The sequence below is a fragment of the Amphiprion ocellaris genome, chromosome 21 (assembly GCF_022539595.1).
Source record: "Amphiprion ocellaris isolate individual 3 ecotype Okinawa chromosome 21, ASM2253959v1, whole genome shotgun sequence".
Lineage (NCBI taxonomy): Eukaryota > Metazoa > Chordata > Actinopteri > Pomacentridae > Amphiprion > Amphiprion ocellaris.
The window spans coordinates 14513665-14763866 of record NC_072786.1 but is presented as its reverse complement, the minus strand read 5'-3'; the positions used below and the strand labels follow the sequence as shown (position 1 = coordinate 14763866).

Sequence of the window (250202 nt, the reverse complement as noted above, 5' to 3'; positions counted from 1 at the left end):
ATTGTAACCCATTGATTAAACTAGTGGCTTCCAGCATTTCTGGCTTGTGTCGTCTTACAAAAAGCAAATATCTATGAGTTAGAAGCAACTGTAAAAAGCAGATAGTTCACCTCGGTTTAAATTCTTAGATGGTTAATTTTGATTAGCTGTTCAAAGACAGAAGATTACAGAAATGTAAATAACTGTAATAACTTCAGAATCCTTGGATTTATTGTGTAACTCTTTAGAGAGCCCTAACTTTGGATTGTGAACCACTAAACCCAACTCATCAACTGTACATTGTGTATTTTAAAGGGAAAATGTTATTTTTTTAAGCATGATAAGTACAAGATGACCAGATATCTGACACACATTAAGTTAAAGATGATATTTCTTTGATATTTTAAGCAGAACAAGCTTTAATTTTTATGTTTTGCAGATTTAAGAACACAAAAAAATGCCCAAAGCAGGAGTTTTGGCACCCTGCATTGTCCACACATACATCTAACAAGAATCACGGCTTGTAATGACTTTTTTGTAGCAGTTACAAGTCTTCAATGTCTTAATTGAGCAATTTTGACTCATTCTTCCTGCAAAAGGCTTCTAGTTCTGTAAGATTTTTGGGCTGTTTTCCTGATTTCTATGATGTGGATGTAGAAGAAAGTGTGTTTAAAATCATTATCCTGTTGTAGAAGCCTGCCACTTCTTATCTTTAGCTTCTTTTTTTTGTACAGACGATGTGTTTCTCCCAGAATTTGCTGGTCGTTAATTGAATCCATTCGTCCCTCTCCCAGTGAAACATTGCCTGTGCCAATTACTGCAACACAAGCCCAAAGCATGATGGGTCCACCCTCATGCTGAACAGTTGGAGAGGTTTTCATTTCTTGATGTTCTGCACCCGTTTCTCTCCAAATATAACTTTGCTCATTGCGGCCAAAAAGACCTCACTGTACAGGTTTCAAAAACACATCAGATGCTCATTTGCAATTTTCCAACACTGAACTTTGCAATGAGGACAAAAAAAGACTGAATTTCCGCAGAAAACTCTCCCATGAAGGTCATATTTATGGAGGCGGACAATAAAAAACCACGTCCGATTTTGCTAAATCTTCCATTTGCAGTCAAACTGGAGTTTTGATTAACATTTCTGGCTGTCCTACGAGCACTTCTCTCAGTTTTCTTGTTCTTTCAAACTTCACTTGCCATTTCTCAGTTACAATATGAACTGAGGAAACTGCTACCTGAAAAAAACTGCTTTGCTATCTTCTTATAACCTTATAGTCTGTTTTAATTTTCAGAGCAGCTGCTTAGAGGAGTCTGTGGCTGCTGATTGTTGGGATGAAGTTTGAGAAGTATTTATAAAACGTTTTAAAATTTGATTCAGCTGGCCTTTCCTAACAATGACTGAACAAACCGGAGCCCAATTAGCTAATTAAGGTCAGAGAAGCTGGAAAAAATTATCTAAACCTCAAACTTTTGCATGATGCTGCTTTTCTTTTTCCCTCTAAAAGACAAAAATATACACTAATCTTTCACAAAATGTTGAAAAGAATGTTTTTCCTTTAACCTTGCACCCTTTGGAGATCAGATCATCTTCTATTTACTAGTCACACCAACAGAATTTTTGCCCAAACCTTTGCATGTCACTGTATTTTCACCCAGGATTCTTACTTATTAAATTTGGTACATTGTGAATACTGTTTACATGAAGTCTTCCAATGATCTGTCCTTCACATTCATTTTCTTACGTATATTTACCTAATTGAACCAGTCATATTTCAGATTCCACATAAGTAATATTTCACCAATTCAAATAAAACTTCACTTTCAAATAATAATCCATTTGTCACCTTTAAATAAACGAGGCAGCAAGAATGCTACAGCTTTGGATCATGTAACTGAATTGATATTTCTCCTTATTATTCATATTCCGAATACAGAGTTATCCATATAAGTTTTCAAATCACACTATAGAAAGTCCAAAAGTGAAGAAAACCAATTTAAATCATGAGGAAATGTTAGTTTGTGGGACCATCTGTTCAGTTAAACTAATCTAATGCAGATTAATTTCAGTTTGCAGAAACATGGAGACACAAGGAGCCGGCCATATGTGTCTCCTACTCCCACATTACTTTGAAGGTGAAGTAGTGATGGTTGGATGTAACTTTTCATCTGTCCTTGGCCCACCTAACTTTCTTACCCGTAAAGTTTTAGTAGTTTGCTTTAGCGTGTAGTTGCAGGTGTAGTTCCAGGCATTTTCTGCAGGTTCTGGATGTAGCCATCATGTCTGAATGTCTTTTATCTTCTGAAACACAAAAGCCATCGCACGGTAAAAGCAATTTCCCCTTGGGATCAATAAATTATTTCAGATTTGTGAAGTGATCAGTATAAAGTGTAGCAACAAGCACAGAGTGCCTGGACTCAAGAAAAGGAGGGATATGTTCCAAGACAAGGGAGTCGACTTGTGAGCTCCAAATACAGATGTGAGTATTTTTGTCATTTTTACTGTAAAAAGAAAGTGACTGAACAAAGTGCATTGCAATAGGAGGAACTAAAAGCTTGGATGACTGTCCCTTGACCTGATCATGGTGAGTTGTCTCAATTGTGCAAAGCATGACTGTAAAACTTTGGTCACCTGAGTGTCAAAAGAGAAGGCCGAGTCAAAAACAAGCCCAAGGTTGCAGGTCTCCTTTAATACATTTGGAGATAATGCACCCAGACTAGAGGACTGACTGTTTACGATGCTCGAGCTGGAGGCCAGAGGAGGTAATAATGACTCCCGAGTTGGAATCATTCAGCTGCAGAAAATACTTTGACGTCCAATTTTTAATTTCTGCCAGACAGGATATAATATGTGAAACTACTTGAAAGCAGGAGGAGGAGACACACAACTGAGTATTGTGACTGGGAGGCCTCAGAGTTCACACAAGTAGAAGGAAGAATCTGGCAGGAGAACAGGGGTTTAAGTACCGCATGTTGATGATGGTCTGATGAAGATCAGGTGACCTGGGTGGAAGAATCAGGAGCAGGTGAGTTGATTCAATCAGTGTGGTGAAGAGTGGAGTGCCCAATAACACTTACAAGACAAAACAGAAAGAAAAGAGAGAAATGAGGGGAAAACACAAAGACAAAAGGGAGAAAGCTGGCATGGTCTTAACTACGTCATATTTGTATCACAGACAGAATGCTTCCTATTTATTTATTCAAGCTATACCACTAAAATCAGTCTCAAGTTATTGATTTACATACAGTTACACTCATTCTTTCATTTGGAACATCAGTTTTATGAACCGAAGTACTTAAAAGCGCAATAATGCAATATTTTGAACATAAATATCATCTTATATCTAACAACTGTCTACTGTGCATAGAAACAGTGGAGTAAAGATGTCTATAGCAGAAAATGAAATCACACTATCTCCATGCATGTTGTGATCTGAGCTTCTATGTTTGGCAGCTGCTTTGGCATTTAATGCACATTTATGCATGTGTGCCCCTCCCAATGAAACTATTGGCCCTTTCTGTGCTTAGAAACAGATTGAGAGGGGCCTCCCACCCCACACTGGACAATCAAAAGTGCAGCTCAATCTTCAACCGGTGCCCTAAAAACCCAAAGAATTTAAAAAAGAAAGCATCTAATTTAGTCTTTTTAACCTATTTTATGTGCACTTGTTTCATTTTAGCTTAATGTTAGAGTCAGTACTGTGGTTTTCAGACTCTCCTCTGCTACTTCTTCTCTGCTCCGATCTTTGCGTCTCTCTTTCCACTCATAGGTATGATCTAGTCTAGTCTTTTCAATGATGATTGGACCCTGTCTGAGCAAGTGTCAGCTCCAGTCCATTGAAAAGTGGAAACAGACACTCATGGAGCGGAGCAGACACGAGCAAACAGAAGAATAAACAGGTGAAGTGATAATTACATTACTCAAGTTGACAGCAGCCCATTGTGGCCAGCTGTTTTATTTTTCAATGCTAGTGTGGGCTAATGGGTGTGGAAGGATGATTTCTGTTGACTCTCGTATAAGCAGCCCTTCTGGTTGTGGATGAAAGTGAAGGGATTGGGGGAGATTTCTTCTGCTCTGAGATGTTCATAGCTTAATTTATTTCTTTTTATCATTCTGCAGGGATGCAAACATGATGTGTACACGGCCGTGTGCTGATTGGATACAACATTTTTCCAGAGTGGGGCCATCATCTCTCCGTAAACTATTTGAGATGATTTAATTGGTCCTCTGGGTAATATGGATGGATTCGGTCTAGCAGATGGTGTTTCAAACTCGGCTTCTTTCTGTGCATAATAAACACATTCTTCATTCCGTGTTGTTATTATTATTACATAACAAAATATGTCTTCACAGATTTGTGCTAACTTGTAGCGCATACTTTAAAATGTTTGAAAGTAGGGCCGTGAGTTCCAGCAAGTCAGTAAGTGAGTCAAGTTTGATATCTTCTTAAATATTTACAGCTTGGTGTGCTTCAGAGTCTGGCGTGTGATTATGAACTCTTTGATGTCTGCTTCATCAGATGATATCAACATGTTGGGTTTGTGGAAAGACCAACTCTAATTAGCGGATGTGTGTGTCTCACAGAGAGCAAAGAGAGAGACTCAGACTGTGGCACTATTCTCTTCTGTTTCTAATGAAACCAAGGCTAGGTAACGACGCTGGAAAGGAACTAGTTCTTCTGTAAATTATTTAAAATTTCAACATTCAAACATTTCAAAACATACTTGAGAGCCTGTAAACTAGTTCAAGAGGGCAATTCTACCATTGCTAAACTCACATACTGTTTAACTTGCCAAAAAACACACTTAATGCTGTGTTTTTTAGCTTAACACCTCATAAATGTTTCTAATTTTACAAGAATTGCTGTTAAACATGATTTTGAACTGTCAGCCTTTGGTTAAATACAACGGATTAATCCAGACAAAATAAATATTCCTATCTCAATTATCGAAATGAGAGATTTTGCCTTACAGTTTTCCTGTAAAAATATTTTGCTGATCATCAGTAAACTGATCCATCAGTTGTCACATTAGCCTCATATTATTTATGTTTACAATTGGTGGTGATAATAAAGTCTATGCAACACTTCTCCTCCCAGATCTCACACAATTCAGTCTGGATTTGTGATGGTATTTGATGCTGGTTTATTTTCACAGGGGGTTAGGCCTTTCTGATGTCTACTGAGATGCATTGCCATATCATGATACTGCCACCGCCATGCTTCACAGTGGAGACGGTGTGTTTGTGCTGATGTGCAGTGTTCAGTGTACGCCAAACATTACATGAAGCCTGATGGCTAGAAAGCTCAATTTTGGTCTCATCCAACCAAAGAACGTTCTTCTAGTTGACTTCAGAGTCTCTCACAGGCCTTCTGATGAGCTCTAGTCAAGATTTAATATAAGTTTGTTTCAAGAGTGGCTTTTTCTTTGACACCCATAGAGCTTTAACTGGTGGCTCAGTTTTTGTCATTGTCCTGGTCTGCACAGATTTATGCATGTGCTATCCTTTCTTTAACAGTGAATTTCGTTGTATCTATCCTAACTTGTGCCTTTCAGAAACCTTTTCACAGAATTTCTTCAAGTGTTCACTCTTTTAATCTTTTAATTCTATGCTGCTGCTGCTGACTTGCCAAGTCAGTCCCAAGTCTGCTTACAACATTTCCTGCTGGCTGCTGCTATTCATATAGTATTTTATATGCCAGGCTGCCTACAAATAGTACGAGCATGTCACATTTCACAATCTTTATGGAAGAATTTATGTATTGCAGCACACTTGCCTACCCTTGTAAGTCTGCCATTAGTCTGGGTAGCTCCCTCACATGTGTGAATTTGTCGTCAGAAGCCTGGTACTTACTAATTTGCTGCTTGTGCTAATTTTAATAGCACAAGTTCACGGTTCAGTTCAACTTTCTCCTACAGATGTGCTTCTGGGTGATATTATGGTGGCTGCTGGCTTTTAATTATTTTGTCTTACATTGACATCTACTGAGCCTTTGTGCATTTTTTGTATTAAATGCAAATTACTTCATATTGTGACTGAATCAACGTGAACGTACTAAATTTTCTTTTGGATGTTTTGCACATGTGCCAAGATGGTTTAATGCTGTTGATTTACATCGGTAGTCAGATATTATGTTTTGATAATGAGTTCATGTAGTTCTCCTGTCCTAAACACAGCCCACACACATTTTTCTGTGATATATGGGAGACCCAGCACCACACTTTTATATTATTTGATATTAATGTCACTCCCCCAGTGTCTTGTTGCGTCATTTAAAGCCTGCTTTGCAGACAGTGAAGAGATTCTGTAGAAAGTCTTGCCAGTCTCTTTGTATAGTTGCATGGAGTGTTTGGCTCATGTTCTTTCCTGAACACTTGTCCTTTATCTCAATGAAAAGTGTCACAAATTCAAGGAAAGATGTGAAGGAGGTTTCATTTCAATGTAAGAAAAGACAACTGTGCAGAGATTCCAGCTGCATTATAATGAGGCTATTTCCTTTTTGTTTTGTAAAAGATGTATTCTATTCTAAAGGAGAGCAAGTCAATATTGAAGCATCTTTCCTTAGAATTTAGAGAATTCAACCAGCTCTTATCACGGCTACCACTTAGACATTTCCACATCATTTCACTCAGTTAGCAACTTCCTCAAGCCAAAAAGACTATTTTACTGCAACCGTCTCTCTAAATCACCAGTAAATAACAGTATTTCCATTAAATGTACTGAAGCTGTTGCTGACTGAATTCATGTTACTGAGTTACTTCCTGGACAGCCTCACTCAGCTGAGCGCAAAAATCATCTTTTTATTATGGAAAAAGGTTGACTTTTCTTTTACAAAACACATTTTTCAGCTACACATTTTTCTATAATTTAACCAAAACATCACAATCATCAAAAAACATCTAACGTCATTTTAAGAAGCTCTCTCTGTGTCACAAACCCACTCTGTGACAGGAATCACAACCTGATGTCCCTGAGCAGAGAGAATTAAAAAAACACAACACATAGAAAAACATTTTAATGTAATCGCCATGTTGCCTACTGTAGCCTATCTATTTGGAGGAATGAGAGAAGGTGGGCTGATGTGACAGTGAAACGGCACAGTGTTGGCATTTTTACATAAAATAACACGTATTAATAAATTAAATTTGATCATGTGATCACATAAAACATCTTCATTTGACACAAGGAACACAACACATGAGTGATAACAGTTCTTGCTTGGCACGAGAGGTGTAAAGACTCAGTACAAGCTTTGGCACCGCTGAGGATTTTCTCATTATCTGTTTTCAATTTTACAGTCACAAGGGTTTAAAATGCACCAAGTGCAAACAATCTTCAGTGACTCGGAAAACGCGATGGGATTGGCTGAGCATCATGATTATTTCATACTTGCTGGGAGTACAGCGCTATTAGAGGGTGGTACCACAAGTTGACTATGCACTGTCATGCTTTTAGTTATGTATTTACTGTGTTAACATTAAGGCCAGACCATCCTGAGACCATCATTTTTTATTATTTTTAAACAGAACACTCCACTTGTGTTCTACAACACTGTCGACCTACGATGGACAGTTTAGCAAAAGAAATCCTTCTGTTCTTCCTTGTCAAACCCCAGGGCCTACATCACCCATAATGCAACTTAACCCTCTGAACCCCGAAGTTCACAGGCAGCTTTGAAAAGCATGTTAGCTTTAAAAACAAAAAACGCCCAAAACATACCATTTATTAGACTTAGAAACTGTGAAACAAAGATAATCATGGGATTTTCAACTTTCCAACATTCCTGTAACTAATTATATGTGATGTCAAAATCGTGATATTTCATCAAAATCACTTTATTCTCAATATCCCATTTTAAAAACACTGATTGCACTAACCTGACTCTGTAAATAATTAAAAATTCAATTCTGCATTTTTCAATGCAACCATAAAGCTATCAGTCGCCGAACCAAAAGTCACATGACAAAAATTCTCGGCTGAACTGCAGGCTGTGTTTGCAAGGAGTGGACAGGAGACAAGTATAGAAATAAATACAAAATGTAAATAGTAAAATTTCTATAATATAGTATGCAGGGTCACATTTTTCCCAAGTGTTAGTAACATGTTAGGGCACTTGGAAAATTGTTGTGCGTGTTGATTCCAATTTTTAAAAATTTTGTACAATAAATAATCAAAGATTCCTTCCTTTTCCTTTTTTTTCTTAAAAAAAAAATGATGGCAACATTTATTTTTGTGTTCTCTGTACTTCAAGCCAAGGTTGTGCTGCTTCCATAGAGGTGCAGGACTGTAAATTGCAGTGAAAAAATAGGCCCACAGTGAGGGAAAACATTCAAGCTGTTTGGGGTTCAGAAGGTTAACTGGCAACGCTTTGGTCGGACATTTGCATTAGTGATAGTAACGACAAATGGAGCCTCGATCAAAGCCTAAAGCAAAGACACTGCAGAAGGCCAGTAAGTTGACTTTTTTCTTCACACCTCGAGTATTATTTTCTTTTTCAAATTTGTAGTCTTCACCCCCGACCAACGCTGACTCACTCGCTCCCTCTGGAGCCACAAAAAGGCTTTGATACAAGTTTTTCACATGTGCAGTAGTTCTCCTCCTGTAAACAGACTTTGATGTGTAAAAGTAAGGATGTGGTTTCAGTTTAAGTCAAACAAGCTGGCATAATGAAACGCAACATGATAGTCATTAACTCATCAGTGCTGACACTTCAAAACGACTTTTTGCAGAACTTATTGTTTTAAATTTGCTACATCGTCATTCAAATTAAGGGCTTTCAAACACACCCTGGTTTAAATTAGCGTGAAAAAATAATCAGCCGACATTTGAAACCAGGAAGATTATTTTTTGGGACTTTTCCGTTATTTTCTTTTTCATTGTATCATTTGACAGAGTGTTATAAAATTTTATTAAAAAAAAAAAAAAAAAAAAAAAAAAGGTGTCATATTTTGAGCCACCATCCGGGACTCAAAAATCCCAAACATGCCAAGGCTCAAGCTGTCTTTCACAAACATCACAGGCCAAATCACTACAGGTATCGTCTTTAGAGAGAGATTCCAGCCTTCAGTCCTTCATATCCAGCTTCATTCCATCAGTGAGGAAACAACGACGCAACTCTTTCAAGTTAAAGGTCGCCTTTCTGTGCCCCGAGCCCATGTTTAGTCCTGAGTCCCTGCCTCTCCATGATGTTCCACAGCTTGCGCAGGTTGGACTGTGTAATAACATCGTCGGGTTTGAGCTGCAGCGCCCGCAGATAGTTGGCCTCCGCTTCGGGAAGTTTCCCATTCAGGTGGAGGATGGCACCGAGGTTCATCAGAGCAGCCGGATACTGAGAAGAGAGGAAAAGGACAGAAACAGTGGATGAGGAGACACAGCGGTGCACAGTGTAATGATTAAAGTGATATGTGTGGTGCTGGGGTGTTGAGTTATAGGATTACTGAGCATGTGGCAACTGTGCTGACCTTGAATTTATCTGGGTAAACTATTTTAAAGCTGCCCCTCTCAGCTCCACATCTGACACAGACATTTACTTAAGACACATTTTAGGAATGTTGCCAAGTTTTTTTTTTATGCGGAAGGTGGATTAAGGCAGGAGCTGCAGTGAAATTTGCTTATGGCTAAGAAAATCAACTATGTATTAAATTAGCCTTAATGCAATCTCATTGCAGCAGGCACGGCCACAGATAAAAGCGTGTCCTCTCACAATGCCACAGCGAACAAAAAGGAAGCTACACATTGTGTGTGGGCAGGCATTTTTATATGGATGAACAAACCCATTTACGGGAGTGTTTCTGGAGTCCTATTTAATAAAAATACCATCTTTTTTGAGTTGCAAAGTGAAACCATCTGGCCATGAAAAGTGCACCGGTTGTGGGAATTGACAAAAACTGAGTCACACACATGATTCTCAGCAAGCCACAGCTAACAAACACACCCAAATCTCATCCTAAAAGTCATCTGCACCTCGTCCTCCCGGGCCTGGCCTTGTTCCCAGGCCCACGTCCCTGATGTATGACATATGGTTAGCAACTTGGCAACTGGTTCACAGATTTTCTCTCCCCAAACACAACTGTTTGCCTCTCTTCTACGCTGATATTTCACTTGTTTACATTCCAGTTTTCAAGACGAGCGACGGCGAGAGCCTGTTTTCATCACCTAACGTAACAAACACTGACAGAGCTGCAATATTCCAAGCAGCGGCCTGGAAGAGGCTGGAAAATAATCGGTTAATGCAGTTTTACAGCCAGTGCTTTTCTCACCCACTGAAACAAATTCATGTAAAAAGCAGTTACATTTAAAGGCTGTTATAAACCCCTATGTGTGTGTGTGTAATTTATTTATTTTTTGTTCTATACAGGAACAGTGCAAAGGCACAAGGACAGATAAAGAAGGATCCCTTTGTCCTTCTAAACACCTGGCTGCAAAAGAGCTACACTGTCTGGGTTAATGCACACCAAAACTGATCAGGAGCTGCTAGAAATAGTGTATATATGTACAAATCCAGTGTAATTTATGAAGATTATAGATTATATATAAGATCTGTATTATGTTGCTGCAAAGACAGAACATCTGAACTCTGCTGCTTTAACCCTCAGTGCCCAAGCAGTTTCTGGGTACTGGGCTAATTTTTCACCACAGATATAAAGTCCCATGCCTCTATGGAAACAACACAACCATGTGTAGCAGCATACCGATGTAAAAATGCAAAATCTTTGATTATTAATTTTACAAAAGATTACGACAAAATATGGAAACAACACACAACATTTTCCAAGTGACTCCAGATGTTACCAATATTGGAAAAATAAATGGCGGCTATTAATACAGCAGATATTTTGTAACTTTCCATATTTGTCTACTATCTGCTGAGTGCAAAGCACAGCCTGCAGTTCAACCCAATTCAGCCCAAAAACTCTCAGAATTTTTGTCACATAATATTTTGACTAATGTGCCCACATTTTACCAATATCAGAATAAAATAGGGACTGTACATGCTACATACACTACCGTTCAGAAGTTTGGGGTCACCCAGACAATTTCATGTTTTCGATGAAAACTCACACTTTTATTCATGTGCTAACATATTTGCTCAAGGGTTTTCTAATCATCAATTAGCCTTTCAACACCATTAGCTAACACAATGTAGCATTAGAACACAGGAGTGATGGTTCCTGGAAATGTTCCTCTGTATCCAGCTAGAATAGTCATTTACCACATTAACAATGTCTAGACTGTATTTCTGATTAATTTAATGGTATCTTCAATGAAAAAAATGCTTTTCTTTGAAAAATAAGGACATTTCTAAGTGACCTCAAATCTTTGAACGGTAGCGTATATTTTATTATTCGTTTCTAATGTGTTTCCATTCTTGTGCCCTCTCTGCTCGGTGTAAACACTGCCTGCAGTTCAGCCAAAAATCCCTGAATTATTGCCATGTGACTGTTGGTCACCACCCAATCAGTCATGACTTCTCAGCTGTGCCAAGGAGAGCAGACTTATTTGTTTTTGTTTTTTTACAGAATCCAGTTAAACACTTTCTTTTTGGCAAATTTTTAAATTGAGACATGCCGAATAAAATTTCACAGTTTTAGGCTGGGATTTGGTTGCCAACAGAATGGTTACAACACAGATGAGCACTTTGAAAATTAGCAATTTCTTTTTCCGTTTTGACATTTTCTCGGTCTGATAAAGAGTGTAATTTTGCAATTTTTAAAAAAAAAGACAACATGCCTTTGAAAACTGCCGGCGGGTTACTGTTACTATAGTAACCACGGCTGCCAAATCAACCACAACTAAAATCAGAGTGAAATCAGACAAATTATAATGTTTTCTTATCATATCATCATTTTTTTGATTTGCAGGGACCAGACGGAACCAACTGTGTAATTACATACAGAATTATAAGTTTCTACAGTCAGTGAATATTAACTATTCTGCCAAGACCGTAAGATTAGATTTTGAGGTAATCTTATCTGAATGAAAAAGCAAAGCTGTGAGTAAACCTTTTTCTGGAGACACTCATTCATTGCTCTTCTCAGCACGTAGGGGCAGCACTGAATCTTTCATGACCTGAAAGCTATTGGATTAAGCTGATATTTGAGAGACTGTCATTCACTAAGGAGACGGGTGCAGGGAAAATGTCAAAGACAAGGCGCACTTTGCTTCTGACAAATCACAAGAGGAACCCTGAGCGTGTCTGAAAGTGCACATGAAGGCTTTCAGCATGTGAATTATAACGACTGCAACGTGAAGGTGACTTTTTTTTTTACAGAATATAACTTAAACACACAGCTCTCCAAATTAAAATGGACAAGCAATTTTCTTCTCTTCTGTGGTTTTACTGAGCTTTTAAGGCTTAAATAGGATATAAACAGACAGCCAGGCCTGATCTAAAAAGGGGCAGATGCTATAAAGCAGTGATTCCCAGCCGGTAATGTTCCCCGTGGGGTAGTTCAGCAGTTGCCGGGGGGTACATGGAGAAACTGTGGAGTAGCTTAGCTTTTTAGAAAAAAAGGAAGAAGGAAATGAATCCCTGAAAAGTACATGTCGCTAGGGAGGGTATGCGAAAAGTAGTTAAAGTAGCAGAAAAGTTACCTAAAAGAAATGCATGCGTTGTGGAAATACTGAGCTAAAAGAATGAATAATAAACGTAATGGATACATGACTGAAATATTTATGGATGGATAGTTATGGATAAATGGCTGAGCTAGCTTAAAGCGGCATATATTTGAAGTAGTTAAGCAAGTGATAAACAAAAGTGTTAGAATGAAAATATGAAATAAATAGTGAAATAAATAGCTACAAAAATGAAGAAAGAGGTTGAACTTGCCAAAAGTGACAGTTAGAAAGGAGCAAGGAACAAATGTATCAGATAAATGGTTGAAATATTCACAGTTCAGTGAACAAAAAGTCATAGATAATGGTTGAAATACACCTAAATTCATATATGAAAATCTGCCACTTTCATTTTAACAAAATATTATCTAATTATCAGTTTAACTCTTGGTTCCCCAAAACCTGCCAGTGTGTTTGAAAGGCCTGTTTTCTTTCTTTTTTTTTTAAATGCCAAAATTACACCACATATCAGCTGCTGCTCCATTTGGAAACCTAACCAAATCTAAGCTTTAAATGGGTATTTAATCAAAATAATTTTATACTTCATGTGTTATTTGAAAATTCTTCAAAAACAACCAAAAACTAAGCATTTGCATTAACCACATTCTGTGAAAAACTAAAAATTCTGAGCTGCTCTTAACTGAGAATCCATTAGTGACTTAGCTACAATCAACAGTCAGCCAACAAAAATTCAGGAACTTTTTTGGCTGAACTGGGTTGAACTGCAGGCAGTGCTTACACAGAGATGACAAGCTACAAGTACAGAAAAAAATTAAAAACATAAGTTGTAAAATAAATCCAGTATGTAGGATATTTGGGAAAATATTGTACATATTGAATTCAAGTTTTTTTCTATGTTAGAAAAACAAGAAATTTGAGAAATTTTATTTTCCTTTTTTTAATGATTTAGGGCATTCTAACTTTGTAATACTGCACACAAGTCATTTTTAGTCCTCTCTATTTCTAGCCAGTGTTGTGCTGTTTCCATAGAAGTGCAGGACGTGAAACTAAATTCATTTAGGTGAAACCGTGCAGCATCAATGAAGGGTTACTTAAGTTTATCCGATGAAGCTGTGGGGGTTTGTTGGTCAAAAAAAAACATGGAACACACAGTTAGGAAGTGTGTAGTGATATAACATTCGTCCCTCCAGTGCAGAAATGAAGATGAAGGTCCAACCTTCTCTCATGTCTGCACATAAGTCACAGAGTAGGCCGTCACTAAGCAGACTAACATAACAAATAACTGCAGGAAGCTCCTTCTAGGTGCCTATGAATCCCAATGACCTCCCCCAGCCTGGTCCATGCAGCCTCGTCCTTTGAAGTGACTGATGCATACAAGGCAGAAACAGGATAAAATATCTCCCTACTTCCTCGACCACATGTGCTGACACGGGGAGACACGATATCCCACAAGGCTCTGTGTGTTTAACTACATCGTGATGATCAAGTATTTACTCTGACTTCAGCGTGAGACAACAGCAACCACTGAACTCATTTCTCTTTGGGATCTTTGTGTTTGCATTAGCACATCGAGGCACCGGTTCATGAGCAGAACACAGTTTCCATTTTACATCCAGCTGTACCACTGTTTGCCAGGAACAACAGAACTATAACACACTGTCAGAATGATGGGTAATACATGCTATGTAGTAAATTGAATGTTACAGGGTAGACGTGTGTGCGCATTTCCATGATAAGTGCTAACAGGCCCACCGGTCCAGGTACTTACATCTGGTCTGAGGCCGGCTGCTCGCTCATACTGGATTTCTGCTGCTTCGTTAAGATTGGCCTGTCTGAGGAGGAAGAACAGCAGGGAGTAAAAATGAGCCCATAATAACACAATTCATACCAATAATAATTATATCACAAAAATACAAATTGCTGCTAATGGTGGTTTCCATTCACTGTTAAAGTGCTTATCCTAGAAATGACTGTAATTACCGTTAATCATTCATTAACTGTATTAGTTAGACACAAAAGACATTTTTAGGTTCTCTCTCCTTCTAGTCATGGTTTCCATAGAGGTGCAGGTCTTTATATTGCAGTGAAAAATGAGCCCATAGTGAGTAAAAATGTGACAGGAGCAAAAAATGCTCAGGAACTGTCTCTAAGTACATTGTTACTACGTCACAATTAAAACACAGGCTTGTTTATGGAGAGGCTGCTGAATGACCCTATTGAGCACACAATATTCAAAGGACGGTACAGATCCTTGAATATTTTATAGATTAGCTTGTAAAATATTTAAACTTCTAATATAGTCATTAATAAAAAATGTTCTAGGACAAGTTTGATGAATCAGCTTGTAATAACTGAGATAATGCAGCTTGTATCTCAGGTTGGGACATTGATTGACCACATCAGGAACTACTTTTGAGTGGACTGGCTTACTTTATATTATTCAGAGGATGATGAGGCACAGATGAATGAAGAAAAATGGAAGTTTCTAGGACGTTGCCAAAAATCATTAAACACCTGCCAGCTCTTCCTTTACATGTTACATCTGTGTATGTAAAGTGGCAACAGCTAACCTGCTCCATACATACAATTTTATTCGAAGTGGACATGAACCGGACTTTGCTCTGCCAAAGCTAATAAAGTCAAAGAGACCATTCCTTCCTGACATGGTAATTCATATTTATGGGGCTGTGATTCAAGTAAAATAAGCTGTCAAAACACAGGGTTCATTCAAGTTCATGAGTGATATCCTGGCCATCATGCTATACTGTCCTTCCTTGGTCTTTCTGTTGTTTGACCAAGTTATTAAATGACAGATAAATGTTGAGCGAGTTAGATTTAAAGACAGCATCATGAGCTATCAAGGGAGAAGTAAAGTCATTTTTCTGTTTTTGATGAAGCTTAAATCCTAAACATGTAACAAAAAGAGCAGATTTTGCTGGTAAATCACTTAACTTATCATCATTGGTCTGCTGGAGCGACTTGTATGAAGGCAATTAGGAAAATCTTTCATCGGGCCGGATTGTCAGCTCATTATTATCGTCCTGTTTATGGTCAGTTGTTCGCTGCACATCAAGCAAAGCCCAGATTTCCAGGCTCATCTTTATTATCATCACAGCAGCTTTTATTTTGACGGCTGTGTGTCACGCCATTAAACTCTAATCCCAATCTGTTTGGATTCATGTCACAAAAGAGTCTCAGCTTAAAATAACCAGTCACACCAGGAACACAGCAGACAGAATGATCTGTCATTTAGATTTATTCTTACGTTTCCAAACCTCCGCTAAAGACTTTCAACTTTTTACAAATCCTCTGCGGCGCTGCGTCGAGAGGAACGCTCCAGAGCGGTAATGACTTTTCCAGATATGTAGAGCAAAAAGGAATCGAGGTACATCATTCCAATATTCCCTTCAGTTTGCTGGGAGTGGAGGACATTTGCAGTCGCTTTTGACACGCTTTAAGATTTATAAGCTGTCTGTGCACGTGCTTGCCAAACTTTGAGGGAAAATTCTCCGATGGCTTCTTTACGAGCCCTGGACTGAAATCTCACCACGATGGACTGGAACTGCACCGCTGTTTATACATGTAATACATAATAAGTTTTATAGCAGCTTTTCCATTGAGAGGACATTTACTATTCCATAACGCTGGTATAATTTATATTTCAAAGATGGGGTTTTAAATGGCAGCGGTACAGCAAGAAAAGCCACAAATGTTGAAGCAGCACAGTGGCAAACTTTGCAAATGCAGGAATTCCAAAACACCAACACTTGAAGGAAGTAGGGAAACCCCAGCTGGAAGCGTGTGTTGCTGTATGTCAGCAGTTTAGCCAACCTGAGCATGTGAGCAGCACTGAAGACCACATCAAACTCGGAGTTGTCCAGCTCTGCAGCTCTCTCTGCCATCTCGGCGGCTTCACCGAGACGGGACTGCTCCAACAGAAACTGGCCTGAAGGGAAAGGAAGACGGAGAAAGTTAGTTCCAAGAAGCAGCAGAAGTTTTGTTAAAGAGTCCTCAGATACAAACCACATTATCTACTTTGTTAACAGGTCCATATGGTGTTTTTTATATGCTAGAAGACATATCATGAGCAAAATAATCAGTCAATGCCACCTTTCAACTGTAGTGTACAGATGAGTGTCAAAAACATGGAGCCAGACTTTTGGGATTTCATACAAAACAAATCAAATTGATTAATCCTGCTAGCAAGATGGGCTCTCTGTCATTATTTGTCTTGAGGATTGGTTTCCAGTATAAATGCATGTGGCTGAATTACTCCAATATTACAAATTGCAATTATCTAGTGTACAGCAGTTATACAGAGTCATAGGTGAGCTGGTGTGCTGGAGCTGCAGAAACTACTGTCAAAGATCTGCATATTCTAAAGCAAGCAATAGTGTACAGCTATTTTAAGTCAGGAAGGGATTGTTTCATGAGGAAAAAACTTCTAAAGATAGACATTTTAGATAGAGAGATGAGTCTTTAGGGGTTTAAATGACAGCAAGAGAGAGATTTTGTCAACCAGCATTGCCATGTAGTTGAAAGGTTTATAGTCAACTTTTGTCTTGAGTGAAATATCTCGACCACGACTGGATTAAGATGAAACTGAGTGCAGATAACAATGGTCCCCAGAAGGTGACTTCTGTGATTCTTTGACTTTTTCTACTGGTAAGAAAAAGAAAAAAAGAAATTGATGTGTTTTTTTTTTATTTTTTTTTTATTTTTTAATCGCATCGGCTACAAGATGCAATAATTATCATCTAGTAGATGGGGATAAAATGAGATTTTACCAGATTACTATAAAATTGAGCAGAAAAAAGTATTTATGGTTCCTCAATGATGAATCCTCTTGATTTTGGTTCCTCCTTGTGCCACCATCAAGTTCATAAAATATCTCAATAAGTTTTGGACAGATTGCCAGGGAATTTGGCGCAGACGTATATGTGCCAATTATGATGAGTTGTAAAAATGTAAAGCTGCAGTAGGAAGAAAAAAAAAAACCATCCTCCTCCTGAAGCTCTCCTCTAGTGCAAGTCCTCCGTCTAATTCATTGTGCCGCCACATTTTACTCTCACTGTATGCTTGGTTGCTTTTTACACTCCATCACCAGCTCTGGGTGAAAAGACCTGAGGCTGGCTGAAATCTCCTATTAAGGGCTTGAGTCTGTAAAGCCTGACGACAAAACCAAGATGTGAAGGTGCAAAAGTTTAGTTTCCTCTGAGACAACTTAAATTAAAAGGATTCGTATGACATTTTTACCAAAATAATGCTACCAAACTTTAACTTGGTTTAGCAGAAATATGTTGTGTTTATGTCCAAATTCTAGGGATCTGATCTGATAGTTCAGGATCAGGGTTAATCAAAACACTTATTAACTGATTGGTATCAGCACAAACTTAAACCCAGATACTCTGTGTATGTCCTCTGTCACACTGGTGTCATAAAGGGAGAGCACAATTTTATTATCTGCAGCATAATCAATCAATACTTAAAAACACAAATTAACCACAGTGGACATTTGTCCTGTGCTGGCACTGCTGTTGCAATCAACAGACATATGACATGGGCTGCAAAGACAGCCGTGTTAAATATGCCACTGGGATCCTAATTGCATTTTAATCAATCTCTGGTTGTCTCAAACACATTCGGTCTGGCTGAAGGTCATTAGCCATCACAAAAGTCTTTGTCATGGTGGTCCATATTCAAATAAACCTCCACAATGCTCTCTGCTAGCTGACACACAACTGCCCACAGTCCATATGACCGTCCTTTTGGGGTCGCTAATAAAACAGTTAAATATAATACTTGAAGTGGATATTATCGAAGAAAATGGTATGGGAATGGAGGCCAAAAAAATGATCGGGACATCCCTACCAAATTCCATCAATATAGTAACTATAATAACAAGAAAATCACACAGAGAGTGCAGTACTTCACTAAGGCTGCTCAGTCGTTGCATGATTTCCGACAGATGAAATCTTTTTAAAAATCAGTGGTCCGCAGCCATCGATCTGTATTGCTATCGCAATCATGTGATTGTCAGCAGGCAGGTGACGTAGTGTTCACTTGTAGTCATAGTTACAGTGACGCCATACTGCTATCTCACGATGATACAGAACTATTTAACAAATCCATGGATCCAGACTACAAGCCGCATCACTACCAAAATCTAATTAATTGGTCCTTGTGTCATATCTGACCTTCCCTGAAAATTTAATCGAAATCTGTTAGTCCGTTTTTGAGTAATGTTGCTAACAGACAAACAGACAGACAGACTAGTCAATGCCGATCGTCACATTAACTCCGCCATGGTCATTGGCAGAGTAATAACTATCTATCAGTTGTGCTTTGTGTTTGGTGCTAATTAGCAAAGGTTTGCATGATGGTAGACTAAACTAGGCTGACAAAAGTGTTAAACTTTATGCCTCATAAAAATGAACATTGTAGCACTGACAATGTGAGCATGTTAGCATGCTGAATTTAGCATTAAACTCAAAGAATGGCTGTTCTGAAGTATATCCTCATAGAGCTGCCAGCATGGTTGCAGCCTCTTTGCCTTGTTTCCTTGCAAATGGCAAATCCGAGCTTATTCTTCGGCATCATGCTGTGGGAGACAGATGGAAGTGGGATGAGGGTACAGAAAAGGACGGGAAAAGAAACGAAGATGAATAGAGGTTGTGATGGGTGTCACAGGAAGAGGAGGCAGAGAAAGCGAGACAGTGGATGACTGAAGGATTGTTGTTTTGCTCAGCAGCATTTAAGAACACAGATGAGGCGGAGGTATTTCATGCGTTTTCCTGTGGGAGTCTGGCCACCTGGTGCTGCGCCCACAAGTGCCTGCTTCAGCGGCCATAAATTAACAGCGGAGCCCGGTTACAGATGTTCCTGAATGTAGCAAGCGGAGAGTGTGAGGATGCTCCTTTGACGAGTACGTCTGCTTGCTTTCTTCTACTGAAAGCGGACTGCATTTGCTGGAGTTCAAAAAACAAACTCCAAAGCAGACTATTTAGAAGTGGGTCATGCAGGGGGACTGCTTCCATTGAAATGTGTTACTGTGAACAATGGCAGGAAAGGGGACCTTGTCTTTCATTTTCTGTTTTCACCCCCCTGTGTCCTCCCTGTTCCCACATGTGCGCCTTTGTGAGCGCATCCGCTGTGTTATAATGTGGACAGATAGCATCACTCCTCTTACAGTCGCACCTGGAGCTCATCCACCGACCCCAGGGTAGCTTAAGAGGCCAGATTTGAGATAAAGAAGGAGCCCAAATAAACATCACCTATAGCAAGAAGCTACAAGATAACAGTGGGGAAAAAAAAGAAAACAGAGGAAAGAGCGTAAAGACTGGAGAAGAAGGGGAAACAGCTCGGTCCAAAGACAGCAACAGAACCCTCGATGCTGACCAAACTAAACTACAATCCAACATATCAGTGCAGAAAAAGCACCAGGAGGAATGGAGGGAGATAAGGAAGAGGAGAAAGGGACAATGCACAATGGTGTTTGCAGTGTGATAGGACAGATTTAATTTCCTACGAATATCCTGGAGATAGTAACACTAAGCTGCACGGAGCCCTCAAACTGATAGGAAACGCTGCATTTTTTTTTTTCTTTTTCTTTTTAACTGCGGCACCAGGAGGAACGTGGTTTTGTGTTTTCACTCACCATTACGAATGGTAAACAGTGTATTCTGATCCTGTCTCCTCACTCAGATAAACACAGCATACATGTCTGTTTGTGTGTGAGTTTGCACCATCTGCAGAAGCCCAGACTGCTCCAACACTGCCAACACCGATACGATCAGTGAATTAAATGACATCGGTGGTTTTTGGAACCATGGTAGAAGGAGATGGATACCTTGCTGCTTTGTTGTTTCCAAAATTCTTAACAGGTTCCAAATTTTTGCCTCCAAAAACCATATTTTATACAATAACAGCTCCACAATTACAAGGTGAAACTTAGCAACCTTGGGCTCTATGGATAAGGGGCTCTATGGGAGAATTTCTGGCGTATCATCGATCAACAAAATTCTAAATAGGAGCGTCAAAAACAGCCTCATAGCAACTTTTCTGATGATGTTGAACCTGTGCTCTCTGCCAGATTAGATGTAAAGAAATGGCATACAACAATGCTACATCCATTTTAATCATAATAGATCCAGGCGGCCTCTCCTCTGAGTGTAACAAGCTCAGCAAACTCCTCCAACTAACAGCTACAGCCTGGTCCCAGTGCAGGGACTAGCAGCATGAAAAGTGTTAACAACTTTATCTGAGGGTGACACTACAAAGGTGGCGTCTTGGATTAAAGAGCATAAAGAACTTGGCCTAATTATAAGCATGAGTACAGCTTACTGCAGCAAAGCCTGATCATTACAGTACAGCAGAGGTTTGGATTACAAGCAGTGGTGTTGGTAAAAAAAAAAAAAAAAAAAAAAAAGCACTTGAAAATAGGTTTTATAGCTCTGTCAACTGAACAGAGGCATTTTTTTGGAGATAGAGGCTTTCATATTGTTATAATTAGAATGTCTCCTTTCAAAAAGGCTTTGTTAAAAATGCGGTTTCAGTGTCTATAAATAAAGCTTTTGATTTCTTTTCTTACCATAGTGCATGTAGCAGTTTCCTTTTGTTGGGTCTAGTTGAATTGCTCTCAGATAGTATTTCTCTGCTTCTGTCTTCTGCCCCTGAAATGAAAACAAAATGCAAATCAGTGATATTTAAGTTTTTGTTGTTTTGGTGAGCACTTTATTTTATTTATTTATTTTTTTTTTGCAATGGCACAAAGCATTTTTGGATGTCATTTTTTTTTCTTGAACACTCTGCATATGTAACACAAATTGTCTGCACCTAATAGGAAGAACACTGGTTACCAAGCAACTGACACAACTTCCAACAAAGGAGGGTAAAGCCATCTCTTAAAAGGGTCTAACAGCTTGTGTGCTCAGATTTAGGTGTGTTTCTGTAGCACACAGTGCCAAAATCTTATCCATCTATTGACCAAAACATTTGTAAAAATGCAAATATTCAGTTTTGTTTTCCATCAACTGATTTGTTTTTAATCATGGGAAAAAATCCTGCTAAGTATGATGATAAAACAATGTTAAATTGCACTGAAATCACTAGTTTCATGTATAAAATATACAATACGGATCATATATAGCTTGGAATTGTGTCATAAATGCATACACAAACAAACTACAGTCATCCCTTTGCATTTTATTGTGTCTGCCCTGACATGCATCAGTTGAGGCATGGTAATCCAGCTGCTCCCTATCAGCAGGAGATGGATGCTAATAAACCTACTGCTCACGCCTAACCTTTCAGTAATAACCTCCCAGGTGTGTGTGTATGTGTGTGTGTGTGTGTGTGTGTGTGTGTGTGTGTGTGTGTGGACCTGCAACCAAACTAACAAAGATATTGCTTCTGTGTGCACCAGCCTCCATTTCTCCACCTCTTTTGTTTCATGCTTCAGCGGTGATTGTTTCCATATTGCCAGTGGTCTTGCCATGCAACAAGAAATGAGAGGACCGGGCACATTAGGTTTGGTTCATTAGCTTCTTCCCATGCCCGCAATCGCTCTTAATGAATGAGCGACTATAGGGCCTAGATGGATTATTTCACATTTTCTTTGGTTCCTTCCTTTTTACATTCAATTAAACCTTCTCCCCAACCATCCATCAGAACTGGAAGTGCAGTGGTTCAGTCCAGTTCAGTAGGAACAAGACATCATTTAGCAGATTTAGGAAAGGTTTTAGGTCAGTGTTTTAAAAAGGATTCAGTCTTTCAAACAACAACCACATAAAGGCAGACGTGTGATTTGTTGCTGGATTAAGGGTAAGTATATGCACGTCTACATAAACATACTTCTACCGTATTTAGTCCTGTGCTTTTTGCATTATTCAGTGGCTTTTCCACAGGGAGAGACAGCTGTTTGTATTAGTGCTGAATTATCTGCAGATGGAGTCGGACGTTTACATACACTGAGGTTGAAGTCATTAAAACGTCTTTTAAACCACTCCACAAATTTCACATCAGCGAGGTATAGCGTTGGCAAGTCAGTTACAACATCTACTATCACAACTATTTTCTCCAACAACATGTTATTTAACTTTTATCTACGTCACATTTCCAGTGGGTGGGTGATTAAAAAAAATGTAGAAAATTATGTCATGGTTTTGGAAGTTTATGTCTGTGTAGATTCTCCAGGTCATAGTAATGATAAGAGCTTCAGTAAATTGGTCTTTCAGGTTTTTGAAGGCGCTTCACCTCTTATCCAAAGGGTCTCCTCAATTCTCAAGCTTCTTCAGAACTGAAGAGGTGAAACATCCCCAAGAACCAAAACGAGAAGTTCAGTTCACTCCTACTGGAGCTCTTATGATTATTTCAAAAGCTTCTGTTTACATCAGGCATGCCTGTGGATGGATTTTAAGGCCTATGTTCAAACTCAGTGCCTCTTTGCTTGATATTATTGGACAATCAAAAGAGTTAATTGACTTCAGACAAAAATGTGAATCTCCTCAAGTCTGCTTCGTTCTTAGTAGCAATTTCCAAATGCCAGAGAGTACCATGTTTATCTCTACCAGTGGTGAGCACAAGTAAGTAAGTACAAGTAGGCAATTAAAAACACCATGGAGCCAAGCAACTATCATGCTGCTAAGGAAGCAACTCATTCTGTCGCCTAGAAACGAACATACTCTGGAGGGGAAGTGTAAATCAATCCCAGAACAACAGCAAATGACCTTATGAAAATGCTACAGGAAACAGGCACTTAGAGTCTATATCCACAATAAAGCGAGTCCTATGTCAATATAAGCTGCAATGTCACTCACCTAGGAAGAAGCCACTGCAGATTACAGTTTCTAATTGCACATGGGCACAAAGATCTTACTTTTTGGGGAAATGTCCGCTGTTTCTTTGAAAAATAAATTTAATTGTTTAGCAATAATGACCCTTTATATTGGGAGGAAAAAAGATGATGTTTGCAAGCTGAAGAACATCATCCCAACAGTGAAGCACGGTGGTGGCAGCATCATGTTGTGGTGATGCTTTGCTGCAACGGGGACTGGTGTGGTTCACAACATAGGTGGCATCATGAGGTAGGAAAATTGCATGGATATATTGCAGCAGAATCAGAAGACATCAGCCAGGAAATTCACTGGCAAATAGGTCCTTCAAATGGATAATGAGCTCAAACTTGTTTCTAAAATTGTGGCAAAATGGCTTAAAAGGTGACAAAGTCAAAGTATTGCAGAGGTCTTTGCAGTCCTGACCTCAATTCAATACCACTTTTGTGGAAAGAACTGAAAAGGTCAATTCCACCAGTTCTGTTAGGAGGATTTACAAAAATCCAGCAAACGATTGTGCAGAGCTTGTGAAAGACTACATAACACATCTTAACTAAATTTTGAACTTCCGATGATGCTTGAACTACTTATCTGTGAGACACCATTTGGTCAGAAAAAATTAACCACATCTGAAAATCCTGACATTTCATCGAATTCAGTTAACTCCACGTGTCTCATTTAAAACTTGCCAAAAAATAAAACCATTTGCATTGACCAGATGCTGTAAAAAAAATGAAGTATTCTCCACTTCTTGTTGCAATCCAGAAGCCATGAGTGGCTCAGCTGTGACCAAGAGTCATATGACAAAAATTCAGGGACTTTTTGGCTGAATTGTAGGCTGTAATAAGTCGGAGCAGAAAGTAGAAAGGTACTTTAACCAAATACAAGTGTAATTAGTGAAATATATATAGCATGTAGTCTCCTTTTTCTAAGCATTGGTAACACTTATGTGCAGTTGGAAAAATATTGTAAATGTTGATCCCAGGTTTTTTCAATATTTGGACACTAAGCAATCAAAAGAATTGAAATTGAACCTTAATTTTCAGGGTTTTTTTTCTGATTTATGCCCTTTTAACATTGCTAATCTGCACTGAAGACATTTTTGAATTCTCTACTTCTAGCTATGGTTGCACTGTTTCCATACTGGTGCAAGTAAACTTCTGACCTACTCTGAATTGTGAAGATAAGTCAAGGCTGAAATATTCCCTCTACTATTACTCTGGCATTTTACAGTCACTTAAAATAAAGTGGGGATCCTAACTGGCTGAAAGCAGAAGATGATTACTGGGATTAAATGTCAGAAAATATGAAAAAAAAAATCATTTTAGATGTATCTGGCTGAGGAGCACGTTAGCTTCAACTGTAGATGCACAGCTGAGGTTGAACTCAGCTTAGTGGTAGCTGACCACAACTTCTCTTCAAGCATACCACTCCACTGTGACTAATATTACATCAGACACTTTGACCTTGGGAAGAATCAGTCCAATTAGTGGTTCTGCTGTTGCACTTATTTGCTGAGAGATGTGGATTTGTACAAGACTATCGGGTTCCAGATTTTATCATTATGCGGATATGCTTTTGTAATTTTTCGTGGGTCACTTTGAAAGATGAAGTGTAGTCGTACACAAGCAAAAATACTCCCAGAAAAACAGCACGAGACCACATGCTGGGGTGAACCACAGTACAAGACTGGAGTCTGACCTTTTTGTCTGTATAGTCGATTGACTCCGGCAGGACGGCCAAAAATGTAGCCGATGGAGTGATTCAATAAGGAAGCAGCGTAATTGCATTATAAGCCTGTCCGCTGGCCTATTGTCCAGGGCCCATCCGATCTCCTGTTTCTGAAGCCCTGTAGTGGTGGAGGTGGACTCAGTGTGGACGGATCCGGAGCACTGAGCCTGAGGGAGCGCAGCAGATGTCCAGCCACAATGGGTGACTCTAATCTGAACCTACTTTCAATGTGTGTGTGTGTGTGTGTGCTAGGTACTGAAATCTTTCAACCAAGAGAGGCACCGGTCAGAAATGAAGCCCTTAGGGGTTGCAGCTGCTGCAGGTTGGTTGGGTCTTCACTCAGCACCCGAGGCCGTGGAAGGTTCAGAAAGGTTACAAAGGTTGCTCGGTTCAACTCCCAGATCTAAACTCGACTCAGCTGTGAACACATCGACTGTCTTCTTACTGTGTTTTTTGTTTTTATGGAATGGAAGCGCAGGAAGTTTTTTTCTGCACAAAAACACACATTAGAAGTTAAAATCTGGGAGAAGCTGGGTAAGTTCTTGTGCCCTTGGATGTCTTCTAACACTCACATGCATATAAAGATACACAACACAGAGATAATCTGGAACTCATCCAATCACAGAGGGATAGCTTTCATCTACGAACTCCCCGTGTCTCTGACCTTCAGACATCAGACATGTATTTATGGAGCTCCTACATTGCAGTTTGTCAAGGATTTTGGCATCAGTCCTGGATCAGTGTCAGATCGAGGTCACCGAAAGGCTCTTTAACGTAACATCTCTGTCTTAATTCCTTCTTTCACGCCATGCTATCTGTTATCCACCTGACTAGTAGTGCCAGAGGTCAAACACAATATTCATGAATGCATCAGAATTCATCCTTTGCTTCAGATCAAGGGGGAAGAGTTTGTTTTAGCAAACACCTTCCCCTAGTCAGAGGCTCACACCTAATAACAATTATCACGCTCCTCCTGGCACTGCAGAGGGATCAATAGGATGGCTTCGCCTTGCTCCAGTGTCCCATAAGTCACTCAATATGCATTATTCATCACTCCACTTTTCCACTTTAGGTCCCGTTTAATTACACTCTGCCACATAGTTAACCACTGCAATCATTACTAAGATAATGTTTAGTCTCCTATGTGTGTGTGTCTGTGTTTTTGTGTGTCTGTACTGGGACGTACGATGATGGACAGGAGTTTGCCGTAAGTGAGGTGGGCAGGGATGTGGTCAGGCTTCGCCCTGAGGGATTCTCTGTACCAGTGACCTGCTTCCTCCAGCCGGTTCAACCTCATGTAAGCCTCTCCTGAAACAGAGCACGGATCAGGATTCATTTTGAAGTCTAATAATACTCAAAAATTGCATTAACCCTCTGAACCTTGAGGTTTGAAAAGGTTGTTTATTAAAAATCACCAAAATTACACTATTTATCAGTCAGGCACTGTAAAAACGGAGACAGTCGTTGGATTTTCAACTTTTTAACATTCCGAACCACTCAATTGGGAATTTTAACTAAACTTTACACTTAAAATTGTGATATCTCATCAAAATCACTTAATATACGTGTCTCAATTTAAAGATTTGTTTTTTGTTTAACTAAATTCTGTAAACAATTAAATATTCTGATGCTGGGTTGAACTGCAGGCTGTGTATCCACAAACCAAATAGGAGCTTAGTATGAAAACAAATGTAAATAGTAAAATATGTAACTGTGCCCAGTTTTGGTAACACTCATGGGTTTTTAGAAATATATCATTTCAAGGTTCAAGTTATAGGTATATATGCATATTTCTATTTTTACAAAATAGGTAATCAGATAAATTTATTTTCGTTTTTGCTTCTTTTTCCGTGACTTACAGCATAACTTCTTCATATTGCACAAAAGATAATTTAGGTTCTCTAAACCTCTGCTCATGGTTGTGTTGTTTCCATTAAGGTGTAGAACTTTACGCTGCAGCAAAAAATGAGCCTACAGTGAGTAAAAATATGACAGGAGCATAAAATGACCACATACTGCATGGGGTTCAGAGGGTTAAAAACAACACAATCTTTCAAAAAACAAAAAGTGTTTGATAAAGATGTTTCTTAGCATATCTACTTTCATAAGAATTTCAAACAGAATTCATCAACATACAAAGAATAAATACTTACAATCTGAAAACAGTTAAAATTTTAGATTTTATTCATTTTAACAAAATAAAATCCTTGTCAACTAGGATCAACCATGTCAACATTATTTTAGATTCATCGTCAAATTGTTTATTGACACGCTAGTAGCTTAAACTGTTTACTTCTGTTGCTCTTTCTTTACCTCAGCTCTTGTAGCCTTTCTTTCTGTTTTATTCAGATGTGTTTTAGTGACAAAACAGAGTCACTGGGTCTCGTTGTTTCAGGCTGGAGCAGATCGTAGCAGCGTTAGCTTCTTATCTTGCCCAAGCACAGAACCATGTGCTAAACCACCTACTTAAGCCAGATTCACTAATACTCATCCTGACATTTGGAGCCTGATAAAACTACTTGTAGATCTTGTTAAGTTCATTATGTTATCATTTTTAATTTGTATCATTCCAATCTCTGTGTCCAAGTGCACAGATGAAAATGTAACACTGCATTTCAAAACAATTGCTTCATCTAAGACACTGGTTCAGGAAATGTGTCCATATGGTCGACATTTCAATGTATGCAGATCAAATCTCTCAAAGAACAATAGTTCTTCTTAAAGCTCTGAGATTTTATTGGATCTGCGGACACGCTGCTGCCCCCTGGGGTAAGAGGATAGGATGATCACATCAGTTTTGACAAAGTACCCTCGAACATCACACTTATACAAACACTGCCCTCCCTCCACCTGACTAAACACATTTCCTCTTTCCAATCAGCCTGTCAGAGGAATCCATGCAGACATCTCTCTGTAATCTCAGCTATGTCATCAGGATGAGCTTCCAATAATGTAATTAGTGCTACAATAACAAAGAGGGGGATGTGATTTATTACAGGGATTATCTCCAATTTTCATCAAGGGGACATGAAGTCTGTGTGCACATTTAAGATTCCAGTGTTGGAATCCAACAGGTGGTTCAAGCCCTGGGAAGGTTTTCTTTGGCGAAGACTTAATTTCAATTTGTTGAACTCGACTCAAAGCTCAGATAAAATGGAAGACCAACATTTAAAATAGAAACAAACACGTAATTTTAATCAATGTTGCCTGAGCCAAACTTGTCCCAGAACTGCACTGTTTTCACTCACATCATAAAACAAGCATAACACTGTTCTTCACAATAGAAGAAAATGCAATAAAAGCTGCTATCTAATGAAAATACTTATTAACATTTCAAAACAGGTAAACCAAAATAATGAATTTCTGATCTTGTAAGCTGCATTTTAAACAAATATTCAGGCAGAAAAAGGCTCAAACAGTGACTCACCCATCATGTTGAAAAGGCTGTGTGGTGCAAACTGTCTAGGCATTTTCTGCACTGCTTCCTTATAAATAGACAGGGCCTCCTGTAGTAGGAGAAAAAAAGTTAGTTGAGCAAGTCCAGCTTTTGGTTTGCATCAGCATAATGCAGGTCTTATAACTGATGAGGGGATGCAGTTGCTCCTTCAGTCTGACATGAATGAACCTTTAGTCGTTCATTGTGGTTGAACAGTGAAATCATAAGTGGTAATAACTTCTAAGTCATTGTGAATACAATACAAAAAGTCTGTTTATTTACATTTTATACAGTGGGACACAAACCGCATTACAAAGCTAATTTCCCCACACACTGACCTCCTGCTGGCCTTGTTCGTGGAGCAGCTTTCCCAGGTTGTACAGGCAGCTGGTGACGGAGCTCTTGTGGGCGTGAGGATCCTTCAAGTTCTCATCAGGAATGTCGGCACAAGTGAGGAAGGTACGTTTGGCCTCTTCCAGGTTGCCCTGGTTCATCAGGATTATTCCTGTGTTCAAGTAGGCCGCTAGGAAAGAGAACAAGGGCACAAATTAAAGGCACAACCTGCAATCCAAAATTAGAAAAGATCCCCTAATACACTGGCTAAGACTAGACTACAACTAAATCTAGTTTTCTGAGGTTGGTACTCAGATGTTTACATGAGTCGTTTGTGTTAGTTGTGCATGAATTAATTATGTATATATGTTTTGATAGATATGAATTACAAGTAGTAAACACTGACAAAAATACAAAATAAGTGGAGTGAAGAGGATGTGTAGAATCCAGAATGAAAAACATACAACCAAAAGGAGACAGGACAGAGGTTAAAGGCAGACAAAATGACTTTAGCCTAACCGATCGGCCAATATTGATCTGTCGCAGTTGTCTTGTGTTGTCGGATATACACCGGAAAACTGTCTTTTACAGAACCTTATATAGAAAAAGACTCTGAAGGTAATTTTAAGATTTAATTTATCAAGCATATAGTATGTTTCATCAAGTAAGCATCACAGACGAGCAGACAATGGTGCGGAGTCTAGCTTTGCATTGATGCAAAGTTGCTAACTTAGTCTGTGCTATACATTGCTGGAAAGTTAAATGACAACCCAATCATTTTCCATTTACAGTTTGACTGAAAATGATCAATATCAGAATTGCTTCCCCCTTAAAATTTGCGCGGGACCCAGAAATCCAGCATCAGTCCAGCTCTAAAGGTTACAATGAGAAAATAGAGAAAGAAATAGAACTAAATTATGCAAGATATAGGAAAAGCTATAACTAAAGTAAGCTTCTCAAGCTGAAAAGACAGCGAGGATACGTGACCTTTCTCATAAAACTGTCCTTGGTGCAGTAAAGGATGGACCCTCATCTCACATGTGGCCACTCAGGTGTGAGATTGAATCTCCTCATTTTACTGTCGGGCTGAATATGGCCTCTAAATGACCATGTGGCAAAAGAACATCCAGTTCAGCATAAAAACTGGAATATGATTGTAATCCAAGAATGGACCTTTAGCTCCAATCCAAGCAGGGACAAAATCAAGTAAGTAATCGCTGATGACACCTTCCCTGATTCTGACCATTCTACTCATCACATACTAGCTACAGAAACGATAAGGTTTACTTACATGCCAGTGTTGGCCGACTCCCAATGGCCAGTTTGTAATAATGCAGCGCCTCAGAAAAACGCTCATTCTCCTGCAGCAGCAAACCCCTGATGCACAAAGGAAAATGCAAAAGTGTGACATTTTACAACACCACAAACTGCATAACATTCATATTAAAAAGTAAAGGACGTTTTAACCAAAACTGACATAAAAACACTGCAAAACCTGTGGCAGCTTTTGTATTCTTTACCCCATACACCAGCCCGTAACCCCAATATACCCAACCATCCCTCGTGCTCAAATAGCACCTCCGTTTGAAAGAATGCACACTTCCCCTCTCTCTTTGTTGCTTTGCCAGCTTCCTGACAGCCGTAACTTGAGAGCGAGCAGAGAAGTGGGGAGAAAAACAGTGTCAGCATGAGAGTAGAAAGACATGGGCCAGCTATGAGGTTTTGGCACCTTTGACACCTTGCGTTGCAGGATTGGAAGCGGTTTTGTGTTCTCCCAGAGGCCCTGCAAACCATGACTAATCAAATCAGCAGCAGAACGTACAAAGAGCCACAAAGGACACGCTAAGTTATTTCCTCTGCCACTCTTGCATCAAGTCTTCCTCTCACTTGCTTTGCTCCACCTGTATTAGATCTATTTTTGTTTGCCTTCTCTTGACTTCTTCCTGTCAGTCACTCCGTGTCTTTATGCTTCATCCTGTCTCCCTTTTTTTTCTCTTTCCGCCTTTATTGTTCGGCTGCTGTGATCTCAAGTGATGGATGGGAGGAATCAGAACTCGTTCATGTCAAGACTGTGCAAACAGGAGGAGGAGGTGGAGTGGGCATCTTTAGCACTCACAGGTTATACAGCATGTCAGCCATGTTCCCTCGGTAGTGCAGAGCGTTTCGGTATGCCTGCTCAGCCTCCGCCATCTTGCCCTGGTTCTTCAGTACGTTCCCCAAGTTGCCCCAGGCTGGAGGAGACACATGTCAGTCAGAGGGAACACAACAGAAATACACAATATTGATGCACATTTAGAAATAGTGTTACAGACATTGATTCTCCAAAACAAACCACAATCAGTCAAGAAAAAAAACATCACTGTACTCCTTATGTTAATGCATGCAGAGTCGAAGTGCTGCAATTATTTAGTATAATTCATCACATGGATGCTGATAATATGTCAAAACGATACACATTTTTAAATAAAAATGTAAATTATGAAAACAAATGTTTTTCTTCAATTACACGATATAATTGATGTATCATGGAATCTGATTCTTTTTTGTTCCAGTCATTGGAAAGTAGCAGTTTCATATGACGGCAGCAACAAAGTCCAATTTTGTGAAGTGTAAAAGTTTCTAAAGACCCAAGACCTTGAGAGAACGGGATTACTTCAAATTGCAAGAGATCTAAAAGGGAGTTTGTACACTGTGTGATGGTTGGATGGCATAATACAGTAGCAAACACAGTGTGTGCATTCTTGCCAAGCTGAGTGTTTAAATCCTACATTGTTCATCTCTATACTTAGTAGCAAGCAGTGTCCACTCCATGTTATTGCCACCAAATCAATAAACTGATCTAAAACCATTATTAGGAATGTGTGTCATAGTGTGCATCTTTTTGCATGTGCATGACACAAAAAAAAGCATTGCTCCACAGCTCCCCTAGTGGTCTCAAACTTCATAGGGCAGCTTTAAGGGAGTAAAATGAAGATACAAGATTGTACTTCTTGGTGAACAGCATTCATTGTGTTCTCACCCCATCCAAAACTAAAATGTCTGTGTAGAGTTAGTCAGCAAACTGAATTGATGACATGAGTTATGAAGCAACTTCCAAACTAACAATGGTCTTTCCAGATCATGTGCAGCTGCAGTGGTAAATCCTCTAAAGTACATGTATTAAATTCAAGTGCAGGATAAGAGGTTGTTTTTTCGACACACTTTACTGACTTTCTTTAACTCAAAAGCTGCTGAACAAAGAAAAAAATAAAAGAATTCCTTGTCAGCTTTTGGTTCTTGACAGCTTTTCACTCTATGCTATGAAAAAAACTCAGTCATTCCTCAGACAGTATGGAGGCTTAATACTCAACCCTAATGACAACTAGTGGTTTTCTTACCTTTAGCAGGATTCACATTAATCCCAGACTTGTAGAGATTTTCCTCATTGCTCCAGTCTTTGTTTCTTTGAACAGTTCTGAGTCCATTCAGCAGCACTAGTCCCATACAGAGACACAACACTAAGGCCTTGCAGCCTCTAGTCCTCAGTCGGACATATAAGGTTCTCGCACCAGCAGCAACCAGTAAGCAAAAGCCGATACTGGGGATGTACAGTACCCTCTCTGCAATTACAAACCCCACGTAAAAGAACAGGTTGGTGGCAGGGATGAAAGGCAATGACAGGATGCCTAATGAAAATAAAACTAGGCTTTCTGTAGGGGGCAGGGATGTCCGAGGAGGAGGACAGTGGAGTCCAGCCGACCCGTTCAGGGTAGTCTTTGGCAACCCCTGCTCTGTGTTATGGTTTGTGTCTGGGGCGTGGCAGCCATTCCCATTAGTGATTGATTTCCCATTAGTGACATGGGCTTTCCCATTGGCATCCTTGGCTTTGGAGGTCGCACCACGAAGGCCGAACAAAGCCAGAAGGATAAATCCTCCGTAAAAGGCAACAGTGTGAAGGTTCCTCCAGTCGGCCAAGGACCTGACCAGGGGCACGGCGTCCATGGACCAATCGAAACTGAGCTTGTCGGGGCAGAGCAGGAGCCAGGCGTTGGCGGCAGGCAGGTGGAGGAACGTCAGCGCTCGAGTGAGGAAATGCGGCGAGTCAGCGGCGGGGTTGTCAGAGTTGGAGAAGTTGGGAGGCTTGTTGCCCATCCAGTAGAGCCGAGCTGACAGCAGGATCACTCCCCAGGAAGCCAGCAAAGCGAGACTCAGCAAAACGCTGACGTTCTTTTTCTGGGAGAGAAGGAGAAAGAAAAATGCTGAGGAAAACTCCTAAATCAACATTCAGGTCAAAGCAAGAGGAGTTTTGTCTGTGTTCCAGAGCACCTGAAGGATTTTTCATTCAGATGGGTATTTTTTATTTATGTCAAATCTTTCAGGATCAAGGCTGAAGCACAGAAACAGTGGTACTGAGAAATGGAGCTTTCGCTTTTGTCGACACATACGTATCTCAGTATGAACTTTCTGGAGTCTCTAAGAACTCCTTAATTTATCAAATCTCTGCTACAGCACACAGAAAAAGCAACTATGTAAAAGCAATCTCTGGAATGTTTTTAGTAGCTGCCTGGGGTTTAAACCGCACTCATGTACAATTATATGCTTCTCTGTAACACTGGGATACTTTTTAAAATTAAAATGCACCAAAGCCAGAAACAACACCGCTGTGTTTACATGAAAATAGTGAACTATGACATATTCAAACTGGTGAATGATACACTTGGATTTGGACAGCTGTAATGAATGTCACTTCCAATGAGTTGCAGGATGATTGTTTATATGATGAAACTTCAAATTACCATATTCAAAGTGGTGAAAGATGATTATTCTGGATTTTACATTTGGTTTGCCAGTAGATTCTTAAATGTCAAGACAGTTTTATTAAGGATAACAGGGGAAAATCCCAATGAAGAGAGAAAAATCAACGTCTTTCAACAATTTTGCAAATTATTATCAGTAATCCACACTCCCCTCAGTTTTGACCTAGTTGAGGTCAACTTTGAAGTAAACTTGAAGCATGAGAGGCTTTCCTCCTAAGTCTTTCCTTGTTGCCTGTCAGGTTTGCAGTGAATGTGACTGGTAATCAGCTTAGGACTCATTGTGTTGGTATGTAGATGCTGTTTACATCTCATAAGAGCATTAATTCTGTAGCATGAGCACCCTTTCGGTCCACTGTCACGCAACACCTTTCACCCGTCTGTCACACGGCACCTCGGTTGAAACTCAAACAGGCCTTTAATAAAATTCAGCGCTTAAAATAGCTCCATCAATAGCTGTATTGATACACGACATATTTGGAAGGAAACAGAAAGAACACTTTGTTAGTGATGCTTAAATTAGATTCAAAGCCAGTGACAGGAATTATGTGAAACTCTCCAGGGCCAAGAGCATAACTCATTTCAGTTGCTTCACAATGGGGTTGTATAGATGTCTGCAAGCCGGCAGTTTGAGCTACAGCCGCTAAGACATGACAAGGTTGCACGATCACACCCTTGTCTTCTTGACCTTTGATCACTGGTTTGTTAAATTACATTCGTCATTGTCAGCAGGGAAGACCAATGACAGCGAGGACACGTTTTTTTATTTGATTTTCAGCTTGTCAGATGTGTTGTCTGCCTTTTTCACTATCACATTTTTTGATATGATTCCTTCTGAAATCAATTACCACTGATTTACTGGTGCATTTTTGCCGAGGATGAGCAAATCTGGTTTCATTTCATTTTATTAAACACTGATTAAGCTTGACAAGACTTACAGATGGAGAAATCCTTTCTGTTATTCATGTTCCTGCCTTCCTATAGGCTAAAAACAACACAACACAGTAAGTGATGATCACAGAGATGCTGCTCGCTTCCTATTTTCTGACTCCACTTATTCTGTTCCGAGTACCGGTGCAATGTGAACTCTGTTTGAACTTGTCCTGGGGGAATTAGCGCAATGTGTGTGCTGTTTATACTGGGTAGCATCACCGCCCCGGACAGGAGAAGTTTACATATTTTTGATCTAGTAGCTGTGTTATCAGCATTCACTTTGATGTAAATAACAATCGCCATCACTGCACCCATAACTCATAGTGTTGATCCAGAGAAGCTCTACTTTCTGCTTTTATCTCCTAAGTCAGTTTACTTTATCATGGTAATAATTCACACTCTGTGTATTTCACTCTAAATGAATTGCACAATAGAGAGTCTTTTTTTAAAAGCTGCACAAAGAAGAAATCAGTTGTTTCTCCCGCAGTGCTCACGCCTGAGTAAACTCATATGTCCCCTTTCATGCATCAAGATGGAAAACATAAGTTGTCCATAACAAACCCATGCTGGGATTAGAATAAGAGGTTTAGCATTGACTCGCCTGACCTGCTGGCTCCAGTTCAACTGTTGGCTTCTCCAGATCCGAGGTGGAAAAGCATTTTCTCTGGAGAAGTTAGCTGAGGTGGGAGCCGCTAGTTACAGAAAGGATTTTGTCGATAGTGAAATGAAAAACGGCCAGTTCGAGGAGTTCAACATTTCGGTCGAGAGGCAGTGAGGAAATAACTGCGGGAAAAAATTGGATATTGATTTGTGCTGTGAAAGGTGGTACATAAAGGACAAGTGAGAGTGGCTTTTACACAAAAAGGGGGATGTGCCTACTGATGGATGAGCCCATATTGCCTGTCAAGGGAGGAAACTGTCTGAGAAATCCAATTCTGATCGGAGTTAGAAGATAAGCCAATTTTAGCTAGACAGTCATTTGTGTTTTTTTAGGTGAATGAGCTTCATTCTGCTCCTCACTGCCTCGTCTACTTCTAAATCGTTCCTTAATTGACTTTGCGATCAATCACACACACAACTCAACCTGCAGAGGCTGGCTGTGCTTTTCAGTGATATATGAACACGAATTGACAAACTCAGCAACAAATAACTGTACTTCTGAAGCCAAGTTAACAAAACAATTCTAATTAGTCTGTTTTAGGGGTATTGGATCCGTCACTGAAGGAGGCATGAAATAGAACCACTGGTGTAAGAGTCATATCCAATACTGCTGAAGTCCGGTGTGACCTTGCTTCTGCAGTCAGGAGAGTTTTCACTGAGCAGTTAGAAATAGATCTTCAATACGTCAACATCAGTCTCTTAAGAAGTGAATCATTCCCTTCTCAGCTGCACCATGTAATTGTTCTTAAAATGTCCTATAGCTTCTCCAATTATCTGCTGATAAATTGATTTTCCAAATAATTTCAATATATATTGTCCCTCTAGGGTCAAAGTGTCACAGCACCAGGGCACTATCCTGAATAACCGGGGATTAATATTAGCTATCTGGAGCTTTTTATTTAAAACTATATGAACATAGGTTCCTCAAAACTGTTTGGCAGTTTTAAAATACATGTCATTTTTCAGAAATTACACAAAATTACATCATTTATCAGAGCCAGAAACTGTAAAAGCACTGATCTAATCATGTGTGACATGCAGTTTGGTCAAGAAGCTTAACAAAAACCAAAGCTCAAAAATTCAAAATTTCATCAAAATCACTTTATTCTACATGTTTCATTTTAAAAATTGTCAAAGATAAACTGTCTGCTGTGGCTACACTCTGCCATACTCCATGCAAATGTGAAGACACAGCTGTGACCAACAGTCACATGACAAAAATTCAGGGACTTTTCAACTGAACTGCAGGCTGTGTGTACACAGAGCAGAGACAAGTTATTAAAACAATAGTAGTAAAATATCTATATTATGTTGAGCCATCGTGTTTTTTCTAGCATTACCAGCCCTTGTGCGGTTACAAAAATACTAATTTTGATTCCTGTTTTTTCATTTATTTATTTTAATAATAAGCAATAAACAACTTATAGAGACTTATGGCATGTTAACTTTGTTCTAATGCAGAAAAGACATTTTCGAGTTCTCTCTCCTCCTGGCCTGTTTCCATACAGGTGCCAGACTTAAAACTGCAGTGAAAAATGAAGTCACAAAAGATGTGACATGAAAAAGAAATGGCTGAGAAACTGCTGAGGTTCAATCATCATCATCATCATCATCATCATCATCATCATCATCATCATCTACAGCTCTCACTGATTTTTATGGGTTTGTTCTGGAACTTGACTTGGCATGGTCCACATGTTCATGTACATGTATTTTTTTTAAAACAGGATTTTTCCTCCAATGTTCGCACAAAAAATCTCTGCTGGCATGAAAAATACAAACTCATGACTGAAGGGCTGTCAAGAGCAAGCCAAAACAAAAGGTGACGATATGACCCTAAAGCCATAGTGGCCAACAAGAAAGGAAAGAATTAGATGCATGGACTGATTCTGACATCTCTGTTCATTAAAATAATAAAAGAGCAACTGTACATTTATGTGTAAACATCTACAAAGTCCTGATAGCAAGGTTAGTACTGGCACTAATTTGGCCATGCTTGCCAAGGCACAAAATTACCTCAAAGGAGTTCCAAAAGTTCCGTTTTTAGTGACCTAAACAACGTTTGTGAGTGGACGATAGACCAAAATGCAGTGAAAAAGCTACATTTAAATTTATACCTATCTACACTACTGTTCAAAAGTTTGGAGTCACCCAGACAATTTCATGTTTTCTATGAAAACTCACACTTTTATTCATGTGCTAACATAATTGCACAAGTGTTTTCTAATCATCAATTAGCCTTTCAACACTGTTAGCTAACACAATGTAGCATTAGAATACAGGAGTGATGGTTGCCCGTATAGCTCAACGGGTGGCCCACGTACAGGGGCTGGTCCCCGAGGCAGCGGCCTGGGTTCGATTCCCGCTCGCGGCCCTTTGCTGCATGTCTTCCCCCTACTCTTCTTCCCCATTTCCTGTCTGTCTCTCACTGCACCTATCAAATAAAGCCGAAAAGGCCAAAAAAAAATAACTTAAAAGAATAGAGGAGTGATGGTTGCTGGAAATGTTCCTATGTAGATATTCCATTAAAAATCATCCATTTCCAGCTACAATTGTCATTTACCACATTAAGAATGTCTAGGCTGTATTTCTGATTAATTTAATGTTATCTTCATTGAAAAAATGTTCTTCTTTCAAAAATAAGGACATTTCTAATTGACCCCAAACTTTTGAACTGTAGTCTATATTTTATTACATTCATTTTTGGACAGGACCTAAACTTTTGGACAAAACTTTGACTCCTGGCAAGAGAAGCCCAGCTGTAACTAATCACAGTAATGATGGTTCTGCCACATTTCAGCGTGTCGGTGAGCATAGCAGCAACACCAGGAGCCTCCTAATTAATGCTAGCTATGAGTTACACCTGTGTTTGGAAAGCCAAACTACTATTCTGCTTCTTAAAAGTTAAAAGAAAACAGCGACAAAGTGACAAATTCCACTGCTGCTGAGTGTTTTCTTCTCCAATTTAAGACCTATGTTTTAAAGGTGGTAGCTTATCGGTTTACACAAGTCTCACATTACCAGACTGGATTTGTTGGCTTCCAGCAGAGCAAGTAAAGGAAGACTCCAGTAGCCATTCCAACAGTGGGTAATGCTAAAGGTCAATGGTTTAAGCACCCATGTATCCGCCTGACTTAAGTTACATCATCCACATCTCCCTGCAGGTGTCTGCACAGACCTTCACAGAGAGCACAAAATTAGAGGCAGCCAGATGTGCCAGAAAAGCAAATGAGACATTTGTTTCATACTAAGGATGTATGTTTGTACTCTATTGCACATCCTCTGTCCTATTTATTTCCAATGATTGCACATTTGCTTTCCTCTTTAGAACTTTTTCTTGTTATTCGGAGGTCGCTATCAGTCACAATCAGCTTTCCATTGTGCACGTGTGGCGTCTGTCTCTGTACACATACATCCGGCTGTGTAAAATAGTCTGCCATTTTCAATTTCATCATTTTCAATCCACAGATGAAGAACCATGAACTGACCTTCATGTTGGAAACATCACATATGATACAAAAAACAGGAAGTGTCTCCAGAAAGTACATTAAGCTAAAATAATGAAGGGCTGTGCTTTGTGGTTACTTTTGATATGACTCATAGGTATTTGAAATGTTTCATGAAAAATGCAACCTCATTTGGAGAGCTAAAAGTCTTGAGCTGCTTTCCCTGATACACGCAGTTTTGACTGAAAATAGCGTATATCAGGAATGTCTACAACTAATAATCCCCCTGTCCACTCATTCACAGCTGATATAATGTATATAGTGAGCCACAAACTCAGATTTCAGACACTAATCATCGACATTTTGCACCATAATCATCAGCTGTTAAGTTGTGCACTGGTCATCTTTACCAGTACTCATTTGTGATATACTGCTGCTTCAGAAAACTTAACCAAATCTAAATTTAACATGATGACATTTCATTATGATCACTTTATTCTACATTTATCATTTTTAAATTTGCCAAAAATAAACCTGCATGTTTAACAATTCTGGGGGGAAAAAAAATGACAAAAAACAGGAATTTTTCAGCTGAACTGGGATGAACTGCAGGCTGTGTTTACACAGAGCAGAGAGGAGACAAGTATGGAAACAAATTATAAACGTAAGTAGCAAAATATTTATAGTTGTAGTAGAGTCACTATTTTTCCAAACTACTGGCAACACCTGGGCGCACTTGGGAAAAATGTTACTAATGCTGATTCCCGTTTTCTCTTTCTCTTTTTTAAATATACAGTCACATAGATTTTTTTTATGATTAATGGCATTGTGGATTATATAGGAGAAAGTACTGTATGGTAACTCTCTCAATCTCTGTGAAAGTCAGCTGGCACTGACATGTGATGGTGCCTTTCAGTGTCCCTGAAAACAGCTGATAATGCTCAGACACCATCTGTGATAACCGTGGTAGAGACAACAGGAGGGTTCAAAACAACACATGGATCCTTGAGGCTCTTGAAAGTTCACAGGGAAAGTAGTCCTCTGATTAGCAGTTGTAGCTAATGGAAAAAGGTTCTACATCCATGGCAGCTTTCAGGCTAATCAATGCAGTTTTTAACAGTCTTCATGCAAAATATTATCTTCTATTGTCCACAAATTGTTGTAACTTCTGTAAATATATGTCGTCCATACTATAGCCATGGTTTTCTAGTTATAAATGAGAAAAGGAAGACTGTGCCACAGAAAAGGCAACAAATCAAATCACCGGTGTGTTTTTAAAGTTTCAAGAAGGATTTAGATTTTTAGATTTCCGCCTTTTTCAGTCTTAACGCCGTCTAGCTTAAATTCCTGGGAACTATTTCTAACTATGACTGATTGGCCTTCATCAAGTCTGTGTGTGTGCATGGAGGACGGCTGGCATAATCCCCAGCCAGCTGTCAGACGCAGCATCCCGCTCGCTCCAAGCCTTTGAACCACATATCTCCTCCACTTTGGATCCTCATTTGGAAATTCAGGCATCAATTTCTTGTGGTTTTTTCCCTCTAATACTTTCTTATTCCCTTTAAGTTTATTATCCACTTTCTCTCTCGAATTAACTCTTCTCTCATTTTCTCTTTTTTTCCGCACATAAACATACGGTGTTCAGCTCCCCGAGCCTTCGTCTTTAAACTGTGCCGTTCATTATTAGCTCTGGTTTTATTAATCCCAGAAGTGTGTGGTCTGCCTGTTGACACTGTGGCGTGCAGAGTGTTTAAAACATGTCTGAAGAAACAGCGGGCTACGGCTGACTTCATACATGCACTGTTTAAAGCTGCCGTTGGGCTGACGCAAGACAGCGGGGGAACAATCTTCCGGACTTTTCTTGTTAAAGTCATATCCATTTTAAACTGCTCATAACTCTTTCCACTGCGCTGGGCGGATCATTCAGAGCATTTTTTTGAACTCTTGTTTGAGAAGTTTAAATTCAATTCTTATCTTGTTAGTCCATCATACAGATTAAAGTAAATAACGTGCCAACCATAAAGTTTAATATCTCAGTGACATGTGCATGGAGCGGCCTTCAAAGTTTTGGACGCAGCGCTCATATTTGACGCATTGCCAGTGACATGCTAAGCTGTGATGAAAGGTACAATGAGGCATGCATCCAATGCTTTTTCCAGCCCCCCTAATGTGTTCTGGATTGTGCTGACATGGCGCAACTCATCCAAGTCATCGGACGGCAGCCCGGCTGGCACTGAAAGCAGCGACTTTGATAGAGTGACCCAATTACCCCACAGTTCACCCCATGAACGCCGTGCTGCTGCTGACACGGAGACCTATAATGAGACGGGTCGCAGGTCGAACCATCAGAATAGTGGCGCCGTTTGTGTTAACTTGATGTTTAAAGAGCTTCCCGATGGAGTAACGCAGTCATTAGAATCAGACGGAGGCTTAGTATAGCACAGTTACTTGATGCTCCTTAAAGAGACGCCGTACATCTGATTTGGATTATTTAGTTACGTGAAGTGGATTATAATCAATTTAAATGCAGAGTCCAAGAAAAAAAATATATAAAGAGCCTCTTGCAAGAACCCCTTACATAAAGAGAATCATATTTGATTGGCTGTTGCCAGTGATTTAGGGATCTATTTACATGTATCTCTTCAAATGTCATGTATCTGAATAAAATCCAGAAGAAATTTTTCATTTACTCTCTGCCACTGCAAAAAAAAAAGACCTCTGTAAAAATTTGGCTGCAAGGGAGCCATAAGAAGACATTTTAAAAAATGGTACTATTCGAAAGAAACAAAAACAATGCCAAATATCTGTAAAAGAGCAAATTATTTTGCAAATTTTAAAACCATAATTAAAGTTTAATCCTATGGCCAGACGTAAAAAAAACAAAAAAAAAACAAAAACATTTGTACTATTTGTTAAAAAAGAAAACATTTTTTATGTGGACATTGTGTACAGTTCTGGCATGTTTTTTTATTGCTTTTTTACACTGAATTTTTAGATTAAAATATTTTTTCTGTGATTTCATTAGATTTTATTTGTAATAAAATGTTTGTCATTATTATTATTATCTTTTCAAAAGAGAAAATATGTAAAATAGCAGTACAATGTAAAAAAAAAAATGACGGTTAACATTTTTTTATACCATTTAAAAAATAAATAATTTACCACTCCTTAATTCTCAATATATCTATGTTGTTGTTTATTTCAAATAATAATAATAACATTTTTTCTGATATAAACACAGTAAAAAAAGGGAAATTTTACAAACATAGTAACAGAACTATTTACCATTTGTAAAAATACTAATTTTTAATGTGAACATTGTTGCAGTATTTGCCTGTGTTTTTAAATAGTTAACATTTAAATTCATGCTTTTTCCCATGATTTTAATAGCTATTACCGATAATTTAACAAAACATTAAACATTTTAAACAGTGTACAAACTGCTATCTGTCTTGGTTTTGCCAGTGTTTCATGCAAATCAGTGTTTGCTCTACTCCAACCCAGACAATGGCACCTGAAGCTGTTTGGTTACAGAGAAAAATGCCAGAAGTATCTTTTCTGCACTTCATTTACAACAATTAATGCCCAGCAGGAACCTTCAGTGAGTTGAGAAATATCTCTAAGAACATGGATACGAGAGCCATTTTTACATTTTCGCAGTAAAGCTCAAAAATTTACTGAAATATTACCAAAACTGCAGCAAGTGCAATATCCAAATCTCAGGAGGTGCAATTTTTGACAAAGCTAAAATGTGTCACAGCATGCCATTATGAATAAAGCACTGTGTTGCGACAGAGATGCCCCGACCTACAAATCATATTCCCCAGACTTAAGGGAACAGGCTCTCCCGTGCAACCTCACCCATACAGATTATTCAATCAGGGATCGGATAAATGCTAACAGTCCACCCTCTGTATGATCATATGTGTTGAAACTGCTGGCAGTTCTTTCATGACAGGTAATATTGGTGTAATTTCAGCTGCTATGTTACTCAGCTGACACACGCTGTGAGTGTTATTTCCACAGACCACGTACTGTTGTAATTACATGGCAGGATGAAAATCACATATGTATCTAAGGGATGGCTGCATTCACGCCTTTTCAATATTTGGCTGCAATACAAGCAAGTGTAGTACTACTTGTCTTGAAGCAGTTTAAACGTGGCATTTCTGGGACTGGACAGCTGTCGGAAGTACCCAAGACACATGAAGTTTAAAAAGGACTTCTTGTGTTCAGTTATTTTCTTCTCGACTAACAAAATTACCAAGTGGTGCAGTATTATTTGTATTAGTGTACTGATTGTTCTCTTTACAGTACAGAAGTACCTAGGTGCTTTAATATGAAAGTTTGATGACTTTATATATGTTAACAGTAAACAAAAATTAAACATTATAATAAAAGATGTTTGCATATTTGACTGCCACACCTGCTTTTCTTCTTCCTGTCATAGGACTGCAAATGGTCTTGATAGCTGTGGTAACTTTTCTACAGTTTTTTCAGGCCCAAGAAACAAGAATTGATCAACAATTGAAGGTCCTCGTCTTCTATGTTGATTTTAGACAGCAGGACCTACATATGGCTTTGGGGAACATTTTTGTAAACAAGCAAAACACCCATCTATCCATCCATCCATCCATCCATCCATCCATCCATCCATCCATCCATGGATAGGACCTGTAGGTGTTCCCAGGCCACATGAGACATCCAATTCAGTGTTATTTATATAGCAGAAATTCACAACATCTGTTACCTCATAGCACTTCATATAGTAAGGTAAAAGTGTTACAAATATTAAACAGAGAACCCAACAATCTGAAGTTCCCTTTGGATTCTCAAGCACTTCACCCCAGTAGGAAGTAACCAAAAATCGTTCTCTTTACCACCTGAACCAGTTGGGGTGAGAGTGGGAATGAGGAGGGTGGGGAAGTGGTTTGGGTGGGGATAGCAGGATAGCAGATGGAGAACTGACAAACACTACATAGATATGTCATCTCTCCAGTGAGCTCTGGGTCTACCCTGGGGTCTCCATCCATGTGGATGTGCCTGGAAAACGTCTAAGGGAAGGCACCTAGCAATCTTCCTAATGAGACACATGATTTCAACGGATAAGAGTTTACTCCAAACGTCCCACCTCCTCAACCTATCTGTAAAGTGGAGCCCAGTTACTCTACAAAGGAAACCCGTTTTGGCTGCCTGTATCTGTGATCTCAATCTTTAGGCCATGACCCAGCCCTCATGACCATAGGTGAGGGCTGGAATGTAGACTAAAAGTTAAATCAAGACTTTGCCCTCCAGCTCAGTCCAATACAATGCCTGCATTACTGCTGATGCTGCATCAATCTGTCCATCTCATGTGCTATTTATCAATACCTCCAGACCAAGTTCCAGAGAACTCCTTCCCTCGAGGCAGCAACTCACTCCCAACCCAGAGGGAGCAAAACATACAGCCTTACAAAGACATTTCGTAAAGAGGTGGTGCTCAGGTTGAAGCTTGTACAGTGAAGAATTTTTACTGGATGTGAATTGGTACCCTCAGAAGAATACAAAACTGCTTCTGGCTTTGCAACATCCCCAGGAATGCATGTTAAACAAAGAGCATGCAGCAGAACTCGCAACACAGGCCATCATTTCACAGCCGACTGCTTTCTGCTACAGGATAATTGGCACAACATTCATCAAGCCGTCAGATGGTTACACTGAACTTAATCTGTGTGTCTGCAGCACTCATTGAGACAAATGAGGAGGAGGAGTCCATAACATTTACACTGCAAACTGCTAAGGACACCATCAAATCCCTCTATTGTCCGTGGGCCTTGGCTAAAACGCTACCTGTCATCTTTCATTGGGCTCCAGGTGCACATATTGAAGTTGCAGTGAGAAATTCAAAAAGGTGTGGACTGTAGCGGATTAGGGCGAGTGAGAAAAGTCCTGCCATCTAATCCAGTCTTATTTTTCACAGACTGGATTTATCTGAAAGGTATAATCACTGACATCTGTGTTTTTCAATCAAGTAAATTCTTAAAATCTCAGATCAACATTTCAGCAAACCCCATTCAGTGAAATCTACGTTGCATGCCAAAGTTTTCACAGTTTCGGCTTTCCTTATACCAACAAGACCAAACTATTTTCCTGGGCCCTATGTAAAGCCAGGAGCCTCATTCATCAACATGTTTGTTTTCGCCAATGACAAAGCAAGAGTGGAAAGAACAAAGACATTATGTTCCTGTAAACCTGGGATATAGGACTCATTTTGTTTTCTCAGTAGCCTGCAATGCAATCACCACACCTTCCTTTGTCTTCATCTATCACTTTCTAACTCTCTCTGTCCTACCTTGTCCCATCTGATATCTCATCTCGATCTGATTAGGGAGTTAATAGGATGAGAAATGGAGTGCTGGTCGAAACACATCTGCCCCCTCTGCTGCACCGGAGCCAATTTGCATTTCCTTATTGTTTGTGGCTGCTGTGAGGCAGCAGTCAGGTGGTGAGATGTCGAGGATTTCTCATTCTTCAACTTCATTTGGGAGGAAAAAATGTCGATTGAACAGAAAATATGTGCTGCATTGTTCCCTTCCACGTATCTTTGCAGTCTCTCCACCTGACATCCAAATCAGCATCAACTGATTGGTAGAATGTGATACAGAAGAAGCCAATTCCTTCATTCCCAGAGTGTTGTTAGGGCACCGTTGGTGATAAAGACCAAAAAAAAAGATAAAGGAAAGGAAGTCAGAGCAAAGTTTCCTTCTCCCTTGCTCGTTCTTTTCCCCGATACCCCTCTCCCTTTTGTTTTCCCATGTGTCCCGAGACGTCTGGCTCATAATCGAGGAAATGATTGCCCCCACGGCTGGGCCCGGCTCGTAACGAGCTCCCTGCCAAGATAACCGTGACTGGGGCAGCAGACAAGGGCATTGCCAGAGTGATAAACGAGCCAGATGTGTTGGTGGTGGCGGGAGGTGCTGTGAGGGGAGGGAAGGTTGGCACCAGGACCTGAGCGGCTGGCACAGGGATGCTGGCCAGGACTATTGTGTCTGGGCAGAGAGGTGGAGGCTGCTGATGGTATCCCAGCTCCACTGTGTGATAAATACACAAGAAAATGTGACTTTTCGTAATGGCCTTTCACAAGCTCCGAGGGTGATGAAATCTGTCAGACCGTAATGCAACAGACTGGAACGAGTAGCGCTCAATGTCTCTCAAGCTGTGTTTTCATCACTGTGGGCTGTGTCTCTACTTTTTGTTTACACAGGAGCAGACAGAAAAGTGGAACACCTGATAATACAGTACAATCCCAATAAACACTACTTTTAAAGTTTGGAATTTTGTCTGTAAATGCAGTATTTTCTTGTCCCTGTTTTCTTGAGACTGTCAGAAATGCAGCCAACTCAACAAATTAATGCACTATTTGAAGTTACCTTATGGATAAAATATGGAGTCTTCAGTTTGTATAGAGTAAAATAACCTTACCAGATTCAGGTGCCATACCCATATACAAATTCCAACGGTATGTATTCAACTAGGGTTACATAATACAGCAAAATGAGTGTATCTGCATAGAAAATAAAAACATATTTTTAAAAAAAGGAATTATTTGGTAACCCTGAATTATTCATTGATTTTAGAGACCAAATATTTTTTATTGCACTTCAATATTTAAATAAATTAAGTGCTGCTTTCACCACCATGTTGTGTTACATTTGTGCTAATGCACAAATCTGTATCAAAATGAGACTTAAATTATGGTTCTTTTCTCCTGAATTTAGAGCATCTCCTAGATGACAGATAAAAAATACATAAAATTGTACTCAAAGTGCTGCACTTGCTGAATCTATTTAATGACAGACACTACAAATTACCAGTGTTCTCTAAACACCTCACATGTAGGCTACAGAAGAAGCTGACTAGATGCATTTGCACAGAGAAGATTCTAGTCTCCACTTAGTTATTGCAGCACGGCAACTCTGAAAAGTGTGTGACCAAAAATTACCTTGGAAAGATTTACATTAGGCGATTTAATGTCAGATTTCTAAAAAGAATAGCTCAGTTTGTTCAAAAACCCAGTTATTGGAGTCAACATTATCAGACAGACTTCTCTAGTAGATCGTGGAAAATGAGGAGTTCACATCGTAATGTCAATGCTGAAACAACAGATCCTACATGGATAATATATATATTGACACAAACATATCTGTGACAGGCAAATATATTAATATACTGACTATGATCTAAAGAAGATGTCTTTTTAAGGCAGTGCTGAATCTTTTTATATAGGGCAAAAGTTAAATGGTTAAGTCAGTTTATAATGTATAGGAGCATATTTTTCTTTCTCTTTCTTGTCTGGTTTACATTCACAGTCATACTTGTCTCCATCATCTGCAAATGAGTGACACCTTTTTACCTGCTGTGTAGCTGCTCTAACACACGTTCCTACATGATTGAGTACGATTTGAAAGACAGCTGTTGTTTTGTATCTGCTAAGGTCTAGCGGTTTGGAAAGCCCACACATTTCAGTCCCTCCTGCCAAGCACAGAGGAGAAAAAAAAACATACTGTAACTCCATCTCTGATCTCTCTGGGCCACTCACTGCAAGCCCTTTAATAACAGTTGTGGATTATCTTTCTGCCAGAAGCAACTACTGGAGAAGCTGCCCCACAGGTATGGTAAAGCCTCATGTGCTTTCAGGTGTTTTAATTTGGATGCTGGCAGCGTAAAATTTATCATGTCATGGGAGTTTGTACACGACACAAAGTACTACAGGACATTTGTGAAACACTGTACAAGGTGACATGGCAAACAGAGGTATTTATAGATGTTTCCACAAGTAGAAAGCACTATAAAAAGATCCTCACGCATACACGTTGTTCGGAGCCATAGTGTCCTTGCTCAGTAAACCCAAGGAGACTTTTTATTACGCTAGTTATGCATTTTACGAGGGCCATCATGTTGGCTGAGGAGCAGTTTCTCTAATCAAATGTGGAGTGTCTGCGTAAGGAGCCTTTCTCAGTCAAACACTGATTCCCATAATCAGATGAGTCACTGCGTCAAGGTTGTTCTCCTCAAATAACTTTTAGTTTTAGAGGTGAAAATGGAATCCTGCAGAGCTACCCTGCATAGGAAGCACATGTGTATGTTTGAACTGTTTGCTTGACACGTGAACCAAATAACACACCTGAGAGGAATGAGTTATTGTTCTTCTGCACATGCCTTTTGCCACCTTTAAAATGAGAAAACAACTCACCCCCAAAATAGCTTTTCCTGCCCAACCTCCGTTTCCCTGAATGCACATGTAATGAGGCTGAGATCCCAATTTAGATTTCCTTGCATGAATGTGTATCTATTTACTGCAGCAAATTGAAGTTGGTGGCAGCATTGCGAGGAAGTGGAAAATTTCCCCTTCCACATACATTTTCTTCCTGTTTAGCGGAATCAAATGAGAAGAGGTTTATTGTTCATGCACCCACTGCGGAGTCTGCACAAGCAAACAGCTTTCCTAATTACGCCACTAATGCAAGACAAACACACAATTCACACACAAACAAAGGCGGGTTAAGTACACACACAAACTTAATCCGCCGTACAGGAACCATTAACAGCTGGCTGAGGTTTGCCTCTGAGGGAAGGAAGAGGAAAGTGGTTACAGAGATGCCAAGACAAGAGCAGCACACACGAGCCTTAGAGGCTTGCATTCATTTACCTTTCCTAACAGGAGCAGCAGCGCCTGGCGAAAGCGGAGTCTCTGGAACACAAAGAGGTCGTACGCGGCCGACACAGCCAGCACCGTCACGCCCTGCTCCTTCCACAGCATGCTGGCCGCCGCGCACCACAAGCTGCCCAGCATCCAACCCCAGCACCTGGTGGCCGAGCCGCCATCCCCACCGCCACATCTCCTGACCTGGAAGGCCCCATACGAGTCCCTGCGGAGCCCGCAGTGCCTCACATAACAGAGAAGAGAGAGTAAGAAAAACAAAGCGGCTCCAACATCCGCCCTCCCCACCACACCGGCAACCGCTTCAGTGTGCACCGGATGGGAGGCAAACAGGAGGCCCGCCAAAAGGCTCCACAGTCCCCCGCCGAGCATCGGCCGGCTGAAGGCGGTAACCAGGGCGGTGACGAGGCCGTGCAGCAGCACATTGAGCAGGTGGTAGCCCCAGGGCCGCAGGGCGTGGAGGGTGTAGTTGAGGCGGAAGGAGAGGGTGCAGAGTGGACGGAAGGACTTGTGGCTGCCGCTGTGGGTGAGCAGGGTGCCCCAGAAGTCGTCATACAGGATGTTGGTCCACGGAGTCTCAGGGAGGAGGTCCTGGTTGGTCTTGATGGCTCGGCTGGAAGAACAAAAGAAACATTCTAAATCACAAAGTTCATTAGAGCAAATGTTTCCCCATTAGTTTTCATATGTTACAGTCTTGTTTAACTGATCTGTTTTGGGGTTTGTGCTTTACATCACAATGAGCAACACTTTCCACACACAAGTAGTCATGTCGTCGATATAAAAAAAATAGATTCTAGCAGCTCTAAGCTCAATATTTTCAGATTACAAAACACAAATAGTAGGAGGTACTTCATCATCTACTGGACAACCGAAACCATCAATAATCATAGACGAAGGTTTCTAATTAGTTGAAAGAGCCTGAGGACATTGGAAACATAATATAAAAATGTATATGCGCAGTAAGAAATTCAGTTATTTAACTCAGATTTTTTGTCAATAAATGAGAAATCTTGATAATGTCTCTTCTGAGTAATTTTTGAGTTTCCACCACAATTTTAATGTCTGCATACAAGTAGGGACCAACCGATGTGGGTTTTCCAAGACCAATACTGTTGCTGATTATTGGCACTCAAGAAATGATCGATATTTGGGATATTTGGGATATTTGGAATTGTTAGACATTAAATGTAATGTTTTCACAGCATGTGATAGCAGAGAACCTGTCATTCATAACTAGGCTTCTTCATTTACAAGTGAGGCTGTGTCTGAATATGAAAAATAGAAACAGGAGTGGATAAATCTCCTCTGTTTATGTGGGATCGACTGAGATTAATCAGTTTTTCTTTTTTCTTCTCTATATTCTTAATAGCTCTGTCACATTTGTTGCCCACCAAGGTCCATATCTTAAAGCATTATTAGTTATTGTTTTCCGGATTCTGTTTCAGGTTAAACTGTGGCTGCCTTCTAACTTTGCTGATAGCCGTTAGCAAAGCATTAGACACTGTGAGAGCTGCTATTTTCCTGGTTTGTGGCAACAGCTTGTGGTTCTTGTTCAGTTCAGTTCGCAGCTTGAGAGACATTTCTGAGACCATAGAGTAACCACAGATAGAAAACAAATGGCTACATCAGACCTGAAGGAGCGCATTTAATTCATCAATAATCGGTCAATAATTTACAGATGCCAATAATTGGGAAAATGTCAAAATAATGGCCACGATAATCGGTCTATCCCTACTTTCTGCATATAAGAAAACATGTTATTCATGTAGAAAATTAGATGCTAGCACATTTAAGCCTGATAGTTTTGGATAAAGTATTTTATTGTCTGCATATTAGTGATTTATTTGCAAAATGTTTTTGTCGGACGGTTCGAAAAAGCATCCACCTGCATCATGTCTATATTCAGCACTGCCTTATGTCCAATAATACATTTTCCGTCTTGCTGATGATCCACTCTTCAGTGAAATTTAACGCAACGAGGATGCCAAATGTCAGAAACAGGCCACAGAGTCTTTGATTAAACACTCAGACGTGTGCACTGTTGCTTCCCCTCCACACACACAGCATGTACATATGTCCCAGATCCCCACACACACACACACGGACAGGTGGTTTCACACCCACCGAGGCTGCTGTCGACTCTCATAATTAGCGGCTCATTACCGGGGGACACGAGTTCCGTTCGTGTACACTCACAGACTGCAACAAATGAGGCTCACCGCGGGGATTAAGAGTGATGAATGGGATGGGATGGTCACTGGAACGTCTCAGAGAAATGGGAGAATTCCCCACAAAACACTGCTGTTGTTTCTTTTAGAAAGTGGTTTTTGATCAAAGATGAAGTCGGCTCGTATCGCACGAGGGCTGTCAATAATAAAAACGTCAGCAAGTTTCATTTCCCTGGTTCTAGACAGCGTGCTGGAAGTGGCAGAAAACTGGAAACAAAGCAAAAGGGAGGCGGTCAAAGGAGGGAAACGCTGTCTGAAGGGTTTCCCACACATTGTTAATATCTGCATGTTCAACTTTGAGTTGGATAGAATTTGAACAAACTGAGTTGCTGCTGCTTGATATGAGTCACCTTGCTACTTCATAATTTATTTTTTCCATATTAAGAGATTATTAAGAGCTGCTGAATGAAACCCAGACTGCAGCTTCAGAGCTTCATAAAAACTCCTCTCAGCTGTAGGCAATGAAACCTGACAAGCAGACGCAAGCTTGATCAAATTGTCTTGAAGGTCCATGTCACTCTAATCATTTCAAATTCTTATTAATAAAGGAAAGTTAATGTGGCGTTCAAAAATTTTATGTTCAAAATTAGGATTCAACTCATTTTTCCAATCTGCCATGAACTGTTGGCAGACAGGTGTCACTATTAAACACAACCTGATATTGTGGGATAAAAGAAGTGGAAGTACTGCATGTGCTTGAACCTGTTTTTTGTGAAAAGCAGCATGTCTTTGTGCTCAATTCAGATTCATAGCTCAGAGAGGTGAAGCAGGTTTGACATAGGGAGGCTTTTTCTGGTTGAGCTGGCACAACACCTAAAAATACACATATAATAATGGCTATCATCACACGGGTTATCAGGTTTCTTTGTTAACCTATTTTACCACAACAGGTTCCCACAAAACGGCACATTGGATGCATCATTTGACTCTTCTTCTGCACCAAATGGACCACTTGCAAGCTGCCTCCTTTCAGTCAAGAGGAGAAGGTTGTTATAATGGAGAGATATGAAGAATATAATGTGCTTTATGGTAAAACGCCTGCTTTTCCCTGCAGTCTACAGCAATATCCAGTTGCTTTCCTGCATCAGAGAGACCCTGCAGACTGGGGAAATGACACCTATGGCAGACAGATCAACTCACAGTGCGATTAATGAAGCCTGTTGTGCTACAAGTACAAACTTATTTCAGCAAACTGAATTACAAGCTAAATAAAGAAGGCTTAATAAACTTTAATAGGCTGCACAGTCAGAGAGAAAGAAGATAATTTGATGCAATGTCAAGCATCACTATGGGCTTTGCACACTCCTGATAACACAACCTAATGAGCTCCTACAAGGTGCAAACAAAGGGAAATCTCACTATGGATCACATTACAGTGCAAGAAAACTGCAGCATGCTGTAGGAACTGACCATGAGAGGAAACGTGTATAATTTATAGCATGCAGAGAATCAAAAGAAAGCCAAACCAACTGATCCTACCAGCTCGTCCTATCCTCTGAGGACAACACAACTCACGCTGCGTTTTTAATTACACATTTTATTTGCATACTGCAACATGAAACCTGTTTCCAGGATTTGATCACACCCAGTGGCAGCATCCTCTCACTTTCTCTCTCTTTCTTCTTCGGGGTTTGATTATCATGAGCAACGTTTCTGTGTTTGTGCAGCAGAGAGGGAAAGGGACAGCAAGAAGGGGGCCAGTTGGGGACTTCCTTTGTCTGGAGACTGTAACTAAGAGCTGGGAGGATAAAGAGAAAGGAGAGAGAGGGAGATGGAGCCGCAAGTTGGTGAGAGCAGACAAGATGAAAGACGGCAAAGGAAGAAAAATCAAATGATAGAAAATTGCAGGTGTGAAAGCCACGGCTGCTCCAAGAATTAATTCCAGTGTTTTTTCCTGCAGGCCTAAAGCCCTTGTCATCGTGTGAGTCGTAAATTCCTCCATTTCCCAGGATTGTTCCGCAAGTGTGTGTTTCTCAGGCTCTGGGTTACAGTAGGCCAGAGTGGGCATTACATCACTCAGTTTACAAACCCACTTCCTGTTCTTACTGTAGTTATAAATTATATTTTACAGTCCCAAAACAGTGCAGACTCTGGGCACAAGAACAATAAACAGATTGAAACGCACAAATTATCAAGACTGAAAGTTTTATTCATTCTTGATGTATATACAGTCCAACAGCGCCATGATTTATTCCCAAAATTCACCTAAAAGTCTCATTACTGAAGCAATCCGTCAAAATCTGCAACCGTGGTCACGTTTTGCTCCCCCAAGGCATCCAGTCAGCTCGCTATCAAACCCAAACATGACTTATTCCGCCCTCACTCAGCTCCCTCGCGTCCCTTTTGCATGTCCCAGGTCTCAATACTCAGCGGTGATAAATAATTTAAATATTCAAATCAGCGCCATCCACTCATCTCCCTCGCTGCTCCTGCCCAGTAACCGGGAGGATGAAAAGAATGCATTATCCATGAGGGGGTTCGAGGAACCGTGTCTGGAGGAATAAATGGTTACATGCAATGTGTCAGTGTTTGTGGAGTTTTTTTGTTTTTTGTTTTTTTTCTGGGGAGTGTGTGCACATGTGTGAGACTGGGAGCTGGTGCTGATGGCTTCATTGAGGCCTGTCGCTGCAGCAGTGCAGATAGAGTGGCCTCCCGTCGCGATCGCTCTTACAGAAGGGGGTCTTTTGTATTCAGCCACCGTATGTGGGGCAGGCAGGCAGCAGGGCACTCCATTCAAGATCCGCAAAGTACAGGACGGGGTTTCAGTTCGGTCTCTTTTAGTGGGGGTGGAGGCAAAATCGGAGGGATTTCCATTCCATCGTCTCTCAAAAGCGACATTAGAGGGCGGGGATTTTTATTTTTTTTTTCCTGGAGGTCCATTTGTGATGGGGTGAGGTCTTCTTTCACCTGTCCGCTGCTTTCAGTTGAAAGAAAATTGGCTGTCTTTCAGCGTTTGGGTATGTGTCTTTTCAATATGCAAATGCAGCTGTCCACCGCCTCCCGAGCGGTGATCTCACCACCAGTGATTTGCTTTTTTTTAATATGCCTACAGACGCACACTGGGCCTTTTTTTCTATAGGGGCAGCAGGCATTTTATTCCTACGCTGAATGTGAAAAACATAATAGACACACAGACATGCTTTTCCAGTAATTATTTAGTACTGGAAATCTCTCTGCACAATTTCTTTAATCCCAAGGTAGCATATTCAAATTGGCTATTTCTGCAAAAATATATTCATTTTACAATGATATAAAATAGAGATTTTCGAGATAAATCCAAACACAAGCACAGCATACTGGCTGACATTGCCACAGTTTGCAAAGTGCTTATTGCACAACAAGTACAAAAACAGTCCTCACACCCAGATCTGCAAGGAAACAGTTTTAGTTCCTTTTTTTCACTTCCAATGTTCCTGATACACAGAAGTTTCAGTGTTACATTCTTCAGCTTCCGTCTTTTCAACCTGACACTAATAAGCAGTGTTGTCCAGCTCATCAGCAGCAGACTTTCTCTACTTTCTTCCAAATATTAAAGGCTCAGGGAACTTTTCTACTTCATCGGATTCTTTTGAGGGATGGGATGCAACATAAATACACGAGTTTCTATCAAAGTCGTCTTAATTCTTCCATATAAATGGTTTCTGTATTTGTGTTTCTGCCGTGTGCACTGTCTTTGTCTACTTTCTTCACTGGTTTGATCTCAGTTGGAAAAAGGTGATGTTTATTCCCCTACACCAACAAGACTTGAGCAAAGTTTGAATCAGATTACACGAAAAGGCCTATTGTCTACTCAGATCTGATCAAACCCACAAACGTAATAAAGGAAAGTAGCTGAATTTGAACAACTCGTCATTTGTAAAACTCTGTCCTTGATTGTTACTGACAATCAAGGAAATAAATTAACTCTGAATAAATCTGAGATGATGGATCTGAAACAACACAAACTGACTCAGATACATTTCATAATATAAAATACTAAAAGCAGGTGGCAGCTGAGTTAAAAACTGTGTGATGCTACAGAGCTTTGGTCAAATATTTAAAGTAGGAAATGTGGAGCGTTAAGATGACTGAGGAGCTGATGTATCCCAGAGTTTATTACTGGGAGTTGACAGTGTTGTAGCATTTAAATAAAGGCCCTAATGAGTGATATTAACAAGCAGAATGAAATTGGAAAATGGAACAAGAGTATAACAAAGTACAATAAATACAATTAAAAGTGTTGCTCAAGGGTCAACTCATCGTAGAATTATCTTTAAACATTAATACCGGCTCTTTTTTGCTGTAGTTTTCAGTGGATTTTACAAGTCAGACGAGCCAAATGTCTGCAGGAATTTCAAAATAAAAGACAGTTATTAAGTGGTTTAGTGAAATGTGACGCATGCATTCAGTTAAAAACAGTTTTCTACGACAAACAATAGGGAAAAAAACACATAGTTTTGCTTTAGTTCGTGGTCCGTGTTTTATAGGCACATATGACTGGCATATATGAATATTTGTTCTATGTAAATACCTATTTGAAGGCACAAAAGTAGACAGACACTGACAAAAAATTAATTGTATGTCAAAGTAAAGCTCTGATTCAGCAGATCTATTTCCAGTAGGAAAATATATTAACTACGTTGGCCGTATGGGTTCTGAAATAACTATTGCTGTCCAATATAAACAGCAAAAATCACGTTTAATCTGGGATATCAACTCACATTACCTGCAACACATGATACAGAAATCACAAGTTTCTGCACCTTTTTAAAAATATTCCTATTTAGTGTGTTTCAGAATGTTTCTAAACACACTGCAACAAGGTTTTGAGCAAATTATGATGTTTTTCTGATAAATTTAAGTCTGTGTTTACATGGACTCAGAATACTTTCAGTATATGAGTGTGTTACATGTGCATCGTGAGATCTTGACTCTGTCTCAGCTAAAAGCTTGAATCACCAAACTGCATCCTGTAAAAAGAAAAGAGTTGTTTCCTTAATTGCTTCCTTGTACAGTTCGGCTAACAGATTTCAGATGACAAGTTTGGGCACAAACATGCACTGAACTACACCACAATACTGTCTCCCCCACTGTGGTCTGACAGAATGAACCTACAATTAGTTTTAATGTTTTCGTGACTTCTATTAAAAGAACAACAATATTAACTGCAATGCAGAACATTACATGTGAGTCTATTTTAACCCTCTGAACACCAAACAGGTTCGTTTTTAGTCACTGCGGGCTCATTTTTAAACACTATTTAAAGTCCTGCATCTCTATGGGAACAGCACAACCATGGCTAGAAGTAGAGGGAACTAAGAGAGGTTGTGTGTACTGAAATTTCAGATATTTTTTATTTTTCAAACATTGAAAAAAAATGCAACCCAGATGTTCTGTATTGAAGTGCTCTCAGGTGTGACCAAGACTGGGAAAAAATAGACTCTACATTCTTCTGGTATTTTAATACTTTTAGGTTTTTAATCTGTGTTCATGCTTATCCCTATCTGCTCTATGGAAACATAGCTTGCAGTTCAGCCTAATTCAGCTGGAAAGTCCCTGAATTTTTGCCATGTGGGTGTTTGTCACAGTAAAGTCACTGATGGCTTCTCAGATACATTAAGAAGTGCAAAATTTTTTGTTTCTCACGAAATCAGGTTAGAGTAAAGTTTCTTTTTGGTGATTTTTTAAATGTGACATGTAAAGTTCTTTACTATCACAATTTTAGGCTTGGATTTGATCGCGTTTTCCAGCACATTATGCATAAGTACTTCAAAGACTGTCTGAAAGTTGTTTTTACAGTTTCTGGCTCTGATAAATGCTGCCATTACTGTGAGTTTTTTAAAGATAACATGCATTTCAAACCCGCTGGCAGGTTTTGGAGTTCAGAGGGTTAAATATCTGGGCTCTGGTCCAGCTTGTCTGTCTGTAGCATGTCATCGGTCGGCCTGCTTCACCAGAATAAACATCTTCAGCATAAACTGCCATCACTTAACATAATCAGGACAGACTGAATTACAGTCCTGTGTAACATAGAGCATCCTCCTCCTCCCTGATGGCAGTAATGAGATGGATTAGCCGATCATCATAAAACAGCACTGTTAATGGATGCTGGCCTGCACGTTATTTAATGGATATCATCACATCATTTTCCTTTCACTTCTCATCCATTTGTATTCACCTACTATCCCCATCTCCTTTCATTCTTTTATCTGTTTCCAGAAGTTATCACTTTTTCTCTACTAAGTCCTCCATCCATGTCATGCCTTTCTTTGTGCTCCTTTCTCCTTTTTATCTTCACTGTCTGCCTCAAGAAGCTCATCTGATCCACTAGTCTGCTTCACCACCAAGCCTTTTATAATGCCCCTTGTCTGGCCGAGATCTATTAAATTTCCATCTCCTTACTGAGCAATCCGAGTTCTAATTAACCACGCAGATCGAGAGCTGCTGCAGACAGGCCTATTCACACAACGCTAATCTTGGGCTGGCGCACCACTGAAGTAAACACACCACTGATGTTGCCGGCTTTGCGCAGGATGATTAAAACTCCACGAGAAGAAAAAAAAATAACTCTCCATAGTGAAGGGACACAACAAATCTATATTACGGCAGCACAGCATAAAGTGTGTGCAGGTGGAGAGTGTAATTACAGAGCTGCCACCTTTATGAGAAAGTGAGATCTGCATGAATTATGGTGTTTTTCTGTGCCAGTTTCATTATGAACTTAAGAGAAATCAACAAAAGTCTTAAAGGACTTTTCAAACAGAGTTAACACAGAGGATATCCTGATGGATTCATCATCTGCACCTTTTGTTGCATGTTACCCTCCTTTCTCTTTCCATGTTTCCTGCTTCGTGATATTGTTATTTTCAATAAATATGCTTTTTACAAAAAAAAAAAAAAAAAAGGAGCTAACGCTCGTACACACATCTTGCAGGTTAACTGCATGTCACATTGCTTGAAACAGATTTTTGGTCACAGTCTGTGTCCCTTCAATCAATTTGATGGTGCACTAACTTGTAACAGTCACTCTTCTCCCCAACACCTGCTTTAGCACAATGTGGATTGAGCAGGTTCGATTTCGTGCAAGAAGTGCATAAAGTTTTATGGCATGATGTCAAACACCACCAACAATGGCACCCAGGCTGTGTGATACAGTGCCAAAGAGACCAACAGGGTGTTAGCACAGGAAGCTAAGAAGAGAAAAAACAAGAGAGTGACCAAGCACAAGGCTGGATAAAAGTAAATCTCAGACTGGATTTTAGTTGTTGACGATAGCTTTGAGGAAAACAAGGCTGTAAGACAGACGCCATGCTGGCCTTCATACTGTTGATGTAGTGAGTAATGTTAGCCGGCTTGCTACACAACCGTTCAAAAGTTTGGGGTCACTTAAAAATGTTCTTATTTTTGAAAGAAAAGCATTTTTTCAATGAAGATAACATTAAATGAATGATAAATCCAGTCTAGGCATTGTTAATGTGGTAAATGACTATTCTAGTTGGAAACGGATGATTTTTAATGGAATATCTCCATAGGGGTACAGAGGAACATTTCCAGCAACCATCACTCCTGTGTTCTAATGCTACATTGTGTTAGCTAATGGTGTTGAAAGGCTAATTGATGATTAGAAAATCCTTGTGCAATTATGTTAGCACATGAATAAAAGTGTGAGTTTTCATGGAAAACATGAAATTGTTTGGGTGACCCCAAACTTCTGAATGGTAGTGTATGTCTCGTGTTTTTGCACTTGGTTGATGTCATCTTGGCAACACAGGGAATGGTTTTTGAATCTGGTCAGCCAAATTTTACAGAGCTTCAACCTCTAGACGTCTCATGATGACATTAGCAAACATAACACACTCACACATTGGCACTAAAAAGTGCTCTTGTCTGGCTATGATTTTGCATCGATTACATGAGCAATTAACAGATGTTTCGGAACCTTTCCCCACTCAGACTTGTAATTACCACTTGTGGGTGCAGAGGACATTATTAATCTTGCTTTAAATCCAAAAATCCATCTGCTTTTTCATTTGGTTGTATTTAACCTTCTGAACCCAATAAAAAGAGCCCAAATCACATTATTTATCAGAGCCCAAAACCGTAAAAACAGAAAGAATTGCCTGATTTTCAACTTTTCAACAGTCCTTGAACTACTCATCTGTGGCATGCCCTTCTGCCAGAAAACTTAACCAAATCAAAGCTGTGATATTTCATCAAAATCACTCTAATTTAGTTGTCTCATTTTAAAAATTCACTGGAACCAGATTCTGTAAAATACAAAACATTGTGACCAAACTGAACTGGGCTGAACTGCAGGCAGTGTTTACACAGAACAGAAAGGGGAAAAAATCTAAATAAAATAGTGGAAAGTATGTAGAGTCACCATTTTCCTGTGTAGGGAACTGATGTGAGCCCTTTGAAAATGTCGTACCTATTTATTCCAGTTTTATTCAATACTTGTGAAATAAATAATCACAGAAATTCAACTTTCCTTTTGTCGTTTTTATGATTTATGACATTAAGACTGTGCCAAACTGCACAGAGGACATTTTTTGAGTTTTCTCTACTTCTAGCCATGGTTGTGTTGTTTCCATAGAGGCGCAGGACTTTATTTTGCAGTGAGAAAAGGGCTCACAGTATGTTAAAATGTGACAGGAGCAAAATAAGAAGCAGAGACTGTTTGGGGTTCAGAGGTTTGAAAGCACAGCAGCTGTTGTATTCTTCATTACCTCAGTTGTTTGGTTGGTGCTGTAGGCGGCGGCCATAGCAACAGTCAAATTATGATCGTTTGTTTCTAAGTTGCTGATACTGTCAGAACTTTGACGCAGGCAATCTTAAGTCACTATAACAGAAAACCAGTAGACGGTAACATGTACTTCAGGGCATTGAACAACCTGTCTATCAAAAGTCATGTTTTTCTTGCAACTGTCAATTTCTGCCTCAGAAAAGCCAAACCAGCACAAGTGAAGGCCTTTATAAAGCATCTACAATGAGTAAGACATCTGACTTTAGGTTTTATTTTCAGTTCTACCGTGTTTGTCTTGTGATTCAGGTTATCAAAACGATGCGTTAGAAGGCAACTGCTTCCATTTATTGATTCCCTCTTCATTAAGATTCAGTCCTACATGCAGTGGGATGTGGGTCAGTGTATCAAACAGAGGGCGAATATGTGTGGGTGGGTGTCAGGGTCCAGATCACCTCTGTGTTAATCCAAAGCTAACAGGATTAGAAAGTGATCATGGAGCAAACAGGGTTTCTGAGACCTGCACGGATGTCGGAGGTCAGCCAGTAATCTGATTAATGGTTGTGTGTTATGTGCACTCAAGCCTCCATACTCATGTCATTCTACATGTGCAATATACTGTATGTAATCCATGTAATATAGTGTCCTAATCCCATGTGCTGTTGCAGTTGGCAGGTGAACAACATGCACGGCTTTGTTCCCTGCTAACTTCACAACTGGTCAGGGATAAAAATCCAATAAATTTCACCTCAGTGATCGCGGGGAGTGTGTGCACCACATGAGCACATGGAGAATGTGATCTGGTTTGGTCTTTTATTGAACCTCTGATCCCCAAAACCAGCTGTTAGGTTTGAAAGGCGTGTTATGCTGTAAAAGTATTGCCAGAATCACACCATTTGTTCAAACCAAAAATGGAAAATACAGAACGCATTGTAAGATTCCTAAACTACTTAACTGCTGACATGCTGTTCTGTTGGAAAACTTAGCTTAAAATTGTGATGTTTGGTCAAAGTCACTGTATTCTACATGTCTCATTTAAAAATCTAATAACTACATTCTGTAAAAAACTAAAAACTCTTCACTCTTTGATGAATTGTGAAGACTTCATTGACTCATCTGCCACTAAGAGCCACGTGACAAAAAAAAAACCCCACACGTTTCGGTTGAATCTAGCTGAAGTTCGGCATAGGTTCGTCTGTTAATCCGTCCTTCCATCTGTGCGCAACATTATTCAAAAATGGAATAACGGATTTGGATGAAAATTTAAGGGAAGGTCAGAAATGACACAAAGACCACGTCATTAGATTTTGGCAGTGATGCAGCTTATAGTCTGGATCCACGGATTTGTTAAAGATTTCTGTATCATTGCAAGATAGCGTCACGGCTTTACTGTAACTATGACAACAAGTGATCTATGTGTGTACAGTCAATGTTGTTTTGTTGTTTTTCAGTATTAATAACACTTGTGGGCACTTGGATAAATCTTTTACATGATGATTCTCCTTTTTTCTTTTTTGTAAAAAAAAAGTCTAAAAAATTTAACTTTTTAATTTTTTTGCCCATTTTTTTTTTTTTTTAATGATTTCTGGCATTAATACTGTGTTACACTGCATGAAAGACATTTTGGAGTTTTCTCAGTGTCTAACTATGATTGTACAGTTTCCATAGAGGTGCAGGACTTTATATTGTACTGAAAAATGAGATCACAGTGAGTAAAAATGTGCATAAAAATGTCCAGAAAGTGCCGCTTGGGGTTCATAGGGTTAATTCTATGGGTGTAAGTGATTCATTCACTGGCTGATTATTAGCTGCTATAATGCAGCCAGTATGCAGCAGCATGATGACAGGTAATGAGGAGATGGTAATGAAGATGAAACAGTGCCACATTGAGGGGGAGGAAGACACCAGACCAGGCTTTACGATTTCATGTTCCCATCATCATTCACTCTAACTTAAAGACCTACTTTTCTTATTTAAACAGCATTTCTACTCCTCACTAAATGGTTTAGGTGCAGACAATAAAGACATTAATCATCTCTGTTAATCGACCCTAGGTATCTGTTTGGTTTGTGTATCTGTAGGCTGAAAGGTCAGGAAGCGAACATTACGGGTGTGTTCAAACATCACACGTCATCGGCACCACTGGCAGAACAATACACCCGACCGCAAGTGGCACCGCTGCTTTCCCACACTCCGTCCCACGCCGGACTGGCACGAATATGGGAGGAGAGGGAAAATGCATAAATGTCCAGATAGCATTCATAAAAGCCTGTCATACTGCCAGTGGTGTGGATGTGAAAGATTTATGCTGAGCTCTGCAGAGGCTCTTCCTTTTCCTAAGAGTGCGAGATGAAATGTGGGATTAATTTGGCAGATTTCTACACAGAGCTCAGCTGCAATTATTTGTTTCTTTCCATCATTTGAAACGTGTGAACGGTGATAAACTGCTATTGGACGGCGGTTCACATAGCTGGCATGAAGAAAGAGAGAAAAAACTGTCAAGATTTTCATCTGTTTTTAAATATTCCTGAATCAAAGTACACCTGAGACACACAATGAAGCTTACTTTGTATTCAAGGTACTAACCTACTTCTTTTTTTTTAACTCTCTTACTCGGTTCACTGGATCCATCTTTTCATTGATTAAAAATAGTCCATCCTGCAGCTCCCAGCAGTTTTCCCATGCATGCAGAAGAACCAGTGGGAAGTTTGGCGGATCAATACACCAGTTAAATTATTTATTTTAACTCTGCAGATCTGAGATAGCAGCAGCTAATACAGCAAAGTTGTTTTTATCTGTAGCTAACAAACCCAATGCAATGGACACATATTTACCCTGAAGAAATGCTCATGGATCAAGTATTTATTAGAATAAAAGCTAGCTGATACAAAATTTGCACAAACACTTTAGTAACAGTTTGATTCAGTCTCTTTAGAATTCTAATAAAAATACTGACTTCAAGTAACCCCATCAATTTCCGCTGTCTATAATATAACAACACATACACACAGGCCACACTGGATTGTACACACTCCTGCATGCACACACACACCGTGGGTCGATACAAAGCTACTATCTGCACTTCTAAAATTGGTTCTACTGTTTATTGTGATCTTCTTTCTTTTCATACTGCCATTTCCACTACCTTCTATTTATACAGTTAAGTTGAGCTGCTCCTCAGAGTCTCCTGGAGTCTGCTGAAGCACATCAAGACCGATTTTAATTTCATTACTATTTTTACCTTTGCACTACATTTTAATCTTGTTTAATTTGCACAATTGTTACGCAGTTATATTCTATATCCTTATGTATACCGTTGTATGTAAGGCTGCCACTAATGATTATATTTCCACCAACTCCACTATTTTACCAAATAGTCCATGAATCTAAATGATTATTTTTCCCTCAGAAAAGTAAAATGGCCACTTCTTCTAAGTTTGTTTCATTCCAAATAATCTATGTCCTTATACAATGCAGCACAGTAGAGAAGGTAAAGATAAGTTTAGATACTAAAGTTAAAAACTGTAAAGTTAAACTGAAAACCCCAACATGATTAAAAAAAAAAAAAGACATAAGAGAGTTCAGTATTTAAGTCAGTTGTGCAATATCAAAATAAAGTAAAAAGGTTTGGTCTGTATATTCTAAGAAGTGCACCATGGACACTATGGGTATTTTACAAGCCCAGAGCAGCTAAAACAACAAATTTTTTCGTATGAAGTAACTGTTTTTTTATTTTGGTTGTGGCTTCAAATTCTATAAAAATACAGCCGAATTCATATCATGGCCACTGACTTCAATTCACGTGTGGTGCAATAGTCAGTCAGTGTTGTGGACATGCCTGGAAGTGACTGCTGGTAAAGCTGTAGTCTTGATGAGCTGCATTTTATTTCATATTTATTCCATTGCCTGACAACAGAAGAATATGTAAAAGAGAACAGCTTTGTTGGGAATTCAGCTGTACTGAAATACGATATATGTGAGCACAGAGAGCAGGAGAGAAGTAAACAGATGTAAAGTGCCTCTTTGTCAAATAGCTTCTTTGTGCTTTGTTTTTAAGTGCACAGTGAATTGCGAACACATCACTGAAACTCTGCACAGCATACGAACCACCTTTCTATTCTGTGATAATTTGAATTGCTTCCATATTTTCGAAGCCTTTCGTGTTTGGAAACTTGAACCGAGTCAGACTTTGCAGTCGCCACCACTGTTGTAAACTGTAGTGTTGACTGATCAATGACTGGAACCAAAAACGAATGATATCATGACGCAACAATTACGTTGTGATGCTGAACATTTGCTTCAACGAACTGAAGAACAAAAGAACCATGCATTGATTAAAAATATTGCATGCATATTGCTGGATTATGCAAAGTAATTGTGGTAGCTTTAACTGTATGTTACTTCAAAAGCCCGTGTTGCTTTTGAAGTGCTATTAAATTCATTTAAACTGTAAACAAAACAACATACTGTTGAACCATGAGCCTAAATTAGTCAAACAGCAAAGCAAATACTTGAACCTGAACCCAGTGAAAACAGAGCGCCTGTTATGGTGCCAGTAGAAATTGCACTGCGTCACTTTTTTTCTAAAAAGTGGAGAATATAAAGTTGGTATGAAGCGAAAATGACAAAAAATGAGGGAGACGCAAATCAGAGAAGCTGCCATTTTGCATGCACTTCTCAGACGTTCGATCTTCAGCTCATCATCTTTCTGTCACTGTCTAGAAACAATCTTCAGTGTCATTATGAATAACATATTTGTATTTGCTTCTTGCTTAAAACCTAGATAAATAATCTGGAAGACCAGTTATGCACATACACTACCGTTCAAGAGTTTAGGGTCATTTAGAAATGTCCTTATATTTTGAAAAAAAAACATTTTTTTTTCCCATAAAGATAACATTAAATGAATCAGAAATACAGTCTAGACATTGTTAATGTGGTAAATGACTATTCTAGCTGGAAACGGCTGATTTTTAATGGAATATCTCCATAGGGGTACAGAGGAACATTTCCAACAACCATCACTCCTGTGTTCTAATGCTACATTGTGTTAGCTAATCGTGCTAAAAGGCTAACTGATGATTAGAAAACCCTTGTGCAATTATGTTAGCACATGAATAAAAGTGTGAGTTTTCAAGGAAAACATGAAAAATTGTCTGGGTGACCCCAAAGTTTTGAACGGTAGTGTAGGTTTGATGAAAAATGGTATTCTTGCCTATTAATACAAAAGTAAAAACCAAAGCTCCAAAAAGACACATTTCAACCAGATGAAAGACTGAGAATAATTACAAACAATACAAAGTTCTACTCACGTCACTGTCTGGCCCGAGTCCAATTAAGTTCTATAAGTAATAATGGGTTTTATTGCTACGATCAAAAGAACAACCTCCTGAACAGTTCCTCCTCATCACTGCAGTCCAGCTGTTTTAGCTTCATCACCATCAGGCCTAGCAGGTCCCCTCTCAGCTGATTAAGATAAAGTCTCCTCTACATCCTCAGTCTGTCAAAGTCAAACCACTCGGGCCAAACAGATTCCTTCCGGGGACTCCGGGCTTCAAAGAGGGAGAAACAGTCTGAGGTAAACGTCAGGAAGTGGGCTGTCTCTCTTTTGTCAGGCAGTAGACTTGCTTTCATGTCCCCCATGAAGCCGGTTTCCTGATTAGCAGAACAACTAACTCCAAATGGGAGACTCATTGTAGTTAACAATACTGTGTGCCGAGAGCTTAAAGAGACCATGACCATGATTTGAAATGCACACAGATTGATTAAAACCAAACATATTTGTGCTGTTTTTTAATGCTCCTTCAGTGACTATCAAACATTGCTTCACTCAGCCACTCTGCCTCTTGCAAGGACTTTTTTCATTAGCCTAAAAAGAACTAATTGACAGCAGGGAGTTTAGTGACTGAATTCATTAGTTTATGTACAGAAGATTAAAAGATGTGAAGAGCTATTAGAATAGTAACAATCACTGGTTCGTGTCTCTGAATTTCCAAACGTCGCGGCTGCTTCAAATTAAAACTGTAACTTATTCAATGATAATTTGACAGATTTTTATAAAATGTGGAAAAGTTATAACATTGAGAAAATGGACATAATTTTTGGAGTTTTAACCCTCTGAATCCCAAAGGCCCTCAGCAAGTTTGAAAGGTGAGATATCTCTAAAAAACAATAAATAAACAAATCGCCTAAATTACTGAATTTATCACAGACAGAAACTGTAAAAACAGAAAGAATCGTTGGATATTCAACTTTCCCACGGTTCTTGAACTACTCTTGTGTGATTTATATTGCAAAGCTTAACCAAAATCCAAGCCTAACATCATAAAATTTTATCAAACCACTTTGTTTTTTTACAAAAATGTGTTAAAATGAACCGTTTACAATAAACAGATGCTGTAAAAAATAAAGAATTCTGCAGTCCTTTATGTTCCTGTGACGCAACTAGTGGCATAGCTGCAACTGACAGTTACATGACAAAAATTCTGGTACCTTTTTTGGCTGAACGAATCTGAACTGCAGGCAGTATTTACAGGAGCCAAGTATGGAAACAAATTAAACATGCAAGTAGTAAAATATCAAAAGAATGTAGAGTCACAATTTCTTTCCAGTATCAGTGACACTAATGTTATAAATGCTGATTCCAAGTTTTATACATTTTTGTAAAATAAACAATCATATAAATTACACTGCATAGAAGAGTTCTCTCTCTTTGGTGTTTCTACTTCGAGTCATAGTTGTACTCTTTCCATAAAGGTGCAAGACTTTACATAGTGGTGAAAGATGAGCTTACGGTGTTGTCGATAAAAAAATTCAAGACCCATCATTGAGCCATACTGTTGCACCGTCTGATATGTATCTTCTTTAGGAAAAATGCAGCTGATATAGTTTATTTAGAAACAGCTCCACAGCCTCAATAATTTGAGTAGTTAAAGGCTTAAATACGTCCTTGACCGATACCAAACCTCAAAATGCTACGCAAAATTAGTACAATTTGCTGCCCGAGGGAACATCTAACTGTGACAGTGATAGATTTGGGAAATAAATGTATCTGCCGACTTGCTTGGTAATGATTTCTTCTTGTTTAGCCCATGTCAGGGGTCACTGAGCCTAATTAGCTGAAGACTGGAAACAGGTGCAAACAGAATGCTTGGCTTTGTCCAAAGTTTGTCCATAAATATGCCTCTAAAGTTCATTAATTAACAGTTTTTTTTTATCTGCTCATGAAGATAAATGTAAAAGCAAGTTGGGGTTTTCTAGGTTGTTTGTCTTTTGCCAAGAAATCTTCTGACTTTATGCTAAGCTAAGTGTTTTTGCCCTGTAGCTCTATATTTAATGGAATAATTCCAGCATTTGTCTGATAAACTAAATTTAAATTCAGCTTAAAACCTACCAGGTCTGTAATTAAAGCTGTCATTAGACTGGATATTTCACTTCACGCACTCCATTCTCGTGGTTAAAAAATTATGAACCCAAACATTAAGAGTGTCAGTCCCTCATCTATTTTTCAGCCGATTGATCGCCGAGTCTTTATCTCCATCCAAGTGATTGATTGATCGCTTCCCATTAGCTGGTTGCTCAAAATCGAGGTGAGTGGGCAACAATGCCACCACTGCCACCTCAGCTAAAAAGAAGCCGGGGGCCACGGCAGTGTTTCCTGAGTGATGGTGTCAATAAAATGCTGTGATGAATCCTCAGCTCGGCCTCAGTGAGGGGAAGGCTATGGGAAATCAATGGCTAATAAAACTAATGCTTTACCCTTCCCCCCCAAGGGGAAAAACACAGCAGTGGAGGAAAAGACTGGACTGGAATTTAAAAGGGTCAAAACTGACATTTTTTTATGAAGAACATGACATTTTACCGTTGTTAAAGCATTTTTGGTGAGCTTTTGAGCATACCTGCAATAAGGAGAATTTGAACGGTTCACGGAGTGTAACAGTTCAATGCAACAACAAATTACAGTTTCACACCTTCATGAACACCTCCCAGACCACCAGGAACTCCTATGGAACAAGACTGCACCATATAGCTGTGTTTATTCCTCATACAACAAGAAGGGAGCCATTAATGTAAAATCTATGGGATTTTGTGAAGTCTCACCCAATAAATATGCCATATGCCTACAGTACTGTACTGTGCCCAGCACTGTGAAACACATTTAAATGAGCCAATGTCCAGGAGCAATGGATGCTGAGAGTTTTATGGGTTTTTTCCTAAAAAATTCTTGGCATTCCCAAACATCCAGCTCTTATCAGTGGAACAGTGGCCAACTTTAACACCCTCCATCCATCCGTCCGTCCGTCCCACCGGTGGGATGCAGCCAGAACAACCTCCAGCATGTTGCAAGAAAACAAACGAGCAGCCAATCAGTTCTCAATTCTCCATCTAGTATGAGCCCGACAGTTAATTACAGAGTCTGACTGTGGACGGGTAATTAGGGCGGCCTCCCCGAGTCGCCTGCATCCACAGTGATAAATGCAATGCTTGATTAAAAACGGACAGACTGCCGTACTCTGACTTTGCCAAACAATGCATAAATCACTGCTAGTGTACAGGATGGGGATATAATTTAAAAATGCCAGACAGATTTTGTTGTATCTCAGCTTGCTGCTGCTGATGGAACATTGTTGCTTCTGCAGGAATTTATGCAGAATCACTCTCTTTTACTTAGGTCTTAATTTATTGCCTTTCCATTTCTGCCATCTATTCATAACATGCAAAAATAATCAACAGGGCTTGTATTTTTTTCAGACTACCATCTAAATTTAGCAAGAACTTACATATTCAATCTCTAATTATATGTTTCAATGCACAATTCCCAGTGTGTAAGCCTACAGACTGAGATATAATCCAGTGAGGGGGTTTCCTAAAATGCACTGTCTGATGAGGAAACTAGGCCAACATAGTTCTCTTTGAAAAAGCAAAATCATGACACCCATATCATCTAAAAAAAAAAAACAAAAAACGCGGGGACACATTTTAGATTTGACACTACAGACTGAAACATTATGAATTAAGTTGTAAGTAGAGACGAGCACAATTAGCCAACTAAATAGACGCCTCCAGAAACACTAGTCATTCCAAGTAATTATTAATATTTTATTAATGTACAATGTTAACTGTCGTGTCTGAGATGTTTTGCAGTCACCAGTCACTATTAGCCCAGACACCTCTGACTATGGTGGTCTGCTGGTGGATCCAGATGTTGCAAACCACCAAGGTGGAAAGTGGGACAGATGACATCTGGTAAAACCAGCACAGTTTGGCAGTATTTTGATCTAGGAAATGAAACTAAGGCTGTATGAAGACTGTGTCAGAATAAACTAGCTTGTGTGCTTATCCTGCAAGATATTTTCAATGTTATTTGGTATTTTTAAATTAATGAGCTGTTATGTTTTGTAGAATAATGTGCAATGCTCACTAACACCACACAAAGTGCCACACATTTGATTAAAAATTTAATTTTGACAATGAAAAATGTAATAAATGGTTTCACATGGCCTTTAAGTAGTTGCATAGAGTATTTTTTCTGATAATGTTTTATTTTATTGCCAAATTGTGGTCAATTTTGATGGTTTTCTGAGTGCTTTCTTAGGCCTGGATAGTAGGATAATGATATGTACCAATGAAATGACACTTTGGCAATAAAAAAAAAAAACTTCAATGTACTAGATTCAAACTGCCATGAAAGCATATAATGAAGATGCAAAGTTCAGTTCAATGAAGAAACCACAGGGGCTCCCTCCCTCCCTGACTCATAACAGTCTATATTATTCCTTAGTAATGGAACATGTTACTCTCCATTGCACACCTCGTGGCTTCTGTGCAGGTCTCCCGAGGTGAGCTAGTCTGCCGGCTTCCCATTGGTTACCTTCCTTGTATCTTTAGATTTGACTCGCTTTCTTTACTTATTGTGTACCAAGATGAGATTATTTATCCAGATCTATTTTTATTTAGGTATGTAAATGTATTTTTTGTGTGTGTTTTAATTACCGGTAGTAGCAGTGCCAAAATTGAAATGATTGCCAGTATCTTGATAAATAATCTAGAGTGGTTAAATTCAAGCAGCACTTTATTTTTTTTTCACTTCCAGTCTTTGTTAAAATAGGCAAATAAAAAAATTCTTATTAATTTAAACTGAAATAAAGACATTTATCCTGAAAAGGTTTTCAGCCATATTGCTCAGTCCAGTGTTTTATTACATTTAACCTAGTCACCAGTCAAAATTCAAATTCTCTTTTAAGTAACTGGGAAATTAGTCGTTTGAAGCATCCCTAGTTATAAGGCCGTTGTTGACCACAAAAATTAAACTTACCTTAATTTGTATATTCATAACATATTCTTTGTCTGAAATCACAACATCGTTCACTTAATCATTCCTCTCTTTACAACACACTTGATATTTTGCTCTATAATGGGAATTAACTGAGGTTTCAAAGCTAGCTTCAACATAAAGGCAAGAGTGCCAAATGAAGAACAAAAGAAAGAAAACTGAAAGCATCTGTCATAATGAGCAATGATTTTCTGTCCAAATATTCTTCAGAGGTTTCTATTTCAGCTCCAGCGGCACGACTATTTCACCACCATCTGACACGTGATGTCTTTTTTTAGCACCAGGTACAATTCCTTTTCCCCCACCTCTTTAATTCATTTTACCTTCTGCTTCTATAATCAATTCTACTGGCCTAGTTCCAAAGAGCTGTGGGTACTGGCACAGTGACCTATAAAAACGTGCACCTCCAGCCACCAGAGCTCATTATTATGGAAAGCACCCCCCACATAAGAACACTTGAATTGAAATGGGGGGACTCCAACACCGGCGACAAATACCGTGTCTGGCATCGATTTTTTTCCACGGGGAATAGATGGATGCTGATGGGTCATGAGGAGCCAGGGCTCAGAAGGGACTGCCAATGTTCTTGACTCACTTTTCACCTCTGTCCAGCTGTATAATTTGCATCCACATATGTCCGAATTTACACTTACACATGCAGAGCACCAGGTGTTGACACAAAGCATCAACAATACTCTCTCCAGAGTGTTACAGGCCCACTTTATTCCCTGGAATCAACAGCATGGCAGAGCTTGAAAAAGTCCAGCTGAGTTTACTGTCCCTTGCCAAGAAAAAAAAAACTTGCTCTTCTTTGGCCTGAACCAAAAAAATAAAAAAAAAATCAGACCCTGAAAACAATTGGAGCTTGAAGTACTGAACTGTGTAACTCCTCTGACGATTCCTCTGCTGTAAAGTAGCACACAGGAATTAAAACTAGTCGAGTTTTTGAGGAAGATATAAGGAGTCCGCACTTTGTGGGACAGGTCTGTTCCATGGAGACAGAAGCTCTGCTCAGACTTTGTGAAACTGCAAGACTTTTGATCTGCTGCGGAGATTATAATGAGGACAAGTTTAATTGCTGATGACAAATCATGGAGCCAGCGGAGGATCTGAGTGCTGCAGTGCTGCCAAGGGAGCAGCTGGAGAAACAAAGCAGCATTCTGTTTCTGCTCAAAAGCTTTCTGTCGCTGATTAGAAAAAAGTCACTTTAATGCTCCACCAGAATTGGTTTGTAATCCGATCGCAAATTAAAAAATGCAGATATTTTGAGAATGTAGAGGATTGGATGCCTGTATATTGGATGTAAAGAATGGCTGAAAGTTGTGCTGAAAACAGCCTGCAGTGTCACATTCTGGGGCAGGGAGACTTCTTTCTGTTTTGACAGCCTTCAGCGGTCAGATTCACATGCAGCATTTGTAATGGCCAAGTAAGCCACACTAACAGACCGTACAGCACTGTATCCAATCCAGAATAGGCCCTCCTTTCTTCTGCCGTGACCAGTTGTCACATTCCAGCATTAGCCAGAGAGAAACGGCAGCTAAAAAGGGGTACCACGGGGGCCAACCCAAACCAAATCTGTCTTCTTTTCAAGGATCTGTGCTAATTATCTAAGATCTTTTCAAATTCTGATCTGTGATCTGTTTACACGGCTGGTACAACGAAGCCATTTGCCTGAACTCAACTTTAACATTGGAACCAATGAAGTCATCCCTCAAAGTGCAAACCCCATCCATTTGACCCTTAACTTAACACAAAGCAAAAGTTGACCAAAGTGGTTCAAAGGTACTTTGACTAAAGCCATGTTTCATTCAGCTCTGAAACACCTTTGCAATGCAAATGCTTTTAAGGGCCCATGAGCAAGCACCTAGTTACAGCTTACGAATTATGACACCAACAAAATCCATCGTATTAAGAAACACGTCAAATTCCCTACAGAAGGTTTAATGTAATCCAAGTTTGACAAACTATCAGCAGGGGTTCTAAAATATATGGCCTTGTGTAAATGCTGCAGGAAACTCCATTATAACACTGTAAAACGCATTGTATAACATCATAAAAATACCTTATTCCCCTCTGAGATGGACTGAAGGGACAAGCAGACATGATGTCATGGAACAACGTCATGACATGTGGATGGAGGACTGAGTTACAAGTGATCGCAGCCAAGTTGTTCCTTTTTTCATTCAATATGTACACGAGAGAAAGAAACGGAACACTTCCTTCTTGTTTCCACATATAAGTTTACTGACATGAGGCTTTGCATAAAGAAGTTCCACATTCACTTAGCTTAGCTTAGCATAAAAACTAGAAATACCCTGCAGCTAGCCTGGTTCTTTTTAAAAGGCCGCAAAATCTGCCTACCAGCATAACTAAAGCTCACCGATTAACACATAGTATAAAGGATATCAAAAGATCATTGGCTGTTTTACTGGAGGTTAAGTGCCAAATTATTTCTTGGCCAGTACCAGTTGCCAGGCAACCAGCAGAGACTCCAGAAAATCACTGACTTTCTCTGATTTTGTTAAATTTGGACAGAGAAAGCTGGCTGCTACCCCCCGTCAGCAGACTTCGTGATAAGCTTAGTTAGCCAGCTACACATGGTAGCTTCATATTTCTTCAACAGACCAAGTAGTAACCTCCAGGGCATGGATGCTGACATGGATGTTCCAAAATCTGCAGTTCCTTGACTGGCCACTTGGGACTGGCTCCAATGACAAGTCAATCCCCTATACAGCCCAATGTTAAAATGCCCAACTTTGCAGCAGAGCTAAAATGTTTACAGCCTGGTACAAAAAGGTCTCTACAGCTAATACACCTCCTCATGACTACTGTATTGAGGTGAACTTTTATGTAACTCAACCATTTGAATTGTACTGTGGCTTAAAGTTATGCATGAATAAGTGTGTAGATGCTTTTAGTGACAGGTCAATACTGTCATAGACCAGTGCATGGCCCAGAGATATATGCATGGCCCACCTCAGCTCCACTCACAATTCAGCTCATTGCTTATTATTAGATTAGTAAGGAGTTCGTCAGGAGAAGTCAGGCATTGGCAAGATGGTGACACCGCAGACCTTCAAAACAAGCTCACTACGGAGAAGGGACATAATGGAAAAACAACTACATGGTAATGTCTTTTTCAAAATTGGAAGTATTGTAACATTTGAATCTTAGCTTCCTGTCATTACATAAATCAACACAGATCACAAAAACTTATGAACGAAGGGCAAAAAGAAATTTATATAAACAAAAGAAGGACTTCTAACTACAGGTTTTAAACCCACTTCTCATTTTTATTACAACAAAAGAACTCAGATTTTAAATCTTACACTGCCTTTCCCGCAATCACTAACCAAAAATGTATGCGCAGGACCCTTTAACTGGTCATCCAAACATTTACTTCAAACTGTGCTTAACAAAATGCAATTGGCAAAACCCTTTAACTTGGTCCAGCCTCCGGCGACAAGTTATTCATGCAAGCAACTGCACAATATGCAGGTCTACTAAGAGCAAAGTTTCAAAGTCAAAAACAATGGGACAGACGAGTTGCTGAGACCAAATTACAGCCACCTCGAGTTGCCCCGAGCTTTTAGCGGGTGCTGCAGAAGCCGGTGCAGCTTGATTGGAGAGCAGTGCTGGGGTCCAATCAGTGAGGGTAAGAAGCAGGAAGCAGTAGGAGCAGTCAACGGGTTTGCACATGCTATTTTACATACAAAGCCAGGACATGGTTAGTGACACACAAAGGGAGAAAAGAGCACAACAGCCCACAAACTAAAACACAAAAGTAAAACCTGCTCCTCAAGAAACCTAGAAGTGATGTCTTGGGGGATTTCATCCATCTTTATATACAGTAATTGGTATAGAAACAGGAGTGTATCTGTCTTCTCATCAAACTCTCAGCAAGACAGCAAATAAGTGCATTCCCCAACATGTCAGCCTTTACCTTGAACTTCTCTCCAGCTGCAGAACACACTAGGAAACCATCTCATTAGAAAACAAAGGACAGCATGCATCCTCGTGTGTGGAACAGGAAGAAAAAACACGGCAGGATGGGTCATTTCACTTCCCAGACGAACACGTTTCCTGTCTGCAATGGGGATGTCACATGGTATGTTTCTTCTGCTGATAACACTAAATTGTCAGCCACCTCGGTAATGGATTGACTGGATGTGGTATCGCGGTAACGAGCGAGCCTCGTGGGGGTTGAAAATGTCTGTGGGTCTTTTGATGAGATCCACCCAGTGTGGCGGATGAGCTGGCACCGTCACGCTCCGTGGTGACCTCTAATCGGACTGAGATCTGCAACAGGACAGCGCCTCTGAATGTTTACTGTAGCTCCAAATCACATGAAAAGGAATAACTGAGTGCCTTGGATACTGAATTTCTTTTCGCAGCCAATCACAGAATCGACACAGTCCGAGCCCCCCGCTGCGGGTTTGAAAAGTGAATACACACTGCAGAGCTAACACACACTGGTTATGTTCTTATCAAAAGCATAACCATGCATAATTCAGCGACCTTCAATACCGGCCCATCAGATTAAAAGATAAAAAAAAAGGACTAAATTGAAAGGGTAAACTGTGAAGGAGATCAAACTGTGTGGTGTGCCAATACGGATGAAAAATAAATTACAGTGTTGTCATCATGGAGGCACTAGAACTCTACAGCCTATCTTATAACCACTGATCCATGAATATCAAAACTGGAGAAAGATAAATAATGTGGTTGGTTTATCTCGAAAGCACCCATTATCAGATGCAGACAGTGTGAGATCCACATAGACAGAACTGCCAGGTTGATTTAGACAGCGCCTTATAGCCAGAAAACTCCAAGTACCTACAAAAAAAACAGCCACTGCTCCCATCGTGAGGCTAAAAAAGGAGCTCAGAGCAGACTCTTAAACAGTGCTTTATGAAGGGCAGTGCATCAAAATGGGAAAATTGCCTTAAATGCTTCCTGACCCTGGCTGGATAATTAAGGAGGATAGTTAACTTGAAGGATGATGTGCTTTATGGTTTCAGAATAATGACTTTCCAACCGACCCAAACCTGAGTGACTTTCAAACTGGCAGAAAAGGCTGAGCCACAAAACCCCAAAACTGCGACTAAGTGTCGAAACTGGAAATTACAATCTACAACTCGGTGCAGCTTACCATCAAGCCGCGCAGATTCCCCCTCTTTAGGGAAGAAACCAGCATTATTTATGATGGCTTTCTAGACTGGCTTCTATTTCAAATTATCTCCAATAATCACATCCTCTCGCTACATAATGCAACTTGTGTCATCACTCCTCCAAATAGCCTCCCATTGTAGGGCAGTGACAACCTCTATAAACAACACAGCTGCTCTGAGACTTCCACATTTCCTCTATCTGTATTATCTAGCGTGGTTCTGCACTTGTAGGCGCTTATCTGGAGGAAACAGGAAGAGGAGAAAGGCTATCTGGCTCTGCAGAGTAAATCAAGAGGATGGGGGTGAAATATGAACATGCTGGATTAGTCTGAACAGAATTTGGATGAAGGCAATCTAAAACCTTCCTGAAAATGTCCTGGAGGGTCTGACTGAGTAAATCTCGTGCTACGACGACAAAGAACACGACAAATACAGCCTTCCACTTGGTCGACAACACTTCCAGCATCTCAGGACCAAACACTAAAACTACATCTTTGAGTAAAGGTAGCAGGAGAGTCATGTGATTTCTGCTGAACCTTAAATCCTTCAAGCCCTCACACCAGCTCTCCCCCGCTCAGGTTTTTATGAGGTGAGAATCACAACCTGATTTCCCCCCCAACACTCACACTCCAGGTACTCCACAGTTGGCTCCGTTGGGACCCACAGAGCCTGATACATATTAGTATATTTTACTAGCTGGAGTGGCCATGCGTGAAGATGGAAAGAGCGTGTGCAGCGGTCGGCCAGGGTTCAGCGCCAAGGTTGCCGAGCTAATGAACCTCTATTGGTTTCGTGAAGCGCCTGGCACTTAGAATAATAATTAAGGCGCAGCGAAGTCTCGGAACGTCGTGCTGAGATGAATGGGACTTTCATCGCAGCTTGCAACGATTTTTGCCTCGTCATATTCCAGGTATTTGCCAAATGAAAAAAATGGTTTGCCAATAGAAAAGCATTTATTTATCGCTATCTTCTGGAGTGATTTCTCAAAACACAGCAGGTGACTTAAAATGTTAGAGTGCCACTCAGATTTTGTAAGCATACTTTATGTAAACCAAAGCATCCAAAAGGCTGTAAAAGTGAGAATCTAAGCATAAGCAAGATTAAATTATTTCTGGGGTTTTTTTATATTTTGGGAAGTAAGTCTATTTATGTTTATAGCAAGAGTCAAGACTAACTCCTGTTTTCCACATTTGCATGTCTGCAAGAGTCCACATAACATAAATTTCATCATCTGCCTGTGGACTAGACTGCACGTATGCAAGGAAAACAAATCCAACTAAAAACAAGTGTATGCTTTGAGAAGAGGCTGTGCAAGGACGTAGACGGCTTTAATTCATCACAGAGGCTGCAACAGAAGATTTTCCTTGCAGACTTCAGAGATGCTTTACTTTCCACAAGCCCAAACACAGTAGGAAGTTCTAAATTCTCCATAAATCCCATACTACGTCCAACCACAGTGCTTGAATTGGAGAGGCTACATGTTCCAGTAAGTGCTTATTCCAAAGCACTTGGCATATCTCAGGAATAATTACTGACACTCAGGCTGCATGATGTTGAAAAAAAAAAGGACATTGCAATATTTAGTTTTTCTGCAATTTTTTGCATAGTGCAATAAGAATAATGTACAGGATTTTTTCAGAAGATGGCTTGAATAACTCTATTTGGACAGAATCAATCATTCTAGAATGAGTGAGATGATTTAGCAGCAGGGGAGAACATCTGCATCAAAACTGTAGCAAATATTGTCAAAGATTTGTCGAATTTTGCTTTGCACGGCATTTAGATCTGGCTTTGAACGCATCATACAGAACTCTGTGGGGCTGATTTAAATGTTCAAATTGGTCAATATTTTCCAGACAATGATGTTGCATTACTTTTTTTTTTGCTGTTTCTCTCCTGTTTTTCACTCATTTCGCTGCGCACATGTGAAGCCTGCATGCCAACCAACTGCGTCTTGAAAAAACAGTTTTAACAAATTCTCTGTGACCAAGGACGCTAATATATTCGCATAGCCAAAAAAAAAGTTGTAACATGATTCATTTGGGTTATTGTAGGTTGCTTCACACTGCACTCCCTGCAGGTTAAGTACTGCGTATACACACATCACAGTGTTGATGCTAAAACAATATATTGTGCAGCCCACACCCCAACGTGTGTCCTACAGTCTGTGCGTTGCAGAATAAAGATCTGCAAGAATGTGGAACTTGACTTGGCCTTAAGATGAGAAGACTCAAATTGGAAAAACAGCTATAAAATCTGCCTCGCTGCACATCTAAAGCTCTCAAATTAACATGAAATATCTTGTTTTGTTTTGTTTAATCCATGCAAAAACCAAGGTTTAATAACTATGTGTGGTTATGTGTTGGCCTGCAAAGCTAGAAATGCGTGTGGTGCTGGATGCAGTTTTGTTCTGATAATCCAAAATACACTCTGGCTCTATAGGAAGATGTGAGTTATTAATATTCTCATCTAAATCTTCCAAAAAAAAGAGCAAATACTCATTTCTTTGAGTTCAACCTGACTAAAAGCAGCAGTACAACACGTCACATGTTCCCTTTATTTCCTAGAACATACAAACTCTACACTAAATCAAAAAGAGTCAGCACACACAGCTCACAAATCATACCAACCACAAGCACGAGAGCCGAGCCTGATCCATCAACCTAATCATTAACACCGTGAACTACTGACAGCTTCACCGTCACCAGGGAAAAAACGCTGTCAGTGGTCAAGGAAAAACACAAACACTTCCACATCCATGCACAGATCTCCTTTTAGATCCTGAGCAACTGCCTGATGAATGTCAGAACTCACTTTAGTGCCACTTTTCACAGTCGGAACTGATGCTGTGTAGTGAAACATGAGCACTTTGTCAAGTATAGCAAAAAAAAAAAAAAAAAAACATGTTTGATTTTCTGTTCGGACAGCTGTTCTGGGAAAAAACTCTGCAGTCAAAGAAAAATGATACTCAGTGGATATTGATTACAAAAGGTAGAAAGGGTAATCGTGTGATCCCCAGCTCGGTTTTGTGTTACGCCCCAACTGCTGCAAGTTGTTTCAGAAGTCCACCTTGTAGTTTCAAGAGGGAAAGTGGACGCCTGCTTCAGAGTGTAATCCAACTCCACAAAAAAGCGCTTCGCTTACAAAGTGAGTTTAATGCGCTGTGGTAGAAATCCAACCCCATGCTGCTGAACACAGTTATGAAGGCTCTCAGTTAAAGAAGAGCATGACGAACATGCATGTGGTCGCCCGGATTAGAAATTTCAGAGACTGTGTTTGCACCCCGTTATCTGTGGTTCTGAGGGTTCCATCCTCCCAAATCTAGCATGGGTGTTACATGACGAATCTACGCCTTTGGTATATGTGTCTTATACTGGTCAGCCCTGGCTGTCCGTGGATACCACTGTTTTGGGATCCACATATGGTGCGTATACAGGGAGGGTCGTGGGACTGAGGTTTGGCGGTCTTGTCTTGGCAGACGGGCGTGGCGACTGTGGCCTGCGGAGCGCAAAGGGCCAGCCAAGGGTTAGCAACAGCAGCCTCAACCAGCACCATGCATCACTGACATCCAATGGGACAAGGAGGGACAACCTAAAAATAAACAATCCCATCTCTTCTCTGAATCTGAGTAGAGGGTCCACAGTTAAGAGTGGTTCAAAATATTTCATTTATTAAGCTTGTCGCACAACATGCTAGCTGCTAAAGACGGAGTTATTCACTAAAGCGCTTACAAATTGGCTACAGGAAATGTAATCAACTCGAGAATTATTTTGCTGATGTTCTATAAAGTGTCAGGAAATGCTTTAAAAATGAGACATCCATTGAATTATCATATAAGAGAAAGAAATGCATCAAATCTCAATAGAAAACTAAAAAATACAACCAAAGTTTTCGCCTTTTTGCTTTACAAAAATATGCAAGTCAACCAACTAATTATTTCAAATGAAAGAAACTCTTGCTGTTTATATTTTAGAATTTTTAATCCCGTGTCTTTGGTATGTTTTATTTTTCATTTATAAGTAACTGACAAAGGGTTCTGCGTAAACAATGATCAGTTTGACTGATTTTAACATTGCTTTCTATTTCTTTTAGTATATTTTTAGGAAATGTCCTTGTTATCAGTGTTATCCAAAATTAATAGCACACAAAGCCAGTACTTCATATGTACTTCGTAACCCTTGAACTGTTTGCCAAAAGTTTCACAAACTCCCTGAAAGTAAGTAAAGATGTCAAACAGCAGGGACACTCAGTGGAAGGAAACCTCAAACCTTCAGAATGTTCTGAAGCCAGACATTAACCCTCTGAACTCCAAGCAGTTTCTGGGCGTTTCTTCACTCATATCATAGTTTTCTCAGTGTGTGCTCATTTTTCACTGCAATTTAAAGCCCTGCATCTCTATGGAAACATTACAACCATGGCTACAAGTACAGAGAATCATCATAGGTTATGCTATAAATCACAGGAAAAGAAAAATGTAGACTTTCTTTGAGTATGTATGTATTTTAGAAAAATTGAAAAAGAACTGGAATCAACATGTGTAACATTTTTACAAGTGCCCATAGGTGTTTGCAATACTGGAAGCAATGGTGACTGAGCATACTATAGATATGTTACTATTTACATTTTAAATTATTCTTCTTCACTTGCCTCCTAGTTGTTCAGTGCAAACAGCATGCAGTTCAGTCAAAAATTCTGAATTTTTGTCATGTCACTGTTGCTCATAGCTGAGTCACAGTTACGTTGTTGAGTGCAGATTTTTTTGTTTTTGACTAAACCTGGTTAGATCAATTGGTTTATTTTTGGTGGATTTTCAAATGAGACATGTTGAATAAAGTGGTTATATTGAAATATCAATTTTAATCTGTGACATGTTGTTCCAATTGAACGGCATGTCACAGATGAGTAGTTTAAGAATCATTGGAAAGTTGATTATTTCTGATTTTACAGTTTCTGGCTCTGACAAAGTATAATTTTGGCGATTTTTTAAAAAGATGACAGGCCTTTAAAACCATGCTGGCATTGTTTTTAGGGTTCGGAGGGTTAAAGTTGGCAGAACTCAGACCTTCAGATGAAGTGGGTTCAACTCGTTCTGACAATACCTTTCATAAAATGGTTTTGATAAAAAAGGAGCTGCCTTGTGCGTGCCTCTCTCCTCTTTCATTACAAAAAACAATCCATGCAAGTGGTTTCTGTTTGCCAGAGGATTGTTTTTCCTGCCTCTGTAAAAAGCTGGAGCCCATCCCAGTGCAAGAAGATGGGCTTTAAGGTTTCATCTTCTGTCTTCTGCATAGCTACTACCCTTTCTGCCCTTCAACACTAAACCGGACACCACTGGGGAGAAATTCACCCTATTCAACATATTAGAGTTCCACTAGATTTCATTAGCAGCTTGAAAGCAGTTTCAAAGTCATAATATCTACAGAGTTGACCACTAAGTAATTACATTGACTAAATCTGCTAGTAATCAAGATGAGACTCTCTGTTCACGCCTTCTTGTTTCAATGATCGCCCAAACCCTCCACCCTGAATTTAAGGCAGCTACAGACTTCAGACTTGCAAAAACAAGACATCAATAGCAACACGTTTTAAACCCAGTGAGTAAAAACATATGTTAATGCTTAAATACATTAGGATAGCACATACGATGGTGACACATCGCCACAAAAGCGCTTTTTTTCACCACAAAACCACACGTTTCATGAGGTCTGCCTGTTTCCTCTTGAAAACACATAATCCCTTATGTACGCAAATCTGGTTAAAAGCCTCTTGCCTCAAAACCATCTCAAATTACTATTCATAAACACTTTTTTCATCAGTTACCCTCACCATACCGTTCACTTCAATTCTGTCTTCAGGCAGTTTAAGATGCTTACAGCAAACACTCCTCCTGACAGACACTTCGCTGGTTTCACCTCCGCTCAATTACTTACAGTTCAGTCAGAGATTCTGCACAGTCATTTCATTAGCCCACTTCTTCCCTCAATATTTATCTGCTCCAAGCATATACTGTAACTTAAACAGCCTCAACACAAGTAGGGCACATGTTTTAGATAATTATTCCACTGGAGGCACTGGGATTCCTGGCAGCTTTTACTACAGTGGGCGGCTGAAACTGATCACAGCAAGCCTTGGGAGCGCCAACCCATAAGAGATAATGATTATGAGCTGTTATCAGGAACAGATTTGATTCAGAGATGACAGGAGTCCCTTTGTTAGAACCATGTCGAATACAAGCAGCAATGTGGCCTACTTACTAACAGTACTACACTATTGGAGTTCACTTTCCATCATTTTAATGCATTCTGTACAATAAAGATCCTCTCACATTTGAAAAGGGATTCTGAGGAACCCGTTTCTTAACCTCAGTTTTAAGGGGTTGACTTGTTTTCTGTCTTACCGAGCGTTCTGAGGAAGGATTTCATCTGCGTGGTAGGCAGGCTGGCAAAGACATCGAATAAATACAGACTATGCCAAAACAGTGGGAACACTTCTTCTAGTAAGTGCTACTTTCTGGTGACTTATCTTGCTATAAGGCATCAAACAGACAAAAGACGAGCGACAATTGCAAGAAGGAGCAAATTCATGCAAGAAATATTGATGGATGAGAACTCCAATCAGAACAAGTCATTGAATTTTAAACTATCACCTGGTTCTTTGCTAAGCCACAATATCTAATTTTCTATTACTTATTTTTATGCAATAAAACAGGCTTTTTCATTTAGGGATGAGTGTAACAAACTGGAAGTACCAGATTACCTAAACAATGGACTAGCCTCAGATTATCTTGACGGAGCTGTTGCACTCTTCAGTCTTTAATATACTAGTTGTTGTAAATACTATACAGTACGGCCCATTCGGCTTGGAGTTCCTTGGGAGTGATTTCAATCCATGCAAGCACAACAGGTTGTATCCATGTTTTCCGTGTACGCGCACTACTGTCAAGCATGCGCAATTCTGCCCTTGTCACATAGTTAAATTTTGTGGACGTCCATGAAAAGGGTCATACAAACTCTAGCAGACATTGGAAGATGATGAAATTTATGTCACACCAGCCCAAGTGGGACCTTGTGAACTCACGACCATAGAGAGTGTAACACTGGCCTGATGGTACATGTCCACAGGATTCATCGTTTCTATGCTTTCAATCGATTGTCCATATAATCAGCCACTCAATACATTGTGCTAGCACCATGTTGTTTTTTCAGAGACAGGGCCCCATGTTGGTCGCTCCTCATTTGCATAAAGTTGAGGTGAGAGTCATCCAGTGTGACTTGCTGCCTTTAGAATCTCCCGAAAAACAGTAGCTGCACGGCTTAAATTATGCATCAAAAAACTGCTTTCAGGGAACTGTTTCCATACTATAAGTGACACCAATGAGCCACCATCTTTACCTGGTTTAAAATCAAGGAACAGACAGTAAATGAGTAAAACATTTACCCAATCGGATGTAGCCGGTGTTTGCGCAGTTGTAGGGGGACGAAGTCTGTATTGCTTTCCTGTTGTGACGGTCTAGTTTTACACCCCTCAAGAATCCAATTCTGGGCAGCGGCAACGACGTTCCCATCCAAAAACGCTCCTTTGGAGATATACCATTGAGCCACTTTATAGTCCACTCAGAAGACTATATTCAATACATATTTACGTATTTAATGAATGCACACTACTGTAGTATACAAACACACCTTTGGAGCTGCAAGTGGAAGTCCACATATGCTCTAGTAAATTTGGGCAAAAGATAAATTTTCCATGATGTGGGTTGTGAAAACAGAATGTCTAAATTCCTTGAGGATGTAGCAACATAGTTGTTGATATAACATTTTCTACTTTCTTTGCATACAAGTGCGGTTTCGACGTGGTCTGAACAAGCACATTTCCACCCTGCACAAAGAAGTCCATTAAGGCATTAAGTTCCCAATTAGAACAGAATCTCTAAGTAGCATCTAGATCTGTAATTCATCATACAGTGATTTGGATGACAGTTTTATTGTGTAATGGGTCTTAATGGACATGTTTGTTTTAAATGAAGTTTCAATGGTTTCATTTGTCTGATGCCATTGTCAACATTTTGTTGTGTTTAAATGTGCTATGCAAATTAACTGGCTTGAGTTAATATGTTGAACATTTAGCAAACAGCTGCCTCCTAAAACATCCATCAGACACACAACAACGTGTCATTTAAAGATGCCACTTGAAGTCTAATACTTGTAGCTCTGTTTTTGGTCTCCGCCACGTCCTACCTCTTTGATAGCTAACTGCTCTAAGCTAGATGCTAATTTAGCCAATAAGAGCCACCTGCTGTTGCTGCTGATAACAATGCTGAGGAGAGCGATAACATTGAACCAGACTGGTAAAGCTGTCAGCCATAAAACCCAAACCAGTGAATGGACAAAACAGGAATGTAACAGACGAGAGGAGCTTTAAATAAGACGTGACGTTTGGATGTTGTGGCCTTGGAGCTGCTTGACGCCAACTAGGTTAACTAGGAGCTTCCTGCTATTAGTAATGTAATTAATTTTTCAAATGAATACAGAAGAGTTGCCTGTAGCAATGAAACAAGCATGAAAAGTGGCCTCCTGCTTTAAACTAATAGAGTTTACTGCTTCTCTTATCTCAGTGGCTGTTGATACAAGCTCATAGGCATTCCTGACACAACAATGCATCTTATTAAGTGAACACGGTGGCTACATGCAGATTTATATGATGGTCAGAAAAACAGAAGGAAGCAAGAAAATTTACTGTTGTTTCTTTGGTGGCGCACACAGCAGTATTGATTATATTCAGAAATGTTAAACAATGTTTGCAGCATTATCGTACATAAAGGCAGTGCATTAGCGCTTCAGCTCTGGTTTGAACTACGATGAAAGGGCGCTTCTAAAAGACGATCCCATATTGATGCATTTATCGGTGAACCTCAGAAACCGAGTTAGAACAGGACCAGATGCTGCAACCAGGAGACTCTGTGATCCTCTGTCTTCATTGTGGAGCTTCTATCGCGTCACCACTCTGTGTCACCTCTGTGTAATTTGGTTGGCAATTAAATAATTAATGTTTGGGACGCACGCATTCAGCTCTAAATGAGAATATTGAGTTTACAGTGCATATAAAGTTGGTGAAATCCAATCCTCCGTAAACTCCTCCAAACCCGGACATGAAATTGTTTTCCTCTTGTGAAACAAAGAGTGAAGATGTTTTCACTTCAATTCCCCGAGGGACCATAATGCATTTCTGAGCTGAGCGGAGGGACTGTGACGTTATCGGGGTCACAGATGTTTCTGGAGACACGTCTCCGAATGCTGAAAGCCACTTAGGATGCATTTCATTTCACAGCTTTGCTTCGTCTATCTCCTGCCCTTGCTTCTCTTTTGATATCTACTGAATAATGTCCTCATCTTCCGAGTAAAGACTTCTCCTCCGGGTCTATTTGTCAAAAAAAGAAACGATATCATTAAGATGTCGGAGTCCTGCAGAGCATCATTTGTTAATCTGTCAAAATCCTCAATGATGGCTATTCAAAGGAGAGTTCAGAGGTTACGGTGGATATATTCTCCAATCCAAGACCACAAGCCTATCTGATTCTGCCCTTAAATTTGGCTAAACCAAAGAAAATCCCAACTGTAAACCAGCAGATTATGTCTTGATTTTTTTCCCCACCGCCAAATCAAAAAATGGCCTGGCTCAAGTCGTCTCCCAGCTTCCGTGAAACTCACTCATTTCACACGCAGAGGCTTTTTCATTGGGATTACCGTTGGCCAAGAGAGAGGCCAGGCACTGAGCGGTGCCCAGGAAAAACACTTGACGTGATTGAAAAAGCAGACAGCGGCCAGAACATCTCCTCACACAGCTCCGAGCGCCTGGATATACGAGATTTATCTGCTTCACCGTCATGTCTGAGAGATGTTAATGTGGCATGTAACAAGAAACTGATCACAGAGTGAAAGGTCAAATGGCGCGAATGTAGAATTTGTTTACAACCAAGTCCGTCTTATTTTGAGGCAACTCCAGAGCAAACACATTAGTTCAACTCCCCTCTACTTCAGTCCTTCTCTTGCTTTAACCTTTTTGCTCATAACTCTCATGTAATCCCCGAGGGAAGCGACCGGGAGCACACGGCTCTTGACCCCGAAGAGAGGACGCCTGTTTGATGAACGAGCGCTGAAGGTCAGACCTCTGATTGGTATTCAGCCTCCTCCATCTGAGCTCGCTGAACCAAAACACCAGTGTCTGTCCCCCCCAGAGTGTAAATTACCACGGTGACTTTGATAGATACACGGTGTTGCAGGATACTGAACTTTCTCCGAGGGGATGGAGAGGCAGCGTAGGCCGGAGCGAGCGGAGAAGCGCCTCTGGTAATCTGTCACCGCTCGGCTTTCTTTTGACAACCTCACGGTGTCCTGCAGACGAGAGCTGATGGAGGCGTAACCTCGGGGAGATTCAGCGAAGTGTGATGTGCGACTGAAGCTCCTTTTCTACCTCTGCGACTCTCGACACACTCCGTCATACTCACACAGGGGTCGGCGATGGTGCTGAAAAGTAAAGCGGGGGGATGTCTGACCTTTAAGGTTGCGTCTGGAGATGCTAACCAGACAGCAGCCATCTGACTGAGCTGGATAAGGGAGGAAACCTGTTCACTGTTCGCATAGAAATCCACCCCATACCTGCCTTATCAGTAGGTTCACCCCGTGATTTAACACTTGATAATGTAGGACAAATTATTATCAGTTTTGACAGAACTAAAGCCCCTTTCCGGCCATAAAAAACTACCTAAACAGATGTTTTTTCTTAAAAGTCGCCCCTTTGTGGTGCAACTTCTGAACATTTACATGAAGGATGGCTACCAACGCAGATGTACAGCAGCACACTCACAGCCTGAAAACTATTTCTCTTTTTCATACATGCTTTGTGTCAACTACTCTGCTCGTGGAATCAGTTTGAGCTGTAATTTATACATCAGAGGTTCCCAACCTTTGTAGCTTTTGACCACTTATCACCAGTTCGGCCTCACTGTGATGAGTTAAGAGCATTTCAGTGATTTTTTTCCCCCCTTCTTAAGAAGCTGGAGGCTTAAAATATGGTGTATTAAACCAGAAAAAAACATGCAAAATAAGCAGAATTATGTAAGAAAATGAAATAATCAATAATTAATGCAATCATTGAATAATTTAAAAGTAAATATCCTCAAATTGCAGCTCCTCGAATTGGAGGATTTTCGTTTTTCCTCACTTCAGGAAAGCTAGACGACCTGTCAAAATGCTAGAAAGCTTCAGGAAAACTGTGGATGATTGAGTTTTTGTCACATTTTTAAAATATATTTCTTTTTTTTTTTTTAAATAATAAGGTTTTGCTCATGCAGAAGAAGACATCTGAAGAAATCTGGATGGAAATGTTCACTGGTTTCAGATGTTTTATATACTTAATAACTAAGATTACTGATCATTATGACTCTTAATGATGCATCACCAATATTAGAGACATAAACAAATATTATTACATGATATAAAACTTATTTTTTCTCATTTATAACTTTTAACTTGTACTTTTTCCACCTTTATCAATCCAACATCCTTGTCCATCAGCTCACATTCGCTCTGATGGTGCCTCCTCAGCATGAACAATATTTAACATGTTTATTCAGCTGTTTTTGCAAAGTGACTCCCTGTTTGAATTAGCTGTATCCCCCAGAGTGCAGTGCATTGTTAGAACAAGCATCATGTAGACAAAAGAGCATCCGAGGAGGCGCTTGATATGCAGCAGGATGGGACAGGAGCTGCCCTCAGTGTACTACATGTTGAACTTTTGCTGCTGTGGAAAGAATCAGAGTGGATTCTCTCCATGCAAACACATTTTAAGGGTTCTGTGTGATTAAACTAACTCAGAATCAATGCATGCACAGGATTTAGGAGCTTTAAAGCTGCAGGAAAAGAGAAGTTCTATGAATTGCAGGTTATATATCACTGCAGGATTTCAGTGCACTCCCATCCTCTCTGCATGTCTTTGTGCGTTTGACAAAAGCCAACAAATAAGCCGTGATTTATTACAGGCTGCACACAAACGCGCATGCAGAAAGGGAAGCGGGGAAGGCGCAACGACCCCCGGTTTGCTTCCGTGACAAGTGGAGGAGCGGACCGTGATGTTGGGTGCAGGAGGAGCTGGTCCACCTACCTGTCATCGTAGCAGAAATCCGCGTCCAGCGTGTTCACATAGAGACCCACAGCCACGGCGGTGCACAGCAGCTCCGTGATCATCTCTCAAAACCGACCAAAAAAAAAAAAAAAGAAAGAAAGAAGAAGGAGGAACCGGGGGTAGAAAATGACAGGAATAGGGTCCCCTCCTCTCTCTTCTCTTTCAAGTGTCTCTCTGTGTTATTATGCTCTCAATTCTCGCAGCTCTCCGGCGCATTTCCCGTGTCAAAGTGTGTCAAAGTTGCCCGTGGATCCCCTCTAACCCATGGCGCTGAGAGGCGGCTCGGGGCTACCGGTGGACGGATGAAGCCGGGACCGGGTCTGGGTGCTCGGAGCTGTGCGCATTTCTGGGGCTGCGGCGTCCTCGCTGTGCGCATCTCCCTGCTTTGGCACCGGAGAGAGCAGTGCGGGGAGACGCATGTGGTTTTTCAGCCACGCCGAGCATGCGCAGTGGACAGCTGCACTGGGAAGAAAAAGTGGGAGTGTTGGAAGGCGAGGATTTGTACATTTGGATCAGTCAGGCTCACAATGATGTCTGTATTGGCACAAGGCTGGATCAGTAATATAGAATACAGATTATGGCAGAGAATGCAGTAATAACCAGAATGAAAAATCAATTAGGATCACGTGTTTTGAAGAAAATGCCAGTTAATCTTGGAATTAGTGAGAAAATAACAAAATATTGATTTCATGATAGAAAACATTTTACAGATTACAGTGATACTTATGTAATGTCATGTGTGGTGTCACAATTACTGTTATAAAATAATGCCTAAATACTACCAAAACCTACTTTGTACCTCTAGACATTTGATTTTATTGCATTTTTGATATATATTGCTCTTATATAAGTGTATCATCGCTGATTTTGCTTGATTCATCAGTCAGTTTAAATTTAATGCTGATGGGCACGGACACAGTGAATCTGAAAAATAAGTGTGAAAATAACGCGAAATAATAACTGTTGTAACTTGAATTCAAAGGGACATATTTGGAGAACAATTACAGGTTACAGTTATGGATGTATTTAATTTCACGAGCGGCGTCACAGTTGCTGCTACAACATTCAAAGTCAGATTTACTTTGTCCCTCTAGACACTTGATTTTATGAATATTAATATACTTTGCTCTTATATAGTAAAACAGTAACATCTCTGATTTCCCTGCACATATATTCTCTGTTATATTAATGAAGGATAATTCTATTGAAGACAACCAATTTCTTATATCCACTGGGGTAAGACTTTCTATTATCACTCCATATGAATCCACAAATAAAAACCAGGAGAAGAACATAAAATTTAAAAGCCACAATAATAAACAGAGCTAAGAAATAGGACAAATAAATAAAATAAAGTGCAATGTCACTCTTTCTTATTGAGCTCCGTGACGGCGACAGGAACAAAGCTGTTTTTATAACGCTTTGTCCGGCACCTTGGGTTTAAAAACCTCCATAAAAAGGGAAGAAGCTGAAATTCACCTTGTAGAGGATGGGAGTCATTTTTAAGAACTGATAAAATCACCCTCTGTACCCGTTTAGTGTACAGGGAGGCTGGACAAGACTGTGACTCACCAATTAGGCGACTGGACCATCTCACTATTTGGTGCAGTGAGTTTTTCTCTTCAACAGAGGTCTGACTGAACCATGTCACTAAGCAAAAAGACAAAACAGACTCAATAAGAGAACGCTAAAACAGAGTCAAGGTTGTTCGGTCAATGTGGAAATGTGCAAGTTTGTGATAGACTTAAGTAATTTCATGTGTTACTGCTATGAAACTCAAAGTGAGACTATACCTCGAGACAACTGCTGTGATTGAATTTTGATACATTTCGCTCTTATATAACAATAACCTCCCTGATTTCCCTGCACACATTTCCTCGATGATATTAATAAAGCATCCTTCAACTGCCAAAACAACAAACACAGATTTCTTATATCCACTGATGCCAGACTTTAATATAACTCCATATAAATCCACAAGTTCCCCTGATGATGACTTTTTGTCTTTTTGCTTGATTCATCAATCAATTGAAATTTCCTGTTTAGGGGCACTGAAACAGTTCATCTGGGAATTGGTGAAAATATAATAAAAAATAACGTTTTACTTTCTTAAACAGAATTTTAATGCTGACAAAACTTGTAGATTACAGTCATAGACTCATAAGTACAGGGTGTCCCTAAAGTCTGGACACATAGGAAACCACAGATTAAATATGGCTTTGTGGAAAGAAGGAAGAGTTCAACTGGTACTTCTCAGTGGACATGAACATATTGAAAGATAGCAGATGAATTTAAACTTTCGACAAAGCCATATTTAATGTTTGGAGGCAGAAAAAAATGATAGTTAATGAGATTTCCTATGTGTCCAGACCTTCCTGAATTCCCTGCACACATCTTCTCTGCAATGTTAATAAAGCATCGTTCTACTGCAAGACTGCAGACACCAATTTCTTGCATCCACTGAGGTAAGACTTTCTATTATCACTCCTCATGAATCCACAACTTCTGATGATTATGACTGCCGACTAATGGAAGCCACTGGCGCTTGTAGCCTGATTCATCAATCAATTCGGATTTAATGCCGAGGCGCCTTGCTAAACAGCTGAAACAGGGATGCAGATTCTGCCGGAGGTCCCACATTATCTTATTCTAAGCCCAAATTAAAATTATTGATTCATTTGCCCACGCACCAACCCCTCCCCGCCGCCTCTGCGGAGAGGCTGAACCGAGGGAGTAGGTGTGATTGATGAACTGCTGCACCTCACCCTATGGCGAGCATGCGTATGGGCATCAGTTTGGAAACATGCAGCCTGGTCCTGCTGACTACCAGCTGGGCCAACGCCTGTCCCACAGTCGGGGCTCCGGGAGGATAAACCCAGAGCAGAGCAGCGGAGAAAGAAAACCAGATGGTGGGAGAAGGATGTATAGAGCATAACGGGCTGACAATGGCTGAGGCGGTGACAAAGCTCTACAAGGCCGAGGTTAGAGAGTCATTAGTAACAGCGACCCTGAGCAGGACCTGACCTCGACCTGCCTGTTGGATTATTTAGGCTGCTGTGTTTTTGTACCTGCTTCCTCCTCTGCAGCATTCATCAGTATCCAGAGATAACAAATGACCGTTTGCATTTGGGTGGTTTTTTTTTTTTTTTTTTTTTGACACTTCATCCGTAAGGCAAGCTCAGAATAATAATGCATTTTATTGTGGGTTTTGTTAGATTAGGGGGATTGTGCACCGGCATTGTCACAACATACTCACAAAGATGAACGCTGTGCCCTCAGTCGGCCCCGCGGGGACCAGGGGTGCTCTGTCTGGCAGCCGCCTGCTCAAGTGATTAAGGGATTAGTTTAGGAAAATCAGGAAAAAATATTCCTGAGGAGAGTATAAACAAGCTCAGGGAAAAATAAACACATTACAGGGAGAAAAAAAAAGTGTTTACACCCTCTGACTGATTACCTGCACTGTGGAGGCAAGTGATGAACATATTGCCTGGTCTTCGGCTGTAAACAGGCAAACGTCCGAAATAAAACATCCTAATGCGGTTTCAGATGTAATTTAAGGGTCATCTGAGGGCTCGGTTACTGTAGATGGATAGCGAGGAGTCCGAGTGAGGCCTTTTTTGTTTCTACCCTGTAAAAATAAAGTCTGTCACATTAAATTAATGTATTTTACTTCTTTCATTTCCTATTTGGGTTCTGCCGTTTTAAGGGGTGACATTTGTTTATGGAGTTTTTAATTTGAAACTCATGGGTTTTCTCATTTAAGCCACATTTTGTTTTGCACATGGCCACAGTTGACTTGACATGAGTCCAAACCTTTCTTTGTTGAGGCCTGCATACACACATTTAGCGGTAGAAGTAGTAGTCAGATCTCGTATTTAAGTAAAAGTATTAATATCACAGTGTGGACATACTCTGTTACACGTAATAGTCCTGCATTTGAAAGTATAATGAATCCTGCAAACTTGACGAGAGGGCAACTGGACTCACTTATTGGGGTCTTGAAGATATTTGACCTCTAATCCAAAGGTCTTGGATGTTTAGTGGCTCACGAAAATCCCGTAACTGACATTTCTTGATGGCGGTAAAACTTCCTGGGAAGGGGTCTCAAGACTGCATTATAAGTACCTGATAAATGGTGCTGAAGATCCCCTCCTTGGTTTAAAGATGGCTGACATCTAAGTAAATACAGACAAGTATTACCACCAAAATATAAGTAAAAGTAGTTATGATGCAGAACTACATATTTCAGAATGTGTATTAATTGAAAGCACAAATACCTCAAAATTACATTGAGGTAAAGTACTTGAGTAGATGTAACTAGTTACTTTCCACCACTGCTTGTTTTGAATCTTAGCAGCCAGTTAGCTTAGCATAAAGGCTGGAAACGGGAACAAAATTAGCCCACCAGCACCAAGCATATTATCTCGTTTTATCAAAAAGTGGAAAAACAGCAAGTTTCACTTTGATTTTAGACTGAACCTCAAGCTCATGATCACAGCTTTTTGCAAAAGGATAGCTGCAAAACTGACCAACAGGATGTTTTTTTCACAATTTTTAAGCCTCCCTCCACTGATGCTGTATTAAGCACTAAGACGTCCTCACCCCATTAAGCCATACAAAGCATGTAATGGTAATTTCCCAGTTCTATTCACTCCGGAACCACTGCTTCTTCACCACCAGTAGATAAACAGCACACAGGAAACAGATAATCACAGCTGGAAGGAGCCGGTTTGGGCCGTGCCCTCACAGACACAGTACAATCATGGTATTAATATCAATATTAAAGCTTAGCAACCTAAAATCAGGAACCCAATCAAATCCATAACAAACCAGAGTGGATTCAGCTCAGGAAGATCAGAAATGTAACTTTGTCTAGAATTAGAAGGAGCCTGATGATTGTTTGGGTTTGGTGCCGAATTAAGATGGATCAGTTAATGTTGTTTTACATTTGCTGATAAAAATGTGCTGTGAAATGGCATGAATGGTGGTTTAAAAAGATTCAGAAAAGTAAAGAAAATGTAGATTGTGATGGATACATAAAAAAAGAAGAGATCAAATAGACTATTGTGTAAAATACAAATGAAAACACTTAGAAAATCAGGATTTCTTTTACCGTTGCAATACATTTCATGTGTTTTGGAGTCTAAAGTTGTCAAGAAGAGAGAATAAAAAAGGAGAGACGCTAACCCTGCCCGATTAAAGTACCTTATTGGTGTTTTGTGCAGATACTACATGCTTCTTTAGTGCAACACTACTGTGAAATAAATCCAATTTGTACAACTCAAGTGTCTTTTCTTACTTCAGGAAACTTTTTAGATCCACTGACAGTACAAATACTGAGTGGTTTATTCAACATGACAACAAAACTTTATATCAATTATTCATCTGAGTTGTGTTCCACTTCTTCTGTCACATTCATTAAACAGTTTGTTCCAATATTTTGTACCTACTATGACAGGAAAATGTGTTTTCCAGATGAGATCGTAAGAGACTCCATGAATTTTGAATTTACAGTCTTCAGACAGGTAATCGAATCATGTCAGTAAATGAACAAAACAAAGCCGTTTGGGACGATAATGATATAATATAAGCAGAAAAAATGCATTGCATTTTTCCCCCAATTGCATTAGAGTTTGGAGAAGTGCTTTCAACAGACCACACGTAACAACGTTTCTCATGTTCTTTGTTTTCTATGACTTGGCAGATGTTTTCGATTGATTTAATTTGGTATTAATCTGGTTAACGTGCCAAGAGAATGGGCAAGGTTAATGGAAAATATGAATCAGAGGGGACAAGAGTTGTTAGTCATAAAACGTGATGACTGTTTTGTATTATAAACAGCAGTTGTTCACTTATGGGGAAGCGGTTCTACACAGAGTCAAACATTTACACAGTCTGACAAGCCTGTTTACACTCCCACAGTTACATCTCTGGCAGGTGTAAGATGCTTTTTTTTACCCCACATGAGCGTCTCCGGAGGATAAATCTGCACAAACTTGAGGCGATAAGTGATTTTAATCTAAAACAAGCAGTGTGCGCCGAGCGTCCAGCCAAATCCCTTGTTGTTTCACAATCCAGACAGCTGGCAGAGCGGTGAAGTCTGTGATGATGGCAGCCAGGGCATCCTTTTTTTAATGGCTGTCTGCCCACACAAGCCCCAAAAAGTTCAAACGGGGCAACATGATGGCCAGTTGGAAGACATTAGGACGAGAGAGGAGGCCTTTAAATGCTAATTAACCATCGCTTCCTGTCGTTTTACAAATAGAGTAGCCCACATCTTCCTCCCACTCCTTTTCCTCGTTTTCAAGTTGTGTTTATATCTGATAAAGCCTGCCACTTCCTCTCTAAATTGTATGCTGGGATTATTTTGGGTTCACTGGCGAAGACTTGGCTTCCCCATTCACAAGGAGCCCATTTTCATTCACTATCTGATAGCTAATTATGTAGAAGTTCCTGGATGTTTCAAGTCCTGTTTTGAGCCCTGAGATGATTCTGCACATCAGGGAGGGTGGCACAAGCCTGTATCACATCCAAACAGCCCCGTGAGAAACAACAATCACAGATGAAAGTGTTTAACACCCCCCCTTGCTTCCCCTCCACCTCCTCTCCTTCCTACCTTGCAATGAAAAGTCATCTGAGGTGCCTCCATGCTGTTTATTTCTGTCTCCAAGCCTTCATTGCTTCCTGAAAACCCCTCTTTCCTGCCTCCAAATAGGTGTAAAAGTCAGGAAATTATTTGTTTTCTCCTTCCTTTTTGCTGATTTCTTTCCCGCTTGTTTGTGTGTGTTGGATGCGGGCCTTTCATCGTGACCTTCTTCTTGTCTCCTATGTGGGCACATGAAAGAGGCAGAGTGTTTATACATACATATATGTGCGCAAACATGCGTGCAAACATCAAGGACGAGGACAGGTCAGGAGGACGTGACTCACTTGGCCACAACAAAACCCGGCAACATTTATATCCCAAACAAGCTTATTCACATCTTGCATTGCTTGTGTTCGTGTCAGTCCGCTTTGGCCACTACAGCAGGCTGTCAGTGCGAAACATGGTGCTGGATCCAAACAAGGCCCAGACACAGCGGAGCGCCTCACCATCTGTCTTTACCGAGATAAAAATAAAGCTTCGGGACACAGTTTCACCACGGCAACGTTGACAGGTCTATGAATGGCCAACAGATGTGCAGGCTGCTGTGGCTACAGTGACAAATAATAGAAGCAGTGGAAGATGTGACGAGAAAGGATGCCTTGGTTCTTCACTTTCAGGCTAACTTGGTTCAAGATCTCCATAATTTTATGAAAATGAATACTTCTGCAACGCTTTAATAAAAATGTTCCTATGCACAGTGAGAATACCAATTACTGACACAGTGGTGGATACTGGGAGACACACAGAGCTCAACATGACAGAATTAATGCTCATTATGAAAGAAACAACCTTCCTCCCCTGTAGGGCTTTTCACTCATACATTCTGTTAGAAGAACTCAAGAACCCCTTCACTGTTACTACTCATGTTCCATCATTTGAATGGATTTTAAACTTATTTAATGATCAATAAAATGGTACAATATTGCATATACTGTATATGTTTTTTTTTCTTCAAATACTTCAACTGTAAATATTTAGGCTGGTCAAGTTGAACTTTTTTGATCCCTCACTGGGAAAGTTGACAACGTTTGCAATAATAATAGTAGTACACTGAAGTAGGAGATATTTAACATTAATCCAGTATTTCTAAACTATCTAAACCATGTATCCAGTGTTTTTAGCGAAATATTTGCACGATTTTGGTACTTATTTCAATGATGTAACTGTTACTTCCAGCTATTTCAAGTATTTGTTCACTACATTTAGCTGTTTCAACAAAAAATATTTTTTTTAGTCAAAAATTAAGAATTTAACTATTGTTTTTGGTTATTTCAGCCATTCATTCATTATTTTAGCTGATTATTTCAACCATAGCTATTCCTTTTAACTACTATATTTAGCCATTTTTGATTGCTTATCACTTAATTTGACCTAAATATAAAAAACATTTAAGTAGTTAAACAATTTTAACTACACTCTAATAAGTTTAAGTGACCCATCGACTAATTAAATTCATGGTTGCGAGATAAAAATTCTATTTTAATGATTTAAATAAACATTTTGAGTTGCAAACATTACTTTTGATGGATTGGGTTCATAATAATATGGTAATTGTATTAAATGTATTTAAACTCCAATGTTTGGCTTAGTTGAGATAACGTAGTCTAATTTTCTTGAAAAGTAATTTTTTTTTAATCAATTTGAGGTCAGGATTTTAATTTCATTTGCTTTAATCAGGGATGAGAATGACAAATGGAAAAAAACTCGGAAAATGTCTGCCCCCCCCCCCCCCACCCACAATTTTCTCAACGGATTTACACGATTCACAAAAACTATACTTTCGGCGGAAAAAAACTCGGAATTCCGCGGATCCGCGGAAAATTCTCATCCCTGTTTAATCCATTATTTTTTAGCGAAATATTGTAATCATTGAAATATTCCGTTTTAGCTATTTCAACGTTTCGTCAATGACTTTTTAGCTAAATGCCCCAACTGGTAGGCTTTTTTTTAGCTGTTTCAGTCATTTATACATTACTTTGAGCTACACTTTACACTTTTTAATAAGTTTTTTAAGCTAAATTACAACCATTACTTCTGGCTAACTTATACATTCATCCCTTCTTATTAGCTAATACCCATTTCATAATAGCTGCCTATTCTTCATGTACTCCTAATCACACCAAACCGCTTTCGGGTGTTAAAGCTGACATAGTGTGTGATTTTCTCCCCATATATACGATTTTATAAAAGTTAATCATTTATATTTGTATTGTTCTAAATCAGCTTATCTTTTATCATGTACATTGGGAACTGCAGAAGTAGTTACTCCTGGTTGGGAATCACAGGCCTAGGCCATCTCCTTGTGGTGTAAAATATTGTGAAATCTTCTAGAAGTGAACATCATCTTTAGATCCAAGTATCTGTAAGTTAATTATAAAAATGTCACGTTTTTCAAAGAGCATATTTTCATTTGTAAATGCAGTCAGCAACAGCTCCAGTGTAACATAATTTGGTGCTACAGGTGGCTAAAATCTCACGTTTTCCATCTGTTTTCTATCAGCTTTAGTGTAATTCCCACCATCGTAAATCACGCATGTCCTCAAAACTAAATATTTGTTTTCAAACATGTTAGAAGAGCATGATTTATTAAACGACCAAAGGCACAACAAAACAGAAGACACGACTAAAAAAGGAGTCAAGGGCGCCTCATGCCCTGTCCGTCATTTTCCCGACTTCCTCTGGTTTGGGAGCCTAGAAATGGGCTTTCCAGACCTGCCGGGAGGGATCCAAGTCTTCCTAAATCCTACAGTGCCCCTGGCTCCCTAAATGGCCCTTAAAAACAAGTGTTTTCTCAAGAGTCACTCAAACATAAAGACAAAAGACTGCAATAGATGTAATTCAATCAAGCAGGCCAGACAGTTTTTCCAGGTGTTTGAAAGCCTGAGTTTTCATGTGGCGACCTCAAGGTCAAGGACTGAGAACTGGAAATACTTCAGATACATTTTCCCCTTAACAGTAAAGTATGTCAAATAAAACATGATGTCACTGAAGTAGAAACTGTATAAATAAATTATAAAATTTAGATGAAATCAGACATACAATTAAAACAAGCAAGTGAGAATGTACCCATAATACAATCTGTTTTAAAGTGTAATTACTGATGTGATTGCGTACCAGCACGAACCCTGAATCACTGCCTTATATCAATGTGCGCATGTGCGAGTTCTTCAGCTTGTTATTCTCTTTCCATAACTCTTGAGTCCGACGACAGCGTAACATCTCGGTGACAGCAGGGGGTCAAACAGTTGCACCAGTGCAGAGAGCGATACATCCTCCTGCAGTACACAAACACACATGACCATAAAACAATAAGACCCAGCAAAACTGAATAAAAAACACATGGAAATAAAAAATCTTGCTTCTCCTCCCAGTTTGGCTTGGTGTCTGCTGCTGTCTTCTGCTCTATGATGTTTTCTCTATTTAAGTTTTCTCTACAGAATCTCCAGAGAAGAAATATCTGTGTAAATGTTGTCTGCGGTGGACGCATGTTCACGTGAAAGAACTAGTTTGTCTTCCCTGGTAGTTAGCTGTTTGGTTGTACAGTGAAACTAGTGCACCTAAGAGGCTGCATTTTATGTGAGGAGAACGACAGGAACAGGAAAACCACCTGTTATTCTGACTTCAGTCTATGCAAGTATCATTTTAAGATAGTCACCTCACATTTTAATACCCTAAATAAGCTACTTTTGCTGTGCAGTTCCTTATCAAGTGAAACTGAATACACACAATTAAAGGACAATAGATAAATCTAATGTGTTATTTTTAAAATCAGATACTACTTAGATCGAATTGCCTGCTATGGAAGCTTTGCAAAGGTGTGAGATTAATGGGTTAGCGAGGTGTGTAGAGCCTAAAATCAGAGCTTCCAGTGTAATGAAACTGACGCTCTTTTAACCTGCTAGATCACCATGGTAACTGCTGCTGCAATATTGGCAGTAAGAAGTGCCCTCTTTTCACTAATTCCCTTCCTAATGATATTCGTTTGAGTGACACAGATTCTCAGCTGAAGGAATATTTTAGATCTGCAAACCTGCTGAGCTGTGTGCTATTTCAGTAAACAAAGTCGTGCAGTTACATTCTGCAAACTGTATGCATCAAATTGCCATGGAATTCTGCATTCATTCAGCTGGTGATGCAGAAAATGCATAAATATGTTTTTATGTGCTGTCAAGTCTTTTTAACACTGTTGGTATTGCTGGTAATAGAGCACAGATTAGAAAATTGATTAGTCTATTGGCCTTTAGCACAGAGAATATACAATCAATAACATTCATTTCACTGTGAATTGCCCTGAAACTGAAGTGATTGTCATGTATCCTTTATTATAGGACCTGTTCCTCTGGACTGAAGCATTTCATTGTTCACCTGTTTCATAAACAACAAATTAGGAACCACTGATTTCTGCATTTACCCTGTTCATTAGTCTCAGTTTAGCCTGCAAGGTGAAGTGGCTGATGGGATTGCTACTCTACAGGTTTTTGGGATTATTCGGCTGGAGTGACACCTTGAGTCTGACGACCTCTATTGGAAGGTTTTCACCCACTCTGCTGTTGTGATACTTTAATAAACAGCATTAAAAAGGGGCCTTATGTATGTCCTCCTTGTCAGAAAAGGATTTATGCGGATATGTGTAGGGTTCTAGTGTTAACCCGGTAAATACGTAACACTACATCTCAGGTGATTAGCGTGGAGTAACGCAAAAATGATACAACAAGCAGTTGTAATGGTCTGCTTGCCTGTCTATACTGTTTAAATGTTAAATCAATTTCTATACTGCAGTATTTGGAGGAGGCAAACCATTAGGACAGCTAAAGAAATCCCTGCTTTACCACAGTCAGAGTGGAGCTCTTCTCTCCAATGCATCTTTGTTTGCTTCATGCCAATCAATACAACACTGAATACTTGAATCAACCACCAACTGGTCCAAATCACCAACGTTACCATCCCTTAAAACGACATTAGCAACTCTATTTTCTTTTCTAGTATGAGGAATAAAATCCTTTGAGTTTGTTCCTAAAGATTTTGCTCCACAAACACATACTTTAACGTCACTATGTCTGTTTAAAGGACCAAATGTGGACAATACAGCCACACTGAAAGAGAATATACATTGCTCAGTAGGTGCATCATTGTTTCAACATCAGTGCCCTGAAGACTCAAAGGAAACACACCAAACTGTACACATAATCTGTGTGCGTTTCTATGATTGTTTAAGACTGAACATGCTTCAGCGCACTTATCATCACATGGATCACATTAACATACATCCATCACCTCCTCCTTTCCCTCCTTTGCTCCTCCTCCAGGGAGATCTCTCAAAGCTGACCAGTGCTCTTGATGTTACATGGTTTGATTACATGACCGTATTATGGAAGTCCATCTGACACACAATCACACGCAATCAGAGCTTCAAAGCATTCAGATCGTGTGTATCTCATCGCAGCGACTCAGGCTGAAGATTAGCGTGTTGTGTTTGGCTGCGGAAGCATGCGACGATAAACTGCAGGCTGGATTTAATTTAGCCGACACCTATGATTATAATACAGCGTCAGTGGTTTGAATTTTTTTAAAAAAAGGTTTTCAGATTTCAGCTGAGATTTCTGTGCTTTCATCACTTGGGATGTAAATTTTAAATCCCAATCAACAAGCTGTACAAGCAAATCATGACGATGAGTCCAACTGAAATACATGTGGGTTTGATGCTTCTAGTACATTTCTATTCACTGGTTGTATTTTTTGTTTCTGTTCCAAGTAATATTCAATGTGGTTTTGAGTGGCTGCTTTAATATTTAGACCGTCTGTCCTTCAGTGTGACTGATGTGTATCTTCAGCTACGTTGGTCTAAAGTACACCACGCTGCCAAACTGAAATCATGTTACTTATATTTGACATCTTGATGATGAGAGTGCTCTGACTCCAGTGAATTTACCTGTTCTTTCAGGTAGCAGAGGCGATCAAGGAGGATCAGGCCTTCAATACACGGAGCAAGGGTCACCTTCAGCTGCACAAAGACATGAAAGAAAAAGATTACTTTCAATAATTTATCGCGTTTGATATCTGTGTTTTTCACAACGACCATTTCTCTGGAACAAAGCTGTTTCTCTTAGGCTGCTCTTTATTCTGGAAACACACCAAAAACCCAGTGTGACTTGTGTCTTCCCAGTAGCTCGTGGGCGATCCCCAAAAACCACTTTACTGGTTTATATCATGAAAGAAAATTGGTATCCTGGTTGACACCACAATTAGTGGCCTCAGAGAAAACCAGAGGCTGTTTTTCTTCTCGTACTATACAGTCATTGCTCCATTATTTCCCCACAGACTACAATGATCTCATTTAATGGTGTGTAATTCATTGGCATTTAACGGCAATGAAAATGTTCGACACAGAGTTTAAACAGGTTGATGTGGTGGAAGCAGCGCCATGGGATGAAATATAAAGATGCCACCAAGCTTGTAACCATGGAGTCAACATAAGGGGGATCTTGTCTGACTCACCGGATGTAGACTGCGGGTAGAAGCCTTGCACTACGGCAAACCTCTGGGTGAGCAACCTACCACACTGAAAACTTCAAGTTTGACAAAGGCTTGAATTGTAAATTAGGGCTGGCTGCAATTTTTGTTAGTAAATTCGACAATTTAACAGCAATGCTTGCCTCCCTCCATGCAAATGTTGAACCAAGACAATTGGTATTGCTATCTTGAGGAAACACCATTGCTGCATCCTGCACTTAGCATAGTCCAGTCCAGTTTTCCCCTAAAGCAGAATGATAATGAGGTGCAGTTAGATCATTCTGCACAGCGCTGTGGCAGCTCTAAAGAACGGTTTGGCTATGCAACATTCAGAGACACTCAAATTATCATTTTCATAACGCTTTCAAAAAAATACTGGCAGTGATGTGGCCTGCTCAAACTCATATTACATTTTAGGTTTTCTTCTTTTCAATACATTTGAAAGCACTGGTATAAAGAAACAGAACGGTGTTTGACATTGACTGAACTCATGGCTATTGAAGAATGGCTTTTACAGCAACACTGTTTGCACAAACCACATGTAGAACTGCAGCACGACATAACACCAGAAGTTATATTTTTCATATCAGCAGCTATATTTTCAAACAAATTTGAAGAAAACTTTTGAAATGTCACAGTACAAGTAAAATACGAATTAATCTTGTATTCATTAACTGCTGTAGGGTGAATAAACTCGGTTGTGTACTTTCATAAGAAGATGGCGGCGTAGGCCATCTTCTTATGAAAGTAGACAGCTTAGATGGCCTACACCGCCATCTTTTTCATAGCCATAAATGTTATTTATGGTTGAAATAAAAGGAGTAGAAAAAGTTGGAGGCAAAAACAGCTGCTTGCCAACTGCTAAAAAACCTCTGAGATTAAGTTAAAAGAAACAAAACGTTGTCTGTCACCAAGAGAAAAATTGAGAAAGGTCTTTAGGACTTGTTTTAAATCAGAAAAGTTCTAATTGCTCTTAGATGTTAGCTGGTATTACTGATACTGATTACCAACGTTTCATGGTGTCTGGAGACAAAACAGCTGATCAGTCAAATGAGTTAAATGTTCGTCTGGATATATATAGAAAAGGTCTTTCTGTCTCACATTACGTGTGTTAACTCTTTTTCAAAAAAGTCAAAAAAAACCCTCAAGCAAGCATAAAAATTTCTGAGCTAAATTGATAATGTGACACGTGCATAAAAGTACATTAGGAAACACAGCTACTATACTGAGGGGGTATTTTGGGCATATCTATACATCAGGGGCAAAGTGTCTCCTTCAAGTATATGATTTAATTACAAGCCTCGATGCTGCACTCAAATGGGTGTTTCAGATTTTTCACATTCACCAGTTCCATTAAAACACAGTGAGGCCCTACCATGTTAAAGGCATGCATCTCATCCATCCTCACTCTGTACGTGTCATGGTAATTCTGGATGTCGTTGTCTGAAAGCTGAAGAGAGACAGTGAGGTCCGTGAGTCAGAAGATGAATATGAAGGAAAGTGTGAGGAAGATCTGAAGTGGAAGAAGAAATAGAAAATGGTTTATGGCTTTCAGGAGTTGTGAGAAACATAAAACAGACAGAAAATACGTCCTCTCCATTCCCATGATCACCCCAGGCAACCGGATGATAAACTTCTCAACATATTGGTGTCTGGCAACATCTTAAACCAGGAAAGCACCTGTATAGTTTACTAAACTGACATGTAGCTGGAGGTTCTAAATAAAGAGCTCAAGCTGAAACTGGAGAAGGATGCATGACATGTTTTCATAACTGCATTTGTGCCATGTAGCTGTGTTTATTTTTTTTTGTGCTTTCCACAGTTTCTGGAAGATGCTGTAAGACGACTGTCACATTCTGCTCCTCACCTTTGATTCATCCAGTTCCAGTCTGCGTAGAGCTTGACGAACGTAGTCCACAAATGTTTTTGCCTTGGAGTAGACATTCCCAACTCGCTTTTCACTGCGGAACAAACAGGCTTTATTTCTTAGTCCCTGAACATCACATTTCTGTTCAGTGAAATAAACCTTCACTCTCGTGCTGTGTCTCACATCACACCTGAGCAAACACTTCTACAGGACTACACAATGATTAATAGCTCCTGCTGGGCAAAACTAATGGATATTCAATGGTGATCTAATGTTCGTCATTAAACATAAGGTCATAGGGCATAGGGTCTGTAGAAATAACATTTGATAGGGGCTCACTGAAGTCTGCAGAATTTCCTTCTATTGTTCAGTTAGGTCCGGCAGATGAAATCAAACAGATAACTTCTGTTTTACACCCATAGAAATCAGAATTTTCAGCCAGTCTGACTGGCCGAAAATTAAATTTTTTATGGATGTAAAGCAGTTATTCATGTTTGAAAAGGATTAAATGGCAAAGTGAACCAAGGCCAAACTGAAGTCTGAGTGGTGCTTACACATTTTAATTTAATTGGTACTAGGTGAGCTTAAAGTCAATTTTATTAATTTATTTTTTTGTAATAGCAAACAATCTGTTTTTTCATTAAAAAATGGTCTATAAAATATCAAAGATCTACAAAAAGCAGTCGAAAACAAGAAAAGGGAGATGTTGAGTTCAGAAGAGTGATAAAATGTAAAATTCTGAATCAGAGCACAAACACAGGTTTCACAACGCTGCCTGAGCACAACACTTGAAAAGCATAACCCAGAACATTTATCTTTGTACTTCATGATATTATGTTCCTGATATTTGTGCCCATATTTAGCACCTTTATCTCACATTTCTTCAGGCAATAGCTCACCTCCTTTTAAAGAAAAGGTAGTCTCGTGGCTCTAACAGGTCAGTCCTTTGGTCCAGACTGAAATAATTCAAAGCTGCTGCACAGATTGCTATGAATTTTTATAGAAACATTCATGGTTCCCAGAAGATACATTCTGGTGACTTTAGTGATCTCCTGGCGTTTACTCAATCGCCACCAGGAAGCTGATATTTTTGGTTGTTACTGAAGTGTCACAACAGCTATCCGGTGTGCTGCTGTGAAACTTGATGCATTCATGTTCCCCTCAGGATGAATTGGAACAACTCTGATGGTCTCACCTCTTCTCTAGCTCAGAGAGGAGGGTGGAAGGTCTTACTAGAGGGTCTCCAAACTGTTTGAGGGGAAGCTCAGTGAACGGAAGTGGAAAAGTATTACACTAGTTATCAAAAGGAGATCACATAAAATAGCCAAAGTATAATTTTTAGTTAAAGAGGCAGTTTGGAAATATATGTTTTTGGTATTTCGCGGGTTTTGCCACTTTCCCAGGGTAAAATTCTAATAAATGCATCATGATGAGTCTTTTTCATGTATTTCGTGCAGCCTGAAGATATGTCAAGCAGTTTTATTGGCTCCTTTCTCAAGTGACTACGAAATAAAATAGCATAGTCATGGTATAAGCAGCCAGGAATTGAGCAAAACCAAGTGAGCAAACTAAAAAGAAGAGGTAATGGGGTGCCTTTCTTCTAAGCTTTGTCCCCACAGTGTCAGATTTTACAAACCCCAGCTTTAGCCCCATCATCAGGTCAAACTCTCAGTTTGATCAACACTTTGGTAACTTTTGATCAAATATCTTTGTATTTCATGCTAACAGTAAATGTCAGAATGCTAACACTGTATATTAAAATGGCAAACATGGTAAACATTAACATCAGCATGTTAGCAGTGACATTGTGAACATGTTGTTAGCATTTAGCTCAAAGCAACACAGTCCTAAGTGCAGCCTCACGTGGCCACTGGCATGTCTGTAGTCATTTGAATAAAAGACTTAAATGACTAACTGTCAACACTCTTGTCAATTAATGTTCTCTCCATTAACTAATCTTTGTTTTTCATCACTCAAGTCCATAATTCATTAGGTCTGACTTGGCAGTGTACCAAAACCTGGTGTACCACTGAGTACATATGACTTTTGTTCGCAAGTCGCGGTTCATTTGGAAGCCAAATAAACCAGAAATGAAAACTTTTCCTTTCTGGTTCAGAACAAAGAAAACAAACCCTCTGGACTGCTATGGAAGCCCCACGCCTGTTCTGTTCTACATCATTCTCATAAAATACACATGTTACTGTACACAATGATGGAACACAATGTTTTGGGCAAGAATTAATGTTTTGGATACTTGCTGTGACTTCTCATATTGAAGTCCAGATGTAAGTTCCTGTGTATTACCTTTTATAGGAGCTGTAGTGGTCCCTCAGAATAACATGCAGAACTGCTCGGTAGAACAAAGACTCCATCTGGATCTGCAGGAAAGGACAAAGGTATTCATTTGACTTGATTTAACGCAGTTTATTGGATTTCTCACATTAAAAGTTTCTTATTTCTTTCACCCAGCGTGTTTACAAATGCTTGATGAATATTTCTGACGCTTTTCAAACTTAATGCAACACTAGCAAGCAATCAAGCCTGTTTTTAGATTCAGACCCTGCTCCAGCAAGTAATCAATCTTCCCGTGATTGCATTAATATTTATAAACATTCCATATTAATGGCTGCGGGTTTCGTGTAACAGCTTTGGCCTGGAGCCTCTGAGCTCCACATTTCAAATAAATACACTGTAGTCAATCACAGACTTAAAACAATAGCAGAATTATTAGGCCGACTGTTTGAATGCATGCAGGAGATCTCTGATGAAGATAATGCAGTTCTGAGTGATTGTCGACGTCCATATTTGTGGTTTGAAATATGCTGATGGATTTGTTTTGATGAGTGTAATGATAGTGTAGAGAAAGACATTCAACTCTCATTCTTGTGCAATGATAACTACTAGTTTCTGGTATTTATTAAAATTAGTATGCATATCTTACTCACCCCTTGGCCAAGTGAAACTCTCTCCAGTGCCTGTTATTTATTTATTTTTTTTTTTTTTAAAGAAAAACGGCAGAGTTAAGACAAAGTGTTTCATGGAAATAAAGTGAGCTGCAGACACAGAAGAAAAAAATATTCCGGGCACTCTTTTCAAAACTATTCATCCACATTCCCTGCTTACACTCAGGAGCCAAAACATTAGAACCACCCCTGCCCTAAACTGAGTTGGTTCTTTGTGTGCCGCCAAAGCAAGTATGACTCAGTGACGCTGCCTCTGAAATAGCAATAGACTGATTTATCGGTCGGTCAGTTGAATGCCATTTTGAGATTGTCTGCATCGCTTGATTACCAGGGGGACGGCTAACAGGGGCTGCACTGGGTCGGTCCACACCGGCTGCAGGACCTGATTAGCTACCGCAGCTAATGGGTCATTTTCCATGGTGCAGAGGCACACTTCCAATTCAGTAAGCCTCACCTCCAGTGCTGTGAAAAGACTACATTTATTACAGATGCCATTATCGCTAAAGGAGGCAAAGGAAAATCTAAACATGTGGCAAACTGAGCAGGAGAAGCAGAGGGAGAAACGACTAATAGACGCTGTTGGTAGAGGCTTTAAAATGATATTTTTTCATCCATACAATGTATTTTAAATAGTAGAGTTGTTTGATTTCCTGTGGACATTTGTCTGCAGATAGACTGAGATGTTCATTTATCTTCAATAATTTTGCATTTCATTTGTTATTCATAATAAATTAATGGATTGTATCAGATGTATAAACAAAAAAGCAAAAAACAACATGATCCAAATCACACATCATGATCAAAAAAATCAGTCCACCATTACTCTAAAAGTCCTAAAATTCTCCCACATCCAACGCACTGTTCACTTACCATCCAGTACATATTAGCATTCAGCATTGTAATGAGATAATCAACAGTATCTGCTTCATCTGTGGGTGGTCAAAATTGTTTTGGCTCATCAGTGTACAACCTACTTAACTGTCAGTTAGAGGTTGTTGCTACAAAACCATCTCTGACAACACAGATTTTTTTTTTTTTTATCATCCAAACTTACCAAGCATGCCGACATCCTGGCATTTCTGCCACAGAACCAGGACTGGTTGCGGAGGTACTGACTCAGAGGGAAACCACACAAGCTGTGCAAACACTCTATGGAGGGAACACACAGAGGAAACAGAAGTAAAAGGACTGAACAGTTTGGCCGATTGGGGTTGAGAGGTGAGGGGCGTTTTAGATTATCTGAAACGAGTTTGAATTGCTATTGAAATAACTTGGTTCCAGTTTGCCTGATTTTTCTTGTTCCAGTTTACTGCAGATGAGATATCACTGTCTGCTCATTAAATCTGAAGTGAGGGGGGGACAACCTGTCAATCATGAGGTAATCCTACCCTAAACCTATTGTCTATTTTCCACTGAATGGGACCATCGTTGACAAAATGAGCATCACGTTGTATTCATAAAGTTTTGAAATTACCTTTTGAGTCCATAAACACATTAGTAAAAAGTTTACTGAGGTAACAAATCAAGTGAGAAATATGGTAATTTTCCCCTAGACTTCTATGCAATCACACTTCGCAACGAGAGTAGTCGCCCCCTGCTGGTTGTTAAATGCAGGTTTCAAGTCCTTCTGCATTGGTTTCACTTATCAGTGTCTTTGATATACAGTTGATGCTACGACCTTGCAACCGGTTACCTTAGCTTAGCATATGAAGTGAAACAGCAAGATGTTCATTGCAATAACATTCATTTGGATTTTTGTAGAGTTTAACAAATGATACATGTTAATAATCAGATTTAGAGGTAGGTGGATTTTATTACCTTTGGAGAGCTAAGCCATATGTTCCCTCCTGTTGTGCAACCCTGAGTTAGCCATATATGGCTTGTGGCTTCATATTTACCATATACATGAAAGTGGTTCATCTTCTTATCTAACTCTCAGCAGGAAACCATGCCAGAGAATTTACCAAAATGTCAATCATTGCCATTAATGAACGATATAAAGAAAAATCCATGTAAATATTTAAATAGTTTGCCTCACAGTGTCACAATTACTGACCTCTGATGACTGGTGTGAGAAAAAACAGCAACACGATTCACATATTTCTAACTATAGCGGTTCTTAGCGCTCACAAACACACACAGACTCCCAATGGGAGGGTACTGAGTGTGTCTACTTGACAGCCTGCCATCCTTTTCATGTCATTTCTAAAAGGGTCAGTGGCTGAGGCCAAAGAACAGTGAATCCAGAGGGATACAGTCAAAGGAAGCACTAATAACATGTGCAGCTGTGGATGGTTGGGCTCTCTGGGCACGCTAACATGTTAGCAGTCGCATTAGCTTCACTTCTGCTTGGCACATGGCTGTTGACACGGAGGCAACTGAAGTAGACAAGCCTTTCCTCTGCCTAAAGAGCAGATTACAGTGCGTACACAGAGCTGTTTATAGAAGCCAGACTCGTGTCGGCCACAGAGTTCACATCTGAAGTGGCCATGTAAATACACTAAAGTCAGATAGACAAATATTTTTCATATCCTTGTGTGATTGGACACGTAGACTCAGAAATACGCTGGTTTCAAGTCTTAGACGCCTGTTTGTGCTCATCTCTGTTGCTGTTGTTAGTAAATAGAATGAGTTTAGACTCTCATAAAGTACAAGACATGGATGCTGCTCTTAAGGAATTGGCAGATGATATAAATGTATAACTGCCTTCTTTCAGCTCTTCAGTTCCTTTTAGGGTGAGACAGGCCACCACAGGAGCTGGCCTGCAGCCCAGACTGCACTGTAAGGCCAACAGGGGAGTGAAAGGGAGCGCAAGTGAAGGCCTTTGTTCGCTTCGTTAAAAGATCGGGCCCGAGAAACCAGTGCAGAGAGGAGTGTTTTCAATCAGCTGTCATGATATCATTTTCCTTGGCTGACGCTGCGATGGGCCCCGATGACGTGAGAGTCGAAGGTCACGCCGTTAACAAGCGATGACGCGATAGTGTATCAACTGTAGCGAATGTTCTCTCTTATAGATACGCAGAGGCTGCAGTCATAGCATGAAGACACATGTAGACGATTTCATACCTCGTAAACTGCGAGAGTGAAGGAATATCTGAAACAGGGACGATATCAGTCTATGATCCTGTGCTTTGGCACCTGTGTTGCCGTCAAGTCGAAGAAACAGCAGAAAATGACAAACAGCCTCCTCAATGTGGAAGTTCAGCTTGTTAAACAATGAAGATGAAATACTGCATGCTAGCTGCAGAATCAGTCTCTAATGATTCTAAATAAAAATGTCAAAAAAATCTAATTTTCAGCGGCCTGAAAAAGTCATCCTAAATCCATAAATCCACTCTAATGATTCTAACAGGGGGGTTTTGAGCTCAACTCAATCTCCAGAAGGCTAACTTGGCTGAGCCGCCAGACTCTCAGCGGAACATTTGACTTGTTTACTATAAAATATGATTATAAGTGTTTATGTCGTTTTATGTGGAAAGACGATATTTCAATTCAGATAGGATCAGAGTGATAAAGTGGACGTTGCAGGTGTCTGAGATGGGATCATGGGAAAAAGAAAGAGAAGGGCAGAAAAAAAATAAGACTGAGAGCTTTGTAAACAACAGAAACAAAAAAGAGTGGATATGGAGAATGTACTTTCCAACACAAAAAAACACTTTGTATTTCTGGTTGAGTCAATGCCAGTGTTTTTTTTGTGTGTGTGTGTTTGTTTGTGTGTGTGTGTGTGTGTGTGTGTGTGTGTGTGTGTGTGTGTGTGTGTGTGTGTGTGTGTGTGTGTGTGTGTGTGTGGTTACCCTGTCTAGCAGGGTCAAACTCTTCAGACAGCAGGTGATAGCAGCAGCCCACGCTGCAGACTGCGGAGAGCTCCGGCTTCGCCACAAACATCCTCAGCGTGCTCGGCGCCAAGTCGCCACACGTGTGCAGGCCGACCACGACGGCGTCCTGGAGTTTGGAGAAATCAGACGGAACAGAAATAGAGGTGGAAAGGAGGGCTGGGGATCAATGGGAAAATTTATCGATGATGACGTGCTGCAGCATTGGCACTAACTCACATCCCACACTCGCTCCAGTAATGCAAACTCCAGCCGCTGGGACTGACTTGTAATTTTAGGAGCTGCTGTGGGAATCTTTGCCACTACACTGTATAGCTTCTCTCCTAGCTGCACCACAACCCAACACACATTGTTCTTTTTTCGTCTTTTTTTTCCTTTTGCTCACCTCCAGCTCGTTGATGAGCTCTCGGAGCTCTGTTTCCGCAGTAACGTAAGATGTGAGTGGTGAAAACACAGCGCCAGTGCTGTTTGTTCTCCTCTGAGCTTTCCTCTCCAGGTTCTCCCTCTTCCTCCTCTCTCTCTCCTCAGCGCTGAGTTGACTTGGGGGAACTCTGGGAGTCTGAATCACATCCAACAATAGGGCGCTGAGGAATAGCTCCTCTGGTTCTGGGTTTAGCTCTGAATGCCTTTCTGCTGCCGGGTTGACATCTGACGAGCCGATTAACACCTCCTCCCATGACTCATTTCCTGCCCCAACACCATATAAAACATCATCATCTCCGTTCAGCCCAGGTTTTATTTCTGACGACTCCTCCTGAGGTGAATGTGTGGCCTCTACTTGTGTCTCTGCTGCTTTGGTGTGTTTCTGGTACGCCCTGGAGAACTTCTTCAGCTTCCTGTTCCTCTCCTGAGCACCATGAGTGTTAGTGCTGGAGGAGTCGATGCCATACACCCGAAGGTTGTGCTGAAGAGACAGGAAGGAGCTCAGATAGCCTTTTCCTGAGCCCACATCTATCACCTGGATGATGAAAAGGAAATGAACTCTAAGAGTTGCTTTGCACAGCAGCTAAGAGCAAGACAAATCAGTGAAGTGTCTTCTAAATGTTCCTCTACCTGTTTGACTCCACAGCGATGGGCCAAACAAGCCACAACCTCAGACATGGACTGGACTTCATGGGATTTCTTAGAGTTCATGAACTCATCTGGCTCCAGATCAGCACCTGGGTTAGACACAAGTATCCATGTTTTTTAAAGAACACTCAAAACTCAATGTCACATTCGCTCACAGTGTACATTACAAAGGCTATAAATCAAACCCATGACAACATCGCCAGTTGTGGTCATATTCTGAGTTTCCTTGACTGGCTTCCTTTTCTCAGCATGAAACAAAGCGAGCAGAGCGTTCATTCTCCCCTACCTGTCCCTGCTGGTGGGATGCCAGAGTCGGGCCCGTTCTCTTTGAGGTCCTGCAGTAGCTCATCCCTGCTCATGCAGACTCCAAGGCCAGGCAGAGAGTGAGCTTTGGCCGCCTGCAAAAGTTCACGAACATCAACCAGCCGGTTTGAATCACAGCAAAACCCAAACGTGGTCCGGGAAGACTCTGTTTAAGGAGACAGATATAGAAACTTAGGCAAAGCTGCAAAAAATTGTGTTGATTTTTAGGTTAATCTAAGTAATTAGTTAGCTTTTTTTCTTTTTCCTTTAACTTTACTTTGGCTTAACCGTGTCATCCCACTACAAAGGAGGTAAATACAATATTGTTTGTGCTACTTTCAGCACTGAAGAATCGTATTCTACAGCTGGTTTCCAGAAACAATATCCCTGCGACATTTGGATAGTCCACAGATCTCACCACTGTGACTGTGTTTTCATTGGAACCGCTTTCTACCAAATCTGAGTGCCCATGAAAACTGTTTCTGTGTCCTGAAAAAATAAATGAAATCAAAAATGTGGCAAACAATGCCAAAATATGCTGCTGGGTTTGATGACACTCGAGGTACAGAATGTTTGTCTTCGCAATTTGGGAGACCCTTTACATTAGATAATTTTAAAGTCATCATCCATTAAAAACATTTGATCATGAAGATTAGAAAATTAGTTAATTAAAACAGTCATTGCCAAGCTGTGAAAAACCCCTTTATCTGGTGTTTATCCTTTTCAGGGTTTTTCCTGGATGGAAGAATTCTTGGCGCCCGCCGAAAGACGTTCAAGCCAGCGCCAAAGGAAAATCACCAGCGCCAGAATGATAAGGACTGAAAATACGTTTTGTTAATGGGGGTTTCATTTACTCAAGCTTAATAGAAGTGATTAAAAATAACAGGAAAATGCATAGATTTCTGTCAAATAAGATACCACATTGATTTACTGTACATGGACCCAATATGCTTAATGTCATGTGCAGCTACTTCCCAAAGGCTCGTTCTGAGTCCCTGCTCTCTATTTGTAATGAAAAATTCTAAGTGTTAGTAGGAAACTCATCAAAACTTTAACACATCTCCCTTTCACTAGTTGTAAATTACATTTTTGAATATTTAATACATCATTGGGTCAAATGCCGCTTTTACCTTTCCAAAGTAACAGCTTCAGAAAGCTTGTTTTGTCCAACTACCATATCACTGCATGAATGTATTTTATTTATTGTCATGTATGACAAGAAAAAGCAGAAGATTCTCACTTTGTGGAAAGAGAGAAAGCTCTCAAGAGGTCTGGACTGAAATAATATAAGCCTCTAATTTGAATTGTAACTCTGTTATGTGCAGTCTAATAAAAGAAAACATTAACCTAAACAAAGCAAATTCACTAAAACACATCAAGCTACAACTCTTTTACAGTTTGATGCAAAAGAAAACTTGCACGGTTCTCATTATCCACGACTCTTCTACAGGAGAAGTCTGTTTGATGAAACATAATTTACTCTGATTTAATGGTTCTTGAATACACCAAGTTTTTTCTGGGTTTGTTGACATGCAGGTGCTGCACGTCCACAGCAAAATGGTGGAGGAACACGAGAGAAACACTGAAAAGGAAGATTTTGTTGCAAAAAAAAATGCAGCCGTTGCACAGAAAGGATGATGCGATAAAAAAAAACATACTCTGTCAACTGTGTCCTGCAATTGTTGCCACTACATTAGGCAGCACAATTTATTTATTTCAACATTTAAATGTGCACCATAACGCCCCCACAAATGGAGTTATTCAGGTCATCTGGTGCAAATTCCTGTATTTTTTTCATGTTGTAATATATTTCACAGGAAAACATAATATTGCAGTGTCACTTCTTACCAATATTGTGCAGCTCTACAACAGATGGTAAGTGAAAGGGACACTGCTTTAAACACTTACTTACTGACATCTACAGGAGACTATCAGAATAAAAGCAGCTGAACGTTTGACTGCTTGGACAAGACCGCTCTCGAAGGATCTGACTTATCCTGCACTAATTATTATTACTTTTACCCATTTTCCTCTCGACCCTGTGATGTTTTACAAAATTTTGCTTTTTGCTTTTGCTTAAACACATAAAATACTAAGAAAGATTGACTTTTAAAAAAAGAAAACCAGTAAATGATTGACTAAAGCAATGAACTGAACCCATCATCAAAATAGCCGGCAAATAATTTTCTTTTGATTGACTAACTAACATGAGTAAACCAGGGTAAGATGCAACCGATCATGTACTACTTATTTATCATTCATTCATTTATTCATTCATTTATCATTCATTCATTGGTTTATTTAAATATCAAATATAGTATGTACACAAGATGTATGTCTAAGTAAACAAATTTAGAGGGCGATTAAATCATAATGAACTACAATTTTGTTTTAATGAAACTAAATGCGTACCTTGTGATCAGTACAATGGTGTTATGTATAATACTAACTTTTTTTGCAATTTTTTAAGTTGCTCTTCCTTAAGCTGCGGTAATAATGTTATACAGCACATATAATTTTTGGTTTTAAGATTTGATTATTGCCAGTCAATTTAGAATTTATGGACCTAGGAGAAATTAAAAATGAAAAGATAACTTGTATAACATAATAATAATAATAATAATAATAATAATAATAACTTGACTTTAACTTCCGGGTTAGCATCTTAACCCAGTTTACCCTCACATTTGTAGGACTACTGAAGGAATTTGCACTATTTCAATTAAAGGCTTATAACCATTCAACAGAATACTAGTAAGCTTTTAAAATATAGTTCTTCCATATTGGAAGGCTGAACTCTTTAAATGTTCCTGTTTTGTTGTTGTTGGTTCCCTACCGGTTCCTCCGTGCTGCGGCTCCCCCTGCTGCTCGCTGCGGCTAACGGCTAACAGAACCTCCTCCGGCCGCAGCGCCATGAAGCGACTCCACACGTCCTGAGTGTAAAACTCCACCGTGTGAGCGTTTGCGATGTCCAGTGTTCTAGAAAGAAACCGCTTCACTTCGTCTATCCGCCGGTGAATTTCCGTGAGGCTGAACGAGGAGGGTTTCATGTTTTAAAAAAGCTCTCTGACGAGGAACTGAGTGAAACATGCAAGTCTGGCAGTGGAGAGGAACGGCAAGGCAGGAGCAATCGAAAAAAACTGCTCGATGATTTTACAGGATTTATTTATTTCGTATTCTTGAAAAATATATGTATAAAAACATAAACACAGAATGCAAATAGTCTTACTTTCTGACTTAGAGAACAATTTAAAATTCTCGTATAATATGAATCATAATAATAATAACTCAAATTGGGGTATAAAAACCAACAAAGTGTAAGAAAAATTAAAAAAATATTATCTAAAGAAAGACAAATTCAAAAGAAATTAAAACTCAAATAGAATCAGGTCAGGTTTAACAATAAACTTAGAATAAACTTTGTCCTTAAATCCTAGAAACAGTCAAAAGATCATAAGTAAATACCAGAACATATGGTACAAAAAGGTCAGAGCTATACCTCAGAAAACGCCTTCAAAGTAATTCATAAATTCTTAAAATCTAGTCTAAAACATACAGGGAGACAGTTTAAACAAGCTTTACCAGGAGTGATGTGATCGTATTTCTTGGTTCTGGTTAAAAATCTGGCAGTTCAATTTTATTCATTTCTATTTTAATGATCAGAAAATGTTTCAGTTTAGCCAATTGTCCACTGAGTTAATCCATATCCCATTGAACAGTGGCTTTAAAGGACAAAGATCACCTGGCATGAACACTACTCAGACGCTACATTAATCGGTGACATTAAAGGCCACTTTATTCAACTGACACAGATGACAAGAGAAAGACAAGAACAAGCTGTTGCCATGCTGGATGCTGTCAGTTAGGGCCATAGCCAAGCACTGAAATGTCCAAAACCCAGCTCATCTTCAAAATAATTTCAAACAGCATGGTATGACATTCACTCTGCCACATAATGGTCTAGAAGGTTTTGTCTGATGGTGTGATTTTGTTCCTGAAAATGTCCGTCAACTTCACAAAGTCCTTCAAAAAGAGTGAATCGAGAGAAGTTAATAAAACAGTATGCTGTGTTTAGATTTTTATTTAGTGTAGATCAAATTAAGCATATCATAGATACAAGATGGGCCTTTAAGGTGTATCAAAAATAATACATTTCATCAACAACCAAAAACACTGATGAGGGTCCATTACCAAGAATAAAATTAATATAAAACTAAAATGCTTTTTTGCTAACTTGACAAGTTGTTCAAAAATAATCTGCGAATTATTTATTTAAGCAATCTGACCCCTATAAATCTGCTGTAGTGGGAATTTACACATTTGTTCTTGTTAAATCAACCGACTCAGAAGTTAACATTTGTGAGATTGTGTTCCGTAATTGATTTTTCATGTCTGCCTAGTGTACGTCATCACCCGGCGTCCGTAAAGAGACGGCATGCTGCCTGAAGACGCAGCAAACCTGTAAACATCGCAGGTTTCACGTTAAGACAGAGCTGAAATGGCTCCGACAGATCAAAAAATGAAGAATAAGAAGTTTACAGCGAAAGATGGCAACCTAAAGAAACCAAAAAATACCGTACAGGGTGTGAAAAAGAAGAGAAAATGGATTCCCGAGCACAAAGTGTTCGAAGGCAGCGTTAAGGAAGGTGGGTTTTCTGCTTAGCTAGCACATGAGCTACTCTGTTAAAGTAGTAAGGAACAGTGGTTAGAATATTCATGAGTATTTGGCTAATTCTAAACAGCCGGTACACGAGTCTTTTTTTTTTGGTCCAGATAAACTTGATTTTTGTCTCAAGTAATAATACAACTCATTAATTCATCTGATTTTCCTACTTAAGACATTTTTAAAGTATTTTATACATGTTCTCCAAGAAATACTACACACAAGTGATCCTATTAGCTTGATAATATATGACTTTCCTTTATTTTCTGTCTTCAGGTCAAGGGTTTGCTTTCAAGAGGAAGCAGAGAGTCAAACATGAGTACAACAAGCTGCTGCGAAGAGAGAAGAAGAAGAACTCTGAGTCCAAAATGCTGTATAAAGAGGAATACCCGGAACACCTCCGACATCTGTACATGGCCGAGGCAGAGAAACTGAAGAATGAAGCCTGGGCGAACAGAGTGAACAGGAGTAAGCTGAGGATGAAAGGACAGGAGAAAGAAATAGCTGAAAATGAAGTTGCTGCACAGCCGACTGAAGCCGCTGATGCTGAAGTTAGTGGTGGATCTGAGTTGACAGATTCGGTGTCGGCTAATCCAGAACCAACGGCAGCTTCAGGGAAAGAAAGGTGAGTCTCTGGACAGAGAGCTTTAACACATAAATAAGAGTTATCTTAGGTTTTAAGTGTCTGTGTAAAGGAATGGAGATGGGAAACAACATTGTACAGGTAACCTCTGAAAGCCTTAAATTTAAGAGAGAAGTTAATAATAGTTTTATTGACTGATTATTCCTCAACTTTCCTTTCAAAGTGTTTGGGAGTCACGATGTAAATCTGCTGCTGTTTCGTTTTTTTTTTTTTTTCCAGTATTCCAATGAGCAACCGCATGAGGAAAAAGCTGCAGAAGCAGACGTCCTACCAGAAGACAAAGGAGGATTTTGAGAGAATCAAAGAAAAACGGAGAAAGAAGAAAGAGGTGAAGTGTTCATTTTTAATTTGCTGTTCAAGTGGCTTCTCAAATGAATGTCTGTTGAGTCTGTAGTTATTACAAAAAAAAAAAAAGTGGCGTTCTGATTTTTCCTCTGTCTTTTCTTCAACTTCGAAGACATTATTCCGTTTTCCCGTTCATGTGTGCCACTATTTAAGTATGTCGAAGTCATGGTGATCCTAAAAGTTTCAGAAGAAGTCAGTTGGATTTTTATTTTTTGATTTTGACGGTGCTTTAATTCTTATGAATAGTCTTCAGTTCTAGTTAACTGATGGGCCCCGGATATTTATTATCAGCACTCACATGCCTTGTGTAAATAACTCTTGACTGCTCTGACAGGTCCATGCTTTGTTTAATGTGTCACCTCCTCCCACCGGCAAATGTTTTTTCCCCTCCATTTAAGAGACATGTTCCATCTGTTTGTCATCACTTGCTGGCAGCCTAAGCCCCAGTTATAGGATAGGAGCAAACCCACTGTTTGTTCTTTTATGAGTGAGGTTCAAAAAGACACTTGCAATTACCACTTATTGCCACAGGGCCACCAGAGAGTGAAGTGGAAATCTCAGAGATTGCCACTTTAACTAAACATGGTAAAAATAAAAATAAGATCTTTGAGACTTTAAATTGTTGTCTGGCTTTCTGCAGATATGTCAGCCTTTTGTATTTATTCTTTTTTTTCATCTGAATTGCAGGAGTACCTGAAGAACAAACAGCAGCGAGAAGAAGCCATTCAGAGGTACAAACAGAAAAAGATGGAGACGTATCAGATGCTGAGCAAAAAGACTAAGAAAGGACAGCCAAATCTGAACCTCCAAATGGAGTATTTACTTCAGAAGATCCAAGGAACTGGGAAATCCTGAATCCGTGGTGAAAAATGCTGTTTGGAAACCTAATGAGGTGCATCAGGATTGTGGCTTTTCTGGGGTAATCTGACACCAAGCTTTTACATCTATAATGTGATTTTTGTTGCATTGTGTTGCAGAAAAGCTCAAGCGGCAGGTCATTTTAATCACAGACCACAAGATGGCATCATAACATATGAAGAGACGGGAAAGCAGGCTGATGTATATTTTATAAATAAATGTATCAACTCCTGTAAAGTGCTTTTATTTTGAAATGAATAAATACAACTAAAAGCAAATGGACATGACACAAACAAATCTTTAAGTAACAGCCAAGTTTTATTTTAACCCTTAGAAATGCTTATAAATTTGTAATTCAGTTTTTGATGTGAACGTGCAAGCAACTACCTTCTAATATCGCTGTCAGGAAGACATTAACACTCAAGATCCACATGAGGCATTTGGTCTGCTGTCGTCATAGTAACAAACACTGATAAAGAGGGTTCACTCTGCAGCCCTCTCTGTGGCAGCAGCGGGTGGACTCGGCCTGTAAAGCCTCAGGCCGGTTCCTCATGACATCACATGGTTGCAGAATGACTTGTTCAACATTCGTCTGTGAGGCAAGACTTCCTAAACTCAGAGCGCGCTCACTGCTTTGTTCATGCTGAGACAGATAAAGGCTTCGGTTTCTTGTGCATATTTTTTGAAAGGTAAGACATTTCCTTCTTTTTCTGGTGTATTTAAAGATCCAGTTTGTTGTTTTGTTGTGCATCTGGTGAAAGTTGGAGTGCAGATTGGGAGAAAGATTTTGGAGTTTTTGTATTTGCTGCAAAGAAAGGCCCGAAACTTTTTCTCTTTTTTTGACTAAAATTGTACTGACATGGGTAAGACTTACATCAGCCTGTAGATACAAGGAATTTATGTGTTCAAAAGCTCTTGAGGGAAATCACAGGAGTGCCACATTTTGGGTCTTTTTAATCTTTTAGTTTGCTGCCAAGCTGAAAAGTCTCACCACCGAAACAAACTCCTCCTTGTTGACACATCTTATCTTCACAATCACGCGTCTGCTTCACATTTCACTTTCTGCAGACATATTTAGAGGCTTTGACAAGACAAACTGCTCTCCGGCTTAGAAGTGCAAACAAGACAACACCTCTAAAACCTTGACGGAGACACAAAGTTGTGATAAAAACCAGAAAATAAGCGCAGAAGGGGTGCATTACTGTGAATTCATGTGTGTGTCTGCTGCTTAGCTGTTACTGTGTTGCAGGCATTATGCCGTCATGTGTTCTGTATGGCCGGGTATTAAGATAATCCTTTACACTGTGTTGACGTACTTTTGTGAGTGGCTTGTTTCTGGCTTATTAGAAAAGAGAAGTGTTGTATAGTTTGTAACAAGTGTGGTTGCAATAATGCTACTTGTGTAACCGCTTTTAGTTGCCTTGAGGTTGTGTTTTTGTTGTTTTCTGTGCATCTTTTATAGGAAACTGTAGCCAATTTTGAGTTATCTCATCATCTGATGCTGCTACCTGCCTCTGTCGTCATGGCGACTGCAAGGGCCCCAGAGGACTGGATGCGGGGCCAGTGAGGAGGATTCTACTCCTGAGCGTTAAAGAGGTGTTTACTACACACGGCATCCTGTAGAAGAGTCCCGGCTATGGAGGAGGAGGAGGGGAGGGTGAACGGATTTGGACTGAGCCCAGCGAGGAGGAGAACCGAGTGGGGTCGCATCACCCTGCTGGACAAGACCAAGGAGTTCTTCCAGACCTGCGATGTGGAGGGGAAGGGCTTCATCACCCGCACTGATATGAGGGTTAGACATGGAGGCTGTGTGTGCTCAGTTTTTACACTTTGGGTGCTGTTGTTTAAGAGGGAAGATCACATTTGTTCATTTTTTTTAGGGCTGCAACTATTTGGATCTTAAGGATAATTTGATCCTTAAAATACCAGAAAATTATGAAAAGGAAATGCCCATTGGAGGTTCTTGAAGCTGTTCTCTGTGTGGGTTTTTGCTCTCAAATCATAGGTATTCATATTAATTACAATCTAAGACCACGAAAACAAGACATTCATTGTATTTCTGGGCAAATTTTCTGACATTTTTCCATGAAAATTGCTTAAACGCTCCATCATTTGAGAAAATTGTTGCAGCCCAATAATTCTCCCAGCTCTCCATGATTAATATTTCCTTTAAGGCATGCTAAGAGGTTTGTTTTCCACTGCCCTTTCACTCTTTAACGTCCTTTATTCTCCTCTGAAAATGCATGGATGTTGGATGTGAACGCATTAAGCCTCGGCTAAGAAGAACAATAGGTCACGCTTTTACCTGCGGTGCAATTTAGTGTCCAGTGTAGTAGCAGTGAATAGCAAAGCACTTTAATGTCAATTCTGGCTGGGTTTTTTTTTTTTTCCATTTTATATTACCATTGTCAAAGAAGCACTTCACCCACTCAGCCCACTTGAACAGCTGGAAAAGTGGTGGAGTGGCACCATTGATGGAGATGTTCATATAATATTCAGCTCACACACACACATCATTAAACAGGCTGAAACGAACAACACAGGCAGGAACAATAACACACAAACCTCTTTAAAGCTCTAACTACATCTGAGCTGCATTGTCAGTTAATTAGGCCACATCTCTTGTGAGCATCACGCCTTTTGTTGCTGTTGTGTGTATTGAGGGTTTCCATTAAAACGACCGTACAGTGACTCACAAAAGCAGCCACTTGGTGCCACTGTTCATTCAAAGCAAGCCGTGTTTGAGTTCTAACAATGCAGCAGGCAGAAGTGGCAGATGTGAAACGCAAACTCATCATGCGATGTGTGTTTATAAAATAACTTGAAATAGCTTCTAAATGTACTGCTTTGGGTTCAGCTCACGACAAATGCATTTTAAAGTAACGTCTGCTTGTGTCTTTCGTGCTGACAGCGGCTCCACAGAGAGCTGCCTCTGTCTGCAGAGGAGCTGGAGGATGTGTTTGACTCTCTGGATACAGACCGCAACGGTTACCTCACACTGGAGGCATTCTCCTCTGGATTCAGTAGGTTTACTGCCGTTAGAGGCCTGTTGCTTTTCATACTTGTTGCTTCAAACAGCTTTCTGTTTTATCAAACATGGAACAAATGATTGTCAAATATGGTGTCAAGTCAACATAAAATAACTTTATCTCTGGTTAGCCACTTTCCACGGAGAATGTTTTCCATATTATTGCATTGGTTTGGGGTTTTTAAGGTCTTTAGACGATGTAATTTTAGTTAGACAGAAGCCAATGTGGCTGCAAGGTAGACTTAAAGGAGAATAATATGCATAGATTGTTGTTTGACACTAACACTAATAGATAAGAAGTGATTCAGATAAAGTGTGCATAATATTCCTGTGCAGCAAACATCTAAATGCACTGAAATGTACAATTTAGTATGAATTACTTATGTTTTCTTGCTTTAAAATTATATTCATGTCTTTTTTAACTTTTATCTTCACAGGTTTTCTTGTATTATTTTGTAACTGCTCTCTTGTCCTATACAGTAAAATGTATAACTTTCAGAAATGTGCTTTCCAGCTTAAACAGTACAGTTCAGATGCTACCAAAGTCTTTATCTAAAACGCCGTTCCCGCACTGACTGCATGTATTTCAGGTCAGTTCCTGCACGGTCGGAGAATCTCTGTGACTGACGACCAAAATCAGGGCCAGGTGGGTCCCGTCTTTAGGGCAAAGGAAGCCCTTTACCAGAGCCAATGGGAAGCCAAGCTGTCAGGAGTTGAAGACGAGGAGGAGCGGCACTTTTGTATGCTGCTGGAGAGCCTGGGAGCCAGTAATGTGTTTGAGGAGTGAGTGGAATCACTGCAATGTTTATATGCATGCTTATTTATTGTTATGATCCCCGATTAGAGATGGTGTTTCATTTAACTCGTCTCCCTTTGTGTGACGTGTAATTGTCCATTTCTGCAGTCCAGGTGAGGTTCGCAGCCTCTGGGCCCAGCTCAGGCGAGATGAGCCTCACCTCTTGTATAATTTTGAGGAGTTTCTGGCCAGAGTGACCCACCAAATCAAGGAAGCCCACCAGGAAAAGAAGGAGATGGAGAGCGCCCTCCAGAGGTATGACAGAACGTGTCGCTAAAAGAAGAGATTATGTGGAATTTTCTCTTTTATGACATTTTTTCTTGCCTCTAAGTGTGAAAAAAGGATGAAAACAGACAAAAAAGCAAACATTAACCTTTGGAAAATTAGGTAGAAACACAGGGATTAAAGAAAAGTGATAATGGGGCAACATTGTCTGTGTGTCTTGGGTTTAAAAGGCCACATTTCTCAATTGGTTCCCACGCTTAAAACCTTTAAGCACTGCACTTTGTATAGCACAAAGCAAATATCCTTATTAGCCACCTAAAGAATTCTCTGACATAACAGTGTGTTTATATTATGGCCTCATGCAGGAACTGCAGCCTGAGAGCGTTTGCATGGATTTACCTGTAATTACCTATAGAACAACCCCTTTATCCGTGTCAAATGACCACTAATCTGGAGGCACACTCTCCGAGTCCAACCACCTCCTGCCGCAGTGGAAACCCATTAACGCTACGGCTCAGTGGACAGAACGGCTGTAATACATCTCCAGTACATTGTTCCCATGATGTGCAGTGCAACATGCTTGATGCTTATTGAGATTAGGTGTGTGTGCGAGGCAGCTTTTTTTTTCCCCCCATTGCACTGTGTGACAGCCTGTTATTTCTCCAGACTCTGCTAATTGGATGTTTGGGTCTTACGAGTTGTCAGAGGGAAAGTAAATACCACTCAGTGTTGGTTGTGTTGCTGTTTGTGTGCAAGTATTTACACATACAGAGGGAATAATACAAGCTTAAACTCAGTCTAGACAATAGTGCTGCTCTGTTTGCAGATATTATGTCATGCTGCGTGTCGATTCACCTTAATAACTATACATCTGCACAACACACCTGCATATATACATAATGGACTGTATAACTGGTAAGCCGAATGTTTCTTAATGCACTTTAACCCAATTTAGCAGCTGCTTTTTTTTTTTTTAAATCAATTGCTGAACTTTCCTCAAACTTACTACAAAACAGAAATTCTTCAATTAATTTTTGTCTCGTCTTCAATCTAGGAGCCCTTTCATTTAGAAGAATTTTGCCAAATGCTAAAAATTTGAGTGGATTCTGGCTTTTGTATTGACAATTACAGTGGTGGAAAAAAGTTTTCGGACACCCCATGCATTTGTGAAATATTACATGAAGAATCACTCTCAGGTCTTCAAGTGCAATTTATTTTAGTACAGTCACAGCCAAAATACTAAACAAAGCCATTAGAAACTTAAAATCCATTGGTTCCATCAAAATACATAAGAGATTTTGAGTATTGGGTCATTTTGGTACCAGTGATCCACTAATGAAGGTCATGCTTTTTATTAAAAGACACAATTTCTGTTGCCGTGTTTCGTGTCTGCATAAAGCCAGCACATTTTAAAGTTCTTCAGAAACAAAAATGGCTAAAACAAGAACAAAACAGCAAAAATTTAGAAGAATTAAAAGCAATAATTCCAGAACAATGGGACAAGATTACCCCTCAACAGCGTGAAAGGCTCATGAGGAACATGCCAGCCAGGATTAGAGGGCAGGAATACGAAATACTAATTTGATGGCTTATTTTCTGTTCAATTTTGAACACATTCTCAGTTTTTTGTTGACTTTGATGCAGACAATGTTGAGAATTGACGTCTTGAAACTGTCAAGAATTAAATTTTTCTTGTAAACAATAAACAAAAAAGATCATTTGTATCTGTTTGTGTCTGTCTAATGCAGCCACACCATTTGAAACACACAAAAAAAGATTTTTCCTCAAATATTTCATGATAATATTTGAGACTGTGTAAAATTTTAAGTGACTGAAAACTTTTTTCCACCACTGTAAATTAAGAAGGTAGTTAAAAAAATAGGTCCTTCTTATGTTTTGAGGATCTACAGAGAATCAAAGGTTTTATTGCCATGTCGTTTTCATGCACAAGGGATCTGACTTGGTGTTTTAGTGCATAACAGGAAACAGTAACATGTAGATTAAAGTTGGTAGTAAGTGTTCTAAGACAAATAGGAAGCAGTGTTGCAAGTCAGATTAGCAGTAAGTGTAGTCAAAAGTTTAAAAATCCCCAAAAGTAATAAAAATACTTTCAGTGTGCAGAAATGTGCAAATTACTGTGTAATCGTATGTCCATGCTGGCATATTGTCATTTCTACATCTCTCTAATGGGCTGTAAACAGGAATTACAAGGATCATCATTGGTTCAAGTAAACAAGTCTGTAGAACTCTCATACTGTCCTCTCTGCACTGCCTCTGTTCATTTTCACGCTGATTTTAAAATATTACTGTTGACTTTCAAGGCTCTTACATGATAAAAACACCTTCCTATATAAGGGAGCCACTAGACCCGTATGAGCCTGGAATCCGTCTTAGATCAGCAGATAATACTGTTCTGGTTCTCTCTATCCTCCTCTCTTAATCTCTGTATGGGTTTACCTCTGTTTTCAGCTCTTTCTGTCACTACATCTCACTGACATTCAGCTCAGTAGAACAGTGAAAAATGTAGATGTTCTTTTGATAAAATGGATCTTTAGTAAGTTTTATTCTGAACCTGCTTTTCTGCCAGGCAAATAATTCTAAGTAGCACTGGTTAATGTTTTGATACAGCTTCCACAATTCTTTCACCCCTTCAGCTTCCTTGTCACTATTATTAGCGTTCCGTTGAGACTCTATATTGTTTTAAATGTACCAAAAGCTGAAAAGGCTAGCATGAAATTGGTACTGTTCAAATACATCTCATAGTTTTAAATGGATAAGTTGTAAGATGATACGGTTTTAAGTTTACAGAAAACTTGGCATTTTAAATAAAGATGAGAAACAAAATGAGGTAGAAATAATTCAAAAACATCAGTTCTCTTAACATAAAATGGACATTTATATAGAAAATATTTAAAGTTATTTTGACTAGCAAGTGGAAGATGAAACACAGAAGAATTTCATGTATGTTTGACAAGATAGAATAAGTTTTCTTGAATAGAAAATGCCGCATAGTAACTTGTTTTACCTTGGAGTATTGAGTTGATACCAAAAATGGTTAAACAACTTGTATAACTTGAAGCTGAGTTGTGTCATATTTTTAAGGCAGCAGTTGAATTTTCACTTCAACAGACTTAAAATATCTTTCAAAGAAGATCCTGACAGGTGACTAAAGGGATATTATGTAGTTTCAGCCCCCAAAATGTGAAACGGCTAACTGCTAATATTTGCCAAAATCTATTTTCTTTTTCATCTGTCATCTCTGTGTGACTTTAAATTTCTTTATCTTTTTCATTTTTGCTTGGTTATTATGTTTTTTAAATCCTTTTGGTGAAGCAAAAATGTCTATAGTATTGTTAGAAAACTGCTATATAAATAAATCTTATTATTTCCATCTAACATCTAGTACTGTTCCTCGTTACAGGAAGGCTGCAACACATGACAGCGAGATCCGACATTTGTACGAAGAGATGGAGGCACAGATCAAAAATGAGAAAGACAGACTCCTCCTGAAGGTACAAGAGCTCAAAACACACCTCAGCACCTCCTCTTTTAGCAAGAAAAGACAGCACAGACATTGTTCCTTCTTCTTTAAACAGGAAGATATAAGTGCAAGTGTGATACCAGGAGACTATTTTCAGATTCCAAAAAGTTCCTCTGTATTCACTTTAAACTTTAACATATGCAGGTACAAGCTGATTTTGTGACATTACCACTCATCTGGAAGTCAGCCGTGAAATTTTCAGTTTAACACGGTTTGCATACTAATAGATTCTAGATTTTCCATGGAGGCTGATGGAGAAGATGTAATGTTCTGAATTTTAAATTATATAATTGGAGCTTTTTGTGGAAGATTTCCAGCAGCATTCTATCTATTAGTCATGGCTCTTTAACCTTAATTATGTGCCACTTTCTAACACTGTGACCTTCAACCTTTTCTTCTTCTGGCCCTGCAGGACTCTGAGCGTCTTCAGCTACGCAGCCAGGACCTGGAACACCAGCTGGTTTCAAAGGAGAAAGAGCTGGAGAAGCTTTTCCAGAAACAGAAACGGGTGAGAAAGACATCCCAGTAATATCCACTCACGCTACATATTGTTGCTATATAGACAAAACAGCACAAGATGCTTAACCCTCCTGTTAGCTTCGTTTCACAGGAACAGCAATGATGTTTCTGGGTCAGTTTGAACTGAGACATGTTCAATTATCCAATAATGTCAGAAACCAAAAATCCCAAGAAACGTTTTTATTAACTCCATTACAAGCCATCCAATCAATATTTAGTGCAATGGTGTTCATGCTTCAATGAGGATAATTCACTCGTTTTTTATTTTTAAAAAATGCATGTTAAAACTTTTTTGAATGTGCAATGGAAAGACCTACATGTAAAATTTTCAATTTAAAATATTATTTTACATAAATTTTTTTTTTCATTTCATGGAGTGATGCTGATAAATTAACACCTCTTCTGTTCAGGGTGGGTTTGCAGTTTTATGTTGATTACACTTATTCAGACGGGCAGAATGAGTTTCATACCAAAAACATACTTTTTAACAATTTTTTAAAAATGTTTTTTTGCTTTTAAAATGAGTCAGTTTGACCCACAACATGACAGGAGGGAGGCATAAACAGCAGCTCACCTGGTAGAGCACACACTCGATGTACGAAGGCTGAGTCCTACCAAGAAAAAAAAGTCATATCCATTACTATAGAAAACACAACATTTAATGTCTATAAATTCTGAATGTGTGCGTCTGTGGTAAAGTATTAATCCTTGTGTCATGGGGAGGGGATTTAAGCAGCACTCGCACTGTTTCGCTTCCACTGCACATGTCCTCTAAGCACACTTGCCCAGCATTACTGTACTTTCATTCCTGTGAATATTACCCCCTTCAGTTAGAGCTCCAGTGCCACGAGCTGAGCAGCGAGAAGCAGGAGAGCCACGTTGAGAACGTCAAGCTGAAAATGACCAACGACGAGCTGTCCAGGGCGCTGGAGAGCACCAGTCAGGAGCTGGCGCTGGCTCAGGAGCAGCTGGCCATGCTGCAGGAGCAGGCCGCCCGGCTGCACCAGGAGAAAGAGATGTGGGTATCATCATTTGTATTCACCACTTAAGATACAGTAGTGCTTCCTCACTGTATTTCATTCCTAACTATGTCTGAGGAACGCTTAATCCTCCCTTAGTCTGTACCTTCACCCTAAGTTTAGCTTTACGTTAAAATAAGGCCTTAAAGTGAGAATATGCTGAGAATTGTGTGTTTTTCCTGTCATTTTTTTGTTGTTTCAGGGAAATGTACAGAGTAACTGAGGGGCTGCAGAGGGAGAAGCAGAGTCTAATGAAGCAGCTCGACCTCCTCAGGTATGACAAGGAGAATTTTTTGTTTCTAAAAATGTTCTGAGAAAGTTCTTGTAATGTTTTTAGCATTTAGTCTTCTTTTGCTTCCAGGAATATTGTTCTAAAAATCAGGATAAAGTTTTCTAAAGGCACTGTTAAACGGTCTTCAAAACAGTTTTCAAATGCTGCTTTGAGACTGTTCTTTCCTTTGCCATTATGCAACATTGCGGGAATGTTATATAATTAAAGAATGTCCTGAGAATATTGCAGTCAAAAGGTTCTACTTTTGTTTATATACCAGATTCCAGGGGAATATATTCTGTCTTCTGAGGCCTGGGAAACATCTAGAAAACATTTTTTTAATGTTGGTTTGAGAAAGTTCCTCTTTTGTTATCATGTAACATAATCTGACAACATCCTCAAAACATCCTCTGATTGTTAAAAAGTTCAGTCTTACTCAACTTTTAACCTCACAGGAACATTATTTGAAATGATATAGTCTTTAAAATGCTCTTTCAATATTAGATTGAAATGTCTTCTTTAAAACCTTAATAGAACTTGTAAATAGTGTTAGCCAGTGTTGTAGGAACATTCCCTGCTTCCAGGGGAGTGCATTTCAAACCTGGCTAGTAGCTGCTTTTAATCTTTTTGGCTTCTGGTTCAGTCCTAGTTATCAATCCTCACGAATCCAAACTAAGTTCAATGATTTACAGAGACTTTAGAAGGGCAGATAGAAACACTTTGAAACGATTCCATCTTTCTTCTCCTCTCATTAATTTCTCAATCCTCCCAGAGAGATGAACAAACATTTAAAGGATGAGCGAGACATATGCTGTGGTGTTGTAAGTAAATTCTATTTTATGTAACTCCATTGAAGAGTCAACCGACTGATAGAAAAAGTTGTGTAACACATCCTTTTTGTTTAAACAAGCCTCGAACCTCACTCAGAAAGAAGCAGAAGCAGAGAGCAGGCCTTGCCAACATATTTGATGACACCAGCCAACCGGCAAAAAGGTGATTCATTTATCATTCGACTTCTATTTTAACACAACTCACCCCATTCAGAGTGTTTCCTCTTCAGTTTGATGTGAAAATCATGTATCAAAAGAGGAAAAACAGAGGATATCTAATTCTACACTTACAAAAATTAACATTTTAGTTTAAATCAGAAACATCTGAAGGCTTCGGCCTTCGAATGTCCATCTCAGCCACGTGACTTGATGCAGTACATCCTCTGTTTCTCCCCTGTTCCCAAAGAGCCCCACTGTTGGTGGATGGGTCCTACCAGTCTCTGGAGGCCTTGCCTATAGAGCACCTTCAAATCGTGTTTGTTGCTTCCTCCTCCTGCAGTGAAGATGACACCACCACCACCACCATCCCTCCATCCTCCAACACGACTACCAGCCCCCCTGCGTGCCAACAGCGCCCTTCGGTGAAGAAGAACTCTGGTTTAGCCAACGGTTACGCTCAACCCAAAACGCACGATGTGAAGGCGAAGCCCAAAAAGGTGTCCGGCAAAATGGCCGCCACCAAAAGGGTGATGGGGAAAGAGAGAGAAAGGTCAAGGAAGGTGGAAATTGAGAAGAAGGTAGGGGTAGAAGAGGAGGTGTTGGACGCCCCGCCAGATGGGTGGCCCCTCCGCCGAGTTATCTCCATCGAGGAGGACCACCTGCCCCACCTGCTCCAAGGTGGAACCCAACTCTTGCTCCACCAGCTCAGTGAGGAGGAGGACGATGAGGAAGAAGAAGAAGAAGAAGTGCAGAGTGACATTGAATCTAGCGTTGTCGTGGCCACAGATCTTTCTGCTACACCTCCTTCCACTCAGATCCCAGTGTCAAAAGAAGCTTCTCCTGCCAGGAAATCCCGCTTTACCAGAGCAAAGAAGACGCCGGCGTTTCCAAGAGGACAACCTGTCGGGAAGGAGGCCCAGCAAGTAGGTCTTCAGCTCTGGAACTAAAAACATGTTTTAACGTTAAGCGAACTACAGTGGGTTTTTTTTGTCCCTATCTTCCTCAGAAGGCCAAAGAAGGAGCTCTGTTTGCCCCAGATCGCCTCTTTAAGGTGGTGCTGGTTGGAAACTCCAGCGTAGGCAAGACGTCCCTGCTGCGCTCCTTCTGTGAGGGCCGTTTCCACCCTTCCACTACTGCCACTGTGGGTGAGAAGAAAGACATTGTGATTGTGTTGTGTACAGTAAAAACGCTCAGGGGCTGTTTTTGACCAAATCTGACCGGCGTGAGCGTGTTTGTAGATGCGAACACAGAAGATCGCAGGGCGACTTAGCATCACATGAAAGGGCTTGTGAAGTCACACTGCCTGTCTAAGAGCCCTGGCACACATTGTACAGCAGATTATGTCACTTCTGATGAATTTTTCTCCTCGCTTTCATCTTTCCCAATCCTCCTTTGAGCCTTGTTATCACCACCTAGTTTCCTGCTTCTCTCCTGAAAATGGGCAACTTTCGGTATCACACTTAGTCCCCCTAGTGGCCAGTCATGTCATTGTTCCTCTGTCAATAAATCCTTAAATTCGAGAACTCACTGAAGCAACAAAACTAAACACAAATCTTCTCGTCAGGTATTGACTACAGTGTGAAAACGCTAACCCTGGACAACATGCAGGTAGCCATGCAGCTTTGGGACACTGCAGGTCAAGAGAGGTCAGTGATCTTTTACTTCAAGATGCAACATATTCAAGTTAATCTGTTGAATGTTTACATTGTCCTGACAATTTTTGGACATAGTTTTGCAGTTTAATTGCAATCTGGCTGCGATTTCAGGTAAAAATGAAGTATAGCATGTCATATATAAATATCAATAAGTACATTTTACGCACATGATTCCTCCAGTAGTGCTTAATTTACATAAATGTGTGTGTATTTATAATAAGTGTATTTTAGATTTTTTTTCCCTATACAGATGAATACATTAAGTATACTAATAGCAGTTAATGTGCTGACACAGGTACCGTAGCATTACCAAGCAGTTCTTCCGTAAGGCAGACGGTGTGGTGGTGATGTACGACGTCACAGTGGAGGAAAGCTTCAAGGCTGTGCAACCGTGGCTCACCAATGTCCAGGTCTGACATTTGACCGCTGACCTTTGCTGTTCTGTGCAACTCTTACCTTCTTCATCAGTGTTGGGAGACTGTAGACTCACTCTTTGTTTTTAATTTTGCATTACACTTATTTAGAGTTGCTTATCTTTCATATGTGGTCATTTTTTGTATCACAACTTGTAAATTATTCGTAGATATCAGGTAACAGTAAAATCTTCCAATAATTAATCAGATTTTGGAGGATTTTTGACCCATATTGACGGCTAAAGGACGATGGTTGTGTCAACCTCAGCCTGACTCATCAGATGCAAATTGCAGGTACAAGCTGGCCATGGGCCTCGTATTTCATGCAGCTTTTGCCTCTCCTTCTGCTATGTGTGTGTTTCAAAATCCCCTCCACTACGGGAAACAACAACAACAACCTCCAGACAGCAACATACATGCTGAGAATCTCAAGTTTTACTAACGATTTGGATTGTGTAATAAAGTGACACTGTTCGTTTATTTATTTATTTATTGGTTAATTATTTATTTCAGTGGCAGCAGTCACCTTCCTGCATGCAAATGTTCCATCAAAACAATTCCCCTGTCGCTGTTTTAGGTGAACACTGTCGATGTGTCCTGTTCTTGGTCCTGTCCAAGACAATTGTGATTGGTTTTAAGAAAGACAAACATGCCGGAGCCCATTGCAGAATATTGTGGAATGATTGCATTGTCAGATCACTCTACACAATGATGTATCTGTACTAAAGAATGGTCTGACTATGCAAGACTACATTAACCTTAAGCGATGGTGACTATTCTATATTAAAGACCCCCTTCTGGGACAGAGATTTTAATTTTTTTTACTTTGTCAATATGGTTTTTTTTATATTCTAAAAGACACATCATGAGTGAAATTAGCAGTCCATGCCATTGCTGAACATTTCTTGCAGTGTTTCATTAAGGGATTTCATATGTAACAGTATTAACGAACCAATCTGATCAACTTGCGGGATGGTGTTTTTTGAGTCATTCTTCTTCTTCAAAATCAGTTTCTAGTTCAAAGCTCTATGACTGAATTGTGCCATAGAGCTTCAACAACTTCCAATTGTGTAGCGTATATTAATTGAAGTGTTGGAGCATAGGTATGGGCAGGTGATGGCTGGAGACCGAGGCAAGGACTTCTTAGATCTGCATGTTTTAGAGGACGCAACAGTTTAGAGAAACACATATAACTTTTTAGCCGTCCTGTTATGTTGCGGGTCAAGTTGACCCATTTTAAAGTTAAAAAACATCTTAAAAAATTGTTATAAGTATGTTTTCAATATGAAACTTATAGTGTAATCAACTTATAAAATGAAAATGGTTCATTTCACATATTTGCAAACCTGGCCTGAACTGAGGTGTCTTGTGTTAATTTAACAGCATCACTCCATAAAAGAAAAAAAAAATCAAAATGTAAAAAAAATTTAAAAATCAGTGTCATGTAAGCTATTGTATTTTATTTTTTTTTTAAGTCTTTCCGATGTATACTACCGTTGAAAAGTTGGGGGTCAGACAGACAATTTCATGTTTTCCATGAAAACTCACACTTTTATTCATGTGCTAACATAATTACACAAGAGTTTTCTAATCATCAATTAGCCTTTCACCACCATTAGCTAACACAATGTAGCATTAGTACACAGGAGTGATGGTTGCTGGAAATGTTCCTCTGTACCCCTATGGAGATATTCCATTAAAAATTTGCAGTTTCCAGCTAGAATAGTCATTTATCACATTAACAATGTCTAGACTGGATTTCTGATTAATTCAGTGTTATCTTCATTGAAGAAAAAACACTTTTCTTTCAAAAATAAGGACATTTCTAAGTGACCCCAAACTTTTGAACAATAGTGTACATTAAATAAAGTTTTAACATGCATTTTTTATTAAAAAACAGTGAATTATCCTCATTGAATCATAATCAGTGAAGAACACCATTTCACTAAATCTTGATTGAAATGGTTTGTAATGGGGTTAATAATGAGATAGAAATAATGTTTTACTTTTGGTTTCAGATATTTTTGGATAATTAAACATGCCCTACAAACATTATTGCTGTTCCTGAGAAACAAACACAACAGGAGGGTTAAGGCAGAAAGGGATTATATTCATGGAAAAACATCTTAATATGTTACGCAGAGATACACAGAGATGAGTTTTTAGAGGTTTAATCAATGGCCAGAGACAGTTACTTTAATCTGTCTCTTGCAAGTACATCTTAAAGTGCAATATAATATTGCTGAAGTACTCCTCCAAGGATGCTAACCTGCTTTTTGTTTTCTCAGGAAGCAGCAGGCGAAGGCATCCCTATTCTCCTGCTGGGCAACAAAATGGACATGGATGGAGACAGGGAGGTGTCATTTAAAGATGCCGAGCAACTGGCTTATGTAAGTCTAAATTATAGCTCATGGATAATTGATCCGAGTGCTTTTTATGTGCTTTTATAGCCTTCCACTGGATTGCTTTTGCACGCTTGCCTTCACACAAAGTCATAATAAATGTAATGGAGTGGCTCCTTGTCAGTGCTTTTAAAAAATTACTTGTGTTGTTGAGTCTGCACATTTAATTTGATTCTAATTTAACACAAAGATGGCAGTATTGACAGTTTTTGCACAGTACCGCCAGCATGTCTGACTCATCTTTGTGGGTTTGTCCTGTGTAGGAGAACAGAGTGATGTTCTTTGAGGTCAGCGCCTACACAGGCAAGAATGTGACCGAGTCGCTGACACACCTGGCCAGGTAACATCCCCACTGTGATTTGTTTCAGGCTGCACAAACACACTGAACTGCTGCACTGCACACCAGTCATCCGATGCGTAATGATCAGCAGTGCTAACTCCATCCTTTCATGCGGTGTTGTCTTTTTTTCTGTCATGCTCAGAGTGTTAATGGAGCAGGAGGACAGAGTTAGAGACACAACAGTCATCCTCAGCGCTCAGCCTGTAAAGAAGAAAGCCTGCTGCAAGTGAGCACACGCTGACCCAGGATACAAAAAAAAAAAGCTAAAACCCACCTATATACTCAATTTACTGAGTTCTGTCCATTTTGGGCAGTGGACATTTACAGTTTTTGAACGGTTTTTGTGACGACAGAATGACTGGGGCCAATACTACATGGGTGTTAATGCCCTCAACGGTGAGTCCTTGATTTGAATCCTGGCCACCCAGATTATTCGCTGCATCGTCCCCCTGCTATCTTCCCTCGATTTTTCCAGCCGTTCTCTACTGTCTCTGCCAATAAATGCACACAAATGCCCAAAACAAGCATTTCAGGAACAAAAATCACATTTGGGCTGACGTAAAAGCCTCATTTTGAATGTGTGCCTTGCAACAAGCAGTCCTATGCTGAAGTCAGCATGGAGGTCTGTATTGCCTACGTGAACAAACTGCTGTCAGGCTTAAGTAATGAAGCTGAGAGGAGCCTGTCTGTAGTAAAGACGAGGAGCTGCATCTTTCACTGTAAATAATGCTGTGTTTCCAAATCACAGTACTGTACTACTGTCTATAACATTAAGCATATTCTATGTTGTAATTAGTTCAGTTAAAAAAACCTTCACCTGAAAGAAAAATCATCAACGTACTGTAGTTTTCCACAAATGAATGTTAGGCTGCAAATCTTAATTCCTCTGCAGTTCTCTGGGGTGGTATACTGTATGTTATATTGCATTAAAAAAATAGTAGTTTTAAATGAAAATCACTGAAAATGAAAAGTCTGACTTGATTCTTTGACATTTTATTCATCTTCACGTTCAACTTTTTCATATTCTTTGATCATCTCATCTCCAATACACGTGTTACATGACATATTGCATCTGTGTTTGTTACTGTTCTGAGGCATTGTTCTGTTTTTATTCTGGCACCAGTTGTTCTGATTCATCATCAATTAAAAGAAATAAATTACATTTCACATCTTTCTGAAATCAGTGAAGCAAAAAAAAAAGTTCCACATGCAAATATTAAATAATAAAATAAAACACAATTAAATACTGTACTTTCTACACAATTATACAGTTTGTAATGAATCTGAAGAAATCACCAAAGAAAAAATACTGTTAATGACTGTGCTGTGGCCTTCTCGACATCACACAGATCAATGTTTTTCAATTAGCTCTACGAACCATTTAAAGACTCATGAATGCTTTTCATTTCAAACTCATTTCACACTCAAAATGATTAAATTCCCAGTGAGAGAAACAGAAAAATCAAGTTAACGTAGGATGTTACATTCAACCATGTGCCGATCCAGTTGGTACAGGCGATGGCACTATTGCTGATAGATACTTGCCGATTCTGATGACATCACTTAGATGCTGGCTTGATGGCATCCAATCAGATGCCTCCGTTTGCCCTTCCTGGCCACCTGGAGTGCTTGTTGGAGAGCCGGGGCCCTCCCCCTCCCCAGGTGTGTCCAGAGGGGCTGAGGGTCGGTCCACACCAGGGCCTTGTTCTTCTTCCTAACGCATTTTATAGTCGTGGGATATGGCCGCCTCACATAGTTGTCCTTTGAAGTCCAGCTCGAGGGTGAACTCCAGATCACGCTATAAAAGGACAAAATGACAAAGTGAGAAATGAGTAGAAGAAATGTTTTGATTAAATCACTCAGTTAAACAAAGCGCTCAAACAAAAAAGCAGTGGGGGAGCCTGTTAGCTCTGTCCAACAATGTCCGCCTACCAGCACTTCCAAAGCTCACTAATTAACACGTTATATATTTAATCCTTGCAGAAAAAAAAAAAAAACCTGAAGTGTTAAAACAACCATTTATAGTTTTGCGGGGGATTCTCCTAAAATCTGTTACTTTCTAGTTTTTGTGTGAAACTAAACTAAGTGGCTGCTATTTGTGGCCTTAGATTTAACAGATAAATATGAAAATTGTATCAAATATCAAAGTAAATGTGTATATTTTCCAAAAATGCTTCACTTTAAAGGTCCCATCTGGTGAAAGTCCATTTTTATTATGATTTGTATATTTTTAAAAGCAAAATCTGTGAGAATTCCCTCAACCTAATAGCCTCAGCTTCAGAAACCAGTCAGAATTTTGCTCAGTTTTTAAGTAGGAACTGAGAAATCAATGTCATCAAGCTAAAAATTTGCATAACCCTGCCCATTGCTTCCAGGTGAGCTATTCTGAAAGAGCGGCTACCTCTCAATCCACAGAGTTTATTTACTTTCTAAAGCTGCTTCTGCTAACTCAGTGCTAACCTAAACTCAGTGTTCACATCTGTTTGCTTCTCTGCGTTCACATATACTGCATTTTGATACAGCCGAATTCTAAGAAAATCTGCTTTCATTTACATATTTTTTTGTTTCTGTTTTAAGGCAATGGAACAAGGATGAAATAGTGACTGAAACACTGTCCGTTAAGACTATGTGTTCACCAGCACTTATTTCAGAGCCAGGCCAGTTTTATAACCAATTGCTGTGTAGTCAATTCGGCTATATTTACATGTAAAATGAGAACTCAGAGAGAAAGTTAGTGGTGGCTGGCATGCAGTCAAATGTTTTTGCTCTGTGTTGTCAATCACAGACACAGAGAGAGTCTTCTTCCTGAAGGCGGAAAGGACTAAAACTGTTTATACAGTCATGGTAATTTGAATCATCTTTGCAGTATTTTGAGAAATTCAAAGACACATTCTGGGAACATGTGACACTTTCAGGCGCACAATATGGGACCTTTAATTAATGTTGTTGATGCAGAACATATTTTCAGTTGAGTCGTTCCGACTGTGATTTAAGGATCCTCATACTTCTTCCACCACTGTTTAAATATACGCTCTTACCACATTCTTCTCATTGGGTCTGACAGCAACACTGCCAAAGATCTCCTCTCCCTTCTTGACAGTTAAGTAGTCCTCTAAATAAAACACTGTCTGCTTCCAGTGTGTGCTGGGAGCATCTGGAGCTGAGGATAGGATGGGAAGAGGTGAAGGGAAAGATGATGAAGAGGATGATTAATAGTAGAAAGAAGAGACGGCAAAACAAAGTTAAAGTGGCAAATGCAGCAAACTAGGCCTGGAGGAAAGAGGTGTTACGGGGAGTAAGGGAAATTAAAAGATGTACAGAACAGTTCTGATGGGCACTAAACAGCCTCGGGCACATTAACATAGAAGAAATTTAACAGCAAAAAGGCTGAAATTCACTCACCCAGTGGGAGAAATACAGAGGCAGATAGGAGAGAACTCCTTCAGTGATGCTCAGCCTCAGGCCCAGCAGCCACAGCCAAACATAGAACCTCCTCTACACAATATTATGTAAGCAGTGGATGCATGAATGTATTAACATAAGCTTACATAACAGCCCAGCTAGTCTCACTATAATAGGTGTCCTCGACACCTCGGTGAGAAGTGCTCGGAGATCCCGTCGGTGGAAACGCTGGTTTGGCTCATGTAACACCAGCAGAGTGTAGCCAAGAGCTGAGCTGGTTAAACACAGGAGCTGCCCTTTAATCTTTACCATTCAAAATATTCATGTTGCTGCAGGGTGGGCCAAAGAAAACTACTTCTCTTACCTCATGTGGAAACACTGAAATTTAGTTTTAAATGTTCAGGTTTTAAACTTTTATGCAAAAAGCACATTGTCATCAGTTTTCAGACCCAATGTATTGGATAGATAGTATTTAGAGTTGAATTCAAGTTTTGAGATTTATCAAGTGAAACAAGAACAGTGTTTCATAAGGCAAATTTTTTTATGTGAATTTTAAATGATGTGAGTCATATATGCATATTCTAAATTCCTTAACTGAGTGTTGCAAATGTCTGTATAATCCCATGTGGATTTAAAGGCAACTCTTATTACTCTGCCAAGGAATGTGGCGGAGTTATGTGACGATCGGTGTACGTTTGTCCTTCTGTCTGTTTGTCTGTGCACAACATTACTCAAAAACAGACCAACTGATTTGGAAGAAATTTTCAGGGAAGGTCAAAAATGACACAAGGACCACCTTTGTAGATTTTGGCAGTGATGCGGCTTGTAGTCTGGCTCCACAGATTTGTTGAAGATTTCAGTATCATTGCGAGATAGCGGCATGTCACTGTAACTATGACAACAAGTGAACAAGTGATTGCGATCTTACTTCAAATCCACTGCTGTGGACTTATCAGCACCTATCCATCAGAAATGATACAAGGAACAATTGATTAAATTGTGGGGGTGTTTCTGAGTCCCATCAATTCCCGCCGCCCACTACATATTTGGGTCATGCGATTTGGTATTCATACATAACGTACACGGGTATAATACACACCTGTGCTCATTGCAAGGTCATTTTGTTTGTGGGTACATCTATATTAAATGGCCACATTCTATGTTGCCGTGATTTCTGCCACGCATCTTTTCAAGATTTCACTCGTCAGAAATGATACGACTGAGCAGCCTTGGCAGAGTACTGTGTTCTCTGAGTGCTTTTCTTGTTTCGAACCATGTGAACCCTGAATGTCATGTTATTTTTTTTTTCTCAAATGACACCATTTATCAGAGCCAGAAACTGAAAAACAGTCATTGCATCAAATATGTGGTACATGCCATACTTTTATAACATTTTTAGCAAATATCAGCTTAAAATTGTGATACTTAATGAAAATCACTTAATGCTACATGTCTCTATTAAAACATTTACCAAAAATAAACCACTTGCTCCAACCAGATTCGGTTAAAAAAAAAAAAAAAAAAAAAAAAAACAAGAGACGACTGACTCAATGGTGATCAACAGCCGTGGCAAAAATTCAGGGATTTTCTGGCTGAACTATAAGCCAAATTCATTTGGAAAAATGTTGTTGATTCCAGTTTTTTTTTTCCAGTTTTTGCAAAATAAATAATCATTTTTGGTTTCTTGTCTGTGCATTCTGCACATAAGACATTTCTAGTCATGGTTGTGTTGTTTCCATAAAGATGCAGGATTTATACTGTAGTGAAAAATGAACCAAAAATGAGTAAAAATGTAAGAAGGGCAGAAAACACAGAGGTGTAGCACATCTTATCACCGCTATGTTAACTTTGTCCTTTTGTCTTTTCTTTAAGTATCCTTACATCTGGCCTTGTTTCTCTACGTAGGAGTAAATGCTAAAAGTGAATTTAGTGCATGTTTTATGCATCAATGTGAATGCATTGATAAATTTGTTTCCTTTTCTCATTCTATAGTTTTTCTGTTGCCATGTCTAGTGCCTTGCAATACAGTTCTGCCAGACAATCATGGGAAGCTGTTCACAATACGGAATGGTGTGGACTCTGACTCAGGACAAGCACCACAGAAAGCATTTTAATCACCTTTGTTATATTAGAGTGGAAGACAGATATACTAAATGCATGCCAATAAAATGAAATGTGGTGCTACATACTATTAGAAATTAATTTTAAAAAATGTATTTTTGTATTTGGGAAAGGTAAAGCTTGCACAGAAATGAATATATCTTATATAAAAACAACTCTCACCAGTAGAGAAGCCAGTCTTCTTGTGACACTTGGTGAACTCAATGTTAAAATAGGTGACCAGAGCATGGACGTAGTCATTGCGCTGGATCTGCAGACAGAAGGCTGAGGTGAAGGACAGGTCCTCTGGCTTCACAGTGTAGATGTCCACTTCCTGGAACAGCCAAATGGATTTTTCATGAATTTACGGTGCAGTAATGTACAATCACAAGACACAACTTGTCTCCAACGCTTGCGATCTCTCACATGCAGCACATGTACACTGTATGTCAGTCCCACTTGATTATTCACCATGATTATTGTGCGTGTGCAGAGTGCATGTGTGTGAAAGCCCACAGGTTGAATCACGGCTGGCAAATGAAGCCTGCTCACAGTACACATGCTGAGTGGGTGTCCTCCAAGTCTACTAGGGAGGGAGGTTGTGTGTGAGTGTGTTATATCAAGCACTGCCTTATGGATGTAGCCACAGATTTATTGTAAGTATCACATTGTGCTGCTGCTGCTACGCATCACAGTGGGTCCAAAATAGAAAAAAGCAGGTTTTGCATGATGTTGTGCGATGATGGGAAGGGATTTTTACACTGCAACATGTCCATGCTGCCCGGCCTGTTGGACTATGCATTCCTCAGCCATGTGGCGTCAGCATGACAGATTGTGATTCAACACCTCTGTCCTTTCCAATGATACCAAACCTGTATCATATACAGCAAATTGTAGGAGGAGAGAGAAGAAAAAAAAAATCCCCGGGAGCGACTTTTAATTTTAGCATGTGAGGAATGACTGACAGTTTGAATTACGCCGGGGTGAGGCGCCTGGCAGAAGAGGGGAACAGGGTGAATAAGCCCTGAATACACTCGTGAAAGAGATACAGGCAGCGAGAAATAATTTTCAGACAAGCATGTCGGTAACTAACCAGTAATCGGGCCTCCATCCTAACACATAAATCGCTTTTTTGAACACAAAAAAAGAGGAACATCACGTCTCGAAGTGATGGAGAGCCCTTTTCATTCCCACTGGTGTCTTTAATGGCTGTTCTTGTGTGACATTTCACCATCGCACAGAAAAAGAGGCACAGGGACTAGTGAGGCCTGACACTGTTTAAATCAGAGAATGAAAGGAAAGAAGAAGGGGGCGATTAGGAAGGAAAGAGCAAGACTGCAAAATGATACGAGAAAGAAGAGGAATGAAGTTATCCGATACTGAAAACAGAACATGATATGAAGGAGAGAGAAAGGGCAGTGAAAGCAATGACAAGAGAGGGAAAGGTTGAGGGGACAAACAAAAAAGCCATCACCTCTCTGAATGCTCTCATCTTCTGTTCATTTGTGAGATGAAGGACAAGCCACTGTTGTATCTTCAAGCATGGAAACAGAGCCGCAGACTATTACTGCGTGCCGGAAACCTCTATTATGTGCTAGGAAATAGTCTCAGCAGAAAGGGAATGTTCAGAGGTGTACTGGTAGTGAGAGCTGTATCTGTCTTTTTATGCAGAATTTGTATGCACAAAACATTAAAAAAACATGGTTTCATGAAAGACAACATGTGTCCACGGACTCATTTATGCAAAAGCACACACAGACTAACCTTTAGGAGGCAGGCGTTAGTCACCACCTGCTTGGGATCTACCACATCTACCAGAGGCTCTTTGATGGCCACATTGCGAATGCAGCTCATGTCGAAGCCGTACACGTTTTCCCACCCTGTGCACACAAAAACACAAAGTACAGCTAACAGTGTGAATACACATGCACGCAGCATGTGGTTTCCCTAATTTTTTTCTTCCATTTTCACGCACTTGCAAAGCTCTGTTCTCTTTCTTCCTGCCAAGCTGTCAGCACAAAAAAAAAGGTAGCAGAGAAAATAAAACAGGGCGCTCGCTTAACCTTGCCAGGAAGAACAGTCCCGTGCTCACGCTATCTTTCTGTCTATCCGGACCCTATCTGGAAAAAGACAAGCCCTCCTGAAAATAAACTCCGGCCTCCTCCTCCTCTTCCTCCACATCCTCTGCCATGTCTGGCAGCCGTTTTTATTACAATTTGGGCAGAAACACACCAAACAACCCTTCCCTCCCCCATTCCCTCTGTCCCTTCCACTCCACCTTGCCTTGTCAGGGGACCAAATTCTAAGTCTGTATGATGAGAAGGTGGAATGTGCCACCAACGCAGAGAAACTAAAAATAAGAGTGTGAGGGTTTGGGTAGACGGAATTCTTTTGGGATTTGTGAGAAAGAATGTACCTCTGTGTGCATGTTCAGCTGTAATAAAGCAAAGGAGGCCACCTGTGAAGTAAAAGGAAACTCAACAGGAGTTATTGACCCAGATTTGATGCCGATGCATGTGCAAGTCTGAATGGCACCTTTAATATTGGTGCTTTGATCTGGATCTCAAGCTCAGTGCTCCAACTGTGATCGCTATTCGAACACATGGAGCGAGTTTAGAGAAGTGAATATCCTGCAGGATAAAGGCACCATAGTGGTGTAAAATACTTTTGGTATTTGCTTTCTATTAAGGCTTTAATGTGTTGGAACAAATGGCAATATTATTAGAAATAAATACTTTTTTATAAATCTATATATCAGTAACAATTGGTTTATAGATAGAATTTGGGTTGCCAGTTTGTGTAAAAATAATTGTGGTTGTATATTCTGGTATAATTTGCTTTGTCTGTTTGGCTAATACTAACTTAGCTAGCTTAGCTAAACATTTACACTACTTCTATAGAGGGTTTAAAGGCCAAAATCCATGCAGCAACACATCCTTAGCATTTATGAATTCAGATTTTATGGGTTGTTGTAGTGAAGAACCTCTTACTTACTGTTAGCGAGTTACTTAGATAAATAACCCATGAAATTTTTAGTTACTAATGTCTTAGTTTGCAGTTATGTATGAGCTAATAGAATAGTTTTATTGTCATCATACAGGGGGACATGATGAAAATTTAAGTAGCTGCCTCTAACAATGGTTTATTTCTGGTCAAAAAAACAAAGCTGCTCCTATAAATGCTTTTATTAGGAATATATGTGAGTATTCAACTAGTTATTCAAAACCAGACAAGCTAATCTAAAATGTTGCATAACCACTGGCTAGTTCTGCTCAGCACTAAACCAATAGCAACTAGCTAGTGAGCACAGTGCAGAAATTAGCAGTTAAATAGCCTGATATTTCCCTCAAGAGTTGGTGGAGACCAAAATTCAAATTGTCAGAGGAATATTTCCCATTAAAGGCCAATTCATGCTTTTCATGTTCGAACATCCACAAGACATAAATGTTGTCGTCTACCCAAGTCTGTGAGAGTCCACGTGGACGTCTTTGGAGGGCTCTAGAGCCCAAAATTTGTCACCGTACAGACTGTATGCACTGCAAGTATTCTACCTGTGCTGGTGAACACAGTTCTGGAAGAACAATGAATGTTAAAAGCGAATTCATATTTTCAACACCTGCATGTCAACAAGCGTCCCTAGATGTCCATGTGCAGCCCAACATTTGTACTAACTGCAAGCATGCCAACTTTGCATGTGCCAAGAAAACAAATGGTGATTCAAACTAATTTTTGAGAGTCTGTGCAAAGAAATTCTCAGTCATCCACACCTTTATAATTCATGAGTTGTAATTGAAATAGTCGCTACCAGACTTAGGAGGTGGTTTGATATGTACATGTTGTACCCGAACACAGTGAGAAATTCTAAATTCTACAGAAGTCCTGTGTTATGTCCGTCCACTGTGCTCAGCAGGAGTAATCTCACTGACACGGTGCTACAGCCCAATTTGTAGCTAGTTGCTTGCTACAGCCCATAAAAAGTGCACAGCCAATCTTTCAAACCCATCCATGTGACTTCTGAGTGTTTTTATGTGTTAGATATGAAAGGCAATGGGACTGTCTTTGTAACAGAACAATGTGTACCCTGTTTTTTTTAGCATGAACAGAACTGCATGTGCATCTGCTTTCAAAGTCTGCACTGGTCAGCATACGGGGACGGAGAAAACAAGAACTGGATCACGAATTAGACGATGTGTAGAAGTACCAATTAGTTACATTTTGTGAAATTAACTTAGAATCAGAACGTGAGTCTTATTCCCCAGACATTGATTTCCCTTCATCTGCACAGTGGGCATTATTTAAGCACAGCTGACGGGAAGACAGAGAGACAGAGACAAAAGAAAGCAATGACTTAGCAAGAACATAAAAGTGAACGGCAACAAATCTGGCATAATTACTCACAGTGAATCTTAAAGTCCTTGTACTGCCTGTCTTCAATGGCTACCACGTAGAGAGCTGCTCTGTCAGGGAACATCAGGCCTCCAGGTTTCTGAAAACAAGACAAACCTCAGGCATCCAATTCACACACACAAAGGCCATTCATCATCTTTATTGTTCAGACACCTGGCATGTAATATAAGACTGCATGTGCCGAGTATAAAGCCTGCCAGCAGCTAGTGAGGGTAGAAGCCGGATCATTTATGTCTGACCTCAGCATCTGGGCAGCAGACACATGTGCGCAAGCTTCCAGTAAATCCTCTCCTTCATCACTGTCTGGTCTGTTTGTGTCAAAAGCCTTATTTGTCCAGCCACACATACACATTAAACCGAGACTAACACCCCAAGCCTCCAGCAACACCATCATACCAGCCACTTGTCCCTGGCGAAGATGACTGTGTTGAGCATGGACTCGTAGAAGAGGCAGTAACCCATCCACTCCGAGATGATAATGTCCACCTTATCCACGGGCAGCTCCACCTCCTCCACCTTACCCTTGAAGATGGTAATGACTGCAAGTGTGGAGAGCCACAAAACAGCAGGCAACAAATTACTTCACAGCTTCTTCGTCACATTAATGCAAATCGGACAATGATTCCATTCTCAGATGACAATGTGTTTGTATGCCTTGGGATCGCTGCAAATTAGTACAGCTTAATTATGGTTCTCATCTTTGCCTCGATGTTTTATGCATGCGTTTTGCTCACCTTGTTTTTCATTCTGACCTCTATGACCCATGATATGGAGATACAAGAAGATGGATTTGAAAAAAGGAAGACACATACCAAGCACTATCTAGGTGGAACAATTGTATGACAGCATGGAGTTCAGTATGATGAGGTTGGCTAATTACATGATAATACTCTGAAATGAATTGTGTTTTATCTGTAATTTGGTAGAATAAATGGAACTACTTCATATTCTTAAAAAAAATCTTTGGAAACCAATGGTAAACTAGTTTGTTTTATGTTCTGCATGTTTCTGTATGGTCCTGAATATGAGTTAGACACATCTCTTACTTAAAGTTCAATCATGTAGAGAGAAAACTAATTAAAAATGCATTGTTATGGATCAGTTAATTGTTTCTTATACTTAATTTGCCTGTACATTGTACATTTAGTATTAATGTTTGGGCCATAGCGAAATCATTAGCTAAAAGCCGCAAATACATTCAAAAGATGACATTAAAACCAGTCAAATGTGTAGGTTCTGAAACCCTCAGTCTGCTGCCAACCCTCCATCTGTGAAGCTTAAGGTGGCATTTTACAATTGGTAATCAACCCCAGTGAGGGAATTCTGATTGATGGCAAAGATTATGGTTATTTGACATCAGAGACGAGCTGCCAGTTAAACCATCAGAACTGTGACTGATGTTGTCAAGTGTGACGGCAACGACGGAAATATGCTGATTTGTCACACTGCTTCTAATCCAGATGCCTTTGTACTGTTGTGCATTCAGACAGATGAATATATAGTTCTTACCATTGTGTAGGTGGTTTGACTTGATAATCTTCTCCGAGTATTCAGATATGCTTGAGCATTCAATCTGCAGGTAGAAGGACAAAAGTACACATCACTGAGCTGAAACTGCTAAATGTTTGTTGCAATAATGACCTTATGTATAAAAGATATTTAAATCCTTGACATTTGTTGGAGAAAATCAACAGTAGACACAACCAGCAAGGGTTTTATCCACCATATTCCCTCCCTGTATACAGCAGGTTCACCTCTGGGGTAAAACTGAAAGGACAAATTTAATCAAACCCTGCTAATCCATCAAAGCACCAATGTCCCTGGTTGCTCACCTCAGACCTGGTGCTGCATGAAATTTAATGCATCATGTTAATCTCCCATCCATAAGTGTAACACAGTATATGAATCATACATAAGCGTAGAAGAGTCTGCTGGTAATGTATAACCTGTGACTTGCAGCTCTGCCTCTGTGGATGAGATCGTCTGAGAGAGATTAGAGTTTCTGTATGACACTGGCCCTTATGAGGAATTTTAAAAAGGCAAAAATTTGCTCCTGCATGTCGTGTGTGAAAGGCTACGAATGAGAGACAATGAGACCGCAGAGCCAGACATGATACCAGTTTGAATACCAAATAGGTGTTTAGCTTTTTGCTCTCGTAACGATTTAAACAACAGGAACAAGCATTAGATTATGGTCAAGTATTTGTTCGTGACTGGAGGGTGCATGCATTAGCCTCACCCCGTACACGTGTTTGGCACCGGCGTTGGCAGCGAACATAGACAGGATCCCTGTGCCGCTGCCAACATCCAGGACGATTTTATCCTTGAACACATGCTTGTTGTGGTACATGGCGTTCCTGTAGGTCAGCGTCCGCACCTCATCTTTCAGCATCTCCTGCATTAGAGAAAGTGAGTGCACAACTGGGATACATATTGATTTTGGCACACATATGATTCAGTATATTTTCTATACCGAGCTAGAGACTAGTGTGATTCATAGAAATGCTCAAAGGAACACATAATACACATAATGTTGCATAATGGACACGCAGGTGCGTATACATTATGCTATCACCTGCAAGTGAATTCATCTTTTCATCATGTGTAATGAGGTAGTAAAGGCTGTATTTAGGCCAATGACAGTGGCGGAGCTTCTTGAAATAGGCAGGAGTACAATACAAAGCCTTTGGGGACTTCCTCGTATCATCTCCCTGAGCCCATTCACATATCCTACTTTCCATCTTTTTTGCGTTGCACTCTGTTAATCAGGACACTCTCTTTGTCTTGCAAGCAGACAAAAAGCTGACCCACATGCTAAATATGGACACCTCTTAAAAGGCCTATATGTCCCAAAACTTGTTCCACCACCTTCCCTTCACAGATCAAGGTCATTAGTTAGGCTACAGCATCAGCACTTCATTGTCGATGGCTGGAAAAGAATGGCAGTTTTCACTTTAGAGTGCTGAATACGGACTCTTGCATCTGGGATCTTTCATGCTGGTTGGTAATAGTTTTTAGTGAGCTGAGTCATTTTCCACCTGAACAGCAACTCTAATTCCCCTCACTTTTAAATCAAAATTTTGGTTATTTGCAGGTAGACAATTGCTTCTTGCTTCTGTTTGGTTTCATGCTTGAATCTTCTGTTCAAAATGATGTTTTGAAATACGTGCAGGACTCTACTTTACTTGTAATTTTGCTTTTATTTGTTTTGAATCTTGGCTTGTTTTTAGCAGTTTGCTTTGGCACTGTAGTCTTAAAATGGATTTTCAGATCCTGCAAACCGAGGATTTGAAATTACTCTATGTTCTTGTGTCTACGTTATGGAAGAAGTATCTGTGTCACAAAGATGTGGATCAACACAATCAAAGTCTATCTGCCCGTGAAAATTGTGGTGGTAAATTAGCTCAGTTTTTTTTTGTTTTTTTTGACATATTCTGCTGCCAGAAAGTCGGACTAACAGAGCTGGAACTCCTCGTGCAAAATCAACAGGAGGCATCTGGTGTCATTCTTTTACTTTACTGATTCCAAGCTGCCGTTCCTTGGCCTGCTCTGCCTACCTCGTGGATGCCAAAGTGGGCATAAGAGTCGAAGTAGTAGTCCCGGGATGTCATTTCCTCCGGGCTGATGAACTTGGCGATCTTGCCTCGACCGGGACAGGTGGCCAGGGCTGCTACATGAGGCGTATGGGGGACGCAGGGCACATGGTGGGTGGTAGGCACTGGTTTAGGCAGTGAGGAGGGCTGAGCAGACTGGGAGAGGGGGGACATGACAGGCTGCTGCCGCTGTAGAGGAGGAAGAGGAAAGAAACACGAGGAGTTTGTATTACAATACAGATAATAATGACACCAAAAGCAAGCAGTGAATTAGTTGAGACTGTATGCTATAGAAGATTATTGTTCTCCTAAAGGCTACATATAGTCAGTTTTCATTTCAGATCTTTTCTTGAGTGATGGCGGCTTTGCTAATCTGTAAACAGCGTGGAAATCATTTTACTACACTGAGGAAGAAGTGGTTTTGAAGTAAGTGTTGTATACTGTTTGTATAATATACATATACAAACACTTTTTCCTTTTACTTTAAGAGTCGTATGGAGGGTTAGCCAATAGTTTGAACAAAAAAATAACAGATACTTTATATGTAATGTGTGAAAGTGACTTTTGAGGGAAGACATCCCTTTTCCATACTGTAGCACAGGTTTCTAATAACTTAAGTATACCACTGTCTAATACAGTAATAGCTATCCAGCAATAAAAATCATATTATTGTTTTTCCAAAGTCTAACTAGCTGACTTTATGTTAAAGCTAATAATATTATTCTATATCAGGTTGCTTTAAAAGCTTGCATTCTTCGCTAGTGCTGGCTAAACATCCCTGCTAATGTGACAAATTATTGCTTGTATATATACACTACCACCCTTAGCCACCCTTTGCTTTGATTACTGCTTTGCACACTCTTGGCATTCTCTGCATGAGCTTCATGAAGTAACCACCTGAAATAGTTTTCCAACAATCTTGAGTTCCTAGAGAAGCACTTGTTGGCCCTTTGCCTTCACTCCGTGGCCCATCTCATCCCAAACCATCTGGATTGGGTTTCGGTCAGGTGACTGTGGAGGCCAGGTCATGTGACACAGCACTCCATCAACTCCTTCTTGGTCAAATATCCCTTACACAGCGTGGAGGTGTGTTTGGGGTCATTGTCCTGTTGAAAAATAAATGATGGTCCAACTAAACCGGATGGGATGTCATGTCGCTGCAGGATGCTGTGGTAGCCATGCTGATTCAGTGTGCCTTAAATTTTGAATAAATCCCCAACAGTGTCACCAGCAAAGCACCTCCACATCATCACACCTCCTCCTCCATGCTTCACGGTGGGAATCATGCATGTAGAGACCATCGCTTCACCTTTTCTGTGTCGCACAAAAGACACAGTGAATGGAACCAAAGATCTAAAATTTGGACTCATCAGACCAAAGCACAGATTTCCACTGGTCTAATATCCATTCCTTGTGTTTCTTGGCCCAAACAAATCTCTTCTGCTTGTTGCTTTTCCTTAGTAGTGGTTTCTTAGCAGCTATTTGACCATAAAGGTCTGCTACTAGAACTCTGTGTGGCATTTATCTGGGCTCTAATCTGAGGTACTGTTAACTGGCCATTTCTGAGGCTGATGACTCGGATGATCTTATCCTCAGCAGCTGAGGTGACTCTTGGTCTTCCTTTCCTGGGGTGGTCCTCATGTGAGCCAGTTTCATCATAGAGCTTGATGGTTTTTGTAACTGCACTTGGAGATACATTCAAAGTTTTTGCAATTTTATGGAATGACTGACCTTCAGTCCTTTAACTAATGATAGACTGTCGTTTCTCTTTACTTAGCTGATTGGTTCTTGCCATAATATGGATTCTAACAGTTGTCAAATAGAGCTGTCAACTGTGTACCAACCTGACTTCTGTACAACACAACTGATGGTCCCAACCCCATTAAGAAGGCAAGAAATTATACAGATGAACCTTGACAAGGCACACCTAGGAAGTGAAAACCATTTCAGGTGACTACCTCATGAAGCTCATAGAGAGAATCCCAAGAATGTGCAAAGCAGTAACCAAAGCAAAGGGTGGCTTTTTTGAAGAATCTAAAATATATAACATGTTTTGACTTATTTCACACTTTTTTGTTTACTACATAATTCCATGTGTTCAGTCATAGTTCTGATGCCTTCAGTGAGAATCTACAATGTAAATAGTCATGAAAATAAAGAAAAAAAACATTAAATGAGAAGATATGTCCAAGCTTTTGACTGGTAGTGTATATGCACACACACACACACACACACACGCACGCACGCACGCACGCACGCACGCACGCACGCACACACACACACACACACACAAACTGGTTGGAATGTCTCGATTTATGCACAAAACCCACCAGATTTACATTTAAATGAGAGAAGGAGATTTTGTAAGAAGAAAATAGAAAAATGAAACTATTATTGTGAATGTGATACCTCTATACACACACACACTCACACACACACACACATATATATATATATATAAAAAATTTAAAGGAGGCATTGCTCATCAGTGGGGGTGTCTTACACCAGTTTGTCCTGCAGGACTCCACGGGTCGTTTTGAATGAGAGGACGTGCCTCCACGTTAACATGGGGCTTACAGAGAAAGGAATAATTGCAAATCCAATAATAGCAGTCAAAAAGCCACAAAAATTACACAACCTTCGTCATACAACAGACATAAGATTTGCTACGCCGATGATACAGTCCGGGAAGAGCCGGCATAAGATGTAAAAGCTGCAGGTTCCGTTTCAGCACCAAGGACAGTGGACATGAACAGCAGATCATTTACCCTTAATGCAAACCTTCCGTGCTCATTATCGCTATTACTGCAATTACGTGAGTCTGCTTATATGAGCGGTAACATCTGCAGGACGCCGGGAAATACACTTCCCTCTGCTCTGCACGCCATCAGTGCAACACTGATTCTCAAGGTGGCTGCAATAACCGTAAAGACAAATAAATATATACATGATATTCAAGCCAAATGGGTTGTCAGCATTTAAATAACGACACTCAGAGAGCCGTAATCCTGCTATAACCGGGTGCAGGACACCACAAGGTCCCTACCTCCGAGCTGTCCGCCTCCGCCATCTTCCGCCGTAGCAGCAAACAACGCGACGAATGCCTCAGTCCCATGAGAGCCGACGAGATTTACGCTACAACTCTTTTAAGTGTTCCGAGGCTCTGAAATCCTCACAGAAACGTGTCAAAAACAACACTAAGCCACAAAATGCATGGCTGGGACACATGTGAGGGTGAAAGTCATAATGGGAGTCATGGATCACTGTTTCACACCAAATTAGGCTATTCCTCCAGAAAAGTTGTGAGGTGGATTTGCGCGAGGTGAAACGTTCGGTTATCCATGCTGTCGGTGTGATACAGGTTGTTGGAGTGGGAGGACTCAGGGTGGCAGAGCCGGCTTATTGGATGGAGGGACCGTGTTGCCACTGGGAAGTTGCAGGTTCGATGCCAGCAGGAGTCAGTCTATCCATTCACGCCGCTTTTACGCGCCGTTTTGGTGAAGCTGATCGCTCTTTCTACATCTCTGGATACCCAAGAAGATACAAAGTCACCCACGATCCAAATAAATAAGGCACCCAGTTGCGCACTAGTAACAAAACTCCACTTCTTCTCTCCCACTTCAGCGCTGGGAGCAGTGGGACTCCGAAAGACGCACGGTTTCCATCCTCTTGCGCGCCGTGGAAACTCCTTTCAGCGTAATGATGGGTTCTCCGGAGAGAAAGTTAAAGGGGGGTTCAAACTGGGAGTGCGCAGGAGCCTGCCGTTACTCACGAGCCAATCGGATGACATGAAACGAGTGGCGATAAAAATACAGCAGTCACAAAAAGGAATACAGATGCCATTCTCACACCAGACGCAGAACCCACGCTCTCCTTCAACCACTGAGCCTCTCAGCCGCTCACTTATGTAACAAAGGTGTTGTGTGAAGGAGAAAAAGAATCTATACATATTGATTTTGTCTATGTGGTAATAGATTTCCCTAACTATGGCTAAAAAAAAAGTAGATGCTATGACATTTGCAGGTTACAGTAGTCGATTTTACCTTTATTTAACTTTATTTTTCAGCTTTTTAAAAAACTTTTCCCACAGGTATACAGTTTATATAGCCACTAGTTTTAAAGGAAAATAATGAGAAAATACAATCTGTGGCCACTGTTTGACGTGTGAGGTTGAGACTGAGATGCATTACCTCCTATGTAAAACGTTCAGTGAAATAAGGAACATTTACAAGTTCACATGTAATTTCAGATTTCAGAGCAAAATCAACCTCTCAGTTTAAAAAGAAAGAAAGAAAGAAAGAAAGACTTCTATAGGAAAAGCAGACAGGCCATAGCTGCTCAATATGTATCAGCAGGACACAACTTGATCGACCGAAAATGATGTAGACACACACACAGCACACACACATGCAAAGGTTATATCATACTTACAGTATTAATATATATTCATATAAATGCTCTAATTTAAATTATTGTGTCCAAAATCTTTATCGTTTGAAGCTTTGGCAGCACTGACTCTTGAAACCTTCACGCCAGTGAAGCCCTTTGAATTTAATTGAGTTGAACAGAATTAATATATAGCAATATCTTTTTGCAGAATGAAATTCACAATAGACTACAGTAACATTAAGGGTGACATTTCTGATGACATTTTAGGTCCAAACACAATTACAAAATGAAAAATTACAAAGAAGACAACCACAAAACAACAGGGGATAAGAGACATAAAAGTACAAAACATCATGTTGTTCAATTCCCTATTGAGTATCGCAGATAAAGTGTGGAAATATAAAGGTGCATTATATCAGCACTTGGATGTATCCATATTTCTAGGCAAATACATGTCATGTTTTTGGTTTAAGATCTACAAAGTCCCTCTCTGGTCAGCAATTCAATTCTTAAAAGCTCATCTGTGTATAGCAAAGTTACATATTTAGATGTGCATTCCATAAAATACCTATATTCTACTTTAAAATGGCTTAGATCTAACTCTACACCATTGGTTCCTTTGGAATGTACATCTCTATGAAGCTACTCTACCATCTACCCCTCCACTGTTCGCTACAGCTTGAGCACACCAGCTCACCTACACCTCTGCTCCAGTAATGTGCCACACAATGGCAAGTTGTAATATCAGGAATTCAGCCACATATGTTCAAACCACAAACTAATTCCCCTAGAGCAACTCAAAACATTAGGACTCACACAGCTCTGCTAATAAAAAAGCAAGTCACATTAAGTACAGTTTTGAATACTTTATTGTGTATTTTATTCACATATTTCCATTTTCGGTTGTTTTATACTCTTATAATATGTGCTACATTACTTCTTTATTTCTCCAACAGCTTTACTTTCCAGGGCTAAACTGTCCAAGCAGCAGTAGTAGCCTTTTTATCCTGATAGTCTCTTTCAGGATGACAAAGACCAGATACCCAGACCAGACGATGTGAGATTTTGGACTGACATGTTACACAACGGTCTTGTCGAAACACCAAATGAGGGAATATGTTGGAAGAATGGTGTTTCTGTCCTCCAGCAGAGTTCCAGAGATTTGGAGGCTAAATGCCAAGGTGCACTGAAGCTGTTCTAATGGCATGTGGTTGCCAAGCACTTTAATAGGACACTTTATGCTAGTTTTCCTTTGATTTGTCATCCATATGCACAGCTTACACATCAATAAACAGCTGTAATGATGTAAAATGATAAGAAAACGTGTCATACTAATCTAACACAGACACAGAGATGAGCAGGTTGCAGAATTTTCAGCACAAGGCTTTTGTTAGTGATACTATGTTGCTGTTGATTTAAGCTAATTTTAAACAAGATATGTCCTAACTGTAACCCATCCCCTATGATTTAAGCAAATTTTAAAATTCAAATCCCCCAAAAATATAGCAAAAGCAACAGAAAACATAACCTTTGTTGAAATTTGAGAACATGAAAAAAAATCCTTCTTCTCTGCTCTCTTATTGTTTGAAATTTCAAGCGTGTTACCCTCTTTCTTCGTCCCAATCAGAGAAGTGACAGCAGGTGCTATTCATTGGCAGCAAAAGTCAAAATACCTGCTGTGACATCGCTGTCTGATTGTGCTGTAGCACGGAGCACAACAGACTTGAAACATGATTGATTGTTTTCAGTTTTTCCAGGAGACTTCCAATATTCGCCGCCCTCTTCTGGTGTTGTTTCAGGTCAGAAATATTTCCTTTTCCTGCACCATTCAATCATATTTTACATCGATCGCCATGTTGAGCTGACACTAAATCATTCTATTTCCATTTTCCACCTAATTATACAACTCATATGAGGGATATCACTGAATGAAAAATGTATGTTTCAAACTTCAAGACGTGATGGAGGATTTCTATTGAAATTCACCACCATATGATACATTTATATTCACACTATGCGCTCCCATCTTCCGAGAAAGTGTGTCAAAACATCTCTCGTGGCAGCACGTTTGATTTCCATACTTGTATCTATACCTCCTTCTGTTAGTCCCCTTACTTATTTCACACTGCCTTAAAGGATTCAGTTATAGTAACCTACTTTGTGAAACATAACAAGACATTTGTCGCGAGGAAAAAATAGGCCCCATAGATGGAAAAAAAAAGAAAAAAGCAAAACACAATGAGACACACCAGGTTTTAGTCACAGTTATGGGTGAGCTCCATCAGCGGTGCTTAAGAACATCGACCCACGCATCACACTCGAGAATAGTGTGCGCATCCACTTTATCGCACACACAAATCAGTGTGGGGGCAGCAGCACATAGGCAGGAGTCAGGAGGGAAAGCAGTGGGCAGGCTACTATTGATTGACTTACGAGCCTCGCAGAGCTGTTGACGTGACAAAGATGTGAGACGCTGCTCTGCTGAGTTCCATCATAAACCAAGTTGTTAAAAACTGCAGGTGGTCAAGCCTCGCCGAGGCAGATTTTTTAAACTGCGGCCTTGTGGTTCGATGTGGTTTATGCAACCTAAAATGTCAAAAGTTGAAAGCATTTGACATTTATCTGTGTTTGTGCTGAACCCTGACCTTGACATCTTTTGCAAGAAAGGTGGTCCTGTCATTTTGAAAAAGTGGAGGAAGTATTCAGATCCTTTGTTGAAGTAAAAGTAAAACAACAGCAAGGTAAAGAGACTCGAAGACAAAGGACCAAGAAAAAACAACCTAGGAGTACATAAGCAATAGGATCAAAACAAAGTTAAAATATGAAAGTAAAAGTACTATTTTGGTGCCTCTGACGTATATTATGTTCGTTATTCTGTGTATATGTGATATCATGTTATCTTCTGAGGGATGTTGCACATTTAACTTTATTTTTCAGAGTGACTCTCAGCTTTGTTTAGCACTATGACAGCTCTTTTATTCTAAATCTTTGTTGTTTGTTCCTTTTTATTTTTCAAATTAGTACAGTAGTTCTCATGCACATGTGTATATATTCTAAAAATACTACTTTTTTTCTTACTTACCTCTTACCTAAGTCAGTCCAGTGTGTGTTTTGTACAGGGTCTCTCTAAAGTCTGGACACATATGCAAAAATACATATTTTGAAGAAATTAAATTTTAAACATTTTATTAAACATATTTTTTTAATATGTTGAATTTAATATATATATATGATAATTAAACAAACATATATTTAATATAAGAGCCATATTTAATCTGTGGAGGCAAAATATATATATATAATTAATGAGATTTCCTATGTGTCCAGACTTTAGGGACACCCTGTAGTATGTCAATTGCTGCTGCAACACTGCAATATTCCTTAGGAAGGTGGAGCTAGTTTTATTTCCTGCACATACAGTTTTACATACACAGACATGAGATAAATCTGAGGGACCATGAGATGATTAATAGGACAAGAAAGAAGACTGTAGAAAGTACTGATACAGAAATCAATTTTCAATTTTTGGACTTTCTCTCTGATAATGAACATTTGAACATGTATTGGAATGAAACCATGTGAGAAGTCTGGAGGGGGGAAAAATCACTGTTAGGTGGAGCTGTATCTGAAATATGACCCTGACTACACTCAGATTTTTCTAAGAGGTCCAAAGTCAAAAAAGTACATCTCTAGAATTGTTTTTTTTTCTATCTTACAAGCTTGTTATACAATCCAGTGTGTAAAATCATGTTCTTAACAGTAATGAACGCTGTCAAATAAATGTGGTAGAGTAGAAAATGCATCATTTCCATCTGAAATGTAGTGGAGTGGAAGTAAAAAAGTAGGATAAAACTTTTAAACTTACCGTACTATAGCGTTTGAGTAAATGTACTTTCAACCACATCTATATACTAAGAACAATATGAGCTCTTCACATAAATTAAAAAATGACATATGGGAGAAGTTAAGATCCATTTTTACTAGGCTATTGTTTTATAATGAGGTGGAGTTAATTATTTATGAGTTACACCCAGATTAGAAAAATACTGAAGAGTTTTAAGGTGGAATCACGAACAAAAACAAATCTAGATGACTAGTTTATTCAGATAAACATGGCAAATGCACCACAATGTTATTCTGAGTTACGAAGAATTACAAGAAACCAGTAACACAAAGAGTTTGTACATGTGTCTTTTAAACCCAGAGATCTCCATCTTCTAAATCATAGACAGGTGGAAAAAAACAAAAACAAAAAGTAAAACATTTGCAGGAACGCCAAACTCTCACCTTATCATAATGTGTATTAAAAAGCAACAAAATATCCACATATATCTCCAAATTAAAGCTACATTATGACATTGGTACCCTCAACCCTGTAATAAAGAGTCTCACTGTATTTCTGTGCCTTATTGGTGTCATACATTCAATTATTCACATTATACAAAGACGCCATTGATCAGATGTCTATGCATGAATTCAACAGTATTTTTTGATATTAAACAGCCTAATTTTGTTACATATGTATTATTAGGAAGGCACTGCTGAATGCAATAAACTGAATTTATTTGTGATTTCTCAAGAAGGTGCAAAATGACCTGGTTTCGACATTAATTCACTGTTATTAGTTGTTGTCCCACCCACAAACTAGGTAGTTTGAGATACTGGTGTTATGATGAGAGGGGCAGTGTTTAGTCCATTTAAGTCATCTTGAGGGCAAAAGTACGGGTAAAGTTTCTCTGTGAAGCTGTAGCCGCTGAAGGAGTGGATGTGTGATTTGGAATCTGCATCATAGAAAGAAACCTCCCCTTCATCGTAGTTGACAAAGATGCCCACTTTCTGAGGCTTCTCTTTCAGTGTGACTATAACAGCTGGATTTCCAAATGCAAAATATGTGCCCCTATCTAACCCAATGGTCCAGTAACCCTCTAAAACTGACAGATCTGTGTCTGCCTTTCTATCTACAGACTCTCTGGCCACTCCAACAGCCCACTTAGGCTTTTCTTCTACTTGCACCTCAAAGTAAAACTTCCCTCGTATGAACCCCTGCTGTGCTAAAACTTCTGGGTATTTCTCGAATCTGTTTGGATTGTTGGGAACCTTCTGTTCCTCTGTAATTGCAACTTGTTTTCTATCTTGACTTATGAGAAGGCAGCAGTTTGCTGTGTCAGGGTCAAGAGTCAAGTCCACTGCATGTTCTTTCATTCTCTTCATTTTGATCTCGGGAATCTTTTCCACAATCACATCTGCTCTGCGTTTTACCTGAGCTACAGCTTGTCTCACTGCCTCAAAAGACAGGTCGCTGTGAAGGCTGGTGTCGGTCCAGTCCTTGTTTTCAGGAGAGCACAAGGTTGAGAAGTTCTGGAGAAAACAGTGATGGTCCTCAGAGCGGGACAGCTGCTCCAGCTGGCTGCTTCTGCTTTCAAGCTCAGCCACTTCCATCCTCAGTTCTTTCAGAAAACCTTCAGCCTTTTTCTTCGTTGCTCTGTGCCTCTCCTCAATCACCTCAACGAGCTCAGCCTGGCTTTTCTGAATGGAGTGAATGAAGTCAGTGAACACCTGCACACTGGCTTCTATCTCTTTCTCAGCTTCTCTCTGGCTGACATCAAGGGAATTCTCAAGCTCCTCTATCTTATCAGATCGTGTCTGTATCATGTGTTGGATATTTGCCATCACCTCATCTTTTTTTACCATCTCTGCTTCGTATTCTTCCTCAAGCGAGACGACATCGTGACTCTTGTGATCCATTTTGAGACACAAGACACAAACACAGGCCTGGTCGGTCCTACAGTACAGCTCCGTTATCTTGTTGTGCTTTTTGCACATCTTATCATCCAGATTACTCACAGGATCTATGAGTTTGTGGCTCTTAAGAACCGAAACTCTCTGATGAGGCTCGAGGTGGACATCACAGAAAGAAGTCAGACACATCAGACAAGATTTAACTGCTTTCGCTTTCATGTCAGAGCAGATGTCACAAAGAATTTCTGTTCTTTCAGGAAGCTCTGGCTCTGGAGTTGAGGCTTTGATTAGAGCCACCTTTGCAAACTCAGCAGCTAACTCAGACACGACAGTGTTCACATGGAGTTCAGGTCTCGAAGAAAAGGTTTTCTTGCAAAGCGGACACTGGCAAGAATCACTGTTGTCCCAATACTTGCTGATACATGCGCTGCAGAAGTTGTGTCCACATGGTGTTGACACTGGTTCAGTAAACACATCCAGACAAATGGAACACAGGAACCTCTCCTCTGACAGGAGACTGCTGGCAGTGGCCATATCTGGACAAGAAACAAGGAAGAAAGAAAAGACAACTTACAAATCAGCTTAGTGGCTGAACAAACTTTTACTACTTTATTTAGTCATATATGCAATAAAAATCACATTAAGTGAAAGAAACCTTACCTGCAGAGGTGAAAATTGTAACACGAGCTGCACAAAAAAACAGTAAGAAAACTATAATCACTCCCACAAACTTGCCGTTCTTCAGTCACTGCATTTAGTTTCGTTTCAGGAGGTTCACATGGTTGAGTGACTCCTCCCCTGCTCTGTTGTTCCACATTTCCTGATAGAAATTAACTCTTTCCACTGCAGTCACACTGTCAGTGTATGTCAAATTGAAGACGCACTCCCCTATTTAATTATTTAAAAAATATCATATTTTTTCCATTTTAATTAGAGCTGTCAAAATTAACACCTTAACGCGGATTAATCCATCATCATAAGTCATCTGATTGCAAATTTTAGTGTAATTAACGCATCTGCAGCACAGAGTAACTCAAAATCCCTGAATGGCAATGCATTTCGGGCGGTTTGTCCAAGCGGACTTGCCGTTGCGCATGCGCAAACAGGCAGTTGATCCGGTAGTGGCAGAACCAAGCAAAAGAACAAGGTAAACAGTACAGCCAAGCTGATTTATCGGCCGGCCGATTAAATCGGCCGATTATAGCCCTTTTCAAAATAATCGTCATGGGCCGGAGTTTTGCCGATCAAATGATATATTCTATATTATATATATTATATTATATTATATGCCGATATAGTCTTACTTTCTCATAAAGCAGTAAATGTTGTGAAGTGCCAGAGTCGCGCAGAATGATGTCCTTGCGCTGTTTAAGCTTCAGCCAGGCAGCATTACAGGAGTGGACTGAGCCGGCAGGTAAGTTTAAAACGACGTTGTGAAATTAACAGTGACTCAACATGTCTCCTGTTTCAGTTAAGAAAAAATAACTAAAGTTAAAATGATTATCATTACTGTCTGTCTTCAGCAGCTGTCAAGATTCTGTCACTCTTACTTTTACTTTGTCAGAATATACTAGAAGATGACCCAGGCTGTAACAGCAACTCACTGTGTGTTGTTATGGAGGAACATTAGTGTCAGACTATTTGTGGCCATTATAGATTTAAAATGCAACTCTGTCAAAGATGACATGTTTTGACATCTGAGAAAGGTCACTGGTTTTTATTTTGGTTCATTTGAGTCCTGACTTCATGGCAAAGAAAGTAATGAAGTAGAGAAAATGTGATTTAACGTTCAAGGCCATCAGAGGGCTGCAGAAATAATGTTTTACAGTAACTTCACTCATTATGTTGCTTATATACAGCATACATACCTCTAATTTGTAGCAACAAGAAGTACAAAACAACATGTATTTCATAACTCATTTATAGATTTACTTTTTTAAAAGTTATATAATTTCCCAGAGGTTTAATGCTTTATTGCATGTTTTTGTACTTGAAAATTCCTCTCTGTTGTAAAGTTAAACAAATACTAAAGGACAAAGCATTGTAAAACAGCAAAATGTTCTGCCTGTAATTCATATCTTTATTGTTGTAAGGGTTAAGGGGCCAAAAAAGAAGTTATTTTATTCATTATATAGTTTTTAAATTAATCGGCCAATTTATCGGTTATTGATTTTTTTCCTGCTAAATATTGGTATCGGCATCAGCCTCAAAAAATCCATATGGGTCGGGCCCTACTAAACAGCATGTTGGCCTTCTGGGTGGGAAATTTGAATATAAAAAAACCCCAAGACAGAACAATTGACCGACACTCAGTAATATGCACACTCTGCAGGAAGGAGTTTTCTTTTCACCGAAGCACTTCCAGTGCATTAACACCAAGTATGTGTTAGTCGGGGATTCTAACATGAACCTGTAAAGGTGTTTAATAAACACCTTAAGTGCATAAATATTCTCTTCTTTCTTGAGTCTGTTTATGCATGCAAAATGAAACGTGATTAATATAGATTAAAAAGAATGATCTTTAATCGTGATTAATCGAAATCAATCAGCCATGTGATTCATCTGATTAATATTTTCAATCGTTTGACAGCACTGATTTTAATATATGACAGTGGTGCAGGAAATACTCAGATCCTTTACACTGAAAAGGTACTGTGGTAGAAGTAACAGACCTGCACTGTAAAAGCATTATCATGAAAATGTATTTAAAGTATGAAAAGTACTCAATACAGATATATGTCCTCTGTGACTGTTACACTGTTCTATCTTTAGGTTATTATTGCTCATGTGTGAATGTAAAGGCAGGATTTCCTGTTGCAGTTTACTGAGGTCAAGATTAGTTTGTAGTATTTAGTATCCACCTCCAACTAATGATTATTTTCATTGTGAATTAATCTACTGATTGGTTTCTCTGGTTTGATTGATTGTTGGTTGGTAAAAAATCTAAAAAATCCACACAAAAAAAGAAAATAGAAGTGCAGCCACAAGAGCCTTGAATTATTACCAAAATAGTTTTCTGTCAAGTAAAATATTGTGACATCAGCTGGTGTAAAGTATTTTGCAGTTTCTTCAAAGACTTTCTTTAATTTAATTTTTTTTCGGATAAGCTCTTCATAGGTTTTATGTGCAAAAATCTGAATTTGTGAAGTGACTATGGTTGTCAGGTTAGTGTTGCAAAATAAAAACAAATATATTTTCCTTGAGAGTTACAGTAGAAATAGAAAGTGACAAGAGAAGAAATTAAAGTAAAAGTACTTCAAATTTGTACGTAAGGAAACATACTATGTTACATTCCACCACAGCTATTACCAAAGGTCAGATAAATAATTTTGACACTGTGTTAGTTTTTGTCTTTGCAGCTGTTTTTTGTCACCAATAAATATAAAAACTGCACTTTACTTTGGGAGTTAAAGAGAAGAATTTGTCACAAGCATACAGACAAAAAGTTAATACTTGTCAACTTGTTTACACCTGCTACATTAACTCTTAGTAGTATTTAGAAGGAATAATGTTTACTATTGTCCACTTTCATTTGTCTGCCTCTCTGTGTTGGCCTTGTGGTGGACTGGCAACAGAGCGGTATAGAAAATGGATGGATGAATTTTACTAATTAGCACTTAACTATGGTGGCAGTGAGAGCTCAATCCATTGAGAGTGAAAATAAAACACAATAAACACAAGAAAAATAGCACCTTCGCCAATTTGTCCACACGTGCAGTGTCGACAATAAATGGTGGAAAGTGAGAAAATATAACTAAATACTGAAACAAGCTGCGGATACAGAAAACACACTCAAACACTGAATTTGAACCACATTTGTTTTTGTTTTTTCAGAATTCCCTGCTGTGTGTGTGTTGTGAAATCGGTGACTCAGTGGTTGTAGCTCATGGTGTTGCAGTGCTCTTAGGACCATCATACTGAACACAGCAGCAGAGGCTCATGGGAATGTGATAAGTTGCGCAAACTGTTTGGTCATAAACCAAAGCGCTAGACAAATTAAAATTTTGACCAAATCTTGCACTCGAAGAAATACGGGATGAGTTGTTACGATTTATCTTTAGAGTGACCTTGTGTGTCTGTAGCAAATCATGACGGTCCACCTAACAGCTGCTGTGATTTACCACAGGGTTTATCTCATGGGGTTTGCTAGAATATAATGCTGGATCATCACTGAAATCTGTAGGATTCATCTGTTTCAGGACGATAGCTGCTAATTTCTGTTTGAACCAAAGTGGGAACAATACCATCCCTGGAGTCCATGTCTTTGGTTAAACATCAATGTCTCTGTTTATATCAGACAAACCTGCTCTGCATTTAAGTTACAACCATCTGACTGCCCTTTTCAAGAAAAATGCTTTGGGATTAATTATTATGTTTGATTGGCAATCTGGATCCAGTCCACTGTCCTTCAAAGCCCCCTCGTTTCTGTTGTGCAACTGTCATTTGATGCTCATGCTGCTCTTCCTCCTCAGTTCCATCTGCTGCCTTTGTCTCAGAATTCCCAAACACAGGCTTGCCGTCACTGCAGGCGTTTCTCATGGTTCTCTTTTATCCTGGTTTTCCCCAACCCACCACACAAAAGTGCCAAAGAGGATACCACAGTCTGATAACTTCCTATTTCAAGATAACATTCTTGTAGTCTGTTATCTCATTTGAGATTTTACACTTATCATCCGCTTGAATTGTGCTGCTGATATTACTGCCGTTTACCTTTGGTGCTGCGTTTTCTCTTCAAAGAGGCCGGTGGTTTCCAGGTGAGCTTGACCACAAGAGGTCAGGCATAACAAGCTGGAGCTGGAGTGGCTTAAACTTTGCTCAGCTGGACTTTTACACTCTTGGGAGTTGAAGATATCATCTATTTACAACTATATCAATGCAAACATAATATAAAATGTTTCAAAATGGTATTATTTCCTATTATGATATAGTCTAATAGATTGTAATATAATAGTAGTATGTAAAAGTATAATAATAGACATTTTTCAGCATTTTATTTAATTTTCTCACGTAGTCCAACCATATCTCTCTTTCTTGGTGCACATTTTCTCCACGGAACAAACAGCCACAAATCTACACAGCACGATAGGCACAAAGCCAAGCAAACAGATGTTAAAACTTGGCAAATATAATGCGAAATTCACATGAATAGAAGCAGAACACTGCAGCAACCAAATCTGCCACTCTCTATTTGTTATTTGGGTGTTTTTATGTCACAGTTTTTACAAACATACCTCTTTTCTTTGCCACTCACTCACACCAGTGCACATCATGTTTGCTTTCCCCTTAACCAGTCATGCCCTACTCCTCGCCCCCCTGTGGGAGGAAGAATTAGAGAGCTTAGCGGGCTACAAAAGCATGAGAGGTGATAAACTAACTGCAGCAGAATGAGACTGGACACAGAGGCACTGGCCAGGCATAGAAATGAGCTGATTTTCAGGGAGATTTCTGGTTATTCTACCATATGACAACTATGAGGAAATGGGAAACAGACCTGCTCCAAAGTAGCTAGCCAAAGAACGGTGATATCCTGTTTTTCATGCTCTCGTTAGATGATGTTTATTGGGGCTAAAACTTGATCTGATGGAGTAATGTTGTTGTGGTAGACTGATTGTCGCCAGTCCAGGTGACCAGTGCTGAAGCCTGCAGCCATCATCTACTCCTAATAGCTTCCAAGCATATTGAATTACTGAGGTGGAAGAAGAGGTAGAAAAAAATACAGAAGAGTGGGTTTTGGTCCAATAGGGAGTCTCGCTGTAATGAAGAATTATTACATAAAAGCAAATTACTGAAGATTTTGAGTTGTGAAGCACCAGGTGGGACACAAGAGAAGCTTTGTCAGTTATTTCATTTTTGGTTTTCATAGCATAAGAATGATTATCAGCAGGTTCCACATTTACAAAAATGATTTAATATTGCTATTTTATTCTCCCATTTAAACGCCAGTCTGGTGGGTTTTGTGCATAGTTGCATTTCTTTGGTGATTAAATGATGTCTGAATTGAAAAAAGCATACAAATTAAGACAATTCAACTGATTTCGAAAAGCCCACTGCTGTAATTTCCATCTCTCCCTTTGAGGTCACACAGATGCTCTGTCCACTTAATTCCTAGTCAGCTTTACATAATGAGGAGCAGTTTAAAAATTGTTAGTCATCCTGGCTGAGTGGAATTCAGAATGAGACGTATCCAAGTCCGCAGTAAAGGCTTTTCCTGCATATTTACTGAAAAATATTCACTCACCCATTGGATTCCCAAACCCCACCACTAGGCATGAATGGCCTATTTCTTTTATGAAAAAAATCTTTATAAGAGCAAGAAACTACAAAAATGAAATCAATCATCTGACTTACAGCTTGAAGAAATGAACAAATTATATGTGATGTGTCGTTTTGTTAGGGTAATTAATGAAATGCAAGCTTAAAATTGTGGTATTTCATCAAAATCACTATATTAATTAAGAAAATATTTCATAAATAAAGTGCTCATGCTAACCAGAGTCTACAAAAAACATAAAATTCTGTGCTCCTTGACACACCTGAAAAGTCCTGAATGACTCAGTTGTGATGGACAGTCACATGTTAAAAATTCCACGATTTTCCTCATAAACTAGATTGAACTGCAGGCTTTACTCACGCTGCAACAAGGGCATGAAATATTGTCTTTTTTAAATTGGGCGCACTCTAACTTTGCTTTATTACACAGAATACATTATTTAGCTCTCTCTAGTTCTAGCCATGGCTGTACTGTTTCCATAGAGGTGCAAGACTTTGTATTGCAGTGAAAAATGAGCTTGCTGTGAAAAAAAAATGTGACAGGAGCAAAAATTGCACAGAAATTTAATTGAATTCAGAGGATCAACGTCTAAAGAGACACCTGTGATCAAGCCTGTGCAGGTTTGAGGCCATGTACTTAGTAAGCTGTGCTTTTTTTCCTCCTTTATCTTTGTTTATTCATGTTCAGCTCGCTGTGAAATTCTTGAGGGGGTATGTGGTTACACTGTAACCAAGGTTATGCTGTTAACGGCACAGTGGTATTCAGCCAATCTTGTGGTGAAGAGTTACAGTTCCATTTCCTTCTCCCAGTTATGACCCAGTTCACTCTGACCTGCACAGACTGTGAGAAACATAGTAAATAAAGCCAATGAATCAATACTGCTGCAGGTGTCTAGAACTGTTTTAATTTATTATCACTGAAATTGACCACTAAATAAATGACCAGTCCCCTTAGCATGCATTTGACACTTAAAGCATCTCTCTATCCCTATACATTGTCAAAATATACCTCAACTTCTAGATTTTATTCTGCGTTTGTTTTACAATTTTGCATGTTTTTGAGTTTTTGGTATGAGTTTAAATATGACTTGAGCGAGTGACTGAAATGGAACTCTTCGTACATTTTGTTACTGTTTATTGCATTTTATAGTTTGATAGTGATTTGTAGTGTTTGTTCCTGCCCCAGGGCCTGCAGATGTACTCTAAAAGAATATGCAGTCATTTTTGACGCTGTGCCAGGGGGTGTAGATTCAGTATTCAGGGTTTCAATGATTGATCCATTCAATAGTAGTATGTTTCAGGGAAAAGTTCACATTACCAAGTATAAAATATAAAATAAACACACTGGAAAATACATTGAAGATATAACTCTGACGTTAGGAAGATTCTTTTAGGCTTTGCTTAATGGACAGATAAACTGGAATACAGTTTGGCTGGTTGAGGTGGGGTTTTGCATCAAAAAATTCCAGCAAAAGAGGCATTTAAGTGATTTAGAGTGAATATTTAATATTCTGTTGTAGACTAGAAGTAGGAAAAGCAATCTGCCACTTGTTTTATCAAGGTATGTGTATTATATGTGTGTATTTGTGTGTATTTTAGATGGAGTTATTTAAGAAGGAAAGCTGGGCAAATAATCCAGCTCCAGGACAAAGACCTTTAAAGATGTTTGATGAAGATACTTTGATATATTTCAGTAATGTTAATGACAAAGATTTTGTTTTATTTTACTTTATTTTTTGTATTGTTGATTTTGTCATTGGACAAATCACCAAACATACATTTTTTAATATAAAAATACAATTAAAAAATCGCCTGCTAATGGAAAGCTGTTATGTTTGTAGTTAAATCGGTAATTCTGGAACAAATTAGCTATTTCCTTGGTATGAATTTGTTCATTAATGGCCTCTTACAAATACATTTCAGACTAAATATACACTATTGTAATATCTGAAGTACAAAAGTGCTTGGTTTGTATTTGTGTAGCTATTACATAAGCCGTAAACAGACCACGGGGTTGAGCCACCAGTGCGTAAAGCTCGAAAATACGGGCTGCACTGAATGCACCACCCAACGCAAACTGTCCCACACCGTCAGAGCAACAAGCTTGACCGGACAAAACGCCCACCGCTGCAGCGCCGTACTCTCTGATTTAAGGGAAATAGCAGCAGAAACCGGTTTGTTTTTTCCGCACTGAACGTTGACTAGGTGAGTACGTTGTCGACTGCGAGATGAAAATGTTAGTTTTTTCGATGTAAGTGCAAGATACATCGGTTAAACTTTGTCCTGCGCATCAACGACGCAGGTGGAGGGATGTGTTTTTTCAGGATGCTCGGGCTCACGTCCCATCCTGAGGGAGAGGAGGGGAGAAAGTTTGACTTAAACCGAAAAGGAGACACGTTTGCCGGGTTTATCTGTCACATGCCTCGCTGAAGGACACCCACGATGGTCAAAGTCCAAAATGTCCGAGGCAGGGCTTCTCATTCCTGCAAGAAAACATGTTAGTAGGTAACTGGTAGCATCTGGACAGACGGTCGGTGAAGAACAGACGGAGGCCTCGTTAGCAAAGAGTTAACTGCTAGCTTAAAGTGCTGTAAAGTCACTTATGACCAGAGATGCCCGTTAAAATGACTATAATTCAGGAGAATGTAAATTGTTATGAGAGTTCCTTGACTGTTTTTTTCCCCCTTTTGCAGTTTTAAAGTGTCTTTTGTTTGACCTAATAATATTTGAAGTGTCTGCACCCGCAGGTCATTTAATGGTCTAAACTTAATGGTAGTTAGCTGACCCCAAGGTGCTGCTGCTACGTAATATTTCTGTTATATTTTTAACCTTCATAATATTGTTTTTGGTGGAAATGCTTTTATTATTATTATCATTATTATGTACTACAAAATGGGCTGGTAAAGTGAGATTAAAATGCTGTGGAAATAGGGTTTCTGAACGCTGCACAATGTTTCTTTTTAGCCATAGCTTTCAGTTATTGTGCTGTCAAATCATTATTGATTATACAGTATAGCACATTTTAAGCAACAGCTATTGACCTAAAGTGCCTGCCAATAGAAATATAAGATTGGCGCCTCAAGTGTTCCGTAAGAACTTTTAATACTGTAGCTTATTACATATAAAACTGATTTTATCTAACAAAATTTCAGGCCCTATTTGGTGAAAATCAACTTCATTGTGTTAAGAAGACATTTACTTCTTTACTCTTAAGTTTGCCGACCGTAGACTGCCTCCCAGCCTTACTCGCCAGTCAGAATATTTCTAAAGTGCTTTGTTTCAACTGAGGATCTAGTGGTTATCTTGCTCAAACTTACATATGTGGCATCCTGCCCTCTTCCTGCTTCCAGGTGAGCCATTCAAAAAGAACAGCTGCCTTGCAGTGTACCAGGTTTATTTACTTTCCAGAGCTGCTTCTGTTAACTCTATAATGTCTCAGCCATCAGCAAAAATCACCAAATGTTCTGTTGTTGGCTGCAAGAGTGAACACAAGAGTCTTCATGCAAGCACTATTGCTTTTGTTTTTGATGGCAATGTCCCCACAACAATAGGAAAATCCTCAGTGTTAGCATATTGTCTGACTCTTGTGGCTATACTTGACTTGTTTGTATGGCAACAGGTCAGAGCTCTGTGGAAACCATACAGCTCAGAGACATTCAGAGATGGTGGAAACTTGAAAAGCGATTTAAAAACCCATAAACAAGGACTTGCCTGGCCATTGTGTTTTCTTGTTGCTTGTGCTTAGTGCAGCTTGCTTCTGTCCTGCTCTCTGTGCTCATATATGCTTTATTTTAATACAGGCAAATTTCCTATAAAGCCTTTCTCGTCCTCATTTTTTCTGTTTCTATTGTCAGAAAACTACTGTTTCAAGACGTGATAGAAAGTCCTGGTATCACACAGTCATTCATGTCTGTGTCAGCTGTCATGTGGTGAACTGTTTTACTCCACGCTATCAATCACAGACACAGAGAGAGAATTACTGTTGAAGAAATTACATTTATAAAGAAACTAAACAGTGATGTCTCCCTCCAGAAACAGCGCCTCAGTTAGACTTTATAGAGCGTGATTTGAGCATGTAACTCATTCCCTTCCATTGTTCATTTAAAAGCAGGTACAATATCTCAAAAAAGGCAAATAAAGCCAGACTTTTAAAATTCTGAGCTTCTGCATATCGCTTACTCATGTTAAGTCTGATTAGGTATCATGATTAATCCAACCAACGCCGCCCCCCCCAAACAAATGATCAAGTCACCACTTTGCCTCACAGATAAACATGATTTACTCTGTCAGTTTTAGATGTGTCCCTGGCTGACAGACAGCAAATCCTGCGCTATTTCCTTTGGTGCTGCCCGCTGAAGGATAATGTATAGATCAGTTTTATGGGTCTAAGTGCTTCCCAACCCATGGCGTTATATTTACAGTACTGAAGCTGTAAGCTCAATTAATGATTCAGAGGTTTATGGTCTGTTCAGTGCTCTGAATAATTTAAAAAAATGTGGTTTGTGATGTAACAAGAGAAGAAAATATTGTGGACTTGGATCCTGCATCACTCACAGCTAGTAAGATGTATTCCAGTTAAGACCTTGATAATTAAAGTATAACAGATAGAGTTTCAGTTTGAAAATATTTAAAATTAAAATTTACAGTGTAGAGACATAAATGTGGCTTTAGCTTGTTCGCATGATTCATGTTCTTTCAGTTATACCCAGAGGCACTATGAGAGGGTTACTTGATACTACTGTGTGATCAGCTGGGAGTTGTGTGCAACTTGGAGGAGTGCAAATGTGAGAACAATACTTGAGTAAATTAGTTTTATAGCTTATTTAACTTGACTGTAAATGCTGAAAAATGACTTAATGTTGCTGCTGAGACGTGACTTTTGTTGTGATGCTGACAGGCAGCTGTATCCCTTTTGGTAAACAAAATCGCTTTGATTACTCTCACTTGCTGTGGCACAGATTTTATGCAGAGCTGTCAAATGTCAGAATAAGTTGAACTTTGTTGCTATTAGGTCTATTCAGCCTGAGTAATTTGGACTGCTTAAGTAACCTGGTAGTATCCATACACCTCCATAAATTGTTAGATTACTTTGAAACCAGTTTATCACTTAATTCCACATATATTTTGTCATGTATTTATTGTTTTATTTTGCTACTGCTCTGACATTCAATATTAGGGAGGAAATGGAGTTCACTCAGGGCAGTATCTGACTCATTCATCATCTGCGCTTTTGCAGTATCTTATCAGCGTTACATGGGAGAACATGCATTTTTTTTTATCTACATGAAGGTTAATAGCTTTAAATTTCCTAATGTCCTTTGTTTTTATTCAGAAAAACAAATCTGCACATTGAGAGCTGAACTGGAGGAAAGAAAATGTCGGCAGTTTATAAAGATGACCAGGAAGACTGGCTGACCGTGTGTCTCAAGTACTTGCTCTTTGTTTTCAACTTTCTCTTCTGGGTAAGTGCCAGTAAGTAAGCAATCATCTACAGAAGCAGCCTCTATTCTAAAAAACTAACACAACATTAAGCATGCGGTTTTAATGTTGTCACTAACTGGTGTAACCTAACTAATTATTTTTTCTTTGTAGCTCAGTTGTTTTTATGATTGAAAACCATAATGTTGTGCTTTGTACACAACAAAAGTGTTAAAATGCTGCTGTAGATGCACAATATAGAAGATTTGTAATTCAAAATTGTCAAAAATAAGCAAATTATGATCGGAATGTGAAGCGATAGCAATTTTGATGTGTATGTCTTTGTGTTTCTACTAAAATTAACATGCTAACCAGCTAGCCCTGCCCCTTTTCATCTCACAATACCACTTTGTATCTCAAGAGGTTATAATTTATGAGTCCATGAGTGGACAGCATACTCATGTACAAGTAAAACACTGTCCTTACATTTTCATTGTTTGTGAGTATGCAAAGGTCCACGTGGATCTACATAAATTTCATCATCTCCCTAAGTTCACAAGAGTCCAATTAGACATCTTCACAGATGTTCCCTTAGCATGGGCCGCCCAGGTGGAGACTATGCTACGAGGGCAGTAGTGTGCATACACAGAACACGTCAGTATGACTTAATCTATATGTATGTAACAGAATTCTGTCTGCAGACTATGAGCAAATTACTTACTTTAAGTACACATCTGTTGCATGTCCACAAAGGAGTATAATCAAGGTTTAAGATGGCAGTGTTTATCTTTAATAGCTCTCACAGTTTCGGCAGGAGCAGGGAACTTTGCTTTTACGTATTTCCTACCATAAGTTTGGACACCACAACTCTCTGGTTATGTGCTGCCCCCTCTATTGATAATCTTAGTTTATTGTTGAATGCTAATCTTACATATTGCACCTTTACAGCTCTAGGTTGAAAGACATTAGAGGGAAGAGTCACATAGGAACAGACAGAGGATTACGGAGAGTTCTAAGTCTTAAAAGGCTGAGATATGGACTCGGCCCAAAGTGAGTCATCGATTATTTAGGGCTTGTCAGTGTACGATGGGGAACACTGTATCAAACCTGCTCCCTGGCACCACACTATGTCACTGCAGTTCGCTGCTAAAGCCGTATTCTCTTAAAGCTACTGTGCAGTGTCTGGGCTTACTTGGAAGCATTTTCAAAGTCTGAGTCAAAGAAAAGATTTTGAGTCGAGAGACAAATCTGTGTGTGGGAGAGGTTAAAGAGAGAAAAGGGATCGAGTGCTATCTTGAGGCTTCAGTTAATGCTCTGTCACTCCCTTACAACTCATCTCTTCAGGAAACATTGTATCCCTCTCCTCTGTGGGCTGTTCTTCATATTTTCCTCACACCATATTTCTATTTTACTCTTTTCCTCTTTTTCGTCCACTGCACCATCACAACTTGCATCAATCTTGGGAGCAGTACGTCTTTTGTCAGTACAGTGTAGCTCTGACTTTCACTGTCCTCATAATTTGTCTCTTACAATGTTGATAACATGCCAGTTAGTGCTGTTTTGCAATTTGAACTGGCTGCAAGTTTATTTGTTTGTATGCAGTCTAACAACTTTTTACTGTCTCTTTTTATCTACTTTTTTCTTTAATAAGAGAAAACATTTAGCTTGTCACTAAACCTGCAATCAAGCAAAATGTGGATTGTTTGTCTTTTTTAGGCTTTTTTTTTTTGTCAAACAGACTCAAACATTTAGCACCCTGCTGTGACAGAAGGAGTGAAACTAATGAACGGTGCATATTATAAATACTAATAAAGTTTATACTCCTGTACACTTTGGTAAGGATGCAGTGGGTTGCATCCATACTAAATTGGGACTTTAAATAATTTGTATTCTATAAAATGTTTTGATTCTGACTTCAGATGCTATTAAAGCATCTTTTTTTTTTAATCTTTCTTGTGAGCAACTGTAGTAAAGAGATGACACAATACTAATGATAAGGACTGATTAATTTATAATACTTAATTAAGATCCCCAAGTCCAAGCTATGTTATAGTTTTAGGAGGGTCATCTCTCTTTTTCCCCCTGTATATATCCAAGTGGTGCCTCCTTGGTTGGGCATGTGTTGCTGTGAGTAAGAGGATCTTACTTTTGACGGAAAGGGAGGGAGGATGAGGCGGAGAGACTCTCTTTGGCATTTCCTTTTTGTTCGCTTGCGCAGCTCATGAGATGAGAAGAGCAGATCTGGATGCCACCATGGGTCACTCATTCAGGATTGTTTTTAAGGAAGTGGTGGTCATGGCGTGACAAGATCTCTGAAGTCCCACCGCACCAGTGGCTGTTATTTTTATGGTTGGCCACTTTCTCTGTTTCTCTTTCTATTTCCTCTTTTTTTTTTCCTCTCTACCCTCTGTTATGCTCCTTGTCACCATCCTCTTATGTTGCTTTTAACTCTGACTCATCTAACAGCATTGAACCCACTTCCTATGTGTCACTTCATGTACAAAAAGGGCTATATTTGCTGTTTTTTCAATGTTGGTCTTTTATTTCTTTAAGATTAAGCAGACATGACACACACATATTTCCTTTCTCTGGTCAAGTTATCCACATCACCACCTTTTCCCATTTTATGAGTCATGATTCTTTTGTGTATATATATATCTTTGTAACTTTGTACTGTGCTTGTAATATTTCTTTTTACCGTTATCAACAGGTATCTTTCTCACCCCCTCCTCCCTTCTTCTCCACCTTCTGTTCCAGGTGGGTGGAGCTGCTGTCTTGGGTGTAGGAGTCTGGACACTGGTGGAGAAGAGTGACTACTTGAGTCTGCTGGCCTCCAGCACGTTTGCTGTCTCAGCATATATCCTCATCCTGGCTGGCAGCCTGGTGGTTGTTACGGGCTTTTTGGGCTGTTGCGCTGTCATTCGGGAACACAGAAGCTGTCTGTCCACGGTGAGATGAGAGAGACAGGAGACAAACGGGGCTTCTACTGAGGTCCCTGCCTTTACTTGTAGTTGGGGTGATGTTCGGTTGTGGGTGGATTTTATTTTGTGTGTTTGTGTGTGATTCTTGCCATGACAACTTGTCTATTGGATCGGTCAGTAAAAGTTAATTCCACAATATGTAAACAACAAACACTGAACATTGACAGACGACTGTATAGTGACTGGGATGCTATCCGTTATGAGTTTGTGTTCTGTGTTTTTGGTGAAGAGCACTGCAATATCTCATTTGCATTAGGATTAGATTTGGGGGGAAAATAACTGATTATTATTTTTCCTACAGATAAAAGTCAAGTTTCAGTCCAAGGGACTGCAGATGGTAATTAGCTTACAGCTAACTCTGGTACAATACATCAAATGGCAACATTTATGTTTAATATTGTACATGGTCCTTTTTTAAATAAACTGATTAATAATGAAATTTACAGTTTTTTAGATTTATAGCATCTGATGGTGCATTACCACAAGATACCATTCAAAAGTGTCAATATCACACAAGAAGGTTTTCAGGAATTAGCAAAACCACTGACAAGACAGTTTAAACGTAGGTTCAGATGTGTTGCACAACAAATATTCTAGATTGCAGCTTTTGTGATTAGCTAATTGCATAGTTTCAACTTGTGGTTTTAATTTGAAATCGATTATTTGTTCAGCCACACTGAGCATTTAGAAAAACTAAAAGCTTCCCGTCAGTGTCTTAATTTCCGAATACCAGTGTTACAGAGTGTGTGGTATATACAAATGTTTGTAGTATAGTTTTCTTACAGTCTGTGTATAAGAAATGATTGTATATTTTACCACTTTGAATTTACAAGAAGAAGATATGCAAGAACTGAAGGGGTGTCCTAAGTCACACCACTTGTAGTGGCTTTTCCGTTAAGTTGCACATTGGCTGCAATACACTGAAGTAAAAAAACAAAACTCTATTACAATATAGAAAGATTGGTTTTATTTTATGTTGCATGTCTGTGCAGTATTTCTACTACCCAGTATAATCTCTGTATTTCTACTGCCCAGATGTAATGTGTCATTCCTTATGTAATAATAACAATGCTGATGGTCCAGTCTACTGGTAATGGTCGTAGATTGTTAGTTCCACTCTGAAAAGCAAGATGCTCGCCCACACCAAAGGTTGATTTCTCGTCATAACTGCGTAACACCTGCACAACATAACACGGAAGTCGTCTGTGCTAACATGGGTCTAAGGTCTATCACTAGATGCTGACAAATGGCTCTGACGCGGGCCTTGCTGTCCTCATTATTTTTACAGAGACAGGGCCCAGTGGGAAAGAAGCAGGCGGGAGGTGAACGTTCACTGCCGCAGGACTATTTATAGGTCCGTCTATCTACTGTTGATGGATGGAGCAATAGGAGAGAAAAAGGGGCTTGCAGCAGCTACTAGGTGGATGTGTAGAGGATTTAAATCTGTGGAGCAGTTTGGTACAATATCAACTGCATTGATGCGCTATTCACAGTTAGTTTGGGGAGATTAATGAGTGATAATAGCGTGAACAGCAAGTGTGAGTAAAGAAAGGGTGAGGTTACCATTTTGTGTGGGCAGCAGGCATGCAGAGGATGGAGTGTTTTATGAAATCTTGTAACCAAGAGATACAGAGCAGGCTGTGTTTCTGCGTGTCGCTTACTGTGTTAATTGCAAAACAGAAGAGAACATCTGTTTAAGTGTGTTTACAGTTTTTCCACTAATATCATTGTTGCCCTGCAGCTGATTGTTCCAAACTCATTGTTAGTATCAGTCCCTCCATAATAAGTGAATTAGTAGAATGATGATGTGGTGACACTGTTGTCCTGCTTTGTTGTGTGTTTTTGCCTGATGTGGTATCAGCCATGTTTATGCTGGCCAAAGGAACTGTTTCATGCACGATTAAAAGTTTGAGCTTGTGTATAACCAGCTGTGACAACATAACTGTTACTTTTTTCATTGTGTGTGTGTGTATGTCACAATGGCAGTCTTAAAGAGTACACACATGCTGCAGGGAGAACTACCACAAAGACAGTTTGCAGTACTTAAGCAGGTGTTCATATGTCTGTCTGAAAGTCTCTTTGCAGTTATAGTCAACATAATAGTGTGTCGCAACCATGCAAGATACACTCATATGTAGATTAAAATGAAGGCAGAGTGCAAAGATGGATGTTTTCTGACCCATGAGTGCTGAGTAATTGTGTGATCATAATACTCATAAGTTGGAGCATCAGCCTGCTGATGAATGTGACATTTTGTGAGTTTTTTGGGTGGTGTTTCACATCATTTTTGAGCACTTTTCATGTTTTTCATGTTACTGTGTACTCATGCGAATAGTAGTGCACATGGATTGGAACGTCAAGTGTTGTTGCCTATGTGATGGTCTCTCATTTGAGTCTGAGAATGCTGTTGTTTCGATGTTGCTCATTCCGCAACATGCTGTCAGAGCACTCTATATGTGTGGGCAGTCTATTTGCTACATAGTTTACATAACTAGGCTCTACATTTCAGTACACATAATAGTGCCTGTCATTGAGGATGAAGCTTATAATTAGAGCCACTATTGTTTGTTTTTGACTGTCAATTTTATTTTTTGCTGCTGAGGTATGGATTTGTAGCTGTTAATTACCCTAATCTGATGTCTGATTTCTGATTTTCGTAAGGAATACAAATGATGTTTGCACTGTGATGTTGGTTAATTATTAAATCACCTTCATTTTGTTTCAGTCAAGATGGGGTTTTGAAGTCAATTATGAGAGATAATGGAATCGGTTTCAATCTGTGTGGAGAGCTCCTTAAAAGATGCCTGCGAGAAATCAGATTCTACAGCCTGTCAGATTGCTTTCTGGTTGTCTCATTTTATGCAGCATTGCCATCTGTGTTAGAGGTGACAGATGCAGCGCAATGACAGTTGATGGAAGTTTATATTGAGCCGTCACAACTTGAGTTGTTAGTTTAGGCAACAACTGTGCTGATGATTCTGAAGCTGAAATATCTGTATGAATTGAAGGCTTCAGTCCAGTTTATTGAATTTCTCCATTCACTTATCTCCCTCTGTCCTGTTTCTCATCCACAGTATTTCTTTTTCCTGCTGATCATCTTCTTGATTGAACTTGTGGCTGGAGTACTGGCATATGTATACTACCAGAGGGTAAGTGATCCCTGCTTAGGATTTACCTGCAGTTTAGTGGTGCTCTACAGTTAAGATCTAAGCATTTTTAGTTGTTAACTTAAAGCCAATAAAGACATAATGTTCACACTGCATTTACACTTCTTTCTTTTTTTTTTTTTTTTTTTACTGCGACAGCATTTAACTGTATGAGACAGTGGTCAGACTTTGTAATGTTTAGCCTTGTAATGTGTTCACACAGTTCTGGAAGTTAGAGTTAAAACCTCCATCCGGATGTCCATCATCAAACTAATCTATTGTGATGTTTTGTAAAGGGAAATATTCTTTCTTGGTAACTTTGCTCTGAGAATGTTTTGATTGCATTTTTGGGTATGAGTTGTTAGTTTTTCCCCCCTCTGGGTGCTGTGAAGAACAGCACAGAAAATAGCCAAAGCTCTGCTGTGAAGAGAAGTTGAAGCATACTCAATTATGATAGCAGTAAGAAAATAAGCCAAAGGCTAAAAATATAGAGAATGTTTATTTTTTGTTCTCTAGTGCACTTGCTTGACATTTTTTGGGCCCACCTTGATGTCGCTATATTTTCTTTATGTGCAGTGAGGCTGGTGTTTATGACTTACGACTCTTATACTGTCTTGCTACTGCAATTCAGCCACCGCTTAAATGTCACATCCAAGTGCCTTTAGCCTTTGCCTCTGACAGGAGGGAAGAAAAGTATTATTTTCCTTGTAGAAAAGCAATAGGATAGAGGTACTATACACTGATCAGCCACAACATTATGACCACTGACAGGTGTAGTGAATAACATTAATCATATTGATAGTATGTGGTATACTGCTGGAAAACCTTGGATTTTGGCATCCATGTTGATGAGACTTAGACACCCAAACAAACATTGCCCCAGAACAAAACATACTCCCACTGGCAAGAAAATACATCCCACCACATTGCAAAAACATCAGGAACACTTTGAGGAACATGACAGTCTCCAAAGATGTTGATTTGACCTCCAAACTTCCTGGACCCCATTCTGGTCAAGCATCAACAGGATGCAGTGGTACAAGTTTCATTCAGAGGCCCCACTGCACAACCAAGAGTACCCAAAGGATCCACTGCCAGCATCCTGGTGCCAGACTCCATAGGACACCCTGAGAGGTCCACTTGTCCATGTCCAGTGGTTCACAGCATTTTTTAACACATACGGGGGACCAGCACAACATTAGACCGGTGGTCATAATGTTATGCCTGATGGGTGTATATTACTAAACATGTAATAAGTAAGCTCCAATAAGGCTAGAATAAAAAAAGTAATGCTGGCAGTGATACTGAGGTTGTAAGTAATGTCTCACATGATAATGAAATATTGTACATGACACTGAAATATTACACGTGATAATGAAAAATGACACGTGAAGTTAAAATATCGCACCCGAACAATGAGACATTGCCAATAAACAGCATGACACTAATGAAAATAAGTATTTATGCTTTTGCAATATCAAAAAGAAGAAAAGGAAACATTTTGTACAGTAGTTAACAGGGTTTTTGCATTTTTTTTTTTTTTTAAATCAAAAGCTTTTTTTTAACTATTTACATAAATAAGTCTCAGTTCTATGAAAAATCAGTGGAGTACAGAATGCTGGATGCTAAAAAAGTATCAAAAGAAAGCTTAACAACTAGAAAGAAACATGAGACAGTGTGGGATTAGGCTGGCCAGTTTTAAATGCTTCAGAACACAGCAGCTATGGGGAGCCTCCTCTGTCGACCTGGCTGTCTGGAGTTTATCTAGTGCACAGTTCTTGGCATCTGGTTAGCTCCCAAACATCTGTTTGTCAGTCAGCTAAGACTGTGAAGAACACCATGTTATCTGTGGGCAAGCTAAGAGATTTATTATAATGGAAAATGATTCAGAACAGGATAGAAGCACTTGAAAGATAAGGGTTCTCATCATCTCTCTTTTGTCACTCCTGTGTGTGTGTGTGTGTGTGTGTGTGTGTGTGTGTGTGTGTGTGTGTGTGTGTGTGTGTGTGTGTGTGTGTGTGTGTGTGTGTGTGTGTGTGTGTGTGTGTGTGTGTGTGTGTGTGTGTGTGTGTGTGTGTGTGTGTGTGTGTGTGTGTGTGTGTGAGATAAAGAGAGTTGGTTCAGGTATTGCTCATGTTGTGAGGACCTAAATCTCTTTAAACTGTCACAATATACAGTCAGGAGGCAAGTCTGTAATGTACACTTTAAAGTTCTAAGGTGAAGATATGTTTTAAGGTTAGATTAAAGTTAAGGGCAAGGGTTACACAAGTAGTATTAGTGGTTAAATTTAGAGTAAGTCTGTGTGTGTACATGCACACATTTATACAGACATCAAATGCTATATTTATAGTCCTTTCCATGCAATGTGTTGTTCATCCTCCTTTGTACAGCAGTCAGAGATTCATGGTAGATGTTACCTGTCTATCAGGCCTTAATCCTCCCACTCACTTCAACACTCCCTTTTATAGTCTTGATTTTTTGCAGGTCTGCTCTGTGTGTACTTGATGTGTTCCATATGTGATAATAAATTAAGCGGCTTGTCTTGTGGTTACAAAATCCATTTTTCTCTCTCCTAAAAATGACACCTGCCCTAAGCCTCCCCACCACCTCTGCCTCAAAGACACTGTTTTTCACTGTGTTTATGTGCTGTCTCTCTCTTTGTCCCTCATTTCCAGCTGAGTGAGGAGCTGAAGCAGCATCTCAACCACACTATGACAGAGAACTATGCTCAGCCAGGGAAGGAGTCTATCACATTAGCTGTGGACAGACTACAGCAGGATGTATGGGATATATTTACAGAATCTTCTGATGTTGTGTGTTGTTTGTGTAGTGGCCATTTCAGTAAGCAGAGTCAAGTATATGTGTACTTGTTATACATTTATTTTTCATTACGGAGTCTGCAATTGTGTTAAGAGGCAGTAGATCGTAGATCGTTTTTTATGTGTTCCGTTAGAGTTTACACAAAGCATTAAGTGAAAATATGGGAAAATGTGCCCTTCGGAGCATTTGTGGAAATGCAAAGTTTCCACAATATTATAGTTCAAAATTTGTTTTAGCTAAATATTACATTAAACCACAAAACTGGAGAAGACATTATAATCAGAAGGAGGGATGTGTGCTTTTGTTACAGTGCTGTGGCATCATGAAACCATCAATTTCCTCTTTCTGCCTCTCCAGTTCAAGTGCTGTGGCAGCAACAACTCTCATGATTGGATGCAGAGCGTGTACATTTCGTCTCAGCAGGCAGACGGCAGGGTGGTGCCTGATAGCTGCTGTAAGACCATCACACGTCGCTGTGGCAAGAGAGACCACCCTTCAAACATCTACAAGGTGGAGGTCAGTGGAAAATAGCTAAATGACGACAACCATATTCAGCCCAACTCTTGGGCTAGTATCACATCTAATGTGTTAAAATTTCTGCTGTAGGACAATTTTCACTTTTACAATTTTGTGAACGTGCTCCAAAATAACAGTAGATCCTTAATGGATTACCAAACCCCTGAATCATTCTAATAACAAGCTGTAACTTGTTGTAAACATCCAAACTGTGTCCTGCAGGAGAGTTTATAAACTAAGTTACTACTCATATTCATTACAGAGATATACGTAGCAAATGAGTGGCTTGATGATCATAGATGACAGATGAGGCCCCAGAGACAAAGAGAGGATGGAGGGAGTTGCTTTACCAATAGCTATTTGTAGACAGTAGTCAAAGCCTAACAATCTTGTGCACTTGTTCAGGGTGCAAATGTGTTTCTCCTCATTTTGATGCCATACTTGACAAATAGATGTTTCAGTCGCGTCTTATTTGATGTAGCCAAAACATTTGCAACTGACAAAGGAAGTTTGTTTTTTCATGATAAACTCTTCCTTAGGCTCTTCTAACGTGCCAGCTTTGCTCAGAATTTGGAAGGTTGAAGTGCTACCTTTTATTGCCCCCTTTAATCTCTGCTTTGCCTTGTAATGTTATACTAATCTGTTGATTTAGGAGCTTTTGTGTCAAATTTTGTCAATTTGAAATAGTATTTTTTTCCCCCCCTTTTTTAGATTCAGCTTGTTAAAACACATTAGAGGATACCAAATACATTTAGGTTCAACAGTATATTTAAGGCTAAAATGTTTGCTGGACTTTTTTTTGACATTAAACAATGTCACTAGACTACTATAGAGATTTTCCCTTGTCCTGATATTTCACTTCATAAAACAACATAGAGAAGACCCAAGAAAACATGAATAGTTTGAAACTTTTCTGTGATAGAATGAGCTCTCATGGAAATGAATAAAAGATGAGGTTTTGAATGCTTATCCATGCTGCACAGTGAATGTTTTGCCACCTTTTTGTGTCAAACCCTTCACTTTCCCCTCTTATCACTCACAGTGCGCTGCCTGCATCATGTGAAAATGTACTGAAGATAACTAGGCTAGGTATCCCAGCTTTAATAAACCCACACATTTCCTTCTGGATGTGTTCTTGTTTGCTGCAGAAATGTAGATATTTGCCAAGCACTATTACAGAGGTTGCCAGCTTTTCAGGATGTGTGAATGGATCGGTTCACGGACACGTTTTGTCTATGTTGTGACTTGTAACTCTTTGCTTTGCAGGGTGGTTGCATCACAAAACTGGAGCAGTTCCTGGCAGACCACCTCCTGGTCATCGGTGCTGTGGGAATAGGAGTAGCCTGCCTGCAGGTAAGTAAAATATGATATGTAGTTGAGACAGCAGTTGACGAAACAACGCAATTCTGTTGTCTTCATGCTGAGTAAACTGTGCCAAAAATGTTATTTTATCATAAATGAGAAACTGCTCTTACCTTTGTGAATGAAATACTGCCCTGTTGAACAGAACCTTACAAAACCCAGACAGATGGGTTTTTAATCTTTCCATTACTGAAAATGAACCATGGTAGCTCAACAACCTCTAAATGGACATTTCTTTTCATCCCACCCTAGCCTTTCCATCATCATTATCTGATTTTGTTCATTCCTCTTCTTTGATTTGTCCCAGTCTGAGATGGACTCAAGCTTTTAAGCCTTGCAGATAAATATATATTTATACTGTATATGGGTGTCTTTTGCCATTCTGTGCGGGCTGGAAACCCTTGCACAATGTAGCTTTGCACCTCCACGTAAGTAACGAAAGGAACACCTGAGACCAAACAAACCTGTGCTGATTGTTTCGATGTTTCTAACATTGTTAGGCCCTTCAGTGCCCACCATTTTGCTCGCTGCTCAGCTTTAATTAGGCACTAGGGAACTGAGAATAAAGGACCGAGGCCAGAATTTCTCTGCCATAATTACCGAGACCTGCAACAGCACATGACGAGAGCTGACCAGTCATGTAATCGCTGTGATGCTTTCTGCCACTGAGAAAGGACTTTAAGAATACTGCTTTCCATTAGCTCTTGCTGTATTGTGAAAATTGTTTTTCATCTCCAGATGATCTGATGGGATAATGCTGAACATAAAAATGCTATAAGACTCTGATTATTGTCATTTAACACTGTTCAAACCAATCAAAGCAAATAATTGCTTTCTTTTTGTGCCGTAGGCTTATGTCTTGTCTTTCCATCTGTTTTTATGTTGTTGCACTTTCTTGTCTCTAATGTATGTCATACTGACTGAACTTGTAGGTCTGTTTAAATTTATGTTATATTGGTTGTTGTTTTTAGAATAAAACCTATAACATAAACTACGTCTATATGTTCTGTGTCACACTAATCTGTCTTTTGTGCGTTGTACTATGTGTCTTCATGTGTGTTTGGTGTCACTGTAGCTGGCCGGGGCACTCTTGACAGCCTGCTTTATCTATCTGCTCTATAAAGAAGAGGAAGAGGCCTTTGGTGCATTGTAATTTGGCTCTAGAGCACCTTGGTGGTTTAATCTAATGGAGAGACAAGGTTGGAGGGCATTGTGGATATTTGGTATTTGACTGCACTTTTGTCACTGTGTTGCTGCCTGCTATATGTGAAATCTACAGTCTGCATGTATACTGAATGAACATGTTTAAGTTCTTATGTCATCTTTGCACTGTGTGAAGCTTGTAGCTGCTTGGCTTTGGCTGTATATTACAGATTGTTGCTATGCATGTCATGATAATGGGCTGTTACGGGTGATAAGGCTGTGACAACTTGACAAAGGTCAAGCACATCCTGAGAATGGCTTGATTAATCACAACCGAGCTGCTCATGCACAGCGCTGTGGTTTGCAAGAGCCATGATCTGTATCTTTCCACAACACCGCTTCATTCTGTAAAGTAATTGTGATGAAAGAGAAAAGGAAAAAAGGCTGATATGTATATATATATATATATATATATATATATATATATATATATATATATATATATATATATATATATATATATATATATATATAAAAAATATATAAAATAATCGACTATTATTCTTATTATTTTGTTCGTTTTTTTGTACATACCTAAAAGCAGTTTGACTTTAAGTTCAAAGCTTATTGTCGGGTTTCACTATATTTTTAGAGCAATGATAACTGGGTGTACAGGTGGATTGGTATGTAATTTTTAGAAATTTTAACAATATTTAAATCAGCTCTTTCCAAACATTGAAAGCAGGAGTAGTTACCTTACCTAACTTCAATAAATTATTGAAATTGAAAGATAATGCACCATACAAGTCTTAGGTTTGTTTCTTTTTTTTTTAAATACCAAAACCTCCTATTACATTAGCGTTCAGGCAAATCATTAGTGCTGTTGCTATAGTTACTTGAAATCTAAAATAGACTAGGCTACCAGAACATTGAGCTATTTAGGGTGTCCAGATATAAAACTCTGCCATCCAACTAGATGGCATGTGTCTGTCTGTAATTTTTTTTATGCTCTTACATCATTGTTTTTAGTATCTCCTGTCTTCTTAAATTAGATGTCAGGGAAACAAAAAATCAGGGAGGTACATTGTTTCACCCTTCCACCTGAAGTCATTGTTGTCTGAGCCAAAATGTCAGTCAGCTTCATGTCTGCCACTGGTGGTTAAGATGAGAAAAAAAGAATCTGGAACTTGCTCGGAGAAAGATTGCGATGAGTCAATACACAATGCTGACTCACTTGATAAAGCTTCCTCAGAGGGCTTTTAGAGATTCAGAGATGGAATCTGGGCACTTGCATGTTAATCCATCAAGCCTAGTAGGTCAGTGGCTACAGTCAATATCTGCTCCTGCTGCTCCTACTTTGTTTTCAGGCGGTTTCTGTAGTCGCATGTTGTGGTGCTTCTACAAATCACATCATGTCGATTCCTTGTGGTTCTACATACATCTCTGTGCTCACCCCAGTGTCAAAAGATCACAGTATCTGATCATGTATATTTAGAAATGTCGAGATGTAGAAAATTAATTGGAAACAATGGCATCACTTTCTTTTACAGGATTTGTACAAGAGGATTTTTTGTAATTGGATGTCAGATTGGAATACTTTTCTTTTATTACATCCGCAAAAGTTGAAGGTTGAAGTTTTGAACCCACACTCTAGGAAGCTATTTCTAGCTGAAAGCCACTTTTGTTCAGGAGTTGAGTGTCACTTTTCTTGAGAAAAGTTAGTATGTTTGTAAATGTGGTTTTATTTGTGAAACTAGTAACACACAAAAAAATAGTTTCTGTTGCTGAAGTGATGCCCTTGTGGTCTAATGCAGTACAAACTTATATAATCAGACGAAAATGCTGGATAAATTCCATTGCCAATTCTAAATGACAGCAGAATATGTGTAGTCTGGATGCGGAGTTAATTTTAGTTTACAGACCTTTAGCTCTGAAGAAAGCTATGAATACTAAGATTAATATTTGTGCATGAATCTGCTTTTTCACTCCACCCCCAGCTTCAATGTGTTGCTGTTTATGCCAGTCTGTGTGCACACATGGTGCTGCAATAAAGGCTGCTTGACATCCCCATAGCAACCAGTTACATATTTTCCAGCGTTGTCTTAACCCCTTCACCTTTAACCCTTTTCAACCCTGCAGTCTGTAGCATTCAAGCTTTCTGTGGTCTTCCATGGTGACTGAACAGCACTCTTTGACCTAACACTTTCTGTTTTCAGATCTGCGGGATGGTGTTCACATGCTGCTTGTACAAAAGGATCAAGATGGACCCTTACTGAGCACACCAGACTTTCAACACTACACCTTCAACAGGCAGATGGAATATGGTCTCCTGACAACTAATCTCAACCTCTGAATCTTGAATTTTGACACTCCAACTTAAGCTTTGTGCACATGCATGTTCCAGATCACCTACATTTCAGTCAGAAACAAATTGTTCTGGTAAACTCAGATGCATGCCAGCGAATTTCTGTTTTTGGACTGTGATCCAGGCTCAGTGGAACATCATATTTGGTTAGATCATTGCTGAGGCTTAGGCTTTGTCCATATGTACACTGGCATTTAAAAATTGTATGTGTTTGGCGTTTCGAATGCAGCAAGCGGAGCCTTTAGAATACTTCCTAGGTGAAGATATTCAGAATCTCTATTTCTGGCTTGTGGTGTCATAGTGTGTGCCGTTACCTCCTTTGTTTATAAGAGCTTATTGGTTGCTGCTAAATTGAATCAGCCCTGCTGTCTGGACCAACCTGCGCTATGCCTAAAAGCCACACTCCTAGCCAAAGCTAACTACCAGACAAGCATAATAACCCTCCCACTGTGTCGCTTTGGCTGTTGGTGTTAATGTTGCTAACAGGACTTTTTATATGTTTACAGATAAATGTACAGTCACTATCTTACTTTGTTTAGGATAGTGAGGAACAAAGGCATCTGAATTATTCCATACATATCTAAGTGGTGAATAGTCTGCACTTAATTAGCACCTTTTCAACATTAGCTAGGTTCTACTAAGTGCTTCACAATAGCTGTGCTCAAATTCAGGGGCTACATCCCTTACAGGCCTTAATGGAATGCAAAAGTTTAACAAAACATTGGTAAATTTGACAGTCAGGCCTATGGAGGATTTGCCATTTATGTCCCTAACTCCAACTACTGTCACCTAGCAACATCCACAGTCCAAATTAACAGTGGGGACAAAAGTTGAAACGTCATTTGTTTTATCCACTATATAGTCAAAAATGCAACCTGAATGAAACTTGGGATAGGTTGGGCCACAAAGGATTCACCCATTGGAATTGTTGGCCACCCAGTAAAAGAAGGACGCATTTGCTTCCATTTGAATGGGTCTTTGAAATGGGACACCTTTTGTCCTACCACTGTGATGCATTCAGTGTTGGAATGCAGCCTTAGAGGGATGCAGACCTGAATCGTGACACTGATGTGTTCTTCATTCACTATGACATACACATTAATGGCAGCTCTGCCGCCATCAGGAGCAACTTGGGGTATACTTCAGCGAATGGGAGGACCGGGTATAGGGACATCAACTTTACCGTTGGTGGACAATGCACTGTTCCACCTGAGCCACACCCTTCTCCCTCTATTCACCATTGTTTGTAACCTCTCCAAGGCTTCTCATTGTCCAATGTGGCTTTATGGTCAGGGTTATGCTGCTGTCTCTTGGCTCGGCATACTCTTGGCAATGCTTTACAGGTTTTTTCATGTGGGCAGAGCTTTTCATGAAACAATGCTTGTGTGGACAGGAGGATAAACCCCATTTAAAAAAAAACACCTGTGTATGTGTGGACGAGACCTTAGATGCATGCTTTAACCTGAGAAGGACTAAACAAAGGGAAGTAGCTAACTGATGCAAATTGATTTATTGTCTTTTCAGTGTACAGATTTATTAATATAGGGCTTTGGTCATTCCAATACTTGAATAAGCTGAATAAGGGCACCTTGTACACTGGTGTCATTCTCATTGAAGAAAGGAGATTTTTGCTTGTAAACACAATGTGCCTCTTTCATAATTGTGCTTGTATATAATTATGTATCATTCTGTGCCTGAAATCTTAAATGGAAGCTGACAGTACACTGGAATACAGTGTAACAAATCATATAGGTTATCTTTATATTTGTAGTTATGAATTCATTCCTGAAAGTAGCACTCCATGTTGGACTGTATGATAGTAATCAAAATTAACTTAGAAATAAGTTACAAAGTACTCACATGTATGACTACAAATCAGTGAAACTCATCTTCTGTAATGGCTACCAAATATCTGAATTCATAACTCCACCTAGTGGTTGGTTTGGTCATTTACTGTACTTCTGAGTTCTTCATGTGTGATACAAAGAAACTCAGATTTGAGCTGATCATTTCAATATGACCACAGTTCATATGGCATTAATTTTAATCTTGTTTTGATATTTGACTAATCGCCAAGAGGTTTTATCGTCTATAGCGAAGAAGATGGGGATTCTGTGAGTCAAAGAAAGCAAGGGCCATGTTGTTGGTGATGCATAATCTATTGCTTGAGATCCCTTTTGCCTATTGGTATGGTATAGCTACTATATATGTATGTATTAAGTCTTATAAAGTGAGAGTAATATGTCTAGATATAAGTATTTTATCTTTTTTTTTTGTTGTTACAAGGATCCATCTGCCATTTTTTTCATAAATCCCTCACAAGAATATAAAACCATTGCCAAGGCTGCATTCTCTGTAAAGGAACCTCTCAGAAATAGTCTTTTATGCATGTTTTTTTCCAGATTAATGTCCCAATGATGGGTGCTAACGTATGTAGCTTGTTGTTGATGAGATAACGATATAACATTGGCATGTGCTCCAACTACTGACTGCTGTATTCAAAATATTGATCTGAAATTTATAAATAAATGTTTCAATATTGTTGTGTTAATACGTTATCTTTTTTTTTTTAATGAAAGACAAATATTTACACTTGGTTTAGACAGGCAGCTATGATGAGATGATTGTAGTTTGGCAGTGCACTAGTTGATGAGATTATAATTGTAGGGACATTATGTTAGGTTAAAACAGTTTATTTATTGAAGCCAGAATTCTAAATATGTCTGCGTAATTTACTATTTCTTGGTTTCTCCATAGACCTGTATGTGTCCGAGGAATGCGTCAGCTGGAGTAGTAGACCACTAGAGGGAGACAAAGATTTTCCATTTGCAGTGCTGCAGGTTTGTAATCCAGGTAATGATCTCAAATAATCCTGCTATTTTGTTAAACATAATCCAACTGAACCAGTTTTCTTTTGCCATATGATCAGAGTGGATTTCCCAAATAGCAGTACTATACATATATAGTTATACTACAACTGTCCTCTTGTGTTTGTGAAGAATTAGCTTTGACAGGTCCTCAAAAGCCTGCCAAATTGGAAGTTGCATGTTTAATATAAACTGTAATCGTGTGTGTTAGTTACTGATTGAATCGCGAACTTGATACTTGTGAGAACTAAACTCTGCTCTTTTGCTTATTGAAACAGGCAAGCTGCACCCATGTGTTTGAATTTATTCATGTTGAAAATATATTTCTTGCTTTATTATGAACTTTGCCTGCTGACAAGACACACATCAGATTAAGTTTGCTGCACAAAATGGTTCGTAATCTTCTCATGTTTGTACAGCTATGGCCTCATGACGTTGTATTAACTCTGTACATACAATAAGCAGTGGTAAAGCCTTCCAGGATTATGTGAGCTGGACTGAGATCTCACACTGAGGTTGTTCATGGTATCGTGTCGGCTTTAGCAAGAGGCCATTGTGAAAGCACTTGTTATGTGTGGGGTCTTACCGCAACTCCACACTGGAAAATCTTTAAGTGTTGCCAGTTTAAACCACATTTATTCCTGATGCAGCACTGGTGCAGTTCTGTGTGGTTTCAGGGTCTTGTTAAAGAAAAATCTCAATATATTAAACACTGCGCCGTGCACATACATTATTTGTGCGTTATTGTTTGTGTTATATTGTTGCCATATGACCTAACTATTTCTCTTTGATGCACAACTTTTCCTTTTCCCTTTGTTTCCTTGCCCCAGATTACTTACAAGATGCTGTGTCAGTTCAGAGCCATCTATCATTGTCACCCATTTAGGCAAAAAGGGGGAAAGTTTTAGAAAGAGTTTGGATGTTGTCCAACTTTTTTGGCTTCAGTGAGCCTATAGAGTGTGTCAGTCCCTTTGTCTTCATCAGCTATACGAGGATGGCTCTCATTTCCTGCAGATGTCACACATACTACAATGCAGAGATACTGACAAGATAGAAGCGCACACACAACTGAAAGGCTGTACGCATTAGCATGCGGTTTACACCCTTTGCCAAAAGGGACCCATGAGGGAGAATTGGGAGCAGCTGGAGATTCACAACTCCCCATGTGTTGAGGCCTCTTTGCATCACACACACACACACACACACACACACACACACACACACACTACTTACACCCTCCGTCCTCTTCATGTTGTAGCTGTAGGAACAATATTTCAACAGGGACAGCTGAAAAAGTTACCTAAGAACACATGTTGCAGTATCATCTATCTGCTGACCATGAGTGTGTGTTTGCATGTGCTCAGGGAACACACAGAAATACCTGCAGTTTTTCTCAAAGGCCAGTAAAACATTTTAAGAATAAGCAAAAAATGCTAAACAACTGCTGTTATTTGTATAGTTTTGCACATCTCTTCTTGCTCGTCCGCCTGGTTCAACACGTTTGAGTTGTGGGTTTTCTTTGTCCAAAAGGCGTTTGTTGATCTCTCATAAAACATATTCTGGCACAACACCTCTCTGGCCTCGGGAACTACACCTGTGTTCAATATGTGCATAAATACTTACGGCTTGAGTTGTGGTGACTGAATGCTGCAGCGCCTTTAGCATAATAGATGTGTGGGTAAAGAACTTCTGTAACGTTTTGTGTGTTTTTGAAAACGCCCCTGTTTGCATGTCATGAGGACAATAAGTGCCTTGCACTGAAATTAAATGAGGATTACATCAGTGTCCAAGCACCGGGTCTTTGCTTGTGCACCGCAGCTGACTCCATCTGTCTGAAGCTGTGCCACCATACAAAATAATGTCATAATAATAACAATCTATGAGGAAGGACTTTGAAGTTTAGACCACCAGAGTTACAGTCACTGCTGCAAAGGTGGGTCACATCAATTTAAATGTCAGTTAGCATTTGTCAGCTATTAAATGGGTCTGGAAACTAACTTCAAAGCAACATTCCAATAAACCAAAATCCAAATAGGCTCAGTTATCTGTACACAAACTGCAGGTGCTTTCATGAAATTGTGCAGAATTGTAGAGTCGCAGAATATGAATTAACAGTCTGTCGCATAGAGTTGCTGTCCAGTATTGACCGTCTTTAACCAATCGCTAACTAGTACATCCAACATTTATGAATCATCCCCAGTGTTGTGTATAAAATATAGAAATTAAAGTCAGGCCCATTTTGGTCCAGATCAAACCAGTTGTGTATCAGATTTAGTTTCTATATCTACACTCACCTTCATTCTGTGACTCACCTCTCAGCGAGTTTACATCTGGCCTGCAACACATTAGCTCTGGCCGTAAATGTGTTTGACAGATTTCTGCAGGGATCAAAGGCGTAGGGAAGGAGATGGCGTGTTTAGATAACTTCAGCGCTGGACATCAAAGCTTAGGAGACCGAAGACCTGTACGCCAACATAAATCTAAATCTAATATCTGTCCTTATTGAGCAAAAAAGATCTTTTTATTGGTGTTTAAAAGTGAGTATAGGTGTCAACATGCACATAAGCTACTACCAGATATGTCTCTGCGGTGTGTGTGCAGAGGCACTAGAGATTACATTTCCTCCAAAGGCTTCATCGTGCTGGCTACAGAAATGCTCACAATGCACTAAATCAATAGGAAATCCTTTAAATCTCTGTGAAAATACAAAGTCAACAGTACTTTGACACAACAAGTTAGTATCTCAGTAAATTAATTCTTGGAGCAGTTGATGGGATAGGTTCGAAAAACAGAAAAAAAGCCTTTCATTGACACAAAATCATATTTATTTTTCTGATTTGTATCTTTTTAAAGCACTGGACCGGCTGGAGGCTTAGTTAAAATTTGACTCTTGGGTTAAAGTGGCCACTATGCTTAGACATTCTGCAACAAAAGGGTCTCAAGCAAGCAAAGCTTCATGTGGTTGTATGAGGCTGTATTTTCTTCCATACATCAGCTCAACTATGGTGCTTATCTTTGTGTACAGATGGGGGACAAATGAAAAGAAAACTCCGCATTAAGTGTTTTGGTAAGGTGGGTCATCACATGCTACCTGAACATGATCCACAGAGTCCCATAGGTGTTCAGTTGGGTTGTGATCTGGTGATTGTGGAGAACAAAGCATGCAATTAACTTAATTCTCATATTGAGTTACCCCTTGTGCCTTATAGACCCCCTTCAGGAGAGAAATGTTTCATTGTAGGACAAAAGTGGTCATTTCGAAATTCATTGTATTAATTTGTAGTGAACCTTCCCTTTAAGGGACCAGTGAACCCAAACCACACCTGCAAAGTGGGCCTGCAGCATCAGTGCAAGTTTTCCTGTTAATTTATCCCTATGAAAGCTATGGGTGGTGTCACATTATGCCCATACAGTTTGTGAAGGAGAGACTTGGCAGATCTAGATTCTATGAATTAAAAAAAAAACTAAATGGATTCAAAAAATGAAAAGATGATTTATCGTGCTTTAATAATTAATGTCCTCATGTATAATGAATGTGCCCATTTTCAGTCAGTCAAAAAAGTTGTATCTATTGAGGTGGATTTGTGCTGTGATATGTAAATACAACTCTAACATGTCCCATAGTCACTTTAAATGTAGGGTATGAGCCTTCCAAAGACACTAAAGTTTTTCTCACTTGCTTCTCAGTATCCCCTCATTTGAGAAAGCTGCGGTTTCTGAGGTATGTTTGTGTGTTTCACTGTGCGTGGGAGGGTCTTTGTCCATGGGAGAGTGAGTTTAGATGGAAACAAACTTCAGTAAGTGTTTCAAGGCGGCATTTCAAAAGCCATCTGTCTGATAATGATGATGAGCGTCACGGTGACGAGGGCGTTGATTGATACCGAACAGATGTTGGCGTGGTTGCAAGGTTACGCAATGACACTGTGATGTATTTAAGGTACCACAGTGGTACCTGGTGAAACAGTGACAAAGCAGGAATTTGTTGGGCCTCTGAAACCAAACTTTTTGTGAAATGGCATAAAATCGGAGTGATGTCCTCCTGTGTACTTGACCAGCATCAGCCATTCTGATAAATACTGACAGTTAAATTATCGTGCTTACATGATCTAGCTTTGTGTATCGGTGTGTTTGTGTAACACCCATTCTTTGTACTGAATAGATTGTTGTGATTTGTGGTATGTGATCAAATTTTGCTTACATTACAATGTACTTGACAGACTCGTTTCCCAGAGTGAGTCAAACTAAAGTGTCTGTTGGGCGAAAAAAAACCAAAAGTTTCCAAAGTGATGGATGTTGTGTTGCTTATATGTGGTAAAGCGGGCCAGGAAGGCAGAGGAATTTCATGCTTCAAGTATGTCGGGGTGCTGGACTTTAACATGGCTTCTTTGGCATTTACTGATGGTGTCTTTACACTGTAATTCATACGAGCTGAGTGGTGTTTCTGTTTAAAGCAAGGGTTGGAGTCTGTAAAGTTTTACAAGCTGGCTGTCTCTACACCCTATGGATTGTTCTGCCGTTTGGTTAGCATGCACAAACAAAAACTACACACCCAGCTTTGCGATTTTCTGCATAAAAGCAAGAAAAGAATCCCACAAAAAGTCTAAAGCAGCAGACATGCAGAATATGCCGGAGCAATGTGTTTGCAAAAACACTATTATTAGAATAACAGTATTTTGTGTGCATGCATAGTGTGTGAGCAGCTTTTTGTGGTGTCTGTGCAAGTGACGCACACCTGGGGTTTGTGTATAAGATTCGCACATAATATCAATAATATCAACCTTTCTAGTCAATGAAAACATGACTGACAGTACTCCAGAAATGAAGAGAAGTGCTGCTGGTTTATACACGGAGTTGTGAGCTGGAAAGGATAAGACTTTTTGTATAAAAACAGATTATTCTGTCAACTCTTGTTTGTTTATGCTCCAAAGATGAATAGAAGAGGAAGAAGCAGTTATGATATTTGGAAGGAGAATGTATTTATCATGCACCAAAAAAAAAAAAAAAAAAAAAAAGAGGGCACAGAAACATAATAGCATGAGAGGAAATGCTCCTTCTTCCTCTGAGATTGATGGTATAGAGGAGAGCATGGGAGCGACCTTGACTTGGTCATGAGAGTTGTGTGAGCTCAGAGCAAGAAATAGAGAGGCAGACTCTGTAATCAGTACACCGACTCTGCAGTGCCCTTTAGGAAGTAAACACACAAACATTAGGCGCGCTGCCATTTCACTGTATAACCTTGAGAGTTAAGATAAAGGCAATAAAGACAGATGGCAAATCGGTTGAAATGGAGGGGAATGATGTCTGGACTTCGAAAATGAAAAGCAAATAGAGAAATTAGACTAAATGAGCACAGACACCATACTGTGACCATCATGCTGTGAAGCACATTTTTTGTCTCTAAAGGCAGACTCATTTCCTGAATGGTGTTTTGTATACTTGTAGGCAACTGTTGGTGCAGTCATCCATCCTGTTGTGTTTATACATTTTATTGTAAAATAGCATCACTTTAAAGATTTACTGTTCTACTAAGGCAGGACTTTTTTTTGTAGTCTCAAATGTTCCGCTGGGACAATGTAATAACTGTGATTTAAAAGTGAGAAATATCTGAATCTCTCACAAATTTTTCACATAAAATCCAAGTCCAGTTTGCGATGGTTCTTCAAAAAGTTATTTGCCTCACAGAAGATTGTTGTTTCATTATTTTTTTCGCGTTGAAAATGGCCACTACGCAAGTGAGCTTTCAGCTTGGTAAACAGATAGAAGTCAGACGGTGCAGGTTGGATGTGAAAGTTCGTGACGCAACAGTTAAAAGCCACATTTACCTGCTTCTTTCACCTGATGCTGTGTGGACGGACACATCAAAGCTTTCCTCTCCTCTTTTCTTTGATTGCTTCACACATTTGAGTTTTTGTGACTTTGTATTTACAGTTGTGCCTCAAAATGGAAGTTATGCCTCCTGTTTATTGGTGAGGCTGAGTACTTTCTGAAGTACCCTTGTATTTATGTAGTTCACCAAAGGCCTTATACATGTAAGACAAGCAGCAACAAAAATATGAAGAAGAAAGAAGCACAGAAAACAAGGTTTTGAAAAAAAGTTTTGAAGAATTTGCAAAATAGAAAAAAAAAAACCCAAGCAAAACAGAATGACAAGATCAAATTCTAAAATATATATCAAGTACTATATCCAGAATATCCAGAAGCCATTAAAAACATTTGAATCTTGTGATTTATTTTCAAAGGATTAATGCAGAAGCAACATTTGATTAAAACCAACGTTTTGGATCTGCTACCATGAAGGCCCTATTTTCTTTTCCCATCAGCTTTGATCATGGAACAGTTACAAGCAGCTGTTCAGAGGCTGTTAGAGGCCTGAATGTAGAGTAGCATACCCTACTGCTGGTGGCTTATAACCAAGTAAAGAACTTTGAAATCAATTCTGTCTTCAACAGGTAGCCAGTGCAGGGATGCTTATTATATTCAACACTATATGGGACTAGATAACACAAAGTAAAATATACTCTACATTTTATTTCATTTAAACATCTGAAATCTCAGTTATGAGCCTTATTTTAGATGTGCTATTACAGCTCTCCCAGCAGTTGTCTTCTCTGACTTCTCCAACATCTGTCAACGCTCCTATCTGTCTTTACTGCCTGAATTATCTGACGTCCATTTGCACAAGTCTTAAGTACCTCTAATGCAGCAACCATATGGTTTTTCACCGTGCCGCGGCTGATTAGGAAATCATGTGTTTACAAAAACTAATATCCAAATTGACAGATTCACAGCAGCAGCACATTTGAAGTATTTATCTTTGTCTTAGCCTTGATACGAGTGTAATTTTGACATTTCTGAATCTCTCACGCTGGATTAGACATATAAACATTGTGTAGAATTTCATGCGAGCGTCTCAATGTTTATGCATTGAAGCGTCATCCTTAATTTCCTTCCTCCTGGACGGAAAGGTGCGTGTCGGTCCGTACGGTGTGCAGCTGTGGAGTTTCAGAGGGTCAGCGTCTGGATATTCTTTTCAACACTGACTGAGATTATAAGCATCTCAATGAATCACGATTCATCCAGTGAACATGACTTTGAGTGTTGTAGTGGTCGGTCCTGGTGTCTGATGCGTCCCATCTGTGGAGCGTATTTGCAAATAAAATGATTACAAGCCGATGTGATTTATAAACAGATCTAGCATCAGTTTCAGGGTTTGTCAGGTAAAGTAACTCTCCTATGGGAAAAAAATAGTGTGTAGAAAGTACTGTATACATTTCATATTTGGCTAATTTTTGCAAATACGAATAAAATCTGCACTGCCAACACTCTACAAGGGATGTTCTGTTGTTGTAAAAATGCCACAGTTTAAAGGAGTTAATTCCCATCTTTTATCCACTTTTTGATAGTTTTGCTAGTTAGTTTAGTTTATAACTTGAAATGTATGTAAAAAAGCTCCCAATATACACAGGGTAGCTTTTTATAATCTGGTTTCACTAAACTTAACAACCGCAGTCAGGCTAAGCGGTAACATGAAGCTATTTATTAACTCTAAGTCAACCATGGGTTTCTGAATCTAGAGATGATGGGGAACATGAAAGGAGCAGTGCTGGCACCAGATGACCAATCATGAACATGTCAAAAGCTGCATATTTCTTACAAGAAGAACAAACTAATCCTAAACCAGTGTGAGGAATTTAAACCTATAATACAGGCTAAGCGTAACACAGCCACCTGGTTATGCTGCTGCAGCCAAACCAGGAAGGAGAGCTGGAAAGAACTAAATTTTGCCAACTATCTGAATGTTAATTGATAGGCTTATCAAGATCAGTGGGATTTTACCTGTGTATAAGTTTGTTAGATGTAGGTTTCTTGATTGTCTTTCAGTTAAGTTGTCAATTAAACACAAGATTGCATAAGTAAATATCAAGTGTAGTCCATTTATGCTGCTCACAAAAAGAGAAAAAGTATTTTGAGAATTGAAATACACAAGTTATAAGAATGAAACTGTTTTCATGGTGATGTGGAGGATGAATTTAGTAACCTCACATTTAGTGTGATATTCTTACAGTGTGTGAGACAATTGCTTGTCTGTCACAGAGTTTTGTAGCAAATAAAGAACAAAACCTCTTTGAACCTAATACCCGAGCTCACTGCAAATCTTCTAAAGTCAAAAAGTACAAGGCTTTAGTGCTTTATCAGTCTTTGTTTTGGGATTATATTGATACACAAAGACTTATAAAACCATGAAGAGGCTTTGAAACAGATTTGCTCTGGAGCAGGTTAGGTGGTCAGCGTAAGTCACCATGGCAGTGTAGTCCTGTAAGAACAACTGTCATAGTCCTGAAAATCCAGAGTTAAGCCTGAACTTATCTCGATAACCTCAAATCCTGCTTTGTAGTACAGACTTCTGGTATATTTTATGATTTGAATCTGGATAACTTATCTGTCTCATCAATGCATGCAGAACAAGCTGAAGCCATTCTTAAGAACAAATATCAGCCCCACATGTTGAAAGAACTCCCAACTCTTCCTACTGCATGTGGCACCAGTCAGCTATGAGGTCTTCCTGCAAATAGGGATTAAAAATAGATGACAGCAGTCAGCAAAGTAAGAAAGATATGCATTGCTTGATATGGTATGTGGACACAAATTCATAAAGATGTCACCAAACAGCTGGCTGAACAGGGATGGGAGAAACGCCAACTTCAGTACCATTGAAAAATAAATAAAATGTCTCATCCATCATGTTTGACAAGTCATCCTGCTCAGCCCATCTAATTTGAGATCTGATAACCATGTGTGCAGCGAAAATGCATGTCATTATTAGGTGTGAATGCATGAATCAGATATCATGATTCTGTTTGATGTATCTATAAATATCTGCATATACATGTATATGTATTCATGAGCATAGCTGTAAATTAACAAATTGCAAGTGAAAATGCAGCTAATCCTTTAGAGTCAGCTCCTATTTAGATTTTTTCCTCTCAGGTGATGTGAATTCTAGACTCGATGGCCAGAAGATTTATTTGTGACAGTTTGAACTCAGAGTGTGGTTTGCTGTTCAGACAGTTCAGCAGACATTGGTGAGCTGTTTCTTCTGTGTGGCAAGGAAAGTTTCACCAATACTGTTACTGCACGTCTGTGTGTGTGGAAAAGAAACTCTGGATGACTCCAGCACGGCATTGCACTGACACTCAAACTCATTCTGCTTTTCCTCTGCCGGAGCAGGATTCATGCTACACATTCCATAGACTGTGTCTGACACACATGCCTCGCATTACTCCTGGCGTCTTTGTAGCCACTCACAGAGTTGCCTACATTTTTGTGTGTGTGTCTGGGCTTGTCTTTTTACATATGTTTGCATGGAGAGATGCACCCCGTGGGAATATGATTCTCTTCAGCCGCACTTACACTCAAGTGTTGGCTGGAGTCTGCAGAGAACATTAAAATAACAGGATTAGGGTGAAGTAAAACGACACTGAAAAGTGGAATGTAACCAACATGTGATTCTCGGTTTAACCACCAGATGGGCTCGGTGCTCTGAATGGCCATTTTGGCACTGGGCAGGCAGGCATCCCTTTCTAGCCTCTCTCCTTGTTAGAAGTGTAAAACCTTCAACTTGGACTGTGTGCTGATGGCCGTGATGATTGTGTATCGGTGGCGAACATGTGAATAATGTTCTCAGCAAGAGCAGGATTTAACAAAAGATTTTGTGCTTATTAAACAAAGCATGAGAACGGTTTGTTCCTTGTACTTATTTCTTAGCATTGTATTCTGGCCACAGTATTTATTGTTCTCATTAATGGCGCTCTGAGAATGCTGTAGAAAATGAAAATAGTCATGTGGTTATGAATAAGTAATTATGTTTTTTTACACATGGAACAAACGGAAACAGATGCAGGGGGCAAGTTCACATGGGCACTAAAACAATCACCATGGAGACCAGGATTTGAGCGTGTTTGTGTGTGTGTGTGTGTGCACGATCACATGCGTGTGCAGGCTCATGTGTGATGTTTGACAAAAGCTGGCCAGACGTCTATTACAGAAGTGTCCCTCTGCGTAAAGGACGAACATGCCTCCGTTTGGCGAGCTGAATCGTCCGCGGCCGTCTCTGGCCAACTGGTGTTGCGTGATTGTGATGAAAAACAGGGTAGGTGTTGGTGATCATCACACTGGCACAGAAATGGGATCCGAAGGCAGAATTGTATTTATGAATTGAAACAGCCAATGCAAACGCTCCCTTGAATGATTTCCTTAATCTCTGACCACCATGAGAGCTCAGGTTTTTAGCAGCGTTAGAAAATGATTCTGCTAAGTAATGACACTGGAACAAATCCCTCACAGTTAAAACAACACGTCTAAGCTACGGCGAGGGAATCCTCTCACAACAAAAATGATTGCTTCTCCCAGACACTTATTGACACGCTTCCATTTTAATTCAATATAACCACTGTGTGCCTCTTGAGACAAAGAGTGTCACCGCCTGCCGCAGATTTCTGCCAGTGCTCATTATGCAATCCTAAGCTTTGATAATTCCTCCAGTGCACCATTTAATTAGAAACACATGGCCCTGAGATCGCAGAGGAGTACAGAGCTTCTAATGTCTATACAGCCTGCGCCATGAGTAATTGTTTCTCCCTTGCTAGTGCCGAGCCATTTTTTAACCTGCTGACAGCCAGCAAGCAGGAGGAGAGGAGGAGGAGGAAGGAGAGGGAGATGAAGGAGAGAAAAGAGGAGATAAGAATTAATCCGTGTCTTGAGTTCTTACTGTTATTTGGTTAAGAAACCATATGACTTGAAGTGAGAAACAGGAAAAAGCTGTGGATGAGGAGGCCAGTTACGTCCCCCCTTTTTTTATATTTCTTTTTGGTTCCTTCCTCTTAGCCAGGAGTCGTTCAGAGTGAGGGAGGTCCCAGGTGAGCTGGAGACCAATGGAGGCTGACATCATGACAGGGCACTTCATCAAAGCTTGTGGAGGCTGTTTGGATACCTGCCCAGGCTCAGGAAGAACTGTTATAGCTTCTCCTATATACTGCCAGGCAGTGTAGGAACACTTCCACCTCACCTGATATCGAGTTTGTGCTCGGATGTAACGTGCGTGAGAAAAAACTAAACGCTCTCATGTATTTACTCTGACCAATTGGGGAAGTCATGTTGGCATTCAATCTTTTTCTGATGCTTGTCACCCTTTTCGTTGAGTGATTAGTTGCCATGGATATGTTACTTTTGTCCGTTCTTACTTTTTCGTTAAACACTCACAGTTCTACTCCTAAAGGATGAATAATTGAACAGCAATGGATTGATTAGAACTATTAAACCTTCTCTTTTGCAACTTGAGATGAGAAGGAGGTAGAACAAAACTAACACTATTGAGGCTACCATTTCTGTGGACATATTCTTACATCTTTATGTGCAATATAAAGTTCTGCACCTCTATGGAAACAATACAACCGTGACTAGAAGGTGAGAGAACTTAAAAATGTCTTTTGAGTGATATAACAGAATTATGGTAATCCACATCATAAAAAAAGAGAAAAAATCGAGATTTCTTTAATTCCTCATTGTACTACAATTGAAAAACCCTGGAATCCACATGCGCAACGTTTTTCAAGTGCCTACAAGTGTTAAAAACACTGTAAACTAATTGTGACTCTGCTTACTATAGATATTTGACTACTGACGTTTTTAACTAGTTTTCATTCTTGTCTCCTGTCTGCTCTGTGTAAACACTGCCTGCAGTTCACCCAAAAGTTCTAGATTTTTTGTCATGAGATTGTTGGTCGCAGCTAAATCACTAGTAGTTTGACAGTTGTGCCGATTAGCGCCTATTTTTTTGTTTTGTTTTTACAGAATGTTAATAAACCAAAGGGTTTATTTTTGGCATTTTTAAAAATGAGACATGTAAAATAAAGTGATTTTGATTAAATATTGCGATTTTAAGCTTGCATTTTGGGTACGTTTTTACGCAGCTTGAGGACTGTCAGAAAGTGTAAAATCCAACAATTTTTTCATGGTTTCTAGCTCTTATAATTGGTGCAGTTTTTTTTAAATATAATTTTTGAAAGATAACGTGCCTTTGAAACCCACCAGCAGTTTTGTAGGTTTAGAGAGTTAGGTAAAAACAAGCCACATATTTCCTCAGTCCAACTCCTTTAATGTGACAATCTGCTGCTTCTCTCCATTTCAAATATCTTTGGGGTTTGTCAGACACAACAACTGACTTGAAAACATCTGGATGAGATCTACAAAACTATGAGAGGCATTTTGAACTATAAATGACGAATGTGTTACTCTAAACAAAACATAAAAATGTAATGAATGCAACGCAACACATTTCCTTCGAGGCGACATCGGATAGCTCTGATGACACGGTTCTATTCTCAGTGAGCGGATTTCTACTTGTCATTAATGCATGTGTCGAACTTTGCCACGCTGTGCTCCACGCCTATCTCCTCTTTGTCAGTTGTCAGTCATTCCTGGCCAGCGGGCGCTACCCTGCTGGGTGGTGTGTAAGCCAAACTTAAATACCCACAGCTGTTCACAGCCGTTTTAGATGGAAAGACGAGGAGGGGGAGAGTTCGGAGGAAAGAGGGAGGAGAGCGGAACTTGTGAACTTGTCTCCGTGTTTCTGTTTCTCTCTGTGCCTTGTCCAGAATAACCATTAGGCCGCTGTGGTTGGAGTCTCGGCTCACATGACTCAGATTCTCCTCTGTGGGAGCTAACTGTTTGGCACCTTCCAGCTCGTGGCCTGATGATGTCACCGATCTGGGGGCCCCTCGTGGTCATCGGGAGCCGGACTCCGGGGCTGATGTCACAAATCTGGCAACGGCGTAAGCTTCGTGCCGCTGACGGACAGCTTGGTGTGTTTGTGCGGGGCAGATGGTTGGGGAAGGGAGAGGAGGAGGCACTCGGGTGCCAACATGGAGGGTGGCAAAGACACTTCTTATCAAGTGGTGCCACATGCGGGCTCTGATGTGCCATTGTGACAGGACGTTTTTCTCCTTTTCATCTAATTCTGTCTCCTATTGTCTATTTTTTTCCCTATTGATCTCCTTCGCCTCATTCTCCTCAAAGCCATTAATTAATTTCTCTTTGGCCTCTGCTTTTTTTCTTTTTTTTTTTTTTGCTCACTCTTGCATCTTCTTTGTCTTTTGTCTTTGTCTTTCTCTTTCCAGCTCGCTATCTTTTCTCCATCTCTTTCAATTTGCCAGTGTGTTTGTGGTGGTTTATCTAACTCTCTCATCAGTGATCTCTTAGCTCTTTCCTTCACTGCCTTTTCCATTTCTAATTGGAATGCTTTTTAATCCCTCTCTCGCTCTGTCTCTCGCTTGTTTCTCTCTTGCCCTCTTTTTTTCCTCTCTCCTTCCCTCCATCCCTCCCGATATTCTTTGTCTGGGATTGTCTTTTTCTCCTTTGTGTGCTCTGACAGGCCTCTTCCTCTCATTGATAGTGATGGCAGGCTCAGCCCCACTCCATAATGCTGCTGATATTTTTCCCACTGGAGACCCCACTGTTGCTGCTTCTGCACCCCCTACCTCCCCCCCCAAAAATGGACAGACATCCCTCCCCTCTCCCTCCCAATCCATACTTCTGTTTTCTCTCCCTGCCAAGCTTCTACTGTTCAGCAGGGGATCGGTTCAACAAGACTGGTTTGTTTTGGAGAGTCACTGGGCCCCAGCCTCATAGAGATTAATGCTTAGACAGAAGCGGATGACATTCATGAGGCATGGACTGGAGTAAAATATCAAGAGAGAAAAAAAAGGAAATTGTACTGGTTAATGGTGTTGGAACAAGTGTGACTTTGCTGACACAAATTGCTTTTGGACCTTTGGAGATACAGAAACAGAACTAACATGTTTGCAGGACACTTCAGTGTGTTCGATAAAGTCCTCACAACGAGCCGTCCTTGCATTTGCCACCTCAGCATCATTCAGTGAAATGCTAGTGGTCATTCTGATGGATGGCGACAAACTCAGAGTCAGCTGAGTGTTAAAGTAACTTAATCAAATAATTCTTTTCTCAGCTCTTTGCTCAGAGTATCCATTAATGCGTGTATCGACATAACCTTCAGTGAGAAGTAATCACTGCACTTGAACATACACACATACAGCAGGCATGAATCCATCCATAAACGTCTCCAATTATATCTGCCTGCAGCAGAATGATGAATACTGCTCAATGGCTGTACAAGGGTGTTTATTCCATTCTGCACTCTGACCTGCACAATGTAGTGCAACAGAAGGTTCTAGAGGAGAAGTTATCAATATAAACTTAAATTAAAATGGATCTGAGAAGAATTAGAACATGCTCACTGCTCTCACCCTGCACCAAAGTCCATCACTCTTCACGGCAATGTAATCAATGGGGCTGAGACAGAGTAGCCGAGCTGCTATCCATTCTCATTACTGACACTGCTGGCCACTGCTGCTGCTGCTTTCTCTTAGTTTCTGCCAGAGTCTGAGAGAGAGTGTGTCAGACATCTGTCAGGAGCATCGTCAAAGTGGATTTGCAGCACTGTTGAATTGAGATTTAAAGTTGCTATGTTCTTCACAACGTCAGTGCAGCTGTCTTTACATGAGCATCACTCTACATCAAAACATATACATCTTTCTTCTGTACTAGAACTGTAAGGCAGTACATTTGGAGTACTGTTTTTGTGGCTGTGCATCAACTAGTGTCAGAAGGGTACGTGGTTTAACCAGTTCAAAATATACATTAAGTGACCACTTCATGATGTGCAGATGCAACAGCCCCTTATAACATTTGTATTTACAAAGCTCATGAACTTGAATTTTTGGTATGGTTGTCAGAAATGTGCAGAATCAGTTGTAATTATTATTTAGGTAATGGTTAAAGGTACAATAGTGGTGGAATACCTTATAGGTCTGTGTGACAAAATGATAATGATATTTTTCCAGCAAGAGAGACTGCAACATTAGCAATAACAAAATTGTTTAATAGAATATTTGATAGTTTCACTTAAATGTATGCGATGCAAACCGCCGTTAAAGCATGCAATGAAAACAGAAGTTCTGTTGCATGAACAAAACTCCAAGTGTGGTCCCTCTCTAATTTATAAACTGTCTATCTGACCGTGATAGTGGAGCATCTTTGCCCTCCGTCGTTCATCGTGGGACGTCCGTGCGGGTCTCCCAAGGTGTGCTAGTCTGAGGATATCAACCTCCCCTTGCGGAGGCTGCGGCTGGTGGGGAACAGGCTTTCACAATCTAAAAACACCCACAACCCTGTGATCCTCCAACACTTTGACCTAAACAATCACTCCCAGCAGCTGTTTGGTGACACCCACTTCAGCCTCTTGGAACCTTAACCGCACTGTGCACCATGTTGCCAACTCACCCTGGTCATCCTCCATGCATCTCCTGGTTTTAATTGCTTTCTTTTGCCAATACGTATTGAGGGTAGATCATTCATTTGTCCTTATCTATATTTATTCATTTGTGGAAATGTGTTTTAATTATGTGTGCTTTTCATTATTGTGTTAACATTAAAGTTATTACCTGTGTAGCTTTTATAAACAGGCTAACAGTTACATTTAAAATAAACCTTTAAGAGTAGGTGATTTAACACTCTCTGTAATTATCTATATCAATTGATACAAAACAATTTATCACAATAAAGCTTCTTGTTTTTCTCTCAGCACTACTACGTCGCATGTAGAGGTGTTTCTGATTTTATGTCCATACATGAAGGGGGAAGGAATATTAGAAACACCTCAGTATCTGTAGTCCAGCACACCGCCATAATAACTATGAGCTCAACACTAAAACATACAGTTTCATTAACACGTCTATTAACTGTCAGCAAAAGCTTTACAGAAGTAAACAGTTGTATTAGATTTCATTAGACTATACAGGTGTATCTAGTCTCAATCTAAAAATAGTCTTTACGTCACTGTTTCTGCAACACTGTATACATTAAAATGAAGGACGGGGCATGTAGTTTCATCCAAAGCATGCAAGGCGCATGAATAGCATGACTTCAGTGGCCTTTTGTGCTTCCCCAGTGAAGTCCTGTGGAGTTCAGATTATCATCAGCCCCTCTGTAACAAACATTCCTTTTTCTTCTTCTGTGAAGCTGTCTGAAGTAAGGCGAATCCAGCTGATTAGAATATGGTTCACAGAGATTTCAGAAAGTCATCTGTGTCATATAGGGTAATTGCTTACGATGTACACATGCTTGCATGCAGTCAGAAATATAGACATGCATTTGTGTTTGGAGCAACCAACCAGACACAAAACAAGAGTGTATGGAGATGCATTTGGACCAGTTCAGGCCCACTTTGCTTGGTACAGACTGAAAACAAAGATCAAGCTGGTGTCTATTAAGAAGAATACTATGTACACATTTTAAATGCTAATTTCATTGCACTTTTTTAATTTGTATGTTTAATTTATTGTTGAATAACATTTAAAGGCTTTGAATGACAAAAATACATGTAATAAACTAAGTATGTTGACATATAGGCTTGTTGCACAAAGGCCATTCAGATGCAGACAAGACACGAGTGTCTGAACACATGTGCACCAACACTTCCATAGTCAGATGCGTTGATTCTCTATAACTGGAGCTTCTGTTAGGGAACATGTCAGAACATGTGATACATCTTGTCATGCCTTAATACAATTAGTGTGGAATTCTAAATATCCATGCTTGTTTGTCTTGGTTGAATTACATTTTCATCACAATTATGTCAACTAAAATCCCGACTCAGCTTTCTACAAACAGCTCCATTGTGAGTTGGGAGCCTTTGGGGTGAGCAGAAGGGATCAGGGTAATTAGATTGAAAGGGTAAATCATTTTTCTACAAATACATCAGACTGCTGTTGTCATGTATGAAGTTAATTGAGTCTGAGAAACATGCTACTTGGATACAAGAAGCTTTTTTTGTTTCACAGTCTTGTCTTGTAGAGCCAATCACAGAGCAGTTTCAACAACCAGAGACATTTGATTTGAGTTTAAGAGCACTAGTGTGACATATGGGATGGTCCTTAGGGCTTTGTGGGTAATTCAGTCATGCCAGAGGCTATGGGAATTGCCAATTTGGAATGTTCAACACTGACCTATCTTTTTTCTGCAGAACTTTTTTATAGTTAGGACAGCACACTTTTCTGCAGCAGCCAAATATATGTTAGAGTGACCTTTGAAGCACCACTTGTGCATTGATTCATTTCTTATCCACGTTGCACCTGTGAATAAGGCCAATATCATTACTCACCCCTGAGAAAAGGAAGTAATGAAATCTTGCATCTGGACCTTTTGAGCAAAACACGACGCTGAGCCCGGTGCGCATACATAATATCACATTGTGTTGTCATGTAAATATTTTCGAGTAATCTGACAAAATTCAGCTTTTATTAATCCCAAGTGAATTGTTATGACTGAGAACAGGCCACAGAGGGAACAATGAGCTTGAAAGGTGATATCGATTTTGATGAATGCCAAATGCGCACCGCTGGAAATGGGAGTAATTTCACAAGGGCTCGGGGCTGCATTAAAGCACAGCGTGTCTCTGGTTTCAACCAGTGTTCATTTGGGAAGTGCTGCATTCGATTCATTTGTCCCAGCGTGTCGTTTCATAGACAGGGCAGGTTACTGATGGCGGTTGTGGCGGAACAGTCCTCCATCATGGCTGACGGGTGTGACAGTAATGCAGACTGTAGCTGCTAATGGGACCGCTGGGACTTTCCGCTGTGTGCGACATCAATCAGGGTCCTCAGCACGCTCACTCAAATGGCCCTCCTCACTCACTCAACACATAGCAGATGTCCCATTCTGATCCTCCACCACACGTATAAATAATGCCAAATGCATGCTAATGACGTTGTTCTGTTGCATTGGCGAAACAAATACCCATTATGGCAACAAATGGATGCAAGGTGTTGGGCGTATCCTTGCATCCTGTTCACTGCTGTATGACAAGAACTCAGTGTTTTCTTTAGCATTTTTGACATTGGTTAATGAGAGCAAGTTCAGTGCACTGGTTTGATTTTAATTTCAGTTCAACAATTTAGGTGAAATGAGATTTTTAGTGTTTGTATTGCACTAACCATAGTCCGAGCCTGTCATATGGGCCCACTGCAAACAGTTTTTCATAGAAGGGAAGCAGCACAACAGGTTAAAAGTTCATCTAAGCTTGGGATGTCTTGGTGAGCTCACATTTAAGGCTGCAACCCCAGATATCTGGTATATGTCCTGTCTAAGGGCATTTGTTCCACATTATTCCCTGCTCCCCTCCATTCTGTTTAACTTTCTCATCTGTTTTATCTAAAACAGGCAAACAAAATGCCTACAAAAGTTTGCACTTTGCACAATAAATGACCGTCACTACAATTTTTACCATTCTACTCTCCTTAAATGCCATCTACTCACATATAAGCCCTGAAAAATCACTCAGTTTTTCACTCTGTTGACTTAGGTTTCATCTGTTGCAGCTTTACAATAAAACCATTACAGCCTGTGAAAGGCTTTTAATAAGAAGCAATAGCAGGAAGTGTTTGCATTAACATTTACTTAAAGATGCCCTGTGGATACGTCTCTGTTTGAATTTAATGTTAGTCACCAGAATGCATTGTGTTTTGCATTGAAATCAAATGAAAGTGTAGCATGCATTTTTCTACTCATAAAACATAAGCAATGGAGGTTTTCCTGAAACATTTTTTTTTCTGTCTGCCAACTAGGGATGGGTGTTATAGCTGAAATCTTTATCATCATAAAACATTTCCTCTCAGCTGATACTAACGATTCATCAATTTTTCATAAAGATTATCAAGACGGTGCTCTTCGCACACCCCAACATTGAGTCTGTCAGCCCTCAGAACAGGCCATTAAAAGTGCATTGTCTAGGTATAGGTGGGGGGAACACAGGGGTGTGGGTGTTTTATACCAAAGCCCATCCCACCAGAATAACCAGTGTTCACTACCAGCCACAGCTCCACCACTGAAGCTTAGTGAGGATGGATAGGGGCGATGAGAGGCAGAGTCAGCCACAGACAAGCATGCTTAGGGACACCTCCATTAAAGTCAGAGGAAAAGTGACAGAAGGAGACAGGGCTCCATTTTTAAGAGACATGATAGGCTATTTATGAGCCTGGGAGGAAACACGCTTGGGATTTGTTCATGCAGCTGAATCTTTGTTTTGTATTTTTAAGATGATTCGCAGCGAATGCATTGAAGAGAAACTATCATGCTTGTTTTAACACCTGCTTTAGTAGGTAAACCTCCTAACTTGTTCATTAGCATCAGCTTTACATCAGCAAAAACACATAATAATAATGATAATAATATTTAAAATATGTGCAAGGATAAAAAAATGAAATGAATAAACACAGTATTGACACACTGTAGTCAACCACAATATAGTGCAAAGATGCAGCAGTACAAGAACTGCTGTGCAAATTTCATGGTTTGAGATGATGATATGATATAGTCCAGTTTATGTTAACATCATCCAGTGATGCTGATGTTGTAAAGTCTTATAGCAGATGGGATGAAGGACCTGCGATAGCGCTCTTTCTTGCAGGGTGGGTGTCTCAGTCTGCTGCTGAAGGAGCTGCTTAAAGACCCCACAGTGTCATGCAGTGGGTGAGAGGATTGTCGATGATGGATGTGAGCTTTGCCAGCATCCTCCTCTCACCCACCTCCTCTATGGAGTCCAGGGAACAGTCCAGGACAGAACCAGCCCTCCTGACCAGTCTGTTTAGTCTCTTTCTGTCCCTTTCAGTGCTCCCTGCTCCCCAGCAGACCACTGCATAGAAAATAGCAGACGCTACCACAGAGTCATAAAATGTCCTGAGCAGAGTCCTGCACACTCCAAAGGATCTCAGTCTCCTCAGCAGGTGGAGACGACTTTGGCCCTTCTTGTGTAGGACCTCTGTATTATGTGTCCAGTCCAGTTTGTTATTGAGGAGAACACCCAGGTGTTTGTATGTGTCCGCCAGCTCAACGTCCAAACCCTGGATGTTTAACGATGCAGTCTGACGTGTCCTCCTCCTGCAGAAACTGATGACCATCTCCTTCGTCTTACTGGCGTTATGACTGTTGATGGTAGGTAGATGGCCAAAATGAGTAGGCAACATTGAGCACACTCTGTGCTCGTGGATATGTTTGTCGCTGTGTTGCAGGACGTATCTCACTGTAGCTGACTTTACTGCATTGTTCCACCAAAGGACAGGGCCAGTCTTTGGTAGTCCCAAGGGTCTCTACAGGCATTAAAAAAACTGACTCACCTTCACAAGTGGGACCCCAAGTTCTTCAGAGTTAGTTGAGATGTCACTTTATTCTTTCCCTTTTACCTTGTCCCTCTGGCCAGGTGCTGAATCGACACACTTGTGTGTGTTGGAGCGGAGCATCGATCCCTCCCCCAGTCAGCATGTCCTCAGGGAAGAAGGAGAGGGGGAAGAGAGCGATATGCTTAGAGCAGCAGAGCCCCTCTTGTACTAAAAAATGCTGAGACAGAGAGGAGATGCGCTGATCTGTGTAAGATACACTCCTGAACACTGCATGATGGACGCGATAGACTGTAACCTTTTGGCAAAGTTTCAAGGTGTTAGGTACATCAGTGTGAACAGCTTTTTATCTTGTTGTGGTTCTTGTTCCGGTTGTAATCTTTGTATGGAGGGCACAAAGCCCTTATTCTGACAGTTAAACAGCTGCACCTGCTGCCCTTTTAGCTCACTTCTGTGGCTTATTTTCGTGCTACCTGTTCTCCGGGGCAAAGCTTTTTCTTGTGCACGTACTCTTGTGCCCTTCAAAAACAATATGAGTCCCTTTGTCTAAATATACTCGCTCATTTCCTCCATTTCCACAGTGACACTGGATTAAAGCCCCGCGATTTCCCCGCTGCCATCGTTCCTACCCCACTTCACGCAGACAGGGAGGGCTTTTTGTAGTTGGTCCCCTCCCCCTGTAGGCTGTAATCACCCTGAGAATGGGGTAATTAGGGCCACTGTAGGGTAATTACCAGAGCTTGAGTTGTTTAATTACGGCCTTCTCTGGAGCTGTCTGATGCCAGTGACAGTGGAGGCGCCACTCACTGATGGAGTGATTTCATCCTCTTGACTGCAGCAGCCTGTGAGGGACAGAGAGAGGAGACACGGTAATAGAATGAGTGGGCGTGAGTGGGAGGGATCGCAGGAGTTGAATTGAGATGGGGAGAGAGGTATAGGGTGAAAGCAAAAGATGTTGGGGTGGATAAATGTATAGGTCCACAGTGGTGGGGGGAAGGTGACAGATAACAAAGCAGAGTGCATTTGTGAACAATCACTGTGGAATATATGTGATATACCCTGTGTTTTTGCTTTGCTATTTTATTTGATATATATGTAAGGGACAATAGTCGATTAATCTAAACAATTCATTATCTTTCAAAACATGTAGCTGACCATTTCATTTGCGTTTATTTTCTCCTTTTTCTAAAAGTATTTAGCAGTGTCAAAGACAAATGATATTAAAAAGCTCTCCCTACTGAGTAGACAACAGTTATTGTATCATGGTTTTACGTTTTCAGGCATCTTAGTGGATCGTCCAGATTAGCACATTGTAGTTTTCTGTTCAGGTGTTCTTACGTCACACTACTGCTGTGGTAAGCCATCGAGACTTTACACAGTGCACAGACTACCTTTTTGTTTTGTGATTATTTGAAATACTTCAAGTCTGATGAAGGTTTAACACTGTGTGCAAGTTAGATAATGTGCGGGTGACTAATAGCAACTTTTGGTTACGCTCATCCCTCTTCTAAGCACCTGCCTCATGAAATAGATGTGCATGAATTTTCTTTTTTTTTAATATTAAATACTTTCATACTTGTAAAGCCTTGGGTCTTTGAAAACTTTTACACTGAGCTAAGTCAAAGTCTGGTGCAGCCACCATTTTGTAAAATGGTAGCACTGAGTGCAGCTGATCCAATGTCTGGAGCAAAAAATGACTGACATAGCAACTGAGCAGTGATTCATAAGAAAAACATCACAGGAAACTGAAATGCTCAAAAACCCATGCACTGGTTCATAGTATCGATGTTGACGCATTTCCAGCCTTGAAATCTACGGTAGCTCTAAATATATACCATATACTACCATATACAGTTTGTGCTTTGCAATCTCTACAATGATCTTATCTCAAGAAATCTTTCCTGTATGTTATGGTGAAATTTGAAATGTCAGAAAGAAGAACAGGGTGCAACATGGCAAACAGGCACCCCAGAGGCAGCGCAACAAATTGCTCTTTAAAGAATCACACATGAACGTGACTGAGAGAACAAGGGCCTCCCTTTTGTCTCATCCAACTGGCCGCAATGGCCATCTCAGACTCTAACAGTAAAGGACGTGTGGACCTGAAGATTTGTGGGGCAAAGGCTGAGGGGTCAATCCCCAAACTAGGGGAAAGGAATTCACCCCGGCAGCCTGACATTCCCCCAACTGGAAAGCTGATTCTGTCTGTACAGAGTCTCCCACCAACCCCAAAATAGTGCGTGGTGAGAAGTTTCCCGCCACCCACAGACTATAACGCTACAATCCTAACTAGACTCTGATTAACATACATTATTAAAACCATGTGTTAATATTTTACCAGATGCAAAAGGTTACCAACCACAAGATAACATTTTTATTTATTTTTTTAATTGAGCTGGACTGAAAAGTTTAAATTCAGTTCAGTTTTACAGCAGTTGAAAGAGTCTGCTGGACATATTTCTATGGATGTTTACTAAACACTAGCCTCTCCAGATTTTTGATCTTTATGACTGGTGATTGAGAGCCTCTTTGATGGTGTGATGACCTGTTAAATCTCTGTTCGGATTCCAAGGAGTTGCATGTGAGCTGTGTTTGTATTTCCACTGTACCAGAGACCCTCGTAACTCAAAACACCAGATGAAGACGTAAGGACAGAAAATGTTTCCTGACGAATGCCCCGATTGACAGTGGCCCCTTTGACATTTTGAACCTTTGGCCCCCATGCCTCCCTCCCTCCCAAATCTTGGATGCCGGGTTTAGTAGCATTGACCCTCTTTTTGGAAAAGCCTACATGGAAGTGAAGCAGAATTTCAGCTCAGCTTATCACGCTTCCTTGGCGTCCGGCTGTAATTCTCCTTGTTTGTAAGGAGTTGAATGACAGACATGTGTTTCATATATTGTTCTTCAAACAGATAGCTTGCAGTTATTGTGATTGCTGCAGATGTGACATACTATCATTCTTTATGATACTACGCTTGACAGATGTTACAGCATGACAGTGGAGGTCCGTTGGGGATGACTGGTGATAGATGAACCGACTGCTTACCCCGGCTGATGAACTGCAGCAATGCAGGGAAACACCTCTGCGAGGAGACAGGGATGACTGAGTGTGGCACCTTATTTTCAAGACCTTAAACCCATGACCCACTCAATATCTCATTGAGCTTTTATTTGTTGTCAGAAAGTGTATATTAATACTCTGTGAATGTCAGTCAGGTGGAACCGTCGGTCATATGAGTGTAAAACGAGGCGACACCAAAGGCTTGTTGGGAAGCGCTATTTCCAGATGGCCTCGCCCTCCCTGGTGGTTACGAGTCAGATGGACGTCCTCAAACATCTTTGACACTCTGCACTCACTATCTCTGTCAGCAAGTCGGCTAATGTATATCCAAGGATGTAGAGACGTAACAATTTGGTGCATAGAAGTTTAATCCAAAGGAAGGATGCAGGAGCTTTTCTCTGAGGGTCCATCCATGTGTTTTGGATTACATCCGATGTATTTTCCATGTGTGACATCCTCTCATAAATCAATAAAGATTCAAGCTTTGAACTGTTATACATCTATTTATTCTCATTGCTCTATAAAAGAATCACAAGGGCTTACAAAGCTGCCTGTGTGCTTTGATTGGCTGATGATCGATTGCACAACATGTAATTAGTTGTTTCCTCCATAGCTCTTTTCAGCGTTGAAGTTCCCACACAAAAATAACTCCACTGCATTTAGAATGATTCTCCTTTGCAGACGTGTTTGCAGCTTACGTACGGTCACCTGGCAGATGTCTCTCTGTTCGATAATGCCTAGCTGTCTCGTGGGATTCTTTTCCATTTAAACAAAATGCAGCGCTTTCGGAACAGTTTCAAAGCATTTGAAAGAAAAAGAGGAACTTCATATCAGTGACCTTCCTCAGTTCCAGCTATCTCCTCCATCCCGCATCTGAGTCTTCTCTCCAATTAGTGAGAGAAAAACAACCTAACGCTGAGACAAATTCAATCGTAGTGTAGGAAAGAAAAGCAGCCTCGGTGTTTGATCTCTGCAGGCAACGGTATAAAGAAACCTTCCCTGAAACGTGTTATCTTCGGAATACACTGCAGCCTCACCTCCTCCACCTCAGTGACCTTGTCATTTAGCTCTCCGTCTTATCAGAGGAGGGAATGATGTCAGCACTCATCTCTTTTCGCTGTAACAAGGGGTGAAACCAGACTCTCCTGCAGCCGGTCTGTTAGAAATAAGTCAGGTGGAGGTGCAGTGATTTAACAGGAGACCACAGATCGATAATAGCCCGTAGTGTGAAGACAGAAAATGCTGGGTAGGTTTTTGCAGAAAATAAAAACAAAATATAAAGCCCTCTCCATGGATTCTGATGTGTTTCCAGCATCACATGAGGGTCTGTGTAATGCAGTTGGCTGCCAAAGTCTGGTTTTTAATTGGCTCCCTTGTGTTGATCATTGGACTGTTCTCTCCTGAACTCCTGAAGCAGCAGTACAGTGCTACTGCCTTGCTGCCCATTAGAACTGACAGTTTAGCATCCATCACTTAATGTGTCCAATTTCTCATCCTCCTGTCTCGGGGAGAACTCTCAGACTAGTCCAGCTGCTCTACTTTTCTCTTGTTATTTCTTGCTTTGTTGTCCTTTTGTTTAGGCTGTATGGATGTATGCAGAATAGCATTAACCCCATCCTTCAGTGTGTGTCAATCAACACAGCGCCTGCCCTTTGTGCACCACGTCACTTTTTCCAAATGCCTTCAGCAGAGATGAAAAAGCCACCTGACCCCTTTTTAAAGCGAAGCTCCGCTTGCAGCCCTGTGATCGCTCTACCATTTGTGGCCCTCCCCATGGTTTGCGTTTGCCCCCACATTTCATGGCTTCAGACACTCTCACTGAGATCAAACTCCCAAAATCCGAACCCCTGCTGGGACTCCCTCTGGAAGTGCTAATGACCCTGTTTGTCTGAGGAGCAACCAGCTCTTCTCCCCTTGTTTCGTCCTCCCCCCGGCCCCGACTCCGTCTTCTCTTTATAGTGATTGCTTTGCCACTTGTGCCCTTCTTGTATGACCTTAACTGCCTTAAGGGCGGAAGACAGCTGAACTTTCACTGTAGGTCAGTGTGTTTGGTGGGAGAATACTGCTGGTCTAGTTTTGTAGGCAACAGACAGAGTAAACACCTGCTGGCCTGCCAATGACACAGGTGTTGACGTGTCAGTGAACACGTCACATAGCGTAGATTTCTATATTAATACTTGTTAGTCCTACGGCTTCATATTAAGATATAGTCAGGGAAATTTTTACTGTGTCAGTTTGATAGACCCACAAGGATAAAATACTGTCAGTAGGAGGACTATTAAATGCTAACGTCAATGCTGGCTGGATGTTTGCACCCTGAAAATAAATCAAAAATTCTGTGTAAATCCATCCTCAATCACAACATGACAAAGAACCAGCTGTATCGTTTCCATCTGGCCATGCTTCAGTAACACTAACTATTTAAGGAATCTGATATGAGAGCTATGGCTGTGTATCCGGTGTTTTGCAGTGATGCGTCTTTCCTCTGTGTCAGCGGTTAGGATCGCAAAGAGATCATCTGAACTGTGATGACGCTTTTCTGGGCTCGGACCAATTACATTATCCATCAGACACAAATTTGCTGCCCTCCACCCTCTCTGCTTGGGGCCTCACATTACCATGAGCCCACAAAGTGATTTGTAGACAGATCATTTCAATGACCTTTGACAGCAACTACACATTGTTCACTGTAGTCCTTGTTTGGCAGAATTACTCTCAAGGGTTCAGCTTGTTGCTAGTTTTAGGGGGAGCTGGCAAGAGAGTCTGTGGTACCTAATTAGTGGTTTTGGCTGCTGGGGCAGGGGATCAGTGTTAGTGGAGCACAATAATGCGCCTCATGATTCAACATTTGCAAAAACACAAGATAACCGGCGAAAGATGATGACGCATTTCATAGTCTGAGTGAGGATGTCCAGCAGGTTACGTGCAGACTGGATGCCATGAAAATCTCCTGCTCAAATAGCAGAAACAGAAAAGCCGGAATCAGCTGAGAACTCAGCCTGAGTTCATGCGTCAATCGCTCGTGCAGATGCTGTTTATTTTTTCAGCTGTAATCTTTAATGCTGGGTTTATTTGTGGAACTCGCTGCCTTTTAGAACCACATGTGAAATCTTTAACTCCAGACCAGTGTTTACTCTGCGAAGGACAGAAGGCAGTCAGATTGGACAGAAAACAGTAATTCCTATGTTGGTCACCAGACCAAAAGCATAGTAGTTTCATAATAAGGGCTGTAAAATTGTGAGATTGCGAAGTTTTTATTTTTAAATTACTTATTTTTTGCCTGTTGGATTGTGTTTGTTAGCCTGACGGGCACTGGAATAAATATTGATTTTAGAAAGTACGAAATTCTGATGTCAGTCGATATAGATGTTTATATACATATACAGAGAGAGTACATAGAGAGAGCTATATTGATAAAAGAAAATTACAGGTTCTTTTTTTTTTTTTTACTTTACAGGAATGTTTTTCACAAACTACTTAGCAACTTATCATTTAGACTCTGGTTGACTCATTCTAGCCCTGTGTTTTTCTGTTGTTTTGTGAATCTACTTTAATCTTGTGTTGCTGTTTTTGTGTTTACTTTTATGCTACAAAAATTCTTGGTTAAGTTTAATAACCAAAGCTGCTTGATTTGGAAAAAAATTATAGTATGACGTTAAATACGGTTGTCTTACAAACTCTTTGCAGTTGCTGTTTACTTAGATTTTTAGTCACTGCTTTCTGTAATTTTCTGTGGTTGGTTGCTTGGTTTGTTTACACAACAAAAATAATTAAGTTTACTCACCAGAGTTACTGGGCTAGTTTTAGGAAAGGATCACTGTTGGGATTCAAATACTAAACTAAAAGCTCAGGTTGTTTTCTATGTTGCTACAGTGACAAGTCCCATCCAGATACATGTAAAATGTAAGCATCTTATAGTTTAACAGTCTTTTGTGCAACAGACCAATGTAGATATTGGACATTTTTTTGTGGGACTGGGCTGACTTAAAATGTGAAAAACAATCCTACCTTCAATGAGCAGTAATTGAAGTGGCTATATGGCAATGCACTGATTCATGCAGACAGGGTTCCCCTCATCCCCCCTCGTAATGGATAGTAGCCCATCTGATCATTATTATTTCCATTTTTCTCTTTAGAGTGAGTATTCAGTTTTCCCTTAAGGCTTTTCCTCTTTCAGTACTTTGAGCAGCCCCAGTGGATTTCTCTTTCCTTTTGGGACAATGGGAATTATGCAAAATGCTCTGTCAGTTCCTAGATGTCAAAAACACCGAATGTCTCTGATTTTAATCAGTTTAATATTTGAAATAGAAAAGGAGTCTGGAGAATGATGGTCTTTAAAATAGTTAGACCACTGAAAAATAGTAAAGATTGGGTGAAGTTCGAAGTATCATATTTTTAAAGCAGCTTAAGGAGTTTGATTGTGCAGACTTGTTTAACCTACACTTAGTGTTTGTTGACTATGAGCGATACAATCTTCACTTGATGTTACACACTGAGCAAGTATTGAAACAGTTGTTGTCAACTTGATTAGTCTTTTTTTCTGGTCTCAGTAAGATTTTCTTCCCTAAAACACATAAACCACTTACATAAAACACATCCTTAAGTCTGTGAAGGTCTTAACTGTAGGCTGTTTTCCACTGCAGGAACTTGTGGGCTGAACTTTTGTGTGTTTCACAAACAATGTGGTTTTCGAGGAAGAAATAAAGCACCTTGGTAATTCTGAGTATCCCTTAAAAACTGCTGTGTGGCTCTTAAGACCGATTGCCTTAACTCAAACAGGACAACAAGCACAATTTTCTCTGCTTTCTCAACATCCTCATCAAGCAGTCGTCTTCCCCTCTCAACATCTTCAATTTAAATTCACCATAAAGGCTAACATGCCAAACGCTTCTTTTCTGTATTACATCCAGTAACTACTATTTGTCATCGTTTTGGTTCATGTGGAGTTGACTGTATGGTCAACACTGTCAGATTCTACATGTTCCAATGAAAACAGAAAGACTGCAACGGGATAATTCTTGAATCTTTTCCTTGATTCGTGAGTTCCTGTGTAAAATGTCTCGAGAAAGTTCTGTCTTTTACTCGACCGCCTGCAGATGTCATAGTATTGATAGCAATGTGATTTGATTTATTAACAGTTATTTCAAAGCTATGTGATACCCATTCCCCCAATAGCCTTGTAACATTTTTGTGGATGTTTTTATGTGTGGGCAGAGCTGCTCTTGAAAAGCCAGCCATTTCTTTTTATATCACTCTCTTAACATAGTTAAGCAGTCACAGAGTGGTCAGTATAAACTCGCAACACATTCACAATGAGCATAAAGGCTTCATTTTCGACACAGAATGGGATGGGAAAAATCTGAAAGCCAGTGACCGGAATACTTCTTGGCAGATGCTCTGATTTTGCAGTAAAGAGCTGCTTGTGAATGAGTCAAACTCGCTGCTCATTGCTGCTCCAGTACCTGTGAGAAAACCACTCACTGTACTCCAAGTCTCCAGTCTGATTAGTCAAGGGTTTGGGTTAAGCGCTCCAAATACTTGTGGTTTTCAATTTAAAGCCTTGACAAGAATCCAGATAATCTTGTGGCAGCCCCAGAATAACTTCTCCGTTTGGTGAAATCTGTGTCGAGGCAGAGACGTCCGACGGTCGATTTCATTCCCCTCGTGTGATTGGCCAATCAGAGCCAGTGATGAGCCATGTGAAAAGTAAGCAGTTTCTCCCATACGACAATAAAACGTGGAAGAGCCAAAACTTCAGATGGTTTCCTCCTGTCAGAATGATTTTAATCTGATTCCAAGTGCAAATTATTTTGACATTGAGACTAATTTGTGCTAAATGAATGATTAGATGAAAGGCTGACCTTAAGCATGTTCATGTTGTTGCTATATTTAAACTGGAAAATATGCGCAAGCGCTCTTAACATATTTTATTACGTAAACATTATTTGTTGAAGTAATTATAACAAAGCCTTGAAAATCTTCTCTGCACGATGAAACACTGTCAAATTGCAAACGTGTTGATGGCCAAAATTATTATTGCTTTAGGCCTCACAGCAAAAGCTTTTCAATTCCAGTTTCTTGCAACTATAGTTACATGTACAAAACTATAGAAATATTGTTAAAACTAACAATTTTCTTGATATTTTGAAACCTTTTGACCATATAGAATGTCTCACTATTTTTTTCCTAATGGCTTTGCAGCACTTTTACCAGGAGAATCCATAAATATATAACTGAGATGGGTTAAAATGCAGAACGCCATTAGAGGCATTTATTGGCTCTCTGAAAGCAGCTCACCTTTTATAATTCTTCTGCTGCTGGTATTTAGTTGTAAGCTGTCAATTAGGAAAGACAAGGACCATAAAAACTCAGAAATATGTGCCTAAGACCAACATTAAAGACAAACACAAGGCAAATAATAGATTTTCACATAAATACCGATTCCTATAAATAATTAAATAACACATTGTGGTCTCAGTAATTACTCAGATCTGTATTGTTTCTGCTTTCCCCCCAGCGATCCCCTCTCTGCTTCTTCAATCATCATGTGCAAAGCCCCAAGCAGCAAAACAAGAACGCATTATAGGATTTGAAATTAACATGTGTGCAATATAATATACTGTGGAAATCATATGTTCCAATTCAACTCTAATTCAATAAGTCTCTGGTCTTTGTGACATTTAACAAAAGAACTTTGCAACCGCAAATTATAGTGAACAATGTTGTACTTCAATTTTACAAGCCTTCAATAAATACCATCAGATTTGCAGACCAGACATTCTTTCATCAAGAACGAAATAACAAATGTTCAGAGAAAATGGAGCTAAAAACACCAGCAGTGGCTTTCAGGAAGCTGGCAACAGATTTAGATACTTTAATAGCAGCAAATGCACCTCAGTTTTTGTCATAATGGGCTTGTATCTTCAGCAAAATGCTATATTTTCCAAGTTTAACTGTTAATCAAATATAAAAACATGTTGTCTTCTTCTCTTCATCGCTGCGAGCAGTGGCGAGCCCCCATCACAGCTGGAATCAATAACACTTTTCCGAAGGAATGTGATGCATGAATAGATAATTACAGTCAGTACGGCACAGGGAGAACGTCAATGAGTTGCAAGCATTCCGTAATTACTCTTCAGCATGTGAAAATAAGTGCCCGCAGTGCTGATTCTAGTGCTGCGAGTGTTAGTGTTAAAAGGAGCTGATAATGCCTGCAGAGTTACTGCTAGCTCTGAAACAAAAGTAGGTTACGGACTGAAAATGTGAGGAAGAGCTGCTGAGCTGATAGTACTACAGAATTATGGAGCGATAGCAACACTGAGACGACGTGATAATTATACTAATTAATTTTTTAAATCTGTGTTTCAGTCAGTTTTATTTTGAGAACTGGGTTTTTCACGTTTCAAGTATAGTTTTACAGTTTCTTTTTCAATCTACTGTTGGCCCGAGATGGTTAAAGCTTGTTTCTGCTTAGACTACAGTTGAATAGAAAATTGGTGTAACCTTGTTTCTAATCATCCTCCATCTTCCAGAAGGGATGGCTCAAATGTGAAGGATGAGATAGGACTCAACAATGGGCCATTAGTCATCAGAAATCCCCCTATGTGCAACTTTTCATGGGTGGTATTAAAAAAAATGCCATTTATTGGCTCTTATTTTGTGATTATCCTGTTCAGCACTGATGCCTTGTGTCTGTTTTTGCTTTAAACTTGACGGAACGAGAAGACGTCAGCTAAAGTCTGAGCGCTTTCATGATGCAACTCACCAGCTTGAGCATGACGGCCAAGTGCAGCCGCAAGAATCCATTACGGAGAGGCTGGTTTTAGACATGGCTCTATGATGCATAGATGAAAAATAACCTTTTAGAAACCATGCGTGCTATCCTCTGGGAGCTGCTCCACGCCTCCATTGTGTTTGTGTGTATGTGTGCTGGATATTGTTAGGAACGAGAATCAAAACTCAATTTAGTGCATGAATTGTTTTCCTTCGGTGGAGCCAGTCTTTCCTGTAGGTATATATGTTCACTGTCCACCAATAGGAGCCTTTGTTGTGGTGTCGTGGCTGTTGTAGCCATACAGCAATATAAGAGATCTCCTGTGGGACACTGATTAAGTTTGAAATAAGGCAGGTTAGCCCCAGGGTATCTGAAGAGGTCTAATGGACCTGCAGGAGCCCCCTCAAGGGGAAGCTGGCTAGTGAGGGTCAAAACGGGGTCATGTTTATTCAGTGCATCTCGGAGTGTGCCGAAAACCACGTGGTTTCTCCTCGTCCCCTCTTACTCCGTTCACCTATCCCGTGTCTCCAGGCCTGAGTGACCGTGAGTCGGGCTCAGGCCACATCTGGATGCAATTCCCCTTCAAGCTGACGCCGAAAAATCCGCCTGAAATCCTCGAAGCTGCAGGAAGCAGGGAGATTTTAATATAAGCAAAATGGAAGGAAGATGAAATTGTAAAATGGAACCACTGTTTTCTATTCGTTATTTATTTGTTTTTTCAGCGCGCCATGACGTCTGTCAGCTCTAAACAATTGCTCGCACTGTGGCCTGTCAAATGTGTAGATTTAGACAAATGTGACATATTTATATGGATATTCGTAGCCTTGTGGGATTAGGCGGAGGGAGCGCAGTTTCATATTTGAGGCCTGTTTAAAATGGGCAGTCACATTTCATTAAATCCAACCAGATTTTGGAGTACCTGCCAATAGTTAACTGCACTCCTTGCGAGTGATGCAAGTGGGAAACGGAGCGAGCACGGGACAAGCAAAATATGGCACCATATGTATGACAGAAAATGAATAAGGTGAGAGCAGCTTTCTACGCAGCAGTCTGGACTGTGGCTCCGTTACAATAACAGCAGTGTATGATCCTCTGTGAAGACTTGGCACTCATCTGCCTTGCAAGGCCATTAAGCTATTACTAAAGCTGTTAGCTTGATATTTTATCAATACTTGGAAGAGAACTGGCCTGAAAAATGGGAATGTGTTCATCATTAAAAATCTGAAACACTCCATTCACCGTGGAGTTTGTGGTAACTTCAGGCATAGTTTACAGTCGCTCGTAAAATTTTATATTTTGCACAAGTTCGTGTCTGTAACAAAAATATTATTCACTGAAGCCAGCGTGAATGGAAATGGGCATTTACTTTAAAATGTCAACAAATTAGGCAAATCTGTTGCTATTAGTTGTAATGTCCACTGAAAAAATAATAGATGGTCATAAATTAAAGTAAACTAACTGAAATGTTGGAATGATACTGTGAAGGTTACGGCAGCCTTGGTAAAGTATTATTATATATTTAGAACATATTGGGAGAGCATTGTGTTCAGTATTTTTGTAAAGATCTAAAAAAATAGTTTTCATAGTATTGCATTGCTTTTGAAATGTTCTTCTAGTCATTTACGTCCCATCTGTCATTTCTTTTGTAAGCCAACTTTCTGGTAAATCAGTTATCCTCTTAATTCACAGAATTGTTTGAAATCATCAAATTAATGCCCCTTTAAAACACTGTACTTCTTTCCATCAGTTTGACAGCTTCTGAATGTTTCATCTTCACATCTGCCTGAGGAACCCGGTCACTTATCTGTCCAAGTTGCAATGGCCGTTTTAACTAGGTTGAATTTTATAATGTTTCTGTGTCACTTTGAACTGAACTCTGGCTGAACAGTTAATCAGTTTTTAATCAAAATTGCAATTTTAAGCAGTACAATCAGCAGATCACAAAGGTTGCAGTTTAACATATACATTGTGTTTAAATAGTTGTCTCAATGTTTTATTAAACTTAGAGCACTCTCCTTGTATGATAGTCACATTTTTTAATGGTATCTTATGTGATGATGTCAAATTACAGGTTTTTCATTTTGTGCGCAGTAAATATTGAACCTAAAGAATGATGGTTGCAGCATCTGACAGAAAATCTGAATTAGATTTTTGGCTCAAATCATACAGCCCTAACCTTAACTTGGTTTTGGTAGTGACTTTAATGATTAGTGAGGTCATAGTTTAGGCATTATATGATTAGGAAAACACATCTATATGCAGAATAATTAGGCTAGTAATGCAGAATTTCTTACAAAATTACAGGAAGACTGTGAAACTGAAAAATCTCTGTTATAGAAAAGAACTTGATGTGACAGAAAGATATTTTGACTTTAGTTCACAGATTAGTTTTATAGTAAGTCAACAGCTGTGATGGAGCTCAGGACTCAACCTGAATACTGCCACTGTCTAGTAAAAAATAATTTAACTGCAGCCGATCACTGGTGACTGTTCACAGCTCACCTGTCTAAAGTGAAGAAAAGCGCATCGTATCACTAGCTGGTAGAGATCCTGACTAATTCAGTCCCCCATGTCGATAAGCTTGCTATTACTTTAGTGTTAGTCTTTTGTTTATTAATAGCTCTTGAAGTCTTGATGTACTATATGAAAAATAAAACTGAAAGAATTGTGATTGACTGAAAAGGCTGATGCAGCAGCAGTGTTACGTATCTTAGTCTGAAGTGGCTCCCAGTAAGTCGAACTGAATTTGTTGCCAGGATACGTTGACTCCCAAATCTCTCAGAAGCCGATGGCTACTCACTTGGTGTCACACATAGGCTGACTTAAATTGCTTGTGAAAGCAGTTCATTTGCATTGATGGGTTGTGAACTTCCTCTAACCCTTGGACCAAAGAGCTAAAGAATGCAGCTCCCATTTACTTCAAATGGTCGTATTGACTTAAGGTGAAAATCCCTCTAATATGAAGAATAATATATGCTGAAACCTGAAAGATCCTGTGACACTGAGTGCTGAATAACTAAAATGTGTTTTCACTGATGCCGGGTCTCATAATAGTTCTGGAGACATTTCAGCTTTCATACGTCTCCGTACACATGCATGCCATTAGTTTCACTGCTATCGACTGTGAATGTGTGTTTTTTTGTGCACCTAGGTGTGCGCTCATGCAAGTGTATAATTCAGGGACAAGAGCGGTCAAACCCCAGTGGTCTACTGGGATTTGCAAAGTATCATGTTCAGGTTTTGTGATCCGGTGTAAGACGCTGACTGACCCACTAAGACAGCAGAGAAATCTAAACCAGCTGGGAGACGTCACTCATTGTTTGCTGATATTTATCTGTGACTCACGGTGATTACACGAACGCTATCAAGGATTGGTGAGCTGGTGATGGGGGACGAGCCAGTGAGAAAAAAGTATCCGACAGGAAGGATTTGGTGAAATAAACGGTGGGGGAGAAGGAAATAGGATGACCGATAATGTGGGAGAGTAATAAGTCTTAAAGATGAGAGAGGCGATAGACGTTAAAGGGTCAATTCATCTACGTGACCCATGTAGTTTCTCCTGTATCTGTTGATATTTTGGGATATCAGTCACCGAGATTTCTACCTCAATTCAAATACAATTCAGGAAGACGGAATTTAGTTTGTGGTGCTCAGAGAGTTTAACGTTTATCCCTTTAAAATTGTTACGTGTGTATACTGCAGGATTTTTTCTTCTATAATCTTGTTTTTTATTTTTTACGCTATAGGCTTCGCAAACCACATTCCTTTTACCTCTATAATGCTAAAAAAAATGTCTGGAACAGATATCTCCAAGTCTCAGCCCAGCAAACCAAATTTCTTTTTTGGATAATAAAAATAAAATAAAAAATAGAGCCCGACTGATACTGGACCATGTATTAAGTTTCCAGAAACTTATTTCACAACTAGTTAGCTGCCCACTATGAAAACACCACTCAACTCTGCAAAATGGTGTGTGATGCATGGTCTGCTACATGTGCTGCAGAAAGTGCTGAGAGGTGAGAATTATATTTAAAAGGCGATGGAGTCATTATCAACTTTTCCACTATTTCACAAACTAGTTAGCATCTTACTATGAGGTCACTACTTGACTCCGCACCACAATTTGCTCAGCTGTGATACATACACTGCTACATGCGCTGCACACAGTGTTGTAAACAATGGAGCTGGAGACGCTGTACTGGACAAACTATATGTTGACGCCATTTCTATATTACCCAATGCTTCTTTTTCTTGATTATGTTTTGTAAAAAAGCTTTTTATATCTAGACTCCACTTGACTCCCCACCATTATTTGTGATATGGGCTCTGCTACATGTGCTGCCGACAGTGCTGTAAAGGAGTGAGCTGGAGCTTTCTAAATTACTCCAAACATCTTTTGCTGCTCCCTTTTGCATTATGTTCTGAAAAAAAAATTTAAAAATCCATATTGCCGTGTATTGAACAACATAGATGAAGATCATGACTGCTCCATAAAAGCTAGTGTTTACGTTTTTGTGTTTAGCAATTATTTTCACAACTGTAACACCATTTTTTTTTGCATTTCACTGCACATACTATATAACCATGTGACAAATATAAACCCTTGAATCTTGGATCCATACTAATAGCAATTTAGCTGTGATAGGCCGATATGGGCCAATTAAATCAGCTGACTGATAAATCAGCTAGACTTAAAAAAAAAAAAAAACTAACCACTAGTGTTCGTCATAGAGACCACACATTCAGATAATTAAAATATAATCAAGAATCTTTAACACTAATACTGACAAAACAACACCTTTTACTCGGTGCATGGTCAGGGTAATGAAAAGGACTGAAAATGAAGGCTGATATATGCAAATGCAGTTTGTGCAGTAAGCGCTATTAACATATAGTGTACAAAATAGGTTTGGCCAAACGTATGAAAATGCCAGATAGCAATAAGGATTGCAAAAATCTAAATAATCAAATCAAATCAAATGAAAATGAAAGAAAAAAGAATAAATAATGATCGAGTATAACAGAAGAAAAAAAATCTTTTTTCTAGTTTGGAGAATTGACCCTTTCCCATCCAGCACATCTACTGCTGCCCTGCAGTTGCATGCTGGGATCCCACATCCACACCCCACCTCGACCTCGCCTTCTCATCAGATCATCGGCACAGAGGTCAGCGGGTCCCGATCAGAGCTTTTCTTCCTGCTTTCTTCCTCGTCCTGTCGAGACCTGAAAATTATCAGCTCTGTCAGATTCACAGACAGCAGAGGTCTGAGACCCTCTTTCTGACCTGCCCATCGGCTCTCAGAGGAATTCCACTAATGAGGCTCTATGGGGAACAGATGCAGAGAGGGCAGCCTGGGCAAAAACAACCTGCCACAGTCACTTAATGATCACACACACGGTTATGTCATTGAGGCACTCAGGAAGGACTGTTTGTGTTTGTGTGCGTATCTGTTTCTGTTTTCATCAATCTTCTTACTATGTGTGCAAATAAAATCTACAAACAGTTTTTACTCATCAGCCCTCTGAGTTGATGACTCATTTGATTCATTTATTTTTTTAAGCCTCCTTCCTACGTCACAAACAGTCTGTGTCATTCCTTGCATTCATTTGAGACCATTTTTAGGCATTATACCTGAAGAAGTAAGGCTGCTGAATGCAGATGTAGTCGAATAGCATATTCATTACTATTGGCATTTCTGTACATTTCAGGCAGGAGCGAAGCCCTCAGCATCTGGTGTGTAATTTCAGGACGAGCTATACTGTCCAGAACGCTCTATCCGTCCTTTCCGAAGAGATGAAGCGGTTTATTATTACAGCACGGACGTAATATCAGATGCGATGTGTCCACACGCTATGAATAATGCCTCAGAACATGCCTTGAATCACACATGGTCACCGTTCAGCCTTTCACATATGCACTCTGCTTGCCCTTGGGAAATGGGCTCACTGTACTCTCTAAGGTTTCAGAGCCTTGACTTCAATCACTGCTGTAAATGTTAGGACATGTTTGTGTTTGTACAATTGCCTGGTGTATACTCCAATGCCCCGTGTTGTTTGCATCAATTGTGGTTGGAAAGGATTAAAGGGCCAGTTTGTAAAAACAAAGACGAGGCTGCCAAGAACAAACAAGAGAATGAAAGGAAGCGGAATCTGTGCCAAGTACTCACAGACTGTAAGGAGTCTTTTGAGAAGTGAAACTCTTATCTAATTAACATAGTTTAGCTTCATTTCTGCCATAGTCTGTCTACTTCATGATCAGTTATACTGCGCTGATATCAGATCCGTATTTTAACAGCATCACTGTGCATCAAGGGAATGTGGAAGAAGGGAGGAGTTACATTCATAATGCGAAGGTCAGTGTATTTGCTCCAGATGTGCGCTGACACACCGTCAAGTTGATTGATCAGATACATGATGCCTGTCTCCATCTCCTTTCGTCTTCAGTCTGTCACTTGTTCTCTCTTCCCACCCGGCCACCTTATCCTGTTTTACCTTCTGTCTTTCTTGACTTTCTTGAGCTACTTCTACCTCATAAGCCCCATGTTTTGTTTTTTTCCCCTGCCTGTCCACCAGAGAAAGATGATCCAGACAATGGAAATGAGCACATACCAGCTGTTGGTAGCGATCAGCTCACGCTTACCTCAGTTCCAGATCAGACCACAGATTAAATATAAAACAGAAACCCCATGCTAACTGCATCTGGATGCCGATTCCTTGTCATGAGATTCTGAATCGCTTTTGGCACTGCATCAGCGGAGGCCCCTCTTTCATGTCCGTATTGAGATTTACGAAGTCCCAGCACTTGATAAAAGCTGATTTATAGACTTAGTCAGGTACAGATTGTGAAATACAGATACAGAAATGTAGAGAATTATTTGGTCTGTTAATTCTCCAGATCTGATCCAACATGGATGGTTTTGCATATTCCTTCATGGCCTGAAAAAAAGAAAAGTGTTAGAATTTTATGACATTTTTCTCTCATTAAAGCACACAAATTTTCTCTCCTTGGCACTAAAAAGTAATATAGCTTTCCAATATATATCAGGTTTAAATTTACTCTCTGTTTCCACAGCTTATCTGTTCCTCCCCAAGCAGCACAGTTTATATGTCTAGACACATTTATAATTGTTTGCAGTACCTTCCATTTACAACTAGCATTAGGACTTTCCTGGCACAAAACAGGAGTTGAAATGCCAACTCAACAGTGTGGCACAATGAAATCAGCCCAAAAAAACTGAGCCCACCCAAATCAAAACCGTTTAACAATGTGAAAATAGGAATGTAACACAGAAGGTGCTGCGTAGGTCCAGCGTTGCTTAGTGCTGAATGACTTTAAATGTCTCAGGGGGAGAACATGAGCACTCTTTAAAGTACAGAGTCAGGCCCGGTTGATCAGGAACTCAATAAGACAAATTTTGTGATTGTGGTTTAACTTGCACCAACACAAGCTCCCCCCGATTAGCCTTCTGCTAAATCCCTCACTTGACTGACAACCTATAGGCTCCTTCTCAAGCTGCCTAATCAGCACAATTTAATTGAGACTTGGCAAGTCTTTACAGATTTTTAACAGCCCTGTAATCATATCGATTGGCCTCAAGGTCTGAGGGGCTGCATTGATTAAGTCATAAATAAGAAGCATGTCTCAGTAAGAAGGATTATAGAGCAAACAGCTGCTGAATTTGAGCGTTTTGAGGGGGTGGGTTGCGTCGCCATGAACTTTGTGGAAGATTGACCCGAGGGCTGGAGTTGACCGACTTTAAAACTGTAAAGTCCGTACCAAGGAGCTGTTGGGGTCGGTTGTTTGATTGAATAATCGAAGATGCACCGGGAGGAAATGAGGGAATCAGTTTCGAGGGATTGGGTTATCTAAGTGGAAAATTACACTATTGATTTTCATTAAAGCACCCGGCCGCATGTAAGGCTGAATTCATTAAGAGGAATTATTTTGGTCAGTCTGTGCGCACTTTGTTCTTTCCACACATTGTCTCTGTGTTTTTCTCTTCTAGTTGTTGTTGTCTGCCTCTTTGTAGCTGGGAAGAGAGTAATAAATGCAACTGCAATTATTGCATGGAGTAGTTTACAGCAAAACCCATCCTTTTTTTTAATTAATTTATGTGGTTTTAGTTCATCTCTTTGATATGTCCACTTGGCAACTCAGTAATGTAATTTCCAAAACATAATTTTAAGTTTTTTTTCATTGTTTCAGATAAAATATTGTTTAAATTCAGGTCAAAATGAAAAGTTTTAACCACATAGTCAGGCACACAAATAGAATATATCTGTGCTATGATAGTATGTTCTACTTAGAATCAGAATCAGAAAGGTTTTCTTGCCACTTAGGTTTTCACATACAAGAAATTTGACTTGGTGCTTTAGTGCATAATAGGAAACAGTGACAGACAGAATAAAAAGTGTTGCCAGTCATAGGTATTAAGTGTAACACGATGAAAAAGAAGCGGTGTTATGAGTCAAATTAGCAGCAAGTGTAATCAAGGGTTTATAAACGCCAAAAAGCAACAGAAATATTTTCAGTGTGCAGGAATGTGCAAATCAATCACCTGAGAATATACAAGGTTGCATAGTATGTGGTGTAAACAAGAACTTCAAATGTGCTTGATTACACATTGTTGTATTGTTGATTATTGTGTTGTTGCTTGTTTATATTGTTTGGGAAATATATGGCAGTTCTGACATCAGCCAATTTGACAACTCTTTTTGTACAGAACATAATGCAGTAAAAGATGCTTTGGAGTAAGTTAGAAATTATAACATCGCAGTTTTGTCCTGCAGAGCAGCTGCAACTCAACTCTTGCAATACTGCAAAGTCTGCAGCACATGTAGCAGAGTACATATCACAGAATGTGGTGCGGAGCCCGGTGGTGCATTCATGGTAGGCTGCTAATTAGTTTGTATAATGCATAGCTGGAAAGTTAATGAACAAAATCAGTATCTGTGTATATGTAATTGTATATATATAAAGAATATCGGCCTATATCAGAATTTTTTTACTCTCTAAAAATGAGTATCGACTTTGGCCCAAAAAAAATCCTTAAGTGGTCGAGCTCTAGTTCTGTCAGTCATTCTTCTCCAGAAAGAGAAGTTAGATAAATGATTAAAAACCTCACACATTTTGCTCTCTGAATTTGACTCTTGAAAAAAATGTAGATATAATCAGCCCTATTATATGTTTTAATTTCCTTGTTAAGTGTTAATTAGTGGTTAAAAATTATCCAGAGGAATTCAGTTGCTTATAAATTCAAACTATTATCCTTTGCCTTCACAGTTAATATGTTTAAAGTGCTCTCTATTCAGATTATACAGGTGGATGCAGTATTCTCTTCCAAAGGAGGAAAAAAAAAAACAGACAAGGAATTTCAGAACTCTTCTGTGGAAAAATCTCCTGTCAGGGAACGTTATCGGACGGCCTGCTTAGGTTTCTAATCTTCAAAGGCTTGATGTGCATTCCTTTGTATTTTTTGAGAATATTTTGTGTCTGCTAACGTTCCCACCTCTGGATCCGGTTTCATGTTTCTGTCCATTATGAAACCTCCCTCGTAGCTGAACATGAATGTCAGAGTTGTGTTAATGCAACGGTTATTCATACTGAGACTCTGGTGGGGAGATCGAATCACACCGAGTCATAGACGGCACACATTACCGCCTTGAGACGTCTTCAATGTACAATTGGACAGGTTATTATCAAAGCCATGCTGCTAATATGAAAGGCTGTTACAAATACAATGCACCCTCTGTGTTTTTGTGGGAGTTTTTTTTTTTCCTTCACGGAGAGCTCTGCTTTAAAACCTGTATCAGTTTCCCAGCAGATTCACTTTGTATGATTTTGATCCGGCGCTAGAAGAACAGTTGCAGCTGAAGGTTATGACGAGGTTTGTTGAAACAGACACTAAAGCAGCCAATCCTGAATAGAATCTTTGGAGCAGCTGGTTAAGGGATTTTATGTGTTTTGCCTCTAAACCCCTGCAACCTCTGCACAGCATTTCCTCATAGGAGTTCAAATACAAATAATCGAAGAGGCAGACGTCACAAGCAGAATGATGAAACGGCACCTTTTGACCTTTCGGATTGTTCCATTTTGCCATTACTGCAGGGTGTAACTCAAGATGTCAGGTTGCCTAAGCCGGCATCCACGCATCCTTTTGCTACCCTCTCAAACTCGTTGACCTCAGCACTAATACAGGTAACACCGTGGTAATACCAGTATTGAGGCAGCTTTGGATGTAGGTATTGAGAGGAGAGCCAGGCAAACAGAAAAATGCTTGGCTGGGGCATGGGAATCAATGGCTAGGTGGACAGAAGGCCAATGCAATCAGGGAGCCGATTGAAGCGGACTCAAACCCTGCTGAGCCAGCACCAATGCCGAGGCAGAGAGTCATTTGGAACTGGGTGCCTTCTACTTGTCCTCTGTGCACTCTCTCCTGCAAGCACAACAAAGCTACAAGCAGTACAAGCAATAGTACAAGCATTACATTTTCTCCCACAGTTAATCTCCGACATGCACATGCAGCCTCATGTAGGCACACATTCTTCCACTCAAAGCATGGCCCCGCTGCATTTATTAATAAGAGCCCCAGAGACAGAGATGGATGAGTTCCATTTTGATTTCAGTGCAGTTTTATTTGTTAGGAAAAAAATGGCTGCCGCAGGAGAAGAAGTTCATGTTTTCATAAATGATACTATGAGAACTGCTGGTAAAGGAGAAAAACACCGAGGTGTGTGCAGGTTGAGGTCACTTGGACTGTTGTGCAGTGTCGTAATTTTAAGTGCATGTGGGAGCGGTTGTGTGTTTTTGTTTGCATGCTGCTGTTTTCGTGACGCGGCGTGTGTTTGCATGTGCGCTGCATTCTGCAGAGGCTTGTTAAAAGTGGTGACAGAATTCTGCTGGATTTCCAGGTTCACTTATAAACATCATTGCCTACGGTTGCTCTGCAGCTGTAAATTCCCTGCCTCGACGAGAAAGCAGCGTTTCAGGACTGTATGGGAAGTCTCGACGCAGGCGCCTGATGGGGAGATTTGTTTCATAAAAGGCCTCAAACTCCGACACTTTGATTTTCTCCCTGAGCTTTCACTTAAGGGTGGTCCAGTCAAATGCACTGAGGTCACCGCTTTCATTCATTTCCAATGAAAGCAGGGGTTGTGTGGTTATTGTAGACCACAGACAGTAGTAGTTACCGTAAAATCCGTCAAAGACTAAACAGGTCTTGCTGCAGAATGGGCTAAATGGACAATACAGGCTCCTCTGGTTGAAATAATACCAGAATGTTTTTTTGTGAGATGTCTACTGGCTGGTCAGCGTGCTGGCATGCTGTTTCCCTTTTAAATCCTGACCAAGGTCTCTGTCTTCTGGCTCCATTGTTTACGCAGCCTCATCTGTGAGCACAGTGGGAGTTTTTCATGAGCCCTGAGTGTACCGCGGAGATTCTGCATGTGACCTTAAACATTTGCATGCACAAGGAGAATTATATATGTGTCCGTGCTGAAGGCCAGAGCCCGACCCCGTGCAGGAAGAGCCATTGTTATTTTGACATTTGCTACGGAAATTGGAATTTATGTGAAAGAGTTTCAAGACAGATAACCTATAGTGATAGCAAGAATCAGACTCTAATTTTAACCTGAATGGCATTTTCCTCATACTTGACACTTTGGCACAAAGAAATCTGAAGTTCCCAGCAGTGTATAAGGAAGCATTTCTACAATATTTTTATATTTTGTCTCCAAGGTGGGTATGGCAACAAAACAAAACCAAAAAAAGACAAAGTTTGTTAACACAATACAGTTCTGTTGATGGCTACAACTGTGCAAGTATTCAATTTTTTCAGAGTCCACAAACTATTTAACTTTAAATGATACTTTAAAGAAAAAAAAGAGTATTAAAATAATATGTTCAGAGAGTTTTACTCTAATTAAAGTTTGTGTGTTCAGATGTCCTTAGTTTTAGTTAAAAATCTGAAATTACTAGAAATCTGCAAATTTTTCATTATTGCTTTAAAAATTCTTATTATCCGTCTGCTTATGTGATTTAAATAACATCATCTGAGCTCAGTATTGAAATATTTTTCAGCTACATTATTAATTATAGGTAAAGCAACTTTGTGTTTGCACTTATATATTTGAAATTACGCTGTTTCCTTCCTGTTACCATTTATAAATCGAAAACGTCCCCCTTGGCCTTGTTAAACCCTGAACGATGTCGTCTAAATCCTCCTCCGTACGCTACGTAAGTTGATGACATACATTGGAAACTTGGCTTTCTTATATATATTTTAGCAGAACATTTCTTCATAAATCTAGACTGATTTGCTTGTATAACTTAATGCTGAATAATGAATGTGGTCTCAGGATAGTTTTGGTAACACACTCTTTAAGCGTGTCGGCCAAGTTGCACACGGTTGGGGGGTGTATGTGTGTGTTTGAGAGATGGAGTGTGTGCGCACACAGGGTTAGATGACCGACTGGGCAGCGTGAAAGCACATTGTGGTAACTCCACTCAGGTCAAACTCTCTCCAGGGACTGGAAGTGGAAAGTGAATGCTGCCAGTTTGGACATCGGTCTATGACAACTGCTCTCAGCAGCATCTCATCTGACAGACCTATTAGTACTGACGCCAACACATGAGCACAGAACAGACACACAGCAGTATAAACACAGAGCACCAGTACAGTAGGGGGAAGCCGTGCCATAAAACAAAGTATAGGCAAAATTGTTGACATCTGTCTTCTCTTCATATGTCTTAAATATACACCAGCCATGCGAGCACACGCATCACCAGTAGGCAGTAAAGGCACATTTCATATGGTGCCTACTTAAACACATCACAAATCTCAGACCACAGGGTGAGAGACATTTGTGTTTCATTTCCGTTCATGTACTATTCGCCAATGGCCACCTCTTCCCCACAAAGAGGAAATTGAAACATCAAACCCCTGCGATTATCCAAAATATAATTATTTTCAATTGATGTGCGACATCAAGAATGGTCACTCTTGGTTGAGGTGCAGTTGGGTTTCATGAAGACAGTATAAATTAAAAAATATCTAGGTACGCCATCCAAAATAGCTCACGACTCGGGGGCAAGCTAAAATTGCCCGTGGCACTTTGAAATCTTGGTTTTACCCAACGCATGGAAGGAGAAGTGTTTGGCAGCGCTGACCGAGGATTAGACAAGTTCCAGCCCTTCTGAGTCTCCTCAGCTCTTTGTGTGATTCTTTTCAACTGGCATCCCTCTAATAACTTCAGTCAAATATTGTGGTGCCAAAGCACAGAAAGAAACCCTGTTTTTATCATTTGTAGAACAATCAAGAGACACAATATGGTGAAGAGACTCTTGGACACATATATTGGGTCATGCAAGCAGCTGAGATTTCTTTTCAAAGCTGCTTGATTTTGTGCTTAAGCTTCTTTTCGTGCCTGAAATTGAATTTGTTAATGGCCAGTTATTAGTGGATTAGAATGTGGATCTTGGTAATTCATGCAGACTTCATCTTGTGTATTGAATGTTTACCACTGATTAATGTGTTCTTCGGTCTGTTACTCATATTTTGTTTGGGTCGTGTCTTTGACGGTGAGTTTCAGGTTTCATTCCAACGTCACCGGATTATTCGTGCACGGCTCTGAACCGTGTGATCAGAGGTCTATGATTTGCTGCCTCGCTCTCAATCATCTGTTTTGGCTTTGATTTGTGCGGCTGACGTTGTTGCTCAGACACCCAGGTGTTTTTCATCAGTTCCATAAGAAGGAGTTTACTACTCACCTAAACCTTTCCATACGTAGAGGTGCCCTGTTCCCTCTGCTCAGGTTTCAGCTCACTGGAACTGATGGACCTCAGACAGAAAGCTCTGCTCCTTTGGACCCACTGATTGTTCAGGTTTTAGAAAGAAATCCTCGATAGAAGTAGGAGCTGTTGAGAGTTGTTGCAATCTGTTAGCTCCAAATGACTCCCGACCTGCTTCATTCACTGGTTTCTCTTCAGTTTCAAACAGTAGAGTTTACTTTCTGGTTCACACGAGACTCCAAACTCACACTCCTAATGCATTTTGAAGACTCTCTTGTGACTTATTGGAGAGTTAAACTTGTACAATATGCACTGCTTTTCATATATTAACATATAAAGTGAATGTGCAATATTATCTCGTTTTGGGATCAATTAAAACTTGAACTGTACCTGCACTGCACTTGAGTTGCAGTTAAAGTAGCTGTTTTTGGATAAATTCCTCTTATCTCTCTGCTTCAGTGTTTACTTTTGTGGATTCTATCAACTTGAAATTACATTTTTCCCTTTTAATTGGTATTTCAGCAAAAGTGTGAAAATTAAATTTACTAATCCTTTCGTGCTGTGCATCAGATGTCCATATTTCTTTTTCTATTTTATTTTTATGCTGCACCTCAGCTGCTGTTTTCTACAGGTAGGATTGTGGATTATTTGGGTGACGCATATACAACTTGAAAAATTGGAAACTTCGAGTTGACTTTGCTTGAAATGAAGTTGCAGCATTGTTCATTTGAGAGGAATCCAATCATTTAAGTACAGCTAGCTTAAACCAGTGGCAATAACAGTGCTGCATTTGGATAAACTTTATTCGGTTGCATGTTACCAATTGAAACAATTAATTTAAGTTGGTCCAGCATTTCACTTCTTTCAGGGTGTGTATAGATGGTTTTTTTTATTATTCTCAATCTGTCAGTTAATCGTTTTTTCTACAAAAAGACACAAAAATAGTAAAACAGGTTTCTTACCAGATATAAGAGCAGGATTTCAAAAATAAAGTTTTATTTGTGTAGTACATTTTATCTGAAAGCAGCAGAGTGTTTTACATAATAATAAATTATTAAAACAAAGGGACAGACATGAGCACATCCATAGGAACATAAGAAATGTATGCTCATCTTGTACACATACATACATATATACCTACAGCACTGTGCAACATTTTCATGCACTTTGGATGTTTAGGTTCTTTTTAGAGCAAGATGTTCTGTTCCATTCTTTAGGTGCATAAAGGAGCTTTCAGACAGAAAGCGGCAACCTCCAGGACTAAAAGCTAATGTGGAAGTGCCAAGGAACTGCAAGAGGGCACTTGAAGCTCCCAAACAAGACAACCCATAGGCTCGCATGTTAAAATGCCCAACTTCACAGCAGAAATAAACATGTTTACAGCCTGGGACACCAAAAGGATGTTGGTCTCTGTAGCTAATTTCCCAGCTCATGACCCAACTATATTACTCGTTCTTTTAGAATCATATTAAGGCTTAAATTTAAGTCATTAAAGGTGTGGCTGCTGTGAGGGACTAGTCATTACCATCACAGGACAGACTATGACCAGGAGAATTTTGCATGGCCTTTGCTCACTTCTGGTTTAACTGTGAGTGAGGAGGAGTCAGGTACTGCCAAGATGCTGACAGCTGGAGCCACCAAACTAAACTTAAAAACCACTGTTTTGAAAAACTACCATTGACGTCACAGAGAGTTTGCTCAATCTAAGATGATGACGGCACTATTGTGCCCTTAAACGCATTATTTTCCAATGGCTTGGACCGTGCCACGACAATTTTTTTCGTCAAAACAGTGGACTTACAGTTGAACATAGCAGTCGAAGCTCAAGTTAGTTGAACTTTGTTCCATGACAGATACCCCAGTGTTCATTAGAAACAAGGCATTTAGCCAGACATGGATGGCAAAGCGAAGGAAAAGCTGATATGTGTCAGAATTTGTTTAATTGTATGACTCAAGTTGTGGTTGTAAGTTGAAAAAGGGTTAGAAATAGGTTTCAATCCAAGCAGGCATGTTGGGTTTGTTCCAACAGGCTGGTAGGTTGTTGAAGGTAGGCAACATGTGTAACCATAGCTTAGGTTTCTTATGTGTTCTCCCCAATACATCTGTAGACCTATTACACAACAGTATCTCAATTAATTTCAAGAGGTACAGAGGTATTATTTTCTTTCAGAGTACTTTTTGGCATTAATCCCACTAGTAGTCCGCCTGTTTTGCTTTGTCCTCCTTGACTCATCCAGCAGTGGGCACAGTGCACGTCACATGGTCTTTAAAAGCCCCATAAGTGCTAAATCTCACTGGACTTTTAAAAATGCTATTTGCACATGCAGATTGTCACCTTATGACCAGAGAGATCCGCTGCAATCAGCCTCAATGAGGCTATTAAGTACTTTGTATACAAGAAGAAGGATATAAACTTGTATTCTGAAAGCTTCAAGTAGCCAACAGATGTTTTTGAGGACCGGAGTAATGTGGTCTGATATTTTTGTTCTAGTTAGAGCTCATGCAGCTGTTTTCTCAATAAGTTGTAGTTTATTCATTGTTTTAGTTAGAAGGCCCGTAAACAGTTTGTTGCAATAGTCCAGCTGCTCATGACGAATGCAAACACAATTTTAATCAAAAAAGTATCTTTTTAAAATAAAAAAGCAAAACACCCTGGGCTATGTTACCCTTATTTCTGTCAAATGTTATGAGACTGAATGAATCTGCCATGTGTTCTAATAGTTAGCAGACACCTGTCAGTAAAACACCACTCAGCATTGTGAGAGAGGGCACTCAGCCTTCACAGGGGCCACTGGTCACTACTTGAAGCTAATACAAAGCCTGGCTGGATTCACGCCTCGCCGTTTAACAGCCCTTGGCCCCACTTTTAGGAAAGCAGGCCCGTGCTTTTCATTGGTGCACCTGGAACAATTTTATTTGGCTCGGCTGGAAATATTCAAGGTGCAAGGAAAAGGGACATTTGTGGAGTGGTGGTGGAATGAGTCTCTTGGCTTACATTGTCCTGAGCAATGCCAGAGCACCTTTTTCATTATGACCCCAATCAGAAGCAATTCTCTTCTGCACAGTTTGGTTGTTCACCGACAGAGCGAACACTGTTAAGCTGCTGTGGGAGAGTTTTATTTTGTCTTTTTTTGGGGACATTCATTCATGTAACTGTTTGATGCAGGTCATCCCCGGCTGAATTTTTGTACCCGTCCTTTGTTACACTGATGTGAATCCAGTTTGTCAGGTTTTGACATATTCTGTTCTTCCGATGTTGCTTGTTTTGCTGAGTCAAGGGGGTGTTTTTAGATATATTCTCTTTCTATTATCCCTTTTCCTGTTCACAATTCACATCAAAACCTCGGGCAGTTTCTTACCCTACCGTCTTACTCATTTTATTCTTTCTTTTAATTGTTCTAAACATACTTCTTTGCAAACCACAAAGAAATCACTGCCTAAGCAATGGCATGGTCGGCAGTCTTGAAACAAGGACTGCATTTGCACACACACACACACACACACACACACACACACACACACACACACACACACACACACACATAAAGGCACACTCACGCACACATCTGGTTTCAGTTTCAAATGCCTTTCCTTATATATGTCCCCCGTTCATCCTCACACACACAATAGTCTTTTTATCCCTTCTAAATCTGGCCCTGCTCGACCGCAGCCACCGCGTCCAAATAGGCCAATGAATCGCAACATGTCATCAGCATAATTAAGCCATTTAGCGCAGGGAGCCGAATGTGTCATGCATTTCATATGATGCCTACCATTTCCTCATATAGAGCAGGTAAAGTATTTTAGTTTGGTCTTTATGAAAGGCGGGGAGGAAAGGAGGGGAAAAAAGAGTCTTCAGTGGCCGTGGCATTTCACAAAAGGCAATTACCATCAATCATGTTGAATTCTGTGTCAAGGTGGCCTGCAGTTGATTCCTGTACCATGGGGAGAGCGTTTTGACAATGACATAGGATCCTCTATTGGCTACAAGCAAGAACGTAGAAGATGAAAGATTCTATTGGACCTAATGGGGGCCACGGTCTGAAATGTAATGCATGGCCATTGACTATCATTATGCCCTTGAAAAGCCAATAAACTGCTGTAGGACACAGACCATTATAAGTCATTAGAACTCAGCTCATACCCTTCATCTAAACACATTAAAATTATACCGTAGCCCTTTTAGAAACCAGTTCAGACTCTTTGGTAACAAGATGGTGCTTTTCAGTCAATTTAAATGACTCATGCATGATTGCATGCAGGCAGGGAGACAAACACTTCAAAGCTTTTACTTTTACAAGAGATGCTTGCGCAGAGTTTCTTGTCAACACAACCACAACAAGTTCCCGAACCATCTTTTCCCTCTCATCTGTCGTTTTCCACTCGGCATCACCGCTGTCCTGTACACGAGTGACTGTACAGCAATCACCTGTTTCCAAGGATCTTCCTGTGAGTGTTTACAGTCTCAGTGAAGGGAACTGACAGATCCCACTTCTGTTTTTCTCGCCCTCAGCTCAGAGAATTCCAGCGCTCCGCAGAGGTGTTTCCTAATTAGTCAGCTGAACTTTAGGGTCAAAGGTCGCCGGTGCTTTTAGCCTCCAGGGAACCCAGTGATATTTTAAGGAGTTTTGACTGTGGATACCTAAAACAGAGAAACACCCCCAAGGCTCCGTAGGCCGTCTTAAGTGCATTACCTGGGTCATATAGTGACAGGTGATGGCTATCAAGATGAAGCTGTTGTGTTTTCTTGACCTCTGGTGCTCTGCTCCCTCCAAAGCTCTCAGGTAAGGGCAGCAGCTTGTAGTTGATGATGCAAGGGGGAAGGGGCTAGTCCTTCAAAAGATGACCTGAAATAGTTGCTCTGGGCTGGGGTTGGGAATTGCAGCATGTTCGCTGCCTGGATGGTGGAGACCCAGGGGACAAAAGGGGATAATGGCTTATCACAGCACCTGCAGGATAATCACAGCATCTTGTCTTCATTTAATGGAGTTAGAGAGTAAACAATTGGCTTCACTGTAGAAAAATGCAACTGGCCAAAGACAAACATTAAAATTGGACGTGAAAAATCCCTGATCATGTGTAGTAACAATGCTTATCATGTTCCGCCATCTAATATCAGTGGAATTCTTTGGGATTTTTAGCGATCAAAATTCTACCACAAAAGAGTTGTGTCCAGTTTAATTTATGAAGCAAAAATATTTCTATTATAGTTGCTACATCTGTCGGGGTTTCTGTTCTTTCATGGCAGATTGCGGTGTTAACAGATTTGCCACTAGAAATATATTCATGGCAGCAAAAGAAAAAAACAATATTCTTATTTTGAGCAGTAATTTTGAGCTACTTTAAAACACTAGCTCCATGAAATGAAAGCATATGACTTTATAACATTACCAATACTCTCCCAAGGTAATAGAGTATGAAGTACTCCTCAGCCCAAGAAGCAGCTTTCTGCTAATATTCCATCTTATGCTAGAGCAGCTAAACACACTGTTTAAACCATGTCTCACAATCTTGTAGTTTGTAGTTGTAGTTTTGGGGAAAAAAAACACTCTTTTGATATGTAATACTGTTCTTAATTGAAAGTTTTGCACATAGCTTTTGCATGTTCATACAACCATAGCTTGTAAGGCCTACTGTGGCCAGTATTATTGCTAAGTTAGTTGCATTTATAGAATAGACAGGACCAACAATAGACAAATTACAATCTTAGACAAATAAAGTACATTCCTTTAAGTTAATATAGTTTATAAGCTAAGTTAAGAAGTTAAAAGTGTCATACAAAAAGTGTGAAGGACATTATTCAGTATTTTGTTAGTAAACTTTGAGTCGCAGGGTTCATAGAACAATCTCACCTCTGTAGACTTGAGGTTGATAGAGTAAGAAAAAAAGTGACAAAGTGAGGAAAAAAAAGAACCTTAACCCACAAACATGGAAACCTCATTTACAAGCCCTGGCCTCTTCATTATGGATCTCAGCCCGTATATCTTTCCTCTTTTTGACAGGTGATACCTGACATGCATAAATCCATAACATTCCTTCCCACTGATCTCCCACTGTATCTTTACTACTCGCCACCCAGGTGGAAAATATACTGGAGCTCTTTGAACGAGCAGTCTCACTCTCTTTTGCCCTGAGGGGTTTTGAACATAGTGCAGATGACCTGCCACACCATTAAACTCACCACTTTCAAATGGTGCGTTCAGGTGTTTTTGTGTGAAAGCTGTGCAAGCTGTGATTTACTTGATGGATATGGTTTTTGAGGCAGTAACTGTGTAATACAAGTAACTCAGTTATTTGTCAAGGCTTAACTTTTGGATCACTCATGAAATCATTTCAGTAGAGCAGATACCGGTTTGTGAAAGTGTGTTACTTTGCTGTAGCTTGGATCTTACAGTTCTTTTCTTCTCAGACACTAAACGGCACAGTGACCCTCTTTCACACCTGACAAGAATTGACATAAATACACTGATACCAAGACATTTAAATAGAAAGAAGGACAGGAAATAGTTATGTTGGATGTAATTCAGTGTTTTTCTCCTTGGTTTGTTGTGCAGACCAGAGTAAACCTTGAGAAGCAGGGTGGCAACTCTCTCATGAATGGGTCCATGGTTTGGTAGTGTTGGTTTTTGGGGGATTTGTGCAAAGAGAAAAAAAGTTGTGTTTGCCTTTGCAGTACTGCTGCATCCTTTAGAAGTGTCTTTGTGTTGCTGCTGCCGCTGTCTGTCTGTGGTGCAGTACATTGTTTTATTTTCCTTTGGTCGCAGAATGTGTTTGGCTTTTGTCTCTTTGGTTAATTAGTCCACTGACATGAAAACAAAATGAGAACAAAGTGAAAAATCGGATGCAAAAGCACTGAGCCGGAGTTAAACAGCTCACCATAATGAATTACTATTTATATAATTGAAGGCTTTATACATATCAAATATGAGATGCAAACCTGTTTTTCAGCCCTTTTCTAAATTTGTCGCCACTAGCCATTACAATTTGCTACCCGTAAATACATTTTACCCCTCTTTTGAACTGTAACCCCGAGGTTTGCCTCCCGCTGTTTCCAAATCCAGGTTTTAAAGCAGTGGTGTTATTGCACAGTGAGCAGGAGCAGCAGGAGGTTTACAGAGTGTGTAAAGCATTAGGAGGCCACACAGACAGTAATAAGTCTGCTTCCTTCTTGACTGATGGGTCTACTTTATTACAACGGCCACAGAGTGCTGGAGTCTCCCCCAGAGGGACACATACCTATCTGCATGATGGATGAAGATTTTGGTCGCCACGGAGCCCCTCATTCGCTTTGGGGGGAAAGTTTTCCACTTTCATTGAGGCGTATTTTTGAACAACATGGTTTAGGCCAGTATGTGAACAACTAAAATGCAGGTGGAAAGTCAGGAGTTGAAGCTGATAAGATATTGTGGATTTGGAGGGAGACAGGTTGCGCCGAGTTATTTGTTTCCTCTCTGTCCGCTGAGGATTCAAGTGAATAAGCTCCACTGTGCGCAGCGGCCAAGCAGTTAGGAAGTTTGGAAAGTGTGAAAGTAAGTTGAAGGTGCTAAGTTGTCAACCAGCCATCAGGCAGCAGGGTGGATGTAATGAGCTCAGTGTGTGTGTGTGTGTGTGTGCTTTTCAGAAAGTGCGAGACAAAAGAGGTATTTTTGATGGCGTCTGCATGCTTCAATGTGTGTGTGTTCAGCGGCTATTCCTTTTCCTCTTTCTGCTTCCTTTCCTGTCACACTTTGCAAACACACTCTTATACAAGTCATTCTTTTTAATGGAAAGAGAACAAAACAGCTTACAAAACACTGCAGATTCATCAAGCCTGACTACTTTACCGGGTCTTTGTTTGCTCGCTAATCCCTGCAAATACAGGATCAATGAACACTATTACAAGTCATGCTAAACTTCATTTCCTGCTTGTTTACAGTGGCCTGCTGCATCAATACCACAAAGGCCATTTTTCTATAGAGGCGATTGTTTTGAGGTCCTTGAATGGAGGTCAATGCTCCGATGCAGCTTTGCATATCGACTCCGGAGAATGCTTGGAAACGTGACTTATTGATTCATATTAGGTCGTTAGGTTTCTAAAAGTCTGCCGCTGATGGATGGTGGTGCTCGCCTCAAAAACATGTCAGTCTACCTGATGGATGTTTGGTTTGGGTAACATGTTGGTATTGACAGCCAGCAGAGAAGGAATTCTGTGCTAAAACATTTGTGTGTATTGATTCGCTGATGCAAATGAACCCACTGCGAGGGTCAAAGAGGGCCCTCGGGGGCCGTGGGCGTGTTTGTGTGAATGTCAACCAAGGTTGGATCCAGTCCTTTTGCAACACGTGTTTAGGAAGAGCTGGAGGCTACATGAGTGTGTAGCGTTGCTCCATAGAAATGTAGCTTTGCGTCTTTTCAACATAGACACACGTTGATACTTTAACATCCTTTTCCTCTTCATTTTTGAGTGTTTCTACGACACAGTGATTTAGCTTCTGCGGTGAAATAAACATACGCAAGAAATGGAAGTGCATAGCTATCAGTCCTATGGCTCGTAGCCACACCAAGATAAATTTATGGAGAATTTTTGTCAGATGTTTGTATCCGCTCTGTCTCAAATGTCATCTTAATTGAACCGCTAAAATCCATCTAAAGTTGCATTATTCTCATAGTTTATGAATTGTCAGTAAGTGGTAAGCCTCACAATTTCCAACCCAATGTTTCTGTCTTTGTTTATGTTGCTGAAAAACACAAAAACAATAGTTTGAACTGTGAATGATAGATTCCGTTGGAGAAACTGAATTAAATACAGGAAAACTACAAAGGAATTTTCCATTAAATGCTGTCAGAGTGCAGGGCTTTCCCTTTGATTTCTGCAGACACCTTGGATCGTTCCCTGATTTGTGAGCGCTTGGAGTTGCGTCTGTAAGTAGGAAGATTGACACTTCGATTTAATCAAATAAACAGTCATATGTTTAGCTCAGGAACATGTCTTGCTGCAGGGCATGCAGAAAATTTTTCAAACTGAGCTTGATGAAATTAATTATGATGTGCAAAAGCCAAAACTGGCAAAGACACCTTCGTATGGAGAAAAATTTACGTCAGCGCTGGTGACAAATGCATGTTTCACGATTCATAAATAGAAACAAGATTTATAAATGTGTATGACAGTTTGTGAGAAATTCGTGGTGTTCACAAATGCATTTTCCAGTCTACAAACAAATACAAACCACTGACTGCATATAAAGATGGACGAACCCTCCATGATGTCACCCATAGGTTTCCTGAAAAGAGGTTTTAAAACTCTCAGTATCTTGACAGTGCTTGACTTCTCCTTGCTCCTGGCAAAAACAAAAATGAGCAAATAAGTGGAGCAGGAGGGGAGCTAAGATGGGCTGTGAACTCTTTAAGTCTTAATAGAGTTTAATCAGGTGAGTTAAATAAAAATTCACCCCATGTACAATTGTCATGAACAGGGCAGTTACCTATAGAGACCAAAACAATTTTTTTTGTACCAGGCAGTAAACATGTTTGTTTCTGCTGTAAAGGTGAGCACTTATGGAGATTAACTCGCTTTTGGAGGCAGCCTCAAGTGGCTATTTCTGGAACTACAGTTATTGCACTTTGAAATTGGCTTCAATTTTTAGCCCTGCAGGTTGATGCTTGCTACAAAACAGCACCCAAAATTAAATATGATGCAGGAATATTCTTTATGAAACATCTTTCTTTAATATTGTCTGATGGAAAGTCTAGCAGCTATTGTATGTGCCATAAAAAAACACCTTTTCCACTTCTTCATAAATGTGGTTTGGAGGCTGTGAAAAGAATACAACACTCTATATGAGTCAGGTAACTAATGCACACAGAACTTCTATAATCTGTGAATAAAAGCAAGAAAAGTAAAACTCAAGGCATTTACATGCACTGGGAGCCTCAAAAGCAAAATTTATTTGAGGAATAAACTTAAAGTTGTAAATCTACAGGTACAATACTGGCATTCAATCAAGACGGGTTGTATTTATTTGTAGAACTTCACAAATAAATTTCCCTGTCTGGATTTAAAAATTACCATAAACACTATAAATTACACAAAAATCATCAATCATTTTTTATTTGGGGACCATGAAACGTACATTCATCACCAGTACAGAGACTAATTTTCTCCACACTGCATAAGACGTCTTTGCCGGCATTGAATTATATGTGTTTTAATGACATTTCTAAAACCTAGCTGGAACAGTTTTGAATGTGGCTCTGTATTCCTGCAATAGCAGTGGAGGAAGGAACACCCATCTATCACTATCAAGGTTTCAAAATCTTGTGTGTAGTGTGGGTTTTTTCACTGATATTTCCTCAGTAACTGCTAACAGAGTAATCTGTTTCACTAATGTTGTGGTTGTTGTGTTAGTTTTGTCACTCTGTGGCAATTAATCTTATCTGAACAATCCTCCAGACGATCCGGCTCTGTTAGATATCGTCATCTGATCCTGGTGATCTCACAGTCCGGGCTGTCGTCGCCTGATAACAAATCTTAATACTCTTTCCAGTGAATACAGTCCCTGTTTGGACAGTATGTCCAACATACCCTGGTGGTTTGGATAATATTGTGACAGTCTGTGTTCATCTGGCCCACACAGATGACTTGATCCTGCTCTTCCATGGATCACATCGATTATTTTCTTCTTTACGCTCACTTTTGTCTTGTAAAACTTCAAATACCTTCGAGTCAGGTCTCCGCTGTGTGAGTATCTGACCTACCGACCTGAACCGTGTCATATTTAATGCATCTGGGGGCCACGGTGAGTTAACCCCTCACCTTGGCTTCAGTCTCCGCCTTTGCACACTGTTTCATTTTCCAAACAGAGAGAGAGGCTGTTCACTGTGCCTCTCTCATCCTCACACCTGCACTCACTGTAGGGAAGAAAGGAAGGGAGGCAGAAAGGCGGTGGCGGATCACATGTCTTCATGGCTGTCCAACAGTAAATTAAAACGAAGAGCAATTTCCTGAGGCCCAATTAGCAGAAAATTGGTCCTGTCTGTTGGAGTGACTCCCCCGGGAGGAGCGAGAGGCGGTGGGGGCTGTTGCTGAGAGAAAGAGAGAGAAGGTACACTTTGCTTCGATGGTCGCATTACAGTGTGCAGACTAGAAATAGTGCAAGACAGTAAAGCACGTTGAGTTGTCAGGCAAAAATAGATTGCAGTGATGATAGAACTAGCAAGGTTAAACACATGTAAACAGGGAAAACGGGGCCGAAATTGCAGTCTGAATCTAACAATGCTGTTTATGTGGGAAAATGACTTGCATTTACATTGGGAAAACAGCTTGTCATTGGTCCGTTTTTATTTTGAAAAAAAAAAATATCTAAAGCAACAGCCCGGTTGAACTCCTACTCTGTCCCCTCACATGTAGCGTTTTTAAACACAGTAAAACTCACAGTTAAAGTGATGCTCTATACCACCTAAATGCTAACTGTTAACCACAGCAAACGGTAATTCTTGTATTGTGTTTGTGTAACTGTCGTCATCTGAAGGAAATAAACTTAAACACACGTTATTAGAAAAACCCGAACTGTGTTACTGGCTAAACTGGCATTTAAAATGAGCATTCGCAGACCCTGTTCTGGTTACAAGTATGCTAGTTCACACCCAACATTAGAATGTGTCTCCACATGTGTCTTGAGTGGCCACTTGTGATCAGATCTCATTTCCTTACTCAAGATGCTGGTGATCAAACACACATAGCTTACACAGAGGACGTCCCTTGAGTAGGTGGTGGCTCAGTAGCCATCTTTTTATATAATACTTTTATAATCTTGTGAAAAAATGTACAAAAGGACATGAGAAATAGGTTTGTTTCCATTACCTGCTTTGGACTGAATACACTAGGCAGCATTATGTCATCAGAAGGTGAGCACGGAGTAGAAGAAGACAGAAAAAAAAGCAGTTGTTTTCCACAAAGAAGAAAAAGAAGCATGCAAACTTTGGCCACCTATTGGAGGAAACTAGATAGAAATATTTAGGAATTGTAACTATAGCTTCATGTCAGCTGGTGTTTAACAGGTTTCAGGTGTTCAGAGACAAGGAAAGAAACTTAATTAGCTCCCCAGTTATGTGAGGTAAGTCAAAATGTCAAAACTTGTTAAAAAATGTGTCTATCATCAATAAAGCGCATTAACACTTTAAAAAACGTCAAAAACCACCTCAAGCTTTTTTGAGAAATTTCTGCAAAACTGGAGAAGATTTGTTGAATTTTGCTCTTTCCATTAACTTTTTCTAACGCAGCACTTCAAAATGCAAATAAAAACACCTCAGGGTGACATGTCTAATGTGACCCAGGATACACTGCTGAAAGAATGTGACCGTATGTGTGCCAGACCACCTCCGAATGTGGTCTAAATGATCGGATCTCAATGCATTCACACCCAGACGCGTGCCAGATGTGGACAAGGCCACAGAGGGGGTTAGAAAGTTGTCATCTGACAGTAGCTCTAATGCCACAGAGCACCAACTGTGTCTGAAGGGGCATATGTTTTTGCATTTTTTAGATTCCGTCAGTGAATATATTGGGACTGTTACCTAAAAAGGCCAACTCTGTCTGCAAAAAATTGCTTTGTACACTTGACATTTCTTTTAGCTGCTGGATTTTGGACAGCAAAGACTTGAAGAAGGAGCTGTGGAGAGTTTTACACGTGGTTTGAAATGCATAACAAAAGCATTCATGCTTCACGTCAGGACCATGATGTTTCTCCATCCTTAACCAACATCCATTCATCTATCAGCTACAGCTGCTTTCTCCTGTAGAGGGTAATGGGGGGTTGGAGGTCAGCTGGTTAGTGGGGGACACACTGGAGAGGTCACCAGTCCATTACACAGCTAACACAACGAGACAGACAACCATGCACGCTCACATTCTCACCTACAGCCAATTTAGAATCACCAGTTAGCTCACCATGCATGTCTTTGGACTGTTGCATTCACTAGGAGAACATGCAAACAAGTCCCCATGGGACCAGCAGGTCCAGACCCACAACCTTCTTGCTCAGAGATGACGCAGATGACCACTGACCACAGCTAATGTGTGAAAATGACTTAGCTAAACAGATAAATTCAGCATTTTTCAGTGTTCTTTGCAGAGTTCTTTGAGATTGTTCTGTATAATATACTTCTGCTGGCATATTTCTGTCACAAAGTATCTGCTGTTGCAAATTAGTAGCACGTAAACATCATTTCTGTGAGACTCGGTTGCTAAGGTCTGCAAACAAAAGCAAACAGGGAGAGGTGAGAGAGGGATGGAATGCAGGAAGTTAACGCTTCAGGTATGATCAGAGCCACTGAGACGCTGGATTTATTTTTACACACACAGCAACAAACGCTTCCACTCTTCTTTCATTCTATTTCCACTTTAATGCGAGACAAAAGTCAAGTATGTTTTCGCTCAAATTACAGAACAACCGCATAACTAATGAGGCGAGATGTTTGAGTGAGAATCTGCTGAGCTTTGATTTAACTATAATGGAGAATTGATAACAGAAGCGTGCAGTGATGGATGTGGCTTTTTGGATGAGGTCCATTGCCTCCACCAGTAATACTCTGCATGTGCTCTCCGCGGTCAATCCGCTCACATTTGGACCCCGGAGGCTTTGGCTATTGATGACAGTGATGATGGACTCGGGTAGACACGGGACTCACGCAGGGAGGGAACTGGGTCAATGTCAGTCCCGGTTCTGGATCGAACCGTCTCAAATGCCCGTCGCTCAGTGTTAATGAAAATTTGATCGATCTTGGCGCACGATGCTGCCACCACAACAGAACTCATCAGCCACAGCTGAAGTCATTGACCGCCAACAGCCAATGATGCAGTTATTGCTCTTGCTCTGGTAATTAAGTAAACATTTATTTGAGCCTGTCTTTCATGGTTTGATTCAAGGATGAAAATATGGGTCCTAATAAATCTCCCGCTTTTTCCGTGGTAAAGATCTATTTCAGTGTTACTTTTTTTTTAGAACAGAGCTTGAAAAACAGCCTCTTTTATAATTCCATATAATTATGTATGAGCTAATCGAGGCAAAGAGATAAATCACTAAAACTGCTGACAGACTAACAACTAACAATACATTGAATATTCTGTTTCTTGTTAGAATCGGGGCTATAAATAGCAATACTTCTTCCAAAGAGTATAAAACAGCATTTTACATCAATGATTCTATGTTGCGTGATGGATTTATGAATTTTAAATCACTTGTTTTGGCATCTGAAATTATTACACATTTAAACTAATAAGACAAATGATGCCTTATTTAGAATTGTTGAGTTCTAGCGTGGCGTTTTCTACAGTTTCAAGAATAGCTTCAGCACAAAGGAGGACCTGAACCATCCACTCGGTTCATTCATCCTCTTCCTTCATTTAAATAAATGATGGTCTGTCCATGGTAATAAATTTCATCTTATCAAAAAATCATCACAATCCTCTTTGGATAAAATGTCCTTACTCTCCTAGAATCAGAGCCAATTCTGATGGGCTAAAAGGAGCCTTAAACCATCGCAGAAAACCAAAAATCATACATTTTTAAAAAGGTTTTGTTCCCATATTAAGTATTACAGCAAAAGAAGATATATAATACAAATATATCTTCCAGTAAAATGATCGCAAACAAATTTCTCACACATTTCAGCGTATTTGTTCTGCATTCTTTGTAGAAGCGGATTTAGAACACTATTGAGCCCCATGGTGATTGTCGGACAAATGAGGATGTGCCTCTGTGGATCCAACAAAGACTCTGGGACTCGGTGATCAAACATCGTCTGCTTCCCTGTTGTTCCTCGCTGATAAGATTCAGCGCCGTATCTACTCATCCATCTAATTATCTGTCTACCTGCCGGCTCTCTGTCCATCGCCACTCTGCTCTATTGTTATTCACTCTGGGCAAGACAAACATGACACGCTGACCTCTGGCCATTAGAGCAAAAAGAAAACCTTTTTTACCTACATTGTTCGGGGTCATCGAGCGCCACTGTTTCAATGCAACTATCATTCAAAGGAGGATAATGGCAGGTTTGCTGTTTGCCAAGTTTCATAACCTCAACTATCACTTCCAAGAAAACAAAAGCGGGATAACCTCGACTGAAACTCACCTCCTTTAAACATCCCTGAGCGTAAGGACGGAGCTTCTCCTGCACTTGGGGGTTAATATATAATCACAAGAGTTTCTCCCAAGATCTCAAAGACGCAGGAGGGGCTTGACCTGGATTTTTGTAAAGCTCTCACTCTGGGCGACAGTCGTACTATTCAGGGATATCAAATCTTATCATCTCCTCTCTTTTTTTTTTTTCTTCCCCAAGTAGGATCGCTTACTTTCTTAAAAGCTCTGGCTTGTAACAATAGGCCTTATTCCCTCGGTGACTGAGGTGCAGCTTTATGCTATAGCCCCTTGATGCATAGGAAGGTAATTTCATGGCTCCTTCCTGCAGACACGTATCAGACACAGCGCTCTATTATCAAGCTCTGGGTATTAGGCTCCTAGGTAGGGGATGGAGGTGGAGGGGATATTAAGCCTCAAAGTGAGTGTGTGTGTGTGAGAGAGTTGGAGCCAGAGAGAGTGTATGTGCTCTTCATGAGGCAATAGAGAGGGGACGGTGGAGGCGTGGGGGGCTCCTGTGCATGATGTATCACGTTGACTGTGTGGCTGCTGCCATCACATCAAAGAACAAAGGGGTGTTTATGTCAAGCCTGACTGATTTGGTTTTTATTAATGTCTTACCTCCCTTTTTCTCCCCATTACCATCGGCTTCCACACATCACTCCCCTTCCCCCATTATATTAACTCCAAACGGCGCTTTGGAGACCACACTGATTTCTTTTGCATTTGTCTCGCAGCCTTCAACACACACACACACACACACACAAATACGCACACACTGACTGTGCCCGACTCCTGTCTCAGCCGGGGCCTCCCTGAAATGTGCCATGTATTCTCCTGGAGTGGATGAAGCGCACAGGCAGACATTCATTCCCACTTGACTTCCTCTTTCTCCCCCCCGAGCCATTTACACAGTGGAAAAGGTTAATTGCTTGAAACACCAGCGGTGTTATTTCAGCTGATTCCAGAAGCATTGCATTTGATATTAAACAGACAAGAGATTAGTAGGATGATAACAAACTGTGCACCGAGGGATTATTTATACGTGTGAACGGGACACGGTTTTATTCTTGGGATGTGTTGTATGGAAAGACACAAATAGTAAAACTGAACCTGTTGTTTTCTCTTTTGTTATATCTATCTGTACGTGGCAGTCACAGTACAATAAAACCCCAAGAAAGACAAGTCAAAGCAGATCCAAAGTTGTTAAATCATTTTCACTTGAAACTGCCTTTACTCTCAGCTGTCCTCACCCGTGAGTGATGGGTCCATGTGCAGAGAGCTGCTCTAATCCCGTATGACTGCATTGTGCACAGTATCGTCACCCCGTGAAGACCATTATCATCATAGCTGTGGGTGATTGGTTTCTACAGCTCTGGGTCAGCGCCGAGTTTACTTTGAGGTAGCAGGGAGAAAAGAAAGATGTGGATCCAAGTGAGATTATTGGGGGATAATAAAAAGGACAGACAGGGACACAGAAGGATTAACGGGAAGAAACATTAGACTGACAAGGCGGAAAAATGTTGCGAAAGAAGCTAGAAAATGTTGACAGCTGATTTCACAAATGCACCAAATTGCTTCTCCACTGTGATTTAACATACGCTATTCTCTCCCATGCTGCATTCAAATTCACTACTACTGAGGAAATTATAGCATTAAAACATGATGCACTATGACTACTATGCAGAGATTGCATTACTTTTGCAGTTCATGCAAGCTTTCTTGCAGCTGTGACTGGCTTTTCCAGTTAAATAGTGTCCGACTAAGATGTAATCTAATATAACTTAACTTGAGAGGTTATTGTTTGCGTTGTACAAAACAATTTTAAACTTCAATCAAAACATTAAAATGACCACGCTCTAATTGTTTTACAGTAAATTTGCAAGACAAAGCGTTGCACAAGCTGAGCTCTAACCAAACATGAGTGAAGTTTGTGACATATAAATATTTATATAATGGACTCTACATATGTACACAAAGAGTTTTTCCAGCAACACTAGTCTCTCTGTTAGACTTAAACACAGCAGTGCTTTGAGCTAAATGCTAACACAAGCATGACAGCATGCTCACAGTGGTAATGCTAACATGCAGAAATATAGCAAAGAACATGTTAGAACATCTTAGAGCACCATAAACTTGTTTGGTAACCATGCATGTCGAAACAAAATCATATTGCAGCTCATTCAGTATTTGTTGAAATACAGGAACAACGTGACACACAGACTTGCATTGCTATAATAATAAAGATCCAGCATTATAGCCTTCCTCATAGATACATTATGAACACCTTTTTAATAATTTATTGTCAATATATTTTTCTATTCAGGCCTTCATCTTATCATAATGTTTAATTAAACCCAAGATTGTGAATGCTGGCAGAACTGGATGCTGTCTCACCTCATGAATTATTTATTTTCTCTGCATTTGGTTTAATCAGTTGTGCGCTTAAAGCAAAATAATTCACTATCCATGTGTGCTGCTGCTGCGTTCCGGTGTGCTTGTGGTGTGCGTGTGATTCTGTGAATGCTCAAACACATTAGGTGTAAGTGGCGTCGGAGAGGCTAGCATCGTCAAACAAATTACACAAAGAGAGAGGCAGCCTGCGCTCTCCGACGCGTTACAGAGATTGAGCTTGAGAGGCAGAGTGTGGCATTCTTTAAACACACCGTGTTTGGGGAGAGGTGGCGTATTCAAACACATTATGGATAAGAGAGATGGGGGGCCGTGGAGCGAAATGCATTACAGAGTCGCAGAGGTTGAGGGAGTGCAACATTTCTAAACACATTATGGCGGAGCGGTGATGGCATGCTTTAACGGAGTGTTGACGGAGAGTGGAGAGGGAGAAGGGGTCAAGAGAGTTTCTGTTTTATTTCGCCGAGGTGTGTGTGCTTTGTCTGCCCATTGAGTGCTGACTGAGTTTTGACATCAGCTCAACCTGGATACACAAACTTACCAGAGTGATTGGTTTCTCCTCGGAGCACACTTGAAAATTTATTGGCACACACATACAGCCGTGGACTAACAATCACACACATGCAAGCACATCGACGTGGAGGCAAATGTGAATAAAGTTACAGATTGACAAGCACTCTCAGTTTCTCCTGTTTTCTTTTAAACTTGAGGCGTCCAATAAAACCAGCTTGTAGAATCACTCCCAGGACGCTGACCCCACCGATAAATCCAGTCATGAAAGATTAAGCCCAGATCCAGCAAAACACTTCAAGACATGTTCCCCCATACTTTGTCTTGGCACTGCATCCAGCCCAATTAACCTTACAAGCAGAACCTTTTTCATGTTGCCAACTCTGAAGCAGCACGAGTACCTCATCTCTGGCATTTTTCTGCGCCTGGCAACAAAACACCTTGAACAATACAGAAAAACATGCAAAAAATGCTGTCCTCCACTCCTCTGTTCCTGTGGCGGCACTCAGGTCGACTCTTTTCAATTAGCCAGGTTGACTTTGCATGGCTAATTAAGTCCTCATCCTTGACGGGCTGTCTGACTTCTCCTCCAAGCCTCTTACTGGGGGCTTACAGCCCCGCAGGGGCCACCGGCCAGACGGATTGTTGTCCAGCTGGAATGGGATTAGCAGCGCGCCAGGGGCCTGAGGCCCACCATCCCTGAGCCTTTGTTTGAATCTGAAGTGTCGAGTTGGAAGGGGTGAAGCAGGGAGAGAGGATTGAGGTAATCCCCTACTCTTCAGGCCTGCTCCCCAGAGGAGCGAATCCTCAGTAACACTGTGGACCACCAACCACCGTCACAGCCACTGTTTACGCATCACGCCCCAGCAGGTAGAAGCCAAAGAGGAAGACTCCCCCCTCATACAACACAAATTCATGTATGATCTGAAGGGGGATGTTCTACGGCTGTTATCAAAACATGTTGTTCCGTGGCCAAGCGTAAAATATAGGAGTTGTCTGGCAGGATTAGAGGCTTCATGCTGTGTAGCAGCAGGTTGAACCCACCTCATCCATGGGGTTGTTGCACCCACCATAGCTCGCTTATTTATATAATCAACCAACTGCCAATCTTGATAATCTCATGTAATCATTTACATAATAATAATAATGGTAATAATTAAAGGATTAAATGACAAGAAAAGCTCTGAATGCTGGTTAAAAACAAAAGAATCAAACGGACAAATTCTTTGTATTATAAACTTTAATTGTTCTGCTTTGTTTGCCTGTAGGACCAGAAATGTAATGTCTGTTATATTTGTGTCAGATGATTCCAATAAGCAAAATTAGAAAACAGATGGAAAGAGTAAAGATGATGACTCTGAAAAGTTTTCAAACACACCTGTGGCATGCAGGTGCTGTCAGACGTGTCCTTGCTGCATACAGTACAGAATATACAGTGCAGATCATAAAAGATGATTCAAAAGGCAGACATCTTTGTCAGAAGGCATGTCTTGTTTTGTGATGTAGGTTTTTCCTACATATTTGCCTTGACAACTGTTGTTTTAAGATAATCCCATATATAGAAGCTGAAGTCATGTTAATCACAAATAGCTTAGCTGCCGAGGCTAAACTTGTCAAGTTTGCAAAATCCCACAACAAAGAGCGCATTGACTGACTTGTTTTAAAAACCTCCGCCCTTTTAAAGGATTAAGAGGAGGAAAGGCAAAATTCTGTAAATTGTCAGGTTAGTCTCTGCAAAATCAGGTTTTACAAGTTCAAACTGGACTGTCTGCAGGGTGCATTAAGTGTTAATAGAAATCGGCATTACTCAGCCAATTTGTTTCCTTAGTGAATGCTCATTGGATAAACACTATTATTCTGTATAAGCAGCATTCAGAGTAAATATCATTGACGATGCAAATGCACTGTAAGGCCCAGCAGTGTGAATTCTCCTCTCACGGTGCACCTGTGCCTGTGAGTCAGCCTCAGCGCTGAGCCAATACCAACAGGCTGTCTTTCATCGCAGCGTGACAGAAGCACATGAGATTAGAGCAGAATCCACCAAAAACAACCACACTGAGCTCGGGGATAATCCAGAGCCCAAACATCAGAGGGAAACAGGAGGACACTGCTCCATCCATCATCCAACAAGAATCCGCCCCGAAGAAAAACAGCGACGAGATGCGCTTGCTATTGTCCGGACCGAGCTGGCACAGGAAAAACAGGATGTGATGAGTTTCTACGCCTGAGGTGACTACTGAACCACACTGCCACCACCCTGGAAACTTGTCCTCTTACTGGTTGTTATTCACATAAAAGTTCTCTCTTTTTCTTTATCTTTTGCTCTATTCGGAAGCAGACAAGTGTGTCCAAAAAGTTGGACCGAATGCAGCTTTATCAATGAGTCAGGCTCTGAATAGAATTCAGGCTTCGGGGCATTTTTAAAAAGTTGAAGAAAAAAAAAGAAAAAGCTGATTTGAACAGTGCACCATTATGCTCCAGGTGACTGATGTGGTTTCTTACACTGTCAGTGCTTTACATCTTATTTTACAGTCATCACAAAGGCTTCAGTTCAAAGGCGCGACTCAGTGCCAGAACATATGCAATACATCTGTTTGTGACACTTAATACATCTGTATCATCTTAATCTTTCCTTTTTATCACCAACCAACACCCCTCTACTTATGTACAGTGTCATGTCGGCTCTCCCAGCTGAAATGCAAAAGCGAGCCTGTATTGCACGATGTGTGAGAATTGCCCAGTGAGAGTTGCCCATTTCTCACCAGCAGGACCAGAGGCTCTTTTCTTTTTTTTTAAAGCTGCATTTCTTGCGTCAGTATCTC

At 39.9% G+C, this 250202-nt stretch overlaps 7 protein-coding genes across 17 annotated transcripts; 3 read left to right on the top strand and 4 right to left on the bottom strand.

Annotated features, from left to right (window-relative positions):
- Window positions 1–6763: 6763 nt before the first annotated feature.
- On the bottom strand, window positions 6764–93808 carry tmtc2a (transmembrane O-mannosyltransferase targeting cadherins 2a). Of its 4 annotated transcripts, none has more exons than XM_055006375.1 (15): window positions 93674–93808; window positions 91183–91232; window positions 88630–90685; window positions 87037–87519; window positions 48412–49036; window positions 32269–33103; window positions 31008–31122; window positions 30183–30268; window positions 28897–29081; window positions 28550–28628; window positions 26309–26430; window positions 21150–21231; window positions 16391–16505; window positions 14328–14391; window positions 6764–9311 (listed from the first exon to the last, which is right to left on the bottom strand). In XM_055006375.1, the coding sequence occupies exons 4-15, from the start codon at window positions 87117–87119 to the stop codon at window positions 9108–9110; spliced, it is 2595 nt and encodes an 864-aa protein (XP_054862350.1). In that variant the 5' UTR covers window positions 87120–87519; window positions 88630–90685; window positions 91183–91232; window positions 93674–93808; the 3' UTR covers window positions 6764–9107. The 4 variants fall into 4 exon arrangements, with proteins under 4 accessions (XP_054862350.1, XP_035806107.2, XP_054862349.1 ...); XM_035950214.2 differs by lacking the exon at window positions 93674–93808 and having other exon boundaries at window positions 87037–87514; window positions 88630–88707; window positions 90314–90377; window positions 90512–92009; XM_055006374.1 differs by lacking the exon at window positions 93674–93808 and having other exon boundaries at window positions 88630–88707; window positions 90314–92009.
- Window positions 92147–113359, bottom strand: mettl25 (methyltransferase like 25). Of its 3 annotated transcripts, none has more exons than XR_002746388.3 (13): window positions 113087–113359; window positions 110234–110416; window positions 109930–110036; window positions 109262–109834; window positions 108838–108985; window positions 106098–106192; window positions 105026–105055; window positions 104385–104458; window positions 102081–102174; window positions 101589–101663; window positions 99633–99704; window positions 96818–96978; window positions 92147–93882 (listed from the first exon to the last, which is right to left on the bottom strand). XR_002746388.3 is itself a non-coding variant. In XM_023274713.3 (12 exons), the coding sequence occupies exons 1-12, from the start codon at window positions 113298–113300 to the stop codon at window positions 96871–96873; spliced, it is 1773 nt and encodes a 590-aa protein (XP_023130481.2). In that variant the 5' UTR covers window positions 113301–113359; the 3' UTR covers window positions 96710–96870. The 3 variants fall into 3 exon arrangements, 1 of the variants encoding a protein (XP_023130481.2); XR_002746389.3 differs by lacking the exon at window positions 92147–93882 and adding an exon at window positions 95475–96475; XM_023274713.3 differs by lacking the exon at window positions 92147–93882 and having other exon boundaries at window positions 96710–96978.
- Window positions 113360–114651: 1292 nt separating this feature from the next.
- On the top strand, window positions 114652–117037 carry ccdc59 (coiled-coil domain containing 59). 2 transcript variants are annotated; one of them, XM_023274699.3, is made up of 5 exons: window positions 114652–114896; window positions 115190–115538; window positions 115776–115884; window positions 116589–116793; window positions 116879–117037. In XM_023274699.3, exons 1-4 carry the CDS (start codon window positions 114749–114751, stop codon window positions 116754–116756), a joined length of 774 nt encoding a protein of 257 aa, XP_023130467.2. In that variant the 5' UTR covers window positions 114652–114748; the 3' UTR covers window positions 116757–116793; window positions 116879–117037. The 2 variants fall into 2 exon arrangements, with proteins under 2 accessions (XP_023130467.2, XP_035806105.2); XM_035950212.2 differs by having other exon boundaries at window positions 114653–114896; window positions 116589–117037.
- Window positions 117038–117187: 150 nt separating this feature from the next.
- cracr2ab (calcium release activated channel regulator 2Ab) lies at window positions 117188–133119 on the top strand. 4 transcript variants are annotated; one of them, XM_023274696.3, is made up of 18 exons: window positions 117188–117448; window positions 118222–118551; window positions 119671–119782; window positions 120378–120570; window positions 120692–120838; window positions 124230–124320; window positions 124762–124857; window positions 125699–125886; window positions 126090–126161; window positions 126931–126979; window positions 127069–127151; window positions 127488–128070; window positions 128154–128292; window positions 128712–128793; window positions 129098–129212; window positions 131504–131605; window positions 131881–131957; window positions 132100–133119. In XM_023274696.3, the coding sequence occupies exons 2-18, from the start codon at window positions 118396–118398 to the stop codon at window positions 132185–132187; spliced, it is 2373 nt and encodes a 790-aa protein (XP_023130464.2). In that variant the 5' UTR covers window positions 117188–117448; window positions 118222–118395; the 3' UTR covers window positions 132188–133119. The 4 variants fall into 4 exon arrangements, 3 of the variants coding, with proteins under 3 accessions (XP_023130464.2, XP_035806104.2, XP_023130463.2); XM_035950211.2 differs by having other exon boundaries at window positions 127395–128070; window positions 128157–128292; XM_023274695.3 differs by having other exon boundaries at window positions 127395–128070.
- On the bottom strand, window positions 132935–149265 carry LOC111571506 (protein arginine N-methyltransferase 8-B). The gene is made up of 10 exons (XM_023274698.3): window positions 148506–149265; window positions 145424–145648; window positions 144106–144261; window positions 143376–143439; window positions 142263–142405; window positions 141858–141945; window positions 139224–139339; window positions 137643–137793; window positions 134996–135117; window positions 132935–133755 (listed from the first exon to the last, which is right to left on the bottom strand). Exons 1-10 carry the CDS (start codon window positions 148572–148574, stop codon window positions 133672–133674), a joined length of 1218 nt encoding a protein of 405 aa, XP_023130466.1. The 5' UTR covers window positions 148575–149265; the 3' UTR covers window positions 132935–133671.
- Window positions 149266–153932: 4667 nt separating this feature from the next.
- On the bottom strand, window positions 153933–156357 carry LOC111571518 (zinc finger protein RFP-like). Its single transcript, XM_023274718.3, has 2 exons — window positions 156248–156357; window positions 153933–156123 (listed from the first exon to the last, which is right to left on the bottom strand). The coding sequence occupies exon 2, from the start codon at window positions 156119–156121 to the stop codon at window positions 154493–154495; it is 1629 nt and encodes a 542-aa protein (XP_023130486.2). The 5' UTR covers window positions 156122–156123; window positions 156248–156357; the 3' UTR covers window positions 153933–154492.
- Window positions 156358–163909: 7552 nt separating this feature from the next.
- tspan11 (tetraspanin 11) lies at window positions 163910–184149 on the top strand. Of its 2 annotated transcripts, XM_035950221.2 has the most exons (9): window positions 163910–164062; window positions 167190–167319; window positions 170033–170224; window positions 173331–173405; window positions 176078–176182; window positions 176580–176738; window positions 178005–178091; window positions 179176–179299; window positions 181460–184149. In XM_035950221.2, the coding sequence occupies exons 2-8, from the start codon at window positions 167233–167235 to the stop codon at window positions 179251–179253; spliced, it is 783 nt and encodes a 260-aa protein (XP_035806114.2). In that variant the 5' UTR covers window positions 163910–164062; window positions 167190–167232; the 3' UTR covers window positions 179254–179299; window positions 181460–184149. The 2 variants fall into 2 exon arrangements, with proteins under 2 accessions (XP_035806114.2, XP_023130468.2); XM_023274700.3 differs by lacking the exon at window positions 179176–179299.
- The last annotated feature ends 66053 nt before the right edge of the window (window positions 184150–250202 follow it).

Excerpts from the sequence above, each read along its gene's own strand:
- tmtc2a (XM_055006375.1), bottom strand. The coding sequence starts at position 87,119 with ATGATCACGGAGCTGCTGTGCACCGCCGTGGCTGTGGGTCTCTATGTG. Across the intron at positions 33,104-48,411 it reads TGCTGCTCCTGTTAGGAAAG|AAAAAGAACGTCAGCGTTTT; the intron begins GTAAATGAATGC and ends CTTCTCTCCCAG. Across the intron at positions 28,629-28,896 it reads ACGAACAAGGCCAGCAGGAG|GAGGCCCTGTCTATTTATAA; the intron begins GTCAGTGTGTGG and ends CTCCTACTACAG.
- mettl25 (XM_023274713.3), bottom strand. The coding sequence starts at position 113,300 with ATGAAACCCTCCTCGTTCAGCCTCACGGAAATTCACCGGCGGATAGAC. Across the intron at positions 104,459-105,025 it reads GAGTTTCACTTGGCCAAGGG|ATCCAGATGGAGTCTTTGTT; the intron begins GTGAGTAAGATA and ends CCTTTCCTGCAG. Across the intron at positions 102,175-104,384 it reads CACTACAGCTCCTATAAAAG|TGAAAAGCGAGTTGGGAATG; the intron begins GTAATACACAGG and ends TTTGTTCCGCAG.
- ccdc59 (XM_023274699.3), top strand. The coding sequence starts at position 114,749 with ATGGCTCCGACAGATCAAAAAATGAAGAATAAGAAGTTTACAGCGAAA. Across the intron at positions 114,897-115,189 it reads CGAAGGCAGCGTTAAGGAAG|GTCAAGGGTTTGCTTTCAAG; the intron begins GTGGGTTTTCTG and ends TTCTGTCTTCAG. Across the intron at positions 115,885-116,588 it reads AACGGAGAAAGAAGAAAGAG|GAGTACCTGAAGAACAAACA; the intron begins GTGAAGTGTTCA and ends TCTGAATTGCAG.
- cracr2ab (XM_023274695.3), top strand. The coding sequence starts at position 118,396 with ATGGAGGAGGAGGAGGGGAGGGTGAACGGATTTGGACTGAGCCCAGCG. Across the intron at positions 120,571-120,691 it reads GCCAGTAATGTGTTTGAGGA|TCCAGGTGAGGTTCGCAGCC; the intron begins GTGAGTGGAATC and ends CCATTTCTGCAG. Across the intron at positions 126,980-127,068 it reads GAGACATATGCTGTGGTGTT|CCTCGAACCTCACTCAGAAA; the intron begins GTAAGTAAATTC and ends TGTTTAAACAAG.
- LOC111571506 (XM_023274698.3), bottom strand. The coding sequence starts at position 148,574 with ATGGGACTGAGGCATTCGTCGCGTTGTTTGCTGCTACGGCGGAAGATG. Across the intron at positions 145,649-148,505 it reads CGGAGGCGGACAGCTCGGAG|CGGCAGCAGCCTGTCATGTC; the intron begins GTAGGGACCTTG and ends CCTCCTCTACAG. Across the intron at positions 137,794-139,223 it reads CTAACGCCTGCCTCCTAAAG|GAAGTGGACATCTACACTGT; the intron begins GTTAGTCTGTGT and ends TGGCTGTTCCAG.
- LOC111571518 (XM_023274718.3), bottom strand. The coding sequence starts at position 156,121 with ATGGCCACTGCCAGCAGTCTCCTGTCAGAGGAGAGGTTCCTGTGTTCC.
- tspan11 (XM_035950221.2), top strand. The coding sequence starts at position 167,233 with ATGTCGGCAGTTTATAAAGATGACCAGGAAGACTGGCTGACCGTGTGT. Across the intron at positions 167,320-170,032 it reads TTTTCAACTTTCTCTTCTGG|GTGGGTGGAGCTGCTGTCTT; the intron begins GTAAGTGCCAGT and ends CTTCTGTTCCAG. Across the intron at positions 176,739-178,004 it reads CAAACATCTACAAGGTGGAG|GGTGGTTGCATCACAAAACT; the intron begins GTCAGTGGAAAA and ends TTTGCTTTGCAG.